Source organism: Corylus avellana, chromosome 5 (assembly GCF_965113065.1).
Source record: "Corylus avellana chromosome 5, dhCorAvel1.hap1.2, whole genome shotgun sequence".
Classification (NCBI taxonomy): domain Eukaryota; kingdom Viridiplantae; phylum Streptophyta; class Magnoliopsida; order Fagales; family Betulaceae; genus Corylus; species Corylus avellana.
Window position 1 is genome coordinate 1041825 of NC_142494.1, and position 283729 is coordinate 1325553.

Here is a 283729-nt window from a genome sequence, read left to right on the forward strand (position 1 = left end):
TACTCGTGTGATTCAGTCGAAATTGTTTGTTGAGTCAATCTGTCCATAAGCGCGTGGATATCATCTGACAAACACTTTAATACGCTTGAACATCAACGGTTGGAAATTGAATCGCAGGAAAGATGAGCACCTCAAGTGGGACGAGAAGGTAATAGCTTGTAATTGTCCATAAAGTCTAGTTTTTGTGTAAAGGATTTATGTTAAAGGAATGGTTAAATTAAATATTAGTAAGATTTTTAAAAGGGTATACAAGGGACATAAATTAACTATAAATCAGTTTAATAAAGAGATATGTGATCTTAAAGTATGTGGGAAGCACATGTTTTCTTATTAATGCTATTAAAAAAGACATATAAAAAGCACACGCCATTAGAAAAACATATGTTTTTCACATGAAAATGTCAGATGTTCTCCGAGTATTCTCTTGGTCTTAAGATGATGTTATTTTCTTAAAAAAAAAATGACCCTTATTTTTCTCACTTGATTTTTAGAAAATAAAATTTACCTAAACAAGAAGATCACCAAACATTTTCTTTTTTCACATGTTAAAAAGACACAATTTTTAATTTTATTAGAGTATTTTATAAGAGAGCTTTATATTTGTTGAATAATCTTAAATTGGGGTGAAACCGCGTACATTTGTCAAAGACAATTAAACTCGGCTGCTTGGAGTGAAGTTTGGGATTTGGGAGATGCTTCAAATAATTATTAGATTTTTTCCTCTTTAATTAAATACCCACAATAGCTTTCCTTATTTTTCTCTATATTAATTAAATATTCTTTATTTATAAAATATAAATTCCAACACAACTCCTAATAAAGATAAAGAAATGAGAGAGGAGAGACGAATAATTTTGTATTAAAATAATGCATAAGAAAGTTATAGGAAACATCTTTTGGTTTCCTACACATTATGTAAAAGTGTAGTATTCTCAATGCTTATGGAACCATAGAATATCTGCTATGAGTAGTATCTTTGTAATTTTTTAACATTTTCCTTATATGTAAAGAAGGGAAGGGAATATAGAAAAACTGCTGGGAATGCTCTTTTACGGTTAATGAAGCAAAAAAAGCATTAAAAGGGACACAAACCCCTTTCAAACTTTTGCTAGGAGACCGGAACAACTATTGGAAGGTAGCTTAAACAGAAAAGGTACTGTCAAAATCTGAAGCAAGAATCGATGAAGCAGGAGGAGTACTATCTCCGATAGCACAATCTCCACTACTAAGTACAAAACAAAGCAGCACATGGAAGACTAAAACCCACAAAACCAAAGAAAAATAGCAAAAAAAAAAAAAAAAAAAAGAGCAAATAACATAAATACACAAACAATAAACACAACAACAGATTAACAATGGAAAGGCTAGAAAACCACAAAATAGGGGTGTCAAAAATAACCGGGAAACCGGAACCGGGACCGGAAAACCGGGAAACCGGGAAACCGGAAACCGGAAAACCGGGACCCGGTTCCGGTTCCGGTTTCAAAAAAAAAAAAAACCGGGACCCCGGTTCCGGTCCCGGTTTTTGGCACCCGGTCAAAACCGGAACCGGGTATTAAAATATATATATATATATATATATATATATATATATATATATATATATATTTTAATTCTTTTACTCTTAGTATTACGCAATACTCAGTATATATATAAAACAATACTTTTTATTGTTTTAATGTTTTATTTATGTATCTAATTTAAAATTATGTTTAGGGTATTTTAAAAAATTTGAATTTTTATTTTTAAGGCTCATATAGGCAAAAACATTGATTATTTAGGATTTTTATGCTTTTTTAGGTTTATTTTTTAATTATTTGAAACAATCACAATAAAGCCTCTTTAATTTAGACAAAAAGATTAATAGTTTCTTTTTTAAATGAGCTAACTTATGAAAAAAATAATGGGCTTATTTTAGGCCCAATACCTAAAATAAGCCCCAAACACTAATTATTTTCAAAAACCGGGTACCGGACCGGGTAAAACCGGAACCGGCCGGGAACCGGGACCCCGGTTAACCGGGGTCCCGGTTCCGGTTCCGGTTTCCCAAAACCAAGAACCGGGGTACCCCGGTTCCGGTTCCGGTTTTGGCCAAAAACCGGGAAACCGGACCGGGTTGACACCCCTACCACAAAAGATCCAACAACAGCGGCATCGGCGGCGGGAGAGGCAACGAAAAAACTAAAAGCGGTCTTAGATCATTGTGTGGGAACCATGCATCGACACGTGAACTAAGGGCAGAGGAAAGAAGGACAACGGCGGTAGACGAGCGCGTGGGAGACATGGGCTGATGGAGGAACGTAGGTCTAGTTTCAAAGAAAACCGATCTACAAAATAGCCAAATCTAGGAAGGAGGAGACGAGTGGTGCAGTGTTAACTGTTAAGTGAAGAAGAAGACGAATGGCCCACGGGGAAGCTGTCGATGACAGCAAACGTAGGGAGGATGCTGTATTTGAGATAGGAAAAGGGACAAAGCGGGAGGAAAAACACTTAGAATACTAGCAGCGGACGCCTAACCATCTTTCCTAAATTTAGGGAACAAAACTATTTTTTGTTTCTCTATACAAATGCATTACTCCACAATAATGTCCCTTAATCTTTCCCTATACCATTGAATATTAATATTTTTTTTATTGATTTCATTTCTTTTATCTCTCTCACTCTCACTTAGGCACATGGTAACATACAACACAACCTCTACCTAAAGCAAAAACCTCTGCCACCCAAAGCAAGAACCTTTGTTAACCATCCTCCCCAACCTCTGTCACCCAAAGCAAGAACCAAAAAGAACACTTAAAAACAAATTCTCATAAAACACCATTCGGACATCACCCTCGAAATCAAAACAAGCCACAGAAAGTTCACACCAATTTGATCCATCAACGTAACGTACCGAAATCAAAACTTCCAACACCAATCGACCCTAAAATAATAACTCTAACAATAATCAAGCTACCCAAAATTACAATCAAAATAAAATAAAAGGAAGGAGTAGATTGACTCCATTGACGGGATGCTCATCGGGGTGAACTCCCGAGAGAGAGAGAGAGAGAGAGAGAGAGAACTTTGAAATTTATTGTGTAAAACATGCAGTAAAAGCACTTTAATTTGAAATTTCTTGTGGAAATTTACAGCCCATATGAAAAGTTATTAACTAAAAATAATAATGATAATAATAATATATAGTTAATAGTTTTGATTAGATACATTTTCTCTCAAGAGTCGAGGCAAAACACCATTGATATTATTTTCACATTCAATACGCGTAAGGCGACCATGGACGACTTTCCAAAACTTTAATCTGCTTGAACACCAACGGTTGGAATCGCAGGAAAAGATGAGCACGTCAAGTGGGACGAGAAGGTAACAAGTAGTTTCCATGAAAGCAAAATCAATAGCTTGTAATTATCCATAAAGTCAAGTCATTTGCAAAAGGATTTATATTACGTAGAAAGATTTTTAAGAGGAAATACGTACGAGAGCTTTATATTTGTCGAATAATCTTAAATTGATGACGTGAAACCGCGTACATTTGATCAAAGATAAACTCGGCTGCTTGAAGTCAAGTTTGGGAGAGTTGGAGGGAGATGGTTCATGTAATTAATTATTAGATTTTTAAAATACATGGCCTTTTGTGAAACCGTGTGTATGTGTCATTGGTTGGTGATGAAGGCAAAAGATTAACTTGGTGGTGTGAAGTTAAGATTGAGAATTATAGACTGAATAGACATTGCAAATGACCCAAATTTTTTATAAATTGGTTTGTAACAAATTCTAAAAAAAATGACTTTTTTTTTTATTTTCTTTGTAAATTGGGAAAAGGATTACAATAAATCAAAATCGTGAAAAATGGGTATACTCTTTAGACCCCAATAATAGATTTAAAACGAAAATAACAATGTAGAAATACAAATAGATAGTAGGAAATAGACTAAACAAATGGCTTGTTTCTCTCTAAAGATACGTTTAAAGCAATTATTAAAGAAAAAAATGGCACAAAAAAAGACGCGAACCCCTTTCAAACCTCCGCTAGCAACAACTACATGAAGGTAACTGAAACAAGAAAGCATTGTCAAAATTTGAAATAAGAACCAATGACGAGGGAGTACTATCTCCGATAGCACAATCCCCACTACAAATACAAAATAAAGCAACACAAAGGAGACTAAAACCCACAAAATCCAATAAGAATAAATAAATAAAGCAAATAACGAAAATAACGAAGAGGAATAACTGATTAGAAATAAATATTTTTAATAATATATATTTTCACGTGTTTTTTTAATAACTTAAAAAATACATGTACAAACTTGTATACCAAATGGATTGGATTGGCTCAATTAATTCTAGCACTATGATATACTTCTTGGCTTGGTGACGTGGCCGGTTATTGGGCTATGGATTCGTTAATGAAGTGGCATCAGCCCGCCCCAATTGCAACAACAATTGCATACTACGTACAAACATATATCTGTGGTTGATATTCACTTGTACCAATAGACATTGGACACCCCACCAACAAGATCTTTCACTGCCACGTGGCTAAACATTAACCTCTCTATCCTAGAAAAACATCTACATGGGAATCTATATCCAATAGGAGAACCAATAGGATGCTGCTGACGTGTAGATATCCTAATCCACAACATCTTCTCACTCCCATTATAACCTCTCTCCCCCTCTTCGTGCCCATAGGCTTCTCCACACCCTCTCACTCGCAGCATAGAGAAGAAGTACTCAACCACCAAGAAAGCATCACATAAACCATGGCAACCTCCGCCATCCAACGGTCAGCGTTCGCCGGCCAGACCGCCTTGAAGCAGTCCAATGAGCTCGTCCGCAAGGCTGGCGGCTTCGGTGGCCGCATCACCATGAGGCGCACCATCAGAAGTGCTCCACAGAGCATATGGTAACAACTTTGGTTACATGTTATTTTTAGAAATCATTAACGTTAAACAACATCAGCTTTCATATATCTAAAACTGCATGCAAAGAGAAAAATTAGTAGCCAAAACTTTCCTTTTATTCTTGCTAGTTTTAATTCATGTTTCAGCTTAATTATCTTTTAGTTTTAACAAGCTTAATTTAGATCCTACATCAAAGAAGATTTCTCCTGCTTTTTTGCTTTAAAATGCAAGAGATCCAAGTGTCATGGAAAGGGGTTTAGCCTATTTAATTAAATGATTCATATATGGACTTGCAATTCAGGTTCTGCCTAGGCAAGGGAGACCGTCGAGCCCTCTTATGAGTTGTTCATATTATATGCAATATGTATAGTTGATTACAGAGACGGAACCAATAAATTTAATGGGAGGGGGCGGCCAAATTTTTCTTTTTGGTTCTTTAGAATTTTTTTTTTATTAAAAACATATTTTGGTTCTTTTTTATGAACTAAAGACTACTAAGGGCCAAAAAAGTAATCATTTGAAAGTAGGATAAAAAAAAACAAAAACAAAAACAAAAACAAAAACTTAATGAGTATGATCCAAAAAAAATTTGGGGATCAAATGATTAAAATTAAAACTTTACTGTCTTTTTTTTTTTTTTTACTTAATTTTTTTTATTTATTTATTTTGGGGGGGGCATGGCATACTCCGTCCCCCCTCCCTCCGTCATCGGTTGATTACATTTAGGATAGGTATGGACTGACAAGCCCTTTCCAATAGCCCTTTCTCATGAGATGTTGCATGCAATTCGAAGAGCTTAGTGCACCCGATTCAAATTCGGCTATAGACTATAATTTTATTTCATAATATTTACATGTCTTAACTAATTTTAAGGATTGGTTTGGACATGACATTGTCGAATAATGGCAAACTAAAAATTAATTTCTATGGTTGATACATAAAACAGGTATGGGCCAGACCGCCCAAAGTACTTGGGCCCATTCTCCGAGCAAACCCCATCATACTTGACCGGTGAATTCCCCGGCGACTATGGTTGGGACACTGCCGGTTTGTCAGCAGATCCCGAGACATTTGCCAGGAACCGTGAGCTTGAGGTGATCCACAGCCGATGGGCCATGCTCGGAGCTCTCGGCTGCGTCTTCCCGGAGCTCCTCTCGAAGAACGGCGTCAAGTTCGGCGAGGCAGTCTGGTTCAAGGCAGGTTCTCAGATCTTCTCCGAGGGCGGCCTCGATTATCTCGGCAACCCGAACTTGATTCATGCACAGAGCATCCTGGCAATCTGGGCCGTTCAGGTTGTGCTCATGGGGTTCATCGAAGGGTACAGGGTTGGCGGAGGACCACTCGGCGAAGGACTCGACCCAATTTACCCGGGTGGTGCATTTGACCCGCTAGGACTGGCTGATGACCCGGAAGCATTTGCAGAGCTGAAGGTGAAGGAACTGAAGAACGGGCGGCTGGCAATGTTCTCCATGTTCGGTTTCTTCGTTCAGGCGATTGTCACCGGAAAGGGCCCCATTGAGAACCTCTCTGACCACCTTGCTGACCCGGTGGCCAACAATGCATGGGCTTACGCCACCAACTTCGTGCCCGGAAAATGAAGAAATCTAAAACAGAATATTAAATTTGTGGCTTCAGCTGTGACATTACTCAATCTTCTTGCCTTCGTTGTTGTCCTTGCTATTCCATCTGTACTGATGTAATATTATTAATTACTAGTGAAAACTGCTTGAACTTATACTGTTGGTTGGTTGGATTTTGAAAGTGGGTAAATTATTTTTATTATATCACAATAACTACGGACGTTACCACTACATCCTTGAATAATGATCATTTCCTTTGTTTATTAAGCAAAAATACTTACTAAACCTTAAAACATTTAAATCATCAAAGCATTAGAACATAGTATCTTGGCTCAGTAATTAAAATACTTACCTTTAGTAGCCCGCAAGTAACTCATGACTCACGTACTCACGCTCATTAGCTCCTTTCGAAATGCTCTTTTGATCCAATTACTTCATACTACACAGTGGAAGGCTAGATTCAGTCCTAAACCTCCAATATCATGTACATGCTTGCAGCAATTAATCGCATCATAAACTTGATTAAACTATCAAACTCTAGACCCCATTATATACAAGCTACCTGAGTGCTCTCCCATAGCATTTTTCACTTTCTTAAAACTAAGTAAGCACCAAAGAGACCTTTTATATAAGCCAACTCAACGAAGGCTTTATTCTAATCAATTGCTTTACACTAAAACACCCAAGGTTATAACATTCTTATTACTTTAGAATCATTCGGCTACAATTAATATCTTAAGAAGTTTATCTAACAATATTATCACTCTTTTCCTAAGCCATTTAATTTAGCAACTTACACCCAATATATAATGCTTAGAAACATTTACAATAACCACTCTAATTATCATATGACATATTAGCACCTAAACCCAATAAGCACCAATTTTCATGGATCCCATAATAATCTAAGGTCAATTAATACTCTAAATACAATTAACCCCTACAAATGGTAATCCTTGATATTCCCTCCGACCAAAGCATATACAATAAGGAGTGGCAATTCGTATTCGTACATCGAATTTAGGCGGTTATATCGATACATGCTTATAAGATTATACAGTCAATCATAATCAAACAAATTAGATCATTCAATCCTTATTTTTTATGTTGAGTTTATATCAAATTTGCGAATGAGGTTAAAAATTGTTAGTCCTATATATATCTCACTGTGTAACAAATAGATTTTTATTTTTTATTTTTGTTAACTAAATTTATGACTTCTCATTGCTACGGAGGTAGCTAGAGAGGGAAAAATAATTTTTTTGGAAGCATACTGTGTGGTGAAGATAATTTCTACCTTTTTTTTTTTTTTTTTTTTTTTGTTCTGAGCAAAGTTAATTTCTACTTCAGATTGTTCTTAAGCTTGCTCATCTTCCTCTCTAAGTTAAGCAATGGCATGAAGAAAGTGCAACATAGAAGTTAGTTTGAGCTAACCTAAAATTTGCACCAAAGTATTCAAAATACTTTTTTTCTTCACCCTGTTACCATGTGAAAAATGGCACAATGGAAACTTGCTAATATGATTGATGAGTAATATCATTTTTCATGTGAAATGAGGTGACGAGTTTTAATTTTTTTTTTTATTTTCTTTTTATTTTTAAGTGACTGATACAGAGAGCCATTTAAAAGACACCATGTTAACCGGTGTGAAATGAATATGAGTAATGTAAATGTGAAAAGTAGCATCACTCATAATCAGTGATGGAGGAAGGGGGTGGCCGGTATAGGCCATGGCCACCCCCCAACTCATAAGGAAAAAAAAAAATATATATATATATATATATATATATATATATATAAGGTTTTTGTTTTTTGTGCATATCAGCCCCTAGCAACGCAATTTATTGGGCCTCAGCTCCTGCCCATGCTAAACTCTGCCTTCATCCCTGCTCATTATATATATTAATTACAATTAAGAGTAATATTATTCTTTATATTTATTTATCACACTCATGTTAATATCGACTAGCATGACATATTTTAAACAACTTTTTATATTAATCACTTAAAAAATCACGCAAAACACATCACATGAGACAATATGACATGAGTGTTAGTATAAATTGTAACATTACTCTACAACTAAAAGACTCTAAAGAACCAACAACAGCAAGTGTCTCTAAATTTATAGGCACAGGGACATGAAGATAACTTCTATGCTCAATGGTACTGCAACTTGGGGCCTTTTAGACTCAATTTCTTCAGCATCCTCGTACCTATGGAACTTCCTCCAACACGACCAGCTGTTGCGTACATGTTAGAAATAATAGCAACATTTTGTTGTCTTTTCTTTTTTTTTTTTTAAAGGTACATTTTGTTGTCCTTGGAGCCACCTCAATCAAACGATGAGCTGCATACTCACCCATGTTCTTATTGCCGTTCCAATTCACATGTTGAGTTTAGGTTGCGTCGAGGCAAGGATATAAGTAAAAGTCAATAGTAATTTGACCCATTTAATTAAATAGACTAGATTCCACAATCTTAAGCTACTAATTTTATGTTGAGCTCGATCATGTAAAATTTATAAGTCACCTTAATATCGCATGTCGGATTCAGGTCGAGTCAAGGCATGAGTATAAAATTATATAAGTTAACCTTAACTTAACCCATTTAATTAAACGGGTCAGATCCCTCGACCCAAACAAACTATTTTTTTTATAAATATGTAAGTCATATCTAATCGGTCCTCCTTACCGCTAAGTAAAAATAAAATCATCCAAATTAATTACTTTGATTGGTGTCATGGGCCTGGCAATTGGGCTAACAGGTAGCTAGGCATTTCATGCAAGGTCGAATCTCATCTAACATATGGGCTTTAGCCTTTAGGGGCAGAATTGATGGATCAAACAAAGCTCTAATTGGAGTACTTATAGCAACTCTCTCTCTCTCTACACTAATTATATGCAAAAAAAAAAAAAAAAAAACTCGTGGTTGAGTTTCCTTTCTCTTTCCTTGAAGAAGAGGGTCAATATCAAAATCATCAAGCTCCAAAAATATTCCTTCTAATCCTTGTCTTTTCTGCAGGTCCCATCTCACCTCTAATCAGAACTCCCTCCAAAGGCAGAAAGAAAGGAAAGAAAAAATAGAAGAGTAAGGTGAAAACTGATGCAAAAGAAAAGAAAATAATATCCCTCCAAAACCCACCATGACATATATGTACTATCTTCTCCAAAGCAAACAGAGCTTTAAAAGACAAGCCGACACATGCATTACCTAACCATTTATTCCCCACACTATCCCCTTCCAAATGCTACCCTCCATATCCCTTTTGGACTTTCTCCCCCACCATTTTCCTCCTCCAAAAAGTCCTTTTCCCCGCACATCCACCAACTCAAAGCGTCCCTAGGCTAGCCTCCACTCTTTTCCTCTTGGATTTTGTATCACAGTAGCCGATTCTCAATCATGTTGCATCATGCCGAATCATTTGTTTTCAAATATAAAGACACATAATGCATAAATTAATACGAAGCAGAGTTTCATCTAAATATCTCTTGCTTGCTAGCTCCTCATGAATTATATATGCTCTCACTCTCACGACTTACACCCCATGCAATATTTGTAGATAGCTAGCCCTTCAATTCAAACCCAATATGCGTAGCACACAAAGCTGCACTACTAGTACTAGTGATTCCACCGTGGTTAGCCCCTCCATTGCTCTCCTGCAACAAAGGTTTAAACACTTGGAGAAAGTTAAAGAGAGAAGAGAGGAGAAAGAGCTTCTAAAACTCTATTCTGAGACAGAAAGGGTTGCTCCACCAACCATGCAGTTTGAGCCTTCAAAGTTATCATCCTTCCCACATGGCTCAACTGATCTTCAAGAATATTCACTCTCCCTCGGCCGCCGGTTTATCTCTCAGACCACCAAGCAAGCTGAGCATGATCATCTTCGAGCCATGAAGATGCAACCGTTGACAAACTTATCGCCTAATGGTGCAGCCAACTTATCGCCTAATGGTGCAGCCACGGCGAGCTCGAGCTCATCAAAAAGTACTTCTGAGAACTCGGACGTTGATACTTCTCTTCATCTGTAGACAAATTTTAGCCTTTTTGTTTATGTTCCCTCTCTCTGTCTCTCTCTCTCTCTCTCTATATATATATATATACATTAATTTCTTTTATCTTCTCTTTGCCTTGTATGTAAAGCATGGAAATGAAATAAAACTGATATCCTAATTATCTATGTACTCTTCATTCAGTACTCCATGTTCAGCAGAATAAGGCCATCTGATAAGACTACTGTGAGGGGGCAGGGATTTGGTGTAAAAAAAAAAGGAATGAAGAGATGTCAAGCATATAGCTGCCTTCTTTTTTCATTTAAAACCTTTTTTTTTTTCTTTCTTTTTTTGCCATGATTTCAGTTTGAATCTCTATGACCAAGATTGCTGTGACTAATTTGGTCCTGGAAATAGACTTATATATATATATATATAGCAGTTTATTAGACTAATCATTCGGATCCTGAAGTTCAAAGTTAATAGATCAATCATGACACATGTCATTAACTCACACAAATTTAATGATGAATTGGTCCATTTACTATAAAAATGATTAAAAAATAATGAATTCAATATTTTTCTTTTTAAATATAATTTTAACTTATAAGGTTTTTTACGTTTTTCGCTACAACTTATGGCTGACATGGCAACCAAGCATTGGTTAGTTGAAACCCCCCCTATAGAATCCCAAGCACAGAATCATCTTCTTACTGACAAACCAACTAAATGACCACAATGCCCCCACACCTTGTGGCATTCGTATTCCCATACCCATATCTCCAGAACCTTCCCAAACCCCTCTCAGAAACCCCTACTAAAACCCTAATACCCTCTCTCTGTCTCTCTCGCACACACATTTTCTCAGAGCTCCCACTCTCTCTGGTTGTTCCAGAACCTTCTTTCTTTTCTCTTGTTCTTTCAGCATGCATAGGCTTTCCCGGCGCTCTGTCTCCGCTGTCCTGCGCGCCGGCCGTGGTGGCGAACGTTACCGGAACGCCGTCGCTCCAATCTCCTCCTCCTCCACTCCGCTCTTCGACTCCGTACGCTCTTCCATTATCTAATTACACAACTTTTCGTTTTGATTAATCATAAAATGTCTTGAAAAAAGGAAACGTTTTTTTGTGTGGTTATTTTGAAGCTAAAGATCACATTTTTATACGTTTTTAGTGAAAATTGATGAAATTTAGATTTGGGTTTGCATTTTTATTCATGTTTCCACCCTTTTTTGTCTGATTGTGTGTGGCTTGCGCTCTTTTTTTTAGTATGTTTGTAATTGGAAATTATTATTTTGCTTAGATAACCATATCTTTATCGTGATGTAATCACATTTGAGAGCTTATTGAATTGTTTCAATTCTACGTGATTATAAGCATATTGTATTGAGTTTATTGTACAGGATATGTGTATGGACTTGCATTGGTTCAACAATGGTCTTTTTTTTTTTCGTTTTTTTCTTCCAATTTTTAGTTGCTGTGTGAGTCCTTTTTGTCAATTTTATTCATTACTATTACTTTTTATCTTGTGCCAGATAGTTTTGTAATTGACCTCAATTTTCGGCTACAGGAATAGGCAGATTATATTATTATTTGAAATTACAAGCTTCTAAAGTTGATTTTTAGCAATATAGGATAGGAGATTCTTATACAACACTTTTCCCATCCCATTTAAGTTTTTTTATGCTTCTGTGCAAAACTAACTGTGGTGCTTCATTGATTGGGATTGGGTGATTTGTATTGAACTGCCACTTTTTAGGGCTGTGATATATTCTGTGTTTTATAATGAATAGGTGGGACAGAGTGAATCCAGAAGGCGGTGGCACTCAGTGTTAACTGCTGGTAGCAGTGATACTATCAAATCTTTAAACTTGAAAGACGCCCTTTTCTTGGGCAAGCGATATGAGTCCACTGCTGCGGCATCTGATGCATCAGCTACCCCACCAGCTGAGAAATACGAGTATCAAGCAGAGGTACAGTGGGACTGATTGAGGTTTCATTGCACAGCTTAAAGCCTTAAAGCATTTGAAGTTTTCTTATGTTTGTCTTTGTTGCAGGTCAGTCGTCTTATGGACCTCATAGTTAACAGCTTGTACAGCAACAAAGAGGTGTTTCTTCGGGAGCTTATCAGGCATGTTTTGATTCATTTGTTCTCTCTTTATATTGATGCACAAGTTATATTTGCTTAAAAATATTTGTCAGGAATTATTTCACTATGTTATTAAATTGGAATTGAAGTTTAAAAACTGCAGCTGGCAGGCAGTGCAGACACTGATCGAGCATTATGAAATTGTAGAATGCATCTCTCATAATGCTTCACACTTTATGAACATTAATGAATTCCAGGATGATGGTTTTTTTTTTTTTTTTTGGAAGATTTATTGTGATCTAATTATTATGTCATGAAAATGGATCTGATTGTGGTAGAAATCTGCTTACGGTTTAATCAGAAGTGCTGCTTGTAGTCATTCCCCAGCAGTGCACTTTGAACATATTCAGATAAAATCAGCATTGAAGGATGTTCACAAGTTATATTTGAATTAAATGGTACTAATCGTATCAACATGTTTTCTATGGATGTCCACAGCAATGCAAGTGATGCCCTGGACAAGCTGAGGTTTCTCAGTGTTACAGAGCCAGGGCTTTTGAAGGAGGCAGTTGATCTTGATATTCGTATCCAAACTGATAAGGACAATGGGGTTGTGACTATCATGTAAGCTTCATGAACTTCAGAACTGTTTGTAATTGATCTTCCCGTCTCCTATAGCAGTGCTGAAGCCTCTTTTGCTGAATGCAGGGATACTGGTATTGGTATGACTCAGCAAGAACTTGTTGACTGCCTTGGAACTATTGCTCAAAGTGGAACTGCAAAGTTCTTGAAGGGATTGAAGGTCTTATACTTCTTTAAACATGCTATAGATTTCCTCAATCCGTGTGCTTTATCGGAGTCATGTTTTTTACCTAAAAGAAATTGGAAATACTTCACAGGATAACAAGGATGCTGGCGGAGACAACAATTTAATTGGTCAATTTGGTGTGGGATTTTATTCAGCATTCCTGGTAGCTGACAGGGTATCTCCTCTGCCTAAACATTAAGATTTCATAGTTACTTTTTAACAGTTGAATTTCCAAGTTTCTATGGTGTCTGTTAATGATTTATCTCTTTTTTTTTTTTTTTGAAGGTTGTTGTCTCAACAAAGAGCCCAAAATCTGATAAACAATATGTGTGGGAAGGAGAAGTCAATTCAAGCTCCTATACTATTCGGGAGGAGACAGACCCTGAGAAGCTTATTCCTAGAGGAACCCACCTTACCTTGTATCTCAAGGTGAAAACTTTCTTTGTTTAAGAGTAGTTTCTAACTGTTTATTGAATTTCCAAGCTAAATGTGTTCTCTATCTCTTTCCCACTATCAGCGTGATGACAAAGGTTTCGCCCATCCAGAACGGATTCAGAAGCTTGTGAAAAATTATTCACAATTTGTTTCATTCCCAATATACACTTGGCAGGAAAAGGGATTCACCAAAGAAGTATGGCTCTCTGTTCCATATCCTTTGTTTCACTGTACGATTTTTGTAACATATTTTCATTAGTAAAATGAATGGATACGCCCCCTGAGATTTCATAGGTTCTTGCTTTTCCGGTTAACTAGTAAATTTTGCTTGTATTGTGCATTTATCCTCTTGGGCTCTGTTTCAGGTTGAAGTTGATGAGGATCCAGCTGAGGCCAAAAAGGATGAGCAAGATGAGAAAACGGAGGTATAGTGGTTGTTTTTCTTATTAAAATATATCGAAGATGCATTTTACTTATTCTGCTTGTAAATAAGATTATTGCACGGTTGACTTACGACTTCATATTGTAACAGAAGAAGAAAAAAACCAAGACTGTTGTTGAGAAGTACTGGGACTGGGAGCTAACTAATGAGACGCAGCCGATCTGGGTGAGCTTAGAATTTCTTAATTTGCATGTTTACTATGATTTTAAAAATGCCATCTCTTTTGGCAAAACTAAGACATCTTCTGTTGATTTGTGCAGCTTCGCAACCCAAAGGAAGTCACAACAGAGGAATACAATGAATTCTACAAGAAAACTTTTAATGACTACTTGGATCCATTAGCATCTTCACACTTCACAACAGAGGTAATAATGATCATTAAAGTTTGATTGACGAGAAAGTAATAATAATAATAATAAAGTTTGATTAGAAGACTTTTGCTTGTCCTCCATCTGCTTTTTCTTTTTGGAATCTTTCAAGCATGTCATTCAAAATGGTATTACTTCTGAAACTAAGCCACAATTAACTATACTAAATGAGGAAACTGCAGCTTAGCACGGACTTTTGCTTTTGATAAAAATGTGTGATCTTTTCTATGGATTATATTGTTGCATTATGGTGTTTGTAACTTATCCAAAAAAAAAAAATTATGGTGTTTGTTTATTTTGGTCTCTGAGCTGGTGAAGGCTTTTATTGCAGGGTGAGGTAGAGTTTAGGTCTATACTGTATGTGCCAGCTATTGCTCCCACGGGAAAGGATGATATAATCAATCCCAAGACCAAAAATATCAGGCTTTACGTGAAACGCGTGTTCATTTCAGATGACTTTGATGGAGAACTGGTAAATTTAATGGCTATAGTTTGGACTAGAGAGGAATTGATTAGTTTTAAGTAAAAATTTCCTGGTGCTAATTGTTATATTTATGCTTGAATAGTTCCCGCGCTATTTAAGCTTTGTCAAAGGTGTTGTGGACTCACATGACCTTCCACTCAATGTCTCACGTGAAATTCTTCAAGAGAGTCGAATTGTAAGGAACATCTGTCTTTTTATTGGAGGGGTTGTACTGTAGTTTTTTCATAGCATGCTAATTTCTGTTTCTTTGCTGTGCTGAAAGGTACGGATTATGAGGAAGCGTTTGGTAAGAAAGGCCTTTGACATGATTCTGGGCATATCCATGAGCGAGAATAGAAATGTATGTTCTTCTTCTCCTTTATTGCTTTTCATTTTTTATTTTGCATCGAAATGAGTTTCCGAGGTAGATGGATGTAATTTTGGGTATAATTTTGAGTGAGAACACAGAAACCGTGACATTATTTCTTCTCACATTGTCCTCCTGTCCAATTCTTCTTATAATTAAATTGATATTCTTTTCTGTCATGCCTTATATCATTCTTCTCTCTCTCTCTCTCTCTGTGTTTGTGTTTGTGGGGTCTATGTAAGAACAACCACAGCCACATGAGAACCCAGAGACTTACCTGTCTGCAATTTGTTGTAGGATTATGACAGGTTCTGGGAGAACTTTGGCAAACACTTGAAATTGGGTTGCATCGACGACCGTGAAAACCACAAGCGACTTGCTCCATTGCTTAGATTTGTCTCTTCCCAAAGTGAGAATGAGTTGATCAGCTTGGACGAATATGTTGAAAACATGAAAACTGAGCAGAAGGATATCTATTACATTGCTGCGGACAGTGTGACAAGTGCTAAAAACACGCCCTTCCTGGAGAGACTTATTGAAAAGGATCTTGAAGTACGTGCTTGCCTCCCATATAAGTTAGGGTTATCCAATAATGTTATGTTACAGTTTTCATCTGGTACTTATGCATGTTTTTCTTATTTCTGTTGCTAGGTGTTGTTCTTAGTGGACCCTATTGATGAGATTGCCATCCAGAACTTGAAGTCATACAAGGAGAAGAATTTTGTGGATATTAGCAAGGAAGATTTGGATTTAGGTTAGTCTGTTGAACCCCTTCGTGAATTTAATCATTGTGTGGGAGAAATGCATTTGCTTCTCTCTTGTGTGCTTTATTCTAATTAGACCAATGGCACGTTGGTTTAGTGAAGAAAGTTGTCGTGATTTATCTGCCTTCTTGTTAACCAGCATCATGGATGGGTAATAATGAAAACTGGTGGACGGATATGAATAAAATAGACCTTATTGAATAGTCTATGGTCACCATGTAGGGGCTGTCATTGTAATCTACTGTTCTGTCATTTAATGGTAGAATCTTGGGCTTTCACTTAGATCAGTTCAATGAATGTAATTTGAGCTAAAAGAATATAATTGAAATTCTTGCAGGTGATAAGAACGAGGAAAGAGAAAAGGAGATGAAGCAGGAGTTTGGACAAACTTGTGATTGGATTAAGAAACGTTTGGGTGATAAAGTTGCCAGCGTACAAATTTCAAACCGTCTGAGCTCATCTCCCTGTATTTTGGTATCTGGGAAGTTTGGTTGGTCTGCCAACATGGAGAGGTAAATTTCCTTTTATTGTTGATGCTAAATAGTAATACCATATTATTGAATTACGAAAGATGGTCTGGGTCTCATTGAATACCCTGCAGGCTAATGAAGGCACAATCTGTTGGAGATGCCTCTAGCTTGGAGTTCATGAGAGGCAGAAGGGTGTTAGAGATCAATCCTGAACACCCAATCATCAGAAACTTGAGTGTACGGTGGAATAAAAACCCAGCTTCCCTACATATATATGACATGTACAGTTACACGCATCTTTTGACATCTAATGTAACTTCTAGTAATATCGTAACGCTGGTTTGCAGGCTGCATATGGGAGTAACCCAAATGATGATGATGCTCTGAGAGCCATTGATCTTTTGTATGACACAGCTTTGGTTTCCAGTGGTTATACTGTAAGTTTTCTTTCTTTCTCTATTTCTCCTGTTCCAAAGGTCGCTTCGGTGATTTTGAAGCTACATCCATTTCTTCTGTTTAATCGGACTTCCAAGGGAACCTATAGTCCTGAAGCTGAACTTACCTTGTGAATGAGGCACACAAACGTGCTTCTTATGAGTGCTAATTCGTGTTTGTGTTTCTGGTTTCGAGCATGTTGAAGCATAAGTAATCATATTCTGACCCATTTAATTAAATGAGTCAACCTCCTTAATGGTAACCTGCTAATTTTGTGTTGGGTTCGTGTTGAGTTCATGGGTCGTATAACAAATTGTCAACTTTAAATATTGCGTGTTGGGTTCAGGCCGTATCGAGTCATCAGCATAAGACTATATAGGTTAACCCTAACACAATTTATTTAATTAAACGAGTTAGACTGCTCAACATTAACCCGCAAGTTTGTGTCGGATTCACAAGTCGTCTCAAGAATTGTTAGTTCTAGTTCTCTCGATATTGGAGGCATCATTACTAACAGTGGAGCAAGTATATGCCCCAAAAGGAATGCAGCCCCCCACCTGGGAATCTAATTGTCAATTCTTAGTGTTAGCTGGTCCACTTATTATGATGTATGTTATCTTCTAGTTATATAACATAATTGCTTGGGTTACACAGCCTGAAAATCCAGCACAACTCGGTGGAAAGATATATGAGATGATGGGTGTGGCTCTTTCTGGGAAATGGTCAACGCCTGTTGAAGCTTATAATAATCCAGGAGCCAGTTCCAACAACACAGAAATAATTGAAGCCGAGGTGGCAGAAACAATCCAAGCTGAGGTGGTCGAACCTGTTGAAGCTGGTAGTAAAAAATGAGGACATCCTATACAACATATTCTTAGCTCCACCTCACATAGAGGCCGTAGTTTATAATGAAAGTATAATTTTGGTGTAAGATTGAATTGATTGAATGTAGTGAACAGTTTTAACCGGCTTATCAATATGAAGTCTTCACTTTATTTACGTTTTTCTTTTCTTTTTTTGGGGTAAGTTACTCTTATAAGTAATGTTATATACTACATCATCATTGACTTTTTTAACAAGAACTTAAGTAATGTTATATACCATATAAGTAATGTTAGAATAGTATTGTCTGTTGATACTTGCGGTATATGGCATAGTAATGGCAATGGCACATCGGTATATACTAAAACAATGTTAAGATATTAGGATGGTATATAGTATAACTTTACTCTTATTTATGTTGTGATTTCATAATCTTTTGATACTTGTGGAATGATAGCCTCCTTTTCATCTTCAATAACAGCCCAATTTGGTCAATTATTGAAGTTTAATTACTTTCATTGTCTATATATATAATTAATCTAAAAGTTCTTAAATTGAAAATAACTTGTAAATCATTTTCCTTTTCAAACAATTTGATCAGATGCAAAAAAGAAAAAAGAAATAGGTGATTTGATATCAAGTAAACCTTAAATATTGATTTTAATTTGTTGATTCAACAACCCCATGCCAAGCGTAAGAGGAGGCTAAAAGGAGAAAATGGCATAATCTTTGATGTTTAATTTAATGAGGGTAAAAGTAAATTAGAGTATAAGGATTATGAATGCTTACTTGGTGAATGGTCCTCCTGTTTTGATATAAGCTCATTATTTTTTTGGGCTTAAAAAATAATAAATACTGTATTTAAATATTGAACAACAAAAGCAGCTGTGATTAAAAGTTCATAATCGTAGAGAAGTAATAGAGAGCCAAACAAATAAATTTAGAAAAAAATTTAAACTGACGTGGTAAGAATTTTTAAATTAAAAAAAAATAATAATTTTCTTTCATTTATCTGTTACTCATTCACGATCTGTCACGTCAGTTGAAAATTTTTAAGCACAAAACAAACACAACAAACATGCAAACTACTAGTATTAATCAAACAAAAAACACCCGCTAAACCAGTCAAGCCTAGCTTGCGACTGGCCGAACCGGTCAGTCCCAGCGTTGAAAACCCCAACCGCGTCTTTTTACCAAATTTCCACAAATATCCGATCATTGACCACGAGTGGACTTTCTTGTGTAGAAAATCCCCCGTTCATTTCTCAAGGGCAAAACGGGAAAACAAAATCAGTTCTTCTGTGCAAACAAAACGACGTAGAAGTCGCCAAATCTCCTTGCGTGTATTCCGGTTCCTTGGATTTGAGCTCAGGCTTCGCGTTTTCGTCTGGTGAGTATGAGTACTCTTTCTCCTTTAAATTCTCGCTTTTGTTTTGGTGTGTTTGTGTTTGGTCGCTGAGAAAACGGAGGAAACCCGAAAGAAAAATTTCGACTTTTCTTTTGAATTTCTTTTTCTTCTTTAATTTTAAGTATTTTAAAAAAGTGTACTCTTTGCGAAGAGGGGAAGTAGGTGTTTGCGCTGAAATGAGAGGGGTTTCTTGTTTTCGTTGCTTAATTCATGTTTGCATATGGAACTCTTTGGGATTCGGGGGTTTCTAATTTTTGGTTTTCCTGCGTTTTCTCAGTAACCAAACAAAGGGGAAAGCTTGTTCTGAGCTGATCCGTAGAAGCATGGCTTTTTTGGCTGAGATCTGCTGATTTTATTGGTATGCTGAATTATTTTTGTGATTTCTTCTTGCTATTTAACCAAGAGAAAAATATAACTTTTATGGTGAAGTATATTTATTCCTGTTGTGATGCTTTGGTCTGTTTATGCCAGTGATCTGTAGCAGCATGTTTGTTTTTTCACTCTATATTTTTGTTAGGAAATAATTTTATTAATTTTTAAACGAAATTATGGATATTGTGTACAATAAAAGCATCGATATATGGTTGGATGTGTGTATGTGTGTGAAGTTTGGAGGCTGAAAAGTACACTGAAAATATTGTTCAGGATAAATTAATTTTTCTACAGCCATGGTATGTGGGAAAAATAGTGAAAGCTTGAAAATATGCTGTTTCTCTTGGCCATTTTTATTCACTGGCAGTTTGTCCAATTTGCTCAGTATATGCTATTTGGAATGATAATCATTATTTGTCCTCTTTATTATGAAATGAAAGTTGTGTGCGCATTCATCAAAAAAAGAAAAGTTGTGTGTGTGTGTGTGTTTGGACTTGTGTCTCTTTGTGTGTGTATTTTGAGTGGGTGGTTACTCTTTGATAGTGAGAAATATTTCAGATGTTTGTGTTTGTGTCTCGTTGTGCGGCGTACGTGTACGTGTGCGTGGACGTGTCTCTTTGTGTTTGTATTTTTAGTGGGTGGTTACCCTTTGATGATGAGAAACATTTACGATGGTTTGCATGCTATATGGCTTTTCTGTTTTGACTGTAAATTGTTGGATATTTCTGTTTTCACAAATTTGCTTGTTTTGATAATTTTTTTTTTTTTTCCAAATGGTTGCAGGATTAGTTATATTGATTGATGGGTACATCATCTGGGTCTAACATCCACCAACAATCTTCGTCCAAAATGCTACCTCCGCGTCAGCAACCACGGCCTGGAGGACTACAAACTTCGCTGTCTCTCGTCTCTTCGGATGCCCGCCTCTCCCCTGAGGAACCCAGATCGAATTCTGATCAAATTCGTGAATCCCCTACTGAGAGTGCTAGTTCTCGAGAAACTTGGCCTACTGCCGATGCGATTATGGCAAAGAAGATGATGGAGAATGGGAAAGGGGAGAATGACTGTCCTGAACAGTCGGTTATTCGCCGTGTTTCTATTGCAGATAAGATATCCCTTCGGGAGATAGCGAGAGAGAGAGTTGATATAATCTCTGAAAAGATGCACCGTTTACCTGATGAGTTTCTAGAAGAGTTGAAGAATGGACTCCGAGTTATCCTTGAAGGGAATGGTGGTTCGCAGCAAAGAGAAGAGTTTTTGATGTTGCAGAAGCTTATCCAGAGTAGGACCGACTTAACTGCTAAGACGTTGATTAGAGCTCACAGAATACAGCTTGAAATTCTTGTTGCAATAAATAGTGGGATTCAGGCATTCTTGCATCCTAGTATCAGTCTCTCTCAGACTTCACTGATTGAGATCTTTGTTTACAAGAGATGCAGAAATATAGCATGCCAAAACCAGCTCCCAGCTGACGATTGTACTTGTGAGATATGCACCAACAGAAATGGTTTCTGCAATCTTTGCATGTGCGTGATCTGTAACAAGTTTGATTTTGAAGTTAATACCTGCCGCTGGATTGGGTGTGATTTGTGCTCTCATTGGACTCATACAGATTGTGCTATTCGTGATGGACTCATTTGTATGGGTGCTTCTGTTAAGAGTGGAGCAGGCCCATCAGAGATGGTTTTCAGGTGCCGGGCTTGCAATCGGACATCCGAACTGCTTGGATGGGTTAAAGATGTTTTCCACCACTGTGCACCAACCTGGGACCGGGAGGCTCTGCTGAGAGAACTTGATTTTGTTAGTAGGATCTTTACTGGAAGTGACGACCCCCGAGGGAGGAAACTCTTTTGGAAGTGTGAGGATCTCAAAGATAAAATGAAGAGTGGAATGTTGGATTCAGCAACAACTTGCAGGGCGATTTTGATGTTTTTCCAAGGTACATATTCTGTGAAGCATTCTAAAAATTTAAGAATTATTCTTGTGAATGAAAAGATTGTTTGCATAAGGTTAGAAACCTTTTTTTTTTTCCTTTCAATTCTGATATATGTATGTCCCTAATGAAGAGCTTGAGATGGACTCTCCAAAGAGTTTGGAAAATGGGGAAGGTGGGCGGCTGATAGCTCCACAGGAGGCGTGCAGTCGAATTGCCGAAGTGGTGCAGGAGGCCATAAGGAAGATGGAACTGGTAGCTGATGAGAAGATGAGAATGTTTAAGAAATCCCGCATGGCTCTTGAGGCTTGTGACCGTGAGCTTGAAGACAAGGCAAGTGAGGTATCTGAAATAAATCTGGAAAGGCAAAAAAAGAAACTGCAGGTAGAAGAGCTGGAGAGGATTGTCAGGCTTAAACAGGCGGAAGCTGATATGTTCCAACTTAAGGCCAACGAGGCAAAAAGAGAGGCTGAGAGGCTTCAGAGGATTGCACTTGCCAAATCTGATAAATCAGAGGAAGAATATGCTAGCAGTTACCTGAAACAACGATTGAATGAGGCTGAGGCTGAGAAGCAGTATCTGTTTGAGAAGATTAAGCTGCAGGAGAGTTCTCGTGCATCTCAAAGCAGTGGTGGGGGTGACCCTTCACAGATGTTGATTTATTCCAAAATCCATGACCTGCTTTACAATGTTCCACCTAAGGCAGACAGCCAGCCAACTGATCGCCACCCTTTCAGGACAAATCCGTGAGGAGTGTTCATCGAATATTACTTGTTAATTTTACCATATAATTTGTAAAATCAATTTGTTGCTGAACTAGTGTGGAAGAGTTGCTGTTTTGTTTCATGTAATCTTTTTACCTTTTTTTCTGTGTTTGAGGTGAACATTTTGTAAAAGCCATTTGGAACTGAAAGTTGATTCTTCTATTAGTATATGTATGTGGATGTGCTTTGATGACCACATGATGGTGGTGGTGCTGTTGCTGTATACGTATGCGTACACAGAATTAATCTATGGATATGATTTACTTATGAGAATAAGGAACTTCAGACTTTAGCACAGTGGGCTGCTTAATTATTTCTCTTGTTTCTTTATGACAATTTTTTAAACCGGTTATAGACCAAGATATTTCCCAAGATTAAATGCTGAATTTTGAGAGTCAATGCAGTAGAGGGCTCTTCTTTAGGTTGACAATGATGGCAGCGGCTGATTCCATGGCATTTAATCAAAGAGGTTAAGACACGGTGACATTTTCTGCATTGTCTGCTGTTTGTTATGCTGATCATCTTGTTTGGCAGGGTTGAAGGGACAGAGTTCCATTTGGATTGTGTGATAGATGTTGAGCCATCGGGACTGAATGGCTGATAATGGAATGTTGGAACAGTCCAGGCTGCGTGCAGCTGCAGATAATTCCTCATTGTTCAGCATGAAGAGAGTAATATTTGTGCTTTGCAGTTAGGGGTGACAATTTTGTGTGCCTTGTGTGAGTTGTGTAGAGACATAAGTATAAAACAAGTCAAACTTGTCAAGCTCTACCTCTTAATTTTGTGTTGCAATGTCATGGGAATTCCTTTTGGGATCTTTAAGGGGGATAACAAATCAATAGTAAGGTTGCTTTCTTTCTTAATTTGATCTGGTGTAGTATTTATAACTTGGGTAATAGTCCAGGCTTTTTGCTTTGAATATGCTACCCACACTTTTACTCTCACATTCCATAACATAACTTTTAAAAGTATCATTAGATTTAGAAATTATCACCGTTAGATTTTAATCGAATTGTGATCTTAAAATTCGCATTAAGAAGTGGAAGTAGGTGTGTGCAGCACTTCTTTTTAGTTTTTCTGCATATGTTTTTGCTTTTGTGGGTGGCTTCAGGTAGTTTATGCATTTGTTGTTGTGGCCAAGAGGCCCAAGACCAATAGATCAAATAGCAGAGGAATGACATTGGGTTTCTGCAGAGTTTTAGCACTAAATCATGTGGAAGGTGGTACAAGATGAAAAGATTACATAATATTAGCATCAGATAACACTTGAAAAATCTTTATGATGGTGGAGCTAGAACTGATCTTTTCCTCAAATCTGGTGGATAGGTCAAATATGTCCTATTGTGAATTTGTGGGGGTATCTTTGACTCCTTGCTTCTTGTCATAACCTTTGATTTTTCTTGCAGCAAATCCAAAAATGGTCGGGACCATTGGAAGCACTTGCAGAAGACTGAAGATTTCTTATATTTGTGTTTCTTATTTTATCATAGAGGAAATCTGCATATCGTGAAGGACAAAATTTATGTCTGAGGATTCACCCTTCACTTTGACCACATAACTTGTTGATAAGGCATGTGTTGCATCTGAACTCAAGAACAGGATCACCTTCAAACTCATTCTAGATTTCATTTGATTTATGTTTTTCTTTTTTGGTTGGCCCAAAGGGGAAGAGGACATGGAGATTCTTATCAAGTATTTTTTTTAATTAACTTCAATTAATATATAATTTAGCTTAACAACACATAAAAAACCTTAGGGAACTACAAGGTCCTATTTTCCCAACTTGCAACAAATTTGATGCACGTGAAGTCTAACCCTACAAAAACTGAATAAGAATTTCTTACAGTTGATTATCTGAATTACAAGTAATTCAAACAGTCTCACATAAGGAAGTTGTGAAACCTACTTATCCCGATTAATTTAGGGTGCAATGCCCGACTGCTCCAAGTAGGTGTGCCCTACAACCCGTTTACGTGGAGCTACTCACAAAATATAAATAAAATGAAAAAAATAGCAATGTTAGGTGAACAGCCACATCCTACCGCAAACGCATTGCATTCTTCGGTGTCTACATTTTAGCTGTTGGTGTTTGATTATCTACCTTGTGGCAGGACCAAGATCTTAATGACATTAATTACTGTGTTAATTAGTAGTAGTCAATCAATTGTTAAATATCTATAATGCCTTTCAATTTTGGTTGGTAGAATTTTTTTTTTTTTTTTTTTTTTGACATATCCACACAAGAGGGGGGAAGGGGATTCGAACTAGTGACATCCGCTTTATTAAACGTGGTCTCAGCCGATTGAACTACATCTTAGGAGAATAAGCACGAAACAATGATTGACACTTAGCTTTTTTTAAAAAAAAAAAAAAAAACTACACTTCCATCCAACTTTAATTTGTAATGTGTGATGTCCCTCCAAAACTTTAAAAACTTGCAATGTTTCTCCAAACTATATAGCCATTTCACTTGGCCCTCCTGCTAGAATTTTTTTGTTAAATCCAATAAAAAATGGATCACTTGCAATACACGTGACGCAAAGTAACAATAATACTTATATATTAGATAAAAATTCAAAAAATAATTTTTTTGAAAAATATTATTGGCTCCACGGTTCCATGGCTAGACACCCTCCACGGCCAGAGACCCACAATTTGGTCGTGGGTCTCCACAGCTGGCTTGCCGTGGATGTCAAGGTAGGTTCTGCCACATGTGTGTGTGTCATGTGATGCATTTTTCGTCCAAGTTAAAAGAAAATTCTAACATAAAGGGTTAGGTAGTTTCCTGAGACATTACAACTTTTGAAGTTTACACTACAAATTGGATGGTAGTTAAAGGAAAATAAGTATAGTTTTTTTTTAAAAAAAAAAAAAAATATATATATATATATACACAAAAACAGAAGATCATTAAACTGATCTTTACTTTGTTATGATTTAAAGGAATGAAGCAATGGTATGTGAAAGTGGGCAGGAAAAACAATAAATTCAGCAAGACATTAAATCATCAGTTTAAGGAGGATATATAAAAGAATTGCATTTTAAGGAATACATGAGATGATTGTTCTCAGTGATCAGTTATTCGTGTTGAGGAAAAAAGCTTGTTTCAAGAATATTCATCAATAAATGGTTGCTTATAAGCTTGGAATATTTGTTAGCATTTCTATGATTGACTAGTAATAATGTGAATTGGGTCATCATAACTTTAGGAATAAGTCAAGAGCCCTTCATAATACTTTGGATATTCATTCTTGGGAAATTACATTGAATGATTGTTTAAGTTGTCTGCTAGGTTAAGACTTATAGTCTGTTTGGGATTACGTTAAAGAGCTTAAAAAATACTTTTAGTACTAAAAAAGTTGTGTCAAACAAAAACTGATATGTTTAGAAAAAAAACTCCAAAAATATTTTTTTGACTTTTTGACTCTAAAAATGACTAAATCGAACAAACTTTCTAAAACACTCCTTTTGGTTTCAAAAGCTAATATTTTTCAACACAATCCCAATATGTTCTCAATCGTTTCAAATTTAGATGGAGTGTAATGAGCTGATCGAATTGCGTATCCCAACATGTTCTTAGTTGTTTCAAATTTAGATGGAGCGTAATGAGCTGATCGAATTGCATGCAATGCACAATTTATGAGAGAGTTTGATGAGACCAACCTACGTGGACATGTATAGTATAGATCCTACAGCTTGAGTTATCAAGACATCTGCCTAAACAGTTAGACCTTACCAAGCCCTCTCTCATAAACTATTCGTATTACTTGCAATAAAGACAGTTCATTGAACTTAACCCAAATCATGCATCAACAGTACATAAATAATTAAATGTGCATTGTCATCAAATAAACCAATTAGCATTTGACTACCATAATTAAATTAGTATAATTAAAATTAGTTGAAATATGATATTATTTTATGCCCTATTGTGGCTTAAGATTCAACAATCAACATTCCTTGCCTAGTCAAAGACAGCAAAGTTGCACCTGTAGGCACATACCAACAAATTAATGTGACCTCAACAAAATCAGAAGCACAATGGTCGACAAGAAAAAGCAACTACCTAATTGGCCAAAAATTTTGAACATATCTTTGGAGCAACCTTTATGTTGTTTAAAAAGAATTCTTAAAAAAATGGTTGTCAATATGATTTAACTTGGAATTTAATCTTCCCTTTTTCTTTTCCATTTGTCTTCTTGTGCAAGTTCAATCACATTTGAATCATGCAATCTGGATAAATATAATAAACATTTTTTCACATAGAGCTATCAATAATTCAAGAGAATAGGATGTTGTTTATGTTAGTTCTCACAACTGGCTGCCTAGATGCCCCTAGCCCTAGCTTGAACCACCAAACCCACTCCAGCCAAACAATGTTGTACTCAAAGGGTGTAGCACTCTATTTCTAGCATAGTATTTTAATAATTTAACATTTGTAACCAAACTAAGAGAAAGAATAAAGCTCTCTTTTAAATTGAGCTAAAAAAAAATTAGTTTAATCTAATATATTAAATTGGCATATGCTTTTAAAGCATGTAATTTTCATATGCATTCTCTAGAACGTGTATGCGAAAATTGCATGCTTTAGGATAGATGTTAATTTAATAAACTGAAAAATTCCTCCAAGCCAATTAAGATTGAAGAAAACTTTGTTCTTCGCATAATTTGGCAACGAATAATATTTTGCTAATAATAGAGTGCTATACCCTTTGAGTGCAACATTGTTTTTCTAGAGTGGGTTTGTTGGTTAAAGCTACCGCCATCTAAGTGGTCAGTTTGAAGGAAAATTTTGTCTTTATACAAATAATGTAAAAAAAAAAAAAAGCCCAAATTATGCATATAAATAAGTTTCATTAATTCGATTTTAGCGACATTGAACATGTTTCGTATTAAGAAGTGGAAATTAAGCTAATTCAGAAGATCGCTGATCTTTGATTAAACATACCAACTTCTTCTTTTTTAAAATGAAAAGGCTTAATTAATTATGCTTCATCTTGTTCTTTCATTTGGATCAATAGTCATAGGTCAAATTGATAAGCATAGGTTACCAACTTTTATATTTTTTTTCTTGAAGCTGATCAGGAACAAAACAAGAACCCTAGCTAGAATATTCCCTATTGGTCAAGTAAATTCCCAAACCTTCCCAAGCAACCTTGGAGAAAAAGATATCTTTACAAAATATGCTCTGACTTGTGAAGTAAACCCTCTAAAGCAAGGGCATGACATGATTTAATTTGATAATTTAATCTTAAAGTGGATACTGTTTTTAGTGCTCTAAGACATCTTCTAACTTAAAGATTGAAAAGCTTAAAAAAAGCTAACTCAATTATGGACTATTAATCATGATTAGTACATGGGGGAGTGTGGAGAATCTTTCCCCACCACCTTAGTCATCACATGGCACACAAAAACCCTACAGTGCATTTTGGAAGAAAGAAAAGGGAAGCTTGATTCAAAGTAGCTGTAAATTGTTTTTATCATATTAAACTAATTATATAAATCCAAGTTTATGATAATGTATATCATGATTTGTACGTACCAGCTAATAATAATGTTTGTTCATATTTCATTCATGCTTAATTTGGAAACATGTTGGAGTGCTCCTCATGTTTCACTCTAGGGTCCAACTAGGGTTTTTTTATCAGGACAGGTACTCAAAGCATGAATGTGAGATCAAATCTAATTTTAATAGAGCTAACCTTAATATGTCAAAATATGAGGTTATCCTCTTCAAGAATTTAGATTTTCAACAATTTGCTGATTAAGAGTCTCAGTAGAGTTCACCTACCAGAACAGAGAAGCAAGCTGTCTTAAACCTGCTCAAAGAGGTGAGTCTGAATTTCCAAAAATTTGCTGATTAAGAGTCTCAGTGAGGTTCACTTACACAAACATAGGGGCAGGCTGTCTTAGACCTGCTCTTATAAGAACTTTCTTATATTTACTATCCAAATTACAAACAATCTAAATAACAAAGTTATTGAAAATCCATATTCCTTTCTCGGCGCCCCCATTCCATATATCCCTAGTTTGATTGTGTCATTTTCTTGGTCTCCAAATGAAAAAGTGGAAGATTCATGCATGCTTAAGGTAATGAAAGGCCCTTTCCAATTGCCATTGGTATTTGCTTCAACAGTGGTGCATGCATGCTCATATACACTCTTTCCAACCCTTTTAGACTTTCAAGTTCTAAGCAATAAAAAAGGGAAAAACTTGTTGGGCGGGGGCTTCCCATTAATGTGTTGTTTCCCTTTCCTGGGGTACCAAGTGGGAAAGTGTCATTGACATTTTTACAAGTTGTCCATTTGAAAGCAACAGTCTAACAAATCCTAAGCAGCTTGGCCTTACGTTAAAAAGTGTATCCCCCTGCACGTAGAGACACAGCCAGATCAGAGCCTCTCAGGAGCATTGCTTTTGCCTTTTGGTATGATAATTCACATATAGTAAGCACATAAAACCTAATCATTAATAAGTGAAAATTTCAAAACCAAAGGGCTATGGCCCCCGGTTCCGTCCCTACATGCTCGGCACTCAATCAGTCATAAGTAGGAGTAGTAATTCGTATTCGCGTGTTATGTTCAAATTGGGTCAGGACATGAGAATATGACTATATAGGTCAACTTGAACACAACCAATTTAATTAAACAGGGTAAACCTCTCAACTCTGACATGGGTACTCATTTAAATAAGTGGGTGACATGATATAACATTTATAACCCGTTTAATGAACAGGTCGTGTTGGGTTGACTTTGACACATTTCGACCCTATCTGCATAACCCGTTTAATAAACAAATTTTCCATTTGTTGAGCATGAAAATGTCATTTTGTAAAAAAATATTAGCACAATAATTCTCAAATATTGAGTATGAAAATAAATTACACCGTTGGAGTTCTATCTTTACAAATATTGGGCATTTCTTCTTACAATTACAAACAATGGTAAATAAATAATAATAAATAAATAAAAATGTATATACAATAAGATCTTAAGAATAATTAAAATATGAAGAGACATTATAGTAATTTCACAGCATGGAAATTGGAAGCCTGAGAACATATTTGCGTACAGTTGTTCCCCCCAACTCACCTTTTGTCACGTAGTAAAAGGGTTTGTCTGTCGGGTCTGCCCTGGAGCCATACGGATTATAACCGAACGGAAGGTCGGGTGGGACCCACGTGACGTAGCTGACGTGTCGAAAATGTGGTACTCTCCCGGGCTTTTTAGTCGGATTTATTATATAGTAATATCTGCTGCACAAGAAAAGCAGAGTAAAAGCAAAGTAGGGGAACGTGATTCGTCAGATGCAGCTGTCATTGGGCCCCACGCCCATCTCCCCCACGATTCCCCAGAATCTCTCCCCCCACTCAAACAATCTCTAACTACAAAATATCACCGTCCGATTTTTTTGACTTTTTTTTGGGTTTATTTCATTTTTCGACTTTTGAAATGAATTTAGTAATATATTTCTTGCATAATTTTTTTTTTTTTTTTTTCTCTCTTAAATTTTTAGGATAAATATAAAATTAGTCAATGTGGTTGGCCTAGTTTACAAATCACTTTCTGTAGTTTAAAGAATAATTTATAGGTCCCTAAGGTAGGTCAAAATAACATTTTAATCTCTGAACTCATTTTCCGTTAAATGACTTAACGGAAACCGTTACATTGCCACATCACACCCAATAAAAATAAAACATGTGTTCTTTTTTATTTATACTTTTAAAAAATGACAAATAAACTTTACCACGTCATTTTGAGGCTCTAACACACACTCCACGTCAAATTAAATAAACTTAATCCATCTATATTCCCTGTGCCACCATCGTCTTCATCTTCCCCAACGATTCTTGCCATCGTCTTCATCTTTTGATGGGTGTGATCTTCAATATGTGAGTTACTCTGAGATTTTTGGGCATCTACATTTTTAGATTAGTGCATTTTTTGGCTGTCTTTCTATGAAAATTCGGATTTGTTTTTGGGCATTGAAGCATCTTCAAAAATTGTTTCCGAGTATCGGAAACAATCTATTCCTCTCTCTCTCTCTGTGTCATTTTTTTTTGGTTGAAGATGAAGACGACGGCAGCAAGAATCGGTGGGAAAGATGAAGACGATGGTATGAAGATGAGGATGAGTACGATGACAAAAATCATTGGGGAAGATGAAGATAACGGTAAGATGAAGACGACAGCAGCACATGGGATATAGAGGGATTAAATTTATTTAATTTAACGTGGAGTGTGTATTGGAACCTCAAAATGACATGAAAAAATTTATTTGTCATTTTTTAAAAGCATAAATAAAAAAGAATATGCGTCTTATTTTTATTGGGTGTGATGTGGCAATGTAACGGTTTCCGTTAAATCATTTAACGGAAAATGAGTTAAATGAGTAAAATGTTATTTTGGCCTACCTAGAGACCTATAAATTATTTTTTAAACCACAATGAGTGATTTATAAATTAGGCCAACAAGGACCAATTTTGCATTTATCCATAAATTTTTTCCCTTTTATTACTTTTTTTTGTTAAAAAATTTGCTAATTATTCTTGTTTGGGTAAATTACACTTTGCCCTTTAAACTATCACCTCATTTACACCTCGCTCCACCAAACTACCATTTTGTTTCGAGTTGCACCAATCGCTAAATGTGAATAGAAAGCACATAATAAGAGTGGGGCAACTTGCAGTGAATAAAAAGTTGAAAGTGTGAGTGCAAACAAAGTAATAGTTTAGAGAGGCAAATTGTAATTTTACCCTACTTTACGTTATATGAAACTCGTGTGACGGATTCTAACAACTTTAACAGCTCAATCTGATACAGAATGCAACTTAGAACAAAATGGTAGTTCGTAAGGGTGAGTTGTAAAAAGTTAATGAACATGTGAGTATAAATGAAGTGGTAGTTTGAAAATGTAAAATATAATTGACTATTTTTGTTTTATCATAAATAATCAATAATGTTGTGGATGAGTATTTTTGTTCCTTCGAAAAGCGAAAAAATAAAAATACTTCTTCACTAATTATAGTACAGAGGTATTTTTATCTTCTAAAAAAATAAAAATATTATTACATTATAACTAACCGAACATTATTTAATTCAAATAAACTGGATAGGATGTTAGTACCTTATCTGAATTATTTGACCTTTGCTAGGTACTATTTAAGAGAGGTTTTCGCCTTTAATGTTTTGTCCTTTTTTGTGTGGTGGTGATTGGTGATAAAAGGCTAATAACTCATGCAAAATTTTGCAAATAAACCCCCCATTTTTTTCTTTCTTTCTTTCTTTGAGGGTGTCCTTAAAATGTGATATTGTAAAAGGAAGGTATAGTAATGTTATGGGCACATTGTACTACATGATTTTGTAGAATAGAATACTCATGGCTTTAGTTATCTAGGAAAAAGAAAGGAATCAAGTGCTAAAAATTATAATTAGTATAGCATATTCACCCCCCAAAAAGATCTTCCTTGGGAGAATAATAGACATAGTGGGTCTAATATTGTAATGATTGAGGCAATGTTGTATGCTTGAGATGGGCCATGGCATGAGGGAATTCATAGCATGAGCTTGGTAGTTACCCTATCACTAGAAGTGAAAAGAAAAGATGGGAATATAAAGCAACAAAGCTTCCAATGCCATTCTATGGAAGTGGGTTACAATGGAGCGTGGCCCTAAAAAGTTAAACCATGTGAGATTTTATGATAAATCAAATTTTTAGTAAATGCTATACACAACATTTATATTCTATTTTGGTCCAATTTTATTAATTAATACGGCACAACCAATCAGTTCTTAATTTTTTATTTTTTATTTTTTAAGTTAGGGTCAATCCAAAGTCTGATTGACAATACCACATTAACATAGTAAAATAAGAGTGTAAGTTCTAGCAATTTTCTCAATTATATATTCATTTATTGCAGCTAGTCACCATCCTTTTGTTTCATACAATGGATGGTTAAAATAGCTCAAGTGAAAGATAAACCATAACAAATTACAAAAAATAAAAATAAAAAGAGAAAAAGATAAGACCATGTTGCCATATTGTCTTAATTTTTTATTGCTATTATAGCTTTTATCATAAGTTTTTTATAAATTAGTGTGATAATTTATAATTAGTAAAATGATTAAACAATAAATATTACTCGTCAATTTAATTGACTAGTGTCTGACTTGTCAACTATAAACTTTTAATCTTTTCACCGATTATGGGTTGACACATACCCTGCGCTTTTTTTTTTTTTTTTTTTTAATCTTAGTTGTAGGGTCTAATTACCCTTTTTTTTGTTATGCGTAACTCACTAACCACATTTTTCCTATAAATAGACAATGTAATACGATTGTAAAGGCAAGTCTATAAAATCAAAGATGTAGCCGTACTTGATACTTTTCAATAGTAGATATACAGGCCTTTAAGACCGAACCATCTCAAAATTCTCGTGTTCTATTTTTCTCTCTCGGTTTGAGCAATTCGCTTGTCTAATATATTTTACTTTTATTTTAACAAAAATGTAATGTAAATAGACACAAAGTGGTGGCTCGGAAAATATAAAGTGTGATTAAGAAATTGTTGTTATGAGTAAAAGAAGTAGTAATGATGGTGAAGATTACCTAATCTTGGTTAAGTGTGTTAAGTGATTAGTTTAAGTGCGTGTGTTAGTGAGCATCCTCATTCTTCATTATTTTAAAATTGGTGGGTAAGGCATAAAGCCGACATACATTTTCATTGATGCCCACATCACATTTTTTGTTTTCCAGGACAAAGTGGGTTGATTGATTATCGGTTTTCCCGGTTCCCAAGTAATTGCCCATTCTTTTTCTCTACAGTACAATCTATGTCGTTTGTACTACTTTTTTTTTTAAAAAAAAAAAGTTAAACAGTTATGCGAATTATCGTATAAAATCTCATCTAGAAGGATAAAGGTACACAAGATAAAAGGAATATTTAAATACAAACTCTTTAGATAAGATAATATTATTTTGTAAATAAGTTTAAGATACGATTGTAGTTCTAGAGAAGTAGGTATAAAATCTTGGAGTTACATTGTAAAGTGATTCTCTTTATATAATAAATGTTATACGAATTGTAAACATAATAAAAAATGTCATATAGACTATTATATGACCGTTAATATTTTAATAATTGATATAATAAGTGCCATTGGCGGTAATACTAAAATTTGTAGAAAAGTATTATATCTCTATGTAGTTCTAGGGGGTGAAAAGGCCGACGGTAACGACACTAACCGCTTAGGCGGTTACAATTAGCAGTTTTAGGATTTTTCAAAACTGCTAATCACTAACCTTTAACTGCTTTTATATATATATATATATATATATATATATATATATATATATATATATATATAAGCAGTTAAGGGTTAGTGATTATATATATATATATACATGAAACCATTTAGTTTTAGTATTTAAATTTTAAAATATGTATAAAAATCTAGAAACGATGTCGTATGATATTATTTAAAAAAAAAAATTAAAAAATTAATTTTAAAAAACGATTAGCGTTTATTAGAGTTACTAACTACTAACTACCCGTTAACTGCATAGCGGTTAACCCCCTAGGTGGTTAGCAAAGGCGGTCAATAGATTTTACTAACCGCTTAGGTGGTTACGGTTAGCGATTTTAGCTGATAACCACTAACCGTAACTGCCTTTTCACCCCTTATGTAAGTTAAAATTCATTTAAATCTAGAATTTGGCTTAGGTGCGGTAGTACAAAACTACCGCACCATGCGGTACCTGGGCAATAAAAAAATAATTTTTTTAAAGAAAAAGAAAAAGAAAAATATTAAAAAAAAATGAAAGGGGTGGCTGAAGACACCCCCATAACCAAGGGGGTGGTCCGGCCACCCCCCGAAAGGCCAAAAGAAAAAAAAAAGTTTGGGTTTTGGCCCTTCAAGGGTGGTCAGACCCTTGACCACCCCAAAAACCCAAACATATATATATTTTGCTCTTGCCCTTTTGGGGGTGGCCAAAACCACCTCAGGGCTTTGGGGGTGATCTGGCCACCCCCAGGTCTAGTATGGGGGTGGCCAAAACCACCACCAGGCCTTTGGGGGTGGTCTAGCCACCCTCAAAGGGCCAAAACTCAAATCTTTATTTATTTATTTTGGCCTTTTGGGGGTAGCTTGACTACCTCTTTGGGCATGGGGTGGTTTGTCCACTCTCAAATCAGCCATGGGGTAGTTCCAGCCACTCCCTTAGCACAACTAGGGTGGTTCGGCCACCCCATTTTTTGCTAAGGGGTGTTTGGCTTTCATTTTTATTTTTATTTTTTTTTAATACTTTTAGTTTTTTTTTAATATTTTTATTTTTTAATTATTAATTTTTTTTAATATTTAATAAATATTATATTATTACTTTAAAAATTTTAATTTTTTTATTGCTCAAAATGACCCCAAACGCTACCGCATCTAAGCCAGATCCTTAAGTCTAAATACCATTCAATTTGATGAAAGTTATATTTTTTATTTATTTTTTACTTCTTTTGGACAAGTGTATTTTATGGACCTTGATATTTATATGAATATTAATTTTAGTAATTGGAAATTTCATATATTACGATTTTGGTGACATGACACTTATATCAGTTGTATCCATTATTCCATTATAGTTGATAGCTTATATAATGGATGTTTTCATGCTGTCTTGTTTTCAAAAACATGTAATAACATCTAAGGTTAATTTTTATACTTTTTTTTTAACAAAAAAAAAGTAGGTCGGAAAGACCAATTGTAGCTATCTACTTTTTTTTTTTTTGAAATGTGATTCATTAAAAGTGCATACAAAATCAGCATTCATGAATTACAATATCTTGTACGCATTGAGGGAACGACTCCCTCCATTCTTGAGCCGCATCATGCCCGAGAGCTAACTTGGCGAGTTGGTGAGCAGCACCATTAGCAGTTCTGCTAACATGTTGTACTCCCCATCCCGGCCAGCAACGTAGTCTCTCCTTTGCATCATTCACCATCTGCCCATAATTAGCCCAACAACCTCCTTCCTTCTGCAACATTTGGACAATTTCCAAGGAGTCCCCTTTAAGGATGATATTTCGCAGTTCCATTCTTTGTGCCAACAACATTGCTTCCCAAGCTGCAATAGCTTCGGCCATGGTTGGGTCCTGCACGTAAGGCTTACTTGTGCAATACATAGCTATAGTTTGGCCTTCATGGTCACGAACCAATACACGAACCCCCATCCTATTTCTTCGTTTATCAACCGATGCATCTCAATTGAGTTTCAAAAAACCCCGGGGCGGTTTGGTCCATGCAGCAGAGGAGGCTTGACCAAAAACTACCGCTCTCCTTGGTTGTCGCGAATGGAACTTGCACCAATTGTAGCTATCTACTTGAACATAACTATAGCAAAAGTTAATTTTTATGGAATATGATCCTCTCATTTCAAATCTATTTACTGTAAAATGAAGAGTAATATTATCTTAACATTAAAATTCAAGGATAACATTTACAATATTACCCCTTATTTTACACTAAATAAATACTCTTTGAGTCTCCATCTCATTTGGAACATGATTCTCTCTAGTTCATATAATATTCAGTTAGTTATAATTAATGAATATTTTTGTTTTTTTTTTTACATTTTGAGGGGATAAAAATACCTAGCAACTATAACTAACTGCATTTCATTTGAATTTTTTCCTGTTCAAATGAAATGGAGACAATTCTGATTCCTTTTGATTATCTTATTCCAATTTTTATACTTGAAAACATTAAATGATTTCTTAATATTTTCTCATTTGTAGACATAATTTATATTTTAGTTTTAGTTCAGAATATAAGTTTACTGTTTATTTTTGAAAAAAAAAACCCATAATTTTTTAATGCAAGCCAAACTTTTTCTTTCACACATGCCAAATTAAAGACTTTTAAGAAAAAAAGAAAAAGAAGACTTTTACTTATAAATGGAGAGAAAACACAAAAGTGTGCAGTGCTAAATAGTTGTATAAAAAGCTTTAGATAAGTGGTCAAGAGCGTTGGAGGAGACAACTTTCTCTCTCATTATAAATTCTCATTCTCTCTCTCACTTGCAAATCCGTATTATATCTGCAGCGTCGCAGAAAACAAGTGCCCATCTTTAATCGCTGAATGGTGCGGTCTCTTTCAACTCTCTCAACAAAAGCAAAAGAACAACAAAAGCGAAGCAAATATAAATAAACAAATTAAAATAAGAAATGACAAGTTTGAAAATTCTTAATTCATTTATTTATGTGAGTTTTGGTGTGATATAACTTGGGCTTTGTTTGCTTTTGCTTGACCTTCCCCACCACATGATGAGATAATCATATATATATATAGCCAACCTCAGTATCAAGTGCTGGATACCAAACTGAACACAGAGAGAGATAGAGATAGAGAGAGACAGAGAGAGTGTTGGGTAAAAGAGGAAAAAAGAAGAGGGGCCACTTTCCATCTCAGTCTGATCATTGATTCCACTTGGGTTGGGTTTAAACCAAATTTTCTTGATCATGGGTTTGCTTTGAAAATGTTTCACTCTTGATGCTTCTTTCGGTCTATACAGTGCTGTGGGGGGCAGAAAGAACCAGTTATAGAAAAAGGCCAATTTTTTTCTCCTATCTCATTGATGATTCCCTCACAGGTTGCCAAAATGACGACTGGGTTTGGTTCAGCTTGTTGTTTGACATGATTATTACTTCTCGGTGTCCTTCTAAAGAGGTCTGTGGAGAAAAACTTGGTGCTAGATCATTAAATAGAGAAGTAGAGGAGAGATATGAAGAGGTTGGACCAATTTGTTTTCTTGGCATGGTGGATAATTGGAGCTGGGTTTCTTGGAAAAGGAACTGGGTTTCTTGCAATTTCACCTTGTTCTTGTGCCTGCTTCGTGGGTTTGCCATAAAGCATTGGTCTTGATGAGCTTGGTGAGGTGGGTTTGGTTAAGAGTTTAGTGGGTTTTTTCTTTCTTTTTTTTTTCAGCAATTTACCTTCTTGTGGAATTGCCACTGTGGGTTTCTTTAAGAGGTCTGATTTTGATGACTTGTTCTGCCGGAACTGGGGGTTTTCTCAAGCTTTCAAGGCTCTTCGTGGAGATACATAGGTGGGTTTTGGTTAAAATGTCTCTGGATTGCAAGCTCTCTGGGTTTAATGGAAGATTACCCACCTGTTCCAAGTTGAAGAAGACAAAAGAACAGTTGCACGGGCCTAATTCTGTCAGAAAATGGAGAAGCAAGCTTCTGTTTCTCTGGCTTATATTTCTTGTTACCTTGGGAAGCATTTGGTTTTTCTCAAGTTTGAATGCTGGCACTTTGACGGGGAAGGATATGACTCCCGACTCTTGTGATGGAAAAGCTCAAATCTTGCTACCGTATTTCAATGTCAGCAAGAGCCAGCATCACGCGTTGGCTTCCTTATTCTCTGAATCTGATCAGGTACTGTGTTAGTAGGTTTTAAACTTCCATCTTGAATGGCTCTGGACTCTTCCTGTTCTGGTCTTAATTGTTTCATTGCAGCTTGAAAATTTTTCTTGCTTTGGTTTAGATACAATTTTTCTCATTCTAGAACCTTGTGTGCAGTCAACGTATGATCTCTGAGTTAATTAGATTTTGATTGGGCTTTGTATAGAAAATTGATGTATTGATAGGAATAAAAAAAGAAAAAAAAAGATTAAATTGTAGTGAAAGAATGTCAGAAATGAGAGATGGACTAGGGGTGCAGTGAAGGCATGAAGCTGAAAATGGGATTATAATGCAGTTACCAGTTTCTCTCTTATGATTACTGGTTTTTATATAGTTGAATAATTAAGGGGCAAAACGATCTCACTCCTCTTGAAATGGAATTAGAGTAAGTATGTTATGGTTGATTTTTCCCAGTGCTCAATGCTTCATATTCGTACTTTTAGTATCAGTAATATTAATATTCACCCCTCCACCGCCCATTTTCTTCAAAACTACATTAATAGAAATCATATCATGAACATTAAGGAAATCATGCACAATTAGGCGCGAAAGTATAACATGTAATAGTTTCCGTGTGATAAAAAAGTGTTATTTGTTTTACAGATAATAACTTAACTTAAGTAGACTATATTAGGAGAGTAAAACATTTTTGTGACTAGATAGAAGAGACGTAAAGATGACAAGGTTGGCTAAAGAGGACCAAAGGGCAATAAGCAACATATCTGTATGATTTTACCGAATATGGGAGATGAATTCTGAGGCTTTAGTTCTTTAACCATTGATCATGATAGATCTCTTTGTGGAATTTTATTTCTTGCGTAATTTTTCCCTTCTGGTAATGATATGCTACTTCAAAGAATCCTACGTGCAAAAAGTGCCTGAGACCACTTTCAAGATAAATATTAGATGTAAAGGGTGCATATTTTGTTGTTGTATTTTACTTGTTATGTCTTCTCAGCTCCTCTCACTATTTAATGTATTGCAGATAACATCTCTCCAGTGTACCAAAAATTTAGGACCCAAAATGCCTTTAAGCAATAGCGTTGCCTGTGCTCTGAGGTTACCATGTTCAGAGCTGCAGGACTTTCACAAGCAGCATAGATGGATTGCAGAAAATGATGAACCTAGGGACCAATGCCCAGTTCGAGATGAGTTCAACCACAGGAAGTTTGACCTGTCAATTCTAGACAACAAACCTATGCCATTTAGTTCGCAATCTGGAACTTCATCAATTTCTAATCATCAGATTTGTGGAAAGGTACCATGTTGCTTTCAAATCTTGCCATAGAATTTTCTACCAACATCACCCCCCCCCCCCCCCCACCCCCCTCCAGAAAAAGTTTTATGCATGGTTTCTGAACGCACAAGAGAATACTCTTTATATCTTTAATGAATACCATTACTGTTCTCTATAAGATTGCTCAAAATGTGCAGATCTGCCTGGAACACAAGCAATAGGAATTGGTTTTGTGGTGAAAAAATATTAAATGGACAAGTTAAGATAATTCTAGAGAAGTAGATCTGGCATGCCAACAGATTAACATTTTTTTATTAGATACTTGCAGAGAAAAAATATATTATTAGCTACATGTACCCTCTGAAAAATTACATTTCTGCATTAAAATATATAAAAGGTGGAAAATGATGAAAAAAATTATCAAACAGCAACAATTGCACTCTACTCTTGGTCGTCGGGTTGCAATTAAATTCTCAAATCCGGTTACATTCTCATTGTCACCATGTTAGGTTTGAATATTGAAACCTTCTAAACAAATCAATGCTTTCATTTCCTTCCCCCCTCCCCCAAGCCCCGCCCTGCTGGGTGTTGGGAGGGGGGGGATCACCTTAGCTAGTCAGGAGTTTGGTGTAAAGGCATATTAATACATCATGAGATGTTTCCATTTCTAATATGAGTTCTGAATTATGCTGTCATGATCATGCATTTTATGTACATTTTTTACATCAACACTGTGTAGGACTGTGCAAAAGGGGTTATAACCAGCGGTTATTGGCTATAACCGCTAACCGCAACCGTCTTGGGCGGTTATTGATTTTTAGTAACGGTAACCGCCTTGGTGGTTAGCGGTTATTCAATCCAATAACCGGTGGTTTTATAACCGCTTTTTTTGTATGGTCTTTTGGGCTTTTTAAGTGTTTTGGGCTTAATTGGCCTATTTTTTGGACTTATTTTAAGGGTTTAAGGCCAAAATGTTCCAAAAAAGATGGAAAAAAACATGCTTTTTTTGGGCCAACCAATGTTTTTGAGTTAGGCTTGGCCCAAAACACCAAAACAGCGTCATTTTGGATGGTTTATTATATAAAATATTTAATATATATTTTAATATTATTATATATGTAGGTAGGCGGTTAGCGGTTATTAACCGCCTTGCCCTACCTCTAAAACCGCTACAACCACCCTATGCGGTTAGTGGTTTTTAATAACCGCCTACCAAAGCGGTTAGTGGTTGGCGGGGTGGTTATAACCACCCCGTGTGCATTGGATATGAGAGTTTGAACAAGGGCTTTATATGATTAATTGATTACGAACTCTCTCATGCATATCACAATACCTGTAATACTTTACTGATTTAGATTTATTTTTGAGAGAACTAAATAAATTTGATTTGTTTCTTTCTTTGTCTTGAATCAGAACGTCTTGCTATCAGGCGTACTGGCAGACTGTGCAAAGGAGCATTGTCGAAGTTTCTATACTTTTCTAAAAGTAAGTTGGTTACTCCTCGTTGTAGTTATAGTGAGCCGAAAGATGTCTGCCTTGCATTTAAATTTTTGGAGGAACCAAAAGAAGAAGCTTCTTCATCAACTGCCAGTGGCTCAGCAGCAGAAGCAACAACAACAACATGCTCATAGTCCTCCTAAAGGTGCTGGAAAGTGGAGGAAGAACCTCCTACTACTATTTGTGTTACTTGGATTTACTATGTCAATTTGGTTGTTTTGGTACATGAATGAAGACATCAATTTGAGGAGGGAGGAAACACTAGCCAACATGTGTGATGAACGAGCCCGAATGTTGCAGGATCAGTTTAATGTGAGCATGAACCATGTTCACGCCTTGGCTATTCTAGTTTCCACCTTTCACCACGGAAAACATCCTTCTGCAATTGATCAGGTAAATTTCCCTTCTACCTTAAATTTTTCTTTCTATATTGAATCTTCAGTTTTAATTGTATTTAGGAGCTCTGTATCCATGAACGATCATCTTCAGTGCTCTATAGCTTGTGTATGGTGGTTTGATATTTTATTTATATGTTAACATTTTAGAGCTTCCTTTACGAAGTTTTCCCTGAATGTTACCTAAGAATCTGATGTAGCAAATGGTGTGGGAAATGAAAGGGTTATTTGGATGTTAGATGAAGAAGAAGAATGATGCCATAGAACCCTAAACTCGTGAAGTTCCTATTTTTGGGGGTGCGGGGGTGGTTTGGTTTGGGGGTTATTTGGATGTTAGATGAGGAAGAAGAATGATGTCACAGAACCCTAAACTCGTGAAGTTCCTATTTTTTGGGGTGCGGGGGTGGTTTGGTTTGGGGTTTATTTGGATGTTAGATGAGGAAGAAGAATGATGCCACAGAACCCTAAACTCGTGAAGTTCCTATTTTTTGGGGTGTGGGGGTTGTTTGGTTTGGGAAGTATTGAAGCATAGTAGTATTGACTTGCCATGCAAGTACCTATATAATAAGGTAAAGTTCATAGTACAAGATTGGCAAATCATGCTACTGCCTATTTGTATCCTCATATAATTATATAGCCTTATAGGCGTATAGTAATGCAAAACCATACTGAAAGGACGAAATTTTTTATGCAAGTATTGAATTTATTTGTTTAAGAACGTAATTAGCTTTGATATGAGAAACAAGTGATCAACTACAATGTTGCAAATTAATTTGCTGTCACTGTGATGTTAACTTCAAAGTTTCTCTTTTATTACAGAAAACTTTTGGTGAATATACCGAGAGAACAGCTTTTGAGAGACCACTTACTAGTGGTGTTGCTTATGCTTTGAAAGTTCCTCACTCAGAGAGGGAGCAATTTGAGAGGCAGCATGGATGGACTATCAAGAAAATGGAAACAGAGGATCAGACTCTAGTCCAAGAATGTATTCCAGAAAACTTGGATCCTGCACCCATTCGAGATGAATATGCACCTGTGATATTTTCTCAAGAAACTGTCTCCCATATTGTCTCTATTGACATGATGTCTGGCAAGGTGTGCTTCATTTAGCTAATAATGTTTCCTAATTCATTTTACTACTCTCCATTTAATCAAGCAATGTACCCAGACTTATGATAATAGTTTTAGCTCTGGAAAAAATCCAAGACTCCTTGTAATTGGTGCATTAGAGAGCTGCTGATGAATCTCACACAGTTACTTGTAAACTTCTGTGTAATGTAACTTATCGTGGTTGGTTTATTGACTGGGACAATGACCAAGTTAGATGATCAAAATTGTTTACAAGGCTTCGAGATATAATTTTTTTTCGAGGAATTTATTTAATTGATGTAACTGGGGGGTGAATCCGAGTATGGATTTGTGCTCTATACTTTTTGGCAGTGTGCTTGATTGTCATCAGTCAATGTTAAGCACCCATCTACATATATGCATAATCACGTTTTACAGGTCTATTATGCACAGTTCCAATATTGCAGAACTTTGCTTAGGCTTGTGCTTTTAAAGCACATCTATCATATGATATTTTCATCTCAATGTATCATTATGAATCAAGACTACAAATCCTTTGAAAGATTTATGTTTAAGCACACCTATTCAGGAGCACTTATAATTTTCCACTCATCAATTTGATTTCATTAATATGAAGAATTCTGCTTTTTTTTTTTTTTTTGGTAATATAGGAAGATCGTGATAATATCTTGCGAGCAAGGGCAACTGGCAAGGGAGTGCTTACGTCTCCTTTTAAGCTATTGAAATCCAATCACCTTGGTGTTGTACTCACATTTGCTGTCTACAACACTGACCTCCCTCCAGAAGCTACGCCAGAGCAACACATTGAAGCTACTGTGGGGTAAATTTATCTCCCAGTAATTTTGTTTACTTGTTGCCAAAAACTCATGTATGCACTGTTGTAACGAGTACTTATTGTATCAATGAGCTGGAACTGATTCTTATGCTGGGGGTCTCTTTTAAAAAAAGGTATCTTGGTGCTTCTTATGACGTCCCCTCACTGGTGGAGAAGCTTCTGCACCAACTTGCTAGCAAGCAAATGATTGTGGTGAATGTTTATGATACAACTAATGCATCTTCTCCCATCAACATGTATGGTACTGATGTCATTGATACTGGCCTATTGCACACTAGCAGCCTTGATTTTGGGGATCCACTGCGGAAGCATGAGATGCATTGCAGGTAGCCTCACATGTTTATGTCTATATATCAGCCCAAGGTATATTTTGCCTCAACACTAATTGTGTTCCTCTTGTGGCAGGTTCAAGCAGAAACCTCCTTTACCATGGACAGCAATAAATGCATCTGTGGGACTCCTAGTTATTACTTTGCTTGTTGGACATATCTTTTATGCGGCCATAAGTCGAATTGCAAAAGTGGAGGATGACTGTCGGAAGATGATGGAACTCAAAGTTCTTGCTGAAGCTGCAGATGTGGCAAAATCTCAGGTGCATTTTATTTCTGGTCTTATTTTTGGGTGGTTCTTTTGTCGTTAGGAATAAAAGATTCAGGTTACTGAAAGGTGATTCTCTATATTTCTCATAGTAGAAATGGGTTCTGCATTCAGAGCTTTAGCTAATAACGTCATGAGTTTCACTTTTCTTTTTCTATTTTTTGTCCTTAATAGTTTATTTCTTACATAATATTTCTTTGAGTGATCATGCCACTGGTTTTCTCTCCTTTGCAGTTTCTTGCGACTGTTTCCCATGAGATCAGGACTCCAATGAATGGTGTTTTAGGTATAGGAAATCTTTCAATTGCAGAGTATATTATGCAAATCTCCCAAGATTAACTTACAAGATATGTTCCAACTATGTTACAGGCATGCTGCAAATGCTGATGGACACTGATCTTGATGCAATCCAACAGGATTTTGCCAAAACTGCTCATGAAAGTGGGAAAGATCTAATATCGCTGATCAATGAGGTTCTTGATCGGGCTAAGATAGAATCGGGAAGGCTTGAGCTTGAAGCTGTACCTTTTAAACTGCGTGATGTCCTTGATAGTGTTTCATCACTTTTGTCTGGCAAATCTAATGAAAAAAAGATTGAGGTAAAATCAAGTTATTTCCTTTTCTACTCTTTTGTTTTTATGCTTTTGCTGTTCTTTTTTATATTAGTTCTTACTGAAACTTGATTGGGTGTTCCTTGTGTGAGAGAAGTTGGCGGTTTATGTCTCCAATCAAGTACCTGAAGTAATCATTGGCGACCCTGGACGGTTCAGGCAGATAATTACGAATCTTGTGGGAAATTCAATTAAGGTTAGTTGTGTTTCTTGCTAGTTGTCCCCCTCACCCCCCCCCCCCCTCCCCCCCCCTCACAAAAAAAAAAAAAAGAAGCTAAACTTTTCCGTTTGATACACAAAATGTATGTGATTAGAGGCCTATGATCACATGGGACTATGATCTCTCCATGAACTTCCACATGTTTGCTCTACTTAGCGTGCCAATCAGATGATCATTTTAGAACCATCTCTTATATAGAATCATGCATCATTGAGGAACATGCTACTGGTTGCATAATCTTCATTCACTAATTTTTTACACGTTTAAACTGCAGTTCACTCGTGTCACAGGACATATATTTGTCTCAGTACATCTGGCAGATGAACTCGAGGGTGGATCAGATACTATGGATGAAGTGATGAGACAAGGCTTGAGTTCAGTTCAAGAAATGTCCGACAAAACTTATAATACATTGAGTGGGTTTCGTGTAGTTGACAGATGGAAAAGCTGGGAACATTTTAAAAGGCTAGGCAGCAGAAATTCAATGGAGGAACCCGAAATGATCAAATTACTCGTAACGGTTGAGGATACAGGTGTGGGAATACCTCTAGATGCACAAAACCGCATTTTTACACCTTTCATGCAGGCTGACAGTTCCACTTCACGAACATATGGCGGGACTGGAATAGGATTGAGCATTTGCAAATGTCTGGTGGATCTCATGGGTGGGGAGATAGGGTTTGTGAGTGAACCTGGGGTTGGGAGTACTTTTTCATTTACTGGACTTTTCAGGAAAGTAGAGGCAACTACTCCAGATACCAAGTGTCAAGAGTACAACCCAGCTCTTTCAGAGTTCCGAGGATTGAGAGCATTGGTAATTGATAAAAGAATCATTCGAGCTGAGGTCACGAGATATCATCTGCAGAGATTAGGGATATCTTCAGATATAGCTTTCAGTCTGAAATCGGCATGTTCTTATCTATCAAGTGCTTGCGACACAAGGTAGACTTTACTTTGCTAGCCATTTGTAGCATTGGCTGCTTTCTTATGAACTTTCTCGTTTTGTGAGCTTGACTCATGCGAGTTCTTTCAAAGCGTATTTGTTAAGGTTTAAGAGTTACATCAAATAGTTTTCTTGTTAGAGTCCATATAAAGTGACTGTTAGAAGAAAGGTTTATCATCTACCTTCTCACTGAATCAAGAAATATAAAGGAGCTTATCATTGGTAGATTGAATTTTAAATGTATAGTTCATGCTTGAATTTGCTAAGATATTGTTAATTGTTTGTTCCACAGTGTGTCAGCAAAGTTCGCGATGGTCCTTATTGACAAAGATATTTGGGATAAAGAAACAATTCGCTTATTCCTTCTTTCTCTTAAAGATCACAGGGAAAACAACAGGACAGAGTTCCCCATAAACCTTCCAAAGATATTTCTCTTGGTTACTACCCCTGAGGATCGTGTTGAGCTCAAATCTGATGCTTTTGTAGATAATGTACTGATGAAGCCTCTTCGGTTAGGTGTCTTAGTTGCCTGCCTCCAAGAAGCCTTTGGAAGGAGGAAAGTAAACAGACAAAAATCATCTACTCTTGGAAGTTTACTAATAGAAAAGCGAATTCTGGTGGTTGACGACAATGCAGTTAATAGAAGAGTAGCAGAAGGTGCTCTAAAGAAGTATGGAGCAATTGTGACCTGTGTAGAGAGTGGCATGGCTGCTTTAGCAAAGCTTAAGCCACCCCACAACTTTGATGCTTGCTTTATGGATCTCCAGATGCCAGAAATGGATGGGTAATCAATCTGCCTTTTCAGTCCCTCATTTCCAATTTTATTATTTTTTTTTTGGTAACTAGTAAGTAGTAATTTCCAATATTTCAGTTTTGCATGCAAAGTGATCTAGTGTACTCTTCGTAAGTAAATGTTTCAGTTGAGCATGGTATTAAATATTAACGAGCTTGAAACCCGTGCAATGCACGGATCGTTTTTAAAAATGATAGGAAGGAAAAAAGTAATAATAATTAGTGGATGCATAAATGATAGAAAAAAAAAAAAAAAAAAAAGTGATGAAAATTAAAACGTAGGGGTTTTAAAACATATTTATTTTGTTCAATGAATTGTTTTATTTTGTATTCATCAAAACAATGATTTTGCTCACTTTGCTCGGTATATTTTTTGGAATGTTCAGAATTATATGAATTTTATTTATATTGAAATATAATAAGCGTCACGCTAGCAATATCGGAGATTCATGCTAATTTTCTATTAATGTTTTGATAATCAAAATTTAGGTTTTCTTGCTAGTTTTTATGTTGATATACTTATTTAATTTTCAACTACTCTTATGAGAACAAAGATTTTTGGTTGAGTTGTTTTTCATTTGAATGTTTTATGGGATTTTTTTTGTTTGTTTGATTGTATGGTTTACTAAACATATTTTGGAAGTAATTTTTCTGCCCTTTTTTTTTTTTTTTTTTTTTGAAGGAAAATTTTCTGCTTTTAAAAGCAAAACAAATCCAAATTTTATTTGATTGTTGTACAAAAAATGCATTGAACTAAATGTGAGAGGATTTATTTGGTTGTATTAAATGTTGAGAGAAATATTTGGTTTTATTTTGTATTTAAATTATACCTGTGGGAAAATTTTTTTTAACATGTTTTTAATTTATATGAATTAAAATAAAATTAAGTGTCCTGTATTTTAATTCATTTGAATATTTTATGGATTTTTTTTTTTTTTTTTTTTTTTTTTTTTGAGTGATAATCTTCTGGTATTGTTTAAAAGAAAACAAAACTTTATTTGATTGTTGTCTAGAAATAGCAACATTTTTTTTTTTTTTTTGGAAACACCAAATATGTGGTAATTAAGCAATAAACCTAATGTGAAATGTTTTATTTGATTGCATTAAATGTTGAGTGAAAGATTTTGTTTTATTTTGTATTTTTTTTTTTAAAAAAAAACAGTATTTTTTTTCGAATGTTTAGAAGTATATGTATTTTATTTTTTATTTTTTATTTTTTGAACATTTTGACATTCATCATCAACAAACTTATCTATAGCGTAAAGACTCTTAAAAAAACAAAAGCGTTACGCTCTAAGTACTAAGAGCACGAAATTTTTGCAAACCATATAAATTAAAACATGTAAAAATCTTTCTATTCATAGGAGTAGTTTAAAATTAAATAAGTATATTAACATAAAAAACAGCAAGAAAACCTAAATTTTGATTATCAAAACATTAATAGAAAATTAGCATGAATCTCCGATATTGCTAGCACGATGCCTATTATATTTCAATAGAAATAAAATTCATATAATTCTGAACATTCCAAAAAATATACCGAGCAAAGTAAGCAAAATCATTGTTTTGATGAAAACAAAATAAAACAATTCATTGAACATTTAACGCAATGAAATAAATCGTTGCACATATTGTTCAATACTTAATTATTATATTTTTGGTGTTTCAAAAGAGTTTATGTTTTTCTTTCTGCATAACAATTAAATTAATTTTGGCAATCTTTTACTTAATAGTAAAAAAGACACTTCCAAAAACTGCCTTAAATTTTGATTAAATCACAAAAAAAAAAAAAAAAAACTCATAAAACATTCAAATCATGAACAATTCAACAAAAAATTTTTACAAACAAAACATAAACATATTCAAATCTCCTTCCAAACGTAGATCGGAAACATGTTAAAATGAAAGAAGTTTAAAAAAAAATAGCAAGAAGAAAATCTTGATTTTGATTATCAACGCGTTAATAAAAAATTAGCATAAATCTTCGATATTATTATTAGTGTGATACCTATTATATTTCAATAGAAATAACATTCATATAAAACTGAACATTCTAAAAAATATAGAGATCAAAGTGAACAAAATATCTATAGTAATCTTTTGAGTGTTCCAAAAGAGTTGTGTTCGATTGAAGAACAACTCAACCATAAAACAATCAAATGAAGAACTTAACCAATAATTTTCACAAACAAAGCATAAACATATTCAAATCTCCACACAAACATAAAGCAAAGCATGGCACGTACAAATAAACTTTCTCAAAAAACAAACATAAAGATAATCAAATAAATTTATGTCAAAACGTAGATTCAGATCGAGAAATAAACATAAAGATTATGAAATAAATTTATGTTTCTTTTGCTTTTAAAAGAAGAAAAAAGCACTTCCAAAACATGTCTGAAAATTGGAGTAGATCAAACAAACAAAACAAAAAATCTCCATAATACATTCAAAGTGGTTAAAAAAAAACAAAACAAAACAAAAGTATTTACTTGAATGTTGTTGCTAGTGACTATTAAAGAAGGAAGCACCATAAATTTTGCCCTATGTTTTGCCTTCAAGAGCAGACTCATGGACTTAAAAGGCTCTTGCATGCACCCTTTTTAAATGTAAAAAGAGAGGTAGAAATCAAAGAGAATTTAATGATAGATTTAATTTGACCTTTTTTTTTTTTTTTTTTTTTTTTTTTTTTTCTTTCTATTCAACGTATTAGGCATATTAAACTCATTGTATTCCTAACATGAATTAATTTAGTTAATTTAATGGCCTTAGAGGACCGGTTTTTAACTTAAAGGACCGGTTTAATGTTTAAAAATTAAATAACCATAATTATCTTACATTAATTATAGTCACTTAATAATGAAATTCATATAAGGAAACGTTTTGAAATAAACTCTTGGAATAATGAAACCGCCTAAACCTAAACGGAAAACTATTAAACCATATTAAAAAATAGGAAAAACACTAAACGGTTAATAGAAAGAGTTTTTTTTTTTTTTTTTGAAGAAAAGACTGCTTTCTCATTAATTAATTCAAACCAGCTGGAGCATATTGCTCCATCTGTAAAACATCAGAAATACATGCTGGTGGCTCATATAGCCACAACTTATCCATAAAATTCTGTGTTGCTATTTTTGATAAAATATGTGCTCCCTGATTACCCTCCCTGCGAACAAAGGACATTTGCCATTGTTGAAGAGACTGTAATTCTTGCTTGATATCATCCACCATCATCCCCATGCTGCTCCAATCCGGGTCTGAAGAATTAATGGCCTTTATTACCCCCTGTGCATCCCCCTCAAAATGAAGGCGATCAAGTCCCAAATTTTTGCAAAATTGGACCGCCACAAGAGCTGCCCGTGCCTCCGCCTTTAGAGAATCCAAACTGCCCACACAGGTTCTACTCAAAGCTGCGATGACTAGACCCTGCTCATCCCGCACCAACACACCAAAACCCATCCAGCCTTTTCCAGATGCCAAAGAAGCATCCCAATTTACTTTTTTCCAGCCCAGTCGTGGATTTTGCCATTTCACCATAATACCTCCAGTGGGTGTGGCATACGCCCCTGCTCCCAACCCGATAGATGCATCAAAGTCTTCTATAGCCATCTTTGTTCGTTGAACCAGTAACGTGGGATGGGTCATAGTGCCACCATGCACCACATCATTTCGTCGAAGCCACAAACGACGAGCTAGGCCTATAAATAGCTTAATTTCAGCTTCTGCACAAAGAATAAAAATATCCTCAACCAATTGGAGAAAAGATAAGACACCTGTAGAACTTTTCTTCTGCAGTTTCCGACACCCCATACTCCAAGCATCCATAGCTGAAGGACACTCCCATAAAATATGCAAAGCCGTTTCTGGAGCATTCCCACATAATGGACACAATGGATCCTCAACAATTTTCCGCTTGTGTAAGTTGCTCCGCGTAGGCAAAATTTCATGGCATGCCCTCCATAAAAAATTCTTTTCGACATTTGGAATTCGTTGTGCCCACAACTTGCTCCACACTCTACTACGTCCCACCTGCAATGAGCATGAAGCACCCTTCTGAGCGTCCATTTCCAACTGCAAATGATAGGCACTTTTAACAGAAAAAATTCCATTTTTTGTGCCTTGCCATATACACCGATCTGCTCTATTAGATAAACCAACCGGCACCGATAGAATAAGATCAATCTCCTCCTTAGTAAAGAGGTGTTCCAGCAAGGTAGAGTCCCACCACTGGGTATCTTGGTCGATGAGTTCACTAACAGTAGCATCGTGCTGTAACAAAGATGGCCGGGACTGCACCATATACGTAGACGGCCTAGGAATCCATTTATCCTTCCAAATTCTGATTGTTTTCCCGTCGCCCACCCTCCATATTAACCCGGCTTTTAGCAAGTCACACGAGCTAAAGATACTCCGCCAAGCGTACGAAGGTCGTGAACCAAGAGAAGCCTCAAGGATATTGCCGTGTGGATAATATTTACCTTCCATGATTTTTGCAAGAAAGCTGTCCGGATTTTGCCAAAGTCTCCAACTCTGCTTGGCTAGAAGCGCTTTATTAAAGCTCTGAAAATCTCTATATCCCATTCCACCCAATTTTTTTGCTATCCCCAAACGATTCCAACTCATCCAATGCACCCCGGACTCCTTATTGGGTTTATTCCACCAGAATTTTTGCATAAGTGAATTAATTTCCGAACATAGAGTCTTCGGAAGGAGAAAGACACTCATACAATAAGTTGGGATTGCTTGGATCACCGCTTTCAATAGGATTTCCTTCCCAGCTTGTGACAAAAATTTTATCTTCCAGTCTTGCAATCTCTTCCAAACCCGATCAATAATCCCCCCAAAAGCAGCTGTGCGGGATTTTCCAACCAAAGCTGGTAAACCCAAATAAGTATCATAACATTGTATGGAAGGTATTCCGGCCGCCTCAAGAATCCTCCCTTTATCCACCACAGAAGTATTTCGGCTGAAGAAAATAGCCGTCTTATTGCTATTTAGGCGCTGTCCCGATGCTTCTTCATATTTTTTTAAAAGACCCGACAAGTGCTCCCATTGTAAGATGCTAGCCCTACAAAATAATAAACTGTCATCTGCAAAAAATAGATGGCTTATACGAGGACCCTGTCTTGACGTAGGGACCCCCGTTAAGGAACCATCTCGAGTAGCCCGTGATAACATAGAGCTCAACACCTCTGCACAAATAAGGAATAGGTAAGGAGAAATAGGGTCCCCCTGCCGCAAACCTCTCGTCGGATATATATGCCCACATGGAGTACCATTCACCACCACCGCATATTGGACAGACGTCACACACATCATAATTAACTTGATCCACCTTACATCAAATCCCATCCTCTTCATCGTTTCCTCCAAAAAATACCACTCCACCCGATCATACGCTTTACTCATATCCAATTTAACTGCCATAAAACTTTTCTTACCATTCATCCTAGAATGCATGGTATGAAGAGCTTCATACGCAGCTAAAATATTATCAGTTATGAGCCTCCCCGGAATAAACGCACTTTGAGTGGGTGAGATAATATGTGATAAAATCTTCTTCAGTCTATTAGCAAGAACCTTCGAGATTAGTTTGTATAAAACATTACACAAACTAATAGGTCTAAACTCAGTAACACATGTTGGATTCTTCACCTTGGGAATTAATGCAATATGCGTCATATTTAAAAAAGATGGCATGATTCCAGAATTAAGAGTATCAAGAACAGCCTGACAAACCTCATCACCCGTCGTTTCCCAATGAGTTTGGAAGAACCCCGCAGAAAAACCATCCGGACCCGGCGCTTTAAGCGGTGCCATTTGGTACAATGCTTGTTCAACCTCCTCTCTAAGAAACGGCTTCAGCAACTCATCATTCATTGAGAGTGAAACTCGTCCTTCAAATTGCTGAAAACATGGCTCCAAATTTCCTGCAAGGCCAGCTGAAAATAAACCCGAAAAATAATCAACAAAGGCCTGCCCAACCTCCGCTGGGGACTCCCATAAGACACCTTGCTCATCTTTAATTGAAAAAATCTGATTGGATTTTTTCCGGTGGTTTGCACAAGCATGATAAAACTTGGTATTCCGGTCACCATTCTTCAGCCACTCGGCCTTAGCACGCTGTCTCCACCTTAAATCTTCTTGGGTCAACAAATTGTTTAGCTCCTGCTGCACTGTTTTGGCTTCCCCAACTGCTGCCACGTCCTCCTCTCCATGCAACTCATTTAATTTTTTGGAAAGTTGCTGAATAGAAGTCTGTAGAGATCCATGGCCTGCTTGCTGCCATTTCCAGGATGCACCTTTACATCTTGATAATTTAATGTTAATGCTCTCCCAACCAGTCCACCCACGCAAAGGCATGTGCCATGTCTTCTTGATACGATCAATATAACCCCTGTCAAGAGCCCATGACGCTTCATACCTGAATTTCCTGCCTCCCGTTCGGCCATTATCCTGTCCAATTAAAGAGAGCATTAACACTGCATGGTCCGAAGTAACCGTAGAATCCACCAATACCTCAGCAGCTGGAAATAAATTGCACCAAGTCGAATTTGCTACCCCTCTATCTAATCTCTCCTTCGTATAATCTTGCCCTTCCCGACCATTACTCCATGTATATTTAGGGCCGCGGTATCCAAGATCAGACAGGTCACATTCATTCAAGACAGATTGGAATTTTTTCATTTGGCTACTAGACCTCCCACTGCCGCCCCATTTTTCTGACAAGGAGACGATTTCATTAAAATCTCCTATACAAAGCCATGGAGTCGGAGATAGGTTACCCAACACCTTAAGTAATTCCCAAGCCTCATGACGTTTAGCTACATCCGGATGTCCATAGAAACCCGTAAATTTCCAAGGAACATCAGAATATGTAGTTTTGATAACGCCATTGATGTGTCTTTGGCTAAAGTTTTGAATGTCCACCACAATCTCTTCACCCCAAAACAAGGCCATACCCCCACTTTTCCCCACACTATCAACTACAAACATACTTGGAAAGCCCAATTTATATCTTACCATCTCCATTTTTTCTTTTCGCATTTTGGTCTCCATGAGGAAAACCATCAATGGGCGCTTCTCCTTCACCATCCGGCAAAGGTCACGAACTGTTCGGAGGTTCCCAAGCCCCCGACAGTTCCAACTAATAATCATCATTGCGGTCGGCGGAGCTGCTCCGCAGCTTCCGCCATCCCCGAACCGCTAAGATTTTCTGTCATTGAAGCCAATTTCTGTCCGCGAAATTCAAAACCAAGGCTTTGAACCACACCCCAAATTTCCTTCTGCTTCCCTTGGCCTTGCTTGGGAGGTGACAGACTCCTCTCAGGCATATCTTCCACATCTCTAAATTTCCTCTTTACACTCACCTCCTTTGTACCCTTCTCCGCTTGCATAGTTTTTTCCACATCCGCCAAAATAGGTCCCTTGTATGGTGAATGAGAATCTGCACGTGACATAGGACTAGGAGAAAGACCAGCTTGTCCTACATTCTCAGCTATTCCTTTTCGTTTTTTTGACCCCCTTGAACACTCCACTGCCACCTCACGCTCCCCATTAAAACTCCCCCCAGCTGCCTTTCCTTTTGAAGAAGATTTGGCCGCATTAAATTCTTGCGAACCATCTCTCCTTCTTTCATGCTCCCCATTCCGCCCATCACTCTTCTCATAAAGTCCAGCATTACTTTGTTTAGGAAAAAAATCTCTCCCATTATAACTCCCACGTTGACCCCCATGCATCGTGCCATGATTTTCGTTTCTTTCCATCCGAGCATTGGGCCGGTTTGGGTTTGGACATGAACCAGAGGAATCGTCGCCCATCTCCTTCTCCAGATCATCATCACCGGCAACTTTATTCCGACCTCCTCCTGTTGCCGGGCGATCATAATTTGCTTGACCCGTCCACCCTGGTCGACCTCCCCTCTCAGATCGTCGTGTCGGCGATGACGCCCTCAGCCACATTCCATATTCTGGGGAATTCTCCTGGAAACGCATTTTGCTCTTGAACGGGCACCCTGTCTTATCGTGGTTAAGAACTCCGCAATAGAAACAAAATTTTGGAAGGCGTTCATATTGAAACGCAATCCATTTTGATTTCCCTTGCACCTTCAGCATTCTCCCCCGTGCCAGAGGTTTCGCCAAATCAAGTAAAATTCTAACACGAAGGAATGCTCCCCATCCAATACCATCCGCTCCCGTATCGACCATCTCCACTTCTCCAACCGTGGATCCAATGCGTCGTCCAGTAGTCTGGTTCATACACGCCAAAGGGAGATTAACCATTCGCACCCAAAACGCAGCTTTCTCAAATGTATATTCCGATGGTGAACTCAGCCCGTCGAAATCTTCAAGGAGAAAGAGACTTCCTTCAAACACCCAAGGTCTACCTTCCAAAATCCTCCTCTTATCCCCCAAATTTGTGAATTCCACCAAAAACAAATTCTCTCCCAAAACTTGGAATGAAAGTGTTCCCGATGGTTTCCACCAACTTTGTAGGGTCATTTTAATGGTCTCCTTGCTAATCATCCGATCTGTGACCAGTTTTCCTAGCACACAAAATTTCCCCCGCTCGACTCCATCAATCAATTCTTCGTCCGGCGTATCCAGATCAAAACTCTCTTCCTCAGTCAAAGAGAGATTCATCCACATCTTTGAGAGATCTTCCATCACTGACTTTGCAACAACACACTGATTACTTCCAAATGACTCAAGTCATGGAATACGTTCCTTCTCTACTAGGGTCTAGAGAGAAAACTTTTTGGCCGTTTTGGACGTTTTTTACTATCGATCTTTCTAAGATATCAGGCAAACATTGAGTTTCTGGGAAAATAAACAAAAGAGTTAAGAGGACACTTAAAAAATTAAAAAATTTAATCTTACATTAATTATAGTCACTTAATAATGAAATTCATATAAGGAAACGTTTTGAAATAAACTCTTGGAATAATGAAACCGCCTAAACCTAAACGGAAAACTATTAAACCATATTAAAAAATAGGAGAAACACAAAAACGGTTAATAGAAAGAGTTAAGAAGACACTTAAAAAATTAAAAAATTTAAAACTGGTTATGCTTTTAAAAAGTATGAGTTCAAGACACGTGTCGCAATTCTAGGCTCTCTCTGAGCCAAAACTCGGCTTTTATATATATATATGAATATGATGAGTGTGACCTTGACCTAGTCACTGTTATAAATTTTTGTTTAATCCTTCTGGGGAAACTCTAGTATCTTTTGTTATCGTTCACTTATTTTTTCGTTGTTTGGACTTTATGTTAAATGATCATCAAGTTTACCATAAGGTTTGAAAAGTGATAGGATTAGGGGTGCTTTATTTTTAGCATCTCATAGGGCAGGTTCTCATTTAATCTGCGTATGGATTACATTCTTACACCGTCTACAATTATGCAGGTTTGAAGCGACAAGGCGAATCCGCAGTTTAGAGAGTAAGGTTAATGACGAAATTGCATCAGGAGAAGCATCAATAGAAATGTATGGGAATTTGGCTTATTGGCACACACCAATATTAGCTATGACGGCTGATGTGATTCAGGCTTCAAACGAACAGTGCATGAAGTGCGGGATGGATGATTATGTGTCAAAACCATTTGAAGAGGGGCAGCTTTATTCAGCAGTGGCACATTTCTTCTAGTCTGGTTGATGAGTTAGACTAACATGACTGGTTGTTTATCAGTGGTCTAGGCAAGTGGTTGATCTGTCTTACCTGCAGGATTGACCCCCATAGCATTAGAGTTCTCCACCTAATGACAAGCTTCACTGCTATGAGCTGGCAGTTGGGCTAATTCCGAGTGGATTTTCTCAGCTTCACGGACATGGTGATTTTCAGAATTACTCTAATGGATGTTTTGAATGTGAGCATGCACCCTGGCACCATGTCACATGTCATGTACTGCATGATACATTTTAACCATGCATTTCTTTTTTCTTCAAGCAATAATGAAGCCTCATTGACCTAGAGTTTTCATATAAGATGGAATATGATACTAGTTTTCATGTCTTTTAACTATATCTTTTGAAAATTGTGAGCATGGGTGTTCACTGGCTTGTTATTTGTTGCCAGGATTCTAGGCGTGTGACCACCAAGACAACCTGTTCAAACTACATGAGAATACTGGAGGAAAGCCATCAAGTGCTTGCCAGTTTATCACCATTCCACATTGTCTGATCACCCTCCGAGGACCATATGACCTGCGGCAGCCTTTCCTGTATATATCCCCTGTTTTTTCGCATTAATTTTCAGATTTTTGGCTCATTGTCCATTGAAGTAAGTAGGGTAAGGATAAGACTAGAAAAAAGAAAGAAGTAGGGTAAGGATAAAATGTAATGAAGCTACAATAATCCATTTTTCAAACTCTGTTGAGATGGATGCTCTTTTCTTTCATCTTCAGAGAATTTGTATTAAAATGTGTCGCTGAATTGTCACATATTTTTTTTTGGTATAGTGAAATAATAACTAGCTTGCTTGATTCAGATAAAACCTGTTGTCTTATTGAGCCTGTTGATCAAAATTTAGATCTCTCCATAAGATTCTAAAGGGCATAGATAGCCCCTTGTTCAAACTTTGATATTTAATGCACAGATGTTGATGTAAAAATGTATATTGAGTGCAAGATCTTGACAGTACAGCTCATAGCTCAGATTAGAAGTGGAAACATCTCATTATGTATGAATAAGGCTTCACACTAAACCCGTATCGGCTAAGGTGATCCCCTCTTCCCACCTCCAAGAAAAAAAGAGAAGGGAATGCAAACATTTTATGACATTGCTTTTTTAAAAGATTCCACTCCGAAACATATTATAGTGACTATATTAATATAAGATTGTAACCAGATTTGAAAATTTAAATTGCAACCCATAGCCAAGAATAGAGTTTTACCATTTTGCACTTTTATGTCATTTCATGAGGCGAGTTCAATAAAAAATAGAGAGAAAAACGAGAGACCAATAACTTAATGGATATAAATTTTTAATAATTTTACTGTTGGAATTGCTAACAATTTGGGTAGTAAATGTGTAAGAACTCTTATAAGATTCATTTGCCATCTCTATTTCCTTGCTCGTGCGAGTGAGGCCCACAAAAACTCTCTTATATTTGCTATTAGGTAACAATACTGACAATAAATTGCCAAGAATCCGGATCCTCACCATCTCTAACATTCTCTCAAAGCATGTATGCGGCTGAATCTGTTGGCAGGCCAGATCTATTTCTCTGAAATTATCTAATTGTATATTTAATATTTATCCTAGCACCTTTAGCTTTTGTTATCACCACTGTTTCCTCCATGCAGAGGGTAAAAAAAATCAATTCTCGCAGCTCTGTTCCTATTCTATAAGATATCATTTTTAGTTTGAAAACCCATACCAGATAACCTCTTTTTGTTTAGGAGGTAATAGCTTCCCTGGAACCGATTAACCATCAAGTCTACATGTGCCATCAAGTCCTAATAGCTTACCTGGAACCCATTAACCATCAAGTCCTAATAGCTTAGAAGTGTATTAGCAAACTACAAAGAAGCCCATTTTTTAATTATTTTTCAAAAATCTATAAAGAAAAGATAACAGTTTGTGGCCATGAAACTTATCTCAGGATAGGTCACTCCCCCTCCCTCAGCCCTCTCTCTCTCTCTCTCTCTCTCTTTGTATCGCAGGAGCACAACCTCACAACAATGTCAAATGTTTTGCTGATGACATTTCTTGCTCTGCTCTTTCTGTCAATAATTCCACAGAAATCAGGTAAATTAACCAATACCCACTTGAGTTTCCAGTTAAATACTTAATAAATCTTTCATGCATCCCCAAAAGAATCATCTTCTTAGCCAATGTGGCATGCCAAATTAAGGTTCCAATTTGAGAATCCCCATGCTTGTTCTAGCTTAGTCTTCTATACTTTTCCTGCTTGCTTACATCAATGTAGAATCAAAGAAAATGCAAAGAAAATGCACCTCTACTAACATTGTTGTTCAATATGTATTGATGTATTAGATGGGGAGTTTGAGCAATGGTGCATAGCTGATGAACAGACCCCAGATGACGAGTTGCAGGCGGCCTTGGATTGGTCTTGTGGAAGAGGAGGTGCAGATTGCAGCAAAATTCAGGTGAACCAACCTTGCTATCTCCCAAACACTGTGAGGGACCATGCTTCCTATGCCTTCAATAACTACTTTCAAAAATTCAAGCACAAAGGTGGATCTTGCTACTTCAAAGGTGCTGCATTGATCACAGAACTTGACCCAAGTGAGCACTACTCAAATCCTTAAATACTATTGCAATTCTTTGGATTCATTCGGGTTTACGATTTCAAAAAGTGAGATTTTAAAACGTGCGACTTAAAAACGCAGTTAAGTATTTGGTAAAATCACGGTAGAACATTTAAAATCGCAATTTAGCTTTTAAAATAGTGCGTTTATAAAAATGCACCCTCTTACATGATTTAAAAACACAGCTTTTTCTATGTTTTCAAACCAAGTTTTTTTAAAAATATACTCCCAAATGATATATTTTCTGCAATTTAGTTTTAAACGAACTCTTTCTTTTGTTTCTGTTTTTTCCGTTGTCCACGCATAGTCACATGGTGTTGAGTCAAGAAAGGGTCATGTCCCAGGTGCCTAGATACTCTAGACACGTGAGATTCAAATTGCTGTCTAAAGTATAGATTTCTTTCTTCTTTAGACAATACTTTCAATTGTGTGCTGCTGGAGGAATCGGTTCATTTACCTTTTGATCATTTAAATGAAGAAAACAAAATATCAATTTGAAGGAAGGCACATTAATCAATATATATATATATATAGATTATTTGTACGTAAATCGGTATTCTTTTAATGATTATTGCTTTAATATCTGTTCTTTTAAATGTTTTCCTGCAGGTCATAACTCCTGCACCTACGAGTTTGTTCCCTGATATCAATCAAATGGTTTTCAGTATTTAAAATGCCAATAATAGAAGTATAATTTGAGAGGATTTTTTTTGTTTCCCCTTCTTCTTGTTTCTAGCTTTGCCCTTGTAGTATTGTAATGAGATTGGTATTCTTTAATGGAAGCAAACTCAAAAGCCTACAAAAGTGAGGTTGAAATCATTTTGGGTTCTGTTTTATGATCTCAAAGTAAAGAATTGAGAGAATGAATACACACACACCAACAGAAATACAGACACCAACACTTCTGCTTAAACAATTTCCTTGAAGCTTTTACAGTTTTTTTTTTTTTTTTTTTGGCAAATACACCCACAACAAAAACAAAACAACAGACAGGAAAAAGAAAGAGAACTAGGGGGTTAGTATCACTAATAGAAACTACAACAATCGGGAGAGACGAAATGGGAGTGCATCCACTTTAATCAGTAAAGGCGGTCTATCTAGTTAGATTATCCAATTAGCATTGCAATAGGCTGACGAGCTTTAGAGATGAACAGTTCTAATTGGCAATCTATAGGACAATCTTGATTGAGGAAGGCAGAAACAAAGCCTTGCTGATTCCACTACTACATGTCTTAATGGCAAGTAACTCTTTGTTTTTTTTTTTAATCTAATTAAAAGAGTAGGTCGGGGTGACCAATTGTGGCTATCATACCTGAATGTGACCATAATAGTACCTACCCAGTAGGAGTTGCGGCCTAGACGGTGGAAACAGTAGGCGTTGCCTTAAGTTCGACTGAACTATAGCTTTACCCAGCCCTTCAGGGCATCAATGAGAATTTAAGGCAGCTAATACTAATCAGGTATATGTGAAGATTTTTTATTACAGAGATTCGAACCCACGCCTTAATATATGCCCTAACCACTTCAGAATTTTCTTAAGCCATTGAACCACCATCCTTAATAGAAAAAAAAAAAAAAAAAAAAAAAAAAAAAAATACCACCGTCCTTGATGGTTAATGGCAAGTAACTTGTTCTAACTTCTCCACCAATCTATCTTTTTCTGACATTATCTTTCCTTGATTCAAAATATCAAACTAGTAGCTGTTTTAAAAACGATGTGATAGGTGTTAAATAACTTATTGTCTAAAAAATTTAAGTTAATGGAAGATGTACAATTTTATTGTCTAATTACTATTTTAACACTCGTCTTCACGTGTGAATTCAAATTCATATAACAATATATGAAATACTTAAATGGAAGGTATAATATGGAGCCAAGGTTCAAACTTAGTATTTTTGCTCTAATACTATATTAAACTACCAATTGTTTTATAAGAGTTTCGTTGTCGGTCTGACCGTCCAAAAAATTGTTTGAAGATTGTTTTTATTTTTTGTTTGAAATAATAGGCAAATAACATGCTTGGGGTTTAGAAACTTTGAGTTTATTCTGGAATTTGAATGATAGAGCAGCTATTGGGTTGGGCTTCCTCTGTTTTTTTATTTTATAAGATCAACCAGAAGAGGGAGCAGGTTTACACATGTACAAAGGTAGGTGGTTTTCTAACTGGAATAGTAAGAGGGGGGGTGTGTGTTGGGGTGTGGGGCGGGGGTGGGCGGTGGGGGTGGCTTGGCATGTAGTAGTTCCATCACTGTCTGTGAGTACCTCGGATGACATGCACATGCCCCCATGATTGTGCCACTAATGTTGTCTGTGGCCAGGCTTCCACTTCTAGCTTCACATTTGTCAACAATTTCAACGACCACTCAATAAGATTAAAGATGTGTGGTTGAAACTCAAAAAACCTCTGTTATTGAATGTTTTTTATGTTTCGAGTGTCCTCACTGGCAGACAAGGAATGGGATCCCAAAGAATGCCCATTGAAGGAGGAGCCCATTTTTGCACCCACCACTACTTAGAAGAAGTGATAACAATGACACATTTTGTTGTTAGCTGGTGCTATCATTTCTATAGATATTATGCACAAGATCCATCTCCTCCATTGATTTTGGAGAACAAAAGTACATAATTGGGCCGAAACTTACAAACATAAGCTTTGAGATAAAGTTGTGTCTCAACATGTTATATTATGGTCTTACTGAAAGACTTAATTTGCAAAATATCAATATATAACCCAATACGTGAAATATTTAACTAAAACGGGGGTAGATTGAGGAGTCAAGACTCAATATTGATTGCACAAAAGTATAAAGGAAACATAGATATGTAGAATCTGATGTGTTGTAATCTGTGTGTGCCAGCAATGGCTTGTTGAGCTAATTAAAACACTATTAATCCGTAATTGATGGACAAAAGCATTGAGGAAGACAAAGACAAATTGGTCCTACTAAAACATTGACAAGGCAAATATAGGAAAAAAAAGGTTTTGTCCAGTACGACGACTTGAACAAAGACCAGCAGAAATCAAACTTCTTAGACTTGAGAGGCTGAGATGATCAACAAATTTGTATTCCATTCGTTTACGCCAATGTCTTCCTTGCATAATGCAACCTTTATGGAGGTATTGAAGAAGAACACGTAGGTACAGCTAGATTATAGCCTCAAGACTTATTGACTATTTGAATCAGAACAAGTCCATCTTTGAAGCATTTTTTCTCTTCCAATATTCTTCTATTTGGAGCTTCTAGATCTCATGATGGGAATATAGCTTTATAATGAGTTCTAAAATGCAACGTAAGTCTTGCTTCTTCTTTTTTGTTTTTTGTTTGTTTGTTTGTTTTTTTTTTTTTTCCCTCCTGATGAGCAATATAAGGATAATATTAATTAAAAAAATTACAATGTGAGGGGTGAGGGACCCAGCAAACACCTCAACACATTTAAAAAAGTGCAATAAATGAGAACTAAACGGGAAATCGATCCTGTTAGAGCAGTTTTACTCGTGCCGGAATATCAACGGAAGCACTTGCAAAATAGTGCCAAAAAAGAAAAATAGCCACTGCCGGTGTGGGCAGTGAGAAATGACTCTGATGCTTAAGTTAGTATGTATCTAAGAAAATGATTAGAAATGTAAATAAGAAAGTTTTAGGTGGAGACCAAAAAGTTCATTTTACTTGGTTTTGGGTTATCTTTTATAATGATCTGCACTCAATTGTTTACTGCCGGTTACTTCATATAATGATGGTATTCGACTCTTCGGACTCAGAGTGGCTTATTTCACCTTCCTCCACTTCCCATCGTGCGATTTGTTTGAGATTTAGGGCTCATAACATGGCTATGAATGTTGCCCGGGTGGTGTGGAAGTGGTTTGGGAAAGAATCTATATGCCAATGGTTTGGTGATCGAGCTCAAGTCAATGGATTGGTATGCCGGTTATATGGGTTTTTCGGCACGTAAGTCCAGCAAATCCAAAACGATCCAGTTGATCCATAGTTTCTTGACCAAAAGTCTAAGAACATTCATATCCTGTTCAACAAATATTTAGCTAAAATTTAACCAAAAACACCTATATATATCCGATTCAACATTTTAACTATTTACTTTTTTGTTTAAAATATTCTTTATATATCTACTTTACCTATTTCCAAGGAAGAGTGAGAAGAAGATTATTTTTTTTATTAATATAACTAAGAATATGTTGAGCTACAGTGCTCAACAAATTTCCCAGCATTATAGCATCTCAACAAATCTTTAGTCATTTTGTTAAGTTGGATGTAACCTAATTTTTACTACAAAGCTAATCAACATAGCTTTTTAGCTATTTTCTTTAGTCCAATGTGAATGTTCTAAGGAGAGCGCCGTCTAAATGGCAGCTTGTAAATTCTTGGTCTCCTTTCTTGAAAACAGTATGTTGTGGGGGAGGGGGGGATCTTTCTCAGAAAGGGTAAATCCACATTCCATGAAAGAATCTTTCTTCTTCATTTTTTTTTTCTATTCAAATCTTTCTTCTTGATTTGAACCATTTGAAAAGGATTGGAGCAACACAACTCTGCAGAACCAGTCAACTTTATGATTTTCCTGTCGATTATTTTTAATATTCTACGGTCCCAAACAAGGTCTTCTTCTATTGAAGTCAACATATTACACAGTTTGGCGTGGAATCAAACATATATATATATATATATATATATATATTCGTGAAACTGACATTTTAGGCCATTTTTGTTTTCTTTTTATATATAAATGACTGAAGAGAATTGAATTTGTTTACTTTTGTATACATTTGAATTCAATGATGTCCTGAAGAGATAAAGAATATGAGAGGACCAAGAAGGTTCAAAGCATGTATTCTAAAATGATTATAGTTTGAATTTTTCTTATGAAATCATGTTACACGTCCTTGTATTGTACTACCACTTGCATTATTGTTTGATATTCTACTGCAGAAAAAGGCCCTCAACATCAAGTTCTCCTGTATCCTTGTTGACTATAATTAAGGTGCTAATTTATTTATTTATTTTTATATTAATATAATAAAATTTTTGAGAAATGGGTAATTGATAGTTTAATATAATAAAAAACTCCCTCACATTGAATGGATCGATGAAGTGATTATCATATAAACATAACAGGCCCCTAGAGGAGCTTAGGTTTGCCTTTTTATTTTCTAAGTACAAGATAAAAAAGTGTTACTTCTAAGAGCCCTTTAATCACCATTTCTTGTAGCTCCCCTTTCTAAAAGCTGCATGTGGATAACTGGATAAGGGTTCAATTCTAATGATAAAAGCTCTGCTTGAAATAACGCTTTAAAAATGTATATATAATACAAGCATGATGAGTCTGATGTACTGTTTTCAAGAAAGAAAGACATTTTCAGATACCATATATAGTTTTTACTACAATTTCTTCACGCATCACTATAGATGGTAAAACATGGCATGAGATGTGATTTGTTAAGGTTAATGACCAAACACCACATCTCGTCAAAACAATGTCCAATAGGAAACGAGACACCTGGCAGAACATGACCTTCTGATGTGAAGATTAAAGGTATGAGAAGTATTTTACTCTTTCATTGATCACCCCCACAACATGACCTTTTAAGATTATTGACTTAATTATTAGAGTGTTCTCTCGTTGATTAGTTTAACGAGACCACATGTGTTTATTTCTTTTTATTGTAGATTCGTTGGCGTGGAGTATGGTGTCAAATCAACTAATTCTTTTGAGTAATTAATGTGAAAGTGGGATACTCCTAATTAAAAGCATGCATTCCTTAAATGCATTAATATTTGTTAGAAATTAAACTCGTGGGCGTCTAAACTTGCCTTTAGCCAAGAGATTAATGAATAAAGAAATTAAGAAGGGCAAAGATTGAATCAAATAAATGAATAATGAGTTGCAAAAAACAGACACAGTCACACAAATGTGGAAGCAAGGGTCCACATGTGACCCAAAATGCAGAGCAAAATGGGTTATCGGACCCGTTCGAAGTCTGCAATGGCTTCCGCTTTGGGGAAATGAAAAGGACAAAAGGCTGCAACACGCCAACCCCCGAAAATTGATGCAGTCAATCTCCCAAAAGCCTTAACATGGTCGGCGTGATGACAGGGAAATTTACATGCAAAGTCAAGCTCTCATTATCACTTTCTCTCTCTCTCTCTCTCTCGGAACTTCCTGAGATTTAGACATCAACTTGGTCCCAGTGTGAAAAATTAAATGGCAAGATTGATAACGTTAAATTTGAATAAGGATGGTCTCAATTGTATGGTCAAGATTTAATGTTGATGTTTTTAATGGTGTACATAATGTTATATTATTTAAGGTTTTTTTTTTTTTTTTTTAAACTGTCCTAGTTCTTCTTGGACAGTTTCAATGCATTTACATGAATGCTAATACCACATATGATTGAACAAAATGCCAAATGAAAACACTTAGTCAATCATAAAAAAAAAAAAAAAAAAAGGAGACCAATTTAATGTCTCTAAGTCAATGTAATCATAGAAAAAAAATAAAAAGACCAATTTGTATCTAAGTCAATGTAATTTGCCACAAAAATTTTCCACGAGAAACTTACATGTAAAAAGACTATGTACCTCAATGATGCCGAGCAAAACTAAGATTGTTTTGGTAGCGTATGATAGCAGTAGAAACTAATAATTGAAGATTGAAAATGAAATTCAAGAAGAAAAAAAAAATGAATAGGGTAAAGAAAGAATCTAACTACCATAAATAAGTTAACAGAGAAATAATTCTGAAAGATGAATTTTTTGTGAAAAAAAAAAAAAAAAAAGTTGTAGCCCTCTGAATAAGCTTTCCAACACCGCCAAGTTTGTCTCAATCCTCTGACCAAAGGATAAATATATTTAGCAAATTTAATTGTAAGTCACAAATTCTGACAAATACAGACTACAGTTAACAAAAGAATCTAAAAGTTTTAACAACTTTGAGTATTCATGGAAAACATTACCATCGGAGTGTGATGCCCTAAAACACTCTCTTTCAAAAGTTTTTGAATTTCTCACGTCAATGGTACTTTTTTTTTTTTTTTCCTAAGCTCAATGGTACCTTAATATAACCTTTTTTGTTTTGGTAAGTACCTTACAAAACATTATGGTTGAAGATTTAGAAAAGCAATCAATGGTGGTGATAAACTAATATTCTCACTGTCGGCTGGAAGATTATCTATCTAGCTAGCCAAATGTTCTGCAATTGCAAACAATCAAAGCAAACTTCAACCATTTTAGATGACATTAGAGGTCTTTTTCACTTGAGTTGTAAGCCTCTAATCTCTCTCTCTCTCTCATAGACATATAAATGTGAAATTAAATAGAAGAACAAACACAAAATTCCAAATGGGCAATCAAAGAAAGAAAGGGTGTCTGCAGAAGATAAGTGTGGGCCAGGAGGTACACTCACTTTGGAGGGACAAGAAGCAACAAGATACCCTTTTGCTTACATCTTTTGCCCATTTGATTCCAAAAAACATTTTCGAGGGTGGAGGATTACTTGCAACTCACAAGATTACATCAGTGGATTATCATTATCATTATCATATCCCAAAGCATGCAAAAGGAAGCCTGTCAATTTCAAGAATGGATGTTTTGAGTTAATAAACAAATAACCCTTCTTTAAATATTATTGTTCTTCTAGAAAAAAGGGTTTGGTATTTTAGCGTATGATCACCTCACAAAATCCAAAACTATATATTTTATATCTTTTATTAGCATGCGCATAAAGTGAGGGGACAAAACTAGCGAATGGGATACCAAGTCCCAACAATGGGGATGTCCACAATTCATCAACACTGTTTACTTTTCTTTTCTGGGGTTTTTGATCTCCTCAACGTTATATTCTTCTTTATGCCTTTTTTTTTTTTTTTTTTTTCTTTTTCTTTTTTTCAGGGGGAAGTGGGTTGTTGAGTTTTGAATATATGTGGATTCAACGACAACTCTTTCTTTGTAGCTAAATGCATGTTATGAGTTCAAAAAAGAAAGAAAATAGAAGAAAAATGCTTTTACTAGTTCTAGCTACATATGAAGTAAGCATAAGGTTGTGTTGAGATAATTACATTATTAATAAATTCTAACCTTCAAAAACCATATAAGTAATAACAAATCATTTTTACTTTACCAATGAACTCTTTATCTTTACTTTGATGGTCATTTTCTCATCTTCCGTCTTCCCTTCCCCTCTCTTATCTTGCTTTTGGGCACTGAAGTGATTCAACCACTTACACAATGAAACGATGATGATAGTAGTAGAATAAGAGCTCGATTGTGGCTCAGTCGAACTTGATATAACGTTTGCAGTTCTCACCGTTTAAATTACTCATGTATGGCTCCCAACAGTCTCTCTAGCCTGCTTTTTTTCTTCTGTTTTTTTTTTTTTTTTGAGGGAGAAATGACGAAATAGTTGAGGAAGAGGGGCCAGTGGGTAGAGATCAAGGTGAAGCAACCGGTGGTAATGAAATCTTTTTTTTAAATGATATGATAGTTTTTAAAAAACTTTTATAACATGATGCGGTAGGAACATGTTGCACTACATTATGTTGTAAAAATTTATTTGTACACTTAACATTTTTCTATTTAAAATAAACAATCTAATTTAAATTTAGAGTAAATATATTATAAATTCCTGAGTCAATGCGCCAAAACTATAAAATTTCTTAGTTCTTTTTTTTTATTTTTTTTATTTTATTTTACTCCCTTGGTCAATCAAAAATACAACAAAATCCATACCGTTAGTTTTTTTCCCAAAGATTTAACTGGCGTCATTCCCATTGAAATGCACTTTTTTTCACGTTAGAATATTAATTTTTTATTAATTTAATTTAAAAATTAAATCTAAAAAAAAAAAAAAAAAATTGAAGGGATGACCAAAAAGTCACCCCCAACCCCAATGGGGTGGCTTGCGGCAAGAACTGTTTCTCTCATCCCTCTTCCCTTTCCTTTTTGGTTGAGAGAGAGAGGTGGGCGAGAGGCAGAGATAGGAGAACAAGATGCTCTGGGTTTTTAATTTTTAGCTAAGCTCTCTTTGCCATTTGGTTTAATTTTGGGTTTTTTTTTTTTTTTTTCCCCAAGTGTTTTGGGTTTTTAATTTTTAGCTGAATTCTCTTTGCCATTTGGTTCAATTTTGGATCTTATATTTCTAGGTGTTTACCTAATTTTGTTGTTTGTCTTGACTTGACTTTTGTTGTTTTAACATTACCCAATGGTATTGTAACCCCTACTCCCCTAGCATGTGCAAGGGGATGTTTCATCCTTTTGTTTGTGCTATATATATATATATATATATATATTCTCTTGAAAAAAAAAAAAAGGAGAAGTCTGTAACTTTATACAAAAGTATTTACTCTTAGACAAGAGAAACAAAAGTCATACAAAGAATGGTCAGTTCAATATTTATTATGATATAGGAGATAGTAGAAAGGGCCAATTTATATATTGCAGATACTGAAAGGGCAATTTGCAGATGAGATTGTGCATGTTAGATGAAGTGGAAGGCACTTCTTCCAACGTCATTTAAACTTTTATCGTCAGATTCTCTCTGATCAACAGCGTGGGCCATTGTCTCAGATGACCCAGACTGGACCCCATCTTCTTTTCAACCCTAAATTAAAATTAGCCTCCATCTCCAAACACAACTACAATTTTACCCTTTCATGCCACCACCAACCTGTCTAGACCGTAAGAATTAGAAGCGTTTTTTTAAATTCGGTTAAGTCATAGTCTAACTCAGTCATACTAGAGTATTAATAAAAATTTAAGATAGTTAATACTAATCAGACATATGTAGTGCTTTTTTATTGCGAAAATTCGAATTCACACTTCAGTACATGTCCTGACCACTTAAGAAATTCCTTAGGCCATTAAACCACCTCCTTTGATGGTTAAATTAACCTGTTTAATTCCTTTAGACTATTGGTTATACAATGAGGCACACTATACACATTAAAATATGGAATTCTCCATAGTCAAAAAGAGGGTACAAAGTATGAAGATCGAAAGAAGAAACAGAGAGGAAGCCATACATCTAGCGTGTGACGAAAATGGAGCAGATGGGACGGCTACGCATGCAACACACGTGCCCTTGGGTGGCGCTTAGAGTGGATGTGCGTCGATGGAGACCTCCAAACGAAGGGTCGGAGGTCAAAGATGAAGGATGATCGGCACCTATGTGGAGAAAGATGTAGCAGCTTGAGATGGTTACACTTGAAACCAATTAAGAATTCTCTTTTATTTTAAGTGAAATAGATATGATTTTTCTTTTTTTATTTAACCGTGTCACATTATTTAAAATTTTTTAATGACGTGATAATACATTTACTATGTAACATCATATACGTCGTTAGATATGTGAAATAAAATCTTAATCATTAAATAATTTCATTTCACTTCAAATGGAGATGATCCTATTTCTATCGGCATTCTTCTCAAACTAAGATGCCATGGTATCTTAACAAAATCTTTAATTGCTAGTTTAATGACTTCTCTATTGAGACTCAACTAACCTAGTTTTGATTTGCAAGCAAACTTTAGATTACTAAAGAACATTATTAACGAACAATTATTAATGTACACTTAATAATAATGTACTATTGTTGTTGCAGTGGTGGTTGTCTGCTCTAAGTTCCATTTCACTCACCATATTGGTTATAAGGGTGGCCAAAGAATATTGAAACTTAAGGGAAAAAAATATTATTAGAATAATAAAATTTTATATTAAAAATTTAGAAATGATTCTTCTAACTTTTTGAGATTTAAAATTACAAATCAAATTATTGTGTTCAAATTTTGTTAATATATTATTTTCAATAGATAATATAGTTAATTCATTTTATGTTTCTTGTTATATAATCGATTGGAACAATGGTTAATTAATTGGTGTACTAATAACATTACGGTAATGATATGCAATTAAAACTTGTAACAACAACCAATTAAAATCATTAAAAAAAAATTACGAGGAAGAATAAATACAAAAAGAAATTAGGTCATACCTTAGTTTGAAATCTTTTAAAATTCTAAAACATCGCCTTTTTTTTTTTAATTTTTTCTTATGTTTTGTGGGTACGTTTGAAGATGCGTGACAGTCTCATCTCATTTTATTTCTTGCTGTGTGCATGATACAAAATAAAGTCACAATGTAAAAGATAAAGGCCCATTAATACTTATAAATGGGTCTATAGACTATAGACTATACAATACTTATAAAGGCCATTCATTTTGATGCCTATAGTCAAGTTTCTCATAGTATTCTCAATAGATTGGAGTGTTGATATAATACATAATTGATTTACTTTATTGAAGGCTTTGCAGCACATAAAAGTGGTAGTTACGTAGTTTTTGCAGTAATCACAGGGCTTTTGCTAATCCTCTATTCGTAAAGTGCACAGGTGGTTTCTCTTTAACTGGGACAGGGTCTCTTCTCTCTGTCTCTCTCCCTCACCGTCTCTCTCTCTGAAAGACTAGTCCGAGAGTGGAATTCTGACCTTGGAAATTCCTCAAGTAAGGTGGGTTCGACAACAACTACTATGATGTTGAAACTGTAACTATAATTGAAACTATAGTTCATTTGCTAGGTTGCTCTCCCTTTGAGTTCTCTGTCTTCATCTGATGTTAATGGGTATGTAAAAATCTGTTCTTTATGGGAAAATTTTGTGGTCCAACCGAACCGTCCAAGTCATTTTTCTCATAGATGTTTAAGTATTGCTGAAAAAGGGTTGGTGACACTTACCGAAGAAAACAAAAAAAAGGAAAGAAAATGGGATGGTGGTGGATCTTTTAAAGGTATTATGCTTCTTTTTTTCTTTTTTTCTTTTTTTTTTGGGTTATTGTTCTTTCTTTTGAATTTTTCTTTCATGATGTGAGATTGAAGTTCGAACCTTTTTTCCTCTCTAAGTGGTTCTTAGTTGGATTGCCAGTCTGTTATCATTGTGTGCGCGTGAGTGGGTGATAGAGAGAGTTGAAGGCCAGTTGAAGGAATGAGATTATTAGAACTGACTTTATTTGCTGATTGGTATCATTGGCTGAAGGCGTATGTTTTTTTGTTCTATTTGGGTGGGGGGTGCAGCTGAATGAAATTAATCTACTGGTATTGTGGCTAGTAATTAAGCACTCTGCACTCTGCCTTTTTGTCTGGGTTGGATGGCTGATAATTTGGCTGGTGAAATGTTGCTATTACTTATTATATCTTGCAAGGTTGATTCTACATGTTAAAGAGTATACGGAATTCTACCAGATACTTTTTTCTTTTCAAATATTATGTCCTTTAAAATTGCTAATTGTTTTGTAAGAACTTTGCTCTTGTGATGCATTTAGTTGTAGATTGTGTAACTTTTAATGCAGAGTGAGAAAGGAAGCAACATACCATGGTAAGGAGTAAAAGAGAATTTAAGAATTCTTAACCTTGGCAGTTTTTACTTCTCAATTAGTTTTAGAGAACTCTTATGTTGTGTAGCTCAGATTGTAGCTTGGTACTTGTTTCTGTCATAATGGGAACACCGAGCTTTCTTCCATTTTCTGATACTTTTTAAAATTTCGACCAGTTAATGCTCTAGTTTTCTTTATCATGTAACTATAACCGATTGAACTCTTATTGTTTGTGAAAATTTTGCAATTTACCGGTTACGTGATTGTTTATATTCCTACTTGAGTATTCATTTCTTATTTTGAATAGATCTAGAACATGGGGAAGTCTTTGATTTTTTGTGATAGGGAGAAAGGAAGATAAACTACTGATTAATTGGTAATGGCACTTGGTGACTGTGAATATTAAAATGCACAAAGTTTCAACTTGCATTTGGAATAATACAAGTTGTGACCACTTAAGCGTAAAACTGTTTCCAATTGTGATCAATAAGATACAAGTTTCTAAACTTTGTATGGAAATTTCTTAAATAGATATTACTGAAGAAAATTTAAAGAGAAGTCGAAGCATATGAAAAGGTTTTTTGGGATATAATTATTATATGTTTAGTCCCTTGGAGTACCAACTGAACAATTCAACAGCCACTCATTTGCAGTGTATGGGAATATGAATATAGTCTAGGGATATGAAATTTCCTTTTAATAGCTGATGGTGTATGCTGCCACAGAATTCCATGAATGTGACTTTTATTCAAGATTAATTGTTTTGTTATTCACTGCAGATTATGTTTAGTCTTTTAGTATGTATCTTCTCCAGAGAGGTCATCTGAAAATTTAGACGAAATTTATGCAGTTTCTGATATTGGTGTAACCAAGTCATGTTATTGTCATACAGATATTCAGCTGTGTTATGGAATAAAACTGAGGCTTTCAACTTTGCTGCCCTGCCTGAAAATACTCCCTGGACCATTATAGAGGGACCTGGCAGAATCTGAGTAAATTATTCTTCAATGCAAGCATCACAGCAGCAAAGAAGTTCGGGCATGTCCAACGGATTGTACTATCAACCAATTCGAGAAGTTGAGGCCTACTGCTTGCCTCAGTTTCGAACATTCGACAACCAGCTACGCTACAATGATAGCAGCCAAGGGACCAACTTCTCGGCTCAAAACTTCTACGAACGGTATTGCACTTTGGAGTCATCCCCAGTAAATGGTGATGCTGTTTATAATTCCCCATCAACTGTCAGTTTCACACCCAATGGAAGCCCAGTGTCGCAGCAAGATTCTCAGTCACACCCTGCTGACCAGCATCATTCCCCTGACAATACCTATGGCTCTTCTGTAAGTGGATCCTGCATAACTGATGAAGGAAATGACTTCAAGCACAAGCTGAAAGAACTGGAAACTGTAATGCTGGGTCCCGATTCCAACGTTCTTGACAGCTATGATAGCACCTTCCAGAATGTCACAAACAATTCCTCACCGGAAATGGACAGCTGGAGACAAATAATGGAGGCAATTTCTAGTAGGGACTTGAAGCAGATCCTCATTTTCTGTGCACAAGCAGTATCAGATAATGATCTGTTAGTGGCACAGTCGTTGATGGATGAACTACGTCGAATGGTCTCTGTTACTGGTGAACCAATTCAAAGGTTGGGAGCATACATGTTGGAAGGCCTTGTTGCACGGCTGGCCTCCTCAGGGAGTAACATTTGCAAAGCATTGAGATGCAAAGAACCAGCAAGCGCGGAACTCCTCTCTTACATGCACATTCTTTTTGAGGTTTGCCCTTACTTCAAATTTGGCTATATGTCTGCAAATGGAGCCATCGCAGAAGCTATGAAGGATGAAAACAGAGTTCACATTATTGATTTCCAAATTGCCCAGGGGAGTCAATGGGACACTTTGATCAAGGCTTTTGCAGCTAGGCCTGGCGGGCCGCCCCACATCCGCATAACAGGTATTGATGATTCCATGTCAGCTTACGCTCGTGGAGGAGGACTAAATATTGTGAAGAAGAGGCTATCTAAGCTTGCAGAGAAGAATAAGGTGCCATTTGAGTTCCATGCTGCAGCCATGTCTGGTTGTGATGTCCGGCTAGAGAATCTTGGGGTTCGACCTGGGGAACCTCTGGCTGTGAACTTCGCTTTCATGCTACACCACATGGCTGATGAGAGTGTCAGCACTCAGAATCATCGAGACAGGCTACTGAGGCTGATCAAAAGCCTGTCTCCAAAGGTGGTGACCCTTGTTGAGCAAGAATCTAACACGAATACTGCAGCATTCTATCCGCGGTTCTGTGAAACACTGAACTACTACACTGCTATGTTCGAGTCGATTGATGTGACCCTTCCAAGGGACCATAAGGACCGTATCAATGTCGAGCAGCACTGCTTGGCAAGGGAGGTGGTTAACATAATAGCCTGCGAGGGGCCAGAGAGAGTGGAACGGCATGAGCTTCTTGGCAAGTGGAGGTTGCGGTTCAAAATGGCCGGATTCACTCCATACCCTTTAAGCCCCGTGGTGAATGGCACCATTAAATCACTGCTGGAGAACTATTGTGACAAATATAGGCTTGAAGAAAGAGATGGAGCTCTTTATCTCGGCTGGAGGAATAGATCTTTGGTTGCTTCTTGTGCATGGAAGTGAAAACTGGGCTCCAATTGATGCATTTCTTAGGAAGCGAAAACTAGGCGCCAAAGGGCCAGAGCTTTCGAGGTAGAACGCGTAGTTTTGGTCCATTTTTACTTAGCTGCTAACAGCTTATAAAGAAGGTGCCTTAGGCTTAGGATGTGTGCCGTTTCATCGTTGGCCATTTTCATTGAGACCATTTTAATGCCCTGAACTTTCTTGTTTTGGCAGGCTGAGGATGAAACTGATTGCTGGTGCAATTGCAGGGTTTCATCATGGATGTAATTTTGAATAATTTGACATCAATGTTTATTTTCAAAGAAAGTTGGATATTGGTTTTGGAATATGCATTATTCAATGTTTTTATTAAGAAAAATTTGAAAAGAATACAAATTTATAGAAGATGCTCAGTGTTTTGAGTTCTTTGTTAATATATTTATTTTGAGATCAGAAAACAAAAAACAAAAACATCGACTTAAAAAAAAAAAAAAAAACAAAAACAAAATCATTGACACCATAGATGTTACTCGGTCTGATAAAAATTAATGAATGATACACAGCAAGGCATCATCAAGCAGGAGGGTAGAGGGGAAAAAAGAAAAAGATAAATTATCCATGCTGTTGACAAGAAAATAGCTAAAGCAGCTATCATATTCATATGTGAGATACTCGGAGAAAATCTACTTCTGTTATTATTTGACCCAAAGAAATAATTTTTTACAAACCTGATGATGCTCATCCAATATTTTCTTGCCAATTATTGGCATAACAAACTCCCAAGAAGAAGAAAAGGGGATGATAAAAACGAAAACCCCAACTACCCACATGCCTGTGCTGATCCATGTCAAGAAACACCATTCATAAGGGCAAATGTGACTTGCTGCAATCAGAACCAGCATCATGAGCCAGACAGAATCTGCATTTGGTGTTTGTCGTTCCTTTATTATATTAGTCCCCTCGAGCCCTGGAGTTTCATGAACAACCAACCATATCAAGGCAAACAGTATCACTTCCTTCTGATTTAGTTCTTGACTCAGCACTCAGCTTGCCTTTCAGTTGCTCACTTGATTTACCTTCAGGACCCAAACTAGAATGGACAACCATTTCAAAGCCAACAACGCTACTTACTCCTGATTTAGTTGTTGACTCACCATTTGGTTCAAATTCAGGACCTGAACTGGCATGAACTGCCGTGTCAAGGGACACAGCATTACTTTCCTCTGATTTCATGCCTGCCTCACCGTTATGGGTGGTCACATGAACGCTTGGTCCGGCTGTGTTATGAGTAACAGTCCTTGAAGGAGGCATATCATGGTCATGTTGTCCCTCATATGTGGTTATAACCACTTTCGGATCGTGAGACGCCCTCTCTACATGTTTCTTAACCGGGCATCCAGGATTTGAGCATCTGTAGTAACTCCTACATAACATGATAAATTACTCATCATGTATGAAAAAAATTGCAACAGAGGAAAATAATGAGTATTTTTGAGATAGGGTTACACAGCAGGAGAAAATGGTAGTATGTTTGGTTAAAAGACTCTGAACATTTAGCTTTCTGATTGTATTATTATAGAGATTCCAGATTGCACCACCAGTCCCCGAGACAAGTTAGACACTTGAGTCCAGCTCAGAAGTGATATAGATCATGCATGATGATGTGTTTTAAGGGACGATCACACCATAACAAAAGCGGTCATCCCCACATTCAATCATCTCCAATCACCTTCTCCATGGAGCTTAAGAGGAAAAACAATGTGGAGGACGAATTTTATTCATTCTCTTTGTTTTCCTCCTGGATCTCTACCCTCAAGGGGTTTACCCTTCCAAACACTTGCATTCTATTTTCTATAAAGTTCCTTCAGTGCATATACCTAGGCACCATGAGTTCAATTTATTAGGAGTCTGATGACACCAAGTAGTTGTAAAAAGCACAATGAAAAATTTCCTTTTCCCTTTCCCATGCTTTTAGAATACAGAAAGATCAGATGTAAATTTCCATAAACAATTGGTGCAATCAGCACACCCAAAAGCTTTCAAGACAACCTATAATAGCATGATTAGTGAAACTAGACTGACGAGATCTTATATTTGCAGTAATCCATAAGCAATGAGCAGAGATGTAATGCAGATATGAACCTAATTTAAATAGTCTGTAATTGTATATGAACAGCGAAATTGTCCAATACCTTGGGTTTGGATTGCCTTTCACAAATTTCTGCCCATATTTGCGCCAGCGGTACCCATCATTTACAATATCAACCTCACTCAAAGTCTGAACAACAAGACGAGGTTCACCACTTGGCTTATCCACTGGAACAGCATCAACAGTACACTTTTCTTTTCTCCTGTTTAGTAATTTTGAATTTGTCAGTTAAAAAAAGATTAGCAGGGATATCTCCTGGTACACAAAAAATTTAAAGTAGCTAGTGGATTAACTTACTGTCTTTTTGAGTCTCGATCATCATCATGATCAACCTCATGCCTCATCCTATTTGTTTCTGAAAGCATACTTTTCACATCATCACTTGCTGCAACTGTTAATGGTTGGGGGGGATCTACTGACTCCATTTGATGAGGTGTCTGGCCAAGCTCAACGAATGATTTGTCTTCAAATATGAGTTCATAAAACAAATCAAGCAAGTCGTCATTTATGGACCAAAACTAGATATTAACAATGTAAGTTTGTTTCTCACCTTCCGCACTAGTTGAAGAGGGCTCATTTGGTCTTTCATCTACAACGGAAACAGTGAAACCAACAGCTACAGGGACATTAAGTTGAGGTTTTGGATGGTCATGCTCGCCAAAGTAGGTAGTATCTACAATCTGCCCATCATGTGACCTTTCCAGTTGCTTTTTCACCTGGCAGTTTGGATGAGTACATTTGTAATAACTCCGAATAAATTCATTTCCTTTAACAAGCTTCTGACCGTATTTCCGCCAATTATATCCATCTTCTGCCACTTTCTCACGTATTATAGCTGGTGTGCTTGCCTCCTGGCCAGATTGCAAGGCAAGAATACCACTAGTATCAGGGGCTCGTGACACTTTCTCAGAAACTATAGAGGAAGTACTTCCTACTTGATCTGATTGCATTGTAGGGACTGCAGCATCAGGTACCTGTGAAGACTTCTCAGGTACTGAAGAGGGCCTGTTTGCTTCTTGAGCTAATTGTTTTGCTTGAATTTCATAATCAGGGTTCTGTTGTGATGAATGCAGCCTGTGAATTTCATCACCAGATTTATCAGAAACAACTTCACCTGGTGCACATTCCCCTGAAGTAACCATAGGAACCTGAGAGAACCTGTACTGAAAACAGAAGTCCAGTTTCAACTCAGGGTCTTATTACTGTGATTAACCTTGGCCTTGAACAAACCCCACATGCTACCAGTTTATCAAACCTGAAAATACCCATAAAAAAAATAAATAAATAAATAAATTTAAAAAATAAAATAAATAAATAAATTTTTTTTTAAAAAAAAAAAAAGAGAGAGGAAAAAACACATTCAGAATTTAGCAGTTAATTGAGAGGAAAATTATTCAATATAGACCACGGCATTACTAGAAGAAGATGGCCTTTCATGGAGAAACAAGTGAATTGTGTCACTCAAAACCCATGCGGCATATTTCCAGAATTTCATTATTGAGCCAATAATCTTCAAATTATTCCATTATCAGTTCCAAGAACTGTGCTTCCTAAGAAACTAGGGAATTTTTTACACTATTCTCACACAAAATTATAGATACCATACAAGTAGCTACTATAAGCAAGAAGTTTCAAAATCATAGTTCTTCAGGTTTAACTGGGTAACAGAGCAAACAAATATTGCAGACATAACAGCACTTCAATCCCACAAGATGAGTTAAATTCATTTCTAGAATTAATTCCTTCCATTCAATAGGGATTCCACAAACAACCTACGACTCTAAAATTTAAATTTTTAAAATTTTCAATAAAATTCAAAATAAAAAATATATATAAATAGATAATATCTGACAGTTAACCCTCAACCCACTGTTTGTCTGCTGAGAAAACAAAGGATAAGTGAAAAAAAATAAAAAATAAAAAATCCACCGAACACAAATTAAGACAAACAGTGCTAGTAAACAGGCTCTAAGCGAAGTAGATACTTCTGGATTACTCGGGACCTAGAAAAATTAACAATTCAAAGCCACAATTTCAATTCAATCATTTTCTCACAGTTTCTCAGCAGCCAAACAGAGCGTACACGAACTAAAAGACTAATAATAATAATCAGCAAACCTCGAATCTCGGAGTTTGCTAAATCCTGTGATCCGGTGCTCGAATTTCCACGTGGAAGCGGTCGGGGATTTGGACTTGGGATTTTAATCACGGCCGTCGATCATGCCGGCCTCGGGATTCGTTACTCCGAAAGGTTAGAGTTGTGGGGTCCAGTGAGAAACAGACAGAGTGTGTGTTGGGAAGAAGCTCTGAGGTTTCCAAGTCTAATCTCGACTTGAGAGACGAAGGGTAGCGGAGGAGGAATGATTGTCTGCGGCCACAAACACTGGAGAATCGGTGTTTCTTAGCTGTCATAATGTTTTGATTGGGTTTGGATTTTGTAATCTTCGGGGTCCATTGGTAAATACACGAGATTTGCGTTTCTTGGGTCCAATGGATTTTGTAATTTTCTGCATTTTTTTTAAAATTATTAATAATTTAAATAATAATTATGAAAGAGTCCACGTAAAATTTACCTTCACAAAAGTAATTTTAAGTTGTTCGACCTTCTATCTAAATTGACAGGTCTTATATAATTTATTTCATATTTGTTGTTTCAAATTATTCGTATCTCATTAGGTTAACCTTTTATTTATTTTTTAATCATGAGTTAACCCTCTTTTAAGTTTTTACTAATTATCTTATTATGAGTCAAATTGTTGAAAAATTAATTTAAGTTCAATTAATGTATGAAAGAATAATGATTTTCTCATAAAATATTTAATATGCTAATTGAAAAAACTTATGCAATCCCTGTATGCTTTGCTTGAGATAGGGATAGCATTTTATGAGTTAATGTTGATCAAGGTAATCTTTTTTTTTTTGAAAATATATCATACTCATTCATTGATAAAAGTTGCGAGCCTAAAACTCTTACAAACAGAGCAAAAAGCTCTGAAGTAAATCATAGCCGAAACTAAAGATACAGTCATCAACAACAGACCAAATCAACCAAAACACAGCATCCGCTAACCTATGACTAAATATCAGGTTTAAAACTTAGATCTGCATCAAACAGACACCATCTAATGCATAGGTTGCGCTTATTCCTCGGCCTTGAGAGCAAAACCCCCAAGCCGATACTTATTCCTCGGCCTTGAGAGCAAAACCCCCAAGCCGATACTCATCTTCCTCGACTCGAAAGCCAAGATAAAGTTCACATCCACAACCCAAGGGTTTGGACTAGTAATAATGGGCAGCAACCGGACGCAACAAAGCAGGAGGAGAGAACCTTATTACAAGCATAAATAAACTCATACAGGGAAATAAATGGAACAATAAAACTAATGCAAGAAAAGAAATTACAGCAAAGAAAATCAAATACAGGGGAACTCAAACGAAATACAAAACAGAAAAAACAACAATACAGGGAAATAAACGCGAAAAACACTCAAAGCGGGTCACGGCAGCTGGAGGAGGCCGATTGCGAGCTGGCTGGAAACCGCTGTGGAAGGTGGCACAAAAAGCTTGGCGCGGGAGGGGCGTGTAAAAAGATCTGACAGCGAGAGGTAAGCAGCGAAGCGGGCGCGGAGGAGATCGGCGGCACACACAAACAAACAGGGAGGGAGAGAGTTTGAGTGAAAACCCCCAAAAATAGTACCCACCGGGAGAGAACACAAGTACAATAGAATAGAAAACACCAAAGACAGAAACAAGCCTAAAACAAAAACCGGGAAGCAAAGAAGGGAGGAGGGATGCAGGCAACGGGCATCCCTCCTCCCCTGAGGTGGCGATGCTCTGGAGGGGGGTTTAGAATTTCACAAGGCTTAGGGCTTATTTTGGTTAACCGAATACGTTGATCAAGGTAATTGAACTACCTTTTTACTTTCTTTATTTTTTATGTATTGTCACGTTCATTTAAAATAATTTGCCTGAATTAAAATTATTGCATCCTTTTCTTTTTATGTACTATCGCAACCACTTAAATATAACTATTGCATCTCCTTAAGGGGTAGTTCAATCGGCTGTGAATCACGCCTAATAAAGCGGAGGTCATTAGTTCAAATCTCTCATCTCTCTTCCCTTGTGTATATATATATATATATATATATATATATATATATATATATATATATATATATTTTGTTGGATATAATCAAGATTAGAGGCATCGTTAACTACTCGAAAAGGTTTTGCAACATTCTCCAAAAGCCACTCGTTGGGGAGTTCAATCTCCGACCACCGAATCATTTTTGGAGTTTTAATATGAGCATTCTGAGTAGAGCTCTGAATCAACAGAGTCGATTCGCCAGTATTCTTAATCACAGCACGTGGATCAAGATTTGTTTTCATCAACTTGTAATAAATACGGTAGATGATACCCCTCCCCCTCCTTGGTATCAGAGCCGTGAGTGTTGTCGGTCTCTTTGCTGCCTTGATTATACATCTTCTCTCTTTCTCCCCCCCTGAGTGCATAGTCTTTGCCTCCTCCTTTTTATTTACCCCCTGTTAACCTTTCTTTGTGTCGAGATCCTAGGTTGTTAGACGGTAGTCTGCCACCCCGTCACTTTTGTTGGAACGGTAGTCCACCACCCCGTCACCTCTGTTGTAAGGAACGGTAGTTCGCCACCCCGTCACTACAGTGTTGAGGTATCTGTAAGTCCCGCTTAAGCCTGGAGTTGGCGTCAGGGCGTGAAGAAGAGCTGTGGGTTAGGCCAAGGGTATGTGCGAATAGTTCTGGTTTCAGCTTAGGGCTAGGCCAAGGGTATGTGTGGATAGTTTCACCAGAGGGCTAGGCCAAGGGTATGTGCAGATAGTCTGGTGTCTTAGGAAGAAGCCTACACATAGAGACTGGTTACACAGTGAGTGAGTACCTAGGATGAGATCCTTTAAGACTTCACCCAGTGAGTGATTATAAGTCTAGTTTGTGTGTCATAATGTGGAGATCTACATCTTCTGTTAGTTCTGGTTCAAGTTTGCCACCGGACGTGGTTAACTATGAAAATATTTTGGTTGATGGTGATAATGATTTCAGTAAGTGGAACATTCCCAAGCTGGACGCTAGGGATGTCTACAATACTACTTGGTTTCAATCTTCTTTTAAGATTCAATATTCTGTCAAAACTGTTGAACAGACCTTTCCGGTCACGGGTAATAATCAGACTATTACCTTGTTCAGCAAGCGTTTTGTTAACAATGCTCTTGCTAATAAGTTCAGATTTTTGCATATTGGTTCTGTCCAAGTTGCGGTCAAATCTTTGACTCGAGTTGCGGCATTCTTACCGTGCCAAATATTCCCAAAAGGAACGAGATCGTATCAAGGTCCAATGGGCCGAAGCTATGATCGAGTCCCAGACTCACATTTTGTTTTTTGATTTTCTCCAAAAACATTTTCCGGACGAAAATGATTTGAACGTTGTCAAAAAGAAGTTTGTCAGAGAGGATAAATCTGAAATCAGATCTTCCCATCCTCCCACTGAGACCACTCTTCTTAATGTCGACAACATGGTTATAAAATGTTCCCCTTTCAAAACTCATGATAAGGACCCTATCACGAACGATAGGAGAATCATTGAGCAAAACAATTTTATTTCCGAATCCATTCATATCATAGGTCAACAGTTAGATCGGATTGAAGATAAACTTCCATCTTCTTCCTCTGATTTAAAGTTTTCCTCTGTTCCCCCAAAAATTGAAAAACCACTGATTTCTCTCCCTGATTTAAAGAAATCTCCTGGTTTAAAAACCACTTCTCAGAAGAACACTGAGAAAGTAAACAAATTGCTTGCAGAACTGACCGAGTTAAAGACGACTCGTGCCAGTACCTCTGGTCAGAATTTTGCCATGGAAAAAGCTTTTTCATCTGATTCTGAATCCTCTGCTGATTCCACTGATTCTGACATCAAAGTTCTTGAACAAAACTTTGGCAAGATTGAAACGGAGCCAAAACTCCAAAGGATCTTTGACGGATCTAGAACTTTCAATCAGACAAAGAATTTTTATCCAAAACCTACCCCTCCTGATTTACAATTTGAGGAAAGGTTTTTGCATACTCAATTTTCTGTTTCTGCTGATAAGCTGTATGAATGGAACATTGATGGTTTATCTGAGCAAGAACTGCTCAACAAGATGAATCACATGGCCATGGTTGCTAATGCCTACATCTCAAACCACAGTAAAAGTCAAACTGATATTGTGGATTTACTTGCTACTGGTTTTTCTGGTACCCTTCGGAATTGGTGGGATAATTATCTCACTGAGGACAGAAGAAACCAAATCAGGAAAGCAGTAAAATGTGATGAAGAAGGTATACCCATTTTCAATGAGGACGTTGGCATGGGTGAACCTGATGGTGTTAACACCTTGATTTATACAATTATCAAGAATTTTGTTGGAACTCCTTCCAACATTACTTCTCGTATTTCTGATTATTTGAACAATCTTCGATGCCCTACTATGTCTGATTATAGATGGTATCAAGATGTTTTTCTTTCCCGTGTTATGATGAGGTCTGATAGCCAAAAGCCTTATTGGAAAGAAAAGTTTATTGATGGGTTGCCCTCATTATTTGCTCACAAGGTTAAAGATGAATTGATCAGTACTGACACTGGTCTTATCGATTTTGAAAGATTAACCTATGGAGATTTATTCTCCACGGTGAAAAAACTTGGTATTAAGATGTGCATCGATCAAAAAATGATCCGACAGCAGCTTAAGAACGCCAAGAAAGCTAAGTATGAAATGGGAAATTTCTGCGAACAATTTGGTTTGCCTCCTATTGCTCCTTCAAAGAAGCATAAGAAGAAAACCAGAAAAGATTTCGTGAAATCCTCCCCTCCATATTACAACAGATCAAAGACAAGAAAATTTAACAAACCTAAATTTTCTAAGTCTAAGTCTCCCAAACGGAGCAAGAATTCTAAATTTGAAAAATATTTTTCAAAAGATAAATGTTTCAATTGTGGAAAAACAGGACACTATGCTGACAAATGCCCTAAACCTCCCAAAAAGATTAAACAAGAGATTAATGCTTTAAACATCAAGGACGATGAAAAGCAAAAGATTTTCAGAATTTTCCAAAACAATGGATTTTCTGATTATTCTTCTAATGATGATCTTCCATCCTCTTCGGATTCTGATTATCATTCTGATTCTTCTGTTTATGAAAATTGTTACAAATTTGAGAACTGTGCCGGTTCTTGCTGCAACACAAAAACTTGTTCAATGATGTCCAAATCAGAAGAACAAGAAGATTTGCTTTTAACTTTGATTTCAAAAATTGACAATCCTGAGTTAAAAGAAGAGTATCTTAAAAAACTTAAGAAACTCATGTTAAAAGATTTTGAAAAACCAGCTACTTCCAAGATCTCTCTTGAAGACACTTTGAAACGTTTTTCAAACCCGAAAAACAAAGTGCTTACTGTCTCAGAATTGCAGCATGAGATTAGTAACATCAAGAAAGATATTGTGAAATTGCAGACTGACCTGCAAGCTGTGAAAACTGAAAACAAAGATTTGCAACAACAGCTTCTGCTGTTAAATCTTAACAAATGTTTTCCAGAAAGTGCTTCCAGTAACGAAGACACTAAAATTTCTGAGCATGATGATGAGGCTGAATCCACCCATAAACCTCTCTCTGATGAGGCTAAGGTTGTCAGTATGATTTCTAAAGTTGTTCCTCCCAAATGGTATTCAAAAATTCATATCCGCATTTCTGATGAATATGCTTTTGATGCTATTGCTTTAATTGATTCTGGTTCTGACTTGAATTGCATTCAAGAAGATTTTGTTCCCAAAAAATATTTTGAACCTTCCACTCAAAGATTAAACTCTACTAGTGGAAACAAGTTGCATATCGAGTATGAGCTCGGTAACATTCATATTTGTCAAAAGAATGTTCGCTTTCATACTTCTGCTGTTCTTGTCAAAAACATGAAAGAAAAAGTTATTCTTGGCATGCCTTTTCTTTCTTTGCTTTATCCATTTTCTGTTGATGAGATTGGTGTTTCTGCTGTCAAATTTGGTACAAAAATTCAGTTTGAGTTCGTTTCCAAATTTGAAATTGATATTAATAGGTTGATTAATAGGTTTTCAGGACTAGAGTCTGATGAGTACCCTACTCCCATTAGGACTTTATCTTGTTTAAACACTCCCCCTGACGGTCGTGTTTTACCTACTGTTCATACCTGCACCCATCCCATGGCGCATATTATTATAACTGTTTTACTTTGCATCAAAATAATTTTAAAATTATTTTGTGATATTTTAAAGATTTTTGCATCTTTATTCCTGATTTCTTTCCTTTTGAAATTTTGCAGTGCCACCATGGCAGGCAAAAAAGAAAAAGAGAAAGTTACTTCCAAGGCTCTGACCATCAAGTCAGAGTCTTCCATTGTTCCCACTGCTTCCCCATTGCCGTTTTCATCTGTTGCCCTAACCAACAGATTCACCCCCTTTTGTCCTGGTTCCCAGGTTTCATATTCCAGCACTCTTGCTGCCCCCTTTGATCCCTTTGCGGATCCTTCCCAAAAACCTTCCGTCAAGTACGACCGGACGTCGTCAAAATACATGACCCTCCCCTACTCCCAAAATTTTTTTTTGTTGAGTTAAATCGGGTTTCCCCTTCCCTTACCCCCGGAGATATTGCCGTCTCCTACTTTCCCCCAAACTTTCATTGGATTCCTGAACATCCTTCGAAAAATTTGGCTTATTATTCTGCTATCCTGAAACAAACAGGTTCTGTTTTCTTCAAGGTCATCCCTGATAAGATTAACCTCCAGAAAACAATTTACCACAGTGTTTATTTCAAGAGAATTATTTCGGAAAAAGAATGGGGTAATCACCCTTCTGATTCCAGGTCCCTTAACGGGTTTAACATCCCCTGTAATTATTATGATTACGTGGATGCCTTTTTCAAATTCCTGCTTCATCAAACCTCGAAATTTGAACATTCTTGGTTTGTCAGTTTTGATAAAGAATTTTCTGGTATTCTCCCTCTCTGGTTCTCCAGGTGGTGGAACCAATTTGGTTGTCTCCCTGATATTCTCCCCCTCCAACTTGTTGATGCCTTTCAAATTTTCAAAGGCCACTACAAGGTTGATTCCTATTGAGCAAAGTTTCCAACTGTGCTTCATTTTGTTAAAAAATTCAAGATTCCTTGGATTCTGAGATGACAATATCACCTCTCGGAAGACAAAATCCAAAGGCATTGGTATATCAAATGGTGGGATAAATACTCACAAAATGATTCCATTGTCCTTGAGGTTAAAAACATGGCTCGCGCTCCCAAGGCCCTTCCTGCCCCAAAGGCGTCTGCCCTGTCTAATTTGTTGATTCCTCCCAGTGCTTTCTCATCTCCAAAACGAGAAAAAGAAAGTTCCCCTGCTTCCCCCCATTCGGCTTCTTCAAGCTCTTCAAAGAAGAATTCTTCCAAGAAGAAAGAAATGATTGAAGCCTTGCTTGCTGCCCTGGATACTTTAGAAGATGATGAAGATGATTGAAGCCTTGCTTGCTGTCCAAACCATCTGCTGAGAAGCCCATCCAGGTTCCGCCATATTTTGAAGACTCACAAGACTACTACCCCTACCCAGGGGCTGAAGACATGTGAAGAATTGGGCCCCTAACGGTCCTCAAAGTTCAGCATTATCTAGCCCCACAAACGGCTAGTTTTCTCAGGTTTTCTCCTGAAGACTGGCTTCATGACGGCCAGTATTGTTCAGTTCGACAGAACTAGCCCGGACGGCTGGTTTCGAATTATTTGGTTCTCCTTGATCTCAGACGGATCACTGTTCATTTATACTTGGAGTTACTGTGCAAAATCACTGTTCACTTTTACTGTTCATGTCCGGACGACACGCGCAGGATTACTGTTCAGATGCACTGTTCACTCACTATTCAAGATTTGTCTGCCGACACTACAGTGCCGACAATCTACTGTTCCAGATTGATGCTTTCACTGTTCAGACTGGCGCCAGACGTGCCTTTACTGTTTACTTTTTACTGTTTGCTTCTGACCACATGGACGCGGCTCATGATTGTAATTTATTTTTTTTTTTAATTTTCTCAAGCCTATATAACGGGCTCCCCTCCCCCATTGTAAGGCAGAGGTTTTTTGAGAGGTTCCTTGAGACACTCTATCCTCCAGCCATTCTTCTTCTTCTCCTTCTTCTTGTCCTTACTTCAGTAAGTCCGAACGCTTACTCAAGCTTAGGTTTTTATCTGTATAATCTATAACGATTATCTGTTATCTATTTTCCTTATCAACTGTTTTATTTTCAGTTGTTTATTTTGATTATCAATTGTCATACCGCCATCTTGGTCGGTTCTACTGCTTTGATTTTCAACTGCTTATGTTCTGCATCTACTATCACCTCCCCTCATCCCCTGCATCTCTATGCATACTGCGCTTCCACCCCTCCCCCTCCTTATATATATATATATATATATATATATATATATATCTGTGTGTGTGTGTGTGTGTGTGTGTGTGTGTGTGTGTGTGTGTGTGACTATTGCATCTCATCCAATACTTGGGAAAACTTTAATAGTAACTTGACACAAATGTCAAGATAAGTAAGAAGTATTCTTTTTTTTTAGCAGAAGTCTTCTTTGGGCAGGAGAGTCCTGCTCGAACAAGAAGTCTCTCTCACAATTCCATGTTATTACATTTATTTATGCTCTTTGGTCTATCTTTGGGTAAAGAATAGTAGAGGATATGGAATGTGAACATTTGATTATCTTTTTTTTTTCTTTTTTGAAAAGAATCAATAGACTTTATCTCAAAAAAGACTTGAACAAAGATCTAGAGTGGAAAAAACACTCTAAGAAAAAAGAGCATGAAGCTCTAGGTTTACAATGTTAGAAACACAACTTGGGGCATCCTCAATCCAAATACGTTCAACAGTGAATGACGTTGCTTTATTTGCTAAACCATGTGTAGCCTGGTTGGCATCTCTCTTAACATGACAAATCTTCCAAGTTCAAAGAAATCCCAGAACTTCCTTTGTGTCCTCCACAATCTGTCCAAAAGGTCTCCAACAATCCTCTGACTCCGCAATTACTTTAACAACAATAAGGCATTCTCCTTCTAGAATGACATCATGGAAGCCCATTTCTCCACAAAATTCGGCTGCCCGAAGAGCTCCCCAAGCTTCGCCCGTGCCTGGTTCTTGAAACATCTGGATCATTTCGCTTTTTGCTGCACTAACCATTCCCTTGTGGTCCCTCACTATGACACCAACCCCCATCCTTTTATGCTTGGAATCAAAAGAGACATCCCAATTGACTTTATACAAACCAACCGGAGGTGGTGCCCAGTCTACTGTACTCCCACATACCCCATCCATAGCACTCCCATTCTATCCTTGTGATTCCGTAAATTGGAGCAAAAGAGCCTCACCTTCTTGGGCCAAAATTTTTGGATGCATAAAATCACCACCATGAACCACTGAATTTCTTCTAGCCCATAGCTTCTTGGACAAAATAGCGAAAAGATGTACCTCTTCCGTGCTACAACGGTTGATTTAGTGCTAAAAAACGTCCAGGAAACAAGAAGCACGAACAACACTTTTCTGGGGCTTCCCACGACAGGCCCCCCAGACGTCCATAGCAGATGGGCAATCCCAAAGGATGTGCAAAACTATTTCTCTCTCACTACCACAAAAGATGCACTTGTTTTCTTTCACGACACCCCTCCTCAATAAATTGTCCTTAGTAGGAAGTATATTTTTACACGCCCTCTACAGGAAAACTTTTGAGGAATTTGGGATCTGTGTGCTCCATAAAAACTTCCACAAAAATGAACACCCTAACTGAGTCGATCCCATTCCAGATTGCATCATTTTCCTCTCCATTTCCATATGGTATGCACTCCTAACAGTGAAAATTCCAGTTGGGGATGCTCTCCAAATCAGCTTATCTGGCCTCCCATACTTACTCCTTGGAATGTTGCAAATAATCTCATCTTCCTCCTCCTCGAATATTTCACTGATAAAAGCCCAGTTCCAGCCACCCATAGTTGACTCAAACAGTTCATTTACAGTAGCATCTTCGTTGAGAGTCATACATGGGGTTTGGATACAATGGGTGATTGGCATGAGGATCCACCTATCCTTCCAAATAGCCACAGATTTCCCGTCCCCAATATGCCAAAGTACCCCCTCCTTGAATAATTCTCTGGCCGCCATGATGCTTCTCCAAGCAAAAGAAGGCCTGCTTCCCAAATTGGCTTCTAGAAAAGACCCCTGGTGATAATATTTTCCTTTAATAATTTTTCCCACCAAACTATCCGGAGATTGAGACAACTGCAAGCATTGTTTGCCCAAAAGAGCCTTATTAAAAGAGATAAGGTCTCGAAAACCCATGCCACCTTGGGTTTTTTAGAGACCCATTTTCTCCCAACTCATCCACCGAATCCTCTTATCATTCTCCTTGTGTCCCCACTAGAAGCTCTGCATCATCGAGTTGAGCTCCTTACACAACTCCTTTGGGAGGAGGAACATACTCATGCTATAGGTTGGGATTGCTTGGACCACCACTTTTAGGATAACCTCCTTACCCGCCTGAGAGAGAAACTTGGTCTTCCAATCAAACACCCTTTTACAAACCCGGCCTTTAATACCTTAGAACTCCCGAATACGGGATTTGCCTACAAGAGCAGGTAGGCCCAAGTAAGTATCAAACCTCTGAGACTCCAAAACCCCTGCCAGTTGTATTATCCGCTCCCGAACCCCTTGCTCCGTATTACAACTAAAAAAGAGAGAGGTTTTCTCTTTATTTAGTTGTTGGCCTGAGCCTTGTTCATAGCAATCCAGGATTTCTAATACCTTTCGCCAATCTGCTTCAGTGGCTTTACAAAAAAGTAAACTGTCATCAGCAAAGAACAAATGATTTAACCGAGGACCCCTCAAAGATGTAGGAACCCCTGTGAGAATTCCCTCCGAAGCAATCTGATGAAGCTGTGAACTCAACACCTCAGCACTTAGTAGAAAAAGGTAAGGGGATAGGGGATCTCCTTGCCTCATTCCCCTAGAAGGCCGAATATCCCCCACTGGATTACCATTGACAATAATAGCATAACGAATAGAGGAAATACATGTCATAATAATATTGACCCACCTCCTATCAAAACCCATTTTAATCATGACATTTTCAAAAAAATACCATTCAACTCGGTCGTATGCCTTGTTCATATCGAGCTTAATAGCCATATAACCCACATTTCCCCACATACGACAATGCATCGTATGTAACGTTTCATAAGCAGCCAAAGTATTGTCCAAAACCAAACGCCCTGGAATAAAAGCGCTTTGATTTTGAGATATAATCATAGGGAGTATCAACTTTAAGCGATTAGCCAACACCTTAGACACAATCATATATAAAACATTTCAAAGACTTATGGGACGGAAATTAGATACCTTAGATGGATTATTCTTTTTTGGGATCAAAATATTGTATGTCTCATTCATTGTTTCATCAAAAATCCAGAATTAAGAAAGTCCAGTGCTGCAGCTCATACCTCATCCCCCACAATCTCCCAATTTTCCTGAAAAAAGCAAGCAGGTAGTCCCTCTGGTCCCAGGGATTTAAGTGGTGCCATTTGTTGCAAAGCCAGAAGCACTTCCTCAGATGTGAACTCCTGTAGCAGATTTTTGTTCATCTCCTGCGACACCCTACTTGTAATGTTCTGCAAACAGGTCTCCATGCCACTAGGGGTAGACAAAGTAAATATCTTCTGGAAATATCTTACAAAAACCCCTTCAATCTCATCTGGTGTCCGAAAATTGTTCCCTTTCTCATCCCAAATATTCGAAATCAAGTTCACCCTTCTCCTTTGGGAAGCACAGGCATGAAAAAATTTGGAATTCCTATGCCCAATTTTTTCCAGTGCTCCTTTGCTCTTTGCCGCCATTTCATCTCATCTTGTTTTAAAAGCGTGTCAACCTCCCCCTGCAAATCCCGAATAGCACTCTGGTTCCCTGGCCCCTCCTGTTCTTGTAACTCTAGAATTTCAGTTGTCTTCTTTGAAATAAGCCCATCCATGAGGTCCTTATTAACTTTCTGCCATCTAAGGAGATTTTTTTGGCACTTTGCAATATTTGTTTTCACCCTCGCCCACATGTCTTCATGTTGAAACTTCTTTTTCCATACTTGTCTTACAACCTCCTTAGTTTTGTCATTCTTGCTCCACATGGCCTCAAACCTGAACCCCATTCTTTTCCTCCTATAATTTTGTATCTACTTCTTGAAAGAGGCCAACAATGGAGTATGGTCGGAACACTGGGCTGCCAGCACTTCAACCAGGTGCACGGGAAAAATTTCACACCATTCCGGGGTGGTAGTGGCTCTATCCAGTCGTTCTTTTATGAAGTGTTCTCCATCCCTGTAATTACACCAAGTAAATCGTGCCCCTGAGTAACCCAAATCTTGTAAACGACAAGCTTCCAAGGTATTATTAAAATTATTCATCTGCCAGCGAGGCCTACGGGCATCCCCAGACTTTTTTGAGTCCTCCATTATCTCATTAAAATCACCCACGCACAGCCATGCAAGGGGATTAAGAGAACATAGAAAACGAAGAAGGCTCCACGACTCTTTCCTTTTGCCAGGTACAGGATTGCCGTAAAAACCTGTGAAACAACACACTTGGTCATTTGAATCCAAGCACACCATGACATTAATATGCCGTTGACTGTAATTTTTTATTTCCACTGAAACCTCATTGTTCCAAAATAAAGCCAGACCTCCACTACATCCAATACTGTCAACCACAAACATACTACTATACCCAGTTTTGACACGAATATTCTCCATACGATGAGCAAGCAGTTTGTCTTCCATGACGAAAACGAAATTGGGTCGTTTTTCCTTCACCAGCTGGCAAAGGTCCCGAACTGCCCGGAGGGTTCCCAAGCCCCCGCCAGTTCCAGCTCAAGATACTCATTGGGTCCGGCGGGGTTGTTCCATAGCCGCTGCCGAAACCACCACCCCCAAAACATTTCCATCTTCATTCCATTTGCCTTTTTTCTGATTAGAAGAACTGTCTTCTGCTTCCACCAGTGCTTCCGCCTTACGAACTCCAGCAAGTCTGACTGTAGCAGCCCCCTCCTTTTTTTTCCCCGTCCCTTGCCTGGCCCTCTTATTCCATGAAGTAACGGGTTTTTTCGTTTGAGCTTGGGGTGATAACGCATGGAAAACCGACCCTGACATTATCTTCTCCGTGCACACGCTAGGTGATACTTTCTTCCCCAGTTGGCCCCCACGTAACCCCCATTGCTTGTCTAAAGAAGGACTTGCCACCTCACGTACCTGCATGGGTGGGGAGTGGGGACTCATTAATACCCAATATATTCTCCCTTCCTTTCTCCTGCATAGAAATCTCACACGAAACTTTCCCTTTATTTTCCTCCACGTCAATTCTCCTTCCAGGGGACACATAAATCCCCGAAAATGCTTAATTTCCCTCCTTAGCAAAATTTCCTTTAAAAACCTCTTTCTCCCCAAAAGGAAAAAAACTGACCCCCAAAGATATTTCCATAATGGTTGAAAGCGTAACTGACGGAATTACCATCGATTTCGCCTTAAGAATCTCCACTTGGTTTGCAATTATTGTTGTGTCTAGCTTCAAGCGCCTCCCTGTCACAGCCATCATTCCTCTATCGGGGAGGTGCTTCTGTCTCCGATGACTCTCCTCCCATATGCCCTCGATCCCTATCTTGATGACGGCTTGGTGATCATGCTCGCAACTACTACCCAAATTGCAAGTCCGAGTCGTCGCCATGCATCCTTCTTCTTCCACCTTCTGGGCAGCCGTAGCTTCCAAGGCTAATAACACCGCAGCCAAAACAGAATCGAGGAATCCGTTCGTACTGGAACGCGATCCAAATTGATCGGTCTCTAACTTTCAACATTCGCCCCCTGACAAGGGGTTTTGCCACATTTACTTTGATTTTTACACTCAGAAACTCACCCCATCCCATTCCCTCATCGTTCGTGTCAATTTCCTCCACTTCTCCGACAGTAGAACCCAGTTTCTGGCCCACCGCTCTACTCATACAGGCTAACAACAAATTGTACATCTGGACCCATAAAGCTATGTTCTCAAAATCAATACTGGCTGGTGAGGAAAACCCATCAAAATCTTCAATAGCAAAGAGGTTCCCATCGACGACCCAAGGCCGACCCTGTAGAACCAATGACTTGTCCCCCACATTCTCAAACTCCAGAAGGAACAAATTCTCTCCCATCACCTTAAAAGAGAGTTCCCCTTTTAGTTTCCATCTTCTCATCAGCATACCCCTTACCGTGTTTTTTGCAATAACACAATCAACAATCAGCCTTCCCACCAAGCAATTCTATCCCTTCACAACTCCTTCCAGCACCTCCTTTTGCACCACCACATCACTACCTTTTGCCTCCGAAAGTCGTAATCTACTTCACAACTTGGATAATTCCTCTGTTGTGCCCCCCATAATCTTCTTTTTTTTTGAAAGAATTGTATGTGTCTATATTATAAATGGATCATTGACCAGGCAATTGCTCTGTCAATACAATGTCTCGAATACAAGGGGGACCCTCTTCCAACCATACAATATCATTGGCTTGTGTAAGAGCCAATTTATTCGCCTCACGATTCACATGCTCTACTTTCCACTTAGGGATAGCATTAAGACCAAGTCTAACATCATCAAACAAATGGCCTAAGAGGCTATGATTTTGGCCCTCATCTTGAATGGCATTTGTTATTTGCTTAGCATCCCCTTCCACAATCAGTTGTTGCACTCTTTGTTCCTGGCCAGAAATGACACCAAAGTAGACATCCAGTACCTCTGCAGCTGTTGGTTCCCACGTTCCCACCCTCATAATACTCTTAGTGATCCAGTGCCCCCCATAATCTTCAGCTTCAAACAAACGACAAATATTGTTCTCCGATTGAATCCTTCACGACCTTTGCAAATCTGAAGAGAGTTTTCTCCTCCTTTATGTTTTGCGAGAAACCCTAGAGAGCCTTTTTTTGTGAACCTTTGATTATCTCTTCCTTACAAATTTTTTTTTTTTTTTAAATAATGATTTTCATCCCAAACTGTGAAAAAGATTTATTATTTTCTGAAAAATATTCTAATAAGGTTTTGATGAACGGGTTAAAAAATAGGAAACTCGGGTTTGGGTTAGGGACGGTTTAACCGTTTAATTGGCCAAAATTTACAAGCGGCCTTCAGGCTTCAGCCTCGGGACAACAACTATAAATTCCTAAAACTACAGGGACATAACTGCAACGTACACAAATCTTTATCTTTCGCAAGAAAACTCTTCGACGTCCCCTTCGTCGAAATCAGTTCCCACCCAAACCCTAACTCCCTTTCTATTTTGCTCTCAGAAACCCCAAATCTCGATTCCTCTTTCATCAATCGAAACCTAACCCTAATTCTTCAATATGCTTCTCTCTCCTGGCCAATCTCCGCGCCACCTCTCATCCCCTTCACCATCCACAATTTCCGATAATACCCTCCAAAATCGAAATTCGGATTCAACCACCACCAGAAACCCTAAGAGCCAAAACCCCAAGGTACTAGACGAGGACAGTTATGTGGCGGCGATCGAGAAGATCATCGAGCGGGACTTTTTCCCAGACATCTCGAAGCTCCGGGACCGGCTCGACTGGCTCGAGGCGATCAAGACCGGAGACCCGGTCCAAATTCGAGACGCCCAGTTGAAGATCATGGAGCGCCGTGGCGGAAAGGTAAATATTCCCAACCCCGAGGGCAAAACTCACACACCTGGTTCCACTTTCGGACGAAATTTCACTCCTTTCGATGAATTCGATGCTAAAACCCCGAAAACCGCGATGAATTTTAGCGCTTCCGGTGGGGAATTATCCGGTGGTGGCGGGAATGGAAACGGTGAGGTCGACGCGTCGATGTCGTTAGACGAGTTCTTTAGGCGGTATACGAGCGAGGACAACTATAGTTTTTCGAAGATTGTAGAGAAAGTTAATAGGAAGAGGAAAGAGAGATATGAGTATTTGTTAGAAGGTGAAAAGGAAGAAGATGTTGAGTCAATTGAGGGTGGTGTGAAGAGGGAGAGGATTAGTACTGATGGGTATGGTACTTCAGACCAACCGGTGAGTACATTGGAAGGGTGGAAGTATTCAGCGAAGAATTTGTTGATGTATCATCCCTCGGATAGAGGTGAGGCCCCATTGACGGAGGAGGAAATGGCAGTTAGGTTAAAGGGTCTAACAAAGGAAATCAGTCGTGCCAATACAAGGTTTCATGGTAAAATGATGGATTCTAGGCCAAAAGAGGACGGGAAGGTTGAGGTTCTTTATACACCGGTCGCAGGGGGGACTCCAATGCCAGTGTTTGATAGGGATGGGGATAAATTGAAGAAGTATGATTTGGATGATTTGAGGAAGACTCCAAATCCATTTTATGTGGAGTCAGGGAAGAAAGCGGAGAATGGGTATAGTTTTATTAGGACTCCCTCGCCTGCACCTGGGGTTGATGAGTCGCCATTTATTACGTGGGGTGAAATTGAAGGGACCCCATTGAGGTTGGAGCCTGAGGATACGCCGATTGATATTGGGGGTAGTGGTGAGGGGCCTCATTATAAGGTTCCACGAGCACCTGTTAGGGATGAGAAGGCTCACTCGCTGTCGAGGGAGGCTGCACGCAAGCTGAGGGAGAGGTCAAAGATGTTTCTGAAGCCTCCACTTCCGTCCCCTGTTAGAGGAGGAAGTGCTAGTCCAAGTGTGCGGACACTTTCTCCTGCTGCCCAGAAATTTGTAAGGAATGCAATTGCAAAGTCTTCCTCTACTGTTGATGAAACTCTTCGGGCCAGTTATCGAGGTGCAAGCCCTGGTTTGGCCACTCCTAAAAGTGGAAGGAGCATTTCAAGGTTTGGTCCAGATGGGAGTATGGATTCCAGATCACCTTCTGTAAGAGAGGGTTCTAATCCCCCTTAGTTATTTTTAATTGTTTTGTGTAATATTTTGATACTTTCAAGCAATAAAAGGCTGTTTTATGACTGTAGCTTAATTGCTTTTGTTGTTTGGAATTGTTCCTAGTTGAATTTTTTTTTCTATGTTCATTAAGTTGGTGAATATAATGAATGGAACCAATATTCAATGGATTGCCAATGTCCCACTTGCTTTATCTTGTAAAGCTTAACACGAAGACCATGAGTTTTTTTTTCTTCTTCCTACAATTGCTTTGTTGTATGGAAATTTGGGAAGGGTTTTCTCCCCTACCTCTTAAATCTTCTGCTTGTTTATGAGATATTTGTTTTTTCAGAATTGAGGACATGTGAACAGTGCTTTTTAAGGCTGTCTTGCCCCTTTTGATGACCTAGTTACAATGGCAACAGTGTATTGCTTAGGATGCGAAGTTGTGTTGGCGGATGCGAGATAAGGACGTGCTATGGCTGGGGAGAGGAAAGGTTCTTTTTTTAGGGTACTCCTAGGAACAGATCCAGTGAAGACGGGGTGGGGCCTGTAGGCCTGTAGCTCATACGATTAGCTAGGGCTGTTAGAGGAACTAAATAGGGAGCTCAAGGAAAGGAGCAGTTCCTGGAATCATTCTCCTGTGCCCTAGCTGAGCCTTGTTGCTTAGCAGGGCTTGTGGATCTTTGGCTTGATACTGGATGCCATGCTACCAGACTTACTGGTCATCCTTGTTCATTTTGCCAAGGCGAAGAATTAATAAATCTCTTTCTGTCGCTTCTTGGTGCCTTCAGAATTGCCCTGCATTCCTGCCTTCAGGCTTCAGGCGGGATGCTGTGGTAGCTGCTGGCTGCTATTTGCTGAATGCCTTGCTTTCCCAACAGCTTGTGGAGACAACTACTAGTAAGATTCATGACTGGAGGCTGGAGCTATATATATATGAGTTTTCTGTTATTACTAATCCTTCTCTTCTTTCTAGGCCTGGACTAGTACTTCCTTATCTCTGCTGCAATGCAAGCTGCAAACAGGTGTGTCTGCACCCCACCGAGTGGACTGATTTCACTGCTATAAATTCGACTTTAGTGCCATATTATGGTGCATTAGGCTGGATGTTGGGAGTCTGTGTCTTTGGGTTTATGATCTCTCCAAGTATGCCACAGTTTTCTTTTCTTTTTTTTTTTTTTACTGCATCTTGAGATGAAAATTTTAGTTTAGCCTGGAGTACATCTGTAATGAGCAGGATCTTGGTAATGTTGGAAACTTGTGCTGCCAGGTATATAAGCTTGTCTGCTAAGTTTTTTATATTCATAATGGGTCTAAACTTTGGTGCGACTTGATGCTTGCGTCTAAATGTTGTCTCTTCCATTTTATATATTTTCTGTTTGTCTTCTGAATTGTTATGTGGAATGCACATATTCACTAAATTTCTCTTTTAAAGGTGATCAGGGGCAAATCTCCTTCGTCACATGAATAGGATCCTCTCCGTTTCAATGAAATGAATTGTATTTCTTTTTGTAGTCATGATTTAAAATTGATGCATTTAAAGATGTAAATAATGTGAAATCATGTATTCTATTAAATGCACTAACATGAAATGAAAAGAATCTTGTCCTTGTTGGAGAGGCAGAAACAGTGACTTCCTCTAATGGTCTGGCATTAATGGCAAGCCTCAGCCCCCTCACCTGCAGTCATGAATAAGATGGTTTTAGAAGGCCATCCTGAGATATGTTGTTCTGATTCTGGCACGGGTATTACATGAACTTTTTGTTGAATGATCAGTCTGCCCAACCATCCCGACCTGCAAACTGACCCTCGGACTTGATGGGGTTCTCAGATTTTTTCGAGAAACCAGAGAAAGTAATGAGCTTTTTGATAATATCACATTATCACAGGCTTCATATGCAATGGATGGCATCTTTTGTGTGTTGGCTTTTGCTGCAACCAAAAAGACATACCATATCTCAGATTCGGGCCTTAAAGTAGACTTCTGATTGCTTTCTAACAATACCAAATGAATAAAGTTTTTCTTTAAGCTGGACTATATAAAATTTTCGACACGTAGAATTTTGTTTATTTTCTTTTCATGATTAACGGTAATTATATAGCAAACCTTTTGGATCTTAGTCATTGGCAAAGAACAGTGAATCACCATTCTAAGGTCGAATCATGGGTTGAAATTGAATCCTTGTTTGCTTATCAAATTCTAAAAAGAAAAAAAAAAAACAGAAATTAATAGGATAGGCTTGGATTTCACTTTAGGAGTCAATTTCAATGGAAACGGGAACTCATACTTTAGACTAAGCAAAAAAAAGAAAAAGAAAAAGGAAATTTTAATCTTAAAAACACATCCTTTTAACGTATTATATTATATAATCTTTTTCTAATTAAATAATTGAGATTTTGTTATATTACCATTGATCATGTTTTTTTTTATCATGTTTTAAAGACGAAATCCTCTAAGAATCACATGCTCTGTCAAAAGATGGCATGCTGGAATGGATAGAATTGGAGGTTAGAATCCGTGTTAGAAGAACTTTGTCTTAATTTATTTAATTTAAAAATAATCATCCCAGGAGGCGACATGTATAAATACCGCCGCCCCACTCTGTCATTTCCCATTTCCAGTTCCTACTGCTGTGTTTTGTTTCTTCACGAACTCTCTCTCTCTCTCTCTCTCTCCCTCTCTCTCTCCCTCTCTCCGTTCCCCTCACGCAAAAACCTTCCTCTACCTCCCTCACCTTTATTTCTCTCTCTCTCTCTCTCTCAAGCGTTTCACAGACTCTCCAGCTTCGCGATCTCAAGGTACTCTCCCTCTCTCTCTCTCTCTCTGTGCTTACACCTCTATGTGTTTATGTCCGTACGTAACGTGAATTGCGTCCATTTGTATGTATATCTGAACCTACATTTGAATTCTGAAAACCCTAGCTTCGTTGCGTTCTTTATTTTTGCATTCTCAATCGGATCATGCATTTAGCTTGCTTTTTGTACGATCGGAGCTTCAATCTGAGCCGTTGTTCTCGATCTTGAACTTTCGGTATAGTTGATCGTATTTCACATGCTTATTTGTGCATAATTTTCTGCTTGTGGACGTGTTTTTGGATTTTTTTTTCAATTAAGAAAGATTACAAGAATTTGAATTTACCTGGAATGTCCAATTTATAAAAGATGTAATATTTAAAACAGTCCTATTTATCAATTTTTTTTTTTATTTTACTTTACTGTTTTTGATAATATTATTTGGAGTTTGAAAATATGCATTCAGATTGATTGGAGCTTTGTCATGAAGCTGGAATTTTGTTACATTTTTTGCCACTATCTGGTGTTATTATTAGAATTTAGGATTGTGATTCTTTGTGTTCTGGTTTGGTTGCAATCTGAGCTGTTGTTCTCGATCTTGAAGTTTCGGTATGGTTTATTGTATTTCACATTCTTATTTGTGCATAATTTGCTGCTTGTGGATGTGTTTTTGGACTTTTTTCAATTAAGAAAGATTACAAAAATTTGAATGTACCTGGTTCGCAAAATGAATTTTGCATTTTTTTTTTTAATGTCCAATTTATAAAAGACGTAATACTTAATTTATCAACTTTTTTAATTTTATTCTACTGTTTTCGATTATTTATGGATTATTTAGAGTTTGAAACTGTGCATTCAGATTGATTGGAGATTTGTTATTAAAGTGGAATTTTGTTACTTTTTGCAATTATCTGGTGTTATCATTAGAATTTAGAATTGTGATTCTTTGTGTTCTAGTAGTTTGGGTTCACAAATACGATTGGGAATTTCATAGTTTAAACCCTAGGTTTGTGATTAGTGATTACTATATTTTCTTTTTGCCATTATTTATTTATTTATTTTTTGTAAACTTTTGCCACGATTGAATAGTTGGCATTGTGTTTTGGATCATTAGTTGTGAATTTCTCACGTTGAAATGGATTAAAAGTTTGATGTTTGGAATGAAATTGGTTGTGCTACCACTCGAAATTTTAGACCTCAAATTTTATGGAAAGGCGGTGTTTTACCTTGCTCTAACCCAATTCTATATGTTAATCTTTGAAGATGCCTGCTGAGAGTCCGACTGGGTCTGACCGTGAGGCTGAACCGTTTGTTGAGGTTGATCCAACTGGACGATTTGGGCGGTACAGTGATCTGCTTGGCTGTGGTGCTGTGAAGAAGGTTTACAGGGCTTTTGATCAGGAGGAAGGTATAGAGGTGGCCTGGAATCAGGTTAGGTTGAGGAAATTCAGTGAGGATCCGGTACTCATCAATCGGCTTCATTCAGAGGTTAAGCTGTTGCGGACATTGAAGAACAAATATATCATTGTCTGTTACAGTGTTTGGAAGGATAATGAGCGTAACACATTGAACTTCATTACTGAGGTGTGCACATCTGGAAACCTGAGGGATTACAGGAAGAAGCATCGCCACGTTTCCATTAAGGCCTTGAAGAAGTGGTCAAAGCAGTTGCTTGAGGGATTGAAGTATCTGCATACCCATGAGCCATGCATTATTCACAGAGATCTCAATTGTAGTAACATCTTCATCAATGGAAACGTTGGCCAGGTAATTAGTCATTTTAAATCTAAAGAAATTGGTTTTTCATTTAATGAGGATAAATTGATTTTTCTAGATTCTTGAATTTTTCTTTTTCAATCAATTCAAAATTTCATAGATTATTGAGGTTATTCTTCTGTTGTTTGGAGTTTAGTTGAATATATGTAGCACTAGAAGGTAAGTTATTTACAGCCAAATGATTCTCCGATGGTAGTGTCTTTCAACCATTTGATTGCCAAGTAGCTTATAAACACTGGATGATCGGCTCTGAATACCAGATGATTGGTTGGATATGCCTGCTGATCAGGTGTAGATTACTTCAGGATCTGAATTTCCTGGGTTGATACAGAGCCTTGGAGTTCAACAGCAGTTCCTCAATTTATGTGCCAAAAAGAATTATCTATTGGGGTTACATATTATCCCCAATTGATATATAGTATTTTCTGTTGGACATTTTATTGATTTGTGACCCTGAAGCCTTGTGACTTCTCCATATAGGTGAAAATTGGTGATCTGGGGTTGGCAGCAATAGTAGGAAAGAGCCATGCAGCGCATTCAATTATTGGGACACCAGAGTACATGGCACCAGAGCTGTATGAGGAAGACTACACTGAGATGGTTGACATATACTCCTTTGGAATGTGCTTGCTTGAGATGGTGACAATGGAGATCCCATATAGCGAATGTGACAGTGTTGCCAAGATATACAAGAAGGTGACAACTGGAGTAAAGCCCCAAGCCTTGAACAAGGTGATGGATCCAGAAGTGGAGGCATTCATTGAAAAGTGCATAGCCCAGCCAAGGGCAAGACCTTCAGCGTCTGATCTTCTCAATGACCCTTTTTTTTCTGAAGTCAACGAAGAAGAGAGTGGGCTGTCTGTTTGATGGCTTTTTGAGTGAACTACATGCTTAGAGGTAGCCCTTAACTTCCGTTTTTTTCCTCTCTGACCAATCTAATGATTGATGGGTTTCATATGAAGATTATGCCTACAACTACCAATAACTCTCTCTCTCTTTCTCTCTTCTTGACATGTCGCGGAAACTTTTTTTTTTTTTTAAGAGGAAGAAACCTTTTATGTACATAAATTGTAGACTGAGGAAATAATGACAGTACTGTCTAGTCCAGTTCATTTGTCGATCTGTGTAATTTGATTCTTTTGTTAATCAATTCGACTGCTAGATAATATCTCCAATTGGTTTTTCTCAAGTAGTACTATACTCTTTGCCCTCTATGGCAATGATGTGGAGGAGATGCACCGCTACGAGAAAGACCTATTCAACTCTAGAGACTCAAAGATCCCTAACAATTTTTTGTTGGGTTTGTAGTAATTCGTACAAAAAAAAGGTGATAGAATCCCTATGGGACCCACCTACCTTAGAAGGTGGGTGGGCTGCCCCAAAATTTGTTAAGACAGGTGGGCTTTATAGGAACTCAGAACTCTCTCACATTTGCTACTCAAATTACTAGCAATTCGAACAATAAAATTGTTAAGAATCTCTATCTACTAATTAGTGCTTACTACTTCATTTTTCCTTTTTCTCGCAGAGAGGTGAAGTAGTTCAATATAACTTGTTTTCAGGTTTTGAATGTCTTCGCACTCTAAGGGGCCTGCATTTCTCTTTGAGGAGGATCTTTCAGCAAGTCTCTCTACCCCTTAGGCAGGTGGTGCATACAATGCATACATTTGTTGTACGTAGTAAGAATTCTTTCTTCGATGCTATTGAATGCTGTTTTGTGATGTTATTCAGGATCCCCATGATTCAAGCTTTTGGCTGCTCTTGTATTTCACTAGCAAAAAAAAGGGAATTCTTGCTTGGAATCTGCCCAATCTTGCTAGTGTAGACCTCCTTAAGTAGGTCGAAGCCAACCATTCTCTTTCACTTAAATCCCCATTTCTAAATTGAATTGAAGATATGACACCGAACAAAATAGTTTATCCTCATTTCTAAATTGAATTGAAGATATGACACCAAACAAAATAGTTTTGAGAGCGTATGACAGTAAATAGAAATAAAAATTTGAAGGCTAGAAAGGGAATTCAAAAAGAAAGAAAATAACAACTAGGGGAGAAAACAAACCTAATCACCCTAAAGAAAACATTAAATAACTTTGAAAGAATGAAATCTGATTAATACTCAAAACTGAATTTAAAAATAACTCGAACCGTATTTTCATATCAAAGTACGCTACCATGCTATAATGGACACAATGTTTGGGCAATGTTATTTAGCACCAATCTTTTGTGTGTAGACTGTAGAGTAGCTCTCTTGCATAGTTGCATTTAATGGTATGATTAACCAGGATCCTCTTCATTTTAAATGAAATAAAAATGATTCATTTTATAGTCTATATTAAATTTTACATATGTAATAGAGTATATATTTACCACATTGTAAATAAACTGTTACGTTATTTAAAATTTTTAATAATGTGACATCATGTACATTATTAGATACAACAAAACAAAATCTTGACCTTAAAATAAATCTCTTCGTTTCAATGAAAAGAACAATTGGGAGCAACTTGTGAAGGTCATAATGGAGCTAGTTGGTGCCTAAGTCACTGAGAAAGCAACCTAAAAAGCTCTTGGAATTCTCAAATCACTGTGTGCTTGACTTTTTAGATTAAACAAAGGTGTATGGGTTGATTGAGATCAAAGCATTAATTGCTGAGGTTTTAGATTAAAGTAGGTGAATTGCTTGATTGAGATCAAAGAATTAATCCCTTCCAGGTTGAGGAATAAAATAAATATCTGCAACTTTGAAGGAATGTGTGGTGATTCTATTATCTTGAGAGATCTGGCAGCAACACATGGCATTAGAATTTTATATACAATAGAAACCACCCCCAATGAATGCAAATTAGTAGTTAATCTACAAATCGTTGAAACCCTAAGGCCTAAACAATTCATACCTATATGCATGTGTACGTAAAGGACAAAGTTTTTGTTTAAATTAGGTTAAAGTAGTTTTTTTTTTTTTTTTTTTTTTTTAGTCTATTAAATTAACATGTATTTAAAATGCTGGAAATTCTCACATGCATTTTAAACTAAGCACGTGAGAATCACATGCATTTTGGACACATGTTAATTTAATAGATTAGAATTCCTCTAACTCAGTTTGAAGAAAAACTTTGTTCATATGTAAATCACTGACAGACAGTTTTCTTCCAAACTGAATTTGAGAAATTTTTTTTAATCTAGTCTATTAAACTGATGTGTCTAAAATATATATGATTCTCACATGCATTTTTAAAATGTATGCGAAAATCACATAAATTATATGAAGAATGTATGTGAGAAATACGTACATTTTGAACATATTAATTTAATAGACTGCATTAGAAAAAATTATTTGTTATTGTTATATTATGTAATTCTATAACATTAAAAAAAAAAAAAGCAATTATCGGGATTGAGGGTTGTTGGTTGAAAGCAAGCAAAGACCCCTTCTTTCAAAGAGCCCGAAATTCAGAAGCCGTGCCGTGTTGGTTGTTAGCATGCGCTACAAAGCTTCATCCGCACTTCATCTCCACGTTTGTCATATTTTATTTTATTTATTTATTTTTTTTTTCTCAATCATTTTCTGTCTTTCATTCTTCTTCTTTGCTATTTCCGAATACACCCTTTTCATTTTTTTTCAATATCTTCCCAAACTCCATGACTATTCCATAAAAGCACCATTATAATACGAGTAATTATGTGGTAGTTCCAATCAACTCTTAAATTAATCATTGTTAAAGAAAAAAAAAAAAACCCCGCCAAAGATGACTGATTTTTAGATAGATGGGTTGCCTGGAGAAACGCTTGATACCCATATCAGAGAAGATAATACTGATAATGACTAAACCGGAGTTGCCGTAGAGGAGAACACCAATATGGCGATATGTCATGGGATTCTTACACGTGAAAATTTTGAACATTAGAGCCGATGAAAGGTAAAATGGTCGGTCCAGAGTAAACATAACCCATTTAGGACGCCAAATGAATTTCATTGTAAGATCAGACTGACCAATCAGATGGTCAAGATCCTACGGCTCACATGAATTACGTACGACCTTTTGCATACAAAGCTTGTAGTGCAAGGCACCATATTTTGCTGACCGAGGCCAAGGTATAGAGTAGCACAAGAATTCAACTTTCCACCACTCGAGAACGTTTTTGAAGCCTTAAAACTTGGGAATCGAGTTTCACTCGTGTGCATTTGACTCTGACTCCATAAAGAAATGCACGAATGTGTATAGAGACAAGCAGATCAAGCCACCTCTTTTTCCTCTTCCCATTCTATTTTATTCTCACTGGTTTTCTGAATTCTAGAAGCTCCAGTACTGTTTACCTCGATTCTCGAGACGGGTTTCTAGCATTTATGGCCATTGACAGAGAGACGGATTCAGAAGAATGTGTTCATGCTTGTGGTGAAAATCAACTGTGAGAGCTTTCTCAAGTTTTACTTGCAGTCAATAATAGTTTGAAAGCACTTATATGAGCTCTATTAATGGAAGTTATGAGCTCGAAAGATAGTTCATCAGTGGCCTCAAGTCCTTTCTCTTCACCTAACATTGGGGCCTTGCTCAAGATCAAGATTATTTCATGGTAAGATTATTGACCAAAAAATGATTTATTTGTATGTCTTACTGTCTTAGCATGCCTTGCAAATGTTCTGAATTCCTGATGTTTGGGTGGATCTTTGTCTCAGGAGCCAAGAGACCGGCTTGCCCGTTTCGGTTCATGTTCGAGTTGGTGATAGAATATTCAACCTGCACAAGGTATGAGAAATGGTGAAGAATTTTGAACAAGATTACATATGCACGAAGTGTGAAAGCAAGGACTTAATTTTGTAGCACCAAATCTTTTGAGTAGCTTATCTTTAAGTTCTCTTCTTGGTTATTTTGCAGTACCCACTGTCTTCAAAGAGTGGATACTTCAAGAAAAGATTAGATGACTCAACTGATCTGGAGCTACCACAAGGTTTTCCTGGAGGGCCAGATACCTTTGAGATGATTGCATTATTTGTCTATGGTTCCTCCACATTAGTTGACCCTTTTAATGTAGCAGCACTTCGATGTGCAGCAGAGTTTCTTGAGATGACAGAAGATTACTGCTCCAGTAACCTCTGCGAGCGGTTCGATCTCTACCTGAACCAAGTGGTTCTGCAAAGTTGGGATGACACCCTAATTGTACTCCAGAAGAGCCAAGCATTGCTTCCCTGGTCTGAGGAGTTGCTAATAGTGAGCCGCTGCATCGAGTCTCTTGCCTTCATGGCTTGCATGGAGATCCTTGACCCAGAGAGGAGACGGGACCGGCCGGTGGTCACACTGGAGGCATTGGCTAGCCAAGCTTGGAACTGTGAAACAGTGAAGGAGATAGTGAGCCAGGACCTCTGGATCAAGGATCTGATTGCTTTACCATTTGAATTCTTCAAAAGAATAATAGGATCTCTGAGAAGACAAGGTATGAAAGAAAAATATGTAAGTCCCATCATTGTTTTCTATGCAAACAAATGGGTAGTCTCCAAGAAGACACGCCAATTTTGGGAGAACTCTGCTGAGAAAATTGGGGATGATGACACAAATAGCAAAGTTGCAGCAATCCTTCAAGGGATACTTGACCTGCTGCCCATGGGGGGGAAAGCTGGTAGACTGATTCCTGTTGGGTTTTACTTTGCATTGCTTTCTAGATCCCTTGAAGTTGGTTTGAGAAGTGATCATAAGGTCAAGTTGCAGGATCAGATTGCATCTATGTTGCAATTTGCTCAAGTGGAAGATTTTATCCTCCCAAAAATGGGAACGGGTTCGATTTCTTCTGGCATCGAGTTGGTCACAATGGAGAGCATAATTTCAACATATGTTTCATCTAACTTGGACACAAACCATACTCCTTCAGCAAGAATCTCAGTTGTTGCAGAATTATGGGATGTATATCTCTCCCATATAGTGCCTGATCCAGACATGGGGCCTGAAAGATTCATGGAACTCGTTGAAAGAGTACCGAACTCCTGCAGACACAGCCATGATCAACTCTACAGAGCAATGAACACCTTCCTACAGGTAAGCTTTCACAACTCCAGCATTTGGCCAAGATGTAACTTCATCTGATTGGATCAATTTCAAATCAAACACATGTCAAAGGCAGCTTGCTGATTTATGCTTAGATGAATATCCTGCAGCCACTGACTGATACATTTCGTGAATTAACCTAGCAATTGAAACAAAATTTTGAAACTTTTAGATTACACTGAAAAACAACAAAAAAATATGAAGTCTTTAACAACTCATAACATGTATGAATACAAGAAAAAGATTGAGTAAAGCTTGATTCTTAGGTTATAAACTCAGCCGACCTAGCCTCAATCTCTCTTCTCATACTGCCAAATAAAAAATCTGGTCAGTGAGGAACAGACCGTTCTTGTATTGGACCAATGCAAACTTACACCTTACTCTAATCTACTCTGACCTACACATTTCTATTCTTCAGGCACACCCAAGTATACCACAAGAAGAGAAGGGAGCAGTATGCAAGTATCTCAACTGTCAAAAATTATCTCAAGAGGCATGTATTGACGCTGTTCAAAATGAGTTGATGCCTCTACGTTTGATTGTCCAGGCACTTTTTGTTCAGCAACTTAGCACACACCAGGCTTTCAGAGATTGCTCAGACTCGTTTAGGTATGCACACTGTGGAGAGTTCTCTGGAAGCCTCTCGAGCTCTAGGTATCCAAACTCCAAAAGCCAGAATCTAGGAGAGAGTCCATATACAGAAGGAGCACAGCCAGGCAGAAGACCCTTGAGCTTTTTGTTACAAAAAGACATTAGTCCTGAGTTCTCAAGAAATGAATATGAGTCGACAAGCTTGAGAATTCAGAATCTTGAACAAGAGCTCATGTCCTTGAAAAGGAGCCTTCAATTGCAGAACATTTCAAAGACAACAGAACCAATTTCAACCAAAAAACAGAGCATGCTGAAACCATATGGTATGGAAAGTAGATCTCTAAGCAAAAAGAAAAACCCTCTAGGACAAGTGACAGGTTGCATTGGTTCGGTGAATTTTGCGTCACAAAGAAAGTATGCCAGTCGAATACTGAAGATTTTCCACTGGATGACCTTGTTTGGAAGTAGGAAACAGAAGAGAAAGTCAGGTGCTCATGGCCTACAGTCGAAGCCAATGTAGCAGAATAACTTTTTTGCATAAGATGTACAAAAATCAAACTGGTAATGCAAAACCAGATTATATATGAAGGGCTAAATAATTGCTACTTTCTGGATCTATTTGGGTAAAAGGAAAAAAGATGTCCACTAAGAATACATAAAGAAATTTAGGCAATCAAGAACATATACCTATATCCACACAGCAGTTCACTGCTCACGTACTTGCAAAAACTGCCGCAAATAGAAGCGGGGGCAAAACCATGCAAATAATGAATAATCTTGACAAAAAAGGGAGAATAATTTCTTTTTCTTTTTTCTTTTTTGCTTAACTTAATAACACACACCCACCAATAAATGGATTTCATGGAAGAAATTTCATTAATTATCTATATACATAACAAGAGAAAAACATCAAAGAAACACTAAATGAAAATGTCCAAATTCACCATATTTTGTGTAGATTACAAACAACAAATAGAAGAACAATACCAGCCCAAGCAAATGGAGTAGGCTGTAAACAAGCCCTATATGTTACTAAACAACTGAAGTTGTCTCAAGATAGCAGTCACTCTTAACTTTACAGCATTCCAGAACACTCCTTGCAGCTTCCTTCACAACTTGTCCCTTAACATAGTGCTGGCGGCAGACAGGCATGTAGACATCAGCCCCACCAATTAGTTCTGTCTGTGTCTCCTTTGTCTTTCTCAAAGTGAAGAAAGCCTTTTTGCCACATAGTTCACAACGAGCTGTCAACTTGGTTACAGAATCAGCAAGAGGTATTACATCAAGTACTGAGCCAAAGCTCCTTCTGCCAATAAGAGTTACACGCATGTCAAATGGGAAGCAATTGTATCTTCCAAACAACAATTCAAAAAATAATCACATAGGGAAAGAAAAAAAATAAAAATTAGCTTTGAAGACCACCTCAAGTAATCACCATCTAGGCCAGCAATAACTACAGTTTTTCCATCATGATCAGCAGCCTTGCAGCAAAAATCATAGAGATCCTCAAAAAATTGGGCTTCATCAATACCAATTACATCCAGCTGTCAACATAATGTAGAGGGTCAGAATGTTATGCATATAAGATTAGTGACAACTACATTAGCAGTTTTATATACAAAGCAGCAAATTAAGAAGGTGAAATGCCACCATTACTCCAAATATATCCTCCCCATACACTGCATCCATATGCTAATCATACTATTCCTGCTAAATGTAAACAAAACAAGACACCATTGACAAGATGCACAGCACCACTGATTAAACTATAAGTTTCATCCCTCTACCTGCCTACTCAGCATCTAAGACCTGATGAAATTTACCAACAGCTCACAAAAAATCTATACTAGCACTGTAATTGACTTTTCCCATTGTACAGTTAATACTCTTGCATGGGGATTATAGATCAATTGTTCTGTCACAACGTTGTGATCCTCTCAGTGCTTTCAGCCACCAATGAGTGTGAACATCTAAAACTTGACCATTCATCTCTAATGACACATTGACGCTAATCCAAATCATCTAATGTACTCATTTTAGATTGAGGATCAAATTATAACTTCATATATCAATACACTTGCCAGCCACCAATATCGGATGCAAATTCATTCAAATCAACTAATAACAAAGAATGAAAACTAATTTAGTACAAGTCCATTCTAATAATACCTTTTTATAAGCATCATCTCCGTATTTCTGTCTAAACGACAACAGATCCGGCAAAACCCAGCACGGGAATTTCACCCCATCATGTGTCACAATCGAATCTTTCGCATATCTTGAATCCTTGCTCGATTTTATCATTGCCACATTCCTACGCATCACAGATAATCCCAGAATATTTTTTAAAAAAGAAAAACGAAAACAATATAAAATATTACAATACACAAAATTCACTTCTCGAAAGCTTCAAAATTTACTTTTTAATTTACAAGTCCGTGTTACAAAATTCACATTTTTATACATTTAACTTAAGTCAGCCAAAAATCACATCCTAAATATACAAAACTCCGAATTTATTATAAAATCCCGTTATTATGCGAAGGCTGAGTATCTAGTCAAATATAAGAACAAGTGAGTTAGACCCATTATTTGACCAAAATCACAAAACCCCAAATTGCCTAATTTACCTCCCATTGTTGCCCTCAGACTTGATCCGGCGGAGAAGAGCGGTAGTTTTCCCGGCGAACATGGGCCCCATTATGACGTGGACCTCGCCGGAGGCCCGTCCAGGATGATCACTGCCGCGGTTCATGGAAATTGAGGATTTGAAGGAGGTCATGGAAGTGGTCAGAGAGACGAAATTAGGGTTATTGAGAAATGGGAATTGGGGGAATTTGGAGGGATTGAGAGAATGATTGGTGGGTTGGGGGAGATGGGTATGGAGGAAGCTCATGATTGAAATAAATAGGCGGGTTTGTAAAGTTTGAATTTTTGATTTTAGGGATTGTGAGCGTTTGAATGTTAATTTTGGAGGGAATTGGGAAGTGGTGAATTTTTGGTGGGGCTTGGATTTTGGAGGGAAAATTGGGGGAGCGTGGGGATTTGACGTGAAGTGATAAAATGTCGGAAGGTGAGGCTTCTTTGAGAAGGAAATCCTTCCCTACTTAACTCAATTTTTTTTTTTCTCTTTTTTTCCGTTTCATTCGATATTTTTTCAGATTCCATTCAACTCAAAATTTTTCAACTTTATTTAATATTTTTCAACCAAACTAATAAAAAAAAATTAAAAATCAAGAAAATTAAAAATAAATAAATATATATATTTAGGGTGGTGACCAAACCACTCATAAGAGTCTCAGGATGACCAATTTAAACTAAAACCAGTTGGGAGTGGCTCGCAGACACCTTGGGGGTGGCCTAGCCACCCCTAAGGCAGTTCAAAATCAATCCAATTTTTTTTTTTAAATATACATTTTTTTTTTAAAATTTTGAATTTGATTTATTATTATTATATTTTATATTCTTCAAACAACCTAAACTGAATCTTAACTCTTTTTTTTTCATCGATATTTGCAATTTTAAGTTCAGTTGAGTAAAATAGAAAAAAATCGCACGAGCCAAATTACTTCTTTTTTTTTCGGTTGTTAATCACAAATACATTAACAAATAATTTAAAACATAAAGTAATTTTTAGAATACAAAATATTTTTTATAAATTTTTCTTCTCTCCTTGTTATACAAATAATTTAATAAAAGATGTACTTAGCCTTTGTAAGAATAACTTGTTATTTAAAAAATAAATAAAGAAATAATTTTTTAAAAAAAATTAGGATGATCGCTCAACCACCTAAGTAGAATAGGGGTGACCACGTAGTGACTCCAAATAAATAAACGCTTTAAAATGATGTGACTCCAAATAAATAAAAGTTTTAAAATGATGTGACATTGTGACTTTATATATACCGTTAGATGTTGTAAATATAATTTGCCCCATGAAATTAAGAGGATCTTGTTCTCGTTCCTACTATCTAGCCAATCGGATAAGCATATAGAAAAGAAGATGTAAATGTTTCATGAAAAAGATTGGGATGGCACAGAAATTTACACTTATGTGAACTTTCCTAACTTAGGACGAGGACACAGGAATGGAAGATGTCGGATATAATTTGGGCTATCTTCCCGAATTGCAATAGTGATAAATTTTAAAATTAAAGTTGAAACTGAGGACTTCAACTCTAATATCATAAATTACTATTTATCCTAAAAATGTTCTTACACAGTTTATAGCAAAAATGAGATAAATGTGAGTGAATCACCTTCCATATTGCAGACAGGTTTAGGTGAATCGTTTTGTGCTTCTGCTTATAATGGGTAAAACATTTATCAGATAATGGGTGCCATCTGATGGAGACCAAAAAGTAAAACACAAGCATGCAATAAGATGATTCAGAATAATTAGAATCAAGGAGACAAAAAAAAAAAAAAAGCATCCCACTTGAAAAATCATATTATATATTGCATGTGATGCATCTTTTTCCATTATCACCACCCTTCCCATTGAAGCCAACGATTTAACCCACCAACCTAAACCAATGCTGACCAGATTAGCCCTTCCCTTCCCTTTATATTTCAAACATGCCGAGTCTTTTTTCCCATATGAAAAGTTTGTGAATGCATTAAAAGCTACAATGTGAACTTTTTTCTCTCCTAAAAAAAAAAGTGAGCATTTTATGCTTTAAATTAGTTGTTAATATTTGTTATTTTGACAAAAGAGAACAAAAGGAAAAAGAAAAAATCTTTTTTGAACAAAATTGTGATCTTTCTCATTATCAATTGGCATTAGGATCCAGATCCCCTCGAATTCCTGAATTATAGTTTCTAAAATTTTAGATTCAGATCATTCATCATTATTTTATTATTAGTGAGATACGTGACATGATAATGGCTCTTAGATGAAAATGAATGACTTTGATCTGAAATTTTAAAAATTAGAATTCTTTTAAGAATTTCAGAAGATCCGAATCCTTTGCATTATAGTAGTAGAGGAGGGTAGGTCAGTAGGTGAGAAAAGATAATAAAGCTCAAATTAAAGGTGCATTGAGGTCCAGGGCTATAACTCTATGGATTTCCCATTCTATTATAGTTGATTTCAATTTTTGGAGGGCTATAGAGCGTCTCTTTCAAAGATTGATGTTAGCAATCTCTATTTTTTAAAATAAATAAATATGAATTTCATTTATGGTAATCATAAAAAAATAAAAATAGATAGAACATGTTGCTCTAACAAAAAAATATTATAAATATAAATAAAAATTTCTTTCATCCAAATCTCATCTATAACTTATTTAGCTGCTGCTCTGGTTAAACCATGTATAGCATAATTTGCATCTCTACTAATATGGCCAATCTGCTAGTTGTGCATCAAATCAAGCATCCCACATGTATTTTTCATTAGTTGTCCATATCTATTCTAATTTTGCCTCAATCAATTTTACTCGCATTCATTACTTGGAGTGATCACATTCCATGATAATATAGCCTCAAATCTCTACTAAATTCAACTACATGGAAAACAACCAAATCCCCGGCACCACAAGTTCTAAATTTTCTGGTTTGGTCAAGCTTTTAGCTACAATCATGTGCCCCTCAAAATCCCTCACAACAATTCCTATACCCATGCGCTCAATATATATTGATTGTATCCACTGCTGCATCCCAATTCACTTTTTGAACACCTGCTATAGGAGCTTTCTATCTTTCTTTGATCCCCACCCAATTCTCACATACTCTCAGTCAATTGGCCACTTTCATATTTGCTTTCTTGTATTCTTCAAAGGACTCAATTGCCCCCTCACAACAAGATTAAGATGAAGGAACTCCCCCCTCACCCCATGAGCCATTGTGTTTGTAACTCTTGTGACTCACACAAACCCAATTCATCCATGATTATGCTTATCTAATTGGCCCGTCGTCATTTTTGAAAACCGACTTGCAAGGGAAGTGTGTTCAAGAGCTTATATACCCATGGTTAAGCTCCCCCCTCCCTCCATGAGCCATTGTGTTTATGACTCATGTGAGTCACACAAACCCCAAGAGCTTATATACCCATGGTTAAGCTCCCCCCTCCCCCCATGAGCCATTGTGTTTGTGACTCATGTGACTCACACAAACCCCAATTCATCCATGATTATGCTTATCTAATTGGCCCGTCGTTTTTGGTTGGCGCAAACATAAAAATATTTTATATTTCTATCTCTATGTTGATACAAACCTTAGGTATAACTCATTCTTGAAAACCGGCTTGCAAAGGAAGGGTGCCCAAGAGCTTATATACTCATAGTTAATATTAGACTTAAGCCATGTAGGACACTAGGATCATAACACATGCTTTAGCCAAATTTCCTTCTCCCTTTGCCTCCACTGCTTCTCTTTTGGTCCCAGAAGTAGGTATAAATCCTATTGTATCCCAGTAACTTTTTCCAGATTTGGTGCTCCCCCTTGTTGTAGTTCTACAAGTTGCTATGACTTATGTTTAATAACACCTGGCTGGAATTCGATTTTTTCCACTGCATTAATTCATATTGACACTTATGCAGCTTCTTTTGAAAATTTCCTCATTTATCGTCCATTTTTTCCTTTGCCCTCCACATTTGTTTTATGACAGCTTTGTACTCCCTGTAATTGTCCTTCTCTTAAAGCTTTGTTTTTTTTTCCTTTTTTATTTATTATTTTTTTATTTTTACTACTCTTATTTTTGGTGTTGCATTTTGGTTTCCATGGAAAACTATCGTGGGTCTCTTATTTTTTACCAACCGGCAAATGTCTCGAACTATCTAAAGGTTTTATGCACTCGTCAATTTCAACTTTAAATAATCATTGAAACTGGCAGGTCTGGTACCTATAGCCTCCGGCAATAAATTCTCCTCAATTGTCCCCTCTTCTTCATCCACCATATATTGGCAATATATATGAAAAGATTTATGAAACTATTTTAAGCATGAATGGTGTGATGTGAATCGTTTTTATGACTTTGGTTTCAAATGATGCATGATATGTTCCTAATGATAGTCCTACTACGTTTCAGGAAATTATATGTATGTGTATGTATTATGTGCATATGATATGAAGTTACTGTGCAGTATTACATATTATGTTATGTATGATGAAAATGATGAATATGATGAAATTAATGATGACACCTCTGGTGTAAATCCGGTTCTGGTTAATAGTTATTGGCTAAAACCGTTAATCCTACCAATAACCGCTAACCAGAATCGAGGTAGCCAGTTAGTCAATTTTAAAAACCGGAAATGGTAATTGGCTACCTGTTATCCAGTTATGTAAGAGCATTCCTAATGGAGGAGCTAAATTGTACTTTTATTTAAAATGACTAATTATATTTTTAGAAAACCCACCACATTGGATTAGTAAAAAAAAAAATGCAAAATGGATACTTGATTGGATTAGAAAAAAAAAAGAAGAAGCTATATATAACATCACTTTTCAAGGGAGCCATTTTATTTTTTATTGTTTTTCTTACCTGTTTTCTCTTTTTTCCCAAAACTTTTTTCATTTTTCAAAGAATCATTATGAGAATAATCTTTCACAATTTTTAATAAAAATATATTTCATAAATATGATTGACATTACTATGGGAATATGGTTTTCATACTTAATGTTGGCAAATACGACATTTGAAAAATATAACGGTTGAAAAATATAATTATTATAAAATACAACCATTTAAAAAATATTATAGTTACAAAAATGATTATTTGAAAAATAATAATCGTTAAAAAATTATTGTGTTAAACGAATTACCATTGAAAAAATAAAGAGTGAAATACGAATTTTAGAAAATAAATAAAGAGTAAAAAAATAATATTTAAATGATATAGATAAAAATATAGGTAATTGGATGTAAGAGGCCTTTAAAAATTCTTTAGTTAAACTAGATAAAGTGAGTTTTGACGAGTTATTTTGCATAAAAAATTAGCTCTTCCATTGGATTTGGGAATGCTCTAATGACTGCCGGATTGGTAACCGGATCTTTAAAAAATTGGGTATTTTGGGCCTATTTTGGGTATTGGACTTACTTTTTGGGCTTAATTTAACCATTTTGGCCCTTTAAAAAAAAAACAATTATAACTTTTTTGGCCCAATAAGACTTTGTTGTGGCTGTTAAATAAAAAAAAGGACTCGTTTTACATTTTTAAAAAATAAATATATTAATAGGGTGTTATCAATCAAATCAAAGGTGTATATTTTGCCCATCTCCCACAACAAACTTCAATAGCATGCATAATCTTCATAGGCAAATTGAAAATGGAAGTCCAATATACTTAGATACTGTAAAGCACCGAAGATATAAACCGTAGATGACCCACAAAAAAAAAAAAAAAAAGAAGGTTTTTGGAGAGCCAAGAATCCATACTATTAGTAATTTTCTCTAACAAAGTGGCACAACTGGCAGTATTCAATCTAGAGAAAATCAAAAGAACCCCAATATAATTTCCCATTTCCCAATAGTTTTCCTTATTGAATATGAAGACAATTCACAATCTAATTTTTGGAAAGGAAAAGAGATTACTCTTTTTTGGATTAGCCCTCAACCCAGATAGATTAACCCTTTATGAATGTAGGATTAATTAGTTTTATAAGATTATAAAAAAGGGATTTGGCTTACTACATTGGAGATTTCCTTTGAAAACATGAATGGACAAGATTGCTTCAAGTAAAAAAAACAAGTAGACTTTTCTTCCAACTTTGTAATCTTGTCCATTCATTTTTTAACAAGAGATCATGGCAGTAGAAACTTTTACTGGAATCCATAGAAAAGCTTAGATGGATATGTGGCACAAGCTTAATAGTTGAGAATCAACCATAGTATAGACGCCACTTTGCATATAAGTATATGAGCTAAGATTTCAGCCCTCGTGGAAAGAAAAAAAAACAATATTAAAAATATATAAACAAAAGTAAATATGCCATTTGTTGTTGTAAAGCACATGCTTTTTTTTTCTTCTGTAAAAAAGCCACACACAAAAGCATCATGAAAATGAAATAAACACAGAACAAGAATCAGTTTCAGTTTCCAAACATTTTGTGTCACAGAATTCCATAAATAGAAAGTTAGAAACTATATAAGATGAACACCTCAGAGAGAAAAAAAAGAAAAGAAAAAGAAGAAAGATTGTACGAACCCTTTTCAGAATCAAGCTTCATTGACACTATTTTTGGACACTGGTTGTTAAATAATCAACTTGTCTGATCATATTAGTTGCTGACAAATTACAAAAAAGTACAAAAATATTCATGCCCCCCATTTATTTCCACAGATACAACACCAACCTCAAATGGTCATATTTACGCTTACTAACAAAAGTCAAGGCAATGGGCAAATGAATGATCAGCAAGACTACCCAAAAAGTCATGCTAATCAATGGTTGGTTCTCAAAAGACACATCGAGGGCCAAGATTCTCTTAATTACAATAAAATGGAGGAGACACATTTCATAATTTGAAGTAAAATTTTTAAATGACTATTTATTTACTATTTATCAACATATACACTATGTAAACAATGAAATGGTCAATTGGTATTTTTAGCAATTTGTTACAATTTCGACAGTAATTGTGAATAAGTGTATATGAGACCCATCTGCTCAAATAAGTTTTGAGTTGTTTAACTGCTTACTTGGAAATTTAGGTTTTATATAATCTCTCTCACAATTGTTATTCAGTTTGCTCGAGATCTTAATCCTAAAATAATTTTCATTTCAATTAAAATAAAAAAAATATGAACCCAACCTGCTTTCTTTTAATATATATATATATATATATATATATATAATATAATGAGCTCATAGATGCATGCAACACATAAAAATGTGTACCACAAACATATAATGTTCCATCTCCCATTAAGTATAAAAGGAATGAATGGGAGGACCAGCAACAAGCAAATTTTGCCCATTTATCAGATAATAATAATAATAATAATAATAATCCCCCTCTCTTGCAAATCTCTTTCCTATTTTTTTTAATGGAAATGAAATTCACATTAACAAAAATTAAGACCTGACAAAAAAAAAAGAAAAAAAAAAAGAAAGGAAAATCTTCATCTTCCATTCTCAGAGCCCATATATATTCCTTGCACGCCAGACATCTCAACCCTTCTCTCTTTCTCTCTCTAGAACCTCTCTCTCTGGGTCTAGAACATATGTTGGACGCAAACTTGTTCCAATCTGTTTGGTAACTGAATTTGCATTGCTAATCCAATAAAACACAATTGAAAGAACAAAGAAAAAGGTTGTGGGGAGGCATTTCAGCCCTGTGTTCTTATTCTTATTGTGCCTCCCCTCAGATCTTAGTCTTCTGCAGGATTTGGCATCTGGGTTTTGTTTCAACTGGTGGGTTCTGCGGGAATTTCGATCCAAGTTTGGATCTTTTGTAAATTTGTTGTTGGCTTTGGATCTTGTTGAGTTTTCTGATTGAAATTGTATATGGGTTTGTCCTTTTCAGGTTTGATTAATTTTGCGTCGGTTAATTGATCGACGAACGATCCGATGTTTTGAATTGAATCGAAGAATATTGATTTTTGTATTGGAGACAGAATTGGTTTGGCTTGTAATAATATACAAATAAGGTATTGGTTTTATTGTCTGATTGGTTATTCATCTGCATTTCAATTCATTCGCTTGGATTCTTATAGTCGATATCGTGGTAATGCTTTCATTTATGGGGATGTGATTGGAATTGTATTTGCATTTCATTCAATCCACTAGTATAGATTCTTTTAGTTATTTTTGATTGATGTGTTGTTTCGTTTCTCTAGAAATGTGTATAATGGGTTGGATCCACTACAGAATATGTTTTTGTAGCTGAATTTATTGTTTGGTGATAATGATTCATGTTTTTTTTTTTTGTTTGTTTTGAAAGTGTTACTTATAGATTTGGATTCTTGAACTTGAACTGATGAAAGTACTTTTGGCATGTAGAAATATGCAATCTGATAGTGGTAAGTTATTTATTGGTGGAATATCTTGGGACACAAATGAAGAGCGTCTCAAGGAATATTTTAGTTCATATGGGGAGGTTGTAGAAGCCGTTATTATGAAGGATCGGACCACAGGACGTGCTCGAGGTTTTGGCTTTGTTGTTTTTGCTGACCCGGCTGTTGCAGACAGAGTCGTAAAGGAGAAGCACAACATTGATGGAAGGATGGTAAGTTTTAATCCCCAATTACACCCTGAGATTTACACAATGCAATATGAGCTTTCCATTTGAATTGCACAAAATAGGAAGGAAAATTCATTTCCTTAACGGAGTTATGGATTCAAAATTTTAATTGCAGGAATTCGTTTTTTGTGGACTAAATTTCAAATATTGCGAAGAGTAATAATGTCTTCTCTTCTTTTATTTTTACATCAATGATATAATATATATATTTTTTTCATGTATGTCTTATTCTCTTGTATTGAGATCATAAGATTCATAGTCCTACTATTTGATTTATGTTTTCATCATTGAGTTCTCTATTCTCAGGTTGAGGCAAAAAAGGCAGTCCCTCGGGATGATCAAAATATTTTGAATAGAAACAGTGGTAGCATCCATGGCTCTCCTGGTCCTGGCCGCACAAGAAAGATATTTGTTGGAGGCTTGGCATCCACGGTCACAGAGAGTGACTTCAAAATGTATTTTGATCAGTTTGGGACAATCACTGATGTTGTGGTGATGTATGATCACAACACCCAGAGGCCTAGAGGCTTTGGATTCATTACTTATGATTCAGAGGAAGCAGTAGACAAGGTTTTGGTTAAGAGCTTCCATGAGCTAAATGGTAAAATGGTTGAGGTCAAGCGTGCTGTTCCCAAAGAGTTATCCCCAGGTCCCAGTCGCAGCCCTCTTGGTGGATACAACTATGGCCTGAGTAGGGTCAATAGCTTCCTTAATGGCTACACTCAAGGATATAGTCCAAGCACCGTTGGGGGCTATGGACTCAGGATGGATGATAGATTAAGTCCAATATCTGGTGGTCGAAGTGGGTATCCTCCATTTGGTTCTGGTTATGGAGTGGGTATGAATTTTGAGCCGGGGTTGAACCCAGGTTATGGGGGGAGTGCAAATTTTAATAGTAATCTCAGCTATGGGCGGGGATTGAACCCTTATTATGTTGGTAATTCAAATAGGTTTGGTAGTCCAATTGGGTATGATGGTCGTAGTGGAGGCTCTTCCTTTTTCAGCTCAGTTACTCGAAATCTGTGGGGAAGTGGGGGGCTTAATTATGGGACAAACTCCACAAGTTCCAGTGCGTACCAGGGATCTGGAAGTGGGAGCATTGTAGGAAGTACATTTGGTAATACTGGAGTTAATTGGGGTTCTTCAGGAATTTCTGCTCAAGGTGGAAACAATGTTTCTAACAGTAGTGGAAATCTTGGTTATGGAGGTGGTGATAACAGCTATAGTCTGGGAATGGGAGGGTATGGAAGAAACAGTGGTACCAATACAGCCCCAACATCATCTTTTGCTGCATCAAATGGTGGTTTTGATGGTGGTTTTGACTTTCATAGTGGCGGTTCAGTATATGGGGGGGACAGCACTTGGCGATCATCAAATGCTGAGCAAGATGGGTCTGGTCCCTTTGGTTATGATGGGCTTGGCAGTGCAGCTTCCGATGTTTCTGCTAAAGCTCCTCCTGGTTATGTTGGTGGTTATAGTGTCTATAAGAGACAACAGTCAAACAGAGGTAAGAGACACTCACTTCATTTCTTCAAACAAGCTGATTAATCTATTTTTTAATTGCTCACTCCATCATTATCAGGGTAGGGAACTTTATTTTACTGACTGAACAATCGTGGTCAAACCAAATATGATTCTGAAATATGGCAGAAACAACTTTCTTTTATGGAGCCGTTATAGAATCTGGCTCATTTTTCATTCTTTTGCATGATGATCTAAATGCTAACTTTGCACTTGCTGGATTTGATGGTCTTATGCAACATTAAAAGGCATCACCTAACATACAAATGTGGTGCAATTGTTGCCTCTATCAATTGTCCAGCTGGCACTAAAGTTCTGGATCGTAAATTGTGGCTTGATAACAATTACTTGATTACTCTATTTACAGCAATAATGTGTATACTAACATCTATTAAGCTCATAGTTTTGGTGCAAAGTCAAACCAAATAAAGTGGTTGGCTTCAAGTGAATTATCCAATGGATTTAACAAAGCATCGTACTCTGTGTAACTTGATACTTTGTATCTCCTATATTTTGTATGCACTTGCTCTTCTCAAAAATCTTGATTAGTTAGGCTGGGAGTTATTCTTCGTTGACCGTCAATTGTAAGCCTAGTGGTTGAGGCTTGTGGTCTTAGGGAGTATCACCCCTTAGATCCCAAGTTTGAGACCTACTAGGTGCAAACTCCCTCTTGGGGCCACACCCCCGGGTGTAAAAGTCAGCAATTTACCTTAATTCATGTAGGAAAACTTCTGAGGGTGCGGTGTATGGGTCCGAGGTTTACTCTGCAAGGGTGGGTCGGAAGGGCCTTATCGAGGTTTCCCATCATCAAAAAAAAAAAAAAAAAAAAAAAATTATGAAACTGCAAGTGCAGCTTTCTCTTGTTATTGTTGAAAAAATAATTTTAAGCTTGATAGTGTTGCTTAGCTTTTTTAGTTACTATCTGATGGGATACAACCGGAGAAAATATTGAGAATTTAAAAGACACCCACACTTTACCAAATTAATTAATAGAAATATTATAGAATATATGGAAGTCCATAGAAGTTTCAAGATACATCTTCAAACTTGGAGCTAAAGGTTGAAGAGAACGATTATGCCACTAGTGATGAATGGGAATAAAAATTTTCATATTTTTGTCATAAGTAGTTGCTAGAACTACCATATATGTTCATCAGGTTCTGTTTTACAAAGTATTAGAACATGGCCAACCACATCAACCATATGTGTCCATGCATTTGCGGTGCACACAGTGGCGGAGCTAGAAACTTTTGTTTGGTTGGGGTCATGGTTAACATTAAACATATGAATATATACCCATTATAACAAGATATATGATACAAGCACTCAATTAAGATTAACTAAAACAAATCAATTATATTAACATCAATCCTATAGTTTTAACCCAACTTCACTAAATATAAATGTGAAAGCATAAGTATACTAATAAAATGAAATGTATATCTTGTGTAGAAGTTCAAAATTCCACCTATTTAATACTCTCAATTAAACAGTAAAATATGTCCATTATAATCAGGCAATTAACAATGTAGTAGGTTCTCCTTAGGTAATTGTGGTTCGTAGGTATTGGAAGGAGTTTATTAGGTGGATGGCCTCCTACTTCAGAGGGAAATCTTTTCTCTCCATTGTGGTTAGAGTTATGGTAGTTGTTGTGTCTGCTTTATGGTGTGAGAGAACTACTAGATTGTTCCAGAAGAGAACAAAGATTTCGGGTGCATTCTTTCAGAGATTTTGTTTTGGGGTAGATCCAAAGTGAACTCCTTTAAGAGTGTCCATAATTCTTCCTTTCATCGCTTCCTAGCTGGGTCTTGGAGTTTTTCTGATGTGATTTTTTAGGTTTGCTTGCCTTTTTTTGTTTCCTTATTGGCACTTGTTTGTGTAGGCCCATTTTGACTTTTAGGTTGTCTTGTTTTTGAGGAGTTACCCGTGGATCATATGTTTTTGTTGAGTTTCTTCAATAAATTCTTATCCAAAAAAACTATGTAGCACCTGTAACATATTTGCCATCATACGAGGCATCCCTTCCTGCAACTGAGATAACATACCTTTTCTTTTCCTTTCTTGAGCATCCTAGCTGTCTTTTATTTTTTATTTTCTAATACAAATATCTTATCCTTCATTTCTTTCATATGTGCATCAAAATCCTCCTTTGCCTGTAAGGTTTGCTTGCTACAAGTTGGGGGGGGGGGGGGGGGTGAATTTCATTTGTAACCATGAGATCTAGTATCATCATTTTTTGTGTCCTTGGAAATTTAGAGTAGGTACAAATTTTCCCAATTTATGGACCACCATATGATCTGTTATGTAAATAGGCAAATGCTCCTTGCATAATTGTTGACCTCTTTTTTTGATAAGTAGTTGGTAAATATCATTAAAAGTGTAAAGGCACCCCAAATATTGTTGACCTCTTGCCAACTGATTTTGAGTTACTTTATCAAGATCAGAAGTGAATTGCGCCAAGTCTTTTGATTCTGCGAATTGCTCTAATTCCAATTTTAATTTCCCGGATAATCCTACTCTGGAGACTGGAAATATCCACATTAATAGCAGGTCTGATTCCAGCATTGAATAGATCGGCAGATACCCTCTCTCTCCCCAGCCAACCCTGGTTCTACCACTAGATGCACATATATGCAGAGTGCTTTTTGGCTTGGTGTACATCATTTTTTTTTATAAGTGGTTGGGGGTACCTCATAAACTGGATAAGCTCAGAAATATCTTAAGATTCCAACTAATTGGATTGTTTTAGATTTTTTGGTGTCTTTTTTTTTTTTTTTCTTTTTCCCCTTCCTTAATAACAATAAAAGCGTTGCTTGCCACACAGATACATGCTGATAGAGATGTAGATAGCTTTGTAACAGTCTAGTTGCTTCTTCATTTGTCTGGTGTCATGCAGTTTATGGATCTCATCATCTTCATAATCCTTCATGGGTAATCAATTGTTCGTTATAGATGCTGTGGCATCTTCCTAGGTCTAGATTGGAATCCTAGGTTTATTAGGATGGGCTGAGTCGTTAATTTAGTTCTTATTCTGGTCTTGATAAGATTTGAACCTAAGACTTACACCTAACCCCACCCACCCCTATGTGGTGGGATTGGAGGCTATTTGTGAACTTGCTTATGGATTGAGAATCTAGAGAGGGGTAGAGATGCTGTGGGTGGGACTAGAAAATTTTGATGTGAAGTCTTTCTTGTAGGCTTTGGTTGGTGCTGGCAGTGGGTTTGGTTGGCTGGGTTCTCTTTGAAGGAGATCGCGTATTTACTCCACACAAGCTGGTTGGCACTATTAAATGGTGATTGGAGAGATGATGCTTCCAAAATGGGAAATTTGTATAAAGGAATCATGTGACTGCTGACCATCTTCTCTTTTAGTCTGGCTAGGGAGTTATGGGACCTAGGTTTTCTTTTTAAGTTGTTTTTCTGGATGATGCCGAGAATTCTTAGGAAGTTATGAGTGTTAGGGTGCATATGGACAGTGGCTCTTTTGTGCCTCTAAAGTAGAGGCACCCCTCTGTAAGGGGTGGAGCTCCCATCAAATAAGCTCAAGTTTGTCTTCTTGATTATTTTGTCTCAGTGGCTTTTGTGATTGGCCTTTCTTTTCTGGTCAGTCTTAGGTAGTCTTAGGTATGCTTTGTTTCTGTGCTGGTTATCGCTCTATTTTGCTATTTGTTAGGTCGATATCAAGTTGATACTCCTTAATGTGAAAATTTCATGATACTGTCTTTGCTGATTCTAGATATATGTTTTTAAAGGTTTATAATCACCATATCTGTGTTCTGTTTCCTGATATATAACTTTCTAGTAGTTGCATTGTAAGAAAACAACTTGTGTGTTGTCGGCATTAATAACGGCGTGCAATGTAGATTCGAATGCGACCTTTTTATCTTTCACACATACACACCCACCAAAACAATAACTCTGTTGATGTATTGAACCAAGTGTGTAGCTAAATTTGGTGTTCTGGGGCTCCATCTCCTGGTATATAATTTTTCCTACTAAAAAATGGTGGCGCTGGGCCCTGCTCAACAACGCCTCCACTTAGTTTTGCTGTGACTTACCTTTCCAAACATAAAAAAGAAAAGGAGGGAAAAGAAGAAAGAGGTTGGACTGGAGGATAGGTGCTATTCCTATTTGCTTACATAGGGTTTTTTCATCACTGTTTTTTGCGAGTTAACTTGTATATAAGAAATTAGATTGTAACGACTAGGGGAATACTTTCTGTATGCCTCCTGTGTACTAAGATGTACTCCTTTTTTCCTAGTGAAATTCTTTACTAATCAGAGAGTGAGAGATTAAAAAAGACAGTAAATGTATAAATAAAATAGTATCATGGTAAGACTAACAAACTAAGTATGATGATTGTTCACTTTGATATTTTAGTTGTTCTTCTTCGCACTAATGAAATTCCCATTTGAAACTTGTTGCTCAAGTCTTGATTAATTTTGAAACTTACAAGCTTCTTTTCCCACTTGCACATGTTCCAGGAATTTCTGCGTAGGAGGATCATTTGGATTCACAACATTTGTAGGTGAAGATAATCTATTGAAGCAGGTGAATTGTGAATTTCACACACCCCCCATCGTTAATACATTTCAGTTAGATCTTAAGTTTGGTTATCTAGAGCTAACTGGAGTGCCCGTGTCGAAGAATCAAATTTAGAGATAGAAGTTACAGGAATTTTGTGTTAAGGCTTGGGTTTTGAGTTACTGTTTTAGGTTTTTTCTTTTTTTGTTACTCGAGTGAGATGTAAAATCAGATTGCGGGATATAGTCAGAAGTGTATCATGCATCTCTGGTGAGGCGGCAATACATGATGAAAAAGATAGACTTATGACACTTTTTGTTTCCATAGATTTTGATATGCAATGTCTCTGGCAAAGTTGGGGGTTCTGTGGTCAGGGATGCATTGATTTCCCTTTGTTCCCATCATTTTGGTTTGTTTTGGCAGATTGTACTGAGGTTTTTGTTCATTCACTAGTGTGAAACATTTAAGGGATACCTATCTTGGGATCCCATGAATAAGTCTACAGATGCTGATTCTTTTTTCCTTGAGATTATTTTATGCCACAACTTCAAACTCTTGTTGCTTTTTTTATTTTTTGAGATGGAATATAATTTTTGTGCCTTTTATTTTTATGAAAGAAAGCAGGTAAAAAACACTTGCATTTCTTTGATGAATCTGTCGGGTCAATGACTGGTGATGTTAATGATCAGGTTTCTTTTTACAAGTTGATCATGACAGTGATCATTGATCAAACTTGGTGAAAGGAGACCCACCAAGATCTTGTCATCATCTCATTGCACTTTTTGAATGGGAAACTCCTTTTCATCTTTTCTGTTAAGTGTAGGCCATCATCATTGATCTTAATGTCTTTGTAAAATTTGATTTTAAGCCTTTAACCACATGGTTCCCAAGATTTTAAAATCTGGTTTTAATCTCCCTAAGCTGTAACTTAATCGGCTGGAAATCATGTCTCATGATTCATGACAATGAGGTTACTAGTTTGAATATTTCCTTTCCCTTTCCCCTCCCCACAGGAGACACTATTACTTATATATTAAAAAAAAAAAAAAAGTTTTCAAGCTTGGATTTCTAACAATTTTGTTATATGAATTGTTAATAATTTAATTGACAAATGTGAGAATTTCTCTAAGGCCAACTGTTTGAGTAAGGAGGCATACTGCTCAAGATTCGTTTGGAAATGTGGGTTTTATAAGGGCGTTAGCAATTCGAATAGCAAAATTGTGTGGGTTTTATAAGGGCGTTAGCAATTCGAATAGCAAAATTGTAAGAGATCATCTGAGATCATTTTTGTCTCTGTATCCTCTCCATCAGTCTAGCTTGGATTGGAATTTCTTGCAACCCCTTATTCGGATTGCAAGGAATCTCTTAAAATTATGATAGGCCTCTCGATGGGGTATACCTGCCCAAAGCTTTGAACGGAGAGGGAATCCCGCTCCGTCTAGCACGAAGATTAAGAAGGAAAAGTAAGCCAGTTGTTTGATCGTACTCCCACTTTTGTTGTTGAGATGGCAAAATTTGTAGACCAGAAAATCACGGAGAACATGCACACAAACACACACAGACACACAACATTGTCTCCACCAAGACATGTCTGAGAGTGAGCAGGCATAATGCGTTGAAGGAAGCATGATACAAAGGAAGTCACGCCACTAGCTGATAATTCAATTAAAGAAACCACGATATTATGATAGAGACACCATTAAAGAGGGACCAGTTTGGCCGTTGCTCTCATTTGCCCCCTCTGCTTTTTGTGCTTCTTTGATATTTCTGATGGGAATATGAGAGATATTTTAAAGTGGGAAGAAACTATTGGCCCAAAAGTCCGAAAGTGAAGGAAAAGGTGGGGGGGTTGAACATGGCATTTTCTCTACTTTTGCTAGTCTCTCCATAAGGTGGGTATGATGAATCAAATTCCTACTTTTTACAGGCTGTAAGTTCTCTCAAGACTCCCACCCCACACAAGCAGCAAACACAAAAATAACCATTTGAATAGCCCCTCTGTGCATTAGATTGGAATCAAGTCAATGCACCTCTGCTGCTCAAGTCAGTAAAGTATAAAAGGTAAAAACGAAAGAGATAAATAGAGATTAGGGCATAAGACTATAAGAACATACCTTAGTTTAGCATCCTATTGACTTTATATAGGCTAAATATTATTTATGTCGTATGCTTTCATAAAGTGATTGTCATGAATTCTGCCACCCTTTAATGAGTTGTCTTTCTCTAATTTCTATTATACATTATTTTTCATATAGGATTCTTATGAACATGTGCTTCAAGTAAGTTGTGTTTGAGTTGGCTGTCCATTGGGTCAGTGAGAGTGTGGGCTCTATTCCAATAGTAGTTCCTCATTCTCTTGGACTAGTTATATAGGCCAATAAGAATTAAATGATAGATGGGCTTGTTAGCCTTGTGGGTTGAGCCCCATACTTCCAATCTATAACAAAAGTCACAATTCAACCTGAAGTTACCCATGCCAAACTACAATCACAACTGTTGAGAGCCTATATATTAAGCATGTGAAAGAGGCTGACAGAAGCTTTAGTGTAACACATTTGTACCGAAAGCTTACAACTCAAGTATAGGTTTCCAACAATGTATATCAGTTCTTACAAGCTCTTAGCTAATTCCAAAATGGATTTAGAACCCCAAACTCAAAAATTTCATAAACCTAATACTCGAGCTGAAGATTCAACTAGGAAAGACAATATCACATACCCAAGACGCCTAAGCACTATGCCACTCTATTAATATGACTGTTTTAATCAACTCTCTCTCTCTCTCTCTCTCTCTCTCTTTTAAAATATATATAAGGGCTAATTGGCATTGCTACATTCTAGGCAAAGTAAAATAATTGTAACGTAAAAATATGGTTTATAACATTACTCGTCCATATTTTAGTACTTGTTCTCGAAGTGTGATATTAAGTGGTGGGGGGAAAATCTTTTCCGTGCAGGGATTCAAATTTTTTATTTTTTTATTTTTTTTTTACTATGGGCATGTATATTTAGAATTGAATAACTATTGTGTTATTTGGTTGCGCCACCATTATTGACCTATGTTTGTTAATATGTTTTGGAGAGTATTTTTTATTATTGGTTTGAAAAGTGTTATGATGTGACATAAATGTGAATTTTGTTTTTAGGAGTGCTCTGTGTTTTTGGTTGTTTGTTAATGCTTTTAGTTTGAAAAAAAAAAAAAACAAAATACAAATTCTTTAATAAACATAACCACTTGTCTATTTCTTAAGAATAAAGTAAAATAAGAAATAACTATTCCTCCTAAGAATAGAATAGCTCTAAAAACATTGTATTGTATATAATTATTTCCAAAGTCCTAAGAATCAACAACGTCAAGATGGCCGAGTTGGTCTAAGGCGCCAGTTTCAGGTACTGGTCCGAAAGGGCATGGGTTCAAATCCCATTCTTGACACAATCTCTTTTAGTCTCCCTTGCTTTGTCCTTTTCATTGTCAATCTAGGTCATACGATTAATCCTACATTCATGAGTTGATTTATTTTTAAAAATTAATACAACACCAAATTGAATTAATTCTTGCTTTGTCAAACACTCTATCTTTTAATAATATCTTGAATTTGATATAATTTTTACATGTAATTAATACAACACCAAATTGAAACATTAATGTTTTAACATGTAGTTGGCTATAAATATGATCCATGAAACTGTTACATCAAGCAGCATTAAGGGAAAAAAAAAGAAGAAGAAGAAGAAAAAAAAATCCTTACATTATATATATTGAACATGAAAATTGACAAAGATCGTCAAGATCCACCTACTTTCACAAAATTAAGTTCCATGCAGGAGCATGAAGAACCATTTGAATTTTGAAGCACACAAAATTTCTGAGTTGTCAACTATGAATTCCACTTCCTTTATCAGAGCTCCCAATTAATCCTTCTCTCCTCAGCTTGTCTTCCTTGGCTTTCCTACAGAAGATAACCCATGAATTCACCTCCAAAGCTATGCAGGCACCGATCAAGGTTGAGAGCCCCAGACAATATCCCAGCTTTGAATATGACCTGCTGGCTCCCATCACTTCAAATCCTTCAAAAACATTCACAACCCCAAGAACAACACAAGAATACCCAACAAAATGGTGGTAAGATTTCCAGTACTTTCTGAACTTGGTTGTGGTTTTAGGCCTAAACAACAGAGCGAGTGTCTGCAGCCCTCCTAAGCAGAATACTGCAAAACCAAGCTTCCTGTGAAGCCCATATTCCACACCCGGCGACAGCTCGCCGAGCCGAATGCCGATGGCGAACCCCACAGTTCCTAAGAAAAACGCAGACAATTGCATGCCTGCATGAACATAAAACCAAGCAGGCCCCAGCGCTTGTATGTGCCGAAGGTAGCGCGCTGTCACCGCCCCAATTGGCAGAATAAGCCCCCATGAGATGGCGTTTATGATTCCGTGCGCAGTTCTCAGCGTTTTGATGTTGTCGTGTTGGGCAGCAGAGGAGCCGGACCGGACATCTATGGTGACAATGGAGGATAGGTCACTGGAGGTGGTTGGATGTATGGTTGGTGAGTAGCCTTGGACATAGAGTCCACGGTTCCAGACATAGTGGATCTTTGTTTTGTTTGGTACAAGTTTCAACGTGGCGTAGATTTGGATGGTAGCACCGTTGTGAACTGTGGCCATGTTGCCGCCGTATAAGGTGGCGGAGGAAGTGAGAAGATGGGTATCGAGGGGGCGTGAAAGGAGAGGGGATTTTTGGAGCTTTACAGTAGGGTCTAGGATGAATGGTAGGAGGATGATTTGACCGGAATTCGGGTCCGGGAAGGCGATTAAGGCACGTGCCCCGGTCATTCCGGGGGAGGTAGGATTAATCCCCCATCCAACCCAGCCGGAGGGTGAAATGAAGGTGCCAAAGAAAACAAGGTCTAAAGTGGCATTGTGGGGGTGGAAGGTCCATGCTATAGAGGCTTGTTGGGTAGGGAGTGTCATGCATTTTTGGAAAGTTTTGGTGGCCGTGACGGTGGTGCAGTGGGCGGAGAATGCGACGTCCAGATGGGAAGAGAGGAGGAGGAAGAGGAAGATGAGGAGGAGCATGGTGGTGGTAGCTAGCTAGAAGAGTGAGGAGTAGTATAACTAGAAGTGCCTTGAATGGGGAGGCTGGCAAGCTTTTGTTAACATTTATGTGTTTGGTAATGATGTTTTGGAGGGGTGTGGAGAGTGAGGGTCATTATGGCTATTGAGCGTTTTAGGAGAATAAAGTGTGGGCTTATCTTTGAAGGTAAGGCAGTATTAAAGTGCCTGTTTGGTGGAATTAGGAAAGGAAGTCTTGAAGGGAAATGGATGATTGTGCTTAGCTTTGAAGCCAAGCAATCGATGGTGATAAGTGAAATAGTCCAATTAGAAACTCCAACAATTACAGCATACATACATGTGCACCCACTTGGACGAAGCTCAAGTTCAATCATTTTTGGATTATGTTGAAGCATAGTTTTGGATGGCCGGATTAACGACATATCTCTTGCAAAATGACGAAAAAAGTAACTGAAAATTGCTGGTCCGAAAAGACCAGAGAAGCCTCCAATGCTAATTAAGTCCGTAAATGATTCTTTGAGAGAAAGCTGAATAGAGAAAGTGAAAAATGAGAGAATATGCGTGTCTGTCAATGTAACGCCCCCAAAACTATACCGATCAAATCGATCCATCTTAATAGGGTTGCTAGTAATACTTTCAAACCAATCCATTGATAACTAGCCGATAATATTATTCACACAACATAACAAAGTAAAATAAGCGAAAAACAAAAACACATGATCTGAGATTTACTATAATCATAAAATATCCAATAGTATCATAGAACGTGTGTCCCCTTTTTATGAGAGACCCCATAGGATTGTCTCTTGAATGCTTGCCACTGAGTGAGTTTTAGCCCTCTAATTATTTTAAGCTGTTGAGTGAGCCTAAGGTAATTATTTATTGCATCACCACCAGATTAAGTTGTGGTAAGTACACCTTAGTGATAGTTGTCGAAGAAACTTTTGATTTGAACCTTTGATAGGTGTCAAAGAATGTGCCATCCAAATTCATTTGGAAGGAATAATCATCACGGGTAATCACTACATTTCGGTTGGAAGTGGATATACAATTTACTTTCTTTTTCTTAAAATTTATTAAAATGAGTCATTTATAGAAGAAAAGGAAAGGATATTCAAATGACTCTTTCAAGAAAACATTAACTATAAATTAGTTAATGAATCAAATATTAGTTTTTTTTTTTTTTTTTTTTTTTTTTTTTTTTTCAATCACTGCAATAGCTAGTATCATAGCCTATAATTGGGCTCACAAGAATATCACATCCACTCTACCCTCGTAATACTTTGGTCTCACATTGAAAAGAAGACTAGATGAATACTCTATAGTCTTATAGATGAGTCCTGCTATCAGGTTGCCAAGAGTCAGATAAGTGTTTGTCAAAGTCTGGTGTGACTTTATTAAAAAAAAGAAAAAAATTGTAGAAAAATCTCTCTTCCTAGTCCTACTAGATTTTTTTTTTTTTTAATTAAATTTTTATAAGTTATTATTTAATTTCTAATGTCTCAAAATTTATTTTTTGATTTAAAACTAAAACCTATGGGTGGAAGGTTAACCATTTAAGGATGGTATCACTTAAAAATGATTTTATTATCCTAAATTTAGTGTTAATACCTCAAATTTAAATTTTACTTTAATATCTCTCTTCTTTAATTAAAAAAAAAAAAAAAAGGTCATGTCTGACGCTTGGCTGCCTCATGGTAGCCGAAAATCTCAACTCCTTATAGATAGAGACGAATCTATTAAGGGACTGGGAGTAGTTTGATCTCCCCAAATTATAAGAAAAAAAATTAAGGTAAAAAAAAAAAAAGAAGAAGATATTTTTTCCCAATTGGTCCCTCCCCAAAAAAATTTTAGCCCTTGATCCTCCTCAAAATTGAAAGCTAGATCCATCCCTGCCTAAGAGTGAATATTTTATAAAGATATAGGTAAAATGAAAATTGATTAGTCTTTTTAGAGTAATAGATTGATAGCGTAAATATAGCTAGTGCTTTTCCAAGATCATTAAACTTGGTATCAAAGTTAGGTTGTAATACTATGTAGTATTGGAGCACTGTATGACGTGACGATTATGCTAAAGTTTAAGGGAGGAGATTGAGGCACTTATAGGAGCTGAAAAGCTCACATTACTTATTTATTAGGTAAAATTAAAATTTATACATGATTCTATTTTTTTGAAAAAATTAACTAATTTTTTTTATAACTAGTGTCCATGTGTTACAAGGACAAGTTGTACCTTTGAATAGGTGAAAAACGGGATGTCGTTCTGCGTGTGAGAGAGGATGAGAGAAGCTGGCGAAAAACGGAGCGGTCGTTCATTTGAAAGAAGGAACAGCACTGACGACGAGGTGTTCTCTTTCTGTCTGTGGGACAAGACAAAGGAATTTGAGCGAGCAGCGAATAACAGAGGGAGAGAGAGAGCAAAAGATGGAGAAAAACAGTGTGAGTTTGGAGGGAAAGAAGGTGATAATGGTACCGTACATGGAAGCACACGTACCCAAGTACCATGAGTGGATGCAAGACCCGGCTCTCCTTGAAGCCACCGGCTCTGAGCCCCTCACCCTTGACCAGGAATTTCACATGCAGCTCTCCTGGACCCAAGACCCCCACAGTTCTCTCTCTCTCTCTCTCTCTCTCTCTCTCGATGTCTGTCTGTGTGTGTGTGTCTGATTTTCGATCTTTTAGCGCACCAAATGAATGTGAATATGTTGTTTCATTATATATGAATGATGATTAAGGTTTTGGGCATGGGTTTTTGCACATAAAACTCAGTTGGGTTTTCTCGGTTTTGATTGTACTTTTTATATCTGGGTGTGTTTTTGATTTCTTGTGGCACAGCTAGACTGGGTTTGTTGTATTGTGTGGGAATCATTAAGGATTTGGGGGTGGGTTTTGCAGAGCAGACTTTCATTGTATTGGATAAGGAGATGCTTGTTGGAGAGTTCACTCATGGAGACCCCCATGTTGAAGGTCAGTTAAATTTGCGCCCTTTTTGCCAATTACCCTTTTGTTGGTTTTCTGATAAATTGGGGTATTAAAAAAAAAAAAAAAAAAAAAAAAAAAAACCAAACTTTTTTAGTCTGCGAGATGAATAAGTTACCCTTGAATAAATAGAGTAAATTTTGCTTCCCATATACAAATATAGTGATTCATTTGAACACTCTAAGATTAACTAGAATTACACTCTTTTTCCAGCCATGGTTGGTGATGTGAACCTATACATGAACGACTTGGATGATCCCCATATGGCAGAAATTGAAATAATGATAGCTGAACCGAAAAGGTACAGTGACCTCTACTTACTTCTGATGATAAACAGATGCTAATTTAGTGGGTGAAGTGCTTATATCGTTGCCAACTGTCTTTTCCTTTACTTTTGTCTCCATTTATATGCCTTTTCAATGTAAGCAATTTTGGCATATTCATAATCCTTATGCTGGGAGTTGGGTTTCACTTGTTTTCCTTGTTTTTTTTTTGCTATGCATTTAATAATTCTTTAGGAAAGGGAAGCTGTGAATAAATCATATATAGTTATGTAATGAGTTCTGACATGCAGCAAGTGGAGCATGCCATATTTAGTAAGAGTCACAAATAAACATATGTACATGTATGTCTGTATGTATGTGTAGATGTATATATGTATTTAGATTTTGGGAGTGAACCTGGAATCATACTTTACCAAAAAAAAAAACGAAAGTGTCTCATGTGATTGTGAAGGTGTAGACCTTTTTCTTGACCTTAACTTTCATTGGTGATTATCACTGTTGAATCATTACTTATCCCAAAAGCTTAAGTTCATAGGAAATTGCAGATTTACTAATTTAACTGATTTTTTAACACTTTCCCCACATGGAGCTTAAACTCCTTCTCAATAAGTGAGGCCCAACACGTGAAATTGTTAACTGAAATTATGGAGTCAGGTTCGAACTCAAAACCTTTGCTCTGGTACCATGTAAATCGCCACTTATTCCAAAAGCTTAAGCTGATAAGAAATGGTGAATTTAATAATTTAATTAATATTTTGACAATCACTTTTGTATTAGAGATTTTATTGTTATCATCTTTTCTTGAGTCCAGTACTCAGGTTTTAGAAACACAGATGTCATCCAAGTTTATCTAGATCCAATCTTATGTTCATAGAGGATAAGACTCCTGTTGGGGGAGCAGAATCTGCTACAGGAGCAGGACCTTCGGGCAAATGGACAGGCTGCAAAATATCATCTTTTCTTTGTTCTATTTATGTATTGTATTAACCCTTCTTCATTATCCCAGACTGGATGATTAGCAAGTAATATGACAACGAATCTACTTTAAAATATGGTTGTCAATTTATATGTGGTAAGTACATTAGGATAGGCTGATCATTGACACTCCTTGTTGAAAGTTATATCTAAAATATTGTCTTTTTTAAATAGTTGTGGAATTTATAAATATTTTGACCCTTTAAGTTTAAGAAAAGGGAAAAAACTTTATTAGTACTTATTCATATCATATATATAATTCCTCTCAATCTTATTTCTGATCATTTTCTTCTTGCTAGCATAGTCGGGGTAAAGGACTTGGAAAGGAATCTGTCTTGATTATGATGGCCTTTGCAGTTGAGAACTTAGGGATCCACATCTTCCGCTCTAAAATTGGAGATTCAAACGGAGCATCTCTTACCTTGTTCCAGAAATTGGTCTCTCTCTCTCTCTTTAACATGCATTTAATTTAATTTCTGCTCGTTCATGCAAAGTTAGCCATTCTTTGGATAAATTTTTTCCATAATCTCGCACGCAAGTGATGTGCCACACCTGTACTTACATATAGATGATCTGCATTTAATCCGTCCCGACCCCTTATCTACATTTTCTTGTTTGTCTACACAACATATGATACTTGCGTTTAAACTTTGTCCTTGAGTAAGGCTGATTAAACTCATCTGTGATTGGTGTAGGGATTCGAAGAGACTTCTTATAGTGAAATATTTAAAGAGGTAAGCGTATTATATCTTTTGGAAGTCCAGAATACATAGCTATATCCCCATGCATCTGTGCAGTTGTCATTGTATCGGCTTATGAAGAAGTTATCTAAACTTGAACCAGATCATTTACATCACCAAGTGTTTATACTTGCCTTTGTTTTCATTAACTTACGAGGAAGTAGGAGCCATGGGACTCTTGATATTAATGAAAGAAAATATTCCTCCTCCATTATCAACCTTGCAATAATTCTCACCTCTTAAACAATGGGCATTGATAAGGTTGAAGTTCTCAAAAAAGTTTCTGTCATGTGAGTTTCGTGAATAGTTTAGGAGCCCATTATCTAATGGGTTGGATCTATTTAATCATGTTAAATCAGTACCAGAAGAGAAATTGTCCAAACTAGTTGGTTGACAGTTAGTTGGCAAGTTATTGTACATTAAACTGGATCTACCATGGGGTTAGTCATGTTCTTTTCTTCATTCCGCTGGCTTGTTAACCCCTCTTGGCCCCATTCTTTGTTTTCAAAACACACGGGAGAAAGCAGATGCGTTTGTTAACCCCTTCTCATGTTTCTTTTTGAACTGATATCACGTCCTTTGTCCACAGTGAACAGTCCTCTCACCTTAGGCTTTATCAGTCCGCACTCGTTCTCTCACAATAGGCTTTACCGTGAAGAGCGTAGGATATTTTTGAATGAGTGTGTTCGCACTTCAATGGAACTGGGAAAGCCTTTCGGTGTTTGCCTTTTTGGGTGGAAAAAATCAATGGCTGGGTGATAGAGAATGTGACAAGGCAGTAGGTAGCTTGCTTGAATGACTCACTAGGCTGTCAATAGTTCACTAGGGATATGGGCATTGAAAGAAAACACCATAAAACACCCACTCAAAATTTCAAATAATAAACACCCCAACAAGTGGTTAACAAACGGAGCAGACTTTTATGATTATAGACAGGCTGAACTGAGTTTTTGCTGAATTAGTGGGCTTTTGTTTCCTAACTATCCAAAGGAATAAACTTTTACATTGGCAGAATATACTTGAGTGTGTGTCATATAACTTCAACTGTCCTCTGCTGAATCCATCTACTTAACATATGTTGTTCTGTACTCACTTGACAGGTGACTTTGGAGTTACAAGTAACAAAGCCCAGGCATGAGGAGCTGTTGAATTTGCTGGGTAATGTCGTCACACATACATAGCCCTAATGAACATGACTGTTCACTTCATTTATCTGTATTAGAATAAGCTTCTGTCAGTTATTACTTATCAAAAAAAAAAGAAAAAGAATAAGCTTCTGTCAGTGTTTATGCACGTTTGGACCATAAATAGGTTAAAACTATTCATCTTGTTAAAAGGATGGTTCACTTGAATGTAGGAATTATTGATAGATCATTTTTGCTAATTTGTGAGTCCTGTTCTTTTTGTCCTTTGATCCTCTTTTCTATAGTCTAAGCTAGCATCTTGGATAAACTGTGCTTGTAAAAATATTTTGCAGAATGTGGAGTCTCTGTATGAGAATATTTGCAAGTAGTTGATGCTGGGATATAGTAGGACAGAGCCAGTTTGCATTAATGTGGAAGTTACTGTATCTGGAGAGTCTACAATAACATAACAAGCACGTGAAAACTAGTAATTTAGGTAAATATAGTCATAGCAAGAGTAATGACTGAACAAAGGACCAAAGTCATTGTACTTGCAAAGATAGTTGAAGTAGTCGAAGGAGGCAAACTTGAGGACAGCCATTCTGAAGTTTAATATTTGTTTCTACTTTGAAAGGTCCAGTGAACCCTTTGATTGGACATTGGATCCTGATGTTGGATGAATCTGAGGGATACCATTTGAAACTGAACTTCCAGCTTGCCAGACATGATTAACGGTAGTTCCATTCTGTAGTGGACCCACAACAGCAAAGAAAGTCATTTCATTGTTGGCATACATTGCTGAGAGGTTTGAAACTGGAAAGCTAAGAGTCTCCGGTTTCATCGAAGGGGTGTAACTGGTTATTGGTGTTGTATAAACTGTCATAATACCACTAGAATTGTGAAAAGCAACAATAGCTTGTGATCCAGCCATCCCTGTTCCGGTCGGATTGATTGCCCATGCAATCCATCCTGTAGAAGTTTGAGTTGCTCTGTACGCAATTTGAATGCTTCTGGTCGATGGAATGTAGTTCCAGTGCAGATGGGCCTGTAGTACTGGAAGGTCGATGCAGGAATCGAATACTTCGTTAGTTGAAAAGGTGTAGCTTGAGCAGGTTTGAGCGGTGGAAATATAGAGTAAAGAGGTGATGATGCAAATTATCAGCATGATTCTGGAGGTTACAGCCATTGGAGACTTAAATTTTAGGGCTTCCTTGGGCTTAGGACTAAAATGATTTCCTGGGGAAAGAGGGTCTGAGAATTGGGGCCAGCTGTTGGGTCAAAACATTTTTTAATATTGCTGAAATACTTGCAAAAATTGTTGAATGGAAATAAGAAGTGTTGTAGAAGCTTAAAAACTCATTTGGGCAGTGTTGCAGAGATGAATATACCAATCTTTTTGTTTTGAAGATGCCAATGGATGGCTCTAGGGATTAGACACTAAAATCTTAATGAAACAGAAGTGGTTACTATCTCTGTGCTGTGGATACTTATCCAAGATTGGAGCAGAATGTTTCATAGAATTGAGAAGTCCTCAAAGGTGTTAGTCTGTATGAGGAGATCAAAGAAAGTGTTGGGCTTTTATATAGATAATGGTTGTAATTTGTAAGTCAAGAGTGGTTGCATATTGATTGGTTCAATATGTCAGTTTTCTGTGAATTACTGCAACCTCAGAATGGGGAAAATAATAAAATGAAATGAAATAGTCCATTAGAGATTTCTTCATTCTTGCGTGATCATCTTTTCATGGTCCTACTTTTCTCCTATTATGCAACAGCTTTTTCCCACCAGTTCAACAGCAAAGCCTAGTCCACAAAATGAGCACTGTTTGATCAACCAACAAGGAACCAGGAAACCTATAGGTGGCCAATAACTCTCTTAGCGTGAGAAGACAACCTTTTTGACAGGAAAAGATAAGCATTTTCACCAACCTCTAGAATTGGTTCCATTAAGAAAATGTACAAGGTTTACGTGTAAGAAGTCAATGATATAGAAAGATTATTGCTGGTGAGAAGTTGTTAAAACAACATGAAGTTTTAAATGTGACATGTTGATATGGGATGGACGGGGATAGGGTGCAATGGGCTGAGAAGGCACTCAAGCTTTACTTGGTTGGGCAAGTAAGGCCATCCGAGTAGGTATTTAAACTTTTTGTCTGAGCAAGTTAGGTCGGGTGCCTTCTCACATGAACTGCCCGTATTGCATACAATACAACCAACTCATTGCATCTGATTGAGATACCTTTGGTTTGTAAGTTGTGATATAATAAAAATTTTGAATTTTGATGAGTCATCTATATCTTTAATTAAGTCGAGTTCAGTCGAATATTGAATGTTCAAATTTGATTCGTTTAATTTTTTTTTTTTCGAACATGAGCTAAGCTTGAGATTATTACCGCACTAGATAATCTGCTTAAACTTTGTTTATTTATTTTTCGAACGAACTTGAACTTGTTCACGAGATTGTTTAATTTTTTTTATTTTTTTCTTGTGTGGTAAATCTACACTAATTATTAGTTAATTAATTATTATTAAAATTTTATTATTTGAGTTAATTAGATAAAATAAGTTGAATACTAAGCAATTTAATATTCGAGTTTATGTTTGTCTTATAGTATGTACACATTCATACACACAAACCCACAATTACAATAATTTAAACTATATTTAAGATTTTTTCAAAATAATAATAAAAATGAAAGTTATACGAGTCAGCGTAAAAGTTTCTTCAAACGTTATCATTTAATAAAGAAATAAATCCATCTAAGCCGACTTGATTTAATTTTTTTTGACAGACTTGATTTAAATATGAAACGTCAAAGAAGGCTACTGTTTTAAATGCAATGCAAAATGGGGTCGTTTTATGAAGATGTTAGGTAAGATATTTGAATCTTTGCTTTGATTCTTTCTCATATCTTAGTTGGATGGGGATGGGGCGGATTTTCTGCCACCGTCGTCGTGACGTTAGGTCTGCATGGGAATTAAAAGGTTCCAGAAGGTCGGACAACGTGTGTCTTGGACCGCGTGTTTTTCGTATTACAAACTTTTCGGCCGCCGCTTCTGAAATTGACTGTTTTTGGATTTGTTCTTGGTCAAATCCAATTAATTTGTAGGGCGTTGTTTGTTAAGCTCCTTATCATCCCCTCACTTTCCTTCATGTTATTTAATTCTTTTTTTTTTTTTTTATCAAAAAAAATTATTCTTACTTTTATATCAAATCATTCACTTTTTATATCACATCATTTACTTTTTATTAATATTCAAATAAAAAAATCATTATAAAACAAAAATTTTTCACTTTCGAATACCACCTTTTCATTTTCTCATACCAATTATTATTTTATTTTTTATTTTTTATTTTTACATCTAAGAAGTGTGGTGGTGTTTGGTGTTGTTTGCCAAACACCACCCTAGGAATGTATGACTGTGTTTGACAAATGATTGAACCGGGCCGGATTGGACAAAAAAACTCAAAAAATTCTTCTTAAAATCAACTCCAATATTTTTACTTTTTATATCACATCAATTATTTTTTATTATTATTCAAATAAAAAAATAAATACAAAACAAATTTTTTCATTTTTTTATACAAAATATTTTTTTTCTCTCTCTCATATCAATTAAATCTGCTACAATACCGTTTCACTCCCTTTTTTCATTCCATTGCCAAACATAGCCTATGAGAAAATACAAAAACACCGAACCCCCCTTGTCCTGATTATATATATATATATATATATATATATATAAGAAGAATTGTCTTTGTATTTTTAGGAATATTTTATATTTAAATTTGTTTGTTAAGATTTTTATTTTAAAAAATAAAAAACACAACCTTTTTTTGTTAACAAAAGCTGCTTGTAATTTTTATTTTTTGTTAATTTTTTGTTTTTATTATTATTATTTTTTTTCACTTAAACTACTCCTTAATAGACAACTACTTGTAATTTTCATCATTTGCTCAGAGAAGAAAGATAGAGGAAGTCAACTTTTGTGAAACATTGAATTCCCATTTAAAAATAGTTTGGAAAATTGCTTCCAACCCCTTAGGTTTCCACCTTATACCAAAACGAAGCATTGAATTTTTCTTATTGGTTTTTATGTGTAAAGTAGGCCACTTGGCAAAAAAACCCCATTAAGACTTGGACGGAGAGTGCCTCATAGTCATAGGTCCTTATTTGACCAAAAAAAAAAAAAAAAAGCTTGGGTCAATTTCTCAAATTAAATTTCCTAGGTTTTCACCTTTAATATATATATATATATATATATATATATATATATATATATATAAGTATCTAAGTGGGTATTATTATAGGTGATTGAATGAATGATTATCATTTCTTTATTTTATAACTAGCAGAACAAAATTATTTTGATTTTATGGGGGAATTTTTTATTTGGTTGGTAGTGTCCTAACTAATAATTAATTAACCCTAGCTCTTTTGCATTTCTTAAATACAAGTTGGGAAGCTGGAAACACAGGAGAGAGGGCAGTGAGAATAGTTTATTGTATAGGCTGGAATGCATTAACAAGACAATTACATATGATTAGTTGACTCCTGCCTAATTTTATGGAAATTTGTCCCTGAGCTTCTTGACACCACACAAGGGTGTCTCATAGTCATAGCTAACAGTATCAAAGTATCAAAGGGTATTCTTGTTAATATGATTTGGGAGTGTATTTTGTATTTTTATTTGAAAAATATATTGTGAAAAATGTTTTTGATGTGTTTAAGAGCGTTTTGTGTTTTAAGTTATCTATCAGGGTTAAATGCATTTTTTTGGTACCTGTCATAAATCTAAATACCAACTTGCATCTTTCGTCGAGGTTCTTTCTACTTTTTAACACAAATATACTTCACAATGCTTAAAAAACGCGACACCTGTTTTAGATCAGTTTTTAATATTATTTAAACATTAAAAAAAAAAACTTAAAAAAAGCATTAAAACTTATAAAAAAAAAAAAAAATTGAAAAAAAATTATATTTGCCAAAATTAGGGGTGGCTTGGCCAACCCCTTTGGTCAATATGGGGTGGCTAGCTAAAACACCATCATGGCCCTTGTGACTGTGAGTGGGTCGGTTACCACCAGACCGGCCATAAAGGATAGCTAAAAACACCTTCAAGCCAAACGGGGTTAGTTTAGATTATTCCCATTTTAAAAAATTTATCTATAACAGACATCACGTTTTTAAGTATGATGACGTGAATCTCTGTTTTTTTTTTAAAAAAAATGCACAAAACCTAAATAGAATGTGTAAGTCAGTATTTTTTTTTTTTTTTTAAAAATTGAAATAGCCTATTCATAATCACCCTTATCACATCCACCAAAAAAAATCATTTAATCATTTTTTTTAGGACTAAATATTTTTTACTATTTTTGCTTTAAAACGGCCGGTTGGTTGGCCAGAAAAATTTCCCATGTGGAAGCACATGATTCTTGTCCCCAATTGCAAGTTATATTTATTACTCATTTTTTTTTAAAAAAATAATAATTATAAACAAGAAAAAAAAAAAGAAGTTAATTCTTCATGTGATGGTTTTACATCAAAGCTATTGGCCATGAGTGTATTAGATAATTAGAGATATTATTTATTTTTGTAGCCAGTAAATTATAAATTATAATCAATCTAGGTTACCAAACAACACCCCTAACTCTCGGGCAAATGTAAATCGGGAAAAAAGCCAAGAGACTGTTGATTGAACGGTCACCGTCGGATCAAGACAACGTCGGTGGATCATGAGTCATGACGCATGTTTAACGTAGTTTGACTAGCACGCTATGTGGACCCCACCAAGGTGGCTATTGCTTCGTGTGTACGGCTTTGTCAATATATGACCGTAAAGTTCCGTCGCAATTTTGTGGTGTGAAATGAAAAACTCAACCAAAATGTCAAAAGGCCATGCTCAAGTCAACACGTTCATTATTATTTTTTATTTTTTTTCTTCCTTTTTTGGGTCTGAATAATAGAAAGTTCTTCATTTTTATTTTGACTTTCTTTGTTTTTCCACCGATCAATTGGACATTAATTTAAATTTTACGAATTTAATAATATATACGTTATCATATGGCGAGGTGTGCTATAATTCTTGTTCGTGTAACATGTTGAAATGATGTCGAGGCAATAGTATAAGATTATATAAGTCAACTTTAATTCAACTTATTTAATTAAATAAGTCAAAACCCTCGAGTCTAATCTACTAATTTCGTACAAGTTAGTGTAAAAAATTATCAGTCCTAAATATAACATGTCAAATTCAAATTATGTTATTATGAGTTAATTATAATTTGACCCATTTAATTAAACGGGTCGGACTCTTCAACTGTATTTGTACGGATATGTCGAAAAATAAAAATATATATTAATTTTATGTTGAATTTATGTGGAATTCACAAGTTAATTTTATATTTAAATACACCATTAGACATTAAAAAAAAAAAAAAAACCATAAAGGTGTTCTTATATTCACAATCGTTCGTCATGGAGGCAATTTGATTAGTTAACACGCAATGACGGAAATTAATCTCTTGATTAAAGCCGTTATTTTTGACCAAAAATAACTTTCACTTGCAGACTTTTTAACGGCCTTAATTTGTCACCGGAAAATAATTACTATTTCCAGAAGCATCCAACACGTATCAGCTGGTGGTGCAATTTTCTTTGGCATTGGCCGCGGGGTTGGTGCAGGGCAGAACTGTAATTAGCCAGATGGATTTACAAACTGCGCTGGAGACTTCTATTTTCCTCATTGCTGATTCAACGCGTGGGGCATGGTGATGGTGGCTTTCCACATTGCTGGTTTCTTGGAAACTTGCAGGTGTCCAAAAGGCTGGTGTGGAAAGGGAGAGTGGTTGGACTTGAAGACCAACCCAAGAGAGAGAGAGAGAGAGATTTTTCTAAAGTTAGAAGGAAACAAACTTCCTTGACTTCTTCTATTGCATTGCTATCCATTTTAGTAATTCTTTAATCTCGGAGCTCTTTATATTCAGGAAAAAACTTCTTCTGCCAACAAGATTTAGAACCCACCTTCACTTCTTTCTGTTCCCCTCACATCTCTCTCCTCTTTGGAATCTGGCTGTGAATCAGGGCTTTTTGATCCAAAGCCTTGAAACCCAGATAGAGAAAAAACCTTGGGAAACAATTTTGGTGTCATCTGGTGGCAGATACCCAGATACAGAGAAGTTGTTTTCCTTGCGATATTGATCTCTGGGCATAATATATCAAAGGCGTCGACTTTTTGTATTGGCCTCGCCATGGGAAAAGGTTTGACAACTTTGTTGCTTTCTTGTGTTCTGTTCTCTCTATTTGCCTCATCGTTCGCTCAAACCTGCAAGAGCTATACGTTCTCCAGCAACAAGTTATACACCTCATGCTCAGATCTTCCTGTTTTGAGCGCTTTCCTTCACTGGAGCTATGACCAGTCAACCAATAAAGTTGAGATTGCGTATAGACACACAGGAACCTCAACTTCGAATTGGGTTGCTTGGGCGATTAACCCTACAGGATCAGGAATGGTGGGAGCACAAGCCCTTGTGGCCTATCAAAACTCCAGTTCAGCCATCCACGCATACACATCCCCAGTGACTGGATATGGAACAACGCTGGCAGAGGGTTCTTTGAGCTTCGAGGTTTCAAATCTCTCTGCAACATTTGTGAATAGCGAGATGACGATATTTGCTACACTGACGCTTGATAGCGGCACGACAACGGTGAATCAAGTCTGGCAAGAAGGTCCTCTGAGTGGAGGTAGTCCTAGCAGCCATGATACCTCTTCGAGCTCACCTAATATGAAATCAATGGGCACTCTGAATTTTCAGGATGACCAGGCGACAACAACCCCATCAGGAGGTGGAGTCACTCCAAGGCGTCGAAGACAGAATGTAAGTAATTCAATCTTCAAGGTCATTTTTTGCTTAATATTTGTCCTTTTGGCTTAATAAACTGTTTTGTTTTCTTGATGATCCTTGTGTTTTGGCTTAATCAACTGTTGTTGTCAAATTTGTTTTTGAGGGGTTTACTTTCATGAATTGTCATGTAATTAACATCTATTTGAGACTTAAAAGTAAAAAAAGTAAAAAAGAAAAAAGATCCTTGCTAATAATTCCGCAGTTTACCTCCTGAAATTTTAGGAGTTTTTCAATTTTAACCTCAAATTCAAAAATTGACAATTTACTCCCCTGAAGTTTCAAAAATTGGCAATTTAAACCTTCCGTTTAGTTTTTCCATTAAATTGGACGATTTTTTTTTAAAAAAAGCCTAAGGGTAATGATGTAATTTCATAGATTTTCGTCCATTTGGACGGAAAAATTAAACGGAGGGTTTAAATTACCAATTTTTGAAACTTCAGGGGGGTAGATTGTCAATTTTTGAACTTTGAGGTTAAATTGAAAAACTCCTGAAACTTCAGGGGGGTAAACTGCATTTTCCTCTAATTCTATTGTATAATTATTATCTTTGTAATGGTTCTTAGACATAGGCAAATATGTAATTGTGTTCAAATTTCTCCTCTGGCGACCATATTTCTTCTCTTAGCTATACAATAACATGAGCAATTGGAGGGTGTTTTTTGTTTTTGGTATGAAAAACAGGTCTACATGAATGTGAAATGTTAATGTCGAGAACAAAAAACAAAAGATAGAAAACAAATTCGTTAACCAACATGGATTCTAACTATATTCATATAAGGGTCTAATTGTATCCATCTTTGGATTGAATATTTTCAGGTTCACGGAGTACTAAATGCGGTTAGTTGGGGGACTCTGATGCCCATTGGAGCCATGATTGCAAGGTACCTAAAGGTGTTCAAGTCCGCAGATCCTGCATGGTTTTACCTGCATATTGCTTGCCAAACTTCTGCATATGTTATTGGGGTTGCTGGATGGGCAACGGGTCTAAAACTAGGCAGCGAAGCCTCTAGTGTTAATCAGTATGATACTCACAGGAACATCGGCATAACCCTCTTCTGCCTTGGATCACTTCAGGTACTGCATATTTTCATGCACCTACACTAATTCACCACTTAAGGGTTGAAACTGTTTATGTTCATCATTTAGACTGGTAATTGTCATATTATGAGTCAAAGTATGAAGCAATTTATCGAAATTTTTCATGTGAGCGCATGTGTAAGTGTTGTGTACTGTTAAAATATTAATCTCACCATGTCTATCAACTTAAGTTTTTTGGACAATTGGTAATTTAACTAGCATCAAAGCTAAGGGCCCGAGGTTGAACTTGTCTTTGTCATTTACCTCTAATTTTATTTCAACTTAAATGAGTTAACTCATTGAGGAAGACTTATCATGTAGTGAGTAGTCAATATTAAATGCATTGATGGGTTCTAATATGTATTATCAAGGCCATGTCTTGCCATTTCACATTCTTTATTATCAAGGCCATATCTTGCCATTTCACATTCTTTTCCTTCGTCTTTTCTGCATAATGCCTATTTTTGTCCCAACTAGCTCTGCCCCTTCATCCATGCTTTATAATTTGTGTATTGTAGCTTTCTTACATTTTGCTTCACATGGCTGTAGGTGTTTGCCCTGCTTTTGAGGCCAAAGAAGGATCACAAATACAGGTTATATTGGAACATCTACCACCATTCTGTGGGATATTCTGTCATTGTCCTAAGCATCATCAACATATATGAGGGATTGGATATCTTGGACCCTGAGAAGAAGTGGAAGAGGATATACACCGGAATTCTGATTTTGTTGGGCGTCATTGCCGCTTTATTGGAAGCCTTTACTTGGTTCATTGTTATCAAAAGGAAACAGAAGAGCTCTGAGAAGTACCCCGAGTATGGGAATGGAGTGAATGGTTCTAATGGCTATGCTGCCAGAACAGAGAATGGGGTGTAATTTATTCATGAGAAAGATCAGATGCCTCACTAGCTTATTTTTGTAGGATTTTACACCATGGGTGGGGATATTTGAATGTCACGTATGTTTGAGAGAGCTTTAGTACCTTGTTTTACATGATTTTTTCTTTCACCTTGTAGCCATTTATGAGTAGCTTGTTGCTTGGACATTCACTGTGTGTGTAATTCTTTACTGTACTATATACAGATGGACTTCATGTTTCTTATCTGTCTTTCGGATTGATCTCTTTGTGGGCTTTTACAATGGGAATGAGAGTTCTTCTGATCTGGAAAAAAAGAGTCAATATTAGGGAAAGCCGAGTCCCTTGTGTTTCCTGAGGGGCATGGTCAAAGACTCTAAGTCCCCCATGAATAGGCATAAACAACTGAGCAGGTTTTTCATGTCATGTGTTGGGTTTGAGTTGTATCGAAACATAGGTATAAGACTATATAAGTCAATTCTAATATAATAATAAAATTCTTCAATTCTACTATAACTTATTAATTTTGTATTGAGTACGTGTTGAGTTCACGAGTCGTGTAAAAAATTATTAGTCCGGGTCGTGGAAAGAATTATTATAATATACTTGTGTACATGAAAATGAAGGATTTTTTTCACTCTGCTCTTGATTTCAGGGAAGAGGTAATGGGTGATGTAGCGAAAGCGACATACGTGAAAGAAAAACTGTGTTTTCAATACACAATTCAACACACGCGTTGATAAAGAAAATTAAATATTATAGATTGCAAAAAAGAAGTCTCTTTCCTATCATAACGATGACAATTTTATAGCAAAAACCCTAAAGTTGAAAAAGATAAAACAATCTCCTAAGAAAGGAAATCAAAATAAAAGAAGGAAAATAAACTAGTTATGGAAGAACTTGTGCCAGAAGTAACTTGAAAATTGTTATGTAAGAAATTTTCCGAATCACGTTTTGTCTATTAGTCTTTGCTTTCCTTCTTGGTCAAGATCCTTGAATCTGAAAGGGCTCTTTGGTAAGACGGTAAATCCAACTTCCTTTGATCCGACGGCAAATCTCTGCAATAGTTGAAGATAAAGTCATAGTGTCATATGTTCCAAAGTTTAAAAGAGAAGATAAGACTGTAGAATCTGCTGTTGATAGTAACATAATTTTTCGGTTTCTAAGAGAGTTTTTGAGAGATTTGTCCCAAGAGCTTGGCGTGTTACAGTGTTACTACACAAACTCTTAGAGTGTTGATTCCGATAAGATAAGCCTTGCATGTGAAGAATTTTGGAATGGGATTCAAGCCAATGTGTTGCGACTGTACGACTGAAGCGATAACGGAAGTTTACCGGTGGTGATCAGTAAGGAGATTGCTCATTGAAGAACGGCCAATGGAGAGTTGGAGCTGTAACACCCTGAAAAATAAAATCAATTTTAAATCTCGAGGCTTACTGCATGGGTTCGATTCTGCATTATATTACTTACTAAGTCATGGACTTATTCGGTTGTTTTTCTTTCCGACTGTGAGATTTATTTATCCTGTGAATTGACCGAGTATTGGCAAAGTTGGTAAATTAGAGTTTTTCGTTGGATTTGAGGATGAGCAAGGAGTCTTATTACAGATTGTAGAGTTTTATTTTAGTTTATTGTATTTGTAAGGTTGTTTTATTAGTAAGGTTTGCTGTATTTATGCTCAGAGATGTATTGTGGCTTTGTAAAGTAGCTCAGATTGCTGTAGTATCTTTCATATTCCACCTTTTGTTTTTTTACTCTAATAGATGTTTAGGGTAGTCTTTCTCAATTAACTCCCTATTAGTTGACATGGGAAATTTTGCTTATAATTCTTAGATTGATTGTTTCTATTAATTAGCTCTAATGGATTATAGATAGATCCATTGAAGCTTATTTACGTGGTAAATGAGTCTGCGTCCTGCGAGAGGTGCATAAAATTTAATTATTAATTTATTTAAATTTTAAGGGCATTATAAGTGGTATCCGAGCAAAGGTTGATACGAGGGCTTTTTAGCTGCGATATCGAGTGGTCTCTGGACATTTGGCTCTAGAATCTTATGAATGATATGGGCATAAGTTTTGATCATAGATAAGTATATGTAATATGATAAGTCTACTAGGTGAGTGTAAAGCCTACAACAAGAAGAACCCTCATTTCCATTCAAAAAGCCCACAAAGAAGTCAATCCGAAAGACATATAAGAAACATGAAATCCATATATATATATATATATATATATATATATACTACAGTAAAGAAATACACACTATGAAAATGTCTGAGCAACAAGCTACTCATAAATGGCTACAAGGTGAATGAAAAAATCAAGCAAAAGAAGGTACTAAACTCTCTCAAACATGCATGACATTCAAATACCCCCACCCATGGTGTAAAAGCCTACAAAAATAAGCTAGTGAGGCATCTGAGGAGGCAAAAGCCTAGTCTTTCTCATCTATAAACTATACCCCATTCTCTGTTCTGGCTGCATAGCTATTAGTGCCATTCACTCCATTCCCATACTCGGGGTAATTCACAGAGCTCTTCTGTTTCCTTTTGATAACAATGAACCAAGTAAAAGCTTCCAATAAAGCGGCAACGACGCCTAAGAAAATCAGAATTCCGCTGTATATCCTCTTCCACTTCTTCTCAGGGTCCAAGATATCGAGTCCCTTAAAGATGTTGATGATGCTTAGGATAATGACAGAATATCCCACAGAATGGTGGTAGATATTCCAATATAACCTGTATTTGTGATCCTTCTTTGGCCTCAAAAGCAGGGCAAACACCTACAGCCATGTGAAGCAAATGTAAGAAAGCTACAATACACAAATTATAAAGCATGGATGAAGGAAAATGCCATAGGCAGAGCTAGTTAGGACAAAAATAGGCATTATGCACAAAGCACAGAGGAAAAGAACTTGAAATTGCTGGCAAGATCAGGCCTCACTCACAACATTAATCCAAATATGACAAACAATTTCGATAATTTGCTTCATACTTGGCCTCATAATATGACAATTACTTGTCTAAATGATGAAGATAATTAGTGCATGTGCATGAAAATATGAAGTACCTGAAGTGATCCAAGGCAGAAGAGGGTTATGCCGATGTTCCTGTGAGTATCATACTGATTAACACTAGAGGCTTCGCTGCCTAGTTTTAGACCCGTTGCCCATCCAGCAACCCCAATAACATAGGCAGAAGTTTGGCAAGCAATATGCAGGTAAAACCATGCAGGATCTGCTGACTTGAACACCTTTAGGTACCTTGCAATCATGGCTCCCATGGGCATCAGAGTCCCCCAGCTAACAGCGTTTAGCACTCCATGAACCTGAAAATATTCAATCCAAATATACAAAAAATTAGACCTTTATTTGAATATATTGTAGAAATCCAATTAAAGGGCCTTGAAGATTGAATTGCTTACATTCTGTCTTCGACGCCTTGCAGTGACTACACCTCCTGCAGACGTTGTTGTCGCTTGATCATTCAGAAAATTCAGAGTGCCTGCTGATTGCATATTGGCTGAGTTCGAAGTGGTATCATGGCTGCTGGGACTACCTCCACTCAGAGGACCTTCTTGCCAGACTTGGTTCACCGTTGTCATGCTGCTATCAAGCGTCAGTGTAGCAAATATCGTCATCTCGCTATTCTCAAATGTTGCAGAGAGATTTGAAACCGCAAAGCTCAAAGAACCCTCTGCCAGCGTAGTTCCATATCCGCTCACTGGGGATGTGTATGCGTGGATGGCCGAACTGGAGTTTTGATAGGCCACAAGGGCTTGTGCTCCTACCATTCCTTGTCCTGAAGGGTTGATCGCCCAAGCAACCCAATTCGAAGTTGAGGCTCCTGTGTGTCTATACGCAATCTCAACTTTGTTGGTTGATTGGTCATAGCTCCAGTGAAGGAAAGAACTTAAAACAGGAAGATCTGTGCATGAGCTGTATACTCTGTTGCTGCTAGAGAAATTATAGCTCTTGCAGGTTTGAGCAAACGATGAGGCACATAGAGAAAACAGAACACAAGAAAGCAACAAAGTTGTCAATCCCTTTCCCATTTTGGTGAACTTTGATCTATGCCTAGAGATCAAAACCTCAAGAAAAACAAGTTCTCTGTATCTGGGTATGTGCCAGATGACACCAAAATTGTTTCCTAAAGGAATTTCTCTATCTGTGTTTCAAGGCTTTGGATCAAAAACTTTAATTTACAGCCAGATTCCCAAGAGGAGATGTGAGGGAAATAGAGGAAGGGAAGGAGGGTGTTAAATACTGTTGGAAGAATCGAGTTTGTTTGACTCGTTATTTCTGGAGGGTGTTTCAAATTCTGACTCTGTATTTGTTTTTTGCCTTGCTGACGATCCAATATGAACAACTTTGACGATCAAAGAATCAGTAAAAATAGATGGCGATCATGGAAGGAGTCAAGGAAGTCTGTTAACTTTATTTTATTTCTAATCTATTATAAATTGACGATTGTGATGAGCTAAGAAATTATATAATTAGGCTATGAATGAGTATTTTAGACATGTGTTTTTTAACTAGTAATGAATGAGTAAATCTATCTATCTATAATCTATTTAATACAATGCGATACGACTGTTATACAATTGAAATGACATTACAGTAAAAATCCACTCGTAATTTTTTATTTCATGAGTGCTAATCCAATGTTTGATACTGTCGTATAATATTCTACTAAACATCACTACTTTTAATAACTCAAAAGACACAATACTTTTAAAGACATTCTCTAATCTTGAACCTTTCTCTTTGTATGTTTAGTAAAATTGCATAGAGTAAGTCCATGTGGTAAATGGGTGGACTTCACATAGGTCCACTATGTCCTTAACGAGGGCAGTTGTCTTTCAACTCTTGTTGATTGAGACCAACATCATGCTGGTGCACTTTATACAAAAGTGGCTTAGCCACAAGTCAGAATTCTGGCCCCTTCTTGGTCAATATGGTCCTAGACTTTTATATCTCCTAGTGGGATGATCTGCTTATCAATACAAGCACTTGACAGCCCCTACAATATAAGATAGGCCAAGCCCCAGCCTGAAATCTGTGTGAATTTCAGATTATGATTACAATCTGTGTAAACTATTAACAAATCAATCCAAACACCTAATACATTTCAAAGCATTCTCTAATCTTGAAACCAAATATTGCCCATGCAAATGAATTTTTTCAAAATTAACTTTTTACCCTAAAAAAGTGTCATTTATTGTTGAAAAATATAATTAAGCTTCCGAACTGGGATTTGGCTTATATGTTGTTATTAAAATAACAGCATGTATGCTGTAGTTGAATCAACGGTCAAGATTTAATTTTTCAAAATCTCTTTTTCATTTTCTCTCTCTTATTAAATGCTTATAAATGTAAGTTAACTTTAAAATTCAATCTTGACCGTTGATTCAACTACAGCATACATGCTGTTATTAAAATAACAGCATGTAAGCCGGATCCTCTGAACTGTTACTCTCCAAGCTATCAAGTATGATACTTAGATAGGTCAAACTATCATTCTTTATCAAAACAGCCCCTCTATCAACATGTACATTGAATGTGACCACCTTAAGGAAATTCTTTCCAAAATACCCCAACTTGTGACCCTTACAGACCTACTTTAAAAAAGAGCAAAGTTGAACAAATTCATAAGGGTAGCCGAGCCACCCCTAAAGGTGGCTGAACCACTTTCAAAACAGACTAAAAGCACATAAATTGAATTCCACCGGTCTCAAATGTACTCACAATCAAACAAGTTCCAATGGTCTGGTAAACACAAAAATCACATAGGTTTCTCATTGAAAATTTAAGTGGGGAATTGGTTTTATCAACTTAATCAAACTGTTTAATGTATCATTGAATTTAGAAAATTTACCATTGAGGAGTCCAAGATTGAAATGATTTTAGATTTCAGTAAAATAGCTTAGCATATATTCGGATGGAACGAATTTCCTATGGCAGAACATGTTTTTTTTGTGAGTATACGATCTACATTGAATGTCCCCTTACTTTCCTTGTTCATGTGGGTTAGATTGCACGTAGGCTTGAGAAACATGTGATGCTGCCAGATATTGTCTTTCTGGAATGGTGAATGCTAAGTGTTCCCATGTTCGTAAAATTAGGAGAACACAAGAAAAACACCTTACATTTCTCTTCTGAAATACTCTATGCTTTTCTAGCTTGGTGTGTTATTACAGTTTCACTACAATCCATATTATGATTTGCATCTGCACTATTCACAAGATCTGCTTGGCTGGCTAATGTTGTAGAGATATCGTTAACACCCTCCCCCGCTTTTCGGTGACATCCTATACTCACAGGAAAAACAATTGGCAATATCCAGCAACCTTCGAAGGTGGTGTGGAGATTTGAAAAAGATAACATCAAACTCGAAAAATGGTTTATGATTTAAAAAAAAGTTTGTGTCAACTAAAAATATTCTTAGTTTGACCATGATTTTTGGTCATACCAAATACTGAAAAATAAGGATAACGTTTTTGAAAAAACATTTTACATCGAAACAACATAAGTACAAAAGAGAGGTCATCCAACCAGAACTAGGATTCTCTCTATTTCATTTAAACTTGAGAATATCCAGTTAGTTATAGTGGAGGGGTATTTTTATTCTCAGATCAAAAAGTGAAAAGACAAAATTATTCTTCCATTATAACTAATTGGATATTCTCTGATTCAAATGAACTTGAGAGAATCATATTCCATTCAACCAGTAGAACATATCTTACAAATCCAAGCGCAAAGTAAATGGGCTTAAGGCCCAGTACAACATATTTGGCCCAAAAGCTAAATAAAGGTGCCTCGGTAAAGAACCCACAGTATAGAAACAAAGTTGACTTTTGAATCTGAGACAAGGGTTGAGCAAATTCATTGACTCGCCGCCAACCGAGCGATTTTCGACCGAGTTTTGATCGTAGCCGACCGTGACCGCCTAGATGATGGACGGGAGGCGGCATGATTTTTTTTGTTATTTTGATTTTTTCGGTGTGGTAGGGGCGAGAGAGGTTTTTCTAACCGAATTGGCTTCACCGACCGACTTTGCCGACCAATTTTTCATTTTTTCACTTACCAACATTACCGACTGCTATTACCAACCGATATTACCGAAACCGACATTACCGACCCCCATTACCATTCGGTGATATAACAAAAAGTTGGCGGAATAAGTCGGTGAAATTTTTGACTTTACCGACATTGTCGGTGAGAAATGTGAAAACACAATTTTTCTACCGAAACCGACGTTATGGACCGACTCTCGGCCCTTACAACATAAGTCTACCCGTACATCTCTGAGGAGTCAATTGGGGTCAGTGGGAAAGATGAACGCGTAGGGATGGGGATGCAGGACAATCCTCATTGCTGAGTCAAGGCGTGGGTTTTTTCTTGGTGGCTACGAAGTGTGAACGTTGAACATGAACTGGTTTCCAAAAAGCTGGTGTGGAAAGGGAAATACTTTTCTAATGTTAGAACTAGAAGGAAGCACACTTCCGTACTCTTTCCTTGATTGCTATGTATTTTACTGATTCTTTGATCGTCGTAGTTCTTTAAACTAGACCATCAGTAAGGCAAAAACAAATTCTAGAAATAACCAGTCAAACAAACTCGATTCTTCCAACAGTATTTAACACCCTCCTTCCCTTCCTCTATTTCCCTCACATCTCCTCTTGGGAATCTGGCCGTAAATTAAAGTTTTTGATCCAAATCCTTGAAACCCAGATAGAGAAAATACATTAGGAAACACTTTCAGTATCATCTGCAACGTACCCAGAAACAGAGAACTTGTTTTTCTTGAGGATTTGATCTCTATGCATAGGTCAAAGTTCACCAAAATGGGAAAAGGATTGACAACTTTGTTGCTTTCTTGTGTTCTGTTCTCTCTATGTGCCTCATCGTTTGCTCAAACCTGTAAGAGTTATACTTTCTCTAGCAGCAACAGGGTATACAGCTCATGCACAGACCTTCCTGTTTTGAGTGCTTTCCTACACTGGAGCTATGACCAATCAACCAGTAAAGTTGACATTGCGTATAGACACACAGGAGCCTCAACTTCGAATTGGGTTGCTTGGGCGATCAACCCTTCAGGACAAGGAATGGTAGGAGCACAAGCCCTTGTGGCCTATCAAAACTCCAGTTCGGCCATCCACGCATACACATCCCCAGTGAGCGGATATGGAACTACGCTGGCAGAGGGTTCTTTGAGCTTTGCGGTTTCAAATCTCTCTGCAACATTTGAGAATAGCGAGATGACGATATTTGCTACACTGACGCTTGATAGCAGCATGACAACGGTGAACCAAGTCTGGCAAGAAGGTCCTCTGAGTGGAGGTAGTCCCAGCAGCCATGATACCACTTCGAGCTCAGCCAATATGCAATCAGCAGGCACTCTGAATTTTCTGAATGATCAGGCGACAACAACGTCTGCAGGAGGTGTAGTCACTGCAAGGCGTCGAAGACAGAATGTAAGCAATTCAATCTTCAAGGCCCTTTAATTGGATTTCTACAATATATTCATATAAAGGTCTAATTTTTTGTATATTTGGATTGAATATTTTCAGGTTCATGGAGTGCTAAACGCGGTTAGCTGGGGGACTCTGATGCCCATGGGAGCCATGATTGCAAGGTACCTAAAGGTGTTCAAGTCAGCAGATCCTGCATGGTTTTACCTGCATATTGCTTGCCAAACTTCTGCCTATGTTATTGGGGTTGCTGGATGGGCAACGGGTCTAAAACTAGGCAGCGAAGCCTCTAGTGTTAATCAGTATGATACTCACAGGAACATCGGCATAACCCTCTTCTGCCTTGGATCACTTCAGGTACTCCATATTTTCATGCACCTACACTAATTATCTTCATCATTTAGACTAGTAATTGTCATATTATGAGGCCAAGTATGAAGCAAATTATCGAAATTGTTTGTCATATTTGGATTAGTGTTGTGAGTGAGGCCTTATCTTGCCAAGAATTTCAAGTTCTTTTCCTCTCTGTCCTTTCTGCATAATGCCTATTTTTGTCCTAACTAGTCTGCCTATGGCATTTTCCTTCATCTATGCTTTATAATTTGTGTATTGTAGCTTTCTTACATTTGCTTCACATGGCTGTAGGTGTTTGCCCTGCTTTTGAGGCCAAAGAAGGATCACAAATACAGGTTATATTGGAACATCTACCACCATTCTGTGGGATATTCTGTCATTATCCTAAGCATCATCAACATATATGAGGGATTGGAAATCTTGGACCCTGAGAAGAAGTGGAAGAAGATATACACCGGAATTCTGATTTTCTTAGGCATCGTTGCCGCTTTATTGGAAGCTTTTACTTGGTTCATTGTTATCAAAAGGAAACAGACGAGCTCTGTGAAGTACCCCGATGGGAATGGAGTGAATGGCACTAATAGCTATGCTGCCAGAACTGAGAATGGGGTATAGTTTATAGATGAGAGACTAGGCCTTTTCCTTCCTCAGATGCCTCACTAGCTTATTTTTGTAGGCTTTTACAACATGGGTGGGGGTATTTGAATGTCATGTATGTTTGAGAGAGTTTTAGTACCTTCTTTTGCTTGATTTTTTCATTCACCTTGTAGCCATTTATGAGTAGCTTGTTGCTTAGACAGTTTGATAGTGCGTGTAATTCTTTACTGTAGTATATATTGATGGACTTCATGTTTCTGATATTGTCTTTCGGATTGACTTCTTTGTGGGCTTTTACAAGTAGGATCGAGGGTTCTTCTAATACAAGTCCCTTGTATTTACTGAGGCAGGATAGGGCTATCAATTTTTAACATTATTCATAAACTTAATACGAACTCAACATAAAATTAACGGATTAGTATTGGACTATCTATTCCGTTTAGTTAAATAGGTCGACTTATTATTGACTTTTATCGTCTTATACTTATACCTTGACATGAACCGAATTCAACACACGAACATGAATTACCATCCCTACGATTGACCAAGGCTGCGTGTTTGTGTATGTCACAACCTGAAAATGAAGGGTGTTGTCACTCTACTCTTGATTTCAATTGATGAACAGTAAGGAGATGTTGAACACATAAGTATTTTGGGCTAATAGTATGGACCATTTGTCAAAAGACTGAAGCAGGCTTCTTTCTTTGACAGTTGATGTTAAGTTAAACAGCAACATTTAAGGCAAGAGGTAATGGGTCAGGGTGTGCTTCGGATAGGGCTTAAACTAAAATCTGTTGAGGTGTATGCTTTCAAGGTTTCACTAAACCAAATGGGCACGTGAAATATCTCTCTTGCAAAATTTGCTCCACAAGCAAGTTAAGCTTGTTTGGAGTTCGCTGAGAAGGTAAAGAACAGCAAATTTTAAACATTTAAATATAGTTTATTAAAAATTTAAACAATTTTCAAGCTGAACCAATATTGTTTTTTTGGCTGCTACAACCAAATCTTCTCACAGCTTTTCCAGCTCCCATGCTCCCGCACTTGGATTTTCTTCTAGATATCAATTAATTATTTTATTTTATTTTATTTTATTTTTTTTTAGGGTTTGGCTCGAACCACCCCCAGGCCAAACGGGGTGGCCGGCCACCCCCCTATGGGATGATTTGGCAACCCCAACGTTTGTTTTTCTATTTTTATTTTTTTTTAATTTATTTATTATTTTTTATTTAAATAAAATATGACGTGACACTCAAAAATTCAAGTACCACGCCATGTGGTGTCCACGTATAAGAGTGACGTGGCGTTCCGTTAAAAAACTTAACGGAATCTTGATAGAGGTATTAAGTGGGTTTATTAACTTATTACAGGTACCATTTGTGATATTTTTGAAAACCTAAGTGACAATTTGATTTTGGTGCAAACCATAGGTATTGGAATAGCATTTAACCTTTGATTTAGAAGGAAATAATGGGGCAAAAAATTAATAATTACAAAAGATTTTATGAGGAAAAAAATGGTAAAGACAAATTATTATTATTTATTAGTAAATTACTTTTTATTTTATTTATTTTTTATTTTTTACATGTCCACACAAGAAGGGGATGATATTCAAATTAGTGACTTTCGCTTCATGAAGCGTAATTCCGACCGATTGAGCTATCTTGAGAACTTATTAGGAAATTACTATTACATAGGATTGGCCCATGAAAAGCAGCTCAGTGAAAAAAAAATTTTTTTGCACTGGGCGTGCCCGCGCGTGCTGCCAATCAGTGCTCCTGAATATATATATATTTTTTGTCAAACTCACCAAAGTCTACCAACAAAACCTTCGCCACACAAACAAATTCCATCCACCCAAAAACACGCGGCCTCTCTCACAGTGAAACTGAGAGACAGAGCCAATGTTCATTCTTCACAGAATGGCCATGGCCGCCTCCAACTCCTTACTATCCACACCACCCCTCAGGTCCTCCGTCTCCCACTTCCCAAAACGCCTCGTTTCCATTCCCACTTGTTGTCAACACGCGAACATGAAGAAGAAGAAGAAGATGCACACAACGGCTTCTTCGGTCATAGCCACGGAATCGTCTGAGTCTGCCACTCTGTCTCAAGACGACAACGTAAAGACGAAGAAGACGACGACCCAGAATGAGAAAACGGACAAAATCGTCCTCCCAACCAACGAGTCATCCGAGAAGCTACTCAGAGTCCGCCACACGGTAATGTATAATGCCAAATTTCTCACTTTGTGGGTAATTCTGCCAAGTTTTTGAGCTGGAAATTATGTTTTTTTAATGTGTCATTATTGTTTGGGTTCAATTCTATATGAATTTGGATTATGTGTCTTTGATTCTTATTTTAATGTGACAAAATGGTTTCTAAGACAAATGGGTTCTCCTTTTTGTGTTCTCAAAACGCATAAAAACGTTAACTTTGTATACGGTTTTAGTGCTTTTGTCTTAGCATGAATAACACATGAATAAACTTCAATTCACATCTTTCCTTTGTTATTTGAGTTTAAGTAATTTATTCATGTACTATTATAAGTAGGTCTAGGACTCAAATTTTCTGTTTTATTGTGTGTGTGTGTGTTTTATTTATTTATTTTTTTTAAAATGGGAGTTATTAATTTATATGCATCAATATAGTGTGCGCATGTAATGGCCATGGCTGTTCAGAAGCTCTACCCGGATGCAAAAGTGACGATTGGGCCATGGATAGAGAATGGTTTTTATTATGATTTTGATATGGAGCCGTTGACTGATAAAGACTTGAAGAGAATCAAGAAGGAGATGGTAAGTATATTAGCATACTCATATCATGACTACCTTTTTCTTGTTTACGTTTTGTTTTTTTGGTCTTTCTTGAACTTATAGAATGGAAGCTTAGAAGCTTTGGAAACTATTCATTAGCCTATCGCTTCAGGGTACAGAATTTATTTGTTACATCATCTGTAGGAACGGATCATTGCTAGAAATTTACCGCTTGTAAGAGAAGAAGTTACCAGAGATGAAGCTCAGAGAAGAATAGAGGCTATCAATGAACCTTACAAAATGGAGATCTTGGAAAATATTAAGGAGGATCCCATCACCATCTATCATATTGGTATGGTTTGTCACTGCTTTTAATCCTTGCTCGCCATGTCTTATGTGCTTTTCTTAAAGAGTTCCACTAAATTCTGCTTTTGAGCACTTATAGAAGTTCTGAGTTCTTTTTATGTGAAATCAACCTTTCTACAGTTTAGGTTTGAAGCTTTCTTCTTTGAAAACTCTCTCTCCTGTAGTTTTTCTCTGCATTCATGTATTATTCTTATTGTCATTGACACTGGATGGTATGATAAGTAGATCGTAGATTTTCTGGCTCATCCGAAATCACCAAGGTGTGAAATGCTAAAGTAAAGTAGCATCGTGTTGAGCGACTTATAATTAAACAGAAAAGAAAAGATAAGCAAATCTCTTGAGCAAGTAACTTAATCAATATAGCCATTCCGGGTGGACGTGTGATGTGCTATGCAATCTGCACTATGCTAGTTTAAGGTTCCTGTGCTCTGCCCTCAACTTTGTGTGACTGCCTGCTCGGTGTAACAAGGGCATGCCATGTGTTGTTTCTTCAAGTTCATGTGATTTTTCTCGAAAACATGTTTTATGTTTGGTGCAATGAATTAGCATTCAATTGTGCCTGCTCGCTGTTCCTCACATGGAAGTTTTCCATCCAATGGAAATTCTTAGATGTGTTTTTCTAAGATTGGATGTAACATTTAGGGGCCTTGGCTATTCTGTACCTTCTCATTCGTTGGCTGAGAGTTTTTGAAGGCTCTAATATAGGCCAATTGTGGTGCCAGAGAACTAAATCTATGCTGAAGTTTTTGATTTGACTGGTTGACTTGCGTAGCTTCTGCATCACATTGCAATCAATAGCATTCAAGGGTTAAATTATTGTAAGGATGGATATACAAAGATGATTGTGGGGAAGCAAAACGAAAGTGAGTATGGGTGTGCTTAGTAAAATAATTTTGGTGGTTGTAGTTGCTCACAGTGAAATAATGAGATATTGAACTGAGAATCTTAAAGAGAAAAACCAATTTAGATACATTTAACAATTAGTAACCGTGGGAATTGCTGTTCAATTGTGAGGGAAAGACACTATATATTGTTATTGATTAACATACTTGTGTGCAGATACACATCCTTGCACACTGCACCTGAATATATTAGCTTAACAAGGAACTAGAGAGTAAGTCCTTCACTATGGCTGCATGCGTATATGTTTTCTGGTTCATCTTTTTCTCTGCTACTGTTGACATTATAAACTAGTAATTATTTGGGAAAAATATAATTTAGCCTCCCAAACTACCAGTCATTTCTATTTTAGCCCCCTAATGTTCAAAAAGTAATAAAGTAGCCTCCCAAACTACTAAAAAGTTGCAATTTGGCCATTCCGTTAGTCAACACTGTCAAATTGGATGGAAAATGCAAAACAACGTCATTTTTTGAGGTTAAGTTACTAAAATGCCCTTTTGAAAAAAAAAAAATCAATTTAAAAAATGCCCCCCCGAAAACGATGTCGTTTTGAGGGAAAAAAAAAAAAAACGGTGGTTAGGGGTGGCTCGCGGGCCTCCCCATAGGTGGGGTGGCCGGCAAGCCACCCGATAGGCCATTGGGGTGGCCGGCGAGCCACCCCTAAACCACCGTTTCGTTTTTTTTTTTCCCTCAAAACGACGTCGTTTTGGGGGCCATTTTTTAAATTTATTTTTTTTCTTTCTAAAAGGGTATTTTAGTATCTTAACCTTGCCAAAACGACGTAGTTTTGAATTTTCCATTCTATTTGACGGTAACGACTAACGGAGTGGCCAAATTGCAACTGTTTGGTAGTTTGAGGGGCTACTTTATCACTTTTTGAACATTAGGGTGCTAAAATAGAAATGACTGGTAGTTTAGGGGGCTAAATTATATTTTTCCCTAATTTTTTTCTTCATTTCTTCCCTGCTCTTGAACTTCTTTCCACTCTTTGTTATACTGTTTGATTAATTTTTTTAAAAGGAATATTTGGCTCAGTTAGACTTGTCAAAGTATAATATCTTTTTGATTTGCTAAGAGAAAGAGGAAAATAGTTGTTGTAGGTTGTGCAGAGTTTGATTCTAATTGAAATAGCATGCAGTGAGATTTGAACTTATCTAATATCTTAAGACATTGTATTCTATACTCTTTTCAGGTAATGAATGGTGGGATCTTTGTGCTGGGCCTCATGTTGAATCTACTGGGAATATTAACAAGAAGGCAGTTGAACTTGAATCTGTTGCTGGTGCTTATTGGAGAGGGGATGAAAAGAAACCTATGCTGCAGAGGATCTATGGCACTGCATGGGAGGAGGAAGACCAATTGAAAGCATACATTCACTTCAAAGAGGAGGCTAAACGCCGGGATCACAGGCGCCTTGGCCAAGATCTTGATCTGTTCTCTATACAGGTGCTCATTCCAAATTGTATTGCAACTGTTCTATGCTGCTTGTGCAGATTGATTAGTTATTGTTTCTATCTAATTTGATTTTGGGGTTAGATTGCTCTTGATGCACATTTGAAATATTGTATTCAATGCTTTACTTTATCGCCTACACTTATGCAGGAAGAAGCTGGTGGTGGTTTAGTGTTCTGGCATCCAAAGGGTGCTATTGTGAGGCATATAATAGAAGATTCATGGAAAAAAATACACATTGAACGTGGTTATGATTTGTTGTATACTCCACATGTGGCCAGGGCAGATCTTTGGAAGATTAGTGGTCATTTGGACTTCTACAAAGAGAATATGTATGATCAGATGAATATTGAGGATGAACTTTATCAACTTCGACCAATGAATTGCCCTTATCATATTCTGGTTTACAAAAGGAAGCTTAACTCCTATCGGGACTTTCCTATTAGGGTTGCTGAGTTGGGAACTGTATATAGATATGAATTATCTGGAAGCTTACATGGCCTTTTCCGTGTAAGAGGCTTCACCCAGGTACATTATCATTTACAGTCCGTCTGTTCTATGGTTTATGGTGACTTTAACATCACAGAACAGGTGGATAGTATTTCGTCCTCCTGTTATCACAAAATGCACGATATTAATGATTTGGTTTAAGCTCGGGATCTCTTTTTGCAGGATGATGCACACATCTTTTGTTTAGAGGATCAAATCAAAGATGAAATCAGGGGTGTCCTTGATCTTACAGAAGAAATATTACTGCAATTTGGTTTTAGCAATTATGTAGTCAATCTCTCGACAAGGCCAGAGAAAGCTGTTGGAGGTGATGATATATGGGTGAAAGCAACATCTGCCCTTAGAGATGCTTTGGATGATAAAGGGTGGAGCTATGAAATTGATGAAGGTGGTGGTGCCTTTTATGGTCCAAAGATTGATCTTAAGATTGAGGATGCTCTTGGAAGGAAGTGGCAGTGCTCAACCATACAGGCAATTTCTAAACTCAATATCTGCAGAATTTCATGTGCATCTAGATTGGTACCACTAGGCTGTCTGTATGTGGACACCCTGAACTTCCAGTAGTTCTTATAAAATGCTTCGTTTAGGTTTAAAGCATTATTTTGAATTATATAAATAACAGGATTGTTTTACTTCTTTTACTCGTCTCAAAAAAAAAAAAAAAAAAAAAAAAAAAAAATGAAAGAAAGAAAAATAATAATAATAACAGGATTGTCTAATTGAATTAATCTTTTCTCTTTTGCAATCTTTACAGGTGGATTTTAATTTACCACAGCGATTTGACATCACATATGTTGATTCGAACTCAGAAAAGAAGCGGCCTATCATGATCCACAGAGCAGTTCTTGGATCCTTGGAGCGATTCTTTGGAGTTCTCATTGAACATTATGCAGGGGATTTTCCATTATGGCTTTCTCCTATCCAAGCTCGAGTTTTACCAGTTACAGACACTCAGGTATATACAGCATTTACCCATTAGTGTTTCTGAATTTCAGAATATATTGATTTAGATTTATTGAGTGTTTTTTGTTGTCTATGCAATTTGAGTTGCCCTATTTGAATTTTCCAAAGAGTCTGGGGGGGAGGGGGAGGTGTTGGTGGTGTGTCATTTTGTGAAATTCTAAGAAATAACTATATCCCATCATTCCTTGTGAGGACTAATGTGTTCTGATGGCTCCATTAGAGATGTTGAATATGTGCAGTAGATAGAATACATTTTACATTTGTACCTTTTTAGTTCCCATAGGTTGTCGAATGAGCTTTCAAGTGAGTAACAAAGAAATAATCGTATGTCTTTGCACAGCTTCAATACTGCAATGAGGTGACGAAGCAATTGAAAGCGAACGGTATTCGGGCTGAAGTTTGCCACGGTGAGCGGTTGCCGAAACTCATTAGGAATGGAGAGAAGCAAAGAATCCCATTGATGGCTGTTGTGGGTCCCAAGGAAGTTGAAATGCAAACTGTTACAGTTAGATCTAGGTTTGGTGGAGAGCTTGGGACAATGACAATCGATGATTTTACAAGCAGAATCAAGTCTGCCACTGAGAACAGAACTTTTTTCTAAATTTTTTTTCTTCTTCTAATAACTGAGAACAGAACTTCATTTTGAAGTATTTGTAGCTGGGAGAAGATGGCATCTTACTTAGCTTGAGGATGTTTGTGCCAATAGATGAAAAACAAAACAAAACAAAACAAAACATAGGTGGAACAATCATGTGAATAACTAGAAGCAAGTAATTGTGTGCATGAATATATTCTTCGAGCACCAAACCATTGTGTGCGTTTGTTCTTTAGTAATCGTTTTGTTGGAATGTGGATTGAAGAGTGCCTGAGGATGGCAATTTTTTTTGGAGGAGAAAGGAAAATGATACCAATTTATACACCCTTTCTTTCTTTCTGTTTTCCATGTGCACTGACAGCTCTCTGTTCCCGGCTATTAAAAGAGCAAGCCTGACTAGACATCATCAGTACGCAGCTAGCAAGATAACCAAAACATTAAAAGAAAATAAGATTACAATACTATTAAGCCAGAACAGTCATTACAATGCAAGAAATTAAAACTAAAATAAAAAGGGAAATGTATTTAAATAGATTCGATCTCGTAATTTCCAAAAGGCCGAGGAGAAGGCTGCTTTGATGGCGGTGTGTGATGCAGTTTGATGAAAAAACCTGTTGAAAATAAGAGTGCACTGATGATAACTGTGTAGTCTGTGTTGAAGCTATTGATGAAATTACCTTTTCACAAAAGAGAAACGCCGTGTTTAAAGGTTTTTCCCGGTATCATGCTAATTTTTATTTATTTATTTTTTATGTAACATACCGGTAAATGTAGTATCATGCCCTTTGTTTGTATTGAATTACACTACCAACAATTAAAAAAAAAAAATTACATTTACAGAAATTAATATGGAAATGCACCAATTGATAAAGATGGAATGATTATCTAATGACATCCCCCAATTCGTCCTTGACTGAAATCCAGGGACAGCTTATAAATAAACCTACCCTCGACAAGGTATCCCTGCATTGACAACTTAAATCTACTGTAATAGTGATGATAGTAATTAATTAAGTGATTAATCTTGATATATAATATTATAAATGCGCTCCTTTGTATAATTTAGTGGAAAAAATTGTAAAATTAGTCCACGTTGTTTATTTAATTTACAATTAGCTCAATTTAGTATTCAAATGAATTTAGAGGTACTTGAGGTATGTCAACAAAAAACAATTTACTCCCTACAATCAAATCCCATCCACTGACTTAACAAATTTCGATAGTGTGACACTAATGGAATCTGTTAAGTCAAAATGACACTATTGAAATCTGTTAAGTCAGTGGACCAAATTTGATTGTAGAAAATAAATTGTTTTTTGTTGGCATACTTCATAGACCTCCAAGTTCATTTTGATACGTTTCCAAGAGGTAGCTCATTCGGCTGAAGACCACACCTTATAAAACAGAGGTCTCTAGTTCGAATCCCTCTCTTGTGTGGATATGTCAAAAAAAAAAAAAAAAAAAAAAAAATCATTTTGATACTATGGTGATAATTGTAAATCAGGCAAACAACAACGATTGGTTTTGTATTTTTTCCTAATTTAGTGCTGCAAAAATTTAACCATTCTGCCCTAAACTAAACTAATTTGTAAAGCTCCTAATTAATTCCATAAATGTCGATTTTTTTTTTTTTTTTTTTGTTTTGTTGGCCACTTCTCCCTTCATGGAAAAGCAGCCATTTTTTGACAAAGAGAAAAGCAAGGAATAAATTTCAGTCGCCATATAATAGGACATAAGCTGTTCATGTGGAGGAGGTAATGAAGGCTAAATATCAGGACACAAGTTGAACTAATGCCATGCAAAGTCTTAAGAGGCCTTGCATAAAATTAGGTAGCCATCGGTTGACAGTTTCAATGGGTGTTGAAGTATAAATAGCTTGAACTCCAGAGGAGATTTTTCATAATCCTTGCGGACAAGTTTCGACAGAAGAAAGAAGCAAAAGAACACGATGGCTATGGATCATATGAACATCGCTACAATATCCTTGCTATTGCTGTTGGCATCCACTGCCCATATTGCCCAATCTGCTGACTTTGATGTTCAGAGTTATGGAGCAAAGCCTGGTGCGGATATTGCTCAGGTATACATTTACAATGCAATTCTTGTTCTTCATTTCTATACAAAAAATGGCTACTTTACTTGACGTGATCATAGCTAGCAATACTCACCTACTGGAACCAATGACACGAGCGGCTTAGACGGTAGGCCTGACTCGGGAGTTAAAATAATCTCAGATGCTTCTCACTGCGGGATTCGACCTTGAGAGCTAGCCTCCACCAAATAAACTGATAGGCCACTAACTCACTATCCATGATGTGGAGAGAAACATGGGTTTAACTGCCCATGATGTGGAGAGAAACGTGGGTTATGTTAATAGAGAACGTGTGTTAATGGGTAGTTTTAGTATAGTCTTTAAATACTAGTTAGTGAGGGTTGTTGGGATATGATGATTTGTGTAGAGTCCTAATTCTGTTGTGGTTCAACTCCCACCCTAAGTGGAGTATTATTTTGTTTATCTTGTTCTGACTGGGACCCACTAGGGTATCAGAACGTATTATCTTGTTTATGTGTTTGTATTGTGGTAGAACTCCAGCCATAAGTGGAGATTTGTAACGTGTATTATCTTTATATTATATTAAATATTAATTGTGTTTCTATATCTATTTGGGACCTATCAATTGGTATCAGAGCATGGCTACTAATCGTGAGAGGATTGAATCTTTGGAGGCAGACGTATATGACGTTAAGGAAGGCATTCAACGCTTGGAGGAAGGAGCAACTAGCTCCGCCGATCGCATGCAAAGAATTGAAGAAGCCTTAAATGAAATCTCAACTCTTCTTTCAGTACAACATGGACCAGTTAACCGTCAACCATATTGCACATATGAGCAGGGTGGTCCTTCAAGAGGTTTTCATCAAGGAGGGGCAATTGGGGGACAAGCGGTGGTGCCACGTTATGCCAAAATGGACTTTCCACGTTATCAAGGAGATGATCCCACCGAATGGTTGAATCGGGTGGTACAATTCTTTGACTATCATGGCACGCCCCCGGATCAAAAGGTGGTGTTGGCATCTTTCCATCTTGAAGGTGAGGCTAATCAATGGTGGCAGTGGCTGCAGAAGGCTCATCAAGAGGAAGCTATACAGATTACTTGGGAAATATTTGAACTGGAACTATGGGCTAGGTTTGGGCCAACCGACTACGAAGATTTTGATGAGTCTCTGACGAAACTAGTACAAGAAGGATCCTTACGTGATTATCAGAGAGAGTTTGAAAGATTGGGGAACAAAGTTCAAGGGTGGACTCAAAAGCATCTTATAGGAAACTTTCTTGGTGGTCTTAAACCAGAAATTGCAGAAGGGGTTCGAATGTTCAAACCCAAGACGCTCAAAGATACTATTAGCTTGGTTCGCATGAAGGATGACCAATTGTGTCAGCAAAGGAGGGCCAACGAGTCAGAATTGCAATCCATAAATTACTACCCAACCACTATGCCAACTATTAAGAAAATCTCTTGGGATGAGATGCAAAGGAGACGTGCAAAGGGTTTGTGCTTTAATTGCAATGAGAAATTTGTTCATGGCCATAGATGCAACATAGTGCAAGCTTGTCTAATTGAAAGAGATGGGTCTGTTATGGCAGAATTGGGAGAAGATAAAAATGAAGAAAGTGAAGACATTAATTCAATGGGAACATCTGCCACTAGGGGACGTGTTCAGGAAAGTGGTTACAAACCTTCAACTTCAAATTCTCACGTTAGACCTTGAGGACAAGATGCTTGCTGAAGAGGGGAGGAATGATAGGCCACTAACTCACTATCCATGATGTGGAGAGAAACATGGGTTTAACTGCCCATGATGTGGAGAGAAACGTGGGTTATGTTAATAGAGAACGTGTGTTAATGGGTAGTTTTAGTATAGTCTTTAAATACTAGTTAGTGAGGGTTGTTGGGATATGATGATTTGTGTAGAGTCCTAATTCTGTTGTGGTTCAACTCCCACCCTAAGTGGAGTATTATTTTGTTTATCTTGTTCTGACTGGGACCCACTAGGGTATCAGAACGTATTATCTTGTTTATGTGTTTGTATTGTGGTAGAACTCCAGCCATAAGTGGAGATTTGTAACGTGTATTATCTTTATATTATATTAAATATTAATTGTGTTTCTATATCTATTTGGGACCTATCATAAACCCGATCGAATTCCATTAAGATATGTTTTTGCAGAGACTTGTTGCTATAGTCTCATTGTTGTTTTTGGTTATGCCCTACAGGCTTTGACAAGCGCTTGGAAAAAAGCATGCGCAGCAGGAGGTTCAAGTAAAGTTGTGATTCCAGAAGGCACATACAAGTCAGGCCCAGTGACTTTTGAAGGTCCATGCAAGGGTCCAATTGAGGTTCAGCTTGACGGAACCCTACAGGCCCCAGCAGACGCCACCCCGCACAAGGGTGGAGGTTGGCTAGTTTTTTTGCGTGTCGAGGATTTCACTCTATCAGGCACTGGAACACTAGATGGCCAAGGAACTAATTCTTATAAAGCAAATCATTGTGGCCCAAACGTCAACTGCGATTTATATCCCACGGTAAAATTCTTTACGAACTCACGTGACAGTATATAACTTGTCGTTAAAATTGTGTAACCGTACGTAGCATCACTCATCTTCTTATTTGCACGGTGCATTTTCTCAATTTTGTATATATATATATATATATAATGACACCTTCAAGTATTAATCAAGTGGTGCTAATGTCTTTGTTAAATTACTACTTATTTTGAAACTCCCATTTAATAAGTGAGGCACGTATAACATGCATGTAAAATATTTAATTAAAATAAGAGGTGGATGACAAAAATAAGATTCAAACTTAAGATCTTTGCATTTGCATGTTAATTCTAAAAGCTTAAGCTAATAATAGAAATGAAAGAATTTAATTATTTAATTTATGTTCTAACGATCTTTAAAAATGAAAAGAGTTTAAGGCTCGACTTCATCACAAATGGAGTAGTCACAGGCATTACATCCAAGGATGCCAAAAGTTTCCACATTAACCTTTTCGGATGCAAAAACATGACGGTCGAACATGTTACCATCACTGCACCCGCAACAAGCCACAACACCGATGGAATCCACATTGGACGTTCATCTGGGATCACAGTTGCTGACACGACCATAGCAACTGGTGATGATTGTGTCTCCCTCGGTGATGGAAGCCAAGATGTTACTATCCAAAGAGTTAAATGTGGACCCGGCCATGGCATCAGCATAGGAAGTCTTGGCAAGTACAAGGATGAACAGCCTGTTTCTCAAATAAAAGTTCTAGATTGCACCATTACCGGCACGACGAATGGCGTAAGAATCAAAACATGGCCTGCCTCCGCCGGTGCCGGCTCCGCAAGCGGCATAGTTTTCAAGGGCATTATAATGGATAATGTCGCCAATCCTGTCATCATCGATCAAGGGTACTGCCCATACGGTCAATGCAAAGCACAGGTATGTAAAAAAAACGTCTCAGAGAAAGTCTAAACGTTATTCTCCAATCACTTTGCTGTTATTAATCTTACGTCCTTCGTTTTCGATGTAAATAAACAGAGAAAAAGGTACTAATATCATATTTTTGTTGGTTTTAGATTCCTTCTACAATTAAGATAAGCGATGTGACCATCCAAGACATTAATGGGACATCAGCAACTGCAAAGACAATCCAGTTTATCTGCAGTAAGGGCGTGCCATGCGAGGACGTGAAGGTTTCAAACATTGACCTTACGTACAAGGGAAGCGAGGGAACTGCTAAGACCGTTTGTGAGAATGTGAAGCCCACGGTCACCGGCACGCAGAACCCTCCTCTTTGTCCTGAAGGCGAGTAAATAAGCTGCACGAGCAAGAAGAAATACAATGCTTTTTCAAACATATGCAGCAAATCTGCATGCATCCTTTTAATATAATGAAAATTTTGACAAGTCAAATAATAATGTAGATAGCAATAACATTATTATGCAATTGTATCTCTTCTCTACTTCTGGTACACATGCATCGAATTTGTTCCCTCTTGAAGTTCTCAATAATATTATTCAATTCTCCAGAAACGTTATGCAAGAGTATTTACAGTTTTTTTTTTTTTTTTTTTTGACCCCGCATTGATGGATCTCATGACATATGAACATTTTGTTTATTGAACTATAAGCAACTAGGGCTGGGCACGGGTCGGGTCGGGGCGGGTTTTGGGGTTTTTCCCACCCGACCCGCATATTGCAGGTTTGGATTTTTTCGACCCGTCACCCGAGCCCAATGCCCAATATTCGCGCGGGTCGGGTATTTGCGGTGTGGGTTTAATAATTGCGGGTCCTGCGGGTCTTGCTGGTCGGGTCGGGTTTCTTGGTATGACATTTTTTGTAAATTTTTTTATTCAATTTTTTGGACTAAGCCCAAAAGGCCACACCTATATGGGCTTTTTCTATTATTTTTAAACTAGAATATGGGCTTTTTGTTGGGTCTAAGCCTAAAAATGATATTTTGGCTTTTTGTTGGCTTTTTTTGGGGCTTTCAATCTTTCGTAAAAATTATATTTTGGGTTTCATAAAAATATGGTTAGCTTTCTTTTTTTTTTTATCAAAAAGATGAGGAAAAAAACAAACCAAAAAATTACTTAACACCCATAGTTTATAATTACATCAAAGCAACAACAAAAATTCATTACTTTAAACTAAAAGCAACAAAATGCAACTTAAGTAAAATGACTAATCATCCATATTACAACTTCAATTTCAAGACCATAATGCAACTTCAAGTCAATGAAGTCACTAATCTTTCTCAAGTAACTTAAAAAAGATGAGGAAAAAACAAATCAAAAAATTACTTAACACCCATAATTTATAGTTACATCAAAGCAACAACAAAAATTCATTACTTCAAACTAAAAGCAACAAAACCCAACAAAATGCAACTTAAAGTAAAATGACTAATCATCTAAAATGCAACTTCAACTTCAACTTCAAGTCTAGAATGCAACTTCAACTTCAAGTCACTAATCATCCTCAAGTAAATTCAAAAAGATAGAGGAAAAAAATAAACCAAAAAATTACTTAACACCCATAGTTTATAGTTACATCAAAGCAACAACAAAAATTCATTACTTCAAATTAAAAGCAACAAAACCCAACAAAATGCAACTTAAAGTAAAATGACTAATCATCCAAAATGTAACTTCAACTTCAAGTCCAAAATGTATCTTCAGCTTCAAGTCACTAATCATCCTCAAGTAAAATGCTGATGTTCTTCAAAGTTACTTCTACAAAGAATGAAAAAAAAAAAAACATTACAATATTAATTGAAACCGATAAATGAAATTTGTAAATAGCAAAATATATTAAGCAAACTAAAATGAATAAATGATGAAAAAATTGACCTGAATCGAGCTTATAACTTTCAGCATCATCAACCATATCTAAGTCAAAACTTAGGGGCTTTGATCTTAACCAATTTTGTGCACATATCAATGCTTCAACCGTACTTGGGGCCAATGAACTTCGAAAAGGATCCAACACACGTCCTCCGGTGCTAAAAGCCGACTCTGAAGCAACTGTTGTAATAGGAATAGCCAACACATCTCGTGCTATTTTGGCAACTATTGGGAATTTGGTTGAGTTCACCTTCCACCAATTTAAAATATCAAAATTCGCATTCGCTTTTTCAACATCCTCCATCAAATATTGATCCATCTCCGATTTGTTTTCAATATCACTTTTAGAAGTTAGGTACTTATGAAACCTATTCATGAAGTAGAGGTTAGCATTCTCACTTTCTTCTATTTTCATTGAGGAACCTTGAGGCAATCCACTACTATGTAGAACTTGAGATGAACTCTCTCCGGCGTTGTAGTGATCATATAATTTGTTAAGGATTGACTTCAATTTTTTCTTCATTTCATTACACCTATCAACACCAAGAACATCTTTGAACCAATATTCTAAAGACACCAATTTGGTTCGTGGATCAAGTATAACCGCAATAAACATCATCAAGTTAACCCTATCATTGTTCTGAAGATCCCCCCAATATTTATTGTACTTCGTCATCATTTTCTCCGCCATAGCACTCAATACATAATCACCATTATCAATATACTCTTGTAAATGCATTTGAATGCCACAAATTTCTTGAAAGTACATATTAGAAGTACAATACAAAGACCCCAAAATTCGAATTGTTGCATTATAAAAAAGTTTGAGAAACTTGAGAAAAATCTTAATACGACTCCAATCAACACAAGTAGGAGGTCCCAAACCCTTTTTCTCATTTTTTTCCTCGGTTAATGTAGGCTTAAAGGTCTTATCAAGCTCTTCCATAAGTTGGAAAGCAGCTCGACATTTTTCAGCACCTTCCAACATCAAATATGTAGAGTTCCATCTAGTGGGAACATCAAGACACAACAAACCCTTGAAATCAAGTTGTTCTCTTTCAATACAAGCCTTAAACTTCTCAAATCTTGCAGGTGAAGACTTTACATACTTCACCGCACTTCTAACCCTCACAATGGACTCATCAACCTCTTTCAAACCATCAGTCACAATAAGATTTAGTATGTGTGCACAACACCTGATATGCATAAACTGACTCTCTAATATGGTGCCCTCCTTATTACTAGTTCTCTTTTTCACAAACTCCAAAGCACCATCATTGGTAGAAGCATTGTCAACTGTGATAGTGAAAATGTTACGAATACCCCACTCGCGCATACACGACAAAATCTTCTCCCCATTGGTATCAGCTTTGTGATTAGGAATTAAACTAAAAGTTTATAATTCTTTTGTGTAAGTTCCAATCACTATCAACAAAATGAGAGGTGATTACCATGTAATTAAGGTTTTGAATTGAAGTCCACATATCAGTGGTAAGACAAACCCGAACCCAGTTGTCATAAACATTGCCCTCAACTTTTCCTTCTCAGACAAGAAAAGCTTAACACAATCCTTCATCACAGTATAACGAGAATGAATTGAAAACCTAGGCTCAACTATATTCATGAAATCCCGAAACCCTTCACCTTCCACAAACCTAAATGGCAACTCATCCTTAATTATCATCTTAGCAATTGCGTCCCTTATTTTCGCAGCATTGTATTTAGTAATCACCAAATTACCCACAGATCCTTCTCCCACTCCCATTTGGCCTTCCCTCTTACCCTCAAAACTTAACTTTGATTGCGACTTATCCTCTTTATCAAACCTACTGGGATATTTTTTGCAAGTATTCCTCAAATGCCCAAGCATGGAATTTGTACCATGCTTTCTAGTGTGACAACTAAACAATTTGTTACAATACTTGCATTGTGATTTAGGATCCTTAGGATCACCCCCCTCTAACTTGGTAAAATGTTCCCACACCACTGATGTTTGCTCAGATTTTATAAGTTTTGGTGGGAGAGTTGAACTAGGGTTAGGAATAGATGATACAGAACTAGAACCAACAACACTACTTGAATAACCATCCATGAGCCTACAATAAGTGGAAAAAAAAAAAAAAAAAAACAAACCAATACTGCATAATCAGACCCAACATAATCATGTCATAAATTAACAACTAACAAGAATCCTTAACAAAAATTGCTTATCAAAATAAAACCCTAACAAGAAAAAAAATAAAAGATGAGAGAAAACAAAAATATTTATAGGAAAACACTTTTAGTTCTCTATACATTAACAATCCTTATCAAAATAAAGCCCATTCAAATATTATTTCTTTTCAAAATATAAATTCTTTATCTACTCTATTTTTTTTTCCTAAAATCTTCATACAATCTCTAATTAAAAATAAAAAGATAAAAGATGAGAAAAAACAGAAATATTTATAGGAAAACACTTTTAGTTCTCCTATACATTAACAATATGATGTGAGTAAATTTTCCCTAAATATAAAAAAAAATTAAAAATTAAAAAAAAAATTGACATATAAGACATTGCTGCTGTTACTCTAACTAGGCTGAGAAGAGAGGAGCTCCTAGAAAGCATTGCTCCACTTGCCACGTACAGAGGCCTTCTTCCTTTTCAAGTATTTGTTTATTAAAGTCTAACAAAAGAAGCATTGTTTATTTATTAACAAATCTTTGAGACCTCCACTGTTCTTTGTTCATTTACTGAACTGCTATTTTAGCAAAGACTTTCTCGACAATATACTTTTGAAAATAAAATATAATACCAACATTGACAGCTAATCCATCGGATTCCCATACCATACCACCTCTCACATTTAATATTTCACTGGAAAATTCGCCAAAAGGAGAAATTTTCCCTCCAAACAAGCAATAGATAATCCACAAGAGGAAAATGGAATAAAAAGCAAGTGATATTTTCATTTAATCTTTCCCAAGAACCAAACAGAAAAGAGAGAGAGAGAGAGAGAGAGAGAGAGAGAGTACCCTTCTGATCTGAGATCGAGAGGCGAGAGTGAGAGATCGTGAGATGCAGTCGTGCGATGCGGGGAGTGAGATGGGTCCGACCGTCTGATGGGAGATCGAGAGGTGCGGTGACTGCGGTCGACGGTCGTGCGGTGCGGGGACGCCGGGGAAGGAGATGGGTTCGACGGGAGAGAGGTGGTCGACGGTGCTGCTGGAGTGAAAGGGAGCCTGGGTGAATCGTGAAAGTGTGAAAGGGAGAAAGGCTGATGGAGTGTCTGATGGGTCTCTAGGGTTTTCTACATTTTTTTTAGTGTTTTAGGAGCGGGGCGGGGCGGGGCGGGTTGGGTACCCGCATAAAAAATATTACTAAACCCGAAACCCGCCCCGCCCCGCACGGGTTGAATATTTTCAACCCGAACCCGCGAAAAAACACACTGTACCCGCACGGGGCGGGGCGAGCCGGGTCGTCGGGTTGGACGGGTTTTTGCCCAGCCCTATAAGCAACTAGTTCAGTGTTACAGTATTGATTAAATGATTAAATAATCAGTCATTTCATATTAGCTTAAACTTTTGAGATAAATGTTGATAATTTAATAATGTATCAGACCCATATATCATGAATTCGAATCCTAACTCCACAATTCATCACCCATTTCAGTTAAATATTTCATGTGTTCAGTTTAAGTAAGGAAAACCTAACCCAGTAAGTTCCGACTGGGTCCTGTCAAGGTCCTGGTCGAGTTTCGGCCAGGTCCCGACCGGTTCCCGGAAGGGTTCTGACGATGTCCCGGTTGGGTTTGTCGGTTTGAGAATGAGATATTCAAACTCAAAAAAATGGCTTCTGGTTTTCAGAAATGGAAACCATTTTGCGGAAATTAAAGATGTTTTTTTCGGTCAAACCGAAAATATTTTCCGTTGACTATTATTTTTTCGTTGCACCAAACACCCGAAAATACAAAAAATATTTTTCAGAAATCATTTTACGCGAAAATAAACGGCACCTAAGAGTGAGTTTCTAATCACTCAGTTAGTTGAGAGTTTCTCCTTCACTGTTTATCTTGTTTTTTGTTCCCTGAATAGTTTATTGGGTGGGTAATTAAGGGGAGTGCATTACAACTCTTAGATTCTCCATAGCTTTCAATGGGACACTTGTGGGCTACTTTGAAGAGAGGAAGAGGGATCAAGGCAAGGAGATTCTCCCTCTCCTTATCTCTTTAATTGTCATTGCCATGGAGGTGCTGTCAAGACTCAAGACTAATGGAAGAAGAGATATATAAGAATAAATTTTAAATCTCATCCCAAGTGTGGTGCAGTTCATGATTTTTTCTATGGCTAACTTGCAGTTAATTAATCAAATTTCCCAATATTGCAGAGCTGAGAGAAAATCCCTCAAAAACTTATGTACTTGTGTTGCAGTGGGTTTGCCAGTTAAGGAGCAGATTCTAAATTGCTTGAATATAAAGGAGGAGGCCAGGAGCTCCCGGTGATCAGACACCTGGAAGTGCCTTTGATCTCTAAAAGATTATGTAACCCAATTTGTATATTTGTAAATATTATTAAAGAATAGTAGAACAATATTTGAAGCAAGCATTTTCTCTTCATAATTAAATACCTAGCCAAAAATAAAATCTTATGTAAACCAATTTGTGTATTCGTAAATAAATTCAAAAAAATTAACTTTAATATTGTTTATAAAATTTTTAATAGAAAACGTTCTAAATAAACACTGAGCAATACAAAATTAAATGAACACTTGTCACAATTTTCGCCAATATTCTTGAAGGATTCGGCTATTTTATATATATATATATCAAATAATAATAATATATGTAAAAGAAATGAGAAAATAAAAGAAAGGTTATAAAAGAATTAATCAAATGCAAACAAATGTTGATTTCTGTCCTATGCTAACAGCTGAGTGGATTGAGTTAAACTTATATTCGTTAAAGTGTTAATAATATTATGTTAGGGTTATTTACTTTCTTTGATATTCTAGGTCTACTAGGTTTACCTTTCCTTTTTTTATTAGGTTTGTATTATTAGCCTATATATATAGGCCCCTTTTGTACATTATATTGTGTGATTCAATATACAACCTTATTCTCAACATGGTATCAAAGCACAGGTTCTGAATCACTTCAAATTTTTTTTTCTGGGCCGCCAGCGTTATCTGGCAAATTCTCCTTCTGTCCCTCACGGTTATCTATTTTCTCCTCGAAGTTTTCAGTGGATCACTATATCGCTTGAAAGCTTGGAAGACAACCGTCACAGAGCCGCCGCACACAGTCTCATCGGAGTTCTCATGCTCCCACACGTGCTGCCCAAAGTTTTGGCAATTCCGCCATTGCCGTTCCGCCATCGGCCGCCACTGTGGTTCGATTGCTTCTCTTAGCCCACTGATCGATAGATCTACTCCCAGCGTCTCCAGAACAGCAACCAGAATCCAATTCTAGCCAGCCACGCGCCCTCACGCGCTATTCACAGTTTTGCGTGTGAGATTTATGCGCCAATTGCCGCCTCCTCCAGTCGCACGTACTCCACATGCGCCAGTTCTCCAACCTGTCACGTCAGTCCTAAGTGCCACGTTAGTAGTGTCACGTCAGCAGTATCAAGTTAGTCCTTGCCACGTCAGCGTTGACTTTGACCATTGATCGTTGACTTGTGTCAGCGTTGACCGTTAACTTTTTGTTGACTTTCAGAGTTGACCAGGTGCTTTCTTACCTATTTTTTCGTCTTGATTTCATATTTGTGGTCTTTTTTGCTTTTGAGCCTTCTAGATGGCACAAAATGAGATTCTTCATTATGTTTAGACTGTATTGGATGGCACAATCTATATGGTGTGGTCCCAATCTATGAGTAACTTTCTGAAAGGCCACAAGCTTTGGCTTTATGTGACTGGGGAGGTCAAAAAGCCAGTTAAAGGGTCTTTTAAGTCAGATGAGGCTTTTACCACTCATCTTATTGATTGGGATAACAAGCATCATCAGATTCTTACATGGTTCCATAATACTACTATCCTATCTATTTCTGCGCTCTTTGGCAGCTTTGATGAAGCAAAGGGTGCTTGGGATATGCTTGCTTCTTGTTATTCTTCTGTAGATAGTGCTCACGAGTATCAGCTTCTATTTGAGCTTTTCCATCTGAGGCAGAAATCTGATCAAAGTATAAATGATTTTCTTGCTCGCATGCAATTCTTGTGGAACTAAATTGATATTTCTGATCTTATTTGGAAGGATCCCACTGATGTTGAGATGTATGTTACCCGTAGAGATCAACATCGTCTTCACCAATTTTTGATGGCCTTGCGTGATGATTTTGAGCCTGTTTGTGTGCAACTTTTACATCGTTCTCCTCTTCCCACTTTGGACATTGCCATCTTCGAACTTGTCCATGCCGAGACTAGATCACAGACTATGCACTCTCAGCCTAGTCATACAGGATTGATGACATGATTATTACTGGAGATGAATTCACTGGTATTCAGGAACTTAGATAGTTTCTCAGTCAGCACTTTGAGATGAAAGATCTTGGCCCTCTTAGCTATTTTCTTGGTCTTGAGATCTCCTCTTCTTCTGATGGTTATTATTTAACACAGGTCAAGTATATATATGATCTGCTTTCCCGGGCCAATCTCACAGACAGTAAGTTTGTCGACACACCGACTGAGCTTAATACTCGTCTCACTCCTCATGATGGCGAGCCTCTTCATGATTTTACCTTATATCGGCATTTGGTTGACAATCTTGTCTGCCTTACTGTCACTAGACCTGATATCTCGTATACTGTCAATCAAGTATATATATGATCTGCTTTCCCGGGCCAATCTCACAGACAGTAAGTTTGTCGACACACCGACTGAGCTTAATACTCGTCTCACTCCTCATGATGGCGAGCCTCTTCATGATTTTACCTTATATCGGCATTTGGTTGACAATCTTGTCTGCCTTACTGTCACTAGACCTGATATCTCGTATACTGTCAATCAGGTGAGTCAATTTATGGCTGCTCCTCACTCCACTCATTTCTCAGCTGTCCTCCGCATTCTTCGGTACTTGAAGGGGACATTATTTCATGGGCTCTATGTCTCCTCTCAGTCTCCTCTACAGCTGCATGCTTATACTGATGCTGATTGAGCGAGTGATCCGGCAGATTGTCGCTCTACCATTGGTTACTATTTCCTACTTGGCACCTTGCTTATCTCTTGGCAAAGTAAGAAATAGACAGTTGTTGCTTGATCTAGTACCGAGGCAGAATATTGTGCTCTACTTGACACTACCGCGGAGCTTTTTTGGTTGCGATGGCTGTTACAGGATATAGGTGTCTCTCTTTCTTTTACTACTCCTGTATACTATGACAACAAGAGTGCTATTCAGATTGCTCATAATGATATTTTTCATAAACAGACAAAACATATTGAGAATGATTGTCATTTTGTTCGTTATCATCTTCTTTAGGGCTCACTACAACTTCATTCTGTCACGTCCCGTGATCAGCTTGCAAACATCTTTACAAAGTCACATCCTCCAGGGCGTTTTCGTGATCTTGTGTCCAACCTCAAGTTGGTCTTTCACACTCCACCTTGAGCTTGTGGGGGGTTGTTATAATATTATGTTAGGGTTATTTACTTTCTTTGATATTCTAGTTCTACGTTTACCTTTTCTTATTCGATTAGACCTGCATTATTAACCTATATATATAGGCCCTTTATGTATATTATATTGTGTGATTCAATATACAACCTTATTCTCAACATAAACAACGAAAAAATTCATAAAATGATACTTGTAGCATATACAGTTAGTCACAATAAAACCATTTTATATACTGAATTTTGATTTTCTTTTTTTCAATCTACTTTCTATTAACCATTGTTTGTGTGAACATATATGCATCATAATATATATGAAACTACTAGAAAGTTTTGGTCTATTTAACAATGTAGCCGCCACCCTAAAACCATTTAAGATGTTAAATTGTGGTTATTGGAGTGGTATTAATATTATTATTTTTTGGACAATATTGTTTAACAATTTTTTTTCTTTAAAGTTGAAGCTTAATATTGTCCTTGGAATATTTGGGCTTAATTAAGAAGATTCATTTAGCATGCATCCAGCTTAACTATTCATCTTCCAATTCAAATGCTTCTTCTTCTTCTTTTTTTCTTTTTTCTTTTTTTTTTTTTTTTTTTTTTTTTTTTTTTTTATCAATTATTTCATTTAAAAATTGTTTTTGCGAAAATATCTTAAGAAAGGAATAGCAAAAAAATACGAATAATAATAATGAAAAAAAAATGAAAGAAAAGAATAGTTATAAATGAATTCATTAAATTCAAACAACTGTTTATTTATGCCCTGACGGTTGGGTGGATCGAATTAAACCAACATTAAACATCAAAAATGCAAAAGTTTGTTTTTAATAATTTTAATTTTTTTTTCAAATGGTTATTTTTGAGTAAATTTAAGGGCATTTTGGGGAGATAACTAATTTGACACAATGGTAGTATGGGAGGCCCCAATGACACTTTTTAAAGTTTGAAGGTGTAAGTGCAAAATGAGTATTAATTCAGGCAGCTAAAGTATATATATATATAAAACTCACTTTTTATTAACCATTGTTAATATTTAGTGAATTTTTACGTAGCTTTTGAACGTATATATGCATCAAAGTATGAAAGTGTTAGAAAGTTTTAGCCTATCTAACAATGTTATACCCCAGAACCATTTGAAATGTTATTTTGTTATCGAGAAGGTAATATTATTATTTTTAATGCATTATATATTAAACTTTCTTTTCTTTAGTACTTATTATTGTCATTGGAATATTTGGGCTTAAGAAATGAGCCATTTTTTTTGACAAAGAAAATTAATGGAGGAGGAGGGATGAAGGCTAAATAATAGGAATGAAGTTGATCCAGTACCTTGCATCGTCTTAGAGGCCTTGCATAAAATTAGGTAGCATTAATCGGTTGACAGTTTTAATGGTGTAGCTTCCATGTTGCACTGTATATAGCTTGCACACCAAAGGGGAAGTTTAGACAGAACAAACAAGGAAAAAAGACAGGCAAAAGAACAAGACAGCTATGAATATGAACATCGCTACAATATGCTTGCTATTGTTGTTGGCATCCACTGCCAATGTTGCCCAATCCGGTGTCTTTGATGTGCAGAAGTATGGAGCAAAGCCTGGCCAGGACATCAGTCAGGTATATACGTAATGTTTTTTTGATAACGATAAATTCCCCAACACGGAGACACTTCATGTATCTACCCTTATCGGATAAACTTCAGACTTAAGTAAAGCGCCCCTTCCACACAAATCAAGTGATACTCCGCAGCTTCGTGGATGAGCTAACCCTAAGAAATTGTTTGCATTCAAAGAGATTTGAACCTTAGACCTGATGAGAACGCCAGAGAAGTGAAAGCCTTCACTACTTGAGCAGATCCCTTAGGGTTACGAGACTTGCTCAAATTTCTTTTAATTAAGTAAGAATTAATCTTAAAAAGCTTGATAACAATATTAGGCAGTCCTTGAGGTTCGACACCCTTAATTATAGCCTTATTCTACAGGGATTTGTACTATTCTGAGTAGTATTTTATTATTGATATATTTTTGCTTTAAAAAGACCACATCATCTGACACGTAAGAGATTCGAGTCGTTTGTGCGAGATCGGGGCTACCGAGCTTCCAAATTTTACACACATTTTTCTTTTTGGTTATGCCTCCTGCAGGCTTTGACAAAAGCTTGGAAAGAAGCATGCGCTGCAGGAGGTACAAGTAAAATTGTGATTCCTAAAACCACATACAACTTAGGCAGCTCAACGAGTTTACAAGGGCCTTGCAAGGGTCCTATGCAGATTCAGCTTGACGGCATAGTAAGGGCCCCAGCAAACCCCCACCAGCTCAAGACTGATGGTTGGCTCGTTATTGGTCGTGTCGACAGCTTCACTCTATCGGGCACTGGAACACTAGATGGCCTAGGAGCAACTTCTTGGAAACAAAATGATTGTGGCAAAAACAGCAACTGCAAATTACTTGCAACGGTAAAATTCCTTACAAACTCATATGACAAAACAATTTGTAGTTAAAACTGTAGTATCTATTGTTGTGATTGCACTTATGAATATTGTGTCTCACGTTGAAAATGTAAAAAAAATTATATAAGCAGACAAAAATCTATTAAGTTAGACTTTTGGATTAGAATGGTGTCCAAATATGTATATTAATATAGGTTGCTTTGTCTTCATAAATGAACAGACTTTAAGGCTCGACTTCGTCACAAATGGAGTGATTCAAGGCATTACATTCAAGGACCCCAAAAGTTTCCACATTAACGTTTTGGGATGCAACAAGTTGAAGATCCAACATGTTACCATCACTGCACCCATAACAAGCCTCAACACCGACGGAATCCACATTGGACGTTCCAATGGGATCACCATTTCGGACACAACGATTGGAACCGGTGATGATTGTATCTCCCTTGGTGATGGAAGCAAAGATGTTACTATCCAAAGAGTTAAATGTGGACCAGGCCATGGAATTAGCATAGGAAGCCTTGGGAAGTACTTCAATGAACAACCTGTAGCTCACATCAAAGTTCTAGATTGCACCTTTACCGACACAATGAATGGTGTAAGGATCAAAACATGGCCTTCCTCCCCTTCTGCCGGAACTGCAGACGATATAACTTTCAAGGGTCTTACCATGAATAAGGTCGGCAATCCTGTCATTGTAGATCAAGCGTACTGCCCATACAGTCAATGCAAATCACAGGTAAGAGCGTGCGAAACGTTCATTTCCCGTCTTTTTTCCATACAACTTTTTAAAAAATTAGTCATTGCGTCTGTACGGCCTTCGCGGGCAAGGGCGAAACTAGGATTTTTTGTGTGAGTATATATATAATCCCTCTATGTGTGTCTGCGCATTTATGAAAAATTATTTATGTAAAATTAAATTAGCCAAAAAATCTAATAGTCAAAGTAAATATTCAAAATTTTAATATAACGGTATCACAAATACATAATAATATAATTAAACTAATGACAAAATAAAATACGCACAATTAATAGGGTCTAGGAAAAATGGATTAGAAGAAGAAATGCTGGAAAACAAAAAATTAATTAGAAGAAGAAATGAAATAACACAATAAAAAAGAAGTTATCTAATTTTTTTTTTAAAAAAATTAAAGATGTTGCATTTTAATTAGTACATTGGCTAAAAAAGGCATGCCTTGTTCTAATGCTGCCAAATAAATTTCAGTACTACTGCTCTAATAAATTTCACGCCTACCTCTTAAACACACTCATTAATTTCAGTATTATTATCTTTTGTTTGTCATTTTGTTTTTTATAGGTTTATTTTTTTGTAAAGCCTTTGTGTAGCTAGTTTCTATAAAAAGTTTCTTATTATAGGTATATTTTCTGTCGTATACTATTATAAAAAGTTTCTATATGACCTTTATTTGAAGTACAACGTGTGGCAGGAGTTACAATTTTTCTTGAAGTGAAAACCTACACCTTGCCGGGGCCTTATAAAATTACAAAGACTTTAGAAATCCTTGGGGTGCCATATGGACCACAAGGCATGGGTCTTACAAATCAAATGATTATTGTTTAAAAAGTTTTTTGGGGTGCCATGAACCCCAAGACATGGTGCAAGTCCGCCCCTGTTCACGGGTGAAGGAGTGGGTCCTACAAATCAAATGTCTGATTTTTCAAAAAGTTATATGGGAGAGACAAATTGTTCTCACTTAATCTTACGATCATATTTTTCTTGGTTTTAGATTCCCTCTAGAATTAAGATCAGCAATTTGATGATTGACGACGTTCGAGGGACTTCTGCAACTCGGGAGGCTCTCAAGATTATCTGCAGTAAGGGTGAACCATGCCAGAACGTGAAGGTTTCAAACATTAACCTTTCATACCTTGGAGCTGAGGGGAAAGCTATGAGCGTATGTGAAAATGTCAAGCCCGCGGTCTCTGGCACGCAGAACCCTCCTATTTGTCCTCGCCATTAAGTAAACGGCTAGTAATTAGTCGGTATAAGCAGTAGGAGGCCGGAAGCTGAAATAAATTCCCTTGCGGAAGCATATAAGTTGTAATATTCTCTTTCAAACGTATACATACTAGGGCTTGTGTTCTTATGATGAACAAAGCAAATTTGCATGTAATGAAAGTTCTGATGAATTAGTCAAATAATAGTGGTAGACAGAAATAACATTCTACGTACGTACACTAGTATCCTCTTTCATTTGTTCTCTTATATATATATATATATATATATATATATATATATATACTTCAATAAAATTATTCAATTATCCAAAACCGTTATCCAATAGTAGAATTGACAGATTTTTTTTTTTTTTTTTTTTTTTTTTTTTAAAAAAAAAAAAAAAAACGAGGAGAACCCTGCATGCATGCATGGTCCACCAATTAGATGCACAGGTAAACTTCCTATTCATATATAGAGTGGTCTCTTTATGCATGGCCCACCAATTATATTAGATATGATATTATATTAAATCACTACTTAAATTTTGGACACCCACAGTAGCTCCTCATGATCTAGGTAAATTCTAGACACTTGGAGTGACAATTCACCTCGAGCATTAGGCAAGTTGCAAATTATTTTTTGTTGTTAGGACTCAAATCAAGGACTCCCAGCTAGGGGTGTTAAATGAGCCAAGTTGTTCATGAATTTGGCTTGGTTGGGCTCGGTTAAAATCGATTTGGTCTTGGTTCGAATAATAAAAATTAACCGTTTGTAAACACAAAAATCTGTTCCAATACTAAATGATATATACATATTCATATAAATTTAGCTTGACTCAAATAATGCTCGTGAGCTTCGCTCATATACGTTAATTTGATTTGATTAGTTCGGGTTTGCTCGTATATATTTATACGATGAACATATTCAAGCTGCTACATAAGGCATTATAACAAAAAATAAAAAAATAAAAAATAAATCTTAAAAAATTCTTGCCAAACAAACTCTTAATGTTTTAGTTTTGAAAAGATAAAACAAATGGAAGAAGGAAAAATAAAATGTTATCAAATAAAGTTATGGTATATTGTCCCCTTTCCCCTTCTTGCTTAGGAAAAGAAAAAAACAGACAAAGTATGCTGTAGTTTTCCGGCTATCTTGGCATGTCGTACAGCATTGTCAGAGCTATATAATGTGGTGGTCTAGTATAATATGGTATTACTAGGTTGGTTGTTATGGTACCATTTTAATGATTTAGGAAAAACGTAAGCAATTACATTTGCACTATTATTTCAAAAGAATTAGTCAAGTTGTAAATTGAGCTCTTTATAATCGTCTATAAAAATCAGTCTCATCTAGTAAACCAATGTAAAACTTAACACTTTTGAAATTCTTTATAATCTACCAAGGATGGAGCTAGCTTTCAATTTGAGGGGGACCCAGGGCCAAAACCTTTTTGGGGAGGGACCAATTGGCAAAAAATGCCATAAATTATTATTTTTTTACCTTAAAATTTTTTTTTTTGCCTTAATTTTTTTTTCTTGTAATTTGTGGGGGACCAGGGTCACTACCGGCCCCCCCTAAATCCGTCTCTGTAATCTACTCATTATATGTCAACTAATATTCAATCTTTTCAATATAGGTTAATCATAATTTGACCAATTTAATTAAATGAGTCAGATCTCTTAACATTAGCTTGCTAATTTCGTATTGAGTTCGTGTCAGGCTTTAAATATTTTTATTTATGAAATAAATAGAGTAATGCTAGGTACTATCTTTTTATTCTCCTAAAATCTTCCTAAAGTTGATGTGGCTTCAAAATCACAATTGGATCAAAATTCAAGTATGATTCATCTAAAATGTAATAGTGATTTTAAAAGCCACATCAGCTTTAGGAAGATTTTAGGAGGATAAAAAGATGATACCTAGCATTACTCAAATAAATATTCATTAGTAATGATTAATTGAAGGCTTTATTAAATCAAGGACCTTAAGCAACCGCCTAATCCGCTTAGCTGTGGAGTGGAATGCTGCACTGACTGATTGATATGTTATCTTGACCATTTCTAGATAGCTTTCTATCCAGAAGCTGTTCAATTTGTTTCAAAAAGAAATGGAGCGAACTTCAGTTAAGAGCTTGGCCATTTAAGGCTAAAAAGTTAGTGTGACACATATTATAACATCTAAGTTGGGTAGCAATTGGTTAGAAATTTTAATGGTCTGAGATTCTGAATTGCACTATAAAAGGCTCAAAACAAATTAATTTAGTTTTGAACTTAAGTAAATTAAAGTGCTTGAGTTTCAATCTCAATCCAAATTTAGTTTGAGGGATTTTTTGTTTTTGGTTTGATTTTTTTTTTTTTTTTTTTTTTGTTTAGATGGGTAATTACCCAAACAACAACCCCTAAACAAAGTGAAAATAGTGGAATATAAAATAATAAAGTAACCAAATGGTTAAATAAATGACCCGATCGATTAAGAGAATCAAAGTGGCCACAAAGGGTTGAAAACAAAGGCAAAGTAAAGGATTCCCAAAGGAGCAACCCTTCCCGAACCCTTGTGAGAACTAAGGCAACACAAGTATTGTAAGTGGCTGAATCTAAGCCAATAAGGGGAGGCCACACCACAATAAACAAAATTGGCCGTCACACTCCGGAAGGAGAAGTTACCACAAGCAAGATAAAGAGTTGAAGAGTAGAAAGACTACATCCCACAGGAAAAAAAAAAAAAAAAAAGGTTAAATGCCTTTCCAATATTTATGCTTTATGCCAAAATCAAATAGCCACCTTGATTTTCAAAAATGTCATAAATGGTATTTATGGTAAGCAAATAAATCTACTTAGTACCTCCGTCAAGTTCTATTAGTTTTTTTGACGGAACTCCACGTCACCCTTACACATGAACTTGTACCTGTGGTTTCAACGAGGCACGTGGCGTGGTACCTGTATTTTTGGGTGCCACGTCAGATTTTTTTTTATTTTTTTTATTTTTTATTTTTTATTTATTTTTTTAAAAAAACCAAATAATAATAATAATAATAATAATAATAATAATAAGAGTTGGGGTGGCCGAACTGGGGGTAGTTCGGCCACCCCAAGACATGGCCCTTGGGGGTGGCTCGGCCACCCCCCATGGCCTTTGGAAGTGGTTTGGCCACCCCCAAAGGCCAAACCCTCAATTTTTTTTTTTTTTTTTAATTATTATTATTATTATTATTATTATTGCATTTGGCCCTTAGGGGTGGCCAAACCACCCCAAGGCCAAATGGGGTGGTCGGATTTTTTTTTTTTTTTTTTTTTTTAAGAAAAATCTGATGTGGCACCCAAAAATACAGGTACCACGCCACGTGTCGCCTTAAAACTACAGGCACTAGTACACATGTAATTAGGGTGACATGGAGCTCCATAAAAAAGAAAACCTAATAGAAGATCATGACGGAAGTACCAAGTGAGTTTATTTGCTACCATTTGTGACATTTTTGAAAATCGGGGTGGCTAATTGATTTTGGTGTAAAGCACAGGTACTAGAAATAATTTTTTTTTTTTAAAAAAAAAAACCCAAAAAAAAGTACAACGACAACGCTAATAGATTATTTGACAAGTTTGAAAAAAATGTTTTGATATGACTTGTGGGTTTGGAAGTGTTTTGTATTTTGGGTTTTTCTCTAATAATGTTTTTTACTTGAGATTAATAGAAAATAAATTCAGGCCATAACCCTTCTTTTTTTTTTTTTTTAATTAATTAATTATTTTTATTATCATTGCTACTACAGTCTAACCCCTCCTGCACGTGCCCTCACCGGCCTTATAAAACTTTTCTCATTTCATTTAGTTCTCTTGAAACATCTTTGGGCAACATGTAGGAGACTTTTTACTTCTCTATACTTTCTATGATTATAATTTTCTATAATGGAAAACATTTCCTTAAATAAAACCTTGCTAATTAGGAATTTTCCAAAATTATAAACTTCCTTAAATTGGATTATCTTTCATTTAGAGCATTCATGAAAGCAAAAGCATTAATGTACCCATACAAGTTTTTTTTTTTTTGTTTTTTGTTTTTTTTAATAAGTAATAAGTATATTATTAAATGCGGAGAGGGGCACAACCCATGTATACAAGAAGTATATAGGAAATTTCCTACTGATTAGAAAAAGATTTATAGAGTTCTAAGAAACCAGAAAAGGTGGAATCATGCGATTTCGACCAAGTTCCGCTCCAAGAGAACAAGGTACGTAACGCCAACTTCCTCAACTCAATCATGCCGCTCTCATTATCCTCAAAGCTGAGTGCATTCCATTCTCGCCAGAAACACCACATCACACATAATGGGACGAGCCTCCATATGCGCAAAGCATGCCTATTACCCAATTGACCCCTCCAACTTTCCAAGATGTCACTCACCTTTCGCGGCATAGCCCAATTCACTCCAAAGAGTTGAAAGAATACATTCCATATACACCTTAGTTGCAACCTCACAATATAGGAGTAGATGGTCAATGGACTCTCCACAATGTTTACACATATGATGCCACTCCATTACCATAACATTCATTTTCTGTAAATTGTCCAACGTGAGGATTTTTCCTACTGTCGCCATCCACACAAAGAAAGCCATTATCGAGGGAGTCTTCACCTTCCAAATACTCTTCCATGGAGCAAATGTCTGTTCCGATGTAGAGAGAGACTAATAATAGGATTTCACTTCAAAGGTATTTATTTTAGATGGAATCTAACAAATTTTATTCTCACCTCCAAATCTGATTTTTTGGGAATACAACAATGCAGAGAAGCGTGTTACCTCCTCCAATTCCCAATCATGCATGGGCCGAAAAAACTGGACATTCCAATGAAGGATATCATTCGGTCTCTCCATGTACGTACTCTTTCACCATGCATCCTTATTCCATGCAATATTACATGAAATCACTTTTCGAGTTTAAAACTTTCTTATGAAAACATTTCATGTAAGCTCAATCATTTCATGTAAACATAAGAGAACTTAAACATTTTTCATAAAGAGCATTTAAACTAAAATCATGCAATGAAATTAAACTTGGAAAGGGTTAAGAATTCCCCTTACCTAGATAGTCTTCAAAGAGTTACTTGAACCTCCTTAACCCCTAAAGGTAGCGTAATATTGTTAGAACATTGGTAATGATGAATTTAACGATAATGTGTGAATTATCCTCACTACAAGAAAGTTGTTCATTAGGGGCGACTTATTAGGGGCGACTAAAAAGTCGCCCCTAATACTCAACTATTAGGGGCGACTTTGAAAGTCGTCCCTAATAGTTCAGTATTAGCGTCCACCTAATAGCCGACGCTAATAATGGGTCGAAAATTGCACTATTAGCGTCCACTTTATAGTGGACGCTAATAAGTCGACCCTAATACACGCGCGGGAATTATCCGAGGGGCGGGAAAAATTTAAGCGGCAAAAAAAAAACTTTTAGGGTCCATAATAGTCGACCCTAATAATTAACAAATAGCGTCCACTTAAGTGGACGCTATAAGCTGGGAAAAAAAAAAAAAACAAAAAAAAAAATCACAAAAAAGTTCAATAGGGTCGACTCTAAAAGTCGACCCTAATGCTTATGTATTAGGGTCGACAAAAGTCGACCCTAAAGAGTCCGTAGTAAAATAAAAAAAAATTAAAAAAATTAAAATTAGATGACTAATAGCGTCCACTCTAAGTGGACGCTGAAGATACATCATTAGGGTCGACTCTAAAAGTCGACCCTAATGCTTATGTATTAGGGTCGACAAAAGTCGACCCTAAAGAGTCCGTAGTAAAATAAAAAAAAATTAAAAAAATTAAAATAGATGACTAATAGCGTCCACTCTAAGTGGACGCTGAAGATACATCATTAGGGTCGACTCTAAAAGTCGACGCTAATGCTTATGTATTAGGGTCGACAAAAGTCGACCCTAAAAAGTCCGTAGTAAAATAAAAAAAAGTTAAAAAAATTAAAATAGATGACTAATAGCGTCCACTCTAAGTGGACGCTGAAGATACATCATTAGGGTCGACTCTAAAAGTCGACCATAATGCGTATGTATTAGGGTCGACAAAAGTCGACCCTAAAGAGTCCGTAGTAAAATAAAAAAAAGTTAAAAAAATTAAAATAGATGACTAATAGCGTCCACTCTAAGTGGACGCTGAAGATACATCATTAGGGTCGACTCTAAAAGTCGACCCTAATGCTTATGTATTAGGGTCGACAAAAGTCGACCCTAAAGAGTCCGTAGTAAAATAAAAAAAAATTAAAAAAATTAAAATAGATGACTAATAGCGTCCACTCTAAGTGGACGCTGAAGATACATCATTAGGGTCGACTCTAAAAGTCGACCCTAATGCGTATGTATTAGGGTCGACAAAAGTCGACCCTAAAGAGTCCGTAGTAAAATAAAAAAAAGTTAAAAAAATTAAAATAGATGACTAATAGCGTCCACTCTAAGTGGACGCTGAAGATACATCATTAGGGTCGACTCTAAAAGTCGACCCTAATGCTTATGTATTAGGGTCGACAAAAGTCGACCCTAAAGAGTCCGTAGTAAAATAAAAAAAAATTAAAAAAATTAAAATTAGATGACTAATAGCGTCCACTCTAAGTGGACGCTGAAGATACATCATTAGGGTCGACTCTAAAAGTCGACCCTAATGCGTATGTATTAGGGTCGACAAAAGTCGACCCTAAAGAGTCCGTAGTAAAATAAAAAAAAGTTAAAAAAATTAAAATAGATGACTAATAGCGTCCACTCTAAGTGGACGCTGAAGATACATCATTAGGGTCGACTCTAAAAGTCGACCCTAATGCTTATGTATTAGGGTCGACAAAAGTCGACCCTAAAGAGTCCGTAGTAAAATAAAAAAAATTAAAAAAATTAAAATAGATGACTAATAGCGTCCACTCTAAGTGGACGCTGAAGATACATCATTAGGGTCGACTCTAAAAGTCGACCCTAATGCTTATGTATTAGGGTCGACAAAAGTCGACCCTAAAGAGTCCGTAGTAAAATAAAAAAAATTAAAAAAATTAAAATAGATGACTAATAGCGTCCACTCTAAGTGGACGCTGAAGATACATCATTAGGGTCGACTCTAAATGTCGACCCTAATGCTTATGTATTAGGGTCGACTTTTGTCGACCCTAAAGAGTCGGTAGTAAATAAAAAATAAAAAATAAAATTAAAATAGATGACTAATACCGTCCACTCGAAGTGGACGCTGAAGATACCTCATTAGTGTCGACTTTAATAGTCGACCCTAATGCTTATGTATTAGGGTCGACAAAAGTCGACCCTAAAGAGTCCGTAGTAAAATAAAAAAAAATAATCCATCTGTTATTGCGATCGATCGCACACAATGTGCGATCGATCGCAGTAACAGAATGTTGAAATCCAATATTCGATTACTGCGATCGATCGTAACCATGGTGCGACCGATCGCAACAACAGAAAGTTGGAATCAAACTTTCTGTTACTGCGATCGATCGCACATTGTGTGCGATCGATCGCAGTAACAGAAAGTTTGATTCCAACTTTCTGTTATTGCGATCGGTCGCACACAAGGTGCGATCGATCGCAGTAACAGAAAGTTTGATTCCAACTTTCTGTTATTGCAATCGACCGCACCCATGCAGAAAAGCTCAAATATATATATATATTTTATTGCTGCCCAATAACATCTACTAAAATTGTGTATATATATATCACTGCATTATTTAAAATTTTGAAATAAAGTGACACAATATGCACCGTCGATTCCATCCTCCTAAAGAAAGATTTTAAATTGTATATATTTGCCATTTGGTTAGTTGTTACATATGGACTAATTTGAAGAGTTAATTCTCATTTCATAATTCATATTAAATTTTACAGATCTAATAGTGTATATATATTATATGATGAATATATTGATACCTTATGGAAAGATTTTACACTGTTAAATATAACAAAATAAAATTTAAACCGTAAAATAATTCATCTCAGTTTTAAGTGAAAATATATTGATACCTTGCAATTCAAAAACCATCTATGATGTGCAAATACGGGGTCATTCCCATAAGAAAACACAAAAGCAAGTCAAAAGAAACAAAACTAAAGACAAATAAAAAGATTAACTTAAAACATACTAAACAAAATAAAAAGGGTAAACTATGGGGTGCCTCCCATGAGCGCTAAGTTTAATGTCTTCAGCCAGACGATAGTCCCTGCTTACTGTTGTCTAGAAGATGATGCTCCTGCAGATGGTGGTGGCAACCGGTTGACAATGGACTGCATCAATTCTTCTAAGGAGCCTAGGCGTTTGTCCATTGATTCGTAATTTTTCCGAGCCTCCTTTCTTTGGCCAGCCAACTCTCTCCGAAGGCCCGCTATTTCTTCACTAACTGAGCGGTTTCGTGCTTCACGAAAAATTCTCGGGGCCTCCTCCTCAGCTGCCTCTGAATCAACTATTGGTTCATCTTCGGCCATTGGCTCGGCCTCATACTCTTCCGCAGCAGCTGCTGGTGCTGGAGCTACCTGGGGCATGTGGGAGAGGCTCTTGTTCCATTGGCGAATGCCAAATATGGGAGTAGTAGTGACTGGTTCATCAGCTGCGGTACCCTTGACGCCTTTCTTCCGGAGGATGTAGGAGATTAAGTATGGGAAAGGCAACCCCCATGAATGTGTGGACCCCGCTCCTCCAACGTGCACCCCATTCCAAAATTTGTAAATTTGCCTCCAAATTATGTCGGGAATGGAGTACCAAGCACCTTTATGGAAGGCGTAGAGTGCTTGAAGAAATTGATCCCGCCTCTGACTTTTGTGCCCCAAGGGAAACGCATTACGGTGTAATACGGAGTCCACAAACCAAAGCCGTTGAGGTAGCTTTGATCGGCTGGCGGCATTATGGTGGGCATCGGCATACATCCCTTCGCACATGTCATCAATAATTTCCGCCACGTAGAAGCTGTCCGGTTGGTCAGCAAGTTGTGCGGCTTCTGGAGGTTGCTCATCATTGCATTGAAGGGCAGCAGCAATGTCGGCCCGTGTTATGTCAATAGCTTTGCCTTGCACTTTCGAAGAGAGGGCAGCTATGTTCCTGCAGTCATGATATAGGTGGACATAAAACTCGATCACCAATTTTCTGTAAGCAGTGGGGGTGACCGGCTTGAAAAGCTTCTTTAGCCCCCGTCGCTTGAACTCGGCGACCGCCCATTGAGTCCCCTCAAGATTTTCAAAGTCTTCGCGAATGGCGAAAGTGGTCTCAAATAGCAGCTCCCGTTCCTCAAAAGTGGGCGGGGGAGAAGTGGCTCGGGTATCAGACCCTCGGGAGGACGAAGCTCGAGTTCTTGGCATGATGAGCGTGATTGTGGACTTTTGTCGAACACCTGGCGTGCACTAGAGATAGGCAAAATTGCAAAACAACACAACTTCGCTCAAAACCCCCTGCAAAAACATCCAAACCCAACCACAACAAAGCAATGTGGGTGGATGAACACCCACAATTGCAGAAATATGAGAAAAAAAAAAATCTCGTGAAGGTGCTCGTGGTTGGGGTGTTGATGGGAATGGGGAATGGGGTGTAAAGTACTAGAGGTGGTGAAAACGTACCTGGTATGGTTGCCGGAGAAGACAACCGTGTGGTGGTTGTGTGGTAGAAGTGATTGGCAATGGTGGACGAATCAGTTGTGCCGGAGGTGCGTGGACCAAGCGTTGGAGAGGTGTACGGCGCAGTGGGGAGAAGGAAATTTTTGTGGGGGTGGGGGGAAAGTGACCTAAAATAGGTCACGTGGTGTGCTGTCCGAGTGCGATCGATCGCACACCTAGTGCGATCGATCGCACTCGGCCAAGGATCCGCGTGTTGATTCTGTGATTGCGATCGATCGCACCCAATGTGCGATCGATCGCAATCACAGAATCACCATACATACATACATATATATATATATATATATATATATATTTATATTTTATGCAATTATTATTTTTTTTAATTTTTATTGCATAATGTACAACAACTTCGATTATGATATGATCAAATGTGAGATCAAACTTGAAACAATTGAAATTGAATGTTTGATTAGACATCCAATTGGTCCAACCTAGTGCATTCGTAAGATCGATCGTGATAACATCAAATAATCGAACAAAATTCAAACAAATTAAATGTTCGATCGAACATTGAATTGAACTCTAAGCATTTTCTATTATATTAGTGCATTACTTAAATTGATCGGGATACAATCAATAAAACTTGACATGATTAAATGATCGATCAAACATCCGGTCGATCCTAATGAATTAGTTCGATTGATCGCGATATGATTAAATGATCGATCAAACATCCGGTCGATCCTAATGAATTAGTTCGATTGATCGCGATATGATTAAATGATCGATCAAACATCCGGTCGATCCTAATGAATTAGTTCGATTGATCGCGATATGATTAAATGATCGATCAAACATCCGGTCGATCCTAATGAATTAGTTCGATTGATCGCGATATGATTAAATGATCGATCAAACATCCGGTCGATCCTAATGAATTAGTTCGATTGATCGCGATATGATTAAATGATCGATCAAACATCCGGTCGATCCTAATGAATTAGTTCGATTGATCGCGATATGATTAAATGATCGATCAAACATCCGGTCGATCCTAATGAATTAGTTCGATTGATCGCGATATGATTAAATGATCGATCAAACATCCGGTCGATCCTAATGAATTAGTTTGATTGATCGCGATATGATTAAATGATCGATCAAACATCCGGTCGATCCTAATGAATTAGTTCGATTGATCGCACGGATATCCTATTAGTGTTATAATTTATTTACTTCATTTTTGATCTATCAAACATCCGATCCGATCGATCCTAATAAACATACAAATTAGTGTCATATTTATTTACTTCATTTTTTATTATTTTTCACTTCTCTCATTCTATAATTCTAGTGCAATTTTTTCTTTTCTTTTTGAATTTCCCTTTATTGACAAATCAGGGCATCTGTCTCCAACACTAATCTAATATTCAACTGTCCACGTATCAGGCCATTTTTTTATTTATTTTTTAACAAAAATTTAAAAACAATAACAAAATATCTCAATATATAAAATACTAAAACCTTAATTTTATATTATATTACAACCAAAGCAAAAAAATAAAACACACACACACACACATTTTAAAAAATATTAAAATTTAGAGCATCTCCAGTAGTATTTTTAAACTAGCTTTTTAGTTAAATTTAGCTATTTTGTTAACTTTTCTTGCTCCAATAGACACTGTAAAATAGAAGATTTTCCTACTACTGCTACAATGAACTTTCAATAGCATCTTCAGCAGTAAGATGTATTCTACCTAGTCAAAGCACAATTCTATATTTTAGCTACTAATTTTTTAATACCAACTCCATATTCCTTATTTTATTAAATATTATTTTTTAATCTTTTTTTTTTTTTTTTTTTTTTAATTCGGGATTGCTTTTGCATCATCTTGTAAATTGCAATAGAATTGATTCACGTAGGATATCCGTGTGTTATTTTTATTAAATGTTTTTTGGAAGAAATAATAAATAATTAATCATTGTAGTTTACCTAAATTACAAATTTCTTCATATCGTATTAAAGTAAAATTAAAGGTACAAAATTTGACTTCAGGGAATAAACTGTTTATTTTTTTAAAATATCTAAAGAACCGTACATTTGATTTTACTTTGTTAAAAGAATAGGGGTATTATAAAAATATAACAAAATAAGTAGACTTTTTGATACAATTTGATAGTTTGACAGGCTACTGTAGTTATTTATATTTTTCTCTTTTTTTTTTTTGTAAATAAAATACCCCAAATATTTAGTTGCACAAAAAAAGTTTACCAATAGCTTTTTTGTGAACTAAATTTTGCAGAACTAAAAGTGGTATCTGTCTAATTGTGAAGGCAGAATTTCAGAACTAAAAGTGGCGGGGGTTCTAAAATTTTGGGCACTGTTTATTTTCACCAATCTGAAGACCTCCCGCCACTTTTAGTTCCCCACTCTCACGCTAGCTGTCTCTCACTCTCACTCTCACTCTCACGCTGTCTCTCAATCTCACTCTCTCACTCTCTCGAGCTCACTCTCACTCTCTCCCTCCCTCTCTCTCTCTCTCTCTCTCTCTCTCACTCACTCCACGCAAGTTTCTCTCTCTCCGGCAGCTGTTTCCGGCGCACCTCTCTCACTGCCAGCTCTCACTCCAGTGTTCATCAACTCTCTTGTAGCTCTCTCAGGTATGAGTTTCTCCTAAACCCTTGCAAACCTTAAATGCCTCTCAATCACTCAATAATATCCATGAATTGTGATTTGAAGAAATGGGTAAAGAAAAGGAGCAAGAATGGGTAAAGAAAGTTATCACAATTCTTATAAATTCACACTCTAATAGCTCAAGAATGGGTTAATAATGAATTAGTTTCACAATATTTCTTTACCCATTCTCAAATGAATTAGTTTCACAATATTGCTTCATTTATCATGAAATTGCTTGTAAATGCAAACTCTAATAGCTCAAGAATGGGTAAATAATGAATTAGTTTCACAATATTGCTTCATTTCTCATGAAATTGCTTGTAAATTCAAACTCTAATAGAGGTTCTAGATGGTACGTTTGATTGTCTACTTGTTGCTTTTTACACCATCTTATATTGCTTCATTTCTCATGAACCTCTATATACATTTAATTGGAAGATAGATAGTGGACTATTGGACTTATAGTGGTTGGTTGGTTGATTGTGATAATTTGCACAAATGTTGTGAGATCTTGGATGTTATTTCGTGCTTAAAATTTGAAATTATTGATATTCATTGATGTAAAAAATTATTGATAATTTACTTAAGAAATACAATTTTCATTTCATTTAGGCTAACTTGGTAGTGTTCATCAACCAATAAATCCTTGGTAACAAAGAAACGAAAATTAAGGATCGATGGAAATGTCATATCAACTTGGTGGGATGAGAGTGTAGTTTTAGTATTTCTTAAGTAAATAATATTAATAAACTTTTACAACTCACAAAGATGAAGCAGAAACTTTAAAGCGGCCAACTTATATCAATGTTAGATGACCTTTCATTTAAAAATTGGATGTTAGATGACCTTTCATTTATTGGGCATATATGTTAGATGACCTTTCATTTAGAAAATTAAAAAAAAAATCACTTAAATGAAGCTTTTTTTTTTTGTATAAGCTCCTCTGCTACCTCCATTGCCTTTTAGAAATTAGGTGGGTTCGTTTATCTCAACTTATAGAATGTTGTGAGATCTTGGATGTTATTTCGTGCTTAAAATTTGAAATTATTGATATTCATTGATGTAAAAAATTATTGATAATTTACTTAAGAAATACAATTTTCATTTCATTTAGGCTAACTTGGTAGTGTTCATCAACCAATAAATCCTTGGTAACAAAGAAACGAAAATTAAGGATCGATGGAAATGTCATATCAACTTGGTGGGATGAGAGTGTAGTTTTAGTATTTCTTAAGTAAATAATATTAATAAACTTTTACAACTCACAAAGATGAAGCAGAAACTTTAAAGCGGCCAACTTATATCAATGTTAGATGACCTTTCATTTAAAAATTGGATGTTAGATGATCTTTCATTTATTGGGCATATATGTTAGATGACCTTTCATTTAGAAAATTAAAAAAAAAATCACTTAAATGAAGCTTTTTTTTTTTTGTATAAGCTCCTCTGCTACCTCCATTGCCTTTTAGAAATTAGGTGGGTTCGTTTATCTCAACTTATAGAATGTTGTGACAAATTGATGTTTCATATCACAAGTAGAAAATAAAGAATAAAATAAGTTCATAAAACATACTAAGATTTACATTATTCGTCTTAACAAACTTATATTCATGGATGAAAATAATAAGAAACTTAAAAGAGTTGTATATCCCTACGAGAATTTTGAAGGCAGTCAAAAGAATCACAAAAGGAAAAAAGCAAAGTTACTACTTGGGTATTAGAGGACCCTTTAATCTTTATGTACCATGAGAGAGTCCAATTCCCCCCTTTTCTCATTACACAAACAGTCTTTATGTGGCTTTGATCCTTATACACTAGACATGCCCCAACATCATCTTTTTCTTATCTTTCCCCAATAGAAAGATTCTATCTCTCTCTCTCTCTCTCTAGGGTTTGAATCACAAGCCAAACAGGGAGCCACCATGGTGTGCATGTGAAGCTATCACTAGGGATCTTGGTCACCCCTCCTGTTACCTGAGCAAATTACAAAAAGGGTTTGCTTTTCCTATTTTGAAAGATTTGAGTTTAAGATATTACTTTCCACCCTTTTATATATTGGGGAAATTAAGAAGAATCATGACAAGCGTTCGATTGAGTTTTGGGATGTAGCTAGTGGCTACAATCTCCTATCCAGATTGCAGTCCATAGCTATTGTGAGAGGCCCCTAATACCCAATAAATGAAAGGCAATGGAGGTAGCAGAGGAGCTTAGGGCCAAGGCCAAGCAGGAATTGGATGGCTTTGAGAAGTATGGTGAGAGTGTGGTACCTCTTTACAGCTTTGTGGATTATGCTGCTGGTAGAGGTTTTAGTGTTGGTGGTGCAAGTTAATGGATAGAATTATGGCCAATGATTTTGGTTTAGATGAGGAGTCCAAGAGCTTTGTGGTAGCTCATGGAGAAACGATACTATCGGAATTGCATAGGAGAGAGAGGCTCAAAAGCGGGATCTACGAAAGCATTCTATTTTAGGCAATTGTTTGCTTGAAGAGGACTCAACAATTCTTAAGAGCACACCATACTCTATGTCCTTAGCTGATGTTGGATTAAGTCCCATGATTTCTTTTTCGTATGAGTATGTTTTTTTTTTTTTTTTTCTAAAGTGTTAACTAAACCGGAGGAAATGGAATTGGATGAAATTAATCTTTGCAATTTTTCTCTTCTCAAACACATCTGTTAGATGACCTTTGATTATATATTTATTTTTCTCTTCTCAAACACATCAAATAATTGAACTGGATTTTGATTAATTTTATGAAATTAATCTTTTGTATAAATAAAGGTTATTGCATATATGTTAGATGACCTTTCATTTAGAAATCATGGCCCTAATATGCATTACAACTTCTTCTTCTTCTTGTTTTCTTCCCTAATCAATACGATTAAAATTCAAAAATAAGGTCCTCTATTTGTGTATAAGGTCCTCTATGTCTGGTGTATAAGGTCCTCTATTTGTGTCCACAGAAGCAGGAAGATGTTCTGCAAACGCCTATCTGCGATCGATCGCATCAGGCCTGCGATCGATCGCAGGGTACTCTGTTTCTCAGTTTCAGCTTCTGATCCTGCGATCGATCGCAGCATCAGTAGGTTCCTCACATTGGGTGTCTGGTACTGCGATCGATCCTGCGATCGATCGCAGCATCAGTAGGTTCCTCACATTGGGTGTCTGGTACTGCGATCGATCCTGCGATCGATCGCAGCATCAGTAGGTTCCTCACATTGGGTGTCTGGTACTGCGATCGATCCTGCGATCGATCGCAGTTTGCTCTGATTCCGATTAGTTAAGTTTAATGGATTAAAGTAAAGTTTAATGGATTAATGGATTAAAGTAAAGTAAAGTTTATTGGAACTTTGCTCATGTAATTGCTAATATTAGGCTTTAAAATTAGGGTTAAATACGAAAGTGGCCCATGTGTTTTTGAGTTTTTAAAAATGGTAAAATTAGTCCTTGTATTTTTTGACACTTTAAAATCAATCTTTCTATGTATTTTCGTTAGTGGGCCATTTGTCACGTGTCAAAAAAATCAATTGGTCAAATCACGTTGTGTTATGTGTACTATCTCCGCATAATCATTTCCCGACAATAATCAAATACTTCCAAATCAATTTTTCATCTTGTCCCTAGCTCCACATGGATGGGTTTCTTTCACACCTAACCCATCCTCGTTGCCCTAGCATTGCCATTCTTCCCATATTTAGTCAATTTAATCTTACAAATCAAATATTATATTTGTGGACTTATGTTGACTCCACATAAATCAATGGTGGACTACATAAGTCTAATAGTTGATCTCTTGAGTGTGTAAGAGAATATAAGCCAAATATCAAAAACTTATTGACCGCTAACATTTCTCTAAAAAATGTAAAACTGTCATTGAGCTAAACTAGTAACTAAATTACAAATAGAAATTTGTTCTAAACTAGTAACCCACTTCTAGAATATTTTGTTAGGTAACATCGCATTGAGCTAGCATCATTTCGTATATATTTGTTCTAAACTAGTAACCCACTTCTAGAATATTTTGTTAGGTAACATCGCATTGAGCTAGCATCATTTCGTATATATTTGTTCTAAACTAGTAACCCACTTCTAGAATTCTCTCATTACTCATGCTCCTTTTAAACTTTCCCTCTCTTAATATTTGAGAACAGACCTCCCATTTAATTCTATTAATTCAATTCTTAAGAATATGATCTTCTAATTCCCTTGTGTGCGTACATGTACGTAACGAATAACCTTTAATAGGGACATCAATATGGATAGGAGTTGGATGCGGGAAAGTACGCGATGTTCAGAGCGATTTCAAAAAGGTGTGGAAGAATTCATGGGAATGGCAGTTAAATCAGTTGATTCACGTGATATGACAAAGTGTCCATGCCGTGATTGTGCAAATCGATATTATTCTCATATTAGCGAGGTGAAGGGTCACTTGTATATGAATGGATTTACTCCGACATACACTAGATGGATATTTCACGGGGAAGATCATTTTAGGGAAAACACTTCTACAAACATGCACACACATACAAGTGAAATGATGGAGGAGGTTGATGCAGTTGAAGAATTGTTAGACGATGTATGTATGGGGACATTTGTTGATGCTAACATCGGAGAATCCTCTACTTCACAGGGCCCCACAACTGATAATCACGAACAAACAAGCTCCTTCTACCAATTTTGGGAAGATGGTTTACGAGAACTTTATCCAGGCTGCAAGAAATTTACACGAATTGCTTTTATACTGAAGATGCTTCATATAAAGGCGTTCTGCAACATGAGTAACAAGGCGTTTGATATGATGATTGACTTGATAAAGACGGCCCTCCCAGATGGAGAGACATTGCCACGCTCGTATAGAGAAGCAATACAGTTTAGGCGACACTTGGGATTCGGTTACGATAAGATACACGCATGCAAGAATGGTTGTGTGCTTTTTTGGAAAGAACATGCAGACAAAGTGGTATGCCCAAAGTGCAACAATTCAAGATGGATTGATGGCAAAGGCAGAGAAAGTAATATTCCTCAAAAGGTCTTACGGTATTTCCCAATAAAATCGAGGTTACAACAGTTGTTTATGACAAAAGAAATGGCCAAGGAAATGCGGTGGCACAAAGAAGGTCGAGAAGATGATGGCAATACTCTCAGACACCCCGCCGATTCTATTGTATGGAAAGAGTTTGATAAAAGACATGAGTGGTTTGCAAGTGATTCCCGCAACGTGCGGCTTGGCTTAGCAAGTGATGGTTTCAACCCATATGGTAATATGAGTACAACATATAGCATATGGGCAGTAATGTTAACGGTGTACAATCTCCCTCCGTGGATGTGTATGAAGAGTCCAAATTTGATGTTGCCCCTTATTATCCCAGGGCCTTCAGATCCTGGAAAGAATATTGATGTATATTTGCGGCCATTGGTTGATGACTTGAAAGATTTATGGAATGAAGGCATACGCGTGTACGATGCATCAAAGAAAGAGACATTTCAATTGCATGCGACATTACTATGGACTATAAATGATTTTCCTGCATATGGAAAATTATCTGGGTGGTCTACAATTGGAAAGCTTGCATGTCCAGTATGTAATAAGGATACATCGTTCAGGTATTTGAAGTATGGGCATAAGGTGTGCTTCATGTGTCATCGTCGGTGGCTTCCTCAAGAGCATCCATGGCGCAAAAGAGGAGATTTGTTCGATGGTACAGAGGAGCATAGATTGCAACCTGAAGAATTGTCTGAAAGTCAATTGTTGAAACAGCTAAGAGATGCTGAGGGTTTGCAATTTCGAAAAACAAGCGGGAGAAAGAGAAAGAACACAGATGTTGTGTTGAATTGGAAGAAGAGAAGTATTTTCTTTGAGTTGCCTTACTGGTCAAGCTTGAAACTACGTCATAATTTAGATGTAATGCATATTGAGAAGAACATATGTGAAAGTATCTTAGGTACGTTGATGAATATCGATGGGAAGACCAAGGACACAGTCAAGGCACGAAGAGATTTACAGTTGATGGGTATACGTAAAGAATTGCATGTGCAGCCAAATGGTGAAACTTATAGGATGCCACTTGCGAAGTACACCTTGACAAGAGATGAGAAGAAGAGTTTATGTGAGTGGTTGAAAGGTGTTAAATTTCCTGACGGGTATGCATCTAACATTGGTCGATGTGTGAACAAGCTTCCTGGTAAAATTTCGGGTATGAAAAGCCACGATTGTCATGTCTTCTTACAGCGCTTGCTTCCTGTTGCAATTCGAAATTTCTCTACGTCGGAAATACGAACAACATTGACCGAGTTTAGTACATTTTTTACGCAGTTATGTGCACGGACGTTGAAAGTTGATATCCTAAAACAAATGAAAGTCGACATTGTAACAATTTTATGCAAAATGGAAAAAATATTTCCGCCAGCTTTTTTTGATGTTATGATCCATCTAGCACTTCATTTACCTCGGGAGGCCGAGCTTGCTGGTCCCGTACAAAACCGTTGGATGTATCCGTTCGAAAGAGAACTTGGAAGATATAAGAAGTGGACGCGTAACAAAGCGCGTCCAGAGGGGTCTATTGTCGAGTGTTACTTAGCTGAGGAGAGCTTGACCTTCTGTTCCAGGTACCTTCGGGGGATTGAGACAAGATGGAACCGTGAACGGAGAAATGTTGACGTTGATGTTGTAGAATTGAGCCAGCGCTTGGATGTGTTCTCCCAACGAGTTCGGCCGTTAGGAGCAGCTAAATTAGTAACACTGGATGCTAATGATTTTGCTAGGGCACGATGGTATGTGCTTACCAATTGTAACGAAACGGCCTCATATTTGGAGTAAGTTTAGTAATGGCCTTTGTGTTTTACTTGTTACGACATGTTATAATTGTAGGGTTGATGATCATTTACCAATACGTTTATTTTTCATGCAGTGAACATTATAATATGATCAAAAGAGAAGGCGGCCGTGACATTGATAAAAAGCATGAAGCTAACTTTGAACGTTGGTTCCATAAACGTTTATACAATAGTGGGCGTACTGCAGCCAATGACTCAAAACACTTATATGATCTTGCATGTGGGCCTGATCGTCATGTTCATTCGTATAGAGGTTGCATCGTGAATGGGGTTAGGTATCACACAAAAGAATGTGCAGAAACTCGTACTACTCAGAACAGTGGTGTTTCTGTTTCAGGTGAGGACGAAACCTCAATAACGGAGTATTATGGTGAGTTAAAAAATATTCTAGAGTTACGTTACCCTGGCCAAAATCTCGTGTACTTGTTTGAGTGTGATTGGTGGGACACTGGGAGTGCAACAGGAGTACGAATGGACCAAGGCTTCACGATTGTGAATACTTCTCGTAAATGGTGTGAATCCGACCCGTTCATCTTAGCATGTCAAGCTTCGCAAGTGTTTTACTTGGATGATCCCAAATTGGGTGGTAATTGGAAAGTGGTGCAGAAGTGGATCAATAGAGACATCTATGATATTCCAACAGTACAAAAGGGAGATAATACAGAAGATGACCAAAGACTCAGTGATGACGTATACCAGGAAGGTGAATGTGTTGGGGGTAATATGGTCTTTGTTGATGAAGCGAATGTTGAAGCCTCCACTCAATTACGTAGAGATGATGCGACAATAGCAATTGACGAATTATATATTCAACTTGATGCAAGCATGTTTGCCAACGATAACTTGCCAGACGAGGACCATTATACAAACTTTGATGAGGAAGAGGAGTTATGTAGCGATAACGATATAGACTCTGAACACGAAGAGGACTCTGAACACGAAGAGGACTCTGAACACGAACAATCATCTTCTAGTAACAGTGCTACAGATTCTGAATATGAATCTGATGATGAAATGTGTTGAACACATAAGCTCAAATTTGGTGTAAGTACAAAGTGTATTAGCATATTTAATGAAATTGATGCTCTCTCTCTCTCTCTCTCTCTCTCTCTCTCTCTATATATATATATATATATATATATATATATATATATATATATATATATATTGTGGTGTTTTTATTTTTATTTTTTACTAGCATGATTATTGTATGTTTGTCAAAAATATTGAACATGCTATATGGTTATAAATTGACTAATATAATTTTGTGGTTTTTGACTTGTTAGCAGATTGATCATAACAATGACAACAACAGGACGCAAACGTGTTCCAGCAGCACGAGGCCGAGGCCGAGGCCAAGGTCAAGGCCGGGGCCTTATTGACGAGCATGAGAGTCCGACTCTCAATTCTGGGTTTGGTGATACAGATATGCATGTGTCGCCCTCGCCCCCCCTCCTCCTCGAGTCAGTGGATGGGCATCCTTCGCATGAGTCTAATAATCCTACTCACTCAGTGGCAGGATTGGATTCACAGGGAGCCGCCCCTACTGCATCTTGTAAGTTCATGAATTTTATATTTATGAACTGTTATTTTTGTATTATTTTGGTTTGTTATAGACATTTGACAATATACTTTTCCAAATATAACTTACTACGTTACCATGTTTTGCATAACAGCTACCACGTCTGTCAGAAGTGTAAGGGGTAAGGCCAAGTGTAAGAAGTTGAGTGACCACGTACTTAAGCATGGTCCCGTAGTGCTAAACATCCCAAATAGACACCGGGCACCTGTAGGCGAGAATGCATCATGGTTTGCAAGCAAGATTGGGGAGATTATTCGTAACATGTGCGAACTCCATCACAGTGAATGGAAAAAGGTCCCAGCTGAAGAAAAGAGCAAGTTGTTGTTTCATGTTCAGGTATGAATATCAATGTAATGTTTAATAATATGTTTCGTATGGAAAATTAATGTGACACATTTTTTACCATTGTTTTCTTATCTATTATGTATCAGTCAAACTTCGCACTGAATATGGAACGATACGAGCACATCAAAGCTGTTGAAAATAAATTGGGTCGTGCATATGCTAGGCTTCGTTCGAACTTGTATAGGGATCATTACAAGAAATATTTTGACGGCATTGATAAAGACGATGATGAGGGGATTGCCAAGGCTAAGGCTATTGGGAGGGAAAACGTGCCAGCAGGGTATGGTCCTCAACAGTGGAACCTAATATGTGACTCATTTGATGACGGTAAATGGAAGGTAAATATATATTATTATACTGATTAGAATATTCAAATTGATATAATTTGCATGCACTTGAAGACATTTTATGAATAATTGTGTTTTTTTTTCTTTCCAAATTTCATAGAAAAAGTCTGAACGAAATACCCTAAACAGAAGCAAATTGGAAACAAATCACACAGCTGGGACTTGTTCATTTGTCAATGTCATTTACAAAAAGGTAAGTATCTCGTACCATAATTTAATGAAAGTAACGTTATTTAGTGTAAACTTTGATTATATGTATTATGTGTAGGAACAAGAAACAAAAGTGAAGCCTAATCCTGTTGAACTGTATGAGGTTACCCATACAAGAAAAAAGGATAAGCAGTTTGTGAACGACAAATGCAAAAGTCTATATGTAAGTAATTGTTTACGCTCCGATCATTAAGTTGATTAGTGAAGAACATGAATAGTAAACTTGCATGAAGTATATGTTAAACTAAGGCCAACTATGACTTGTGCAGCTTCAAATGCAAGAATTAACAACCAGTGAGGCCTTAGAGGAAGGCGATGTGGAGGGAACAAGTGTGGATGACCGAATGCAAGAAATAGTCACACAAGTACTAGGGGGCCGACGAACTGGGCACGTTAGAGGAATGGGATGCGGTCTTATTCCTACCCCTTTAAGAACTTCATCTCAAGCGTTCACCCACTTCGACAACCACGATGAGTGTAGGAAAAGACAAGAAGATACTCAAAGCGAGCTTCAACAGACTAGAATTGAACTTCACCAGTACAGAGAGAATTTGTAAGCCAACGTTGAGGAAACGAACAAATTAAAAGCCACTGTTGAGTTCTTAATGTCACGTATTGGAGGGTTAGTGAAACTTTACCTATGCATTAATTTTACAAAAACACACATACTAAGTAATCGTTAAAAAGCTTATTGATCATTATATGAAATTTTATTCTATTAGGTCTGGAGGGAGCTTGCTTGGAGGTGCATCAAGTGAAGCCAACAATTAAGGGAGCTTTGGAATAACTTTATTTAGGATGTACTCTTTGATAGCATCTATTTGTGATATATTTTTTGATACTATGTATTTGGATAGTTGTTGGTACTTTCTATTTGCTAATGTGTATTTGACTATTTGTTGATCGTGATCTGTTTGGTAATGTATATCTGTTGGTACTTTTTATTTGGTTTATATTATATTAAGATATTCGCAAAATTTTTGGTTCAACAACTTTTGAGTTAGTAAATCTCCCTTGACATGGTTATCAAGGTTAAAGAACTTTGAGTAAACAATGCAAGGGAGTAATAATATCTTTCTAAATTTTATTTTTAAGTATATGCAGGATGACAAGAGTACAAGAAAGTTAAACCGCCCAAGCAGGTTCTCGCTTTAATATATTTCATGAAGAAACACATTTTTAGTATCTCTTTCTCTATCATTTTGGGTTTCATTTTCATTGTCTTTGATATTATATATTGGTTCATTGTGGTAGATTACTCAAATTGCTTATGAGGATGAATTGGCAAGGAAGAGAATGCAGATAAGTACTTTATTTTGGGTTTTGGAATTTTGCTGCCCATGAATTGTAAAACATATATTTAATAGTTTTCTCCCTTGGCAGGTTTGGTTAATGGGGCAGTTCTCACATATTTTTTATGATTTTGATGAGGTTAGTCATTTTGAGTTATGTTTCTTGTGGGCATTTAGATTAGTTTGATTATTTCATATATTAATTGATTCATCAAAGAATGTTGTTGTGTACTTAAACATAAATGCAATGTTTCTTATAGAGGTACTCTACGTGCATTTTATTTGCCCATGCATGGAGTTATGTTTCTCCGGATAAGTTTTCCTGCTGAATTCTTTTAGTGTTGGTTTCTTCATAGTGAACTTTTTTTTTTGGCCTCAATCTTGTTAGGCGCACAATGCTTATCATGGTGTTGGCATTGTCAAATTGATGGGCCGTAGCAGTAGATATATAGCTATGCATGCATCCCTAGCTAGTGGACAAATTGACATATGTTTGATTCATGAGGTACTTATTACTAGTTATTAATTGGATAGTTATCTTTGTGAGCTGTTACTGATTCTACTGATATGCACATCTAAGGTATCTTTTAATTTGCACGGGCCTCATGGTGTTTTGAGTCATCTGAAATACCTGATTGAGACAAAGGGTTCGGCTGTTATTTGTGTCGCAGAGGGAGCACGGCAGGTGAGTTACGTAAGGAATTCATATTTTCGCTTTTGGGTTGAATACTATTAATTGATCAGGAGATTTAAATTGTGCAGTTCTTTTTTGGCTTCATGAAATACTGCGAAAAACTGCCTGTGTTCATTTAATTGCATTGCATAGATCTTATAACTTCTTCATTATATTTTTCCCCAAGATGAAGAGTAAAATTCAGTATGTTATTGTTTTTTGATGCAGAATTTTATTCAGAAAACTAATGCTAAAGATGCGTCTGGGAACATTGTATTTGGAGATTTTGGTGTCCACATTCAACAAGAGGTTGGTGGTTGTATTTTGACTAATTTCATGTGGTCTTCATCTCTCCATGACTCTTGAGACAAGTTAAGTGGGTTGATAAATAATGAGCTGACTAAAAGTCTAATTTTTAACATCATTGATATGTGTTGCATGGATAAGAATGGACTGCACTTTGGCGTTTTAGTTGTCATTTGTCAGAGTTACAAATATGATATATTTTAAGCCATCAAGATCTTACTTTATTAGTGACTCTTTTTGCTAAGACTAGTCAGTTGCTTTTTTGATGTTCTTTGTGTGAATTGAGAATCACTTGAACTGGAAATCATTAGAAAACGTACTGATGCTGCGATCGATCGCACTCCCAGGTGCGATCGATTCCAAAATTTCGAAAACCTACTGATGCTGCGATCGATCGCACTTGGAGTGCGATCGATCGCAGCATCAGTAGGTTTTCGGAAAATTGCGATCGATCTCACTCCAAGTGCGATCGATCTTCAAATTTTGAAAACCTACTGATGCTGCGATCGATCGCACTTGGAGTGCGATCGATCGCAGCATCAGTAAGTTTTCGGAAAATTGCGATCGATCTCACTCCAAGTGCGATCGATCTCCAAATTTTGAAAACCTACTGATGATGCGATCGATCGCACTCTTGTGTGCGATCGATCGCAGTTTTTTTTTTTTTTTTTTTTTAAGGACCATTAGGGTCGACAATTGTCGACCCTAATGGTCAACTAATCAGCGTCCACTTCAAAGTGGACGCTGATAGTCAATTTTTTTTTAAATATTTTTGGACCATTAGCGTCAACAGTTGTGGACGCTAATGGTCAACTATTAGCGTCGACTAATTCTTTTGTGTACATCATCGATCTTTAGAGTCAAACATATGTATCTTTTAGGGTCGATAAAGTGGACGCTAAAAGTCATCATTAGGGTCGACTCTAAGTGGACGCTGATAGTTAGTTTTTTTTTTAATTTTTTAGGACCATTAGCGTCCACAAAAGTGGACGCTAATGGTTTAACCATCAGCGTCCACTTTTATTTGGACGCTAATAGTTATTATTATTATTTTTTTAAAAGGGATATTAGGGTCCATAAAGTCGACGCTAATGGTTAACTAAAAGTGGACGCTATTGCTTGACTATTAGGGTCGACTTTCGCTTCCGTTTACATCATCTTTAGGGTCCAAACATTGCGACTTTTAGGGGCGATAAAGTGGACGCTAAATGTGATCATTAGGGTCGACTTTTAAGTGGACCCTGATGATCAGACATTTGATCATTAGGGTCGGACTATTAGGGTCGACACTTTTAGGGTCGAAAAGTGGATGCTGTTGCCAACAGCGTCCACTTTAGGGTCTTTAGGGGCGACTTAAAGTCGCCCCTAAAGAGCTAATTTCTTGTAGTGCCTTATGACCTAAAAAATAGAGGATTCATTACTATCTGCCCTTCTGCCCCATAATATTCTCTTAAAGGTATTTAAGGGTTAAATATGATGACCTGATCACTTTTTGTCAAGATTTGCTTCTCTCTAGGGTTTTGCCCCTTTTCTCTTACCGAAATCCAACGAGACCTACTCTAAATCCATCATAGTATCTTAGGTTACTACATATAAAAAATTCTATGCATTTCTACGGCACAACTGCAACAATCTAAATTCTGATTCCATTTTTTCATATTTATATGACCCTCAATCCCAGCCTATAAAATCATCAAATAAATTATGGTAGATTAATAAACCTTTAATAATAACTCCAACACATTTCAGAACCTAAATCCAACCAAATATGTCTCAAGAAATCCAGAACTACTCACTGGCCACCGGTTTCTGCCTGCTTAATGAGAGACCACTAACCCTAGCTTTGAAAATTCGAAACTTATATCAAATGACCTAAAAAATGCATGAAATTTTGTTAACCCCCAAAACTATTCTTAAAAATTAATTGCTTCAAATACAGAAAACCTAAGGCATCATAGAATCATATTATTCTGACTTGGTGCAGAAACTGTGCGTATCGAGTCGTATGCTCCATGTGTTTTAGCAATTATCCTACAATCTTGATTCAAATAAAATGATCCGATATACCCTTTAATATATAATCTATCATATATATATATACATGTTCTTGGAAGCAAAGGGTAATTAAAGAGAAAAACAAATTAGGAATGATTACGTTACGTGAAAATGGATTTTGGAGAGGTAGAAAACACTTTTTGATATCCTTGTAACCGTATGGAGTTGTAGAGAAAAACAGTTGTAGAGATTTCTTTTGAGAAAAATAGAGGCGGCTGAAATTTTTATTAATATATATATATATAGACACACACATACGAACCAATGAGTCGAGTTGAGCTCATATGATTTGTGTTGATTAATTGAGTTTGAGTTATACAAGTATATATCGTTTAAAAATCAAACATGATTCTGTATTCACGGTTGACTCAATTATTAAATTAACTGAGATTGAATTAAGTTTATCTAAGGTGAGCCCAAGCGTGTAGGTCAGCGGCTTTCTTCGTTTACTGGCCATAATTAATTGTATATCTTTAATTTGGGTGAAGGGTAAAAATATGAATATTCTCTTAGTAAAAAGAGAGCCTTTTAGATTAATATTCTCAACAAGAAAATAATTGAAGGACAAATGTCAGTATTTTTTTTTGTTTTTTTACCAGGAAAACATATTATTGCAGTAGACTGTTATCAATGGGAGGAAGCATGCAAGAGAAGACTATTAATAGGAAAAAATTCAATTAAAACTAAAATCTTACAACTGGACTGTCAAAGAAATTAACTGCACAATGGTGGGTAGAAATTAGTTACAAATTTTAATGGTGCTGAGCTTTTGCATTGTGCTATAAATGGCTAAAAAAAAATGGGAATATTCATCATTCTTCTAAACCCAATATTAATTTACACTAAGCAAATTAAGAAGAAAAGAAGTGTAAATATGGGTTTAGAATTGAATGTTGCGACAATATCATTGCTATTAATATTGTTAACTTCCACTAGAACTATTAATGCCCAAACCAAAGTCTTTGATGTGAGAAATTATGGAGCAAAGCCTAATGTTGATATCACCGAGGTATGGATGCACAATTCCATTAATTCTCCTTAATTATGATGTAAGTTAAATATGTTTTCTCAGAAATATTGCATGCTAAAAATCACAATTTGATCATTCCTTTTGTCTTTAGGCTGTGACACAAGCTTGGAAAGATGCATGTGCATATCCAGGTTCAAGTAAAGTTGTGGTTCCAGAAGCAATATACAGGGTTGGCGCAGTAAATTTTAATGGCCCTTGCAAGGGTCCTATAGAGTTTAATGTTCTAGGAAGCATACATTCCCCAGGAGACCCCAAATATTTCAAGGGGGATTCCTGGATCGGTTTTGAACGTATCGACCACTTAACTGTGTCAGGCACTGGAGATTTTGATGGCCAAGGAGGAACCGCTTGGGGTAGAAGTGATTGTTCAAAAAATAGCTACTGCATCTATCTTCCCATTGTAAGTTTAATTCTACCTTAGTTATATACAGTACAATGGATAAAGTTTTCTTTCAATTAAACTAGTCTATTAGGTTGACATTTGTCTTTAAAATTTATGATTCTCACACTAAGTTGAAGGAATTTTCTTCAACTTAGCTAGTTTGGAAAAAAACTTTATCCATGTACAAATGCCATCGTTTGTTTACCCATTACCTAAAAGTAATGAAAATTTTGTGGTGCTTATGGTTTCATAAATCAACAGAGCATACGGTTTGACTTCGTCACCAATTCAATAGTCCGGGATATAACATCATATAACAGCAAACAATTCCACATCAATGTTTTTGGGAGTCAAAATCTTACATTCGAACACATTACCATCAAAGCACCTGAAAATAGCCCGAATACTGACGGAATTCACATTGGACATTCAACCAAGATTAATGTGATTAATTCAAAGATTTCAACTGGTGATGATTGTGTCTCCCTCGGTGATGGCAGCCGGGATATACTTATCCAGGGAGTAAATTGTGGACCAGGTCATGGAATTAGCATAGGAAGTCTTGGTAAGTACCAGAATGAACAGCCTGTGTCTGGGGTCCAAGTTATTGGCTGCACTCTTACAAACACAGAAACTGGCGTGAGAATCAAAACATGGCCTGATTCGTATCCTGGCTCAACCTCTGATATTCATTTTGAGAACATTATCATGGATAACGTCGACACTCCAATCCTCATAGACCAAGAGTACTGCCCATGGAATCAGTGCAAATCACAGGTACCTACAACATCACATTGATCAAGTTTCTTGTTATTCGAGTTTTCGTGTGTCAATTCGAGTTTACGTATAGAGTTCGGGTCCTATCAAGACATAAGTATAAGACTCATCAACCTTAATTTGAGCCATTTATTTAAACAGGTCAGATTACACTTTATTCCTGACTGGCTAATTTTCAAATGGGTTTGTGTCAGATTTAGAGATCGTGTCAAAAGTTACTAACCCTTATGTCTCATGTTAGGTGCAGGTCATGTTGATTCCTTCATTAATCCAAACTACTTATTTAAATTGGTCAATTCTTTCAACCCTAAACCCCTAATTAATATCGTGTTGAATTCATGCATATTGGGTTCATAAATAGTTTCACAAATTGATAATCCTAATTGTAACTTAGTTTTAAAGGTAAAGAAATGTTACTGATACCATACTTTGCTGATTTGTTTTCTTGAACTTTTAAAGAATCCTTCTAAGGTCAAGATCAGCAATGTTAGCTTCAAGAACATAAGAGGCACTTCTCGGACTAAGGACGCTGTCAAGCTTGTTTGCAGTAAGGCACTACCATGTCAGAATGTGGAGCTTCGTGACATAGACCTCAAATACAATGGAAAAGATGGCCCTGCTACTTCCCGATGTGTTTATGTCAATCCCATCATCGGTGGCCACCAGAATCCTTCTGCTTGCACCATCAAAACTCTTAACAAGAAAGGTTAAGTCGCCGGCTAGTTTTCGTAGACAAGAAATAATTGCTACCTTTTATTATATGAGCAATATGAAATAAAGTACTTGAGTTTCAGTATTTATCCTAAATTGGGTTTGTACCCTAAGAGATACTGTAGTCTACAGGAATTAAGGTTAATTTTGCTTGAAAATCTGATCATATTGAAAAGAGACATGCAGATACAGATGTAAACGTCATCAATATACTCATATTTTAGTACTTTTCCCGGCTAAGAGATTTTTTTTTTTTTTTTGGAAAAAGTATTCTATTATAACATCATGAAAACAATTTCTGAAATCCACCCTACCTTAGTATTAATTGAGATTATTAGTTACTTAACAGTATAGTATAATTCAGAATTAACATTTGGCTGCTACATAAATAAAGCTGTTTCACTTTGTTTACAAAACGACATGAATAGTGAAAAAGAATGAAGTGAAGCAGTTCACGTCATTTTTCATCGGTGCATGCATGGTAAAACCCGTGGTCGAGAAATTTTATTTGCCTCGTTTAAATGCCAATTAACGGCAAAAATTGACGTTATTTGGTCTTAAACGACGTAACCCTTTTAAAGTCATTTGATTAAATAATAATAAAAAAAAGGTAAAATTAGTCTTTGTGGTTTAGTTGATTTACAATTAACTCTTCGTAATATCATAATGAACTCAAAGATTCATTAGGTATGCCAAATAAATAATTTATTTCTTACCGTCAAATATCATCAACTAATTAATATAATAGATTCTGTTAGTGTTACACGAAGTTAAATATGATAAATATCATAATTTTATTGGCTCTAATGTTTTATGCTATTAGAATCTGTTAAATCAGTGAACGAAATTTGATTGTGGGAACTAAATTGTTTTTTTGACACACTTTAGAAACCTTTGAGTTCATTTTGATATCACAGGGAGTTAATTGCAAATCAAGTAAATCACATAAACTGATTTTATATTTTTCAAAAAAAAGAAAAAAAAACGATGTTAATTTCTTTTACCCCTTTGTAAACAAACACGTTAATTTCTTCTGTCCCGTGGGGTCATCAGTAACCGGAAGCATGAGAGAGACTTGCCTAATTGGAGAATTCTCTACATCGGAGGGTTGAGATTCGAAGGTTTGGTTCTTCTAAAGTTTGCTTGAGTGAAAGTAGAGTTGGTGCTTAGCTTAGTGTTTGGAGAGTCAGAAAGTTGATAATAAAGTGCAAGAAACTTAAGAGGAAAATGAAAATCTTACAGGGAGGGGCTTCAATTTCTTGACTATTGCTCATCTTTTCGCTTTCCCTTGTTACAGTTTCCTAGAAAGTGAACAAACCCTGCCACACAACAAGAAAGCAAAAGTTTTAGGAGTTGAAGAGATGGAGAGTGTTTGGTTGGGTCTTGTTGTGCATAGAATTAAAATATAGGATCCCGAAGAAGCAAAAAAGAGCAAAATATAAAATAGATCAATCACATACGACACCAAGATTTAAGTTGTTCGGCTTAACAATCCTATATCCACTGGCAGAGACAATCTAGAGGAAATTTACTAACAAAAGATGGAGTACAAAGATAATGTGGAGAAAATCACTCAAAACTCAAAGCCCCAATATACCAAAATCTCACTCACACAAAAGAGAGAAAAAATTGACAAAAAAAACTCTATTTTTCTCTAAGTGCCTTAGGACACAACAAAGCGAGAACACACAAGTGAGATGTGCGGCTACTAAGTTTCTCTCCAAATTTGCTATGTGGCAGCCTGCTCCTTATATAAGGTGTATAGCCGGCCAAACAACTTCTCCTTGATTGAGAAGTAAAAGGACAAAACAAAACCTATTGGAACAAGAGAAGTAGGTCGGCTACTTCTCCTACTAGGATAAGTAGTCCAACTTAACGAATGGGCCCCACTCTCCATGACTTGAGTAATTCAAGGCAACAAACAACAGGTCCCAACTGGATTCAGTTTTCGAAAGTGTCCGGACGGTGGTCTGGTAAAGTCTCGACGGAGTTTCGGGAAAGTCTTGGTTGGATTTGTCTATTTGAGGATGAGATGTTCAAATTCAAAAAATTGTTTATCATTTTAAACATTAGAAACCATTTTGTGGAAATGAAAGATTTTTGTTTCGAAGAAACCCACGATATTTTCCATTGCACGAAAGACATGAAAATGTGAAAAATATTTTTTGTATTCATTTTACGCATATCCAGACAGAGCCTAAGGTTTAATCAAGCTTGAAAATTTGGTCATATTGAAAAGAGACATGCAAATGTAAAACTTCATTGATACTCCTATTTTAGTGTACGTTCCATTGTAGTAGAACCTAAAATTGGAAATACATTAAATTGAGTGTTAGGGGGATACTTCATTCTAAATTGGGCATCTTCTCAGCCTCAGGGGTTCTTTTTGTTTTTTATTTGAGAGAGTATTCTGATATAAACATAGAATATATAAATAATAATAAAAAAGTACAGTGTTGAGGAATGTTTTATGTTTAAAATTTTTTCTTAAAGTTTTTAACTTTGAGAACAAAAAACAAAGTCAAATCATTACACTTATAGTTAAATTACCACTTATCTTGTTATTCCATAAGTTAAGTTGATAGTCCTTAAAGAGTTACTCAATTGGCTAGCGATCATGCCTCATGAAGCGAGCGGTTACTAGTTCGAATCTCCATCTCCCTCTTATACGGACATGTTGATTAAAAAAAAAAAAAAAAAAGTTAAGTTGATAGAAAATGGTAAATTTAATTATTTAGTTAATATTCTAACATTCCCTCTTAATAAGAGAGGCAAATACATGAGATAATTAATTAAAATAGAAAGTGAATGATGAATAAAGGGTTCAAACTTAGTACCTTTGTGTTTAATATGATATTGTTAACATCATTTATCCTAAAAATTTATGTCGATAAGAACTCATATATTTAATCATTTAATTAATGTTCTAATACTAGTAAGGGGAGCTTGCATGGATGAACGTTTTGCTCTCTTTCATCCTTGAAAAAAAAAAAAAAAAACAATAATATAAACTAAAGTGGTTGTCCTGTTTTCTTTATATTACTTATTTTTATGGTGCTATATATATTTATACATGTAATAATAAAATCTATCAAAAAGTTCATATGATGGGTTTGCCATTGTATTGGGTGCGGCTATGCTTATTCAAGGCAAGACCGTAGAAAAGTTTATTTGAAGTGTATTTTATTTTTTATTTTTTATTTTATTCAAAGCGGGAAAGGGTAAAAAGGGCGGAACGCTGGGTACTTATATATATATATATATATATATATATATATATATATATATATGTGTGTGTGTGTATGTGTGTGTGTGGTCGTGGATTCCACGGTAGCAATGTATGGTCCGGCCATCCCAAGGGCCAAATGAAAAAATAATTTTTATTTTTATTATTATTTTTTTTTATATTTAGATTTAGCCCTTGGAGGTGGCCGGACCACTCCCAAGGGCAATGGGGTGGCTTCGGCCACCCCAGCCCCAATTGGGTGGTATGGCCACTCTCAATGAGCTAGCCACCCTTTAATTTTTTATAATATTTTATATATTTGTTTTATAATTATTTTTAAAATATATATAATATTTATTATTATTTTATTAATGGGACATATGTTCTATTTATAATCTCAGGATTTTTTTAGAGAGATTTTGACCATTAACTGGATATTCTTCAATTCATTTGGATTAGAGAGAATCCTATTCCTAGAAAGATACGAATGAACTAATTAATGAGTCAATCAAATTGAGCTTATACCATATGTGTTGACAATCATTAATCATGTCCAGCAGTGCATCTTTTTTTTTTTTTTGGATAAAAGATAGATATTCTCATTCATAAAATCAGCCAACTAGAGTAGAATGCTCCAGGGCAACAATGTTCCTAATACAATCAGGTACATCCCAGTGCCAAGTGTTCTCCAATACATTTCTAATTGCAAACTGAGCTAGTGTGTGAGCCGCTCCATTGCTTTCGCTTTTCACAATGTCATGCGCCATTGATTAAACACCTGGAGAGCATGTTTTATATCTTCCACCACATGCCAAAGCTTGCTATAATTGATTCCCGAAGCCACCACTGCATCATAGCTTTCTTTGCATCGCCTTCCATATGGACCCTTGTTAGACCCAGCTCTGAACAAAGCTGGATTGCCACCATAGCTGCTTTTGCTTCAGCTGCTTTTACTTCAGTTGCCTCCGATGAAAGGAAACCCAACTGGGATCTACATCTCGCTGCAAATACTCTCCCCATGGAATCTCAGACTACCACCCCGAAACCCATACGACCAGATTTGCGATCCAAAGCTGCATCCCAATTGGCCTTCAACCAACCTTGATCTGAAGCAGACCACTGAAGGTTTGACTGAGCTACTCTTGTACACCCTCCCCTTTCCCACTTCCTTGAATCAATTGGAATTCCGCAATGGCCCTCAGAGTTATCTGCACTATTTCAGCCGGAGAGGAGAACCGTCCTCCATGCAACACCTCATTCCTCCTCAGCCATAATCGACAAGCAAGCCCCACAAACTGTATAATATCTTCCTGCTCACATTTATTGAAAATCCCTTCCACCACCTGCAAGAGGCCAGGGCCAGAGAATATACTCTTCTGAATTTTTTTGTTACTCATACTCCACACATGCCGGGTAGACGGACAGTCCCATAAGATATGAAAACCAGTTTCCTCCACAGCCTCACAAAATGGACACAAAGATTCTGTTAGAATTTTCCTTTTACGTAGGTTATCATGGGTAGGGAGAATCCCATGACAAGCCCTCCAAAGGAAATTTTTTCAACATTCGGTATTGGCAATGCCCATAGACCCTGCCACACCTCTTCACTTACCCTCTTTGGATGAACATTCTGCCTTGCCTTGGCCTACCATATCAAGTTGAATATAATAAGTACTTCGGACTGAAAACATATCATTCGCAGTTCCTCTCCATGTAAGAATGTCCTGCTGGTTTGTGCTGCTCAGTGGGATTGATTGAATTAATCGGGACTCTTCTTTGGTAAAAATGGTATCCAATAATTTAATATTCCACCAGATTGTATCCCTATCAATAAGCTTGCTCACAGTGGCCTCCGGACCTAAAAGGGTAGGAGGTGACATAACCCAAAAACTACCTAATCCCATTTATCTTGCCAAATTCGCACAAGAGACCCATTTCCCACTCTCCACACCAACCCTGCCTTCAATAAATCACAAGAATTGAGAATACTCCTCCAAGCAAAAGATGGCCTAGATCCTAATCTTACATCAAGAATTGAGCTACACGGATAATATTTAGTTGCCATAATTTTTGCAACCAAACTGTCGGGTTGTGACAAAAGGCACCAACATTGTTTAGCTAAGAGAGCTTTATTAAAGCTAGTAAAATCCCGAAAGCCCATACCTCCCGACTTTTTGGATCTCCCCATACGCTTTCAACTCATCCAACGCACCTTCGACTCATTTGCTTGATGGCCCCACCAAAACCGTTGCATTTGTGAATTTATCTTCGAACATCAGGCCTTCAGAAGAAGAAAAACACTCATGCTATACATGGGTATCGCCTGAATCATGACTTTTAGCAAAATTTCCTTACCCGCTTGGGATAGGAATTATCTTCCAATCCTGCAACTACTTCCACACCCGATCAATATTACTTTTAAAAGTAGCCATCTGTGATCTACCCATCAAGGCTGGAAGTCTCAAGTAGGTGTCATACCTTTGTGTCGCCGGGATTCTGGAGACCTCTAAAATAGCATCTTTTTCCACTTGTGTTGTATTCGTACTGAAAAAAAGAAGAAGCAGAGTTTATATGAGTATATATATCTTGTTTAAAAATCAAACATGAATGATTTTGTATTCACAGTCGGCTCATTTATTAAAGGGACAAATGTAAAATTGATTTTTGTGGTTGGGCTAAATTACAAATCACTCCATGAGGTATAAAAAAGAATTTATAGGTTCTCAAGGTATGTCAAAATAACAGTTTACGTCATGAAATCAATTTCCGTTAAGTAATTAATAAAATCTGCCACTTTGCCACGTCATATCTAATAAAAACGCAACACGTGTTATTATTAATTTTTGAATTTTAAAAATAACAAATAGGATTTTTCACATCATTTTACGACATCAGCTAAGTTACACATCAGCCCCCACTCTACGTCATACTGCTACAATAAATTAACCTAATATTGTTACAATAAATTAACTTAATTTCTTATATCCCCAAAATTTTACCCATTGCGTAACCCTTATCTCATCTTCATCTCCTTCATCTTCATCTTCCTTAGCTACTTCACTAAAAGCGACCATCAAATTCTTGTAAATTGCTCCCAAATTGTGGCGAGGAAGATGAAAATGAGTGAGGGTTACAAACTGAGTAAAATTTTAGGGATAGAAGATATTAGGTTAATTTACTGTATTAATATAACGTGACAAATTAACGGATTTTGTTAAGTTACTTAACAAAAATTGATTTTAGGGAGTAAACTGTTATTTTGGCCTACCCTGGGGACTTATTAATTATTTTTTTATACCACATGAAGTGATTTGTAATTTAGGCCAACGACATGGGCCTATAAAATATTTTTTATACCATATGGAGTGATTTGTAATTTACACCAACTACAAAGACTAATTTTATATTTGTCCCTTTATTAAATAAACCAAGATCAAATTGAATTTATCCGAGCCGAGCTGAAACCTGTTCTTAAGTTGCTTTGTTCGTATATTGGCCACAATTGTATATCTTTATTTGGGTTAAAAATTCCGTTGCCATATTCTAGGAATAGGATTCTCTTCATTTCAAATGAAATGGGGAGTATCCATTTAGTGTAAAATGAGGGGTAATATTGTAAAATTTTTCTTTCAACTTGTTAAGGCAAGATTATTCCTCATTTTAGATACTGTTAATTTCAAATGAATGGAAATGGAAAAGATCATATTCCCATATTCTAAGGGTACTAAAAATCGAACACTCTCTCAATAACGAGGGAGGGAGCCTTTTAGATGAATATTCTCTCAACAAGAAAATAATTTACGGACAAATGTCAGTACTTTTTTGTTTTTTTTGTTAGGGGGACATTGCAGTATGTAGACTGTTATCAATGGAAGGAAGTATTCAAGAAGACTAATAATAGGGAAAAAAAAAAAATCTAATTAAATCTAAAATCTTACAACTAGACTCTCAAAGAAACTGTACAATGATGGGTAGAATTGTAGAAATTAGTTTGGAATTTCAATGGTGCTGAGCTTCTGTATTTCACTATAAATGGCTCAAAACAAAATGGAATATTCATCATTCTTCTAAACCCAATATTTACACTAAGCAAATTAAGAATAAAAGAAGTGTAAATATGGGTTTAGAAGTGAATGTTGCGACAATATCATTGCTATTAATATTGTTAACCACTGCCATTAATGCCCAAACCCGAGTCTTTGATGTGAGAAATTATGGAGCAAAGCCTAATATTGATATCACCGAGGTAAGCCATATTCTCCTTAATTATGATCATGCAAATATAATATATGTTTATCAGAACTATTGCTGGCTAAAAAAATCACTTCCATGATCATTCATTTTGTCTTTAGGCTGTGGCAAGAGCTTGGAAAGATGCATGTGCCTATCCAGGCTCTAGTAAAGTTGTAGTTCCAGAAGCAATGTATAGGGTGGGCAACATAACTTTTTTGGGTCCTTGCAAGAGTCCAATAGAATTTAATGTTCTAGGCAGCATACATTCCCCAGGAGATCCCAATTACTTCAAGGGGGATAGGTGGATCGCCTTTCAAAGTATCGACTACCTAATTGTGTCGGGCACTGGATATTTTGATGGCGAAGGAGAAACTGCTTGGAGTAGAAATGGTTGTTCCAAAAATGGCTACTGCGCCCATCTTCCCATTGTAAGTTTAATTCTACCTTAGTTGTGTTCAATATATAGGGTTTTCTTCCAAACTAGTTTGTTAGGCTTACATCTATTTTTAGAATATTTAATTCTCACATTGATTTAAAGGAATTTGCTTTGGATTGGGACGCCCAACAATAGCTGGGGAATTGCCCATCAATTTTTTTTGAAATTTTGGCCATTAAATCTCATCAAAGGGTCTACAAGCTGCCACGTGTCTCACGAATTAAAAAAATAATATGTTATTATTTAAATTGTAAAAATAAAATATAAAACAAAATAAAAATAATAATAAAAAAATATGGGGTGGCTGGCCACCCCAGCTGAGCCATGGTGGTGGTCGAAGCCACACCCTAGGCTGAGCTGGGGTGGCCGGCAAACCCTTAGGGGGAAAATGGGGTGGCCAAACCACCCCATCTTTTTTAATAATTTTTATTTTATTTTATTTTATATTTATTTTTAAATTTTAAATAATATTTTATTATTTTATATTAAATGATACACGTGGCCCATTTTTAGTTGTTGGTTGAGAATGGATGGCCATGATTTAAAAAAAAATTGATGGGGAATTTGATGGGTGTTGCCGAGGATCCCAATCAATTTACTTTAACCTAATTTGAAGAAAAACTTTATTTGTGTACAATTGGCACCACTTTTTAACAAATTGCCTGAAAGTAATCAATGACAATTTTTGGTGATTGTGCTTTCATAAATCAACAGAGCATAAGGTTCGACTACGTCACCAATTCAATTGTCCGAGACATATCATCGTATAATAGCAAACAATTCCACATCCATGCTCTTGGGTGCCAAAATCTTACATTCGACCATGTTACAATCAAAGCACCTCAAAATAGCCCGAATACGGATGGAATTCACATTGGACGTTCAACGAAGATTAATGTGATTAATTCACAGATTTCAACTGGAGATGATTGTGTCTCCATCGGTGATGGCAGCCGGGATATACTTATTCAGGGGGTAAACTGTGGACCAGGACATGGAATCAGCATTGGAAGTCTTGGTATGTACCAAAATGAACAGCCTGTGTCTGGGGTCAGAGTTATTAGTTGTAATCTTACAAACACATCGAATGGCGTGAGAATCAAAACATGGCCTGATTCTTATCCTGGATCTGCCTCTGATATTCTTTTTGAAAACATTATCATAAATAATGTTGACGCTCCTATCATCGTAGACCAAGGTTACTGCCCATGGAATGTGTGCAAACCAGAGGTATGTACTTAACATCACACCGATCAAGTTTCATGTTATTATAGCTAGGGGCGGAGATTTGTGTTCACCCCGGTTTGAATTAGGATTCTATTCGGTTTAAATGAATTGGAGAATATTTAGGTATTTTTATCCCTTCAAAAAGTGAAAAGACAAAAATACCCCTCACATATAACTAATTGGATATTATCGAGTTTAAATGAACTGGAAAAGATCTTGTTCTGCCAGGTTTGAATAGTACTGAATATAAGTATGAGATCTAGACTATATAAGTTACTATAACCCGGCCCGCTTAAATAAACGGATCAAACCCCTTCGCCATAATCCACTGATTGTATGTTAGGTTCGTGTTAGATTTATGGTCCGTATAAAAAAATTTATAGCCTTTATGTCACATGTCGAGTTCAAATCATCTCGAGGCATGAGTATAACAGTATATATATAGGTCAACCATAACCCAACATGTTTAATTAAATGGGTACACCGTTTAATCTTAGCTCACTAATTTCGTGTCGAATTTGCTAGACACGTAGGAAATATTACTAATACAATACTTTGGTTACTTTTTCTTAAGATTCCTTCAAAGGTGAAGATCAGCAATGTTAGCTTCAAGAACATAAGAGGCACTTCTGCGAGAAAGAGCGCTGTCGTGCTTGTTTGTAGTTCATCACTACCATGTGAGAATGTGGAGCTTCGTGACATAGACCTCAGATATAATGGAAAAGATGGCCCTGCTACTTCTCGATGTGTTAATGTCAATCCCATCATTGGTGGCTACCAGAATCCTCCTCCTTGCACTATCAGAACTGTTTTTTAACAAGAAAGAGATGGCAAAGAAGGCAAAAATCAAGTGCAGGATATAACAAATAATAAATTTTTTGTAAGTAAGAGGTCGATCCTCAATAAATTGTAAACGCTAAAATAAAATTATAATGCAGCTAGAAAAAATAAATTGTTTGATTTGTTGTTTTTCCATAATGAAGTGGATAAACTAAATAAATAAATTGACGTTGGAGAAAATTAATAGAAAATACTAAGCCTTTAAGGATCTACCTAACATTTTATATATACCGTATTCTTGAGACATAATTAACTGATCAACTTAGTAGAAAATCAAGAAAGCACTCATAAAAAATAAAATAAATTGAATATGATTTAATTAATAATTTATTTTAATAATATAACGCAAGATAAATTAAAGATTTATTATATATTTGAACCAAAATAGCATTTGATATAAACAAAAAATCATAACAAATTAAAATAAATTTGTTCTCGTGAAATTAATTTCAAATTAAAATTATCCCTCACATTCAATTATTAATTTATTAATTTATGAAGAACAACAAATAAAATAATCTCAAGATCGAACACCTAATAAAAATGCTAGGCTTTACTCATGTTCATAAAAATAAATTACATAATCGAAGTGTTAAACATTAACAAAACACAAAGAACGAAAATTAAAAATCAAGATCTGACTTTCGATCTTGCAGAAAAACACCACCGAAATCATATTAGCGTCCTAGAGAAACAAATTCTTCATTTTTCTTTTCTTTTCTTGCTGTGTAGTTTCCACGCTTTTCGTTGTTTTCTGAATGCTAGCCTTTCAAAGAAAGACTGATTTTGTTAATTTCTTTGCTCTCTTGTGCAATTGGGAGTGGTTCGGCCAACTCCAATATTAGCCAAAAATGCCACCCCAAAAATTTTTAATATATATATATACAGTTTATTTTTTTAATTATTTTTATTTTTTAGAATATGTGGCATTTTGTGTGGCAATCTGTTAGTTTGGACTGACAGAATGTGATGGAGGTACTACTAAGTTAGTCTATTTTCCAAAAGTCAGGTATCCTCTATGATACAATTTGAAATGTAGGTGAAAAAATAAATAAAAAAGTCAAAATCTAGGTACTAAAAATGTAATTAACCCTTGATATAAATTCTTTTTCATTCAAATCATTTTTTGTAACACTCTCATAGAGCAGATTTACTTCGTTTGAACATATAGGTATAAATAACCAATCTTAACTTTTTCTTGCATGTCCCACATACATAATTCGATCCGCCTCGTCTAGTACTAGAGTTGCGCGTAATCACGAAGGACCCCTTCTCATGCTCGTGGCCGCCGCGAGGTGCATGATTATGGGCCACCTAATTAACCAAGGTGCACTGAGCGTGGCAAAACATAGTGATGACCCCACAGCCTCTAACGTCCTTCTCAATGGGTTGCGCTTCCATCTCTTGCGTCATTACTGTGCTATGTCTTCTCTGAATTCCCTTTGGCCAAAATAATTGTCTCATCCCACAGTTGCCCTCATTTTATAAAACTTTTCTCATTTCTTTTTGGGATAAATGCAAAATTGGTCTCTGTGGTTGGCCTAATTTACAAATCATTCCCTGTGGTTTAAAAATTAATTTATAGGTCCATAGGGTAGACCAAAATAACATTTTACTCCCTGAACTCATTTTTCATTAAATGACTTAACAAAAACCGTTACATTGTCATATTACACCCAATAAAAATAAGACACGTGTTCTTTTTTATTTATGCTTTTAAAAAAATAACAAATAAGTTTTTCCATGTCATTTTGAGGTTCCAACACGCACTTCACGTCAAATTAAATAAACCTAATCCCTCTATATCCTCTGTGCCACCATCATCTTCATCTTTCCCAACGATTATTGCCGTCGTATTCATCTTCGTCTTCATGCTGTCGTCTTCATCTTCCCCACCGATTCTTACGTCTATCTCTTGGTAAGTTGTTGAGTTTCGTAGTACGACTCAATTAATCAAGGTGAAAGTAAAAAAGCTCCAAAGCAAGGTGGCTTACCGTCATGACATTTTCGGCGATTATCTGACGGCGATTTCAGTCGTACTACGAAACTCAATAGCTCACTTGGAGATGGACGCAGAATCTATGGGGAAGATGGAGATGACAACATGAAGACGAAGATGAATACGACGACAAGGATCATTGGGGAAGATGAAGACGATGGCGGCACAGGGGATATAGAGGGATTATGTTTAGTTAATTTGACGTGGAGTGTGTGTTGGAGCCTCAAAATAATGTGGAAAAACTTATTTGTCATTTTTTAAAAGCATAAATAAAAAAGAACACCCGTCTTATTTTTATTGGGTGTGATGTGGCAATGTAACGGTTTATGTTAAGTCATTTAATGGAAAATGAGTTCAGGGAGTAAAATGTTATTTTGGCCTACCCTATGGACCTATAAATTAATTTTTAAACCACAGGGAGTGATTTGTAAATTAGGCCAACGACATGGACCAATTTTGCATTTATCCCTTTCTTTTACTTCTCCTAAAACGTCTTCGGGCAACGTGCATGAGAGTTTTACTTTTCTATACTTTTTTATAATTAGAACTTTATATAATGGAAAACATTTCCTTATATAAATAAAACCTTCCTAATTTTGGAATTTTCCAAAATTATAAAGTTCCTTGAATTGGAATATCTTTCATTTAGAACATTCATGAAAGTAAAGCATTGTACCCATAAAAGATGATTTACATAAAATAACTTTTCGAGTTTATTACTTTCTTATGAAAATATTTCAGTTAAGCGCAATCGTTTCATGTAAGCATAAGAATAAGATAACTTAAACATTTTTCATAAAGTAATTAAAGATCATTTACACTAAAATCATGCCATGAAATTAAATTTAGAAATGGTTAGTGATTCCCTTACCTCAATAGTCTTCAAAGAATATTCACTTAAGAGCCTGTTTGGGATTGTGTTTGAGAAATAGAACTTTTAAGTCAAAAAGAGTTTTTGGGCAAAAGTTTCATTTTTAAGCTTTTGCCAAAAGTACTTTTTGGTTATTTTTAGGCTTTTTGGACACTTAAAAGCGATTTTAATTTTTTTTACCAAATGAGTACTTTTTTCTTCAAACGAACTTTTTAACTGTTAAAAGCACTTTTAGGCTACTCAAACGCAATCCCAAAAAGCCTTAAAACTTCTTGGCCTAAACGTAACTTAGTATTGTTAGAACATCGGTAATGATGAATTTAACGATAATGCATGAATTAAAATAGATTATTTCCTATTTAATTAAAATAGAAGGTGAATGACGAATAAACGGTTTAAACTCAATACTTTTATTCTAATACCATGTTAAATTTGGCTCAGGGATTGTGAGAAAAATTTGGCTTAGGAGGAATGACGTAGTGCATGGGGGCGTTTTTGTACATCCTAACGTGCTAGTACAACAAACACTCAAGCCATTGAAGAGTTCTCTATAGCTAATAGTGTCGGGGAAACAAAGCGAGTCTTGGGTGCTTCGTCACATCTATTATGATGGAGTGCATCTCTCCCTGACCAGAAAAAGGTGAACTGGGATGCATCTATTGCGAAGAAATAGGGTTGGATGGGTTTTGGGGTGCTGGTGCGTGATAAGAAGGGGATAGTGATAGCAGCGGAATGCAAAACTCTTTTGGGGTGCCTTGATCCTTCAGTGGCTGAGGCTAGGGCAGCACTGATGGTGTTTCATATGTGTAAGGACATAGGGCTAAGGAAGGTTCTTAAGTGCTTCGTCACATCTATTATGATGGAGTGCACCTCTCCTTGACTAGAAAAAGGTGACCTGGGATGCATCTATTGCGAAGAAACAAGGCTGGATGGGCTTTTAGGTGCTGGTGCGTGATGAGAAGGGGATAGTGATAGCGGCGGAATGCAAAACTCTTTTGGGGTGCCTTGATCCTTCAGTGGCTGAGGCTAAGGCTGCACTGATGGCGATTCATATGTGTAAGGACCTAGGGCTATGGCAGGTTCATTTGGAGGGTGGGTGATGCGCAGGTGGTGGTCAATGCGGTAAACTCCTCGGTGACGGATTGGAGTAGAATGGAGCTCCTGGTGGGAGATATTAAGCGCGAACTTCGATTTGTCTTTTCCCCAATGGCGGATGACTTATGTTCGAAGGGAAGGCAACTGTGCGGCACATACACTATCCAAAGTAGTGACGACGAGTGTTATGGATCAACAATGGCTTGTTGAGCCACATGACTATATCAACGATATTTTATCGATGGAGCAAGTTGCTCCATCTCCTTGAGTTGTTTCTAATGAGAATGTAATGATTTCTTTCAAAAAAAGAAAAAAGAATACTATGTTAAATTATGATTTATCTTAAAAACTTAAGCTGATAAGATTAGATAAATTTAATTATTTCATCAATGTTCTTATACCGATAAGGCGACTAAATTCGTGTGGATGAAAGTTTCGCTCTTTGCATCTTACCAACAAAAAAAAAAAAAAAAGGTACACGTTTGTTGTTGAGAGAAATTCATCCTTATAGGAAATGGAAAAACTTACATCATGTCATATTGAAGAGTAATGCTAAAAGTCATTTTTGTGCCACTCAAAGAATGATGTGCCTTCTAAATTCACCATTGGCCTTATGATTAATTATTATTGAATTTTGATCAAATGATGATTTTAAAAACCACGTCATTCTTAGAGTGATACAAGAGGGACACAAAAGTGACTTCTAGGGTTACTCCGTATTGTATGCTCATTGAATCGTAAGTGTTTCTAGCACATAAAAAACAAAATTCTTCCAATTTGCTGTAACTGACGATGGGTAGACCATAAAGGAGAAGATCATGAGCAATAGTGAATCAACTTGAAATTCCTTTTTTCTTTATCAGGTAAATTATTAAGATAACCATGGTCGCTAGAATATTTATTAAATAACTAAATAGATTATATCTTAAGAGTCTCTTTAACAAAATTTTAAAAATACAATAATTATATAAGGCAAAGTAGTTGTCCCTTTATCTTTATATTGTTTATTTTTACCGTGCTATATTTATACATGTAATAAATCCTTCAAAAAGTTGAAGAACCTATTTCATATGATGGGTTTGCCATTGTATTGGGCATTGCTCTGGTATGCATTGTTCAAGTTGCTACCATAGAAAAATTTATTTTAATTAATTAATTTTTTTTTTGTCCACGATAGCAGTAGTTCTAGCTCTACAATAGGAGCATGGGGGCTCTCTATATCTAAACAAGGTACAAACCATTAGGAGAATGGGATGAAGAAGAGTTGGAAAAATACAATCCATCCTCAAAGCAAGCAGAAATGTTTAAATGATACTTATTAAGTAATAAGTATTACAAAAAAAATACTCCTTACTTAATAATTAATATACATACTTATATTAACAAGCTAATGAGTAGAGTGGAGCTTATACAATCTGTGTTGACAATCATTAATTGAGTTTATACGAGTATGTATCGTTTTAGAATTAAACATAATTTTTTATTCATAGTAAGCTCATTTATTAAATAAACCAAGATCAAATTAAGTTTATCCGAGCTGAGCCCGAACCTGTTGGTAAGTGGCTTTGCATAATTGTATATCTTTAGTTTGGGTTAAAAATTCCCTAGCCATCTTCTACGGGTAAAAATATGAATATTCTCTCAATACAGAGATAGCCTTTTTAGATTAATATTCTCTCAACAAGAAAATAATTGAAGGACAAATGTCAGTACTTTTTGATTTTTAAATTAGGAAAACATATAGCAGTAAACTGTTATATCAATGGCACGAAGCATGCAAGAGAAGACTAATAATAGGAAAAATTCAATTAAAACTAAAATCTTACAACTAGACTCTCAAAGAAACTGCACAATGACGGGCAGAAATCGGTTACAAATTTTAATGGTGCTGAGCTTTTGCATTGCACTATAAATGGATCAAAAGAAAATGGGATATTCATCATTCTTATTCTAAACCCAATATTTACACTAAGCAAATTAAGAAGAAAATAAGTGTAAATATGGGTTTAGAATTGAATGTTGTGACAATATCATTGCTATTAATGTTAGTATCCACTACCAATGCTGCAACTCGTGTCTTTGATGTGAGAAATTATGGAGCAAAGCCTAATTTTGACATCACCAAGGTATGCAAGCACAATTCCTTTCTGCTTAACTATGATGTAAATTAAATATGTTTTCTCATAAATATTGCATGCTAAAAATCACAATTTCATTGTTCATTTTGTCTTTAGGCTGTGACACGAGCTTGGAAAGATGCATGTGCATATCCAGGTTCAAGTAAAGTTGTGGTTCCAACAACAATATACAGGGTGGGCACAGTAAATTTTCTTGGCCCTTGCAAGGGTCCTATAGAGTTTAATGTTCTAGGAAGCATACATTCTCCAGGAGATCCCAAATACTTCAAGGGGGATTGTTGGATCGGTTTTGAACATATCGACCACTTAACTGTATCAGGCACTGGAAATTTTGACGGCCAAGGAGGAACTGCTTGGGGTAGAAGTGGTTGTTCGAAAAATAGCTACTGCGTCCATCTTCCCATTGTAAGTTCAATTCTACCTTAGTTGTGTACAATGGATAAAGCTTTCCTCCAAACTAGTCTATTTAGTTGACATGTGTTTAAAATATTCGATGTTCAGACAAAGTTGAAAGAATTTTCTTCAGCCTAGTTTGGAGAAACACTGTATCTGTATTCAATTGTTGTTGTTTGTTTACACGTTATCTAAAAGGGTGACAATTTTGTGGTGCTTATGCTTTCATAAATCAACAGAGCCTTAGGTTCGACTTCGTCACCAATTCAATAGTTCGGGACATAACATCATATAACAGCAAACAATTCCACATCAACGTCTTCGGGTGCCAAAATCTTACATTCGACCATGTTACCATCAAAGCACCTAAAAATAGCCCGAATACTGATGGGATTCACATTGGACGTTCAACCATGATTAATGTGATTAATTCAAAGATTTCAACTGGTGATGATTGCATCTCCCTCGGTGATGGCAGCCGGGATATACTTATCCAAGGTGTAATTTGTGGACCTGGTCATGGAATTAGCATAGGAAGTCTTGGTAAGTACCAGAATGAACAGCCTGTGTCTGGGGTTAGAGTTATTGGATGCACTCTTACAAGCACACAGACGGGCGTGAGAATCAAAACATGGCCTGATTCGTATCTTGGATCTGCCTCTGATATTCATTTTGAGAACATTAGCATGCGTAACGTCGACAATCCAATCCTCATAGACCAAGGGTACTGCCCATGGAATCAGTGCAGATCACAGGTACCTACAACATCACATTGATCAAGTTTCATGTTATATAGCTATGGGTGTCAATTTGTGTTTACGTGCCGAATTCGAGTTAAGCCAAGATATAACTATAAGAGTGGTTAACCTTAACCCGACCCATTTATTTAAACGTGTCATACTACTCTTTAACTATAATTGGTTAATTTCATGATGTGTTTGTGTCAGACTTAGAGGTCGTGTTGGGTTGAGTCATTTCAAAAATTGACAATCCGAATTGTAGCCTAGTTTTCAAGGTATAGAAATATTACTGATACCATACTTTGGTGATTTTTTCTTGGATTTTTAAAGAATCCTTCTAAGATCAGGATTAGCAAGGTTATCTTCAAGAACATAAGTGGTACTTCTCGGACTAAAGACGCTGTCCAGATTATTTGCAGTAAGGCACTACCATGCCAGAATGTGGAGCTTCGTGACATAGACCTCAAATACAAAGGAAAAGATGGCCCTGCTACGTCCCGATGTGTTCATGTCAATCCCATCATCGGTGGCCACCAGAATCCTCCTGCTTGCACCCTCACAACTCTCAACAAGAAAGGTTAAGTTGTTGGCTAGTTTGCGTAGACAAGAAATAAAGCACCTTTCATTTTCTGAGCTATTAAATAAAGTACCCCAAGAGATATGATACTTTAGTTTACAGGAATTAAGGTTATGCTTGGAAATTTGATCATATTGAAAAGAGACAGGCAGATACAAATGTAAACATCATCAATATACTCATATTTTAGTACTTTTCCTTGTAATAAAACTGAAAAATGTGTTTTGGGATACTTTATCCTAAATTGAGTCAGTCCATAAATAAGGGTGTTTTTTTTTTTTTTTGGTGCATGTGGAAAAGCAGTTTTCTGTGTGGTGACTAATATATTATTTGTTAATATCTTTGACTTGAGAACATAAAATAAAGTCGTTCACAAATGAGACCAATAACCCATTTCGTTTTTGCTGAATGGTTTCTAGGGTCCAAATCACCTTATCATTTGAGATTTGTGATTCGATCATTTAACATTATATCATAATAAAGTTTAACCACCAAACGTCAAATTGAGAGTGCTGCGTGGGGTCCAATTGTTCGAGGCTCATTAGACCAAGTGAAGGGGCTAATTAATCAATTAATCTACCAAACATGACAAATTACAATTGGGTGTTCCGAGTAATAATATAAGGAGGACTAGAGTTCTCCTTAAGTCCTTTCAACTGTGATATAGCTTTTAAAATCACCAATAGATCAAAATTCAATAATAATCATCTCAAATTTAATTGTAATTTTAAAAGATACATCAGACTTTATATCATTACTCGGGTGTTCCTCTCTCTCTCTCTCTCTCTCTCTCTCTCTAGTGATAGGGTTGTCAAGATACTTACTAATATCAGATATATTCTAGACTTTAAGAAAAATTTGATTTCATTAGGCACTGGATTCTTTGGGGTATGGTTATTAAGCCAAAAATGGTTATGAAAAATAACTAAAAGTGCTATGGTGATAATGAAAGGGTGAGAAAATTGGCAATTTGTATAAGTTATTCGATGATGCAATTACAGGTGGAGGTACAGTGTCCATCTTGGAAGAACCAAATAATGATAATACTGTTTCGTGGCATATGCAGCTTAGTCATTTAGGCGAGCGCAGTATGTTTGAGCTTCACAAAATGAATTTTTTGAAATATGCAAAGTCATGTAAATTGGGTTTCTACAAATATTGTGTGTATGGGAAGCAACAAAGAGTAAGCTTTAAGGTGACATCCCATACAAGCAAGGATGTTCTCGACTATGTTCAACTTACATGTTTGGAGACCAGTGGCGGTGCCATCAAACAAAGGTGCACATTATTTAGTCAGTTTTATTGATGATTTTTCAAGAAAAGTATGGGTTTGTTTTATGGATCACAAGTTAGGAGTTTTCACCATCTTCAAGTAGTGGAAGGCACAAGAGAAAAATCATACTAGAAGAAAAGTGCAGTATCTGAGATCTAATAATGGTTTCGAGTATAAGGACACTACATTCTTAGAATTCTATAAAATATAAGGCATTACTCATCACCTCACAGTTAGATGGACTCCATAGTAAAACAGAGTTGTTAAAAGGGTGAACATAACAGCGCTCAAAATGGCAAAATGTATGAGGTTAAATGTAGGATTGTCAAAGAGTTTTTGCGCTGAGTTAGTTAATTATGCATGCTTCGTCACCAATCGATCTCCATCCACAGCAATTAATTTCAAGGTTCCAGAGGAAGTATGATTAGGTAAATTAGTTGATTATTCTACGTTGAGAATATTTGTTTGTCCGATATACGCTCAAGTGTAAAGTGGAGAGTGGTCGAAATTAGATTCAAAGTCAAGAAAATGTATTTGTCTTTGTTTGGAATCTAGTGTTAAAGGCTATAGGCTATCTGATCTACTCTCAAAGAAGAATATTTTTAGCAAAGACGTGGTGTTTGATGAGGGCTATATGTTAAGAAAATGCGAGGATGAAGCACCGACTGAAAGCCACAAAGGGAAACAGGTCGTGGAGGTGGAGATTGTATATCATCGTCCACTCACTGACATATATGATGATGAAAAATCTTCAAGACTCACAGCACCAAGAAGAACCTTACTCTTTAGCAAGAGGTAAAAAGAAATGTGATCAAAAAGCTCCAGAGAGGTATGTATTTAAAGACATGGTTTCTTATGCTCTCACATGTAGTAGTGGAGAGTCATCGTCTGTTCAGAATGATATGCCGAAACAGGTGGATTCATTATAGAAAGCTCTGACATGTGGTAGTGGAGACTCATCGTCTATTCAGAATGATATGCCAAAAGAGGTGAAATCATTATAGAAAGGTAAAGCTTAGGAATCAACAGAATTGCTTAAGGGAAAGAAGGCTAAATGGTGCAAATGTGTCCAAAGAGAGAAAAAGTCATCAAAGAATGTTGTGTGGCAAATAGGACTTGTAGGGAAGCATAGTGGCCTGTCCTGTTTAAACCAGGTCCTATGCTCAAGTTCAAAAGGTTCTTGGACTTCAGTGACACTTGTGCATTGTGATTTCTATTAGGGGATGGGAGGCATCCGAAGGAGATTCATCTTGTTGATAAACTTGATAGGTTTCAAGTTAAGGAAAAAATTGATGACGTGGATGCATTGACCCTTCACGTCGATGGGGCCAAGCATAACTCCTCCAAAAATGTGTGGTCTTCCTTCTGTCATATCATTATTTGTTATTGGTTACAATTATTTAAAATTAAATCCAATGATTCCCTTCAAGTTGATGGGGGCAAATCATAACTCCTTCAAAAAGGAGTGGTCTTCTTTTTGTCATCTCATGATTTGTCATTGGTTACTATTATTTACAATTAAATCAACTAAATGATTGTCATTCCACTCTAGTGAGTGGCTAACATTGGTATTTTTAACAAAAAAATATTTGAAAGTCAAAGGGCTGAAACTTAGGAAACCGAACATTACAAATTTTTAACTTCAGGGTAATGATTGAAAAACTGCTTAAACTTTCCCTAGCCTTTATTTAACTTACCACAAAAAGGATGTAAAGAATGCAAGAAGACTAATAATAGGAAGAAAAAAAAAATTAATTAAGTAAAAGCAAAAATCTTAACACCACTTAAAGACATTGAACAATGATGGGTAGCAATTGCTTAGAAATGTTAGTGGTGTTGAGCTTCTGTGAATTGCATTATAAATGGCTCAAAACAAAACAAGATATTCACCATTCTTCTAAACCCAATATTTACCTGAAAAAATTCAGAAGAACATAAGTGTAAATATGGGTTTAGAATTGAATGTTGTGACAATATCATTGCTATTAATGTTAGTATCCACCGCCAATGCAACTCGTGTCTTTGATGTGAGAAATTATGGAGCAAAGCCTAATAGTGATATCACCAAGGTATGCATGCAATATGCCATATTCCTTTCATGATCACGAAAATGTATGTTGGGGAAACATTATTTACCTCATGATGTTTCATTTTCCACATATTTTTATCATAATTGCTTGCTAAAAATCACTTTCATCATTCATTTTGTGTTTAGGCTGTGACAAGAGCTTGGAATGATGCATGTGCATATCAAGGCTCGAGTAAAGTTTTAGTTCCAACAGCAACATACAGGGTGGGCACAATAAATTTTCTTGGCCCATGCAAGGGTCCTATAGAGTTTAATGTTCTAGGCAGCATCCAATCCCCAGGTGACCCAAAATACTTCAAGGGGGATTGTTGGATCAGTTTTGGAAAAATCGACCACTTAACTGTGTCAGGCAAGGGAGATTTTGATGGCCAAGGACAAACTGCTTGGGGTAGAAGTGGTTGTTCGAAAAATAGCTATTGTGTCCATCTTCCCATTGTAAGTTTAACTCTACCTTATGTATGTCCGGTAAATAAAGTTTTTCTTTAAATTAGGTTGCAGGAAATCTACAACATGTTTTAAGGATCCCATGGTCTATTAGTAGACTATGTCCAAGGAATTTAGTCCAGCCCAGTTTGAAAGCAAACATTATTAGTGTACAATTGCCACTATTTGTTTAAGCATTACCTAAAATGAATGACAATTTTATGGTGCTTATGCTTTCCAAAATCTACAGAGCCTCAGGTTCGACTTCGTCACCAATTCAATAGTTCGAGACATAACATCAAAAAACAGCAAACAATTCCACATCAATGTCTTTGGGTCCCAAAATCTTACATTTGACCATGTTACCATCATAGCACCTCATAACAGCCCCAACACAGATGGAATTCACATCGGACGTTCAACCAATATTAAGGTGATTAATTCAAAGATTTCAACCGGTGATGATTGTATCTCCCTCGGTGACGGCTCTCGGGATATACTTATCAAGGGAGTCATCTGTGGACCTGGCCATGGTATTAGCGTAGGAAGTCTTGGTAAGTACAAGAATGAGCAGCCTGTGTCTGGGGTAAGAGTTATTGGCTGCACTCTCACAAACACACAAACTGGTGTGAGAATCAAAACATGGCCTCAATCTTATCCTGGTATTGCCACTGATATGCGTTTTGAGAACATTGTCATGAATAACGTCGACAATCCTATCCTCATAGACCAAGGGTACTGCCCATGGAATCAATGCAAATCACAGGTTCGTATTTAATATCACATTGATTATGTTTCATGTTATTAAAGCTATGGGTGGCAATTTGTGTTAATGTGTGGGTTCGAATCCTATCGATGCACAAGTATAAGACTATATAGGGCAACCCTTACTCGACCATTTTAATTAAACGGGTCAAACCCTTTTGCTAATTTTCTATTAGGTTCATGTTGAATTCACGAGTCATGTCATAAATTGCTAGCCTTTATATGTGTTTCATGTCGAGTTCAAGTTGTGTCGAAGTATATATTAGTATCAGACTATATAGGTTAACCCTAAATCAACCAATTTAATTTAATGACTTAGACCCTTCAACCTTATCCTGGTATGTTCTTAATCGTGAGCATGTTGAAAATTATCGTTCCTAATTATAGTTTCGTTTTCAAGGTCAAGAAATGTCACTAATACCATATTTTCGGTGATTTTTTCTTGGTTATCTTTTAGCTTCCTTCTAATATCAAGATCAGCAAAGTTATCTTCAAGAGCATAAATGGAACTTCTAGGACTAAAGAAGCTGTGGAGATCATTTGTAGTGCGGCACTACCATGTCGTAATTTGGAGCTTCGTGACATAAACCTCAAATACAATGGAAAAGATGGCCCTGCTACTTCCCGATGTGTTAATGTCAACAATCCCCTCATCGGTGGCTACCAGAATCCTCCTGCTTGCGCCATCACAACTCTTAAGAAGAAAGTTTAAGTTGCTAATTATATATGCTTGGAAGTTTGATCATATTCAAAGGACACATGCAAATGTAAACGTCATCAATAGTCCTATTTCGTTTGTCTTGATCAAGTGTGCTTTTTTGTTTTTATTTAAAAAAGTGTTATGATTGGACATAGAATATAATAATAATTTCGGTTTGTGGAGCTATACTTTATGTTTTGAGTTATTTGTTAATGTTTTTGAACTTTAATTTTAGGGGTAACTTCACTAAAGACTCCTGAATTACCACCCGATTTAAGAAACCTCCCCAAACTTCAAAACTTCTCAATTTAGACTCATGAACTTTCAATTTCAATCAATTTGAACCCCCTCCATCAATTTTTGTTGTTAAAACCCTTAAAAAGACAAAATTACTCTTCAATTTTCTTTTTATTAAAAAAGAAAAAATTGAAAAAAAAAAATAAAAAAATAAAGGTCACAAGGTGACCCACTGTTGGGCTACCTTGTGTTTTTTTCTTAATATTTTTTTTAAAAAAAATTTTTAATTTGAAATTAATGGTAAATTTGGAATTTTATAAAAAAAATCAAGGGTATAAACGTCATTGTCGCACTTTTAACATTTAAAATTTGACCGAGGGGTCCAAATTGATTGCAATTGAAAGTTCAGGAGACCAAATTGAAATATTTTGAAGTTTGGAGGGGTTTGTCAAATCAGATAGAAGTTCAAGGGTTTTTAGTAAGTTACCCCTTAATTTTAAGAACAAAAAAGAATGTCAAATCACCTCGTATCCAAAAAGTTGAGCTGATATGAAATCATAATTAAATCAATTAATTAATATTCGAACTTAAGACTTTTGGTCTAATACTAGTACTATGCTAACTCATTACTTATTTTCACAAAATAGAGTTCACATTAATCTAAAATGAATTTCTTGTGACTTGTAAACATTTTTTTTTATATGTCCACATAAAGGAAGGAAAAGTGAGGAGGAGTATTGGATCTAGTGACTTTCACTTCATGAAGTGTGGTCTCCAGCCGATTGAGCTACACCTTGGGATCACTAAATTAATATGTTATTTGATACATGAAATAATCAAGTTATGACAAAAGAAAATAATATTAAGTATGAGTGTCAATTTACTCACTTGGATCGTAGGATTCCCCCATGAAGTCCTTCTGAAGCTCTACAACCTCGAAATTTGAGAAAATACCTTTAGTTAATAAGAAAGTTTATCCTAAACTCTTAAGAAGAAAGTTTAAGTTGCTAGCTAGCTAGCTAGTTTGTATACTGCAGAACCAGCAATTTGTTTTTGTTATGAAATAAAATGCTTGAGTATCAATCTTAATGTTTTTGTTTTTGTTTTTGTCATGTTGATTCCTTCATTAATCCAAACTATTTATTTAAATTGGTCAATTCCTTCAACCCTAACTCCCTAATTAATATCGTGTTGAATTCATGCATATTGGGTTCATAAATCGTTTCAAGAATTGATAATCCTAATTGTAACGTAGTTTGAAAGGTAAAGAAATGTTACTTGAAAAATGCTATGCTGACTCCAAAAACTTGTTTATCACAATTTATGCGAAATTAATACTATGAAGCAATAAACAATTCAATCACTCAAAATATATAAAGCAATAAAGATGCAAACACAGATATTTTGGTTACGAAGATGAAACCTTTTAGAAACCGATCTAAAAGTAAAACCTTTCCGGGGCAGCCAAACCCAGGAAATCACTATCAAAATATTATCCAGAAATTACAGACACTAGGAACACTTACAACCCTTTACAAGACCTTGGCTCTGTAAGATCGACAAGCCTACAACTCGTCTCCTTGCTCACAATCTTCTTCAACGTGATTCTCCTTTACCGGGCCTTTCCAATAGACTTCTCAACTATAGATTTATCAAAGGAATAATTAAAACTCTAAGAGATTCAATTTAACGCTCACCACATATGATCTCTCTTAGCACAGCCTCCGACGAACTCTCTGGAGGTAAAAATTTGTACCTCCCTCTTCTATAATGATGTATATATACCCCCGACAAAACCCTAGACCTAACCCACTTAAAATCACATTTTTGGGCCTAAAACTTACGGGGTGTCCGGACATGGCTTTGCGGAGCAAAATTTGAGTTTATGGAAATGAGGTCCGGACCCGGGGAAGGCATGTCCGGACATGGGTGAAACAGCATTCTGAAAATGCTGTCCAATCTTGATCAACAGCTCCGATCGATAGGCGTTTGTGGTCCGATTGAGCTGAAATTTTGCAGGGACGTTCATAACACATGAATCTACATTATGAATGGTGGAGATTGGATTCTGAGCATTCTATATCAATGTTTGAGCCCATGAACAGTAGCCTTTGCATTTTGAAACTGAATTAAGCCAACACAACAACTAACAAACTCCCCCTTTGGCAATTCAGTGACAAAACCAAAATGCCGAGCTAATCCCATCATCTCCTCATATTTACTCCCCCTATTTGTCACAGAATGACAAAAGGTCTTCATGTTTCCTAAAACACTTCACAAAATACATCAAGGCATATGTGGAACAAGAAGACAAATAAAACTCAAGAAAAAAAAACTGACGTAGAATGCATGATCACAAAGAAACATCAGCAAAACTCCCCCTCAATGTATGCCTCAATTAACAACAAGAAACTGAAAATGCAAAACATGTTTCTCCGCCTCAAAAGTCAAATGAACACACATGATATACACATCAATAACTCATGTATTACAACAATGAATATCCCAAACATGCTCAAAATATGCAAAATATACATGAGATTAACAATGGCAAGGAACTCATATTGCTTAGCCCAAGCAAAAGACACAATGTTCCATTTAACCAATGCTTATTTGGTGTGTGTGTGTGTGTATAAGCCATTCAAAGAGAAAAATGGTCAACTTACAAAATGAGGAGAAAGTTTCACCACCATGAGGTTTTGACAAGTATATCAAATCAAAAGTCAAACATTATCATACTAGGGCCTAGCCACTCTCATCCTATACATTTCTCTTTGTAAAATATTTTGCACAAGTTTAACACAGTGAAATAAATTCCTTTTGGAATATGATCTTTTGAATTTATTTGTTTCACCATTTTACTTATTTTTCTCTTTGAGAAAGTGTCCTTAAACTTTTGGTGCTTATCACAAAAGAGAAAGCAGGAATTTTTAAGCCCTAGGTTCAACTAGCATATGGCCAATTTGAAAAATATTACTAGTCAAAAACCTCATATGGTTACCTAACAGACCTCACAAATAAATTGAAACAAAACCTCAATTTAAGCTTAAATGTGCACAAGAAATAAAACATAGGCAAAATGTACCACATAAGCTCAGGCTTTAGGTAACCACAAAAACAAGTCCATTGACACAAATTTTCATCTCATGCATATTAAGAACATTCCAAGACGCAATGAATTAAATCTATAAAAAACAACATGAGAAATTAATGGACTATCTAGGTGCATAAGACAAAAGAAAGAAAAGAAAACAATCAAAGTAACATATTTTTGTCTTTTTAAAATTTTGGAAAAACTTCAAAAAGCCCCCCTGAACTTCCAGCCAATTTGAAAAACCCCCCCTGAATTTCCAAAACTCTCATTTAAGCCCCCTGAACTTTGGTTTTCTCTCACTTTGGACCCTTTTAACATTAAACTACGTCGTTTTTGGGCTGGGTAGGTGTTTAATTTTAGGATACAAAACGACGTAGTTTAGTGTTAAAAGGGTCCAAAGTGAGAGAAAACCAAAGTTCAGGGGGCCTAAATGAGAGTTTTGGAAATTCAGGGGGGGTTTTTCAAATTGGCTGGAAGTTCAGGGGGGCTTTCTGAAATTTCTCCTAAAATTTTTCACAAAAGAAATGCACACAAACGAAAACAAATGCAAAACAAACAAAAATGCAATGCAAAACAAAACAACATGCTTGAATTGAGATTACAACAGGCAAGACATGAATGTCCTTTAGCATTAAACTTTCATCACATCTTATAGGTCCCACTACAAAATAATGATTTGGTTTAATAACTACTTCTAGGTCTTCACAAGACATTACACATTCATGAACATTTGATTAGCAAGTAGACAAAAATCTTGGTGGTCCGCACACAACATCTCATCTATAAGCCTTTCAAAGATCATGATATATGAATTTCTTGAAAAATCCTGTATGAATATGCCTCAAAACAAGAATCTCAAAACAACCATGTATACACTCTTCACAAAAAGTGTAACAAAAAAAAAAAAAAAAAAACAACAACATGCTCTAGGATATTATAAAATAAGCAAAACAATCAATCCTAGGCATGTTATTGACTCACCTAACTTTAGGTGAGATCACTACCACTCCCCCTCAATGGGTGAATGGTATCATCCTTCCTAACCCACACTTGAGAAGTCTTAGGTCTAGACTTATGATTTTGCTCAAACTTATCTAGCCTAGATAGCACTTCTCTCATCATTATGACCAAACCCTCACTTTCTTTCGTAGAATAGGAATTTTCACTTTTATGCTTATAGGATTTCAAATCAAAACACTTTGGTCGAATATGACCAACCTTTCCACAATGATGACAAGTGGGCACAAACCTTTTACAAGGTAATTTTCTATGAGGATGCATGGCTCTAGGCTTAAGGTAAGATGCATGATGCTCAACATAAATTTTCTTACCTTTCTTACCATGGAGAGTCGGAGCAGCTGCATGATTTTCTTTCTTAGGAGCAGCTTTGAATTTCCAACAGTTTGGTCTAATGTGACCAACAATCCCACAATGATGGCATGTAGGAACAAACTTACCTTGAGTTTGTTTAACTGAAGGAGTCTTAGAAAAATTAACCTTGGTTTCTTTAACATTCACAGGCTCAGCATTCAAGGACTCATTAGAAGCATGTGAAGTAGATGCACCAGCATTATCAACAACCATACTAGGCTTGTTAGGAACAAATTCTTCAGTACAAAGAAAACTTTTCAAATTATCACTAGAGAAATTTTGTAAGAGTTCCTTAGAAACATTCAATTCATTCTCAAGTGATAAAGATTTTTCAACAAGCACAGAAATCTCAGATTTCAAAGAATCAATCAAGATATGTGATTTAGACAAATCATTCGCCAAAGATTCTTTATCAGATTTCAAAGAGTCAATTAGGACATGTGATTCAGACAATTCATTAGCCAATGACTCTTTATCATGCATAGCATCTTTAAGTTTACTGGAAACCTTGTTATAGGCTTTGAACACTACTTTAAAATCATTATACAACTCTTGAACATCAATCTCATCATCAGAATTAATGAAACTAAACTGAGAGGTATTCATGGCAAAAGGAAGTCAATGATCTACACTCAGGAGTTTAATCCTTCACGAAGTGAACCCGCTTTGATACCAATTGACAAACGCTATGCTGACTCCAAAAACTTGTTTATCACAATTTATGCGGAATTAATACTATGAAGCAATAAACAATTCAATCACCCAAAATATATAAAGCAATAAAGATGCAAACACAGATATTTTGGTTACGAAGAGGAAATCTTTTAGAAACCGATCTAAAAGTAAAACCTCTCAGGGGCAGCCAAACCCAGGAAATCACTATCAAAAGATTATCCAGAGATTACAGACACTAGGAACACTTACAACCCTTTGCAAGACCTTGGCTCTGTAAGATCGACAAGCCTACAACTCGTCTCCTTGCTCACAATCTTCTTCAACGTGATTCTCCTTTACCAGACCCTTCCGATAGACTTCTCAACTATAGATTTATCAAAGGAATAACTAAGACTCTAAGAGATTCAATTTAACGCTCACCACATATGATCTCTCTTAGCACAGCCTCCGACGAACTCTCTGGGGGTAAAAATTCGTACCTCTCTCTTCTATAATGATGTATATATACCCTCGATAAAACCCTAGACCTAACCCACTTAAAATCACGTTTTTGGGCCTAAAACTTACGGGGTGTCCGTACATATTAATGGGCTGTCCGGACATGGCTTTGCGGAGCAAAATTTGAGTTTCTGGAAATGAGGTCCGGACCCGAGGAAGGCATGTCCGGACATGGGTTAAACAACATTTTGAAAATGCTGTCCAGTCTTGATCAACAGCTCCGATCGATAGGCGTTTGTGGTCCGATTGAGCTGAAAGTTTGCAGGAATGTTCATAACACATAAATCTACATTATGAACAGTGGAGATTGGATTCTGAGCATTCTATATCAGTGTTTGAGCATATGAACAGTAGCCTCTGCATTTTGAAACTGAATTAAGCCAATACAAGAACTAACATTACTAATACCATACTTTGCTGATTTGTTTTCTTGGACTTTTAAAGAATCCTTCTAAGGTCAAGATCAACAATGTTAGCTCCAAGAACATAAGAGGCACCTCTCGAACTAAGGACACTGTGAAGCTTGTTTGCACTAAGGCACTACCATGTAAGAATGTGGAGCTTCGTGACATAGACCTCAAATACAATGGAAAAGATGGCCCTGCTACTTCCCAATGTGTTTATGTCAATCCTATCATCGGTGGCCACCAGAATCCTTCTGCTTGCACCATCAAAACTCTTAACAAGAAAGGTTAAGTTGCCGGCTAGTTTTCGTAGACAAGAAATAATTAGTACCTTTTATTTTATGAGCTATATGAAATAAAATACTTGAGTTTCAGTATTTATCCTAAATTGGGTTTGTACCCTAAGAGATACTGTAGTCTACAGGAATTAAGGTTAATTTTGCTTGAAAATCTGATCATATTGAGAAGAGACATGCATATACAGATGTAAACGTCATCAATATATATACTCATATTTTAGTATTTTTCCTGGCTAAGAGTTTTTTTTTTTTTTTTTGAAAAAGTATTCTACTATAACATCATGAAAACAATTTCTGAAATCCACCCTACCTTAGTATTAATTGAGATTATTAGTTATTTAACAGTATATTATAATTCAGAATTAACATTTGGCTGCTACATAAATAAAGCTGTTTCACTTTGTTTACAAAACGACATGAATAGTGAAAAAGAATGAAGTGAAGCAGTTCACGTCATTTTTCATCGGTGCATGCATGGTAAAACCCGTGGTCGAGAAATTTTAATTGCCTCATTTAAATGCCAATTAATGGCAAAAATTGACGTTATTTGGTCTTAAACGACGTAACCCTTTTAATGTCATTTGATTAAATAATATTAAAAAAAAAAAGGTAAAATTAGCCTCTATGGTTTAAGTTTATTTACAATCAGCACCTTGTTGTATCAAAATGAACTCAAAGATTCATTAGGTATGCCAAATAAATAATTTAGTCTTTACCATCAAATTTTATCAATTAATTAATATAACAGATTCTGATAGTGTTACACGAACTTAGATATGATAAGTATCATAATTGTATTGGCTCTAATGTTTCATGCTATTAGAATCTGTTAAATCAGTGAACGAAATTTGATTGTAGGAACTAAATTGTTTTTTTGACACACTTTAGGAACCTTTAAGTTCGTTTTGATATCATAGGGAGTTAATTGCAAATCAAGTAAATCACATAAACTAATTTTACATTTTTCAAAAAAAAGAAAAAAAAAACGATGCTAATTTCTTTTGTCCCTTTGTAAACAAACACGTTAATTTCTTCTGTCCCGTGGGGTCATCGCACTACAAAAAACAGGTCATTTTCTGACGTGGCAAATAGTGTCTATTTTTTGCCACGTCAGTAAATGCTGACGTGTTGAAACTAGCACGTCAACAATAATTTTCCTGACGTGTCAAAAGTAATCCGTCAGGATTTACTGACGTGTCAACTTTTGACACGTCAGTAAAAATTTAATCAAATTTAATTTTTAAACAATTTATTTAATTAAAATTAAAATTTATTAATTGCTGACGTGTCAACGTTCGACACGTCAAAAATTTTCTGATGTGTCGTTTTCTTTCTGACGTGTCAAACCGACACTTCAGAAATTTTCTTTTATTATTATTATTATTATTATTATTATTATTATTTTTGTTTTGTTTTGTTTTGTTTTTTTGTTTTTTTTGTTTATACATCGTTTATTTAATATTTATATACTTCAATATGCCTAATGTTACTTAATTTTATTATTTTAAAGAGATTCCAAATGAACGAGCTAAATTATAGGATAATGTTATATATCCTTAATTTAGGTTTGACCTACACGTACATGTCATTTTTATAGCTTTAATTTGGAAAATTTGCTTTACAAAACCAATCATTCCAGAACATATTATATATATATATAAACATGTCGTTTTACTATTTTTGTATAAAATGACATTTTAAATTAATTTGGAGATATTGCAACTTGAAGGATGAAAACACAAAATCTTTTGTAAATACTATATATTAATTTACAAACCTTTTTTTTTTCTTCTTTGATTTTTTTAAAATAATTAGAATATTAGAACTTTTGCTATAAGTTAATTACAATATTATACTTATAATTAAATACTACTTAGAATATTATATTTATAGGATATAAGTATAACGTACTTATATATATCCTACAATTATATTTATAAATATAATTATATAACTTATAATATATATATATATATATATATATATATATATATATATATCCTGACGTGCCAAGCTTGGCACGTCAGGAAATCCTGACGGGCCAAGTGGCACGTCAGGCCTGGCCTTGGTAAGGCCAGCGCCTACTGGCCGTCCCATCGCCCACGCCCCCATGCCTTGTTTTTGGGATTTCTCCCATTTTTTTTTCCCTCTAGCTCTCCCACCTGGCCCTTTCTTCTTCCCTCCCCCCTGGTTTTTTCCTTTTTTTCTTCTCTAGCTAGCTCCTCCGGTGCCCACAGCTCCCTCTCCCGCGCGCTCTCTCTCTCTCAGCTCTCTCTCCCGACCAGCTCTATCTCTCAGCTAGCTAGCAAGTTCTTTAGCTCTCTCTAGCTCACTCCCCATCTCTGGCCAGCTCCATCACTTCGCTGTTGCCGCCTCTGGCGGTTCGCCGGCCGAAACTTCTCCGTCAATCAACTCCAGCTCTCCTGCAGGTATATATATATATATTGTGTTGTTTAATCAAATTTATGTTTTATTTTGTCATGAATCCTTATGATGTTTGGTTAATACATTGGATTGATCAAGTATTTGTGAGTATGTATTAATTGATGGGGGTGTTTTTTTTTTTTTTTAATTATATATATATATATATATATTATTTACTTATTGTACGTTCGTTGTATATGCACATGCATGCATGCAAGATGATGTTTCTCATGGTAGCTAGGTTTTTGTTTCATAATATAATAGTTTTTTAAATGTGGCTTCTTGTTTTATTTATTTATTTATTTTTTTGTTTGTTTAGCTGAAAAAGGTTGGCTTATTAATTAGTAAATAATTTATACAACATTATTTCAATTTTAATCATTTGACCTTCTAATTAGGTACGTGTAGTACGTGGTGATAATTATAGAGATTTAATTTCAGATTTTGTTTAATTAATACTTAAATTGAATGAGTCTTAATATTGAGACGTACATTAAATCTCTTATTAATTTGTAAGTTATACATTCTCATGGTAGCGATGATTCAATTCGAATTCCATAGATTTAATTGGAAAAAAAGTTGGCAAAAGTGCAAACATTGTGAAACTTAGAGAGACTCCAAATGAATACAGACTTTGGTACTATCCCCTTAATTTTTCTAACAAATTCATATCCATGAATATTGGATATGAATATTAATTAAATAACTAACCTAGTTATTTAATTATTTTAGGGTCCTCGATCGTATATAACAAATGCACACACACACACACACACACACACACATATATATATATATATATATACTCGCATTAATATTCATTATATTTGGACATAACAAATTTAAACCAATATGATGATAATGTATAGGTTTATATTTTTTGTGTGGTTGAAATATTTATGTTTATATATATGCATGTGCTTGATACTAGGTATATATTAATATCTATACATTATCACGAAGTTTGCACTTTTGAATGGCAAAAGTGCAAACATTGTGAAACTTAGAGAGACTCCAAATGAATACACACTTTGGTACTATCCCCTTAATTTTTCTAACAAATTCATATTCATGAATATTGGATATGAATATTAATTAAATAACTAACCTAGTTATTTAATTATTTTAGGGTCCTCGATCATATATAACAAATGCGCACACACACACACACACACACACACACACACACACATATATATATATATATATATATATATATATATATATATATATATATATACTTGCATTAATATTCATTAGATTTGGACATAACAAATTTAAACCTACATGATGATAATGTATAGGTTTATATTTTTTGTGTGGTTGAAATATATATGTCTATATACATGCATGTGGTTGATACTAGGTATATATTAATATCTATACATTATCACGAAGTTTGCACTTTTGAATGGCAAAAGTGCAAATATTGTGAAACTTAGAGAGACTCTAAATGAGTACACACTTTGGTACTATCCCCTTAATTTTTCTAACAAATTCATATCCATGAATATTGGATATGAATATTAATTAGATAACTAACCTAGTTATTTAATTATTTTAGGGTCCCCATATATAACAAATGCATATATATATATATATATATATATATATATATATATACTCGCATGAATATGCATTATATTTGGACATAAAAAATTTAAACCTATATGATAACGTATATATAGGTTTATATTTTTAACGTGGTTGAAATATTTAGGTTTATATATATGCATGTGCTTGAAATGAGGTATATATTTTTTAAGTCTTCTATATTGATTCGTAATTTATGTACGTAGCGAAAAATGGACAAGAGTTCGATGACAAAGTCTAGGGGTACGAAGGAATATAGAGACAGATGTAGACTGTTCGTGGAGTTTGCAGTTAGTAACTGTAGAACCCCTGATGGAAAAATCAATTGCCCTTGCAAGATTTGTCAAAATTACCGACGCCACCCGCCAGATTTCGTATTCGACCACTTAACAGGAGGAAAAGGAATGATGCCGAAATATACACTATGGTACTATCACGGTGAGAAGCATGTACAGGGTCCTGATACAGGGTCTAATTCGAATCGCCAGGCCTCAGATGCGGGTGCACCGCAAATCAGGGTGGAGGCATGCACGCAATGTTGGGTGACTTATTCGGCATGCACGAAGTGGTCAGGGAAGACAATTGTGAGCCTCAAGCCGTGGTGCAAGGGGGTTTAGAAATTGTAAATGAAGAAGCCGCTGAAGGTGACGCAGTAAAGTATTACGACCTTATGAAAAAGGCGGAGAAACCACTTCATAACGGAACAAAACATACCAAACTAAGTGCGACTGTACACTTGTACAACCTGAAGTGCGTTGGTGGACTTAGTAACGCGAGCTTCTCGGCCTTCCTAGAGTTCATCAACCAGTTGTTGCCTAAGAGTGGTGAAAAGCTGCCAGGTAATACGTATGAGGCGAAAAAGTTTTTACGAGATATGAGACTTGGGTATGAGAAGATACCGGCGTGTCGTAATGACTGTATGTTATTCTGGAAGTGCACAAAGGAGTTGGATTCATGTACTGTATGTGAAAAATCTAAATGGATGGATGCATTTAGATGAGGATGGTCAACCTATATCGTCGGGCAAGAAACGTCCGGTGAAGGTGTTGCAGTGGTTTCCACTTGTACCACGACTACAGAGGTTGTTTATGTTAGAGCATACTGCACGCTTTATGAGGTGGCATGCAGAAGGCCGTACAAAGGACGGCGTATTGAGGCATCCGGTTGACGGCGAAGCATGGAAGCCATTCGACAATTTGCATCCGGAGTTTTCAGCGGACAGGAAGAACGTAAGGCTCGGACTAACCTCGGATGGATTTAATCCATTTGGAAACATGAGCACATCTCACAGCACTTGGCCTGTAATGCTTATGCCCTATAACTTGCCTCCTTGGATGTGCATGAAACAGACATCTTTTATACTATCATTGATTATTCCAGGCCCAAGTTCACCTGGAATGGATATAGATGTCTACCTTCAACCCTTAATTAAGAAGTTACAAGAACTATGGAATGTAGGGGTGCGCACATACGACGTCTCAAAGAAAAATAATTTTGTCCTACGAGCGCAGTTGATATGGACAATTAATGACTTTCCAGCATATGCAGATTTGTCTGGATGGTCTACCAGGGGTGAGAAGGCATGGTCATAAATAGTGTTATATGGGACACAGGCGATACTTGCCCATGGATCATCCATGGAAGAGGAACAAAAGAATATTTGACGGCAACGTAGAATTAGAATGTGCCCCTGATGTGCCAAGTGGAGACGAAATCATGAGCCAATTAGAAGGGATGGTGTTTGGGGATGAGAACGCTGGTCAGGCAAGGGAGGCTGCGAAAGAAAAAGGAAAGAAGCAGAAGACGAATACTTCTAATGTAGTGTGGAAGAAGAAAAGTATTTTCTTTAGGTTGCCGTATTGGAAAAATAATTTATTACGGCACAACCTTGATGTTATGCACATAGAGAAAAACGTGATGGACAACATACTTGGTACAATACTAGACATTCCAGGAAAAACGAAGGACAACTTCGCCGCCCGCTTAGATTTGCAAGAAATGGGTTTGAGACGTACACTTCATCCCTACACTGGCGAGAATGGTAAGACCTATATGCGGCAAGCTACCCACACGATGTCCAAGGATGATAAGACACATTTTTTTAAAGTGTTACGAAATGTAAGGGTGCTCGATAGATATGCCTCGAACATTTCCCGTTGTATACGACTTAAGGACTGTACGATATCGGGGTTAAAGAGTCATGACAGTCACGTACTGATACAGCAGCTTCTACCTATTGCATTGCGTGGATCACTTCCAAGCAACGTGGTTAGACCTCTTGTTGAGATGTCTGCATTCTTCAGGAGACTATGTTCAACAACATTGACACAAGAGGATATTGACCGACTATAGTGTGACGTCTGTATCACGTTGTACAAGATGGAACAGGTTTTTCCCCCCAGCTTTTTCACAAGCATGGTTCATGTGGTCGTGCATCTTATCGGTGAATGCCGACTCGGTGGACCAGTACAGTATAGGTGGATGTATCCAGCAAAGAGGTAAAATTTGTTTACGGATATTTCATATTTTATAGTTTAACTCTAATACAAGACAAGTACTAACTGCACTGATTGATTGCATTCGTTCATATTTAGGAGCCTTGGAGTTTTCAAATCTAATGTGCGTAACAAAGCAGCTTCTGAGGGCTGCATTGCGGAGGGCTACATAGCCACTGAGTTGGTGACGTTCTGTTCGAGATATTTAGATAATACACCAACATTTCACAATAGGATAGAAAGAAATCCGGATGGTTCAAAGGGACATGGAACACGAGTCCGGCTCGACCGAATCAGAATGACACAGATATACTGGTATATTATGTTCAATTCGGATGACTTCCTTCAATTGCGGACGTAAGTCGAGGTCCTTCTTCGCCATATTGTATGTTTAATGAACTTGTAACATTTTCCGTATCGAATTATAATTAATAACATTTTGAATTGTAGAATGCACATGGATACGCTTAGGGGGTGAACAACAGAGGATCAGTTGGAAACCCAACATTATGAGCTGTTCTGCGACTGGTACCATGACTACGTAAGAATGACGTGATGTTAACAAAAACAATTGTCGGATTATATTTGCATGCATAATGTTTTCCAAATCAACTGAAACACTCTTAAACCAAGTGTTAACATTGTATTGTAAATATTCACAGGTCGATCGATTGGATGATCAATCTAGGAAGGAACTTGGTGAGAAATTGATAATGCATTGTAGAGGGCCGCAAGAGTCAGCAGTCAGATACAATAGATATGTGGTTAACGGCAAGTTGTTTCGCACTATTGCATCTAATGCCGAAAAGAGGACTCAGAACAGCGGAGTGTGTGTGCCGACTGTTGATGGCAAAACGTACTACAGGAAGTTAACGGAAGTACTTGAGATTAAGTACTACGATAGGACTACGTACGTTATGTTTAGGTGTCATTGGGTGGACACCACGAGGGACAAGGGGTACAAGGTGGATGAGTATGGCATGATACTTGTGAACTTCAAAAACTTTGTTCACACGGGAGAATTGGTTATTGATGAGCCGTATGTGCTAACTTCACAAGTTGATCAGGTATTTTACGTAAAAGATGATAGATACCCGGATTGGGTTTGTGCAGTAAGGACCAAACCAAGAAATATATACGACGTTGATCAGAGTGAAGGGCATCAGGATTTATGTGCCAATTATGACGAGTGTGAGCCGCTCATATTGACCAGAAATTATAATCACGATTTGCAGGATCATATCCAATACGTCAAACCCAACTTAGATCCAATTGAAGCGTATGTGATTGAATAAAAGTTGAATATATATATATAGATTGATAGTTGTTCACTATATGCCCATCAACGCACTTAATATAGTGGTTTAATTGGGTAAAATCTGGTATATATCTTATTTCATACGTGTGAGTCATGCATACATAACGTAGTGAATATTTCATACATTGTATACGTGATTAATTGAATTTATGGTATTTTTCGCAGGTTACTATGAGTCATAGGGGGAAGAGAAGAGCACGCAGGGGCTCGTCTGTAGTGCGACAGCCTATGTCGCTTGGGTCTCCGTCAGACCACCTTGATGATAGCGAGCAACAAGACGTTGCTCAGCTTCAGGGCATTCAAGACGGATATCGACCGGTACTTCCAGGCGATATGGAAGGGGAGATCCCTCTCCATAATCCATACGGTCGGGCAGGCATGGCCCAGATGGGGTATCTGCCAGCCAGCCAGCTTGGACAGAGTACCCAGGGACATGTAGAGCAGCTATTCAGCCAGCATAGCGCAGGTATGGCCGAAAGTTTTTTTGGAAAGATTGCAAGTTTTTTGAAAATTTCTAACTATATTGGTGCAATATCAATTATATTATTTAACTACAACTACAACTTCATATAATTCTAAATATTCTAAAAAACATAGTAGGTCTCGACGACAGTGAGACATCGGCCGAGGAAGACTGTATTGGTGCGACACAGGACACGGCTGACCCGCAGCCAACCGACCCTGCTCCCGACGACCAGTTACGCCCTCGGCAGGTCCGTACTATAAGTAAGTGGATATGTTCGAATGTCGTGTATATATGTCTTAATTTAGTTGTAATTAGTATTGAATTCGACATAACTTACATCGGTAATTTTTTAATCTGTTAGGTACCGATTCAGAGGGAAACGAAGTTATTGAGGTGTTTACCATCCGTGACTCACACAGGTTGCCGGGAGTCCCCGCCGGCAAACGGATCATAATGGAGTACAATGCAGCATGCCAGCCCGTCGGCTTTAGCTCCATGAGGTTTAAACGAATGGCTGGAGATGTCATAAGGAGCTCCAATTATGTCCGAATACCAGACAATTGGACGAAGGTACCGCAGCGTACCAAGGAGGATATTTGGGACGCCTTGATGGTATGTGTTACATATTATGTAAAACACTCATAATGTATATATGTATATATACGCTCAAAGTTGCACACATATATTTTAGGTTTTTTTAATTTAACAATTTTGAACGTGTGCAGGCATACTTTTTCGTCCCGCCCAAATTCAATTTGGAAGCCATAAAGAATGAAGCATTCAAGGATATGGGATCAAAGCTGCGGACTTGGAGGTACGAGCTTAAAAGACGTTGTGCCATTACGGAGGAAGATACTCCGGATACTGTACAGGCAAGAGTGGGGGAACAAACACTTGACGAGTACAATGCCGAAGACATGGAGATCTTATTGGAGAGATGGTGTACTTGTCAGAATACGGTAGGTCATGAGTTAAACTCTTCATTTTGTGTAGTGTCATTATATGGTTTTATTAACATGTACGGGTGTCATGTAAAACGAAATTGCCTCTTTATTGTGTAGTGTCACGAATAAAGAGTACTAAAAGCAAATTTCCTTACATTATTAACATATCAATATGGTAACTGTGTAGGACTATGCGGCAAAAATGAAGTGCTTGCGAGCATTAAATGATACGCCCCATTGCACCGGATCGAAGAGCTATGCCAGAGTGACACATGAGGAGGTAAGTGTGTAATTTACCATGTAAATAACAAATCATTTGAGATATTTAAAAATATCCATATGTCCTATTTTTTCGGCAGGCCATACGTCTGGGCAAGTATCCTACTCATGCAGAGAGTTACATCCGCACGCACACGAAGACGGACAATACATATTCGAATGAGATAGTGGAAGAGAGATGTGAATGCTACAATTTAATTCTTTGTTTATATATTTGATAAATTATTTGCAATTAACAGTTGTATGACCCACTGACCCAATAATTAATGTAACATACGGAAAAGGATGAAGGAGCTGATACCCACCGACCTTGCAGGGTCGTCTAGCATCACAGAGGGAACGGTCAAGTGGGCGCCCAACGACGCGTATGCACAGGCACTTGGAAATAAGCTTGAGTACACCGGTAGGGTTCAGCAGGCTGGATTGAATATTTTGCCCGTGCTGGGCTCCATACGCTCATACTATACACCGTCACAAGCACGGTCATAAAACACCAGCCACTCCATGATATCACAAGAAACGCTTGACAGAGCTCTTGAGGCGGAGAGGGCGAAGCACAAGGAAAAGATAGATGCATTGGTGGCCGCGAACAATGCACGTCAGGCAATGTTTGACGCCCGATTACGCCAGATCGAGGCAATGATGTGGTTCAGCTCTGCACCAGAGGGAGCTTCCCCACACATTGCGGTGGTGCCATCGTCGATCGACGGCGAAGCAGGTACTGACATTTTTTAATGGTCAAATGTGTTTTTAGAACTTTACCTATATATATATGTGAACTTCTAAAACCTGTATATATGTCAACTTATAAATTTAGAGTATGGATATATATGTTGTATTCATCCTCTAAATTAATGATGTAAATCCTGTTGAATTTGGTTTATATATCATGGTTGGTTTGGTGGTGGATGTGGGTACGTACGAGCTTTGCATTTGAATTGTTTTATTGGTATTATGAGATCAATGTACAACTATGGTCCTTGTAGAATATTAACAATCTAGTGTATGTGATTGTGTGAGAGTATGAAACGATCAAGTCTTAACTAGATGAATATCATAATTTTATGGAAATAATATAACATGATTTGAATATATGTAAAGTCCTATGTGTTAATATCCTCAACAAATTAAAATGTTAATATATATCTCACATAATTGCCATGGCCAAAATGAAGCGCATCTGCTCATGTCTATAAATTTAACGTCAACATTGATTGCTCTGTGGAATAAATTTTTGTTTTTTTTTTTTTTATATGCATTTTTTGCTAATTAACTTCATCATCGTTTTACCTTTTTTTGTTATATCATTTACTGTGTTAGACTCAACAACTGAGTTGGGTGAATATTTGAACATTTTTCATTTTAATTTACATAGTGAATATTGTTTGGTGATTGTTTGTTTTTATCGTTTGTAGGTGATGGAGCTCATGGAGAGGATGCTATGAATGTCAATAATCAGCATTGACCGTCTGGTTCGCCATTCATACTTGTATAAAAGTTACTTTGTTGATGTAATTATATTTATGATATCTTTTTTGATGATAACAGAGATAGTTTTTTGGTAATTGTGGTTGGTTATTGGTACTTGGTATATATGTTATTTTGTGTGTGTTAAGACCTATTAGGATATGACTTATGTTATTTGTATACATTGATGGAAAAATAGCTAGAATTATTTGCAATGATTAATGGATAAATTGTTTATCAAGTTAATTGTAATCCACAATTCGAGTATAGTCCCGAAAAAATTTAAAAAAATATATTGGGGGGGTGAAAAAAAAATAGAAAAACTAACCAATTTTTCTGACGTGTCACCTGTAACACATCAGAAAATATTCTGACGTGTCACAATTTGACACGTTAGAAATTTTTCTGACGTGTCTCATTTTGACACATCAGAAAAATTTCTGACGTTTCAAATTTGACACGTCAGAATATTTTCTGACGTGTCACAGTTCAACCCTTCACAAATTTCTGACGTGTCAATTTTGAAACGTCAGAAAAAAAATTTCTGACATGTCAATTTGTGACACGTCAGAAATTTCTGACGGGTTGAAACTTGACACGTCAGAAATTTTCCATTTCTGACACCTATAATGTTCACGCGTGAAACACGTCAAAAAGGCCCCGTCAGGGACGTTTTTTGACGTGTCAGACTACCTGACACGTCAGAAAATGTGCGTAAGAAAAAATACTATTTTTTGTAGTGTCGGTAACAAGAGAGACTTGCCTGATCGGAGAATTCTCTATGTCGGAGGGTTGAGATTCGAAGGTTTGGTTCTTCTAAAGTTTGCATGAGTGAAAGTAGAGTTGGTGCTTAGCTTAGTGTTTGGAGAGTCAGAAAGTTGATAATAAAGTGCAAGAAACTTAAGTGGAAAATGAAAATCTTATTGGGGAGGGGCTTCGATTTCTTGACTATTGGTCATCTTTTCGCCTTCCCTCATGCTTGTTACAGTTTCCTAGAAAGTGAACAAACCCTGCCACACAACAAGAATGCAAAAATTTTAGGAGTCGAAGAGATGGAGAGTGTTTGGTTGGGTCCTGTTGTGCACGGAATTAAAATACAGGAACCAAGAGAAGCAGAAAAGAGGAAAATATAAAATAGATCAATCAGACACGATACCAAGATTTAAGTGGTTCGGCTTAACAAGCCTACATCCACTGGCGGAGGCGATCCATAGAAAATTTACTAACAAAAGATGGAGTACAAAGATAATGTGGAGAAAATCACTCAAAACCCAAAGCCCCAATACACCCAAATCTCACTGTCACACAAAATAGAGAAAAAATTGACAAAGAAAATGTGGGAAAACGTGTTTAATGACTTGTATTCTATACTTGTATAGTTAGCTATTTTAGGAAATTATGTAACAGCCTGTATTCCTAGAATTAGGCTGATTTGGTTAGTGTCCTATTATATCCCATAAATCATGGGATTTGAAATAACCTAGTTAGTTTTCCTTTTCTACTGCTAGGGTTGATGTATATAGTTAACGTTTTGTGTATTATTCAAATCAATGAAGAAAATTCTTCCACAAAGTGATTCTCAGTTTCTGTCAGAAAACTCTCTTTTTCTCTAAGTGCCTTAGGGTGAGAACACACAAGTGAGATGTGCGGCTACTAAGTTTCTCTCCAAATTTGCTATGTGGCAGCCTGCTCCTTCTATAAGGTGTATAGCCGGCCAAACAACTTCTCCTTGATTGAGAAGTAAAAGGACAAAACAAAACCTATTGGAACAAGCGAAGTAAGTCAGCTACCTTTCCTACTAGGAGAAGTAGTCCAACGGATGGGACCCTCTCTCCATGACTTGAGTAATTCAAGGCACCAAACAACAAACTCCACCTTGACTTGAATTCCATCAAGTCCCCAATGCAAATCTCCTCATGACGTCTCATCCAACACCTCGAAGGGCAATTACAAGTTATAGACAACAACTAAGTCCAAGCAACTCTTGAACTTGAGAACCAGAACTGGCTTAGTTAACATATCCACCGGATTTTCCTCATAGGCATTTGTCTTTAATATGATATCTCCTCGTGTCACAACTAGATCACTAGCATAATCTGAATCGACATACTCAATGACATTGGACCGATACCACTGTCTCTGTCAAAGATTGAGTCAACATCTGCAGCACCCCGTAAATAACGGAATATCAAATTCACTGCCGGCCAGTAAACCATGCTAGGATTAATAACACTGACTGCATGTGAACATCTGGATGAATGCACTCCATAGCATTCATGATGCTTTCAAACGCACTAAAATAATATAGATGCGACATGAAACGCTCCTCCCTTGATGATGGCACTTTGCCATGCAAAATCTTCGCCAAACCTTGTTGTTGCATTAAAGAACGCGTCTTGATACGCGAAAGACAGAAACTATTCCGACTATCAAACTTTTCTACTTCAAATTTTGCAGAAGCCATCCCGCAAAATAAAGAACCCAAGCTTTGATACAACTTGTTGTGCACGGAATTAAAATATAGGATCCTAAAAGAAGTAAAGAACATAATAGAAAATAAATCAATCACACACGACACCAAGATTTAAGTGGTTTGGCTTAACAAGCCTATATCCACTGACGGAGACGATTCAGAAGAAATTCATTAACAAAAGATGGAGTACAAAGATATTGGAGAGAAAATCACTTGAAACCCAATGCTCCAATACACCCAAATCTCATTCTCACACAAAAGAGAGAAAAAATTAACAAAGAAAACTCCCTTTTTCTCTAAGTGCCTTAGGGCACAACAAAGTGAGAACACACAAGTGAGATGTGCGGCTACTAAATTTCTCTCCCAATTTGCTATGCGGCAGCCTGCTCTTTATATAAGGTGTATAGCTGGCCAAACAACTTCTCCTTGATTGAGAAGTAAAAGGACAAAACAAAACCTATTGGAACAAGAGAAGTAGGTCGGCTACTTCTCCTACTAGGATAAGTAGTCCAACTTAACGGATGGGCCCCACTCTCCATGACTTGAGTAATTCAAGGCAACAAACAACAGGTCCCGACAGGTTTGAGTTTTCGAAAGTGTCCTGATGGTGGTCAGGTAAAGTCTCGACGGAGTTCCGGTAAAGTCTTGATTGGGTTTGTCTATTTGAGAATGAGATGTTAAAACTCAAAAAATTGTTTATCGTTTTAAACATTGGAAACCATTTTGTGGAAATGAAAGATTTTTGTTTTGAAGAAACCCACGATATTTTCCATTGCACAAAAAATGTGAAAAATATTTTTTGTATTCATTTTAAGCAGATCCCAACAGAGCCTAAGGTTTAATCATGCTTGAAAATTTGGTCATATTGGAAAGAGACATGCAAATGTAAAACTTCATTGATGCTCCTATTTTAGTGTACGTTCCACTGTAGTAGAACCTAAAATTGCAAATACATTAAAGTGAGTGTTAGGGGGATACTTCATTCTAAATTGGGCATCTTCTCAGCCTCAGGGTTCTTTTTGTTTTTTATTTTAGAGAGTATTCTGATATAAGATAGAATATATAAATAATAATAAAAAAGTACAGTGTTGAGGAATGTTTTATGCTTAAAATTTTTTGTTAAAGTTTTTAACTTTAAGAAAGAAAAAAAAAAAGTCAAATCATTACACTGATAGTTAAATTACCACTTATCTTGTTATTCCATAAGTTAAGTTGATAGTCCTCAAAGCATTGCTCAATCGGCTAGCGATCACACCTCATGAAGCGAAGTTACTAGTTCGAATCCTCATCTCCCTCTTATGCGGACATGTTGATAAAAAAAAATAAAAAAAAGTTAAGTTGATAGAAAATAGTAAATTTAATTATTTAATTAATATTCTAACATTCACTCTTAATAAGACAAGCAAATACATGAGATAATTAATTAAAATAGAAAGTGAATGATGAATAAAGGGTTCGAACTTAGTACCGTTGTTTTAATATGATATTGTTAACATCACTTGTTCTAAAAATTTATGTCGATAAGAATTCATATATTTAATCATTTAATTAATGTACTAATACTAATATATTATTGCATGAACGTTTTGCTCTCTTTCATCCTTGAAAAAAAAAAAAAAAAACAATAATATAAACCAAAGTGGTTGTCCTGTCATCTTTATATTACTTATTTTTATGGTGCTATATTTATACATGTAATAATAAAATCTATCAAAAAGTTCATATGATGGGTTTGCCATTGTATTGGGTGCTGCTATGCTTTATTCAAGGCGTGACCGTAGAAAAGTTTATTTGAAGTGTATTTTATTTGGAAGGCTGGGTATTTTTATTTATTTTTAAAATTTTTTTATTCAAAGCGGGAAAAAGGGAAAAAGGGAGGAAGGCTGGTACTTATATATGTGTGGTCGTGGATTCCACGGTAGCACTAGTAGGAGCATGGGGGCTCTATCTATTTAAACAAGCTGCAAAAATGTTTAAATGGTACCTAAAATACATTGTCATTAGAAAGATGGAATAGGATTCTCTCTAATTTATTTTGAACTGGAGAATATCTAGTTAATGGTCAAAATTTTTGAGACCATAAATAGGACATATGTCCCATTAATATATATATATATATATATATATATATATATATATATATATTAAAAATAATTATAAAATATTATAAAAAATTAAGGGGTGGCTGAATCCACCTATGGCCCTTGGGAGTGGTCCGGCCACCCCCAAGGGCCAAACGAAAAAATAATTTATTTATTTTGTAGATTTAGCCCTTGGAGGTGGCTGGACCACCCCCAAGGGCCATGGAGTGGCTTCGGCCACCCTAGCTCCAATTGGGTGGTACGGCCACCCCCAATCCACCCTTTAATTTTTTATAATATTTTATATATTTGTTTTATAATTATTTTTTAAAATCTATATAATATTTTATTATTATTTTATTAATGAGACAGATGTCCTATTTATAATCTCAGGATCTCTTTAGAGAGATCTTGACCATTAACTGGATATTCTCCGGTCCATTTGGACGGGAGATGATCCTATTCCTATAAAGATACGAATGAACTAATTATTAATGAGTCGATCGAGTTGAGCTTATACGATATGCGTTGACAATCATTAATCATGTCGAGCAGTGTTTTTTTTTTTTTTTTTGGATAAAAGATAGATATTCTCATTCATAAAATCAGCCAACTATAGCAGAATGCTCTAGGGCAACAATGTTCCTAATACAATCAGGTACATCCCAGTGCCAAGTGTTCTCCAATACATTTCTAATTGCAAACTGAGCTAGTGTGTGAGCCGCTCCATTGCTTTCGCTTTTCACAATGTCATGCGCCATTGATCAAACACCTGGATAGCATATTTTATATCTTCCACCACATGCCCAAGCTTGCTATAATTGATTCCCGAAGCCACCACTGCATCAATAACTTTCTTTGCATCGCCTTCCATTTGGACCCTTGTTAGACCCAGTTCTGAACAAAGCTGGATTGGCACCATAGCTGCTTTTGCTTCAGCTGCTTTTACTTCAGCTGCCTCCGGTGAAAGGAAACCCAACTGGGATCAACATCTCGCTGCAAATACTCTCCCCATGGAATCTCGGACTACCACCCCGAAACCCATCCGACCAGATTTGCGATCCAAAGCTGCATCCCAATTGGCCTTCAACCCACCTTGATTTGAAGCAGACCACTGAAGGTTTGACTGAGCTACCTCTTGTACACCCTCCCCTTTCCCACTTCCTTGAATCAATTGGAAATCCGCAATGGCCTCAGAGTTGTCTGCACTATTTCAGCCGGAGAGGAGAACCGTCCTCCATGCAACACCTCATTCCTCCTCAGCCATATTCGACAAGCAAGCCCGACAAACTGTATAATATCTTCCTGCTCACATTTATTGAAAATCCCTTCCACCACCTGCAAGAGGCCAGGGCCAGAGAATATACTCTTCTAAATTTTTTTGTTACTCATACTCCACACATGCCGGGTAGACGGACAGTCCCATAAGATATGAAAACCAGTTTCCTCCACAGCCTCACAAAATGGACACAAAGATTCTGTTAGAATTTTCCTTTTACGCAGGTTATCACGGGTAGGGAGAATCCCATGACAAGCCCTCCAAAGGAAATTTTTTTCAACATTCGGTATTGGCAATGCCCATAGACCCCGCCACACCTCTTCACTTACCCTCTTTGGATGAACATTCTGCCTTGCCTTGGCCTACCATATCAAGTTGAATATAATAAGTACTTCGGACTAAAAACATACCATTCGCAGTTCCTCTCCATGTAAGAATGTCCTGCTGGTTTGTGCAGCTCAGTGGGATTGATTGAATTAATCGGGACTCTTCTTTGGTAAAAATGGTATCTAATAATTTAATATTTTACCAGATTGTATCCCTATCAATATGCTTGCTCACAGTGGCCTCCGGACCTAAAAGGGTAGGAGGTGACATAACCCAAAAAGTACTCGGATTAGGAACCCATTTATCTTGCCAAATTCGCACAAGAGACCCATTTCCCACTCTACACACCAACCCTGCCTTCAATAAATCACAAGAATTGAGAATACTCCTCGAAGCAAAAGATGGCCTAGATCCAAACTCGATCTTAATGTTTTAGTTTTGAAAAGATAAAACAAATGGAAGATGGAAAAATAAAATGTTATCAAATAAAGTTCTGGTATGTTGTCCCCTTTCCCCTTCTTGCTTAGGAAAAGAAAAAAAGACAAAGTATGCTGTAGTTTTTCGGCTATCTTCGTATGTCGTACAGCATTGTCAGAGCTACAATATTATGTGGTGGTCTAGTATAATATGGTATTACTAGGTTGGTTGTTATGGGACCATTTTAATGATTTAAGAAAAACGAAAGCTACATCTGCACTATTATTTCAAAAGAACTAGTCAAGTTGCAATTAGAGCTCTCTATAATCGCTTATAAAAATCAATCTCATCTAGTAAACCAATGTAAAACTTAATACTTATGAATTCTTTTATAATCTACCAGGGATGGAGCCAACTTTCAATTTTGGGGGAACCAGGGCCAAAACCTTTTTGGGAAATGACCAATTGGCAAAAAATACCTTAAATTATTATTTTTTGCCTTAATTTTTTTTTTCTTGTAATTTGTGGGGGACCAGGGCCATTGCCGGCCCCCCCTAAATCCGTCTATGTAATCTACTAACTATATGTCAACTAATATTCAATCTTTCCAATATAGGTTAATCATAATTTGACCAATTTAATTAAATGAGTCAGATCCCTCAACCTTAACTTGTTAATTTCGTATTGAGTTCGTGTCAGGCTTTAAATATTTTTATTTATGAAATAAATAGAGTAATGTTAGGTACCATCTTTTTATCTTCTTAAAATTCTCCTAAAACTGATGTAGCTTTTAGAATCACCATTGGATCAAAATTCAAGTATGATTCATCTAAAATTTAATGGTGATTTTACAAGTCACACCAGCTTTTTAAGAAGATTTTAGGAGGCTAAAAAGATGATATCTAGCATTACTCAAATAAATATTCGTTAGTAATGATTAATTGAAGGCTTTATTAAATCAAGGACCTTAAGCAACTGCCTAATCCGCTTAGCTGTGGAGTGGAATGTTGCACTGACTGATTGATATGTTATCTTGACCATTTCTAGATAGCTTTATATCCAGAAGCTGTTCAATTTGTATCAAAAAGAAATGGAGCGAACTTCAGTTAAGAGCTTTGCCATTTAAGGCTAAAATGTTAGTGTGACACATATTATAACATCTCAGTTGGGTAGCAATTGGTTAGAAATTTTAACGGTCTGAGATTCTGAATTGCACTATAAAAGGCTCAAAACAAATTTAGTTTTGAACTTAAGTAAATTAAAGTGCTTGAGTCGTTTCAATCTCAATCCAAATTTAGTTTGAGGGATTTTTTTGTTTTTGGTTTGAATTTTTTTTTTTTTAGATGGGTAACCCAAACAACAACCCCTAAACAAAGCGAAAATAGTGGAATATAAAATAATAAAGTAACCAAATGGTTAAATAAATGACCCGATCGATTAAGAGAATCAAAGTGGCCACAAAGGGTTGAAAACAAAGGCAAAGTAAAGGATTCCGAAAGGAGCAACCCTTCCCGAACCCTTGTGAGAACCAAGGCAACACAAGTATCGTAATTAGTGGCTGAATCTAAGCCAATAAGAAAAAAACTCATGCTATACGTGGGTATCGCCTGAATCATGACTTTTAGCAAAATTCCTTACCCGCTTAGGATAGGAATTTTATCTTCAAATCCTGCAACCGCTTCCACACCCGATCAATAATACTTTTAAAAGCAGCCATTCGTGATCTACCCACCATGGCTGGAAGTCTCAAGTAGGTGTCATACCTTTGTGTCGCCGGAATTTTGGAGATCTCTAAAATAGATTCTTTTTCCACTTGTGTTGCATTCATACTAAAAAAAAAAAATAATAAAAAAAAAAAAAGGGAGCAGAGTTTATATGAGTATATATATCTTGTTTAAAAATTGAACATGAATGATTTTGTATTTACAATCGGCTCATTTATTAAAGGAATAAATGTAAAATTGGTCTTTGTGGTTGGCCTAAATTACAAATCACTCATTGGGGTATAAAAAATAATTTATAGGTTCTCATGATATGCCAAAATAACAGTTTACGTAATGAAATCAATTTTCGTTAAGTAATTAACAAAATCTGCCACTTTGCCATGTCATATCCAGTAAAAACGCGACACGTATTATTATTAATCTCTGACTTTCAAAAATAACAATTAGGATTTTTCGCATCATTTTACAACACCAGCTAAGATTACACATCAACTCTCACTCCACATCATACTGTTACAGTAAATTAACCTAATATTGCTACAATAAATTAACATAGTCTCTTATATCCCTGAAATTTTACCCCTTGCGTAACCCTCTCTCATCTTCATCTCCCTCATCTTCATCTTCCTCAGCCAATTCACAAAAAGCGATCATCAAATTCTTGTAAAATGCTCTCAAATCATGGCGAGGAAGATGAAAATGAGTGAGGGTTACGCAGTGAGTAAAATTTCAGGGATAGAAGAGATTATGTTAATTTACTGTATTAATATGACGTGACAAAGTAATGAATTTTGTTAAGTTACTTAATAAAATTGATTTTAGGGAGTAAACTATTATTTTGGCCTACCCTAAGGACTTATCAATTATTTTTTTATACCACATGATAGTGATTTGTAATTTAGGCCAACTACAGGGGCCTATAAAATATTTTTTATACCACAGGGAGTGATTTATAATTTACGCCTACCACATAGACCAATTTTACATTTATCCCTTTATTAAATAAACCGAGATCGAATTGAATTTATCCGAGCCGAGCCAAAACATGTTCTTAAGCGGCTTTGTTGGTTTATTGGCCATAATTGTATACCTTTATTTGGGTTAAAAATTCCGTAGTCATATTCTAGGAATAGGATCCTCTCCATTTCAAATGAAAATGGGGAGTATCCACTTAGTGTAAAATAATGGGTAATATTGTAAAATTTTTCCTTCAACTTGTTAAGACAAGATTATTCCTCATTTTAGATACTCTTAATTTCTAATGAATGGAAATGGAAAAGATCATATTCTCATATTCTAAGGGTACTAAAAATCGAACACTCTCTCAATAAAGAGGGAGGAAGCCTTTTAGATGAATATTCTCTCAACAAGAAAATAATTTAAGGACAAATGTCAGTACTTTTTTGGTTTTTTTGTTAGGGAGACATTGCATTACGTAGACTCTTATCAATGGAAGCTAGGAAGCATGCAAGAAGACTAATAATAGGAAAAAAATTATTTCATTTTATTTTATATTTATTTTTAAATTTTAAATAATATTTTATTATTTTATATTAAGTTGGACACATGGCGTATTTTTAGTTGTTGGTTGAGAATAGATGGCCAGGATTTAAAAAAAAAAAATTTGATGGGCAATTTGATAGGTATTGCCGATGATCCCAATCCATTTGCTTTAACCTAATTTCGAGAAAAATTTTATTTGTGTACAATTGCCACCACTTTTTAACAAATTGCCTTAATGTAATTAATGACAATTTTTGGTGATTGTGCTTTCATAAATCAACAGAGCATAAGGTTGGACTACGTCACCAATTCAATTGTCCGAGACATATCATCGTATAATAGCAAACAATTCCACATCCATGCTCTTGGGTGCCAAAATCTTACATTCGACCATGTTACAATCAAAGCACCTCAAAATAGCCCGAATACGGATGGAATTCACATTGGACGTTCAACGAAGATTAATGTGATTAATTCACAGATTTCAATCGGAGATGATTGTGTCTCCATCGGTGATGGCAGCCGGGATATGCTTATTCAGGGGGTAAACTGTGGACCAGGACATGGAATCAGCATTGGAAGTCTTGGTATGTACCAAAATGAATAGCCTGTGTCTAGGGTCAGAGTTATTGGTTGTAATCTTACAAACACATCGAATGGCGTGAGAATCAAAACATGGCCTGATTCTTATCCTCGATCTGCCGCTGATTTTCTTTTTGAGAACATTATCATAAATAATGTTGACACTCCTATCATCGTAGACCAAGGTTATTGCCCATGGAATGTGTGCAAACCAGAGGTATGTACTTAACATCACACCAATCAAGTTTCATGTTATTATAGCTAAGGGTGGAGATTTGTGTTCACCCCGGTTTGAATTAGGATCTTATTTGTTTTAAATGAATTGAAGAATATCTAATTAATTATATTGAAAATGAATTTTTGTCCCCTCAAAAAGTGAAAAAAAAAAAAAAAAAACAAAAAACAAAACAAAACAAAAAGTCCCCTCACATATAACTAATTGGATATTATCCAGTTTAAATGAACTGGAAAAAATCTTGTTCCGTCGGGTTTGAAATGTACTGAATATAAGTATGAGATCTAGACTATATAAGTTACCATAACCCAGCCTATTTAAATAAACAGATCAAATCCCTTAACCATAATCCACTGATTTTATGTTAGGTTCATGTTAGATTTATGGTCCGTATAAAAAAATTTCTAGCCATTATATCACATGTCGAGTTGAAATCATCTTGAAGCATGAGTATAAGAGTATATATATCGGTCAACCCTAACCCAACATGTTTAATTAAATGGGTATACCGTTTAACCTTAGCTCACTAATTTCATGTCGAATTTGCAAGGCACATAAGAAATATTACTAATACAATACTTTGGTTATTATTTCTTAAGATTCCTTCAAAGGTGAAGATCAGCAATGTTAGCTTCAAGAACTTAAGAGGCACTTCTGCGAGAAAGAGCGCTGTCGTGCTTGTTTGTAGTTCATCACTACCATGTGAGAATGTGGAGCTTCGTGACATAGACCTCAGATATAACGGAAAAGATGGCCCTGCTAATTCTCGATGTGTTAATGTCAATCCCATCATTGCTGGCTACGAGAATCCTCCTCCTAGCTTGCACTATCAGAATTGTTTTTTAACAAGAAAGAGATAGCAAAGAAGGCAAAAATCAAGTGTGGGATATAACAAATAATAAATTTTTACTAAGTACGAGGTTGATCCTCAATAAATTGTAAACGCTAAAATAAAATTATAATGCAGCTAGAAAAATAAATTGTTTTCCATAATGAAGTGGATAAACTAAATAAATAAATTGACGTTGGAGAAAATCAATAGAAAATACTAAGCCTTTAAGGATCTACCTAACATTCTATATATACCGTATTCTTGAGACATAATTAACTGATCAACTTAGTAGAAAATCAATAAAGCACTCATATAAAATAAAATAAATTGAATATGATTTAATTAAGAATTTATTTTAATAATATAATGCAAGATAAATTAAACATTTATTATATATTCGAACCACAATAGCATTTGATATAAACAAAAAAATCATAACAAATTAAAATAAATTTGTTCTCGTGAAATTAATTTCAAATTAAAATTATCCCTCACATTCAATTATTAATTTATGAAGAACAACAAATAAAATAATCTCAAGATCGAACACCTAATTATAAAAATGCTAGGCTTTACTCATGTTCATAAAAATAAATTACATAATCGAAGTGTTAAACATTAACAAAACACAAAGAACGAAAATTAAAAATCAAGAACTGACTTTCGATCTTGCAGAAAAACACCACCGAAATCATACTAGAGAAACAAATTCTTCATTTTTCTTTTCTTTTCTTGCTATGTAGTTTCCACGTTTTTCGTTGTTCTCTGAATGCTAGCCTTTCAAAGAAAGACTCATTTAGTTAATTTCTTTGCTCTCTTATGCAATTGGGTGTGGTTCGGCCAACTCCAATATTGGCCAAAAAGGGGTGGCCGGCTACCCCAAAATTTTTAATATATATATATATATGTAGGGTTTAATTTTTTAATTTTTTTAATTTTTTAGGATATGTGGCATTTTTGTGTGGCAATCTGTTAGTTTGGACTGACAGAATGTGATAGAGGTACTACTAAGTTAGTCTTTTTCTATAAGTCAGGTACCTTCTATGATATAATTTGAAAAAAAAAAAAAAAAAAAAAAAATTCAAAACCTAGATACTAAAAAGGTAATTAACCCTTGATATAAATTCTTTTTTCGTTCAAATCATTTTTTGTGACACTCTCATAGAGCAGATTTACTTCGTTTCAACATATAGGTATAAATAACCAATCTTAGACTTTTTCTTGTACGTCTCACATACACAATTCGATCCGCCTCGTCTAGTACTAGAGTTGCACGTAATCACAAAGGACCCCTTCTCATGCTCGTGGCCGCCGCGAGGTGCATGATTTTGGGCCACTTAACTAACCAAGGTGCACTAGGCGTGGCAAAACATAGTGATGATCCCACCTTCTCTAACGTCCTTCTCAATGGGTTGCGCTCCCATCTCCAGCATCATTACTGTGCTATGTCTTCTCTGAATTCCCTTCGGCCAAAATTGTCTCATCCCAACACTTGCCCTCATTTTATAAAGCTTTTCTCATTTCTTTTACTTCTCCTAAAACGGCTTTGGGCAACGTGTATGAGAGTTTTACTTTTCTATACTTTTTTATAATTAGAATTTTATATAATGGAAAACATTTCCTTATATAAATAAAACCTTCCTAATTTTGGAATTTTCCAAAATTATAAAGTTCCTTGAATTGGAATATCTTTCATTTAGAACATTCATGAAAGTAAAGCATTGTACCCATAAAAGATAATTTAAATAAAATAACTTTTCGAGTTTATTACTTTCTTATGAAAACATTTCAGTTAAGCGCAATCGTTTCATGTAAGCATAAGAATAAGATAACTTAAACATTTTTCATAAAGTAATTAAAGATCATTTACACTAAAATCATGACATGAAATTAAATTTAGAAATGGTTAATGATTCCCCTTACCTCAATAGTCTTCAAAGAATATTCACTTAAACCTCCTTAGCCTAAACGTAACTTAGTATTGTTAGAACATCGGTAATGATGAATTTAACGATAATGCATGAATTAAAATAGATTATTTCCTATTTAATTAAAATAGAAGGTGAATGACGAACAAAGGGTTTAAACTCAATACTTTTATTCTAATACCATGTTAAATTTGGCAGAGGGACTGTGAGAAAAATTTGGCTTAGGAGGAATGACGTAGTGCATGGGGGCGTTTTTGTACATCCCAACGTGCTGGTACAACAAACACTCACGTCCATTGAAGAGTTCTCTACGGCTAACAGTGTCGGGGAAACAAAGCGAGTCTTGGGTGCTATATCACATCTATTATGATGGAGTGCACCTCTCCCTGACTAGAAAAAGGTGAACTGGGATACATCTATTGCGAAGAAACAGGGCTGGATGGGTTTTGGGGTGTTGGTGCGTGATGAGAAGGGGATAGTGATAACGGCGGAATGCAAAACTCTTTTGGGGTGCCGTGATCCTTCAGTGGCTGAGGCTAGGGCAGCACTGATGGCGATTTATATGTGTAAGGACCTAAGGCTAAGGCAGGTTCATCTGGAGCGTGATACGCAGGTGGTGGTCAGTGCGGTAAACTGCTCGATGACGGATTGGAGCAGAATGGAGCTCCTGGTGGGAGATATTAAGCGCGAACTTCGATCAGTCTTTTCCCCAATGGCGGATGACTTATGTTGGAAGGGAAGGCAACCATGCGGCACATACACTATCCAAAGTAGCAACGACGAGTGTTATGGATCAACAATGGCTTGTTGAGCCACCTGACTGTATCAACAATATTTTATCGATGGAGCAAGTTGCTCCATCTCCTTGAGTTGGTTCTAATGAGGCAATGATTTCTTTCAAAAAAAGAAAAAAGAATACTATGTTAAATTATGATTTATCCTAAAAACTTAAGCTGATAAAAACAGATAAATTTAATTATTTCATTAATGTTCTTATATTGATAAGGTGACTAAATTCGCGTGGATGAAAGTTTCGATCTTTGCATCTTGATAAAAAATAAAATAAAAAATAAAAAATACACATTTGTTGTTGAGAGAAATTCATCCTTATAGGAAATAGAAAAACTTCCATCATGCCATATTGAAGAGTAATGCTAGAATCATTTTTGTGCCACTCAAAGAATGATATGCCTTCTAAAATCGCCATTGGCATTATGATTAATTATTATTGAATTTTGATCAAATTATTTTTTAAAAGCCACATCATTCTTAGAATGATACAAGAGGAACGTAAAAATGACTTATAGGTAGGGTTACTCCATATTGTTTGCTCATTGAAACGTAAGTGTTTCTAGCACATAAAAAACAAAATTCATCCAATTTGCTGTAACTGACGATGGGTAGACCATAAAGGAGAAGATCATGAGCTAGTGAATCAACTTGAAATTCCTTTGTCTTTATAAGGTAATTTATTAAGATAACCATGGCAGAATATTTATTAAATAACTAAATAGATTATATCTTATGAGTCTCTTTAACAAAATTTAAAAAATACAATAATTATATAAACCAAAGTAGTTGTCCCTTTATCTTTATATTGTTTATTTTTACCGTGCTATATTTATACATGTAATAAAATCCATCAAAAAGTTTTATTTCATATGATGAGTTTGCCATTGTATTGGGCATTTCTTTGGCATGCATTGTTCAAGTTCCTACCGTAGAAAATTTTATTTTAATTAATTAATTAATTATTATTATTATTTTGTCCACGATAGCAGTAGTTCTAGCTCTACAATAGGAGCATGGGTGCTCTATATATCTAAACAAGGTACAAACCATTAGGAGAATGGGATATATGAAGAAGAGTTGGAAGAATACAATCCATCCTCAAAGCAATTAAGCAGAAATGTTTAAATGATACTTATTAAGTAATAAGTATTACAAAAATACTCATTACTTAATAATTAATATACATACATATATTAACAAGCTATTGAGTAGAGTGGAGCTTATACAATATTCTGTGTTAACAATCATTAATTGAGTTTATAAGAGTATGTATCGTTTTAAAATTAAACATGATTTTTTATTCACAGTAAGCTCATTTATTAAATAAAAAGAGATCAAATTGAGTTTATTCGAGCTGAGCCCGAACCTGTTGGTAAGCGGCTTTGCATAATTGTATATCTTTAGTTTGGGTTAAAAATTCCCTAGCCATATTCTACTGGTAAAAATATGAATATTCTCTCAATAAAGAGATAGCCTTTTTAGATAAATATTCTCTCAACAAGAAAATAATTGAAGGACAAATGTCAATACTTTTTGATTTTTTAATTAGGAAAACATATAGCAATAGACTGTTATATCAATGGCACGAAGCATGCAAGAGAAGACTATTAATAGGAAAAATTCAATTAAAACTAAAATCTTACAACTAGACTCTCAAAGAAACTGCACAATGACGGGTAGAAATTAGTTTCAAATTTTAATGGTGCTGAGCTTTTGCATTGCACTATAAATGGATCAAAAGAAAATGGGATATTCATCATTCTTATTCTAAACCCAATATTTACACTAAGCAAATTAAGAAGAAAATAAGTGTAAATATGGGTTTAGAATTGAATGTTGTGAAAATATCATTGCTATTAATGTTAGTATCCACTACCGATGCTGCAACTCGTGTCTTTGATGTGAGAAATTATGGAGCAAAGCCTAATTTTGACATCACCAAGGTATGCATGCACAATTCCTTTCTCCTTAACTATGATGTAAATGTTTTCCCATAAATATTGCATGCTAAAAATCACAATTTCATCATTCCTTTTGTTTTTAGGCTGTGACACGAGCTTGGAAAGATGCATGTGCATATCCAGGTTCAAGTAAAGTTGTGGTTCCAACAGCAATATACAGGGTGGGCAAGTAAATTTTCTTGGCCCTTGCAAGGGTCCTATAGAGTTTAATGTTCTAGGAAGCATACATTCTCCAGGAGATCCCAAATACTTCAAGGGGGATTGTTGGATTGGTTTTGAACATATCAACCACTTAACTGTATCAGGCACTAGAAATTTTGACGGCCAAGGAGGAATTGCTTGGGGTAGAAGTGGTTGTTCGAAAAATAGTTATTGCGTCCATCTTCCCATTGTAAGTTTAATTCTACCTTAGTTGTGTACAATGGATAAAGTTTTCCTCAAAACTATCTATTTAGCTGACACCAATATTCAATGTTTAGACAAAGTTGAAAGAATTTTCTTCAGCCTAGTTTGGAGAAACACTTTATCTGTATACAATTGCCATTGTTTGTTTACACGTTATCAAAAAGGGTGACAATTTTGTGGTGCTTATGCTTTCATAAATCAACAGAGCCTTAGGTTCGACTTCGTCACCAATTCAATAGTTCGAAACATAACATCATATAACAGCAAACAATTCCACATCAATGTCTTTGGGTGCCAAAATCTTACATTCAACCATGTTACCATCAAAGCACCTAAAAATAGCCCGAATACCGATGGGATTCACATTGGACGTTCAACCAAGATTAATGTGATCAATTCAAAGATTTCAACAGGTGATGATTGCATCTCCCTCGGTGATGGCAGCCAGGATATACTTATCCAGGGTGTAATTTGTGGACCTGGTCATGGAATTAGCATAGGAAGTCTTGGTAAGTACCAGAATGAACAGCCTGTGTCTAGGGTTAGAGTTATTGGCTGCACTCTTACAAACACACAGACGGGCGTGAGAATCAAAACATGGCCTGATTCGTATCTTGGCTCTGCCTCTGATATTCATTTTGAGAACATAATCATGGGTAACGTCGACAATCCAATCCTCATAGACCAAGGGTACTGCCCATGGAATCAGTGCAAATCACAGGTACCTACAACATCACATTGATCAAGTTTCATGTTGTATAGCTAAAGGTGTCAATTTGTGTTTATGTGCCGAGTTCGAGTTATGCCAATATATAACTTTAAGAGTCGTTAACCTTAACTTGACCCATTTATTTAAACGTGTCACACTACCCTTTAACCATAATTGGTTAATTTCATAATGGGTTTGTGTTAGACTTAGAGGCCGTGTTGGGTTTAGGAGTCATTTCAAAAATTGACAATCCTAATTGTAGCTTAGTTTTCAAGGTATAGAAACATTACTGATACCATACTTTGGTGATTTTTTCATGGATTTTTAAAGAATCCTTCTAAGATCAGGATTAGCAAGGTTATCTTCAAGAACATAAGAGGTACTTCTCGGACTAAAGACGCTGTCCAGATTATTTGCAGTAAGGCACTACCATGCCAGAATGTGGAGCTTCGTGACATAAACCTCAAATACAATGGAAAAGATGGCCCTGCTACGTCCCGATGCGTTCATGTCAATCCCATCATCAGTGGCCACCAGAATCCTCCTGCTTGTAGCCTCACAACTCTTAACAAGAAAGGTTAAGTTTCTGGCTAGTTTGCCTAGACAAGAAATAAAGTACCTTTCATTTTCTGAGCTATTAAATAAAGTACCCCAAGAGATACTTTAGTTTACAAGAATTAAGGTTATGCTTGGAAATTTGATCATATTGAAAGAGACAGGCAGATACAGATGTAAATCAGAAGTTAGATGTTTTCACCATCTTCAAGTAGTGGAAGGCACAAGTCAAAAATCAGAAAAAAGTGAAGTATCTGGGATCTGATAATGGTTTCGAGTACAAGGACACTACATTCTTAGAATTCTGCAAAATATAAGGCATTACTCGTCACCTCATAGTTAGAGGGACTCCATAGTAGAGCAAAGTTGTTAAAAGGGTGAACATAACAGCACTCGAAATGGCCAAATGTATGAGGTTAAATATAGGATTGTCAAAGAGTTTCTGCGCTAAGTCAGTTAATTATGCATTCTTCGTCACCAATGAATCTCCATCTGCAACAATTAATTTTGTAACACCCCGATATTTGAACTAGCAAATATCGAAGTCGTGACGTTGCAACTTTAGAAAATACAATCTTACAGCGGAGTATGTATATTTCTTTTTCTATGACCTAGGAATAACTTACACAACACAATTGAGCTGACTGAAATACCTCGAGGTGATATATTATTAAATAAAATAGAAACATGGTTTTCATTACAACATATGTACACACTAGGTGTACCAAATATATGCCACAGATGGCACCTAAATTAACATAGTAATATCTATTAAGTTTACACACATCACCATACATAATAAAAGCGATTAATATAAATGAGACTTGCTCCATAGAGTAAGCATAAATCCTGCAGCAGATGGTCTATCAACCATCAAAACCAGTAAAAGGACCATCATCCTCACTTTCTATCCCTGCATCAAGATCTATGTAAAGATGACGTTATCATATTTACATTGGCAAACAAGTGAGTAATCTATTTTCTTAGATATAAAGACTAAAAAGACTAGTTTGAACAAATAAGATTAAAGACTAAAATATATAATAATGAATGAGTTGTGAATGCAGCGTAATGACAGATTAGTTTATGTTTTATGATAGTCTTTCTTCAAACCTCTTCTCATGAGCTCTCAGCCCGCTTACGTCCGTTATGTCCCTCACACTTTAGAGGTTTACCTGTTTGGTGTTGGCAGCTACACCGCCCCAACTTAGTTATATATTAGGCATGTTGGACGGTTATATACCCCCATCCACTGAGATACCGACAGTTCCTCGCGGCAATCCACCCAGCTTGTTCTTAAGGTGGCTATCTTATCAGCCCATTTTATTAGACACATTATGCAGCAGTTGTTTTGCAAAATTATATCAATAAGACAAAATAAGAATTCCTATAACAATAGAACAAAGCTAGTACTCAGTAAGTATATCCATACTTACACTCCTTAGTGTAGTATTCTGCTCCACTTCTGCACATAATACATACATACAAACAATACTTAGTTCATCCTCCAATAATAAAATTGTTTAAAGACCCTCATCTTTTTATATTTATTTATTATCCGTCACTTCATCTTTATTTACTCATTTTATTATATTAATTTAAGATAGTCATTTATAACTAGTTAAATGACTGAATGTAAATGTTAAATGCATATTTCGGGGATGAGATCAAATGGTCCTTACCGCCAGAAATATGAACAGAAATTTAAATGACATAAAAGAAATGACTGAATGTAAATGTTAAATGCATATTTCGGGGATGAGATCAAATGGTCCTTACCGTCAGAAATATGAACAGAAATTTAAATGACATAAAAGAAATGACTGAATGTAAATACTGTAAAGTAAATAATATATAGATAATATTATAAGTCCTTAATTGATTTTGTCCACTAACTCTTTATTATTAATTCTCTTGTATCCATTACTTTATTTTGCATTTTACACTTTATTGGGTCTTTAAACAATTAAATGAGGACAAGTAATAAAAGCAATAAATCATGATATTTATACAAGAAACACTTACCCAATAATCCTTAGAAGTAAAACTCCACCAAATCTTCTCTAGGTAGCTAGTTTTAGAAAAACACTTGAACACTACAAGAAAGATCTAGGCTATATGGTATTTGACTAGAACTAAAAAACAAAATGAAAGGAGGAGCAAACAATTTTCTTTGTTCTAAGATTGTAAATAAAAAGCAAGTGAAAGTGACTATAGCTTAGGCTCTATTTATAAGAGAATGAATGGTTAGGATTTATTTTTAAACCTTTGATCTAAGGGTTGAGATGTATTTAACCATAAGAATGAACTTAGTCCATATTTCATACTCTATACCAAATAGTATTTTCGTCCAAAATGAGGACAGCGTATTTCGATCCCTTTTTCAATGTCCAAACGTACTCTGATTGACATGCAATTTTGAGAGTAGATAGAGGACTTCGAGAAAAACATTTTATATTTTTGGTTCGACTTCATCCGAGTTCGTTTGAATCTATTTTTGGCCTATACAAGGTTTCTAATTCAACTTAGGCTTTAACTATTTGCATTCCCACTTGGCCACTTGCTTTATTAAATCATTATAATCATGATATTTACTATAATCATCATTACTAGAAGACTTTAAGCTTTCAACAAAGGTGGCTAACCTTGGTATCTTTCTTTAGCAGTTTTAATCCCATTTAGACAGTATGAAAATTAAGACACTGCTTTTTAGGCTAAAAACTGCAAAGCTTCAAATTAATTTCTAACTTCACTAAACACCAATATAAATAATTTATTTACTAGATTGTGTTTAATTATGCTCATAAACATATTAGTGAAGCTAAATTTTAGAATTGAATGGATATACAAAAGATGTCAAAAATCAATGTAATATACTTGTAATACTAAATAGTTATTCAATATCATTATTCCACGTATCATTGTTCTAATTTATCGATTATATTTTTAATCTATTTAATATTATTTAAATAAGAGTTTTAAAATCTAGGTCGTTTCAAATTTCAAGGTTCCAGAGGAAGTATGATCAGGTAAATTGGTTGATTATTCTACATTGAGAATATTTGTTTGTCCGATATACGCTCGCGTGCAAAGTGGAGAGTGGTTGAAATTAGATTCAAAGTCAAGAAAATGTATTTGTCTTTGTCTGGAATCTAGTGTTAAAGGCTATAGGCTATCCGATCCAGTCTCAAAGAAGAATATTTTTAGCAAAGATGTGGTGTTTGATGAGGGCTATATGTTAAGAAAATGTGAGGATGAAGCATCGACTGAAAGCCACAAAAGGAAACAGGTCGTGGAGGTGGAGATTGTTGATCAGCGTCCACTCACAGACATATATGATGATGAAGAATCTTCAAGAGACTCATAGTACCAAGAATAGCCTTATTCTTTAGCAAAAGGTCAAAAAAAAAAAAAAAAAAAAAAAAAAAAAAAATGTGATCAAAAAGCACTAGAGAGGTATGTATTTGGAGACATGGTTTTTTATGCTCTCACATGTGGTAGTGGAGACACATCGTCTGTTCAAAATAATATGCCGAAAGAGGTGAAGTCACTATAAAAAGCTCTAACATATGGTAGTGGAGACTCATCGTCTATTTAGAATGATATGCCAAAAGAGGTGAACTCATTATAGAAAGGTAAAGCTTAGGAATCAACAGAATTGCTTAAGGGAAAGAAGGCTAAATAGTGCAAATGTGTCTAAAGGAAGAAAAAGTCATCAAAGAATGTTGTGTGGCAAATAGGACTAGTAGGGAAGCATGGTGGCCTGTCTAAACTAGGTCATATGCTCAAGTTCAAAAGCCAAAAGGTCCTTGAACTTGAGTGACACTAGTGGATTGTGATTTCTATTAGGAGATGAGGCGGACGCATCTGAAGGAGATTCGTCTTGTTGATAAACTTGATAAGTTTGAAGCCAAGGAAGAAATTGTTGACGTGGGTGCATTGACCCTTCAAGTCGATGGGGCCAAGCATAACTCCTCCTCCAAAAAAGTGTGGTCTTCCTTTTGTCATCTCATTATTTGTTATTGGTTACAATTTTTTAAAATTAAATCCAATGATTCCCTTCAAGTGAATGGGGGCAAATCAAAACTCCTCCAAAAAGGAGTGGTCTTCTTTTTGTCATCTCATGATTTGTCATTGGTTACTATTATTTACAATTAAATCAACAAAATGATTGTCATTCTACTCTAGTAAGAGCATTCCCAATGGAAGAGCCATATTTTTATGTAAAATGACTCTTCAAAATTCACTTTTATCTAGTTTAGCTAAGCCATTTTTAAGTGTCTACACATCCGATTAGCTATATTTTTAAAAAAAAGGTGGGAAAAGATTTGGGAAAAAGATAAAGCAGGAGAGAGAAACACTAAAAAATAAAATGGCTCCCTTAAAAAGTGCTGCTACATTTAACTTTTTTTTTAGCTCTTTTAATCAAATATCTATTTTACATATATTTTTGGCTCATCCAATGTGAGAGGTTTTTTGAACATTTGAAGAGCTATTCTAGATAAAAGTAACATTTGGCTCTTCCATTGGGAATGCTCTAAGTGGCTAACATTGGTATTTTTAACAAAAAAATATTTGAAAGTCAAATGGCTGAAACTTAGGAAACCGAACATTACAAATTTTTAACTTCAAGGTAATGATTGAAAAACTGCTATATTTTGGGAGATGCAAGTGAAGTTTCCCATGCCTTTATTTTACTTACCACAAAAAGGACGTAAAGAATGCAAGAAGACTAATAATAGGAAGAAAAAAAAATTAATTAAGTAAAAACAAAAATCTTACAACCACTTATAGACATTGAACAATGATGGGTAGCAATTGCTTAGAAATGTTAGTGGTGCTGAGCTTCGGTGAATTGCATTATAAATGGCTCAAAACAAAATAGGATATTCACCATTCTTCTAAACTCAATATTTACCTGAGAAAATTCAGACGAACATAAGTGTAAATATGGGTTTAGAATTGAATGTTGTGACAATATCATTGCTATTAATGTTAGTATCCACTGCCAATGCAGCTCGTGTTTTTGATGTGAGAAATTATGGAGCAAAGCCTAATAGTGATATCACCAAGGTATGCATGCAATATGCCATATTCCTTTCATGATCACGAAAATGTATGTTGGGGAAACATTATTTACCTCATGATGTTTCATTTTCCAAATATTTTTGTCATAATTGCTTGCTAAAAATCACATTCATCATTCATTTTGTGTTTAGGCTGTGACAAGAGCTTGGAATGATGCATGTGCATATCAAGGCTCGAGTAAAGTTTTAGTTCCAACAGCAACATACAGGGTGGGCACAGTAAATTTTCTTGGCCCATGCAAGGGTCCTATAGAGTTTAATGTTCTAGGCAGCATCCAATCCCCAGGTGACCCAAAATACTTCAAGGGGGATTGTTGGATCAGTTTTGGAAAAATCGACCACTTAACTGTGTCAGGCAAGGGAGATTTCGATGGCCAGGGACAAACTGCTTGGGGTAGAAGTGGTTGTTCGAAAAATAGCTATTGCGTCCGCCTTCCCATTGTAAGTTTAACTTTACCTTATGTGTGTTGGATAAATAAAGTTTTTCTTTAAATTAGGTTGCAGGAAATCTACAGCATGTTTTAAGGATCCCATGGTCTATTAGTAGACTATGTCCAAGGAATTTTGTCCAACCCAGTTTGAAAGCAAACATTATTAGTGTACAATTGCCACTATTTGTTTAAGCATTACCTAAAATGAATGACAATTTTATGGTGCTTATGCTTTCCAAAATCTACAGAGCCTCAGGTTCGACTTCGTCACCAATTCAATAGTTCGAGACATAACATCAAGAAACAGCAAACAATTCCACATCAATGTCTTTGGGTCCCAAAATCTTACATTTGACCATGTTACCATCATAGCACCTCATAACAGCCCCAACACAGATGGAATTCACATCGGACGTTCAACCAATATTAAGGTGATTAATTCAAAGATTTCAACCGGTGATGATTGTATCTCCCTCGGTGACGGCTCTCGAGATATACTTATCAAGGGAGTCATCTGTGGACCTGGCCATGGTATCAGCGTAGGAAGTCTTGGTAAGTACAAGAATGAGCAGCCTGTGTCTGGGGTAAGAGTTATTGGCTGCACTCTCACAAACACACAAACTGGTGTGAGAATCAAAACATGGCCTCAATCTTATCCTGGTATTGCCACTGATATGCGTTTTGAGAACATTGTCATGAATAACGTCGACAATCCTATCCTCATAGACCAAGGGTACTGCCCATGGAATCAATGCAAATCACAGGTTCGTATTTAATATCACATTGATTAGGTTTCATGTTATTAAAGCTATGGGTGGCAATTTGTGCTCATGTGTGGGTTCGAATTCTATCGATGCATGAGTATAAGACTATATAGGGCAACCCTTACTCGACCATTTTAATTAAATGGGTCAAACCCTCAACTTAAACCTGCTAATTTTCTATTGGATTCATGTTGAATTCACGAGTCATGTCATAAATTGCTAGCCTTTATATGTGTCTCATGTCGAGTTCAAGTCGTGTCGAAGTATATATTGGTATTAGATTATATAGGTTAACCCTAAATCAACCAATTTAATTAAATGACTTAGACCCTTCAACCTTATCCTGCTAAGTTCTTAATCGTGAGTATGTCGAAAATTATCGTTCCTAATTATAGTTTCATTTTCAAGGTAAAGAAATGTCACTAATACCATATTTTGGGTGATTTTTCCTTGGTTATCTTTTAGCTTCCTTCTAATATCAAGATCAGCAAAGTTATCTTCAAGAGCATAAATGGAACTTCTGCGACTAAAGAAGCTGTGGAGATCATTTGCAGTGCGGCACTACCATGTCGTAATTTGGAGCTTCGTGACATAAACCTCAAATACAATGGAAAAGATGGCCCTGCTACTTCTCGATGTGTTAATGTCAACAATCCCCTCATCGGTGGCTACCACAATCCTCCTGCTTGCACCATCACAACTCTTAAGAAGAAAGTTTAAGTTGCTAATTATATATGTTTGGAAGTTTGATCAAATTCAAAGGACACATGCAAATGTAAACGTCATCAATAGTCCTAATTTGTTTGTCCTGATCAAGAGTGCTTTTTTGCTTTTATTTAAAAAAAGTGTTATGATTGGACATAGAATATAATAACAATTTCGGTTTGTGGAGCTATATTTTATGTTTTGAGTTATTTGTTAATATCTTTGAACTTTAATTTTAAGGGTAACTTCATTAAAGACCTCTGAATTACCAATCGATTTGAGAAACCACTCAAATTTCAAAACCTCTCAATTTAGACTGGTGAACTTTCAATTGTAATCAATTTGAACCACTTTGTCAATTTTTGTTGTTAAAACCCTTAAAAAGGCAAAATTACCCTTCAATTTTCTTCTTATTAAAAAAGAAAAAATTGAAAGAAAAAAAAAAAAAAAAAAAAAGGTCACAAGGTGGCCCAACCGTGGGTCACCTTGTGTTTTTTTTTTTTATCATTTTTTTTTAAAAAATTTGAAATTAATGGTAAATTTGAAATTTTATAAAAAAGTTAGGGGTATAAACGTCATTGTCATACTTTTAACGTTTAAAATTTGACGAAGAGGTCCAAATTGATTGCAATTGAAAGTTCAGGGGGCCAAATTGAAAGATTTTGAAGTTTGAGGTGGTTTATCAGATCGAGTAGAAGTTTAAGGGTCTTTAGTATGTTACCCCTTAATTTTAAGAACAAAAAAGAATGTCAAATTTTCTCATATCCAGAAAGTTGAGTCAATATGAAATCATAAATTTAATCAATTAATTAATATTCGAACTTAGGACTTTTGGACTAACACTAATACTGTGCTAACTCATTACTTATTTTCACAAAATAGAGTTCACATTAATCTAAAATGTATTTCTTGTGACTTGTAAACATTTTTTTTATATATATGTCCACATAAAGGAAGGGAAAGGGGGGAGGAGGGTTGAATCTAGTGACTTCCACTTCTTGAAGTATGGTCTCCAGTCGATTGAGTTATTCCTTGAGAACACTAAGTATGTTGTTTGATACATGAAATAATCATGTTATGACAAAAGAAAATAATATTAAGTATGAGTGTCAATTTACTAACTTGGATCGTAGGATTCCCCCATATATGAAGTCCTTCTGAAGCTCTACAACCTCAAAATTTAAGAAAATACCTCTAGTTAATAAGAAAGTCTATCCTAAACTCTTAAGCAGAAAGTTTAAGTTGCTAGCTAGTTTGTATACTGCAGAACCAGCAATTTGTTTTTGTTATGAAATAAAATGCTTGAGTATCAATCTTAATATTTATCCTTAAATTTGAGGTTAGTTTCGCTTGGAAGTTTGATCATATTGAAAGACACATGCAGATCGATGTAAGCGTCATCAATACTCCTATTTTAGTACTTTTACTAAATCGGGTCTGTCCAGATCAAGGGTGCTTTTTTGTTTCTATTTAGAAAAGTGTTATGGTTGGGCATATGTTGAATATAAAAAGAATTTTCGGTGTGTTGAGCAATATTTACATCTTGAGTTGTTTGTTAATATTTTCGAACTTTTTGATACCAAAAAATAATGTCAAATCACCTCGTATCCCAAAAGTTAAGTCGATAGAAAATGATAAATTTAAACAATTAATTAATATTTGAATTCAAGACCTTTGGTCTAATATTATGCTAACTCATCAATCATTTTCACAAAATAAAATTCACATTACTCTAAACTGTATTTCATGTGACTTGTAAATATGTTTGTTTGTTTTTTTTTTACATGCCCACACATGGGAAGGGAAGGGGTGAGGAAGATTCGATCTAGTGACTTTTACTTCATGAGGCGTGGTCTCTAACCGATTGAACTACCGCTTAGAGACAATAAACATGTTGTTTGATACATGAAATAATCATGTTATGCGGAAAGAAAATAATATCAAGTATCGGTGTCAATTTACTTGGGTTGTAGGGCTTCCTCCACAAAGTCCTCTTGAGGCTTCACAAACTCGGTATTTAAGAATAGAGTTTAAGTTAGTCCTAGTTATAGACGAAAAATACACTAATGTCTAAACTAGGGGTATAATGGTCATTTTGTCTGCTCGTCGAACGTTTGGCAGCCCTAGCGATCGATCATTGGCTGGGCAAACAAAAAGTGCAATCTTCACAAAGGTCCTAACCTTAACTAATGTTTCACGACTAGCTAGAGTCCTTATAGGAAGCTTAACACTCCCCTAAATCACATTAACACCTCCATGCACAACACAATAAACTAAACATTACTATATCTAAATGGTTAACCTATCGTTATTCTAGCTTAATTTTTTTTAGATCCTCATGGGTTCAGATATTCAACTATAAAAGGATCTTTATTCGGTATATTAATTCATGCCATTTTTGCTGTTGTAACCTTAAATAATGTAAAATACTAATGTAAAAACCTAACCTCCCACGCCATTTAATGCCCACCTGCCATGGCTTATTTTCTCACTCCTTGTGGCCAACACAAATTAAATTTTCTTTAATTCCTCAAAATTTTAATGCCCACTTATCATTTGATTTTATGTTTTGAAGCTCATCAAACCACGTTAAGAGCCTATTTTGGATTGTATTTGAGAAATAGAGTTTTTAAGTCAAAAAGAGTTTTTTTGGTAAAAGCTTCATTTTTAAGTTTTTGTCAAAAGTGTTTTTTTGGCAATTTTTAGGCTTTTTGAACCCTTAAAAGCGCTTTTAATTTTTTTTATCAAACAAATTTTTTTTTTTTTTTTCAAATGGACTTTTTGAGTGTTAAAAGCAATTTTAAGCCCCTCAAACACAATCTCAAACAGACCCTAAGCCTTTTATTTTGTTGGAATTGCTCGGCAAAAATTCAAAAAGAGTTCTTTGCACAGCGGGAGAATTAATAAACAAGTCCATGAGCCTTTTATTTATTATGCTTTTTCCTAAGCATAAATTTGTAGGCTAGAGAAAACAATTGTGGCTATCTTACCTGAGCAAGACCATAATAGCATCTATTCGCACAATAAGGGTCTAGACGGTGGAAATCACAGGCGCAAGTCCATAAGTCTTTGACTTCAAGAGAAATATGCATGGCTAGATTAAGGTATCAAAGCCAAAATTATTTGTTACTCACATGATAATTTGGCCTCTCCTAGATATAGGGGCATAGGACTCTATAACTCTAGATGAAAATCTTCATCTATCCCAAACAAAGATCTGAAGTGATCTCTTGTTTTTCATGTTCTTCGTTGTTAGGTTTCTAAATTAACTAATTCAGTGACAAAATAATTCTGGATGCAAGTTGTTTTGGGGACAATTTGATCAAGGCATAGTTGTGAAGGACTTCCCAAGAAGCTCATCTATAAGGGCGTCTGAAGAGCATACAAACGAGGTGTTGTTTGAGGACCACCGAGACACTCATCTGCAAGCTCGTCTATGTACCTACATACTAGATATCCAGAGAAAACCTATAACATGTAGTTAGCTTAATCAATCAGAATAGAGTACTTATATGATGTGGTTAAGTTTAATCAATCAAGGTTATGAGCAAATCGAAATTTCTTTAATTTGAGTTAAAATCGGATTTGATTCAATTTCATATTATGCACATGTTTCTGTACTTTAACCCTAACTTTCGGCTTAAGTAACAAAATGAGACAAATCTTTTTGTGAGATAAGATTTTCCTAATTCGGACATTTACTATGACAAAATCGTCCTACAATATAAAGTCGAAAATCTGGACAAATCTTATCCAACTTGTACAAGGTTTTCTTCCTATTTCAACAAGTACTAGGTTTTCTTGTAGTCTATATATAAGGAAGTGCTATGCACAAAATTGTAAGGATTTCTACATTAGAATCACATGTGCTAAGAGAGCGTTTAAGATATCGAGCATTAGGGTTAGTCTCTCTTGGAGTAAAAGGTTGTGCCTTCATCACAACTCGTCAACAACGTAAAAATCCTATCGGAGATTCCGGTTAAGGAGACGCACCCCAAGAAGATTGTCTAGCTAGAAGACAACTGGGAAGTCGTTGAGATCATTTGCGTAAATTTCAAAATTTTTACTTGTTACGCAGCGAAATAAAACACAATCTGCAAGACCTTTAGCCTTCAAGACAAATATGTTTAGATTCAAGAACAATCATGTTAGTTCTTGTTGGCCAATTCGGTGATCAAATGAACGTTTCCAAAGAAATCCGAGAGCTCCAATGCAGTGGCCGTCCGAACGGGGGACTAGGCCATCCGGACGTGGAAACCCGAGAGTCATTCTCCATCTCTGAAGCAGTGGCCGTCCAGATGGGGGACTAGGCCGTCAGGATGGGGTTTCCCGAAACTTGCCGAAAGCATCTTTGCAAGTTGTCGTCTGGACAGGCACTTACCCCGTCCGGACCTCCCGTACGTTTTATGCCCAAAACATGTATTTTATGTGGGCCCAGGTCTAGGGTTTTGTATATGATATAAATACATCCTTATAGAACTGCAGAGGTACGAATTTTCACCCTAGAGAGTTCGTGAGAAGCTGTGCTTGCAAAGAGGAATTGTTGTGAGCCTAGTAGTTCCTCTTAGAGGATCTTGTTAGTTTGATTGTGTGCTTCAATTGAGAAGTCTATCAGAAGGATCCGGTAAAGGAGAATCACGTTGAAGAAGATTGTGAGCGAAGAGATGAGTTGGAGGCTTGTCGATCTTACAGAGCCAAAGACTTGCAAAGGGTTGTAAGTGTTCCCCGTGTCTATAATATTTGAACATCTTTTGATAGTGATTTCCTGGGTTTCGCTGCCTTGGAGAGGTTTTACTTTTAGATCGTTTTTTAAAAGGTTTCCTCTTCATTACAAAAAATCCTTGTATTTGATTTTACTTGTTTTGGTGATTGTTTGAGTATAGATAAATATCTGTTATTTCCGCATATTATGTGATATTTACCTGTTAAACGTTTTTCAATTAGTATCAGAGCGGGTTCACTCCGTGAAGGATTAATTTCTTGAGTGTGATCTTTGTTTCATGTCTAAGATGTCTCAAACCCTTAACACTGTGCTTAATTTTGATAGATCAAATTATGGCTATTGAAAGTTCCATATGATATTTTTCTTAAAATCTATAGACATTTGGTCTACCATTGAATCTGGATTTAAAGCTTTAGATAAGCTAACAGCTGAATGGTCTAATGTCGAAAAACAAACTTGTATCGCAAATGACAAAGCTATGAATCTCTATCCTTGGCAATTCCACAAACTAAGATCTCTAGAATTTCAAATTGTGATAATGCCAAAGATGCATGGGAGATCCTAGAAACTACATATGAAAGAACAAATCTTGTTAAAGCTTCAAAACTTCAAATGTTAGTTTCTCAATTTGAGGAAATTAAAATGTTAGAAGATGATACATTTAATGATTTCTTTGGTAAACTTAGTGAAATTAGAAATTCCATGATAAATCTAGGAAAGAAAGTTTCTGACACTAAGCTGATTGAAAAGGTTATGAGATCACTCCCTAAAAGATTCAGAATGAAGGTAACTGCTATTGAGTCATGCACAGATCTTAATACCATGAGGATAGAAGAGTTAGTTGGTGCTCATCATGCTTATGAGTTTTCATTGCCTCAACCTAGGAAAGATAAGGATATTGCCCTTAGAACTCTTAGGAAAAACTCTGATGAGTTATCTGATGAGGAATCACCAGATGATGAGGAACTTGTCTTGATAGCTAGAAAGTTTTATAAGAATGAACATAGAATTTTCAAGAGATTTGGAAAACAAAAAGAAGAGTACTCAGGATAGAAATGAAAGAGACCCACGCAGTCCAAAATGTTATGAGTATTCTGGCTATGCTCATGTTCGCAAGGATTGTGCTAACCTCAAGAGTAATAAGTCAAAAGATCAAAAAGCCTTCTATATTACCTTGAGTGACACTGATGAGGAAGAAACTCCTAATTATATAGCACTTGTTGCATCTTATGATTATGATGATTCTAAACAATTAGATGTTTAGTCTGCATCTGATAATGAATCAAAAGGGGGTTAGTGATCTTCAAGACTCATTTAACAATTTGATGGAAAAAAAATTTATGCTTAGAAATGCTAACTTGAAAATTGTTAAGGATGTTAAGAATTTTGAGCTTGAAATGGATAGTTTGTTGAAATCTTTGAGTGATTCACATAATGTTTGCAATACTCTCAAATATGAAAATCATGTGTTAATTGCTAAAAATAAATCCCTTCAAAATGATCTGATTGCATCTAGAAATTACTTGAGTAAATTCTTTAGTGAAAAGCTTGATAAAATGTTGCATATTCAGAAGAGTTCAAGTGATAGATCTGGCTTAGGATTTGATAAAACTGTTTTTTTTTTTTTTTTTGTCTTCTAACCATGCTTCTACTTCAAAGACTGTTTTTTTTAAAAAAAAAAACTGGTGAAAGTAAAAGAATCTTCAAATGAAAAAAAGCAAGCAGTTGTTCTGACTTCTCAAGGTAAGAAAGGCAAGAAAATCTACATTGAACCTCATGCATCTTACCCTAAGCCCAGAGTCCTGCATTCTCCTAGGAAATTACCTTTTCAAAGGTTTGTCCCTACATATCATCACTGTGAAAAAGTCGGTCACATTCGACATAACTACTTTAATTTGAAACCTCATGTGCATAAAAATGAATATTCCAATTCTAGAAAAAAAAAAAAAAAAAAAAAAAAAAAGTGAGGGTTTGGTCATGATGATGACAGAAGTGCTATTTAGATAACTTTGAGCAAAGTCATAAATCTAGACCTAAGATTTTGCATACCCTAAAGCATGCTGTTTTTCATTTTGCATTGAATTTTTTTTTTTTTTTTTCATTTCTTTTGTGAAAAATTTCAAAAATACAAAAAATATTTTACTTTGGTTGTTTTCTTTTCTTTCTTTTGTCTTATGCTCCTAGATAGTCCATTAATTTCTCATGTTGCTTTCATGAATTTAATTCCTTGCATCTTGGAGTGTTCTTAATATGCATGAGATGAAAATTTGTTCAATAGACTTGTTCTTGTAGTTTCCTAAAGCCTGAGCTTATGTGGTACATTTTGTCTATGTTTACTCTCTTGTGCACATTTAAGCTTAATTTGAGGTTTTTGCATTAGTTTATTTGTGAGGTCTGTTAGGTAACCATATGAGGTTTTTGACTTGTCGTATTTTTCAAATTGACTATGGCTAGTTGAACCTAGAGCTTAAAATTCCTACATTCTTCCTTTTGTGATAAGCACTATAAGTTTAAGGACATTTTGTCAAAGAGATAAAGAAACAAAATAGTGAAACAAGAAAAATCAAAAGATCATATTCCAAAAGGAATTTATTTCACTGTGTCAAACTTGTGTTATTTATTACAAAGAGGAATGTATTAGATGAGAGTGACTAACCCCTAGTATAATAAGGTTTGACTTTTGATTGGATATGCTTGTCAAAACTTCGTGTTAGTGAAACTTTCTCCTCATTTTGTAAGTTGGTAATTTTTCTCATTGCATGGCTTACACACACAACACACAAGCATGGGTTGAATGAAACATTTTTCTTTGTTTGGGTTAAGCAATATGAGTTTATTTCCATTTACAGTCTCATGTATATTTTTTATATTTGGAGCATGTTTAGGATATTCATTTCTGAAATACAAGAGTCTTTGATGTGTGTATCATGTGTGTTCATTTGACTTTTGAGGGGGAGAAACATGTTTTTTCTTTTCTAGTTTCTTGTTGATAAATGAGTCATACATTGAGGGTGAGTTTTTGCTTTTGTGTCTTCATGATCTTACCGCATACTTCATGCATTTTAGTTTATTTATGATCATGAGTTGAGTTTTATTTGTGTTATTCCTGTTCCACATATGCCTTTATGTATTTTGTGAGTGTTTCAGGAATCATGGAGACCTTTTGTCTTTCTGTGACAAAAAGGGGGAGTAAATATGGAGAGATGATGGGATGTCTCGGCATATTGATTTTGTCACTAAATTGCTAAAGGGGGAGTTTGTTAGTTCTTGTTGGCTAATTCGGTGATCAAACGAACATTCAAAAGAAATTTCAAGAGCTCCAATGCAGTGGCTGTCCAGACGAAGGACTTGGCCATCCGAACAAGGTTTCCAGAAACTCGCCGAAAGCGTGTTTGCAAGTTGCTCTCTAGACAGGCACTTACCCAGTCCAGACCTCCCGTACATTTTATGCCTAAAATGTGTATTTTATGTGGGCTCAGGCCTAGGGTTTTGTATATGATATGTATACATCTTTATAGAACTGGAAAGGTACGAATTTTCACCCTAGAGAGTTCGTGAGAAGCTGTGCTTAGAAAGAAGAATTGTTGTGAGCCTAGTTGTTCCTCTTAGAGGATCTTGTTAGTTTGATTGTGTGCTTCAATTGAGAAGTCTATCGGAAGGATCCGGTAAAGGAGAATCACGTTGAAGAAGATTGTGAGCGAGGAGACGAGTGAGAAGCTTGTCGATCTTGCAGAGCCAAGGACTTGCAAAGGGTTGTAAGTGTTCCCCGTGTCTGTAATCTTTAAACATCTTTTAATAGTGATTTCCTGGGTTTTCCTACCTTGGATAGGTTTTACTTTTAGATCGTTTTCTAAAAGGTTTCCTTTTCGTCACAAAAAGTTGTTGTGTTTGATTTTACTTATTTTGGCGATTGTTTGAGTATTGATAAATACCTGTTACTTCCGCATATTGTGTGATATTTACCTGTTAAGCGTTTTTCAAAACATATAAGTTAGATTACTTACATATAACTCGGCCTCTCCTAGGCATTGGGGTGTAGGAGTTGTACATATGTTCTTACAATGGTGTGGGGCTAAGTAGTTGAAGCTCTAGCAAACTTGCCTACAAGTAGTATGAATTAATACTTGATGTGTGTTAAATATTGCATATTTGAACCCTTTAATTTACATTAGTTAATCATTTAGCTGTATCGTTATCTAATGTTTAGTTTTAGTTTTGTATTTTTAGTGTTTTGTAGGTCATTAAAGAAAAACTGCATCTTTAAAGAGAAGAATGCAAAGTTTGGAAGGAAGCTAAAAAAAAGCCATCTACGGAAGTAGGATCTAGCGCACCATTCAGCACTCGAGCGCATGTGCGCTCGATCCCAGGTGGGTTGCGCTCGAGCACACCCACGACCATCATCAACACCAGCGCACGAGCGCTGGGCCACAAGAGCAAAACAACGCATGCACGAATGCGCTTGATTGCAATACTCATACCATCTTCTTCACATTTTTCGTGTTTTTGATGAACTTGAAAAACATGTTTATGATCTTCATAGTGTTCATG

General features: G+C 36.3%; 29 protein-coding genes, 1 non-coding gene and 3 pseudogenes across 40 annotated transcripts; 25 read left to right on the top strand and 8 right to left on the bottom strand.

Annotated features, from left to right (window-relative positions):
* Nucleotides 1-4689: 4689 nt before the first annotated feature.
* LOC132182882 (chlorophyll a-b binding protein 5, chloroplastic) lies at nt 4690-6642 on the top strand. The gene is made up of 2 exons (XM_088516389.1): nt 4690-4909; nt 5854-6642. Exons 1-2 carry the CDS (start codon nt 4767-4769, stop codon nt 6503-6505), a joined length of 795 nt encoding a protein of 264 aa, XP_088372515.1. The 5' UTR covers nt 4690-4766; the 3' UTR covers nt 6506-6642.
* A 4596-nt stretch (nt 6643-11238) lies between these two features.
* Nucleotides 11239-18115, top strand: HSP89.1 (HEAT SHOCK PROTEIN 89.1). The gene is made up of 20 exons (XM_059594405.2): nt 11239-11522; nt 12269-12448; nt 12533-12606; nt 13063-13188; nt 13273-13366; nt 13464-13547; nt 13658-13801; nt 13890-14003; nt 14173-14232; nt 14340-14414; nt 14510-14614; nt 14949-15089; nt 15184-15276; nt 15364-15441; nt 15745-15999; nt 16099-16201; nt 16549-16723; nt 16813-16918; nt 17029-17118; nt 17771-18115. Exons 1-20 carry the CDS (start codon nt 11406-11408, stop codon nt 17966-17968), a joined length of 2412 nt encoding a protein of 803 aa, XP_059450388.2. The 5' UTR covers nt 11239-11405; the 3' UTR covers nt 17969-18115.
* Nucleotides 18116-19141: 1026 nt separating this feature from the next.
* OBE1 (potyvirus VPg interacting protein (DUF1423)) lies at nt 19142-22728 on the top strand. 2 transcript variants are annotated; one of them, XM_059594594.2, is made up of 4 exons: nt 19142-19328; nt 19624-19704; nt 20502-21657; nt 21785-22728. In XM_059594594.2, exons 3-4 carry the CDS (start codon nt 20520-20522, stop codon nt 22399-22401), a joined length of 1755 nt encoding a protein of 584 aa, XP_059450577.1. In that variant the 5' UTR covers nt 19142-19328; nt 19624-19704; nt 20502-20519; the 3' UTR covers nt 22402-22728. The 2 variants fall into 2 exon arrangements, with proteins under 2 accessions (XP_059450577.1, XP_059450578.1); XM_059594595.2 differs by lacking the exon at nt 19624-19704.
* Nucleotides 22729-36764: 14036 nt separating this feature from the next.
* HK2 (histidine kinase 2) lies at nt 36765-56572 on the top strand. 2 transcript variants are annotated; one of them, XM_059593411.2, is made up of 14 exons: nt 36765-37834; nt 38847-39119; nt 40512-40988; nt 41810-42085; nt 42730-42899; nt 43028-43240; nt 43320-43506; nt 43746-43797; nt 43881-44110; nt 44220-44318; nt 44617-45284; nt 45578-46069; nt 55486-55946; nt 56156-56572. In XM_059593411.2, exons 1-13 carry the CDS (start codon nt 37439-37441, stop codon nt 55724-55726), a joined length of 3774 nt encoding a protein of 1257 aa, XP_059449394.1. In that variant the 5' UTR covers nt 36765-37438; the 3' UTR covers nt 55727-55946; nt 56156-56572. The 2 variants fall into 2 exon arrangements, with proteins under 2 accessions (XP_059449394.1, XP_059449393.1); XM_059593410.2 differs by having other exon boundaries at nt 55486-55910.
* Nucleotides 56573-57754: 1182 nt separating this feature from the next.
* LOC132180541 (Carbohydrate-binding X8 domain superfamily protein) lies at nt 57755-59219 on the top strand. The gene is made up of 3 exons (XM_059593412.2): nt 57755-57828; nt 58078-58329; nt 58962-59219. Exons 1-3 carry the CDS (start codon nt 57762-57764, stop codon nt 58994-58996), a joined length of 354 nt encoding a protein of 117 aa, XP_059449395.1. The 5' UTR covers nt 57755-57761; the 3' UTR covers nt 58997-59219.
* A 10534-nt stretch (nt 59220-69753) lies between these two features.
* Nucleotides 69754-73753, top strand: LOC132180288 (scarecrow-like transcription factor PAT1). 4 transcript variants are annotated; one of them, XR_009440107.2, is made up of 3 exons: nt 69754-69862; nt 71614-73438; nt 73583-73753. XR_009440107.2 is itself a non-coding variant. In XM_059593053.2 (2 exons), exon 2 carries the CDS (start codon nt 71729-71731, stop codon nt 73367-73369), a length of 1641 nt encoding a protein of 546 aa, XP_059449036.1. In that variant the 5' UTR covers nt 69754-69862; nt 71614-71728; the 3' UTR covers nt 73370-73753. The 4 variants fall into 4 exon arrangements, 3 of the variants coding, with proteins under 3 accessions (XP_059449036.1, XP_059449037.1, XP_059449038.1); XM_059593053.2 differs by having other exon boundaries at nt 71614-73753; XM_059593054.2 differs by having other exon boundaries at nt 69760-70139; nt 71614-73753.
* A 264-nt stretch (nt 73754-74017) lies between these two features.
* On the bottom strand, nt 74018-77592 carry ZAP1 (zinc-dependent activator protein-1). The gene is given in 6 exon segments (XM_059593052.2): nt 74018-74334; nt 74336-74771; nt 75541-75699; nt 75795-75960; nt 76048-76752; nt 77553-77592. Coding segments are annotated over 5 exon segments (1644 nt in total). The 5' UTR covers nt 76640-76752; nt 77553-77592; the 3' UTR covers nt 74018-74043.
* An 8920-nt stretch (nt 77593-86512) lies between these two features.
* On the bottom strand, nt 86513-86878 carry LOC148585194 (uncharacterized). The gene has a single exon (XM_088516352.1). It carries the CDS (start codon nt 86876-86878, stop codon nt 86513-86515), a length of 366 nt encoding a protein of 121 aa, XP_088372478.1.
* Nucleotides 86879-89771: 2893 nt separating this feature from the next.
* On the bottom strand, nt 89772-90374 carry LOC148585195 (uncharacterized). The gene is made up of 2 exons (XM_088516353.1): nt 90278-90374; nt 89772-90163 (listed from the first exon to the last, which is right to left on the bottom strand). The coding sequence occupies exons 1-2, from the start codon at nt 90372-90374 to the stop codon at nt 89772-89774; spliced, it is 489 nt and encodes a 162-aa protein (XP_088372479.1).
* A 2447-nt stretch (nt 90375-92821) lies between these two features.
* On the top strand, nt 92822-94564 carry LOC132182823 (DGCR14-like protein). Its single transcript, XM_059596173.2, has one exon. It carries the CDS (start codon nt 92968-92970, stop codon nt 94495-94497), a length of 1530 nt encoding a protein of 509 aa, XP_059452156.2. The 5' UTR covers nt 92822-92967; the 3' UTR covers nt 94498-94564.
* A 2526-nt stretch (nt 94565-97090) lies between these two features.
* Nucleotides 97091-100939, top strand: LOC132181503 (putative serine/threonine-protein kinase WNK11). 3 transcript variants are annotated; one of them, XM_059594756.2, is made up of 4 exons: nt 97091-97275; nt 98533-99036; nt 99526-99942; nt 100574-100939. In XM_059594756.2, exons 2-3 carry the CDS (start codon nt 98533-98535, stop codon nt 99910-99912), a joined length of 891 nt encoding a protein of 296 aa, XP_059450739.2. In that variant the 5' UTR covers nt 97091-97275; the 3' UTR covers nt 99913-99942; nt 100574-100939. The 3 variants fall into 3 exon arrangements, with proteins under 3 accessions (XP_059450739.2, XP_059450738.2, XP_059450737.2); XM_059594755.2 differs by having other exon boundaries at nt 100608-100939; XM_059594754.2 differs by lacking the exon at nt 100574-100939 and having other exon boundaries at nt 99526-100532.
* A 2579-nt stretch (nt 100940-103518) lies between these two features.
* Nucleotides 103519-106243, top strand: LOC132183302 (Phototropic-responsive NPH3 family protein). The gene is made up of 4 exons (XM_059596707.2): nt 103519-103619; nt 103723-103792; nt 103922-105073; nt 105501-106243. Exons 1-4 carry the CDS (start codon nt 103522-103524, stop codon nt 106191-106193), a joined length of 2013 nt encoding a protein of 670 aa, XP_059452690.2. The 5' UTR covers nt 103519-103521; the 3' UTR covers nt 106194-106243.
* Nucleotides 106244-106526: 283 nt separating this feature from the next.
* Nucleotides 106527-108474, bottom strand: TK1A (Thymidine kinase). Its single transcript, XM_059595882.2, has 4 exons — nt 108304-108474; nt 107843-107987; nt 107096-107217; nt 106527-106979 (listed from the first exon to the last, which is right to left on the bottom strand). The coding sequence occupies exons 1-4, from the start codon at nt 108453-108455 to the stop codon at nt 106706-106708; spliced, it is 693 nt and encodes a 230-aa protein (XP_059451865.1). The 5' UTR covers nt 108456-108474; the 3' UTR covers nt 106527-106705.
* Nucleotides 108475-115733: 7259 nt separating this feature from the next.
* LOC132182624 (RNA-binding (RRM/RBD/RNP motifs) family protein) lies at nt 115734-123423 on the top strand. 2 transcript variants are annotated; one of them, XM_059595927.2, is made up of 5 exons: nt 115734-116028; nt 116141-116264; nt 116617-116842; nt 117164-118364; nt 122863-123423. In XM_059595927.2, the coding sequence occupies exons 3-5, from the start codon at nt 116621-116623 to the stop codon at nt 122874-122876; spliced, it is 1437 nt and encodes a 478-aa protein (XP_059451910.1). In that variant the 5' UTR covers nt 115734-116028; nt 116141-116264; nt 116617-116620; the 3' UTR covers nt 122877-123423. The 2 variants fall into 2 exon arrangements, with proteins under 2 accessions (XP_059451910.1, XP_088373087.1); XM_088516961.1 differs by lacking the exons at nt 115734-116028; nt 116141-116264 and having other exon boundaries at nt 116594-116842.
* A 2830-nt stretch (nt 123424-126253) lies between these two features.
* On the top strand, nt 126254-126334 carry TRNAL-CAG (transfer RNA leucine (anticodon CAG)). Its single transcript has one exon. It is a non-coding gene; the product is annotated as a tRNA-Leu (tRNA).
* Nucleotides 126335-126642: 308 nt separating this feature from the next.
* Nucleotides 126643-128067, bottom strand: LOC132182504 (Auxin-responsive family protein). Its single transcript, XM_059595769.2, has one exon. It carries the CDS (start codon nt 127976-127978, stop codon nt 126776-126778), a length of 1203 nt encoding a protein of 400 aa, XP_059451752.1. The 5' UTR covers nt 127979-128067; the 3' UTR covers nt 126643-126775.
* Nucleotides 128068-130319: 2252 nt separating this feature from the next.
* Nucleotides 130320-134367, top strand: LOC132183386 (Acyl-CoA N-acyltransferases (NAT) superfamily protein). Of its 2 annotated transcripts, none has more exons than XM_088517020.1 (6): nt 130320-130583; nt 130811-130942; nt 131168-131255; nt 132518-132650; nt 132909-132947; nt 134054-134367. In XM_088517020.1, exons 1-6 carry the CDS (start codon nt 130400-130402, stop codon nt 134132-134134), a joined length of 657 nt encoding a protein of 218 aa, XP_088373146.1. In that variant the 5' UTR covers nt 130320-130399; the 3' UTR covers nt 134135-134367. The 2 variants fall into 2 exon arrangements, with proteins under 2 accessions (XP_088373146.1, XP_059452797.2); XM_059596814.2 differs by having other exon boundaries at nt 130871-130942.
* A 99-nt stretch (nt 134368-134466) lies between these two features.
* LOC132183387 (cytochrome b561 and DOMON domain-containing protein At5g47530 pseudogene) lies at nt 134467-136283 on the bottom strand (annotated as a pseudogene).
* Nucleotides 136284-140936: 4653 nt separating this feature from the next.
* On the top strand, nt 140937-144163 carry LOC132180676 (cytochrome b561 and DOMON domain-containing protein At5g47530). The gene is made up of 3 exons (XM_059593577.2): nt 140937-141955; nt 142799-143056; nt 143609-144163. Exons 1-3 carry the CDS (start codon nt 141329-141331, stop codon nt 143933-143935), a joined length of 1212 nt encoding a protein of 403 aa, XP_059449560.2. The 5' UTR covers nt 140937-141328; the 3' UTR covers nt 143936-144163.
* Nucleotides 144164-146207: 2044 nt separating this feature from the next.
* Nucleotides 146208-148114, bottom strand: LOC132183385 (cytochrome b561 and DOMON domain-containing protein At5g47530). Its single transcript, XM_059596813.2, has 3 exons — nt 147340-148114; nt 146986-147243; nt 146208-146698 (listed from the first exon to the last, which is right to left on the bottom strand). Exons 1-3 carry the CDS (start codon nt 147967-147969, stop codon nt 146372-146374), a joined length of 1215 nt encoding a protein of 404 aa, XP_059452796.1. The 5' UTR covers nt 147970-148114; the 3' UTR covers nt 146208-146371.
* Nucleotides 148115-151626: 3512 nt separating this feature from the next.
* LOC132182820 (cytochrome b561 and DOMON domain-containing protein At5g47530-like) lies at nt 151627-153542 on the top strand. Its single transcript, XM_059596169.2, has 3 exons — nt 151627-152391; nt 152488-152745; nt 153034-153542. Exons 1-3 carry the CDS (start codon nt 151738-151740, stop codon nt 153355-153357), a joined length of 1236 nt encoding a protein of 411 aa, XP_059452152.1. The 5' UTR covers nt 151627-151737; the 3' UTR covers nt 153358-153542.
* Nucleotides 153543-155171: 1629 nt separating this feature from the next.
* On the top strand, nt 155172-161204 carry EMB2761 (threonyl-tRNA synthetase, putative / threonine-tRNA ligase). 2 transcript variants are annotated; one of them, XM_059596274.2, is made up of 8 exons: nt 155172-155558; nt 155988-156134; nt 156297-156444; nt 158551-158804; nt 158961-159338; nt 159483-159791; nt 160075-160275; nt 160624-161204. In XM_059596274.2, exons 1-8 carry the CDS (start codon nt 155241-155243, stop codon nt 160882-160884), a joined length of 2016 nt encoding a protein of 671 aa, XP_059452257.1. In that variant the 5' UTR covers nt 155172-155240; the 3' UTR covers nt 160885-161204. The 2 variants fall into 2 exon arrangements, with proteins under 2 accessions (XP_059452257.1, XP_059452258.1); XM_059596275.2 differs by having other exon boundaries at nt 155476-155563.
* A 1593-nt stretch (nt 161205-162797) lies between these two features.
* On the top strand, nt 162798-166893 carry LOC132182718 (exopolygalacturonase-like). The gene is made up of 4 exons (XM_059596040.2): nt 162798-162958; nt 165153-165461; nt 165852-166370; nt 166508-166893. The coding sequence occupies exons 1-4, from the start codon at nt 162827-162829 to the stop codon at nt 166742-166744; spliced, it is 1197 nt and encodes a 398-aa protein (XP_059452023.2). The 5' UTR covers nt 162798-162826; the 3' UTR covers nt 166745-166893.
* Nucleotides 166894-168121: 1228 nt separating this feature from the next.
* Nucleotides 168122-169612, bottom strand: LOC148585196 (zinc finger BED domain-containing protein RICESLEEPER 2-like). The gene is made up of 2 exons (XM_088517005.1): nt 168283-169612; nt 168122-168165 (listed from the first exon to the last, which is right to left on the bottom strand). Exons 1-2 carry the CDS (start codon nt 169610-169612, stop codon nt 168122-168124), a joined length of 1374 nt encoding a protein of 457 aa, XP_088373131.1.
* Nucleotides 169613-174104: 4492 nt separating this feature from the next.
* On the top strand, nt 174105-174722 carry LOC148585197 (uncharacterized). Its single transcript, XM_088516354.1, has 2 exons — nt 174105-174365; nt 174504-174722. Exons 1-2 carry the CDS (start codon nt 174105-174107, stop codon nt 174720-174722), a joined length of 480 nt encoding a protein of 159 aa, XP_088372480.1.
* A 2607-nt stretch (nt 174723-177329) lies between these two features.
* On the top strand, nt 177330-180470 carry LOC132183033 (exopolygalacturonase-like). Its single transcript, XM_059596423.2, has 4 exons — nt 177330-177472; nt 177999-178310; nt 178525-179043; nt 180053-180470. Exons 1-4 carry the CDS (start codon nt 177350-177352, stop codon nt 180284-180286), a joined length of 1188 nt encoding a protein of 395 aa, XP_059452406.2. The 5' UTR covers nt 177330-177349; the 3' UTR covers nt 180287-180470.
* Nucleotides 180471-207053: 26583 nt separating this feature from the next.
* LOC132180680 (exopolygalacturonase-like) lies at nt 207054-209079 on the top strand. The gene is made up of 4 exons (XM_059593583.1): nt 207054-207188; nt 207301-207609; nt 207853-208368; nt 208828-209079. The coding sequence occupies exons 1-4, from the start codon at nt 207054-207056 to the stop codon at nt 209077-209079; spliced, it is 1212 nt and encodes a 403-aa protein (XP_059449566.1).
* A 7343-nt stretch (nt 209080-216422) lies between these two features.
* On the top strand, nt 216423-219018 carry LOC132180681 (exopolygalacturonase-like). Its single transcript, XM_059593584.1, has 4 exons — nt 216423-216551; nt 216658-216966; nt 217689-218204; nt 218776-219018. Exons 1-4 carry the CDS (start codon nt 216423-216425, stop codon nt 219016-219018), a joined length of 1197 nt encoding a protein of 398 aa, XP_059449567.1.
* A 5988-nt stretch (nt 219019-225006) lies between these two features.
* LOC132180682 (exopolygalacturonase-like) lies at nt 225007-229056 on the top strand. Its single transcript, XM_059593586.2, has 7 exons — nt 225007-225132; nt 225241-225549; nt 225777-226292; nt 226608-226854; nt 227856-228132; nt 228683-228922; nt 228999-229056. The coding sequence occupies exons 1-7, from the start codon at nt 225007-225009 to the stop codon at nt 229054-229056; spliced, it is 1773 nt and encodes a 590-aa protein (XP_059449569.2).
* A 980-nt stretch (nt 229057-230036) lies between these two features.
* LOC132182709 (exopolygalacturonase-like) lies at nt 230037-232271 on the top strand. The gene is made up of 4 exons (XM_059596028.2): nt 230037-230196; nt 230343-230651; nt 230890-231405; nt 231862-232271. Exons 1-4 carry the CDS (start codon nt 230074-230076, stop codon nt 232114-232116), a joined length of 1203 nt encoding a protein of 400 aa, XP_059452011.2. The 5' UTR covers nt 230037-230073; the 3' UTR covers nt 232117-232271.
* Nucleotides 232272-252662: 20391 nt separating this feature from the next.
* Nucleotides 252663-263860, top strand: LOC132180683 (exopolygalacturonase-like; annotated as a pseudogene).
* Nucleotides 263861-265658: 1798 nt separating this feature from the next.
* LOC132180684 (exopolygalacturonase-like) lies at nt 265659-270838 on the top strand (annotated as a pseudogene).
* A 1545-nt stretch (nt 270839-272383) lies between these two features.
* Nucleotides 272384-274636, top strand: LOC132182635 (exopolygalacturonase). Its single transcript, XM_059595935.2, has 4 exons — nt 272384-272544; nt 272691-272999; nt 273238-273753; nt 274219-274636. The coding sequence occupies exons 1-4, from the start codon at nt 272422-272424 to the stop codon at nt 274471-274473; spliced, it is 1203 nt and encodes a 400-aa protein (XP_059451918.2). The 5' UTR covers nt 272384-272421; the 3' UTR covers nt 274474-274636.
* Nucleotides 274637-283729: the final 9093 nt, after the last annotated feature.

What these genes read in the sequence shown, in the direction of transcription:
- LOC132182882 (XM_088516389.1), top strand. Translation starts at nt 4,767, where the DNA reads ATGGCAACCTCCGCCATCCAACGGTCAGCGTTCGCCGGCCAGACCGCC. An exon ending in AGTGCTCCACAGAGCATATG is followed by an intron (nt 4,910 to 5,853) that starts GTAACAACTTTG and finishes TACATAAAACAG; the next exon opens with GTATGGGCCAGACCGCCCAA.
- HSP89.1 (XM_059594405.2), top strand. Translation starts at nt 11,406, where the DNA reads ATGCATAGGCTTTCCCGGCGCTCTGTCTCCGCTGTCCTGCGCGCCGGC. An exon ending in ACCTTACCTTGTATCTCAAG is followed by an intron (nt 13,802 to 13,889) that starts GTGAAAACTTTC and finishes TCCCACTATCAG; the next exon opens with CGTGATGACAAAGGTTTCGC. An exon ending in ATGACTTTGATGGAGAACTG is followed by an intron (nt 15,090 to 15,183) that starts GTAAATTTAATG and finishes ATGCTTGAATAG; the next exon opens with TTCCCGCGCTATTTAAGCTT.
- OBE1 (XM_059594594.2), top strand. Translation starts at nt 20,520, where the DNA reads ATGGGTACATCATCTGGGTCTAACATCCACCAACAATCTTCGTCCAAA. An exon ending in GATTTTGATGTTTTTCCAAG is followed by an intron (nt 21,658 to 21,784) that starts GTACATATTCTG and finishes TCCCTAATGAAG; the next exon opens with AGCTTGAGATGGACTCTCCA.
- HK2 (XM_059593411.2), top strand. Translation starts at nt 37,439, where the DNA reads ATGACTTGTTCTGCCGGAACTGGGGGTTTTCTCAAGCTTTCAAGGCTC. An exon ending in CTAATGAAAAAAAGATTGAG is followed by an intron (nt 44,111 to 44,219) that starts GTAAAATCAAGT and finishes GTGTGAGAGAAG; the next exon opens with TTGGCGGTTTATGTCTCCAA. An exon ending in TTGTGGGAAATTCAATTAAG is followed by an intron (nt 44,319 to 44,616) that starts GTTAGTTGTGTT and finishes TTTAAACTGCAG; the next exon opens with TTCACTCGTGTCACAGGACA.
- LOC132180541 (XM_059593412.2), top strand. Translation starts at nt 57,762, where the DNA reads ATGTCAAATGTTTTGCTGATGACATTTCTTGCTCTGCTCTTTCTGTCA. An exon ending in AATAATTCCACAGAAATCAG is followed by an intron (nt 57,829 to 58,077) that starts GTAAATTAACCA and finishes TTGATGTATTAG; the next exon opens with ATGGGGAGTTTGAGCAATGG. An exon ending in GATCACAGAACTTGACCCAA is followed by an intron (nt 58,330 to 58,961) that starts GTGAGCACTACT and finishes GTTTTCCTGCAG; the next exon opens with GTCATAACTCCTGCACCTAC.
- LOC132180288 (XM_059593053.2), top strand. Translation starts at nt 71,729, where the DNA reads ATGCAAGCATCACAGCAGCAAAGAAGTTCGGGCATGTCCAACGGATTG.
- LOC148585194 (XM_088516352.1), bottom strand. Translation starts at nt 86,878, where the DNA reads ATGGATGGGGTATGTGGGAGTACAGTAGACTGGGCACCACCTCCGGTT.
- LOC148585195 (XM_088516353.1), bottom strand. Translation starts at nt 90,374, where the DNA reads ATGGAAGACAAACTGCTTGCTCATCGTATGGAGAATATTCGTGTCAAA. An exon ending in CAGTATTGGATGTAGTGGAG is followed by an intron (nt 90,164 to 90,277) that starts GTCTGGCTTTAT and finishes GTTGTTTCACAG; the next exon opens with GTTTTTACGGCAATCCTGTA.
- LOC132182823 (XM_059596173.2), top strand. Translation starts at nt 92,968, where the DNA reads ATGCTTCTCTCTCCTGGCCAATCTCCGCGCCACCTCTCATCCCCTTCA.
- LOC132181503 (XM_059594756.2), top strand. Translation starts at nt 98,533, where the DNA reads ATGCCTGCTGAGAGTCCGACTGGGTCTGACCGTGAGGCTGAACCGTTT. An exon ending in TCAATGGAAACGTTGGCCAG is followed by an intron (nt 99,037 to 99,525) that starts GTAATTAGTCAT and finishes TTCTCCATATAG; the next exon opens with GTGAAAATTGGTGATCTGGG.
- LOC132183302 (XM_059596707.2), top strand. Translation starts at nt 103,522, where the DNA reads ATGGAAGTTATGAGCTCGAAAGATAGTTCATCAGTGGCCTCAAGTCCT. An exon ending in AAGATCAAGATTATTTCATG is followed by an intron (nt 103,620 to 103,722) that starts GTAAGATTATTG and finishes TCTTTGTCTCAG; the next exon opens with GAGCCAAGAGACCGGCTTGC. An exon ending in GAATATTCAACCTGCACAAG is followed by an intron (nt 103,793 to 103,921) that starts GTATGAGAAATG and finishes GTTATTTTGCAG; the next exon opens with TACCCACTGTCTTCAAAGAG.
- TK1A (XM_059595882.2), bottom strand. Translation starts at nt 108,455, where the DNA reads ATGACCTCCTTCAAATCCTCAATTTCCATGAACCGCGGCAGTGATCAT. An exon ending in GAGATGATGCTTATAAAAAG is followed by an intron (nt 107,218 to 107,842) that starts GTATTATTAGAA and finishes TTATGTTGACAG; the next exon opens with CTGGATGTAATTGGTATTGA. An exon ending in CTAGATGGTGATTACTTGAG is followed by an intron (nt 106,980 to 107,095) that starts GTGGTCTTCAAA and finishes TCTTATTGGCAG; the next exon opens with AAGGAGCTTTGGCTCAGTAC.
- LOC132182624 (XM_088516961.1), top strand. Translation starts at nt 116,594, where the DNA reads ATGAAAGTACTTTTGGCATGTAGAAATATGCAATCTGATAGTGGTAAG. An exon ending in ACAACATTGATGGAAGGATG is followed by an intron (nt 116,843 to 117,163) that starts GTAAGTTTTAAT and finishes CTCTATTCTCAG; the next exon opens with GTTGAGGCAAAAAAGGCAGT.
- LOC132182504 (XM_059595769.2), bottom strand. Translation starts at nt 127,978, where the DNA reads ATGCTCCTCCTCATCTTCCTCTTCCTCCTCCTCTCTTCCCATCTGGAC.
- LOC132183386 (XM_088517020.1), top strand. Translation starts at nt 130,400, where the DNA reads ATGGAGAAAAACAGTGTGAGTTTGGAGGGAAAGAAGGTGATAATGGTA. An exon ending in TGGAGACCCCCATGTTGAAG is followed by an intron (nt 130,943 to 131,167) that starts GTCAGTTAAATT and finishes CTCTTTTTCCAG; the next exon opens with CCATGGTTGGTGATGTGAAC. An exon ending in ATAGTGAAATATTTAAAGAG is followed by an intron (nt 132,948 to 134,053) that starts GTAAGCGTATTA and finishes CTCACTTGACAG; the next exon opens with GTGACTTTGGAGTTACAAGT.
- LOC132180676 (XM_059593577.2), top strand. Translation starts at nt 141,329, where the DNA reads ATGGGAAAAGGTTTGACAACTTTGTTGCTTTCTTGTGTTCTGTTCTCT. An exon ending in CAAGGCGTCGAAGACAGAAT is followed by an intron (nt 141,956 to 142,798) that starts GTAAGTAATTCA and finishes GAATATTTTCAG; the next exon opens with GTTCACGGAGTACTAAATGC. An exon ending in TCTGCCTTGGATCACTTCAG is followed by an intron (nt 143,057 to 143,608) that starts GTACTGCATATT and finishes ACATGGCTGTAG; the next exon opens with GTGTTTGCCCTGCTTTTGAG.
- LOC132183385 (XM_059596813.2), bottom strand. Translation starts at nt 147,969, where the DNA reads ATGGGAAAGGGATTGACAACTTTGTTGCTTTCTTGTGTTCTGTTTTCT. An exon ending in CAAGGCGTCGAAGACAGAAT is followed by an intron (nt 147,244 to 147,339) that starts GTAAGCAATTCA and finishes GAATATTTTCAG; the next exon opens with GTTCATGGAGTGCTAAACGC. An exon ending in TCTGCCTTGGATCACTTCAG is followed by an intron (nt 146,699 to 146,985) that starts GTACTTCATATT and finishes ACATGGCTGTAG; the next exon opens with GTGTTTGCCCTGCTTTTGAG.
- LOC132182820 (XM_059596169.2), top strand. Translation starts at nt 151,738, where the DNA reads ATGCATAGGTCAAAGTTCACCAAAATGGGAAAAGGATTGACAACTTTG. An exon ending in CAAGGCGTCGAAGACAGAAT is followed by an intron (nt 152,392 to 152,487) that starts GTAAGCAATTCA and finishes GAATATTTTCAG; the next exon opens with GTTCATGGAGTGCTAAACGC. An exon ending in TCTGCCTTGGATCACTTCAG is followed by an intron (nt 152,746 to 153,033) that starts GTACTCCATATT and finishes ACATGGCTGTAG; the next exon opens with GTGTTTGCCCTGCTTTTGAG.
- EMB2761 (XM_059596274.2), top strand. Translation starts at nt 155,241, where the DNA reads ATGTTCATTCTTCACAGAATGGCCATGGCCGCCTCCAACTCCTTACTA. An exon ending in TTGATCTGTTCTCTATACAG is followed by an intron (nt 158,805 to 158,960) that starts GTGCTCATTCCA and finishes ACACTTATGCAG; the next exon opens with GAAGAAGCTGGTGGTGGTTT. An exon ending in GGCAGTGCTCAACCATACAG is followed by an intron (nt 159,792 to 160,074) that starts GCAATTTCTAAA and finishes CAATCTTTACAG; the next exon opens with GTGGATTTTAATTTACCACA.
- LOC132182718 (XM_059596040.2), top strand. Translation starts at nt 162,827, where the DNA reads ATGGCTATGGATCATATGAACATCGCTACAATATCCTTGCTATTGCTG. An exon ending in CTGGTGCGGATATTGCTCAG is followed by an intron (nt 162,959 to 165,152) that starts GTATACATTTAC and finishes TATGCCCTACAG; the next exon opens with GCTTTGACAAGCGCTTGGAA. An exon ending in ACTGCGATTTATATCCCACG is followed by an intron (nt 165,462 to 165,851) that starts GTAAAATTCTTT and finishes AAAAATGAAAAG; the next exon opens with AGTTTAAGGCTCGACTTCAT.
- LOC148585196 (XM_088517005.1), bottom strand. Translation starts at nt 169,612, where the DNA reads ATGCGCGAGTGGGGTATTCGTAACATTTTCACTATCACAGTTGACAAT. An exon ending in AAGTTATAAGCTCGATTCAG is followed by an intron (nt 168,166 to 168,282) that starts GTCAATTTTTTC and finishes CATTCTTTGTAG; the next exon opens with AAGTAACTTTGAAGAACATC.
- LOC148585197 (XM_088516354.1), top strand. Translation starts at nt 174,105, where the DNA reads ATGGTGTGGTCCCAATCTATGAGTAACTTTCTGAAAGGCCACAAGCTT. An exon ending in TTGCTTCTTGTTATTCTTCT is followed by an intron (nt 174,366 to 174,503) that starts GTAGATAGTGCT and finishes CTTATTTGGAAG; the next exon opens with GATCCCACTGATGTTGAGAT.
- LOC132183033 (XM_059596423.2), top strand. Translation starts at nt 177,350, where the DNA reads ATGAATATGAACATCGCTACAATATGCTTGCTATTGTTGTTGGCATCC. An exon ending in CTGGCCAGGACATCAGTCAG is followed by an intron (nt 177,473 to 177,998) that starts GTATATACGTAA and finishes TGCCTCCTGCAG; the next exon opens with GCTTTGACAAAAGCTTGGAA. An exon ending in ACAGTCAATGCAAATCACAG is followed by an intron (nt 179,044 to 180,052) that starts GTAAGAGCGTGC and finishes TCTTGGTTTTAG; the next exon opens with ATTCCCTCTAGAATTAAGAT.
- LOC132180680 (XM_059593583.1), top strand. Translation starts at nt 207,054, where the DNA reads ATGGGTTTAGAATTGAATGTTGCGACAATATCATTGCTATTAATATTG. An exon ending in CTAATGTTGATATCACCGAG is followed by an intron (nt 207,189 to 207,300) that starts GTATGGATGCAC and finishes TTTTGTCTTTAG; the next exon opens with GCTGTGACACAAGCTTGGAA. An exon ending in ACTGCATCTATCTTCCCATT is followed by an intron (nt 207,610 to 207,852) that starts GTAAGTTTAATT and finishes ATAAATCAACAG; the next exon opens with AGCATACGGTTTGACTTCGT.
- LOC132180681 (XM_059593584.1), top strand. Translation starts at nt 216,423, where the DNA reads ATGGGTTTAGAAGTGAATGTTGCGACAATATCATTGCTATTAATATTG. An exon ending in ACTGCGCCCATCTTCCCATT is followed by an intron (nt 216,967 to 217,688) that starts GTAAGTTTAATT and finishes ATAAATCAACAG; the next exon opens with AGCATAAGGTTCGACTACGT. An exon ending in GGAATGTGTGCAAACCAGAG is followed by an intron (nt 218,205 to 218,775) that starts GTATGTACTTAA and finishes CTTTTTCTTAAG; the next exon opens with ATTCCTTCAAAGGTGAAGAT.
- LOC132180682 (XM_059593586.2), top strand. Translation starts at nt 225,007, where the DNA reads ATGGGTTTAGAATTGAATGTTGTGACAATATCATTGCTATTAATGTTA. An exon ending in CTAATTTTGACATCACCAAG is followed by an intron (nt 225,133 to 225,240) that starts GTATGCAAGCAC and finishes TTTTGTCTTTAG; the next exon opens with GCTGTGACACGAGCTTGGAA. An exon ending in CACAACTCTCAACAAGAAAG is followed by an intron (nt 226,855 to 227,855) that starts GTTAAGTTGTTG and finishes ATGCAATTACAG; the next exon opens with GTGGAGGTACAGTGTCCATC.
- LOC132182709 (XM_059596028.2), top strand. Translation starts at nt 230,074, where the DNA reads ATGGGTTTAGAATTGAATGTTGTGACAATATCATTGCTATTAATGTTA. An exon ending in ATTGTGTCCATCTTCCCATT is followed by an intron (nt 230,652 to 230,889) that starts GTAAGTTTAACT and finishes CAAAATCTACAG; the next exon opens with AGCCTCAGGTTCGACTTCGT. An exon ending in GGAATCAATGCAAATCACAG is followed by an intron (nt 231,406 to 231,861) that starts GTTCGTATTTAA and finishes GTTATCTTTTAG; the next exon opens with CTTCCTTCTAATATCAAGAT.
- LOC132182635 (XM_059595935.2), top strand. Translation starts at nt 272,422, where the DNA reads ATGGGTTTAGAATTGAATGTTGTGACAATATCATTGCTATTAATGTTA. An exon ending in CTAATAGTGATATCACCAAG is followed by an intron (nt 272,545 to 272,690) that starts GTATGCATGCAA and finishes TTTTGTGTTTAG; the next exon opens with GCTGTGACAAGAGCTTGGAA. An exon ending in ATTGCGTCCGCCTTCCCATT is followed by an intron (nt 273,000 to 273,237) that starts GTAAGTTTAACT and finishes CAAAATCTACAG; the next exon opens with AGCCTCAGGTTCGACTTCGT.